Below are 288,358 nucleotides of genomic sequence, written 5' to 3' on the forward strand. Positions count from 1 at the left end.
GTGCATAATAATATAAAGGTACACTGAATAGTAATGACCAACAGCAACAAACAGATCTCCTCAAGGTAAGTCTGTTGGCTGTGTTTTAATGAAGACCATCGCTGGACTACAGGATCTTCCTCCGTTCAGCTCAAGGTGAGGCGCTGGTTCTTTTTTTCTTTGGTTGGTTCCGGCCGGACTGTTCGGATTCCAGTCGGACGGTTTGTACTTCCCGCCGTGGAAGTGCGTTCTGAGTGCGGTCACTTGATTTAGTCCCAATGGTTAGCATAGAACGTTGTAGTCTTGACAACCATAAGACACCACCTGACAGTTAGTTGGACGGGAGTCCCCTGAGGGAATCTGGCGGAACGTTCTGTATTGCATTTGCGTAACCTCGAGCCGTTGCCAACGGAAACAATTTTTCAGTCGGTTTCCATAGGGAATTGTTGCCCCTATCTTAAACAACTTAAGTTTGATATTAAATACATACTGACACGTACGTCGTACAATATGTTGATCATTTCCGATGGTTGCGCTGTACTTTTAACCACGTTGACGGGACTCTCGCTGCGTACAAAACGGCGTTCTACTTGCGGCCCCATTTTTGACATCAGTGAAGGCTGAAAATCATTTCAAGGTGGAAGACAATTTGACATTTCTTCAACGGAACCCAGCACCTGAATATGGCTGAGTACATTTTATTTAATATCGATACTGCTTAGTGTTCTTTGTTACTTCAGCTTTTGTAAGTTCTAAATATCTGCTGTCATTAATTGCCACAGAAGTTAAACCCTACCCAATGGAATGACGTTAAACAACGACTTTGGTGCAGAGTTAGCAACTGGATAATATCAAAGCTAAAATAATGTCCGTCATTCTCACATGTTACAGTAGAAGGTACTCTAGAACTGTACAAGGTTAAAAAGGTAACATGTAGTTTGTCCCAAGGTATCTGCCTCCTCACCCAGAGCAAGACCTCCTCACCCAGAACCAGACCTCCACCTCCTGTCAGAAGTCCTCCAGAACAGGTCAGTTCTCTGGTGTGTGAGTAGAGTCTTCTCAGGTCAGTTTCAATGCATGGCCTGAACCACTTATTTAAACTTGTGGACTGCTCTGTCTTCATTCCCAAAAACGGGTTGCTCATCTCTGGTCTCAAGTCTTATCTAGCCTTGAGTTGTAAAATAATAGTTCAATTAATTGTAACTCTGTTTCGGATGAGTCAATTAAGTTTATTGTTGGGCAAATGCTGATTTAAACCTGCTGCTGTAGCTGAAATGCGAGGCTGAGAGGCTGGGGTCCGGAGGTTTGTGGTGCCAGGGTGGACCGGAGGCTGGAGACCAGGGGCCCACAGCACCGGAACAGAGGGTAACCATCACCAAGCTCATCTGAAACACTAAAATCCACGGTAGTTTAGGTCTGGTTTTGATCATCTTATGACTTTAAATCTGTGCCAAGCTGTGATTTGGGTTAATTGATGCGGGGGTTATGTAAGAGTCATATGAGCCATTATTGTTACTAGTGCTGCTACGACTGTAGTGGATGAATTGCTGAACGTGACAATCTGCAGACGTTGTCTAATTTAAGTGTTTCAAATATGTTTAAATTTGTCTTCCATTTTACAAGTAAACCTCAGATGCAGGAGGTGGGGTGTGTTGCGTCCCCAGGTGATTTACTGCTGAGACCAACTGTGTTTGTAACAGACCAGGAATCCATGGCTGAAGGAGCTGTTGGAGGAGCCGTGCTGAAGGAACTGGCTGGTGGAGGAGCTGGTGGAGGCCCTGCCTGGTGAAGGACGTCTGTCGTGGGGTAGATGGAGCTTGACTCTTAAGTGATCATCACACTCACTGCCACTTCTCGTAGAATACTGCTACCACACACTACCGGCGTTTGTACCATAAATACCAGACGACTACATCTGTTTTACCACATGTTGAAGCAAGACTTCCGCTGTTTGTTCCAGACCAGGACTTTGTCTGAGGAGAGCTGATGGAGGAGGTGAGACGCTGGAGGACGACTAGGAATTGACCAACAAGGATTCCTCGTAAGTTTGTATTTACTTGCATGGTTGACTATAAGGGCAAAATACAGCTGTTACTTTGACATGCGTTAACCAACTACCGCTTTGTTTTCTTACTAGAACGTGTTTCTGGAGCGGAGGCGAGCTGGTAGGGGAGCCGTGAATCTGGAGGATGACCATCACTCTACCATCAAGGATTGTAAGTTGGTATTAACCTAACAACAAAGTGGAAATAAAGGGCTTAAAAATAAGACAAACTACATGTTTGTTACCAGTTGTTAGGGCCAGACTCGCGCTGTTTGTTCCAGACCAGGACTCTGGCTGAGGAGAGCTGATGGAGGAGCCAAGACTCTGGAGGACGACATCACTCCACCAACCAGGATCCTCGTAAGTTAGCCTAAAATAAACAGAGTTGACTTGTTGTAACGCAGGATTAGTTTGTCCAGTACAAGTTACGGCATACTTTTGTGGTTGTTTACCTGACAAAACTACAGCTGCTACTTTGTTACGCGGCTTTAGAACCCAACTACTCCTGTGTTTGTGACCTTATATTAGAGCCCAACTACTACTGTGTTTGTTACCTGATATTAGAGACAAACTACTCCTGTGTTTGTTACCTTGCATTAGAGCCCAACTACTCCTGTGTTTGTTACCTTACATTAGAGACAAACTGCTACTGTGTTTGTTACCTGATATTAGAGCCCAACTACTCCTGTGTTTGTTACCTTACATTAGAGACAAAATACTACTTTGTTTGTTACCTTACATTAGGGACAAATTACGTTTGTAACCAGACCAGGAATCTGGAGGACTGATGGAGAAGCCGTACATCTGGATGGCAAATCCTGAGGACCACCAGGACTCTACCATCAAGGATTCCTCATAAGTTTGCATTATCTGGACATAGTGGACCAGGTAGGGGGCTGGGGGTTCAACTCTCAAACCAATGCTGCCGGGTTCAAGTCCTCAGAATACAGTGATGCGTCCTTGAGCAAGGCGCCCTAAAGCCTGCCTGGTCCTTAATGATGTTTCTTTGGTTCAGATAATGTTGAATATTGAACCTAAAAATTGTCCTTGTTTGGTCAGGGGCAGACACACCTGAGCTGAACCCGCCCTGATCCTGACATCCTGCTGGTCCCGTCTCCTCAGTTCATCTGAGCCTCGTCCTCCAGAAAACCTGCTGAGCTCAGCAGTCTGAGGCTGATGGATCAATGACCTCCAGTGGGAGTCTTCTTCTTGACCCCACATGTAACCGTGTGCTTCCACACGCCTTTCCCTCAAGTCTGTCACTAACCTCACTACTTCACTACTCTCTACTGCTTCCTCTTTTCTTCCTTCTCTGTGGTTCAAACCTTTACACTGAAGGCGCGTCTTCCTGCATGGCCTCAGAGGGTTTAGCGTTAGGGTTGAGAGTCAGGGTTTAGAGTCAGGGACAGAGCTGGTCAGGGAGGACTGCTTTTACACAAACCTCTTCACTTGCTTTCGGAATGGTGGTGACATTTTGAAAAGATTCATTTGGGAAAATGTTTTCCTCTGCTTTCCTTTACAAAATTGTATTAAACTTCTGTCAAGTGTTTTTTTTCATATTAAAATCCCACATTGACTTTTACATGTTTGGTACGGTTCATTTAATTGTCCTTTAACTTGGCTACACTCAAGCGATACATTTAATATACATGATTGTTATTCAGCAATGCTCACATAATCCATTTTGTAAAAATATGAAACCTCCATATTACTACTAAATTCAAGACCATTCATGTATTTAACAATGTACAAACTGTCCCGCAGGCCATTCTTTGCTACAACACGTTCAATCCACGGACCCTTCTCACATCAATGTACTATAGCTACGTTGGTTCAAACGGAAAATGTAGTTTGGTGTGAGACTGTTGCCCAGCAAAGGGAGCTGTCATACACCTTAATTATACAGGAATGTCTGTGTATTTACATTTTAAAATGTTCATGTGCTGGTCTAGGTTGTCTGCAAATAACTCTTTCTCCTGCAGGATTCAATATGCTGGGGATTGGTCGAAACAAATGAAGTGAAAGAAATAAAAGCCCAGTTCACCAGATCTGAGGTCAGCTGCGGTCAGATTTTGGATCATGAATGTATTGAGTGAACGACGTCTGAGCTAGATATTAACCACCTGGAACTTGGTTTCCTGGAGCTCGGAGGACGGCAGGACGCGTGTCAACCTGGTCGATTAGGCCCTGAACGCAGACCCTGAACCCAGACATCCTAATCACAGACCATGTGTTTAATTAGCCCCGAATATAATTTTTGGGTTAACCTGTTAAGGTCCGGCAGTATTTTGGTTTTTTTCGCCTAAACACATACCCAAATGGAAAAGCTTATAACACAGTAACCCTAAGTCCTAGATGGATGTATGATACTTCATTTGAAAGCTGACAAGCTCTAGTTTCTGTAGATATGTTTATTTGGCATGTGTCATACACACAACCTAAATGACATCAGTTCAGACATGGCTCTAAAGCAATTTTTTTGTCTTCGAAAATAATGGGTCATATTTGAACTACAATAACTAGGATGTGCTTTATGTAAGGCATATGGCAATATGCCAAATACCTTCTACATCATGCCAACTACACCTGGAAAAAAATTTGGAGTTCTAGGCCTAAAGCTTTGGGAGTTAATGGAGTTTTTATGGTGTGTGGTCACTGGCGGCCCAAACCTCTCCAAAATGTCTCCAAAATGGCCAAATTGTGCCAAATGCATTTACTCACTTCTGTGACACTGGAAACATTACTGAAGCATTTTGGTGACTATAAAACCTTTCTCCATGATTCAAAACATAATTTTTTCACACATTCATTTGATATGGCCATATTGAGATATTGTCATGTGATGAGACACTACCGGATCTCTCACGACCACCTTCAGTAGGAGTGGGGGCCGGGGGTCTGCCTGTCTGGCTTTGCGGCTCCCAATCCGCATCACTGTCCTCAGACATTGACCTACAAACACAATGCAATGCACAAATGTCACCAAATATAATGAAGAAATATATAAATGCAATTCAATGGGGTGTTATTTACATAGAAAACAAATAAACATTTCATTTATATCATTTATATATATAATGTATACTATATAACTATACTGCATTGTTCACTGTAAGCATAAAAACCCACACACAAAAATACACATAGATGGCGTCACTCACCGATCTAAGACTTCGTCCAATTGTTGCTTGAACATCTCCTCTATCTCAGAATCATATTGGCTGTCTTCGCTGTCCTCGGATGAAGCCAAAATCAAAGCGAGGGCTTCTTCATGTGTGTAATATTTCGTTTTCTTCGTTGATTTCGCCATTGTAAACGGCGAAATCAATGTGATCAATGTGTGCGGCGTGCGTCCTGGTCCGCTGGAGGCTCTGTCATGCGCAAAGCGAGTTGTCTGCCGTGATGACGCAGCTGTATATCTCGGCTCATACGTATCACACCTGGACACGCCTGGTAGCGTTGGAAAGGTAAACTCATTGGCTAGAAGCCCAAGTGACTGATATATCAATAGCCAATACGCTGTCCCTATACTAAAGCCGCGTAACAAAGTAAACAAAGCCCATTGGCCCTTCGAACTGGGAGCGCTCCATCTACTTCACGGGCTGTACCGGGGTGAAAACTGAACAGAAAAAGACGGGGACACTTTCATTTTGTAGCCAGCAAAGTGATGAAAACAAGCATACCCAACAACTCCATACTGGAGGTAGAGAAAATAGCCATGCGGCATTGAAAAGCTGGATGTTAGTTGACGAACAAAGTTTGGAGATGGTAAACAAATGGACTTTACACGACAATATTCACAAGCTGGAATAATTTTATGAAAAACCATGTGGATGCTTTTGATCAGTGGATTCTCACGGACATTTGGAATATAAATAATTGAGGAATGGACACATATTACGGTTCTCGGATTGCTTCAAAGGTAGGGAGTCTCTCTGTTTTATTGGCATTTCCGGTTTACCATGCTGGTTAATATCAATATTTATGGTTTTGTGCTCATGATTTATGAAAAAAAAAAACCGGATGAATAAATTGTGGAGATTCTACCCTTTCTAACGATGTATAGAATGTCTGTAATGATGAAAGTTGAAGCGGGTTATGTCGCTGCGTAGTGGGAACATGTGGTCAACAAACACAAATCGCCCACCGGTGGGCGAATGGGTCTTAAGAAAAAGAAATAATAGTAAAAAAAAGTACTAGCCTAGTCTAGATAGTCCTTATGGCAAGAGAATAAACAGTTTAAAAACATAACCTTTTTACCACCTCAAGTGAATTAACCCCAGTCAGGTGTGTGTGTGTGTGTAAAGTATGTCTCACTTGTATTAATTTTACTCTGAAATAACTTGAATGGAACTTTAGACATTTGGGGATAAGCAGCACAGCAGTCAGGTAGCTATTTTAAGCTACAATAAACTGTGCATTTTGTTTATTTAGGTTTATTTAGCATTCATGCAAAATAAAGCATAGAAATCATTTTGGCATTTTCATTTTCCGTCTGGGCTTAGCCCCGGATGTTTATGAAACCTGGAAACACCCCTGGCTTAAGGAGTGGACCCATCAAAAACTAATTTCACAAACGCATGTTTTTGCAGTCGCAATTAGGTTGATTCAGTGATTAGCCAGTGACGTCAGTGGGGGTGGCAAGTGGAATCACGTGACAGCACTTGGACGTTGGATGTCCACAAGCCGCAGCGAGACATTATAGGATATTTTGGGAGTGGCACCACGTGCATTTAGCAGGAAATGCCTGCACGGTCAGAAGTTCCCGCTATTTGACATCTTCACATCACTCTGGCGAAATGGCGAATTGGCTGTAATATACGACGTTCGGTCAGTTTCAGCTGGGGTAACTTTTTCAAGCTGAAAACAGTTGAAAAAATGACATGAAAATTGCAGTGCATTTTGGAGGGGTGTTTATTTGCTAAATCTGGAAAAAAAAATTCGACCTAATTCTGGAACAAGTGAAGCAGTTCTTTGAGCAGCAAATGATTACAAACTGCCCACCATACAGCAGCGTCCCATGCCCGGGGATGAGCTGCTGAACTCGGGAGAGCAGACCTCTGAAGACGAGGCTGTGTTCCCTCTCGGCACATCCTCGAGTCCACTCCAGACATCGGCAGTGCAAACCAATCAAGTATGATGGTATATGAATTTAGACCTGATTTTATTTGCAGTAGGTGTGTGGCTGTAGTTTCATTAATTTACCACTAGGTGTCATCGTTGTATCGTAAAACTTGTATGTGGTATCTTAGCATCATTATCTAAACTTTGATCATGATAATGGTTTCTTTGTAACAATACTAGTATTGTTTTAAAAAAATACAATGTTTCATAGAAACTAACTGAACAAGTTCATGCATCAACTTTAAAAACGTAACCTTAGAAGTGTAATGATAGGGTGTAATGATAGGGTTCTTATCAACTATTTAGAAAGTTAGCGGATGCAGTTATGCAAAGTGATTTTAGGGAAGGTTGCTCTGGGACGGCTACAGGTAGACTGTAGAAGCTGGCTATGTTAGGGTGTGAAAGAGGCCCTTCCAGGACCCTGATGTTCAACTATTCTTATTTTATTTCCCTCTCTCACTGTCTCTCTCCTCCCAGGGCTCCTGGTCTGGTTCTCCTCTGACGAGCCAGAGTCTGATGGCCCCCATGAGACTTTGCTGGATTCTGCATAGGGCCCCCCAGGGGCCTGCCTGTCATGATTCTTAACAGTATTGGCAGCTCCTACTAGAAATTATGGGGGGAAACATCCTTTTTATAATAGTATTGTATTAGTATTGTGTTAGCATTTTCGCTTATGCTGTGGTACTTTTATTGTTATTAGCTCTAGTGTTGTTCAAATTCTGTTGTCAATAACAACGCAGTGCGCCATTGTGTTTTTTCAGTTTGTACACAGAACCTTCTGTTTGTGGGTGACTTACACAAGTGTGTTTGTGAACGGATGAGTGGTAATGTGGGATTAATTCAGGTGGGTATGTGAATGGATGTGTGTTGGTTTGTGCATGTGTTTAGAAATGGTGGGGTGGGGGGGGGGGGTTGAGAGAGAGAGAGAGAGAGACGGAGAGAGAGAGTTTACTTAAGGGTTAATGAATAAGTGATTGGGGCCCCAGGGGTTGTGGAGAAAAGTTCTGTGGAAACAATCTTCTTTCCCAGAAGGAGGGGGAGTGGAGGAGTCTGAGGTGTACACCACACACACACACACGCACACACACACACAAAATGAACCATTTCAGAAAGAGTAGGAGAAAGAGGAGGTGTGTGTGTGCCTGCAGCTGTAGCCCTTGAGTGCTAGTAAACTAACTAGCACGTACTTGACAAGAAGAGAGAGAGAGAGAGAGACACACGCATTGAACTAAAGAGCGAGAACCAGCTGTCAGGAGAGAGAGAGGGGGTAGAGAGACAGAGCGAGAGAGAGAGGAGGAGGGGTCGAGAGACATGGAGAGAGAGCTATAGAAAGAGAGAGAGTGGACTGGATGGGCCGTCCCTCTGTACGTGGGAGGAGGCAGACTGAGAGGGATTGAGAGAGAGACTCACAGAGTGAGTGAGCGAGTGTGTGTGTGTGTGTGTGTGTGTGCATGAGGCAGGGAACAGGAGAGAGAGAGAGCGCCAGAGAGGCAGAGAGGGCGAGCGAGTACGTGAAGGAACGGGAGCAGTTGGGGTCTTGGTGGAGGCTTGTCTTCAAGGTCCATGCAGTGAGTGAAGAAGAACCAGAGGAGTTCCACGGCTGGTTCTGACCACGAGAAACCAACTCACAGAAACCAGAAGAGAGCAAACAAACCCCTCCTCCCCTTGAACCCGTCTCCCTCCCCCCCCCCCCACCCTCCACCCCCTCACACCTCTACCCCCCAAAGCCTTGAGGAGCTGAGGAGCAACAGGGAAACTTAGGGGCCACAACCAGAGCCATGGAGCAGAGCCGGAACCTTGCCCAGCTGGTGGCCCTCCTGCTGGGTCTCCTGGGGTGCCTGGGTGCCCTGGCCCGGGACTCTGAGTTCCAGCACCACCGCTACGAGGACATGGTCCGTGCCATGTTCGCCGTGCAGAACGAGTGTCCCTACATCACCAGGATCTACAGCATCGGCCGCAGCGTGGAGGGACGCCACCTGTACGTGCTGGAGTTCAGCGACAACCCCGGCATCCACGAAGCACGTGAGTTGGGTTCCCTTCGCCCGCCTGTTCTCGTTTTTTTTTTTTTCTCGCACACGCGCGTGAATATCAGATCACCTTACTGACGGTTTGGCAGCGAACTGACCGTGTGTCCAGTTAATGAATTGACGTGTACAACTGCACTCGACCCACACCCCCAGACTCACTCCAGTTAGATTTTATTTTAGTCAATTGCATGTTGCTCTTTACATGGTTTGATTTTTTTTTTTGTTGTTGTGTTTCTTTCGATGGTTTTCTTTCATGGCTTGTGATAGACAATGAAGAAATCTGTGTGAGGCACTCCAAACTGATTGTAAAACACAGTGAACTGACTTTCTTGCCCGGAACTGGACAACACAACACCAAACTAAACATCTAAGGGTGCATCACCCAACTGTAGAATTGGACACTTGCTGTCTCTTGCTTACCAACTTAATTTGACAGCTAACCGCCAACCACGGGTATGGCACACTGGCCCGATGGGGTGTTTGTCGGGGTTCTTCTGGGCTGGGGAAGCACCTTAACATCTAACACAGGACAGTTACAGGGGGTACTATAGGGGTTAGCGTGTGAGTCCCAGCCCAGAGGTTCTGGTTTTGATCCAGAATGTGTGCAGCCTACCAGTAGGTATCCTAGGGTAGGATGACCTAACCCATCCATGCTCCCTATTGACACATCTTGTAAAAGTACAACTAGATAACTAAATGGTAAACACTAAGCTCAGAATAGAACACCAAGCTCGTCTCAGGAAATGTTTACTTTGTTGGTTGATCTGAGATACCAAACATGTGTGTGTATTCAAGGAAAGGAATCTCTTTTTAAGGCTTTTTAGGCTATTAATCCAAAGTATCTACGGCAAACAGGTCAACAGCTCTTAGGCATGTCTGTGTTTAAGTGTGTTTGTCAAGCTGTACTTTATTAATCCCAGAAGGGAAATTTGTTTGCATCGTCCCCTTTTCTGGCGGGAGAACCAGAGGTAAATCAAGGACTCAAACATAGTCCTGTTGGCTGTTGGTATGCATGTTCTGCGTGCCAGGCTGAACTGAACTGTGGGGGGCCTGTGGATTACTACTGCAGATGAGGGAGAGAATGTGAGGTTTTCCTTCTGCGGGTCATATTTCTGGATCGTATGTTGCCATGTGGTTCCTAGTTCTTCTGAAGAACAAATTATTATATAGCTCCCTTGGATGGGCTCTCTCTCTCTCTCTCTCTCTCTCTCTCTCTCTCTCTCTCTCTCTCTCTCTCTCTCTCTCTCTCTCTCTCTCTGACTCTCTCTGACTCACTCTCTCTCCTCTTTCTCTCTCTCCTCTTTCTCTCTCCCTCTCCATCACTGGGGGGGTGACAATTTGTCAGGAAAGCGTTCAAGATGTCTCGCTGGGATGGGTTTTGAAGATTGTCCTCAAACAATGGGAGCACAGACAAAAGATTGAGCGTGTGTGGGACATCTGCGGTTGATTTCCAATGTTTTTGTTGCCTCATTGATGTGGATGGAAACATGGTGTGTGTGTGTGTGTGTGTGTGTGTGTGTGTGTGTGTGTGTGTGTGTGTGTGTGTGTGTGTGTGTGTGTGTGTGCATGTCGGGGTCTATTGAGACAACTTGGCAGATCGCTACGACGAAAAGAGAAACCAAAACCAGAACAACACTGGCGGATCTTGGTCTCTCAAGGTTTGGTTTTTTAAATTGTTGTCTCTAAATCCGTTCCCCTGGACCGTCAACACACAATTGGAACCAACACTCTGCCTTGGAAGCCTCGGCCATGGAACATACCGGAGACGTCAGCGATGCCGGCGCCTCTCCATGAACCGTGGTCACCCTAGCTAGCCCCAACACAAGCATGCAGCATATTGAGGTGGACAACACGGCAGCCTGCGGCGAGCGCCAAGCTAACCACCTGGCTCACATGCCTTCAAGCCGCCCCCGTTTGGACGCTGACCTATCCTACGCTCTGACGCTACACGTCATTCCCTCTCTTCCTCGAGCCAGTCTCCTGTCCCCGTCCCGTTCCCGAAGGCATGACAAACTTCTACTCAAAAGCAGAAAGACTGAGGCGATGACACGCAGCAGAGGAGCACAGGTCGGAATCAGACCCGCGCACCTCATACGAGGTTAGCACGTTTCCCCCCCACGATGAGTTCATCCTGCTCATGAACGCACAAGATAATCGACAACACAACACAACCGACAACACAACACAACCTGAGCCAGAGGCGAGCCATGACTTCAGCGGAGATGTACTTTCTCCCCCATGAGTTGTTTTGTCCCTCGCTGCTGGAGCCGTCGCTGCCTATCTCTGGCGAGCCGCCGCGCGGACTCACTGGACGCTTCCGGCGCCAGAATAGAAGGATGTGAGGGTGTTTCCCGGCAACAACAGGAAGTGTGTTGTTAGTGGCTATAGGAGCGGAGCTGGGAAGAGTTGGGTCTAGGGGTTGGTCAGGGCCGTGCACGCTGTTCTCTCACACACGCACGCACGCACGCACGCACGCACGCACGCACGCACGCACGCACGCACGCACGCACACACGCACACACACGCACAGACACGCACGCACGCACACACGCACGCAAGCACATACACACACCCCCCAAGTGCATGCAGTGCTGAGGTCGGCGTTGTGTTTCCTGGGCCTGGGTTGGGGGGTAGGTTGGGGTCAGTAGGTCAGACTGGAGGATAGATTAGTTAAGGGGGGAGGAGGAACGCCATGTGCAGAGAACTCTCATTGTGTTTTGAATGCCGTTTGTGACGTCAGTCGTCATGAATGACTTCAGACACACACACACTCAGACCGACGCAAACACACACACAAACACACACACACACACACACACGCATATATGCTCACCCCCTTGCGTGCATGCAAGTCCATTTCTGCAAAAACAAACAAGCACGCACGACTACCTCGACACAGACGTGCAAAGACACGCACACACGGACACACACACAACCACACACATACAGTATCGATCTACAATCAAGGGGAAATGTATCTGTTTTCTTAAGGTATTATATTGTTCTATTTTGTATGACATCTGATAACAAACGTTAGAAAGTACAAATTCCATCCGTAACAAAGGACGGACTGCAGAGGGCCCACATTCAGAGAGCTGGACCCCCCCCCCCCCCCCCCCCCCCCCCCACCAACCCTTCAATCCTAGAGTAGAGGAGGTGGAGAACCACTTTAAACCTCCACTAGGATGTTTTAGCTGGACAAGACGGCCCCGGCTTCCGGCTTCCAATTGTGCTTCAGTGCTGTTTAATTAACCTCCCTCCCCCCCCACCATCACCATCAACTCCCCTGCCCATCAGCCCCCCTCCCCCAAGGGTCCGAGTGGGCACTGAACAGCCGTATGCATATAGAGAGTGGGGGGTTGTTTGGATAGGTGGCTGTCTCAGCAGAGCGTGATTACCATATCCAAATAATCCACGCCAGCTCCAAATCACATTCCCATAGTCCCTCCACCTCCCCCTCCTCCTCCTCCTCCTCCTCCCCCTCCCCCTCCTCCTCCTCCTCCTCCTCCTCCTCCTCCCCACTGCGTCAGTGCGCTGGTTTGCTCTGGGGCTTCAGACCTGCCAATCAGAGACTCTCACAACAACCCTGAACTCCGGAAACCCAGGGGGATGTCTTGTGAAACGCACACAAGACCCGGAATGAAGCACCGCACGTACAGCAATAGACATGTGAGGACATAAACCGGGAGCCGGTGAGTGACGTGTGGCCCCTAAAGGACATTGATCTGAATGGATCGGAATTCAGGGTGAATCCCTTTGGAGAGAAGCTTCTGCAATAATTAACATTGACTCATTTCTTTAAGCAGATGCTTTTATCCAGGTTGATTTACAAGTTAATCTAAGCATACAATGTTAATCCAGCGTTGCTCTAAAACAAGTTAGAATGCAGAGTAGTTATAGGGATTGCTTGGAAGGGAATTTTATTTGTTACCTTAAAAGACAGGGTAGAAAGGTTTTGTGCACAGGAAAGTTTAGATTCTTTTTTGAAACGAGCATGTCCTCTTTGAAATGCTCTGTGCTGAACCGTTACAGTGTCTAATTTAAGTGTGTGCAAAGTACGATGCTTAAATTACAGAGTTTTATACCCTGGAACAAATTGCTGGCAAAATCCTCAGGCAGGCTTCAGAGACTGATAATTACAGGACAGAAGCCACGTCTAGAACACACACTACAACACATAACTAGAACACATAAAGACAACACTATACAGGATTGGACTCATAAATACAGCTCTGTACACAGAACTTCTTCACACACGACTACAACACTAAACAGGACTAGAAAACATAAATACAACATTAAACAGGACTAGAAAACATAAATGCAACACAATGCAAGACACAAACACATAATTACAACACTATACAGGACTAGATCACATAAATACAACGCACAGGACGAGCACACATAAATACAACACTATTAAGCACTAGAAGACATAAATACAACACTATTAAGGACTAGAAGACATAAATACAACACACAGGACAATAATACAACAGGACTGAAAAAGAAGAACAGGAACACATTCAAGTCATTCTAAATGCATTTATGCAGACAAATGCAAATGTATGTTAATGTTTGTATTGTATAACTTATGTATATGTATGCATGCATTAACATGTCCCTGAGTGTGTGTTTTGTGTGTGTGTGTGTGTTTCTATGTGCGTGTGTTTGTGTGTGTGTGTCTATGTGCATCAGTGTGAATCTTTGTCTGTGTATCTGCGTGTGTGAGTGCGTGTCCATATATGACCTCAATGTGTTTGTGTGCAAAGACTTCCTGCTCTTTATTGGACCAGGCTGGTGTCATTCTGTTTATTTTTACCCTGACATTTGACATTTCCTTTGCATACCTCTTGCCACTACATCAGTGGACAGCGTCCATTGTTTTCGTACGTCAACTCGAACGATTACCTTTCTGCCGCAAACATATTGCAGTAAATATAACGGTATGACAATACCGATGAAAATGGGGGATACAGCTAAACTGCTGCTCTTTCTGTTTTTTCTTTCGTTCGCCTAACAAAGCCGTCCCCCCATCGAGGAGGAGTGGAAAACATTTAAACAATGTTGTTCTGCACTTTAAACACACTGCACTTTGCTCTTCATTTTATGTCTGCTGTTTAGAGGATATGTTGTTTTTTCTTTCTCCTTTTCAATTATGTGAGCCATGCTGAATTAACAATGGCGATTTGCTGCTGAGAGATGGATTGCATTTATATAGCGCTATTCTACCCAGTGGCCACTCAAAGCGTTGTACAATATTGCCTCACATTCACCCGTTCATGCACACATTCACACACCGACGGCGGTGTCAACCCTGCAAGGCGACAGCACGCTCGTCGGGAGCAGTCAGGGTGAGATGCCTTGCTCAGGGACATCTCGACAATCAGCTAGGAGGAGCCGGGGATCGAACTAGCAACCTTCCGGTTACCAGCCAAACTGCTCTATCTCGCTCTGAAAGTTCGCTCTTGGCGAAAGAGGGTGGGACCTCCTAACATTCTTCGGACAGAGCGATATCACTTTCAGTCACGTGTTTAGTGGTGAGAAAGAGGGAGGGACTTCCGACTGAGAGATACCTGTCAACATTACACGTTTTGTATAATACTTTGTCAAATTCTTCGTCAGAAAACTCCAAATGTATTCTCATCTCAATCTTGGATGTGGTTCTTCTTGTCATTGTCTTATTATTCTCTCTCCGGGGGAAAGCTGACTGGTGTAGCCTACACCACTCACAGGAAGTAATAGCTTCCGCCAAAACGCTAACGTTCATGCGCCCCAAATGCTTTGTATGTGTTCCCTCACAGTGGAGCCGGAGTTCAAGTACGTTGGCAACATGCACGGCAACGAGGTGCTGGGCCGCGAGCTGCTCATCCAGCTGTGCGCCTTCCTGTGCCAGGAGTACCGCGCCGGAAACCACCGCATCCAGCAGCTCATCCACGACACGCGCATCCACATCCTGCCCTCCATGAACCCCGACGGCTACGAGGTCGCCGCCAGGCAGGTACGGCTAACACGGGTAACACCGCACGCACACACACACACACACACACACACACACACACACACACACACACACACACACACACACACACACACACACACACACACACACACACACACACACACACACACACACACACACACACGGGGGTGGTGAGGAGAGGGAGGGGGGGTGGAGGTGAGGGGAGGGAGGGGGGGAGGTGGTGGGGAGAGGGAGGGGGGGGTGGTGAGGAGAGGGAGGGGGTGGGGTTGGAGGTGGGGGGGGTGGTCAAAGTTAAAACCTGTGTCAGAATGTGAAATGATTGCATTTTAAGTTTGATATTTGTGTGTGTGTGTGTGTGTGTGGGTGGATGTAATCATTACCTCACAAAGCGTGCGGCTTACCTAGACACACAAATACACACACATACCCTTAAACACACACACGCGTCCGGAGGACTCACTAATTGCGTGTCATGCGGTTGCGTGTGTGCGTGCGGTGCTCTGCGCTCGTGTCTCAGACGGAGCTGCGTGCCTCGCTGTAATTTAGCGGCTGATCGCGCTGCGAGGCACCGGCGTGTAAGGGAACACAAGCACCCCCCCCCCCCATCCACACACACACAGAGGTCCATTGTGCTTTTCCTTTGGAGGGAGAGGGGGGGAGAAACGCACATAAACCACACGGTAACCCCCTCCAACAGGATCGCCCTGGACCCACATCTTTCAGTTGTGTACCTCTTCAGAGATAAATCAGAGAACATGTTACGTAACAGAGAGTTATGCAAGGATCCTTCGACCAACGGTTTGTCATAGAATAGACAATAGATAATACACCCTATGATGCATAATGATCACAATACAATACAAGGTGGTATACCAGAAGTGCATTTCAACACGTACTTTGGCAAAACCTGGATTTATAAAAATAAATAAAACTGAAAGTGCAGAAAGTGGTGTGTGGGGGGTATTGGATGTCCCCTCTTGTCTCCAAGAGGGCAGCGGTAACCCAACCCTCAACTCTAAACAGTCAGGCTTCATTCTTGGTGAACCTCAGATATATTGCAATGGTTCCTCTCTGTTGGGCTCCAGCTGGCTCCAAGTGTCCCTGTTACCGGGCATCAGCCCCAGCCAATCAGAAACTGGTTCCAACTGATGTCATCGGGCACCAGCCCTAGCCAATGAGAGACTTTTTGCAGAAAGCAATAACCTTTCATTTCGATTTTTTTCTTGGCTTTGATGGTTGATTGTATCGTTGCTCTTTCGAACCAACCAGAGTGTTTGATTGTGTGTGTGCGTGTGTTTGTGTGTGTGTGGTGTGTGTCTGTGTGTGTGTGTGTGTGTGTGTGTGTGTGTGTGTGTGTGTGTGTGTGTGTGTGTGTGTGTGTGTGTGTGTGTGTGTGTGTGTGTGTGTTCAACAGGGCCCAGAGTTCAACGGGTATCTGGTGGGCCGGGGGAACGCCCGGGAGATGGATCTGAACCGTAACTTCCCGGACCTCAACGCCCTCATGTACTACTACGAGAAGACCAGCGGCCGCAACCACCACCTCCCTCTGCCCGACAACTGGGAGCAGCAGGTACACACACACACACACACACACACACACACACACACACACACACACACACACACACACACACACACACACACACACACACACACACACACACACACACACACACACACTACCACAGAAACAGCTGTAGATTCAGTAAATGTTAACCCGAGATTATACCTATCCCAGTCATTGGATTGGCTAAAGAAAGATGGGAGCGACACTGGGAGGGCCAATCAACCGTCCAATGGAGCCAGCACTAACCCCGTGAACCTGCTCCCCATCAACTTCCTCCCAAACTGTTCCTGTTCCCCAAATGTGCATCGGTTGTACACTTCCGTCCCGTTGCATTGTGGGTATAAGCAGTGCACTATGTAGACCACCACTTTTGTCCACAAGAAAATGGTGACGCCCTAAATAGTGGCGTATATAGGGCACACAAGCCAGCCAAATGGAGCACAGGCCTGGACCGCTCTCCCAGGACGGCTGTGTGTTTTTCTCACAGCAGCAGCTAATTCCATCCAGGCTCCCAGCGACCCACGGATGGAATGGGCTGTTACATGCCAACCCTGTTCTCACACTAGTATCTACAGATGGACTCTCCCTGTTCTCACACTAGTGCCTACTGATGGACTAACCCTGTTCTCACACTAGTGTGTACTGGACTCACACGGTTCTCACACTAGGGTCTGCTGAGACTAACCCTGTCCTCACACTAATATCTACTGAGACTAACCTTGTTCGCACACTAGTATACACACACAAACACAAACACACACACACACTACTTTTGAACACTTTTGTAATCTTCCACCAGGGTGATGCCAAGGTAGCCAGCTCGCATGGAAGCGAGCATAACATTTCTCTAACGTGTAACAGCCACAGCCCCCACCTCCCACGGATATGTAGATAAAAGACCCCCCCCCCCCCCCCCCCACCCCTTCCTCTCACCCACAAGAATTACAACTCCTAGGTCCTCCATCAGAGGTCCAAGGTTAACACGCTTTCATTGGCCACCGAGATCTGGCACGAGCCAATTGGTTGCCAGTCAGCACTGTTTATTGTTCTTTCAATTCTCTGGTCGGGGACACGGAGCACCTCTGGTCTACTCGTGGCTTCAGCGGAGAGCCACAGTTAGCATCACAGCCTCTGAAAACACTTAGAGTGGAATGTGAAGGTTCCTAGCGAGCCCCCAGCTAGCAGGACGCCACTGCCGCGGCGCTGTGGCCCCAAACAGTTTGTGTGTGTTTGTGGAACAGTGTGAGTCAGTTGATTCTCTTCTATTTCAATACGCGTAAAGCTTTGCGGAGCACAACAGTAACACACTCAAGGAGTTGTTTTGCTAGCGCTCGAGCCATTGCCCCTGTTAGGATCTCAATCAGTCCCTTAAAAGGGGATTGGCTGAGTGGGTAAGGAAGGTCAAAGTTGAACACAGCGGGTCCACTGAACTTTTAACTGCAATTTCAAATGAGGACATGGACACTGTTTCAAAGACACGCCTTGTGCAAATTATCCTGTACACATCACTGGGATAAGGGAGAGAGATCATGGCTACTAACCACTGGTGGTTTGGTGAGGCCTCCCTCCCTCCCTCCCTCCCTCCCTCCCTCCCTCCCTCCCTCCCTCTCCAACCAATCAGCCCCTGATTTGTGGCAGAGCCTTTTAAACAGTCTGGCTCCATCCATTCCCAGGCTGATGATGGTATGTTTGAAGGCCAGGTTGTTGATGTTGTGGAGGAGGCCAGCTGGTTATTTTAAACATGAAGGCTAAGTTTCCATGGGAGACCGTCATAAGAGGGGAAGACAGAATACGTCACAAAGCTGCTTTAACAACACAAAGTGGACTGACTTTCTGCCTCTTTACTCGGTAACCATTGATGTGATCAATGAATATTGATAGTATCTATTGGAGCCCTACAGAACTATGAGCTGTGATGATGGTTAAATCTGAATGTTGAATGATTTCTGTGTGCTAAAGCCCCCAGGGGTGTGCTTTGCTAACTGCATGGCTGTTTGAACCCTAATTAATATACCTAAGCAGTCTTTGTATAAGCGTTGGCTTATTGTTTAGATTGCCTGTAGATTCGCCCCGCTCAAACAGTGGCCTACTTCAAGAAGGCCACTGAAGGCCACTGTTAAGTCAACATGCGAGGAACATGAGCTACATGTCATTAGTTCTTTAATGTGGATCATTTCACGCAGCCAAAACGTAGCTTGCAGAGTCAGGGGAAACTCCAGCTTACATATTTTGCAAACAATTCCTTAGAAACAGCAAGGCAGCGACCCAATTAGCTGGAGACAGCCCTCAGCCTCTCTGCCCACCCTCTAGTGGAACGAGATTGGAAGTAGACCCGGTGGCGCCCGTCTGGGCCTCCGGTCAATTCTTTCCCCGGGTTGAGTTTCCATTGGTAAAGTGCAACTATTCAGTGTTCCCTATTTAGCAGGCGCTTTTATCCAAAGCTTCTTGAGGTGAGGATACGTGTCGTTGAGGAGCAGGGAGCCACTCCGGTGCCTTCCTGCTCTTAAGAGGCCTACAGGTAGACTGTGGACATTGGGGTCCAACCTTTTACCTTCTGGCGCCACAAATTCTTCACCACCATTATCAGTCTGTCGATGTCGTCCAGGTCGATGTGGTCCAGACTTAGCGTCCGTATTGACGTTGTCGTCCGTTTCAGGTGGAGCCAGAGACCATGGCGGTGATCAAGTGGATGCAGAACTACAACTTTGTGCTGTCGGCCAACCTCCACGGGGGGGCCGTGGTGGCCAACTACCCCTTCGACAAGTCCAGAGACCCCCGCATCCGGGGCCGGGTCACCTCCGCTGCGTCGCCTGATGACAAGATCTTTAAGAAGGTACCGTTCCTTCCTCCGATCAGAGGCCTACTGTTGACTGAGGTTGCGTAGATGTCTTCACCACGCTGCTGTTTAAAGCGGTGCATGCTAGCGGTTCATCCGATTTCTTAATCACGCTTTTCCTCTGGAATAATCATGAAAAGCATTTATGGATCTTGTTCTGTCTCACGTGTGACTATTAGGATCTCATCTTGGTCTTAGTCTGAGTTTCTGAAACTAAATCTAGCTGCAATTTAAGCCTAAATCCATCTCTAACTAAATGCAAATGATTACTGATCCTGAATTAGAATCTGAATCTCTTATTCTAAATCTAAATCTGAATGTAGCATTTCATCTAATTGTAAACATGAATGAAATTATAAATCTAAACGTGGATTTACATCTACAATAAACCTCAATGCAAATCTAATAGATGAACCTAAACCCGAATCTGATTCTATTCCAAACGCTAGTTGGCCAAAGCCTACTCGTACGCCCACAGCTGGATGCACGAGGGCTGGAACTGCGGAGACTACTTTGACGAGGGGATAACCAATGGGGCCAGCTGGTACTCTTTGTCCAAAGGTAAGACCACCCCCCCGGCCCTCCAACAGCCAGCCCTCCAAGCCAAGAACAACAAAGATGTCAGAAACACAACATGGAACTCAAACGTTTTCCATTCCCCCCTCCATCACTTTCTGATGCCTAAACTCTCTTGCCCTTGCGGCTGGACTGCCAGGAAAACTGATATTTCCTCTTTTTTTCTCACTGTGTTTCTCGTTTTTTATCTGTTTTTTTTGTCTTTTTGTCTGTGAGCAGACAGACCCATGTTGGGTGCAGAGTGCAAATATTAAGCAACAATTTGCAGGGCAACACAGCCGGAAAACAGATTATGTCCAAATCACAACAGCAACGGGGAGAAGCCAGAAGACGGTAAAAGCGTCTATAGACCTTTATGAAGCACTTGGCTGAGAGCACTTTGAGTAACTGCCTATCTAACAGTTATGTAACAGTTTAATCTTTCTAGGAGCCCTTTGGACCAAGGGTTTAGGGCCTGTCTATTGATTAAATCTCGATTAGCTGAGTGGAGAGTGAAGAGTTCACTCAGCCAATGTTGACCCATTTCATTTTTCTTGTTGTTTCAAGTTGGTTTTTATTTGGTTTTGGTTTTACTTTGTGATGCGATGATTGTGTTTTCCTGGATGAGGTCCACCTCAGGGTTTGGTGGAAAACCGTTGGCTTCGAATGCTAAATGTCTTGTTGACTTTGTGGTCTCCGCACCGTTTATATTTAAATCGAATGATGCAAATGCTAATTGTTGTTAATAGCGCTATCCAAGCTGAAGTGGTAGCATAGGTAGTGTCTTTAAATAGCCAACAACCTTCCCAAAAACAAGGCTTACAAGGCTTAGGATACACCCAAATATTACTCTAACAACTCAGAACTGTATGAAAATGTAGTAATGATGTTATCGCCTTAAATAAGCCACAATTAACTTAATCTGCCACAGTATATCTAGGCACGACAATCTGAAAAACGACCCTTTGTATACTGTAGTACTTTTCCGTTTTCTCTCTTGCTTGATTCATGCCCCTGTTGGCATAGATGTGAACACCACACCTACATTCTCTCTGTAGTAGAGACATGTTATGTTTGCTTAACTTCAAGAGGACCCTAGCTCAGCCTAATCTGCCCCCAGTACACTCTCTCCCGCTCAGCACCGGGTCGGTGTTTGAATGAGCTCAGCGTTGAGTTTATTTCCCCCTCCTCTGCTTGTGCAACTCCAGCGTTTGGTCTCAAAGTTAAATTTTTTTTGATTAACTTTGTGATTTCATCACTTCTCTGATTCCTCTTACTGGCATCAGAGTCCTGTTTTCTCTGACTCATGTGACTCATGCATCACAGTCCTACTTCTCTTTGATTGTTTATCTTCCCAACCTGGTTGCAAATCTAGTCAAAGTTCAGTGAAATATAATGCATTCAGACGTCTCTTTACTGTTATGATTCCTGCACAGATAAAAACGTAATGATACATTATTAAGAGTACAACTTTAACATGATTCACATTTTTACCTCCAATTCACTGATGTCTGGTAATCTTTGTGTGATTCTACAAATTAACATTGATGTGAACGTCGTCTGTCATAAATAAACCTCCTTAACCATAGCTTATCATAAATTAACCACTTTAATTATAGTTTATTTAACAATTATTCTATTCACGGAGCCTGAGGTTTTAGTAGGTATATACTACACGTAAACGCTCGAAAAAATAAACAAGATAACACTTTTCGCCGCGATTTATTTATTTTTATTGGCGGTTTATTTGTTTTTATTAACGTGACGAGACGACCGTCACGCGCATGAAAACAATCTCCAGAGGTCGAGATTTCAATCATGGGATATTGCCCAATATCTCGAGAAAGCGAACCAATCAAATTCCGCCATCTTAGGAGGTCAACGTGTAGCATATACTAACAGAAATTAACCTCCTTAACTGTAATTTATCATATAAACTTCCTTTACTAAGGTCTATCCTAAATGAGTCACAAAATGGAGCAGGGAAGCCAAAACGCCATGCCTGTCCCCTGATGAGTAGCTTTATTCTTTAGCTCTTTTCTCAGCACTTAAGCAGGTCCTCGAAATAAGTTCTGTTAACTGTGTGTGTGTGTGTGTGTGTGTGTGTGTGTGTGTGTGTGTGTGTGTGTGTGTGTGTGTGTGTGTGACTCCCAGGCATGCAGGACTTCAACTACCTGTCCACCAACTGCTTTGAGATCACCCTGGAGCTGAGCTGTGACAAGTTCCCCCCCGAGTCGGCCCTGCCCCGCGAGTGGCTGGGGAACCGCGAGGCCCTGGTGTCCTACATAGAGCAGGTACACAGACAAACACACACACACGCATGCGCGCGCGCGCGCGCGCACACACACACACACCAAGGATCAGCATTTATTTGTAAATCAGAGTTGACCAGAGGCCTTGATCAGTGGTGTCATGGGTGTATGAATGGACAAATGTTATGTAAGATGTTGTGTGTGTGTGTGTGTGTGTGTGTGTGTGTGTCTGTGTGCGTGTGTGTGCATGTGTTTGTGTGTGTTTAAGAAGTACAAACCAACTCAAGACTAATAACCGAACCTAGAAAGGAGGACATCCATGAAGCCCGGCATGGTTGCCAGCTGTGAGCCCCAAGAGAGATACTGTGTTCCTATTGGTCCACTTCTGCCCTATATAGTGCACTATTTAAGGTGTCGCCATTTTGTAGCGTTGTCTGAAATTTGAAGATACAAATCCAAAAAGAAACAGAAAGGTTTTCCCTAAATAGCGTTCTATATAGTGTTCACTACATAGGGAATAGGGAATGAGGACAACACTCATACTGCTTGTCAACAACAGGTGCATGTTGTTTTGTTCACTCAGACATGCCTGCAACAGTAAAGCAGGAGAAACACAACAACCAAACAAGGCAGGAGGGGCTGGGGTCGTGACACAAGCACTAACGCATGCACGCACACTATGGAAGGCCGAAAGAGTCCTAACTACGCCTCATTAGACGTGCATTGATATAAATCAATGTCATTTGAACGCGCTATTGAACAGATCATATTGCGCGTTAAATTTTCATAACAGGCAAATTAGCTCCTCCTCTTGATTCTCGCAGCCAGTAATTATGAACCTTCCCCCAATACACAATAACCAAACTCAGACACCAGTCACACCAGCGAAATAATGTTTTACGGCATAATAAAATACAACACCATAAACAACGCCCCAGTACAGCAAAAAAAGCTGTATTTTATGTTCATTATGATGATTACACGTTTACAATTAGGTTTTGTTTTTACCCTTTTGGCCTTCCATACATGCACGCATATACACACATGCACACACACACACACACACACACACACACGCACACATGCACACATGCACACACGCACGCGCACACACACGCACACACACACGCACACACACATTTACCCTTTAACCAGCAGCCAAGCGTCTAGTTCACTCTGCATACTATACTCTGCATGTAAACTGATTCTACCTTCTGAAGCGTGGAGAACAAGGTTTATTTTCTGGCGGTTTTATTTTCTGGCGGTATGCAGAGACAAACCCTACTTTATCCCACCTGTCATGGAGCTATGACTGAACGCAGCGATACAGACCCACTAATGGCTCTCTCTATATCCACCGGGGAGTAACTGAGAAATTAATCTCTCTCTCTCTCTCTCTCTCTCTCTCTCTCTCTCTCTCTCTCTCTCTCTCTCTCTCTCTCTCTCTCTCTCTCTCTCTCTCTCTCTCTCTTTCTCCGCTGTCCTCCGAGTGAACTGTGTAGAATAACAGTTTGTTCCAACAGCACACCCTTATACCTCTCCAACAGTATCTATATCTTTCGATATCTTTAGCAGACGCCTCAGGTGTCTTCAGAGAAGAGAACTCCCTGTACATTACTGCTAGTCCTACACACTGGAAAACTAAACTTGTGTTCCAACATAATGTGAGAAATAAGGTTGAGCCTAAATACAGGGTTTGTATTGTGGAGCCTATCTGATATGATCTGATCTTATCTGATATATGTATGATATAATATCATATAATTCATTCTAATTGGATTATATTTCATCCAATAATGTTTACTCAATTATGATTTGTACTATTGCTACATTGAAATGACTAAATAATCGAATACATGCCCCGCAACTCTCCTTATCAACCTTAAGAAAGACACACATCGTTTTGAATCAATTAACATGAAAATAACAAACATCATCTTGAGGCTTTTCTCCTTTGTCTTCTTCTGCTGTTCTCTCACCCAGGTGCATCATGGGATCAAAGGCATGGTGTACGACGAGAATAACAATCCCATCGGCAACGCTGAGGTGGCCGTGTCCGGGATCAACCACGATGTCACCAGCGGTAAGAACAGGAAGCCCAGGAGGACGCACGCCTTTAAGAAGTCCAACAAAGATGCATTAGATGATTAAGAATGATTTTGTCTTATTTTTTATAATTAATTTAAACAATTCTCGTTGGAAAGGTTGTTGCCGTTGTTTTATCTTCTAATGTATTTTGGTTAGAAATCAGGACTGAATTAGCCATCGCTGGAGCAATTTGCAAATGTGTATTACTCTGGAACCTGGAACCAAAATGCCTATGGATGTAAAGACTCACAACACATCAGAGTCTGGTCCATGGGTCTGGTCTTTGAGTCCGGTCGACTAGTCTTGTAGAATAGTGGTGTATTTAAGTCTCTCTCTGTGGTCACATTTCTTATTGTGGGGACAAGCCAGTGCCTCTCCAACTTATACGAGGTGTTATTTCCAACAATCCTCCATTTGTTTAGGTCCCTACAAGGATGAAACAAATGGCTGGTCCCAAGCCGTCTGGGACATAGCCAGGGCCACATACCTTATCAAGGGAGAGAATGCGTCTGTTATTTTGTTATTCACGTTTTCTTACGTATAATACCCCCCCCAAACCTTTGGTTCAGTTAGAAAAGGGATCGACAGCAAAGGAGCATGTCTGGAGACTGCTCCTCACCCACCTACACTATAGACTATTCTACCTAAGTCTCTACCCATGCTGTATTAAATCCTCGAAAAAAACGTATATTCAACCCTCTGATCCAACCTGTCATCTGCCTTGATTTCCACTTCAAGAATTACTACTACGAGGAAAAAATACACAACGCAGAGTCTTTACGAACAGTTTAGAAATAAGATAAAATCGAACAGTCTGGTCCATGAGTCCGGTCCATGAGTCCGGTCCATGAGTCCGGTCCGTTAGTCCGGTCCATGAGTCCGGTCCTTGAGTCGGCTCCATGAGTCCGGTCCTTGAGTCCGGTCCTTGAGTCCGGTCCGGTAGTCCGGTCCATGAGTCCGGTCCTTGAGTCCAAAAAAGTATGAATTAAGATGCTTAGCAGAGGTTTGCTAATGTCACATTTTGCCATCAACAACCAAATAAGCTTTGTTAAAAGGACACCACACGTTTAACTTGAAAATATAAGATTAAATAATAATAGTAGAATAATAATAGAACTTTATTAATCCCGGACGAGGCGTTCAGGTACAGCAGGACAAATTAAATTGAAATACTAATTCAAACCAAGAACACAAACTGAGTGTTGTTTGTGTTGCCTCAGGGCCGGAGGGCGACTACTACCGGCTCCTGCTTCCAGGGACCTACACCGTGACGGCCACGGCCCCCGGGTACCACCCCTCCACCAGCACCGTCACCGTGGGGCCCGCTGAGGCCATACAGGTAACCCTTACCCTGGGTGTGTGTGTGTGTGTGTGTGTGTGTGTGTGTGTGTGTGTGTGTGTGTGTGTGTGTGTGTGTGTGTGTGTGTGTGTGTGTGTGTGTGTGTGTGTGTGTGTGTGTGTGTGTGTGTGTGTGTGTGTGCGTGCGTGCGTGCGTGCGTGCGTGCATGTGTGCGGTGCACACTCTTGAAAATGTGTGAACACCAGCTCTCTATGCTTGGCATTGAGAACAAACATAAAGGGGTAACATTGGTGTTGTATATGTATTGGTGAATTGGTGGTGTATGTATATTGTATATATATTTAAATCTAAACATAAACAACCCTCTGCTTCTTCACTCTATCTTCTCCCTCCCAGCTCCACTTCTACCTGAAGTCAGCACCCAAGCACAACCTGAACACCAAGCATCACCACAGCAAGAAGAACCTGTCTTCTACCAAGGTCCCCACTAGGTTGGGCCCCAGATAAGACACTTACACTGATCGCGCACATGCCCGCATTAACACACAGACGCACACTCGCACGCACACACACATCAATGCACGCACACACAAAGACACACACACACCATGTATATATGAACACACCTGGCCTCAACCACGGCCCCCTCAAAGACCCTATAACTTATCAATTCACACACACACACTGTCCCTCACTCTCTTATAAACACACACACATCTGTGCACCCACTTTTCCAGCCCTACACTCAAAGGCAGTCACAAACAAGCAAGTAAAGGAACCTTAAGTCTCTTGGGTGCAGCAAACATGATTTCAAAATTTCACCAGCGAGACACACACAACCACACGCAGACTCACACACACACATAGGTATTATAACACACTCACAGATCCATAAACACCCCCTTACACCATCACATATACGGAATGGCCTTTGATTTTTGTGAGAATATATGATCATTATAAATGATGTGTTATAATAATCATTGTATTACCCAAATGTTTTGTAGATACATTTAAACTGTGCGTCTTGTGTATTTATGCATAAATTGTGATTTTGTTGAACATGACAAAGCTACAGTTGTGAAAGAAGTTCTAAATTCACTATTACTATTACATTCATTATAAATTGATAAAAATAAAAAATAAAGAAAACTCACATTCATGTGTCTTCATTCTTTACTTTTTTCAATATACATAACTTTCTACAAAACATTCCTTGGCTATGGCTGCCAGCATTGTACAATAAAACAGATGGCAGTATAGTTTGGTTAACTATACTGCCATCTGCTGGCAAAGAGGAGCAGGTGCCTTAGCTTCCGTCACATTGAATTAATGCAAAAGTTTCCGTGGGAGCGAAGATGAAACTGAAAACATGGTGGAGAAGGCCACCTGGGAAACAAAAAACGTTGAAAAAAACATGCTATGCAATAAACCTGGGTCTATTACCACTACCACCCAAATTCCCCTTCTGGTGTTTGAAAGTAGCTTAATCTACTACTTATCTGTAATTAATACTACTACTACTAATACTAATACTACTACTAATACTCATACTACTACTATTCAATACTAGGCTTACTACCAGTGACACTACCACCACCACCGCTAGGCTACTAGTTGTACGACTACTACCAAATTACATACACGGATATTTCCCAACTCAACTGTGTTCCAGTAGGCGTCCAGTAGGGTTCACTGCGTCACAAGGCAGTCAGATCAGCTGATCAGGTCCCGGCAGCTTGAGGATCACCAACGGGAACATGGGGGACCTGGAATTAAATAATCTGATCTGCAGTAAGCATTCAATGGATCGTATAATCTCACCTCATTATTAATGATTAGGACTTTTCCCTCTATACTCTAAATGCATCCAGTCATAGTTAATTATTCTAAATATGTATAATATTATCATCCTCAGAATGAAAGAGGGTTTTGTATAACATCAACATTCATATACTAGGATTTGTATTATGTGGATACAACTCTAAAACAATGAGAGGGAGTTGTACAGACATGAACCAGCCTTGGAAAAATTCCATGATAACCTCACTCTCTCTCTACCCCTCTCTCTCGCTCTCGCTCTCTTCTCCTCTCTTTCTACCTCTCTTCTCTCTCTCCCTCCCGCTCTCTCTTGCTCTCACTCTCTCTCCTCTCTCTCTCTCTCTCTTTCACAAAACTCTGCCCTTCCTCTTCCCATGAATCCATCAGTGAAACTGTCATCCTCAAGATGAACCATTGTTTATTTTTATGATCTTTCCAAAGTGTCATCCATCCACCATATCCTAAAACAATAGATCACCTCTCTTTTTGACTAAACTACTCTGCAAGAGAACTTTCATCTCTTTTCCTTTCGGTTGTTGTGGCGGACACAATGCGCTTTCACAACAATAGTCCCGGAACAAACAGGAACCAGCCGAGGTCTGCCCGTTGGCACCCAGCGGCGCATTGAACGAGTCCAGAACTTTCCATGAGGCAGAGAATACTGAAAACATGCCAGATCGTTTCATCTGGAAAGTATATGAATATAAAAACACGATGATGTAGGCTTTACGTGCCATATAGCTGTAAACATATACTCCTACTAAAAATACTGCTACTAATTATACCACTACTACTGCTACTACTGCATATACTGCTAATTCTATGAATATGAATTGCAACACTCAGGGTTAGGGTCACACATTTCCATGCAGAAAGCACTTTCTTTTTTGTTGTCTGCAAAAACTACCACTACAGTTACTCAAAATATTGAATAACTTATATAACTCCTACTACTTACTAATACTACTTGGCCTGCTGTGACCAACACAAATATGACTGCAAATAGACCCTTTAACGATTGTGTTTCATAAGACTGCTAGAGGTTATGATTTCTGAACATTGGATCAATCTTTGCAGGATTATTGTGGACAATATCTGAGTATGATTCAGTTTGTTTCTCAGAGTCCAACCAGCGACCCTGGTGCTTGGCCACTAGGGCCCAGATCAGCAGTCCTAGTTTCCCGAGGGGCCTGATAAACTGCCGAAAAAAGGAACTACTGCCTAAAACAACTATATACCTCTCTTATATTTTTTAACAAATTAACCCAAAGATATCTTAAAAAAAAACATTATTTTTGATTGGTCATTAGTTTCGAAGTGTCATCCAATCACGCTTGCGGGATAAGCATTTGCTTAAATCTCCCAGATTGAATCAACTTCTTAAACCATGACCACTGAGTCATAATCATAAAACATCAGCACTGCATCACATTCATAATCGCTGCAGCAAGACAACAGGCCTGCGTGTTGTTGCTGGCCTGTTGCGGCCAGTTCATCCCCTATCCTCCTCCTCGCCAACACCCCCTCAGACGCTACACGCCAGAGTAGATTGCCACGGTCCAAAACAATTGTTGGACTGTGTGCTGGCCAACGTCGCCATGCACTCACTTTAGTCACAAACTACGGGCCGCCAATTCATTGGGGGGGGGGGACAATAGAACTCATACCCACATGTCTCTCTGAATGACCGGTCGCTGTACGGCGGACAAAGACCCCAATTTATATAATACGACTGATCTAGAGCATTCGTTGAGTACAGTGAATTATACTGTGTGTGTGTGTGTCTGTGTTGGTCAAACGGCGCGTCAATGAAGCCCACCTGTGACATTTTACAAACACAGCTCTCCCATGGTGAGCTCTTCCCGCTCATCGATGAGTAAGAACTTAACCCCACACTTCTCTAGGTCATCACATGTTCCCACAATGCACTGGGGTTGGTGCTGCTGTGGACGGTGGACACTGGTGTACATGAGCTTTAAAAGGGTTCAGTATGTATGTGTATATGCATGTAGTGTGTGTGCGTGTGTGTGTGTGTGTGGGGGGGGGCATTTGTGTGTGTGTGTGTGCGCACGCACGGTTACGTTTGTGTGTGTACTTGTGTGTGTTCAGAATGTGTATGTGTGTGTTTCCTATGTTGGACATTCAGAGACAGTGTGTGTGCCTGTGAGTTTGTGTGTATAGTGTTGTGTGTGCTTGTATGTGCGTATGCCTAGTGTGTGTGTGTGTGTGTGCGTGTGCGTGTGTGTGTGTGGATGGCTGTGATCTGTAACCCACAGTCTGTTGAGGTTGATTCCTATCCCTGATGAAGACACGACAAGGAAGAACACAAGTTTTGATTTCAAAGACAATTGGAATGTTTTCTTGAAATCATAAAAAAAACAATCCACTCCATACCAACTTTATTGTAAATGTGTTACTTATTTTATAACCAAACCTTATAATATACACTAATGTATAGAATACTGTGGACTTTGACCTATAAATACATAAATATTGTATTGCTACATACATCCTTGGCTGTGCTGGACTCCACTTCCCCCAATTGTCCAGACAAAGATGAGGAAACCCGGTTACTGCTGGCACAGCACATAATACATAGAACACATACACACGCAAACGCGCACTGAACATGCAGACACACACACACACACACACACACACACACACACACACACACACACACTGAACATGCACATACACACTGAATATGCACACACACACACACACACACACACACACACACACACACACACACACACACACACACACACACACACACACACACACACACACACACACACACACACATAGACAGACATTAACCTCTGTCGTAACTGAGGCTGTAGCTCAGGTACAACCTTACTTCTGTGAATAAGATTGTCAAAAGAATATTTCCCCTGCCAAAAGCACTTGCACACACCAGATAGCACATGTTGAAACCCTGTGCTTCTGTTTACAGTTTGAATTTTCTATTTATTATAGAAAGTGGACAGAGTAGACTTCAAAGTACAAACATAAACAGAAATATATGATATCCTTATTATTATGATAGCCTATAAATGAATGAATGGACAAGAAAAATGGACATCAATGATATCAATCTACAAAACAATAAATATTTAATAGGCCTATAAGCCTATACATTTGTCAATGTATCAATTGTTTGCCAATGTAATCTGATACTAACTCTATAAACCACTCTGTATAACGCTATATATGATATACCAGAAGGGACGTCTTTGAGGGTCATCATAGGAACAACAAATCCCTTTGTTGCAGCAAGGTTCATAAAATACAAGTATTTTATCAGTTTTAAGTCAGGCACTATCTCAGCCAGCCTAAGCAGAGGCGTGCCACATTTTATATTCCATGAGGCGTTCACGTCGGCATGGGAGAGCGGAGAACCAACCAGTTCAGTGATTCCAGCTTCTACTGGGATGACAGCTGATCCCGTCGAGACTTCGGCATCGGCAGCACCCCTGCCGTGTTGCATATGGTCTACAGTCTTCGTTTAAGTCGCCAGTGTTCGCATTAGTGATCTCAAGTTAAAAGTCATGGCTATTCTTATGTCGCTAAAGTTGATGCCATAACTTAAGAGAATAAAGTGACACCATATCAGCGGCCACGGGTCGGATGTCTGGTCTAAGGATCTAACGCACGATCGTTATACTTTTCCGCACGAAAACTTGAAAGCGTACAGGTAAGCGATGCATTGCAGTGAATCTGTACACTCTTTAGAAGTGATTAGTTTCAAGTAGTTAAGTTTTTCTAGGTGAAATTTAGAAGTAACATGACGGACAATGCATATCACAGTGTATTTCCACTTCAGTCTACTTTCCATAAATGTAATTCTTGAAGCGTAAAGAAGACAATTCGTAACTTTTCTCATTTGTTTCACGACTAACGTTACTTCACATGCATCTGAAAGCGTATACACGACCGAGATGGATTGGCAGTGATACAGGGCGTAGGTCTCTGGGTCGAGCCCAGCACGACCTCCGTTCATCCAGTGTGCTCTGTGCATACAAAGTACCCGTCTATCAGGGACAGACGTGACCTGAATGATCCGGGCCAACAGGGGCCTATCTGATCTGATCTGATCAGATCAGATCAGGGCCGCCCCTAGTCTAAAGTGGTCTGGGAAAAGTCCCCTCAATGCTCTGTCACCTGTGGCCCCTGTGTCAGATGGTCCAGTGTGTACACGGGAACCACCATCATACATGGACATGGGGTTGATTGATGACTAAAAACTAGTTTGAGGAAACATAATGTACCAACACCGTTTCAAATATTAATTTCTGTCATATTCGATTTTTGGTGCAATTAATACTAAGTGTCCATTCACATGTTTTGATGGGCCTGGACTGATAGACGCTGGTTGAATGGTTTAATACATGATCTTCTAACGAGCTCACCACTATAACGTGTTGCCATCGAGACAAATTGCTGGAGAGCAAGCAGTTGACAGAGAGGGCCTGGACTGAATAAGCCAGGCAGTCTCAATTACATGTGTCTGTGTGTAGTTGATCTATTCATTATTCATTGCTTGAGGTTGGATCTCTATCTCAACCTTGTTCTAGATATTGTGTACGTTATCAGAAGTCTTTCTTCTCGCTGTAGTTGGCTCTTTATATAACTGAGCTAAGATTTTGTTATTTGGTATTTATTATATAGTGTTGCAAAGCCTACTGTCAATGCAATACAGAATACTGCCAATTATACACAGAGCTTGACAGTATGACTGGTTAGTGTCCGTCGAGTTTATCTCTGTGCTGTAGTTAGAGGGAAATCACACATTTAGAAATCGCCATATCCCTTATGCAAATGTTGGTGCTGATGATAGCCTCTGTTTGGGCTACACACACTGGTTTTCGGTCAACACATGATATCAGCCTTGAACTGGAGGTGTGTCATCTGATATCGTACTAGGCAAATTATTCTACACCAGTCAATATTATGATAGTTGGAGAACACAATGGTCTAGATTTCTAAGTAAAGATGCTGCATTACTTTTAGGCTTTTAAATGTATTATTAATTATAAAACCCACTCGTAGAGGAGGGGATTGGAGAAAGAGACCCTTGTAGTTACAAGAATAGAGACGTTACGTTTGAAATGGGTCCATCTACTGCGGCAAACACAGGGAGGCGCATCCATTAACAGTGTAGCTCGGTTGCCATAGTAGTAGTTACTATGGCTACAGACAGACCTGAGAGCTGCTTTGACATTCTGTATTTCTGACAGAAGGCCAAACATTCCTGCCCTTGGGCTTGGGATTTATCGGTGTGTTTAGTATGTGATGTAACAAGAGGAATTCTGTCTCATAACATCTCCTGTTGTGAGGCGGGTGACTTACCAAAAAGTACCAAACTGCGAAAATTGTCTTTCAGGCTTATTCTCTAATTAACAATTCAAATCCTGTATCTTAACATCAAAACAAATCGAAATTCAAACTACTAATTTAAGTATCATGTCTGTCTTCACGTTGTCAATCTGTTACACCAAAACAATTATCAGTCCATGTTCTGTTGGTCTTAATTCTTCCATGTTTGCCGCTTCCTTTCTTTATTCCCTCCTGTCTACGCCTGACTCGTTATAAATCAAAAGTCCGGCTCCCCCAGCACTTTTGAACCTGTCCACTTTGTGTTTTGAAAGTTGGTTCCAAAAGGCTTGGTTTCATGTCTGCTTGTGGGGATGGTAGTTATCAGTGTGGAGCCGTCTTGACCTCTAATCCTGCAACCAGCAGGAAGGAAAGTAGCATCCACCAATCTCTTGGCTCTCATGACATTACAATCATTGGAATATTCTGTAACTCTATTCTTCATCACCCTCCCAAGGTGAAACACGACATGAGCCAATGGGGCCTCCTACTTCGTCTTCCTCTCCTCAAAATACTTCTGAATGTGCCTGTGTACTCAAAAAGTGTAATCTATGAATGATACACATATCCCCACACGCGGTTGAAGTTATTAGCCTGTGTATTTAAATGTGTTGTCACCACAAAGGGTGTGTTTTACATTATATGGTAATGAGGCTTGGTTGAGCCGGCCAACTGTTTTATAGACCACTGTGTTTGGATACAGATATAACAGGTAGTGGTATTAACCTACAGACAATCACAGTGTATGTTTTTGGGGTATTATGTCAGATTCAGGCCTTTCATTTAGCAGATGCTTTTGTCTAAAGCAACATGGAGTGCATTGAGATTCATGACATCAAGGAGGATCAGTAAGGGTTTAAGCATTTTGCTCATCAGACCTACATGTGGGGATCAAACCCATCCCTCTCAGTTAGCCCTTGGCATTCAAACACTTTAGGAGTACAATTGATCAGCTTCCTACAGCCTAGCCTACTCCTTCTTTTGGATGGTTGGTGAACTCCGAGCTTAATTATTGATATTTTCTATTGCGTCTTGTGTCAACATTTGGTGACACAGGATATGAGATGCGTGAGTTCTTTAGAACATGTTGCATGTGAAAATACACACCTGTGTAATGTATCTGTCATGTTTGCTGGTGGAAGAAGGGGGCAGGATAGTCTACTGATAGTCACGGTGGTTTACTCCCAGGCGAAAGGTTGTGGGTTCAATCTCCAATGTCAACAACCTCGCTTTAAGCATCCCGTAGCAAGATGCCCCAACAACCCTCCTAGCTACTCCTTAATAGCATGCATGAAAAAATAACCTGTGTTGCTTTTGATAAAAGCTAAATGTATAATAGTGGCATAGTAACTTGCTGAAGTCATAGCCATAGCTCTACGGTGGTGATCAATGCAGACAAGTTAGCTAGCTCAACATGCTATCAATATTGCTGCCGCGCTTTGCTTCATTGACATTTCAGGAAGGAACTTAGGAGCTTGGCAGTTTACAGTGGTGCCCTGCGGTGTAGCCTAGCCAACTGCCCACTCAGCACCTCTTACATTCACATCCTGGAAGACAGAATCTCTTGTCCCTGGCTCTTTCAACATTTCTTTCTTGCTTTTCCCTTTGGGTGGTTGGGGTTAGCCGTCATTTTCCTTGCGGGTTTGATGGCTTATGGTTGGGGGCATGCCCACTAAGTGTGCCCCAAGAACCTCCCTCCTGAATGAGAGCCTCTCAATGAAGGGGTCTGTGAGACTGAAGTTCTGCTGTAATAGTCTCCAGTACATTTGACATAATTGAATGCTCCATTATTTCACGTTACTTCACACAGCGAACACAGAGGTTTTGGGTAGCAATAGAATTGCATGACAGCGTGCTTAACATTTTTGTGAGATGAGGGATTTGGTTTACTCGCTGACGAGGCAGAAAATGTTCCTGGACTGACATGAACGAGGGCCTGATGCTTATGGAGGGAAAGCATTAGCGTGCGTTTGGCTAGATGCTGAAAGCTTTATGACTCGATATCGGGTAGAACATTTTCTATGGTCAAATCTGTTCCTATGTTTGTTTCTTCAAATGTAATATAAGCTTGATTTTTGTATGTATGTTCTCCCTGAATGTTTAATATGTAATTGTTATAAGCTATAAATTGACTTTATCCGCTTATCAATCATATTATTCACGAAAGCTCATTTGGGTTCCAATGTAGTAGCCTATTCAGCGTAATATACTTTATGTATGGAAATCATAACTTTTATTAATTAGGGAAAAGGTCAATAACATTTATTCCATGATCCAGATTAATCGATTAGGATTGATTAGTGGGTACTCTGCCTTAAATCATGTCAAACCAAGTGACAATAATTATACAGTCCTTATCAATGAAAATTGTCATGCAATAAAGTAAAGCAGACCCTTGCAGACCCTTTTATCTAAAGCAACATGGAGTCTATTTAAGACACATCATTAAGAAGCAGGTAGGGGCAAGGCTGCTCCAGACTGTGCCTGCGGACATTGCAGGGATTCAGCCTAGAGCATTAAGTTCTGGAGACAAGCCCCCACCAGTAGACTATCCAGCCCTCTGTGGCCCTCCGACCATGACAGGACGTTGTGACGTCATGACCCCTTCCAAACCTTTTCCACCGGAGTCCCTTCTGGAATGGGAAGCTAGGTCTGGCCTGTTCGTTCTCTGACTTCTACTAAGATGAGATATTTCGATTTTCATAGATCTATTCAGATTTTCAACTAACCCTACCATTTTTGTTAAAGGTTTTGAACATGATTCCATCAAAAATAAGTTACATAAGATCACATATGAAACTGGTTAGGTCCTCTTCTCTGAGGATTGGGTGTGGCATATCTACGGACACCTCTTGGGTCCTCCCAGGGAAAACCCTCTGGCCCCCAAACAATTCCAGCCGTTTCCTTGACAACACAGCACAGTTCCATCTGACTGTTCCTCCTCACCCTGGAAATGTTTATGCAGGATTGGAGCTCCACCCTGTGTACGTGTGTCATTTGGAAAGTTAAGGAAAGTCTGCTTGCCTGTCTAGGGGTGTGTTTGTGTTAGACATGCATTCAAGTGTGTGTGAATCTTTGTATTTGGCGTTTGCTGTGTGTATGTATTTCTGTGTCTCCATGTGTTGCTTACGTGTGTGCGTCTATTGATGTGTGCGTCTGTAGAATAACATTACAATTTGAAAAAGAAGAGTCTGAAAGCTTAAAGGAAAAGAGGAGGGAGGAGATCGGCGGAGGGGTGAGGGACAGATGAGTTAGGGTTGACCCTTTAGACGCAACGTAGATGGTAGATGGCTGACTCAGTCTGAGTCAGAGTTTGGAACAGGTAGACGGTAATGACTAACTTAGAACCACGATCGAACAAGGATGGGCACCTGCCCCTTCCTTGTTCAGAGAGAGGAGGACGAGAGAGATTGTGAGTCAACAATGAAGGTGTTGAGAAAGCTAAAGGTAAAGCTAGCCAAAGGGAGCGTGTTGTCTCCTCTCTCTACGGCCTGTGGGGACAGGGCTAATGAATGAGTTGTTTTTTTTCCATGTCTGGACTTGTCCCCGCTAGCCTGAAGGTGTGTTTAGCTCCCAGTTGGACTGGATGAAAAGAAGATGCAAAATGATTCATAATGAATCACAGTCTTGATGTCTATCTCAATATTGAGTTTGGAGGCTAAAAGGAAGATTTAAGACAAAGCTGTTAGAAATATTTCAACAACATTATTATAAGTGATTTATATCAAAATCGATTCAGTTAGTCACCAGGGCCGTTTCTGATCTTCTGGGGGCCCTATGCCACACCCTCCTTGGGGGGGGGGGGGCTCTCCGCCCACATTTGACGTATAAAATGTTCATGAATTCAAAATTATATTTATATATATCGCTAAAGCTAGGGTAGGAGATTTAGAGGAAAAAATCCAGACAGAATAAGATAGAGGTGGAAGTCTCCAACCGAAAAAAGAATCCAGATTTCTTGGTTTGTTTGTTTGCAGCTTTGGGTCTATAAGAGGCCTTCCATGTGGTCATCATTGGCTGTGTTTGTGTTCAGTGTTTGGCAGATGTGGGCCTGCCAGATGTTCAGTTGGCGCTGCTCCTCTCTGTGTACGACACTCTGAGGAGCCCAATATGAAGATAAAGGACCACTGTAAGGACCTTTCTAGAAAAGCACACGCCTGTGAAAACACAGTTTACTAGTATGTGGTCCCTTTGAAAACGCTGAGGAATCGGGTTGTTAGATGCTGTTGATTTCTACCACACAGCAAGACTTCTGGGAGTCAAGAGAGAGACATATCGACCCCTACCCCCCCACCTTCCACCCCTGTATGGTCACATGACCCCGGTTGACATGTGTTGGTCCCCCCCCCCCCCCTCCGCCCCATGTGCTGACAGACCAGACGATCCCAAAGCTAAAAGCAACGGAGACAAATGTCCCGTTATTGTTGTTTGTTGTTGTTGTTTTAATGTCCAGAACAGTCGGGCGCCGGGCTGAATGCGTGATGCTATACAGGAGGTAGCGCCTGGTTGGTCAGCAAAAACCCGCTCCCTATCTGCCGACCAGGGCTCTCCAGAGGCTTCTGCCTGCGTGTGTGTATGTGTGTGTGTCTTTTTGTGTGTGTGCGTGTGTGAGTGTCTTTTTCGATAGCATTGTACATGCATATGGGTGCCAGGTGAGAATTTCAATGTGTTCAAAAGGGACAGCACAAAATCCTGAAACACGCACGCACACACACACACACACACACACACACACACACACACTTCTCTGCCCTATTGAACACTTTCAGAATTGACATACCTTTACAGTAACTATTTGATGTACATCAGAGCAGACAGATATAAGCTGATGCATGGACTCAAACGTCGTCGCGTTGTTCACATTAACAGACTGTGTGTGTTTGTGTGTGTGTGTGTGTGAGGGAGCGAAATCTAGAAGACTAGTCATCCCAATGAGAAACATGTGTTGGAACACACACACACACACACACACACACACACACACACACACACACACACACACACACACACACACACACACACACACACACACACACACACACAGCTGAAAGCGCCACAAAGCAGCAACTGTGTGAGCAAAGAGAGATGACCCTGCAACAATCAACACACTCTCATGATATGTGTGTGTGAGACAGCTGTTGAGTGAGCTGTCTGTCATAACCCTGTTACTTTCTCCACAACCCCGATGATCGGCACCACCTAGTCTGTCTCTGTTCGTATAGGCAGCTCTGCTTAACTTATTTCTCCGACTGTGAGAGGCCCTAACCCGAAGCCCTCTATAGGGCCAGGAGAACAATAAACAGTAATAGTCAGAATAGGCCCTGAGAAGGACCAGGAATGCGGGAATGCCTCCTTCTAGGGAAGGAGGAGGGCCAATAAGAAACATAGCAAAAGCACATTGAGTTAAAAATAGTCCGAAAAGGCCCGAGTATAAATAATGCTCAGAGCAAATAACTATTCCTGGAGCTCTGTCTGGCAGCTGTATTGAAGCTGATGCTAGTTGTAGTGTATAAAGATGCTATGGTGGTTGTTTATATTGGGTGGTTTGGATACAGAGGTCAGGATTAGAGAGCGCTTGACTCCCAGGCGAAAGGTTCTTGGTTCAATCCCTCAATGTCCACATCCTTATGCTAGGCGATTATCAAGCACGACGCCGCTTTGGATAGAAGTGTAGGCTGAATGAATGAATTGTGAACAGGATATGTGAGGTGTATCAGGACGTAGGACCTCATAAATCCTGAGGTCCACTTCAGTTCCTCCCCTGCTAACAAGCGACCTTTGAACATCAACTCAGAAAAGATTTGGCGTGACGTTGGTATGCAAACTCGTTACTGCCTGTTGTGTTTATGCACGTGAAAACACGCTGGGCTACACTGTGTTTATTCAATCTTTGTCTGATGAAATAGTTGTCGATAAACTTTGACTTGGAATTGGATTGGGAGGTGACCACATCATAATAATTATATTATTATTATGTTATTATTCCTTATAGCTTATATCACTACTACTACAAGTGCTCCTTCTTTGTTTTGATTCAATTGTCATTGATTAAGCTTATAAATACTCTTCACCTCAGGGTCAACATTGACTTTGTCTGGTGTGTGTGTGTGTGTGTGTGTTTGTGTGTGTGTGCACGAGTCACACAGCACGTGCACTACTGACACATTGACCATCCATAAATACCGGCTAAGAGGCTTTTCTGCCTGATTGCACGCCCAGGGATTAGCTCTGCTGCACCTCTCTCGCTCTCGCTCTCGCTCTCGCTCTCTCTTGGTCTCTCTTGGTCCCCAGACTGTGGTTCTGGATGGGTCTTTAGAGTCTGTAGAAAGAATGGGTGCAAACTCTGTTGTTTGGTGTTTAAATCTGTATAGATATTTTAGCATTTTAGTTTGGTTTTTCTTGGATGTCTGTCAGATCTTGAACTAGATCAGAACTATTTCTGACGTAAATCTGAAACTAATGATTCTATCTTTCTATCTCTCTCTCTCTGGGCACAACACAGGTTAGCATGTGAGCTGCGCATTACCCACCACTACCTACTGTGTGATCATTAGCTAATGCGCTAGCTTGGGTTTCAATTTGTGCTGTGGTGCGCAACCACACGCACACGCACACGCACACGCACACGCACAGGAAACAGGAAACAGGTGTGTTTCTCGCTCCAGAGGGCCCATTCTAGGATGGCCTAACCTCTCTTTCGCTCTTATCTGTGTGTCTCATTCTCTATATCTCTTCCGTCTCTAGATAGAACCCTTATCAAGATAACCTGAGCCCTCTCTCTATCTCTCAGTCCCCTCTCTCCCCCGCCCCCTGCGGCGCTGGTGCTGCTGCCATGCCCCCCCCCAGCTAGACAGAGGCTTCATTGACCCTCTGTCTCCTCTCCCTCCGTCTCGCCTTACACACCTGCAGTCTGTAAAGCGCCGGCTAAGAGCGCTTACTTACGTCTTAGAGAAATTATTATTTAATTCTTTGCAAATGTTTGATTTAACGAAATTTGGGGCTAGCTTGATGATGTTGTATTGGAGCATTGATAGCTTGTTTTGTTTTGACATTCTTACTTTATTGGTCACCGAAGACTAAATTAAATTAGGCTATTTGTTTTCTGCAGAAAAACTATAAAAAAACAACAATGCCATCCTCTGTGTTGGAGGCTTGTGACGGGAAGCCTAATTCGGTTTTACAGAATCATCTGGATATGTGTATTTAAGCCACCTAGTGGCGAGACTAGAGGCCTGCATACATGAAGGAAACTAAGTTTAAAATAAATGACTCTCTCTCCCTCTCCCTCTCCCATTCTCTTTCTCCCTCTCCCTCTCTCTCTCCCTCCCTCCCTCTCTCCAGGGGATGAGTGATGGAGGTGGGCTCGGTGGTCCGGGCGGTCTTTGAGTTTCTCCCCAGCGTCTCCGAGGAGCTGCCTCTCTTCGCGGGCGACGTCATCGAGGTGCTCAGCGTGGTCGACGAGTTCTGGCTGCTCGGCAACAAGGATGGAGTCACGGGTGAGTGGTCGGTCCACCTCATCATCATCCAGAGATGACTCGAGAGTACATGGGATTACATTAATTAACATGCGGGTACGAGAAAATACATGAGATTACATAAAAGCGCATTAAATGACATAACATTACATGAGATGAAATACATTTGCATAAAATAACTAAGATTACAATATATTACTTGACACTACATGAGATTCCATCATAATACATACGATTTCATGAGATTAAATCAAATTAATTGAAATGACAATAGATTACATGAGATGACTAATAATACACACAATCAAGAAATGAATCACATAAGTCGAAATGACATTACAGGAGTCGATCTAAAATGACATAAGACCACAGGAAATGCCATAGCGTTACATGACCTCAAATAACAAGGTACGAAGGCAGAAGAGTACCTCACATGACCTGACCTGTCCGACGCTCCATGCCACGGCGCCCCCTGCAGGCCAGTTCCCCAGCACCTTCGTGGAGGCGGTGCCCATCCCCAGTACCAAGGCCGGGGACAGACTGTATGTGTGCATCAACGACTTCACCTCCAGCGAGCCCGGGACGCTCGCTCTAAAGAGAGGTACGGTGCACAGAGGGCATGCTCGCTCTACCGCCGACGCCGTCCATGTGACCAATGGGGAAGACTTTAATGACAGTTGTATGTTTTGTATTAAGATGTTATTGTTGGTAAGTGGCGACTACATTAACGGTACGCTATTGGCTGTGCAATGTGTCTGGTGGCTGTGCAATTCCGATATGAATAACTGAGCACAAAGATTTTGAAGGAGAGTCAAATAAATAAATGTGTAATAAACAAAAATAGACTAGAATGATGTATTAGTCATGTTTGCCTAATCATGTGATTGTCATTTAAATGCTGCATGTTTTTTTCACCTCTCCTCCTGCTACTTATTTGAAGGAGTATAATGTCAGTGTGCTCAGGTAAATATGATGTCTTGTGGTGTAGTGTAATTGTGTGTTTGGGTATAACTGCCTTCCATTATCTTCAACAACATCAGAGTTGACTTCTTATATGCAATAGTTGCTACACACAGTGACCACTAGATGTCACCAAAAGACACTTTAGGATGAATATGCTACACTGATATTCTATTACTATACATCTCTCTGTTTCAACGTCTTGTTACTTTAATTACGTCACACGTTTGTTGAGTTAGGTAATGTTTTGAAAGCCTTAGAGGCTATATCATATATGTGTGCACAAAAATGATCAGGCTTCATTCCCCAACATATTTTAGTGTCATTGACATAAAATGTAATAATAATTAATTGTAGTAAATAAAGGGAACATATAAAGAACAATTTACATTCCTCATTCAGTGTAAAAAACAAATCAGGCATCAAAACTGCTGAGATACTGAGATAAGGACACATATGTTTGTTCTACAGTTAAGATGGAGACTGTCATAACTATATGTTCCATATCGGTCAGCGAACACAATGGGGAGGCGGAGCCACACTGCTCTGGAATGTTGCCCTTTGACCTCTTGGCTAAACAGCCCAAACTTCCAATAGCGCCGTAGCTGCTCACTGCAGCATGACCCCAGAACGTGTACTTAAACCGAACAAAGGAAACTGACACTTAGGGAGGGAGTACCCAACTACTATAATCAGTTGGATACTATAGTCCAGGATGTAAGTTACAATTATTGTTCTTCAATAATAATAATTATAATAATAATAATAAATAATCTTCAATAATAATAATTATTGAAGAACAAGGATTTAAACGTACATCCTGGACTATAGTATGTGGCATTTTAGTTTGCACTCATTAAAATGCATACAAAAAGTATCTAAAGTCCAGACATCTAAATCCAATGTCCTCAATACATGGGGTGCTGGAGGAGACCCCCACCTCTAGCCACTAACCCCCCCCTGCCTTCTTCCCCAGGAGACGTGGTGGCCCCCGACTCCGGGGCCGCCACCCTGGACCTGGGCGCCCCCTGGCAGCGGGGCTGCTCGGCCTGGGGGGCCCGCGGGCTGCTGCCCTCCTCCTGCCTGAAGGAGCTCCAGCTCTCCTCCAGCTCCAGGCTGCTGTCGGAGCGCTGCGCCCAGGCCCAGGCGGCCGACCTGCCCCCCCACGCGCTGGGCCAGGCCCGGGCGCTCATGAGCCTCCACGCGCAGCTCCACGAGGAGCTGGACTTCCGCCAGGGGGACCTCATCGTCATCACGGGCGTGCCCGAGCCGGGCTGGTTCCGGGGGGAGCTGCGGGGCCACACGGGGGTCTTTCCCGAGGGCTTCGTGGAGCTCGTGGGGCAGCTGCGGTCCCCCCTCACCCCCGAGTTCGGGGACCGCCGGCCGGAGCTGAAGTTCACCGACCGCGACCGGAGGCCCAACGGTGGGGTGGAGTACGAAGGGCCGGAGGACGAGGAGGACGAGGAGCAGGAGCAGGAGGAGGAGGAGGAGGAAGAGGACGAAGAGGTGATGTCCGCAGAGGAGCACCAGCAGGAGGAGTTTGTCGTGGAAGAAGAAGAGGAGGTGGAGCAGGTGGAGGAGGAGCAGGAGGAGGAGGAAGAGGAGGAGGTGGAGGAGGGGGGGGTGTACGGAGTGGCGCTGTACGACTTCCGCGCCATGGAAGCGGGGGAGCTGGACTTTGACGTGGGCGACCGCGTCCGCGTGGTCAACACTCTGGAGGACGGCTGGCTGGAGGGCGAGGTCAAAGGTCGCCGCGGCGTGTTCCCTCACCGCTTTGTGAAAATGGAGGACAACGGGCTCGCGGCGGCGGTGGAGGCCGACGCCGCTCAGTTACTCCCCGGCGAGCCGGAGCAGGGCTCTGATTGGACGACGTACGAGGACCACACGGTGTGGGACCTGGACTACTTTGAGCTGGCGGAGAAGAGGAGCACACAGGAAGACGCTAGCCGCGCTAGCGCCGGGCCTAGCACGCGGGCTAGCACACAGCTGGCGCCCCAGCGGCAGCCCCCCCGGCCGGCCGCCCCGGCCCAGCCAGGACCCAGGAGACCCCGCTCCGCTCCGCCGTCCAGACCCAGGCTGCCGCCGCGGCCTAGCCCGCCGTCACTAGGCAACAGGCGGCATGTTAGCATGGGCCCCACCGCCGCCACTAGCTCCTCCGCGGCGGCTAACGGTAAAGGCTCTCCAAAGGCTCCCACACCTTCACCACTACAGCATCTCAGGCGCATCCACAGCCTCACGCTGCCCAGCCGCCGGCGCGCCCAGGACACGGAGGCGTACCAGAGGGCGCCAGCAGAGGGCGCCACCACCGGCGGCAACGGGAAGGCGGCCGGCCTGGGCAAGGCGCTGATCCGCATCGTGGAGACCCAGCGGCAGAAGAAGAAGCTGACGCGCCACTCGAGCATCAACGACGTGGACATGACGGAGCGGCGCACGCCCTCCCCGCGGCCGGCGGGGCGCAGCCGGCTGCCCGGCTCGCTCACCCTGGACGCCCTGGGGCTGTCGGCCGGGGACCTGGAGTCCAAGCTGTCCCAGCAGCTCTTTGAGTTCCAGAGGAGCCTGACGCCGGCCACCGACGACCCCGCCGAGGTGTTCCCCGACGACGGCCGCGGCCAAGAGGACGACGACGGCGGCGAGGACCTCGGCGACCGAGCGCGCGTCTCGCGCCACTACTCCATCCTGGACTACGGCACCGAGGGCGACATCATGCGGGGCTCCGCCCCCTCCCCCTCCCCCGCCCCTGCCCCCTCCCCGCCCCGCGGCTTCTTCTCCTCGTCGTCGTCGGCGCTGTCGTTGCTAGCGTCGTCGCTAGGGGAGAGAGGCAGGTCGCTGCGCCCGCCGCCGCCTCGCCCCCGGACCCTCCGCCCGCCGGCCCCCGCGGCGTACAGGCCGGCGCGCCCCGCCCCCCGGGCCCCCAGCCTGGCCCCCGGGCACCGGGCGCCCCGCCCCCCCGCCAGCCACACCCGCTTGTTCTACGACCCCGAGCCGGAGGCCACGCCCCCGACGCCGTCGGCAACGGAGGAAGGCGGCGAGTTCGGGGACCTGGCGGCGCTCCAGCGCGAGGAGGCGGAGCGCCACGAGCAGGAAGTGGAACGGCGACGGCAGGAAGCGGAGCGGGAGCTGGAGAGGCAGGCGGAGGAGGCGGAGAAGGAGGAGAGGCGGAGGGAGGAGGAGCAGCTGGAGGCAGAGGAGCGGGCGCAGGAGGAGTACCGCCTGTTGCTACGGATACAGGAGGTGGAGCGCGACATGGAGGAGTACGCGCACACGGCCGACGAGCTGCGCGCCATGCTGGAGGAGGAGGAGGAGGAGAGGGGAGAGGAGGACGGGGAGGAGGAGGAGCAGGAGCAGGGGGAGGCCCGTCTGCAGGCCATGGAGAACCTGGAGTTCTGCAACTACACCCTGGAGACCCTCACACTGGAGCTGCAGCAGCTGCAAGGTAGGACCTGTCTGTCTGTCTCTGGCAAACCGCTCAGAGACCTGTCTGTCTCCGGCACTGTCTGGCCGGGTGTATTCTTGTTCATCTGTCCCTCTGTCTATCTTCGTTTCTGTCTGTCTGTCTGTCTGTCTGTCTGTCTGTCTGGTCATTCTGACGGTCTGTCTTTCGTTCTGTCTGTCTGTCTGCATGTCTCTCTGTCATTCTGTCCGTCTGTCCGTCTGTCCGTCTGTCCGTCTGTCCGTCTGTCCGTCCGTCCGTCCGTCCGTCCGTCCGTCCGTCCGTCCGTCCGTCCGTCCGTCCGTCCGTCCGTCCGTCCGTCCGTCTGTCTGTCTGTCTGTCTGTCTGTTTGTCTGTCCGTCATTCTTTCTGTCCGTCTGTCTCTGTCCGTCTGTTTCTTGATCCGTCCACTTTAATTTGGACTATCAATCTTAAATGCTGGAGGTCAGATCCACGTCAGCTGGTGGTGAACCAGAAGGCAGGCAGCTGATTCAAGTATCTACCTACTTTCATGGTTGAATACCTTCTTTTTTGGTTTAACACGTCAATCACTACACTGCTGCTTGGTCTATATTTTAATGGTTTGATCTACAGCTCAAAATGAGAGGTCTTGGATATATATATAGATTATTTTTTTGTCTATTCATTTTTCTTTTGCATATACATTTAAATTTGCTCCCAACACATGCCTCTACTTTAGACGGCTTTAGCGTGATTATATATGCTAATTTTCTTCATCAAGTTTCCTCTTCAAGTGAGAATGTACCTTTTGTTAGTACAGGTGTTTCACAAATACTTGCTTTAGATTAACTCCAAACAATAGAACAGGTAACCAAGCCTTTTTTAAACCTGCCCCCACTATCTGATACCCTCATTAGACATTCTGATAAGCCCATTAGATATAGGCGAACCACTTTTCTCTTGTAGTTTACCTTTCCCACAGTGACTGAAGTGGAAATGAGCAGGTCTTAAAAATTAGCATTGGGACCTTGCAGGTTGTGGCAATTAGTAAACGTATGCGTTGGACTTTGGTTGCTGTTTGTGATGTTGTTGGTGATGTGGAACGGGTTTGGTTTCAGTTTTCAAACTTGCAAGTCGTTTAAATGACTCAAACTCTTTCAATGAATAAACTCATTATTATTTTGATAGGACCCTGTCTGTGGGCAGTAAATAAGAAACAAATGTCAAAGTCAATATTGAATATTAAAGTTTGGAGAAAGACTAGAACGAAGAAAATGTATTAAATTAAAGAATGAAAAAAATATATAATGATATGATTTAATATTCATACATTCTGTGGAATAATCATAGTTAATTTGTTTCATCATAGCTATTTTTATTTAATGGACTGAAATTGACACAAACACACACACATACCCATACACACACGAAAAACGCACACACTCCTGGTTCCTCTTTCTCTCTCACTCTCTTGTCTGCCCCCTTTCTCTCTCCACACCTCTCTCTCTCTATGTTTCTCTACCCCTCTCTTTCTCTCTCCACACATCTCTCTCTCTCTGTTTCTCTTTCACTCTCTACTTGTATCTGAGGAATGGCTTCGTGTGTTGTTGCTATGTTCTTTCGGGGCGTGGATCAGGAGTGTGAAGTGTCAGAGACAATGGGCTGTTTATTGTTCCAGGGCCGAAACTCCACGAGGTCCGTCCCACTCAGTCCGCCAGGGGACGGCTCCAAAGTCCTCACGACACCCTCAAGACGCATAGACCATAAAGCTTTAAAGCAAGTTCATATCAACCATTATATCAAGATAGACTTTATTGACCCTGATGGAAAGCCAAGCTTTCCGGTAGCATACCCATGACAAAAGTGAAGACATTGTAAGAAAAGTTGAAAGACAGGTCAGGTAGTGATGTGGAAAAGTAGTGAACAATAAAAAAGTTAATTCAACCTACTATTCATTGAGTGACCCAGGATTGAAAAGTGTTCTCGAAACGGAGAATCATAAATAGACACACAAAACACGTTTGCGAACTCTGCTTGAACAACGACACAGCTTGCACAGTATTCACTCACAGGTTGGCCCACAAACACAAACGTGCACACTAAGTACACACTGTAGGGTTTCGGTCATGTCGTGTTGCAAAGGTGAGAGGTTGATTGGTTGGTGAGTAGATAAGAAACAATGTCTGGCATAACATTAAGGAATTTGGATTTGATTGAACCAGCCCTGGAATTTAGTTCTTAAAATGTGTACGTGTGAGTGTGTGAAAAGATAACCCAAATCTGGTTTGATGAGGAACACGTTCACTACAATTGATTGCAGTGATGCATATCACAAAATGTGACACTTTAAAGCCCCTTTTAAAATAGATCGATTTTATACATAATGTTTTTCCCGTCCCATGAGATTGCATTGTCCTAAATTTTGACAGAATTCTAGGAATTAGTTGTTGACAAAAAGCCATGTTACCCATCAGGGAACGAGTGGTCAGGAACATCGCTGCCTCATCAGGGTTTTTAAATGGGTGTGATTAATGTGTGCGTGTTTGCTCAAGTGTGTGTTTATGCGGATGGATTGTAATTAGTGTGTGCCCCCCCCCCCCCCCCCCCCCCTCCCCTACATTAAACTATCCCTTAATAGCTGATATGTCTGTGCAGACAGAGCAGGGGGCGGCACTGAGCGACCTGCAGGCTTTATGAATAGGCTCATGTTTTTTTCTCACACTGAAGATGGCTCCTCTGCCCAGGGCGAGGGCCCGGGGACGGCCCCTGACAAAGGCCCTTTGTGCCTGGGGAGCCGCCAGCGCTACGCTGCACTGGGTCGGCGTAATCTGTCCCTTCCTGCAGGGCTCTGCTCTCTGGGTGGGGCTACGCTGAAATGTGCACATGTGGTACAAGTGTCTCTGAGCAAGGATGATATTATCACCAAGTGTGCAGTTATACGATCCTTTCTTTCTTTTTTTATTCTCTCTTTCTCTGGTTCTTGCTTTCCTTTTTTTCCTTTTTCAATTTTTTTCCCTGTTTTTTTATTCATTTTGTTCCGTCTTTGATTTTCCTTTTCCTCCCTTTTTTCCTGGTTCCCTTTTTTTCTCTTCTGTATCTTTCACACAAACTAGGACACACACAGACATGATTGTCTGTTCGTTTTCTACTTTCTACAGAAATGAATATAGATTTCCAACGATACTATCCTTCTGGTCTCCAAAGCAAAGACCACCTGTGGCATTTAGTGGTTTTCAGTTCCCCCAAGGGTAATTCTCCAGCATTTCAGTCTCAAATAACAAGACAAAATATTTACACTTTTAAATCCGCCTTAGCCAGAAGGAAGGGACTGTTAATAACCATCACTTTTGGGCCATTTGGGAAGACTGGAAAAAAAACCCTGACCAAAACAGGAAGAGGAAATGATTCTGTCCTGGGTGGAAACCCCCCCCCCCCCTTCAGAGTCTGGCCGCGGGGGTCAGATCCCTCTTCCCCCTGTCACAGACCACCACTGAACTCTAGACTTTGTTATCCTGCAAACAGTAGTTCTGGCCAATTACAAAACAGGGAGGGGCCCCCATTCTCCTAATCCACGAGTCACGTGACGCAACTCAATCTTAAAGCCCAGACGAGGCCCCGCCCCCTTCAGCAGCTCTAGCCCCTCCCCCCAACACGGGGCCCAGCGAATAGGGTGAGCCGAGGGGGGAGGGAACAGGCAGGATTTGGCTGGGAGTCGCTGTGGACCTCGTCAGTCCTGTTCAGGCAGCCGAGAGAGAGAGAGCGTGCGAGAGAGAGACGGAGGAGAAATAGTCTGTCAGTTTGACGGACTTGCAGAAAGTAAAACAATATGCCAAGCAGGAGAGGCCCTGCACAGCGCTGGCTAATGAAAACTAAAAGGACTATGGAGACAAGGTGGAGGAAGCCACTGTGAAGAAACAAACAGAAAGAAGGAGGGAAAGAGGACGGCGTTTTCAAGGAGAGCAGCCTGGGGATAACGGCCAGCCATGAAGGGTCAGGTGGTACTCGGACACCCTGCTGGGTACGGGGGGGCAGACTGGAGCTATGGACCCGGGGGCCAGCCGGTGCGCAGGGGGAAGAGCGTGGAGCAGCTTGGGGGCGCTGACTGGGCCAAGGAGAATGAGAGGGTGGTGCGGTTACAGCAGCTCCAGCAACTACACCACCTCCAGATTCAGCAGCAACAGCAACAGCAGCAGCAACAGGTTGCTTTCCCAGGATATGGACCAGTTCCTGGGCAGCCCCAGGGACCGATGATGTTTATGGGTCCTGGTCATCCAGTTCACCACGGCGGGATGGTTTCTGGTCCGGGTGGGCACATGGCGTGTGTGGGAGGACCACCAGCACCACCACCTCTCCCTGGGCACATGCAGGCGGCTCCCTGGCCTGTGCATTTGGCAAACCAAGTGCACACGAGGCCACAGGAGATGGTCCCTCACCAGCCCCGCTTGGAGTACAAGAACCCAGGAGAGCCGGCCTTCGAAGACCTCCGACCGCTGAGCCGGGACCTTTACTACCACCCCGGATCGGAGGATGGCCACCTGGGGCTGAGGAGAGCCGAGCGGGTGAGCAAGGCGCAGCACTGTTTCTACCAGGGCCCTGAGGACTACAACTCCCACGACCGCAGCAGGGAGCCGCCGCATAACAATGACCACGTGGACCAAAGGGGTCAGGAGAGGTACAACGCGCCAGCGGAGGAGAGGCAGTACCAGCGCAACAAACAGGACCACTGGGCCACAGAGAGGAGCTACGAGTCGGACAATACTAGAGTCCCTAGAGATTTGGAGCACGCCGACGCCACTAGGGACCGGTACAGCTATCGGGGCCGCAACGAGGACCGGAGGTACTCTGATGATCACAGAGAGCAGGATTACTACGAGGACAGGAAGTATGTTAAACACGACCCGAGAGAACGCGGCGAATACGACCGACGGCGTGAGGACAGCCGCTACGACGAAAAGGAGGGTCGCAGGGACGATTACCGAGAGCGCCTGGACGGGGACCGGTATAAGGACAGGGAGTACCTGGACCAGAGGGAGCAGGACCACTACCGACGCAGAGAGGACGACCGCTACGACTATGACGACCGCAAACCCAAGGACCATCCCCCCGATGACTACTATGACCGGAGAGACAAGAAATATAGAGATGCAAACGGCCGCGCGGGCGAGGAAACTTTCTACTCAGGAAGGGACCAAAGCGATTCGGCCTGGGATGAGCGATACCGGGACGGCTACGACCGGAAGGGCGACGACCATCCAGGGGCACGGAGGAGAGACCGCTACGAAGAGGACATCGATCCCTGCGAGCGCCGAGCCGGGGATCCCACTCGTGAACACTCTTCGAGGGACCGCTACGATCGCCGGTACGACTACTCCCCGAGGGACCGCTACGACTTTGAGGGGGCCGAGGACCGACGAGGTGGCAGCGATTCCTCACGGCAGGGGCGCTACGACCACCAGCCAGGTGACGACCGGCGACGGTACGACAGCGGAGAGCGCGGCGAGAGCGTGGGGACGTTACCACGCAACAGGGCCCGGGAAAGGTTCCAGGTGGTGCGATCGCTGTCTGAGGATACCCGATACGAGGAGCCACCCCCAAAAGACGGCAAGACGAAGCACTGTGAGCGATGGGTGGAGGAGCAGAACCGGAAGCTGAAACTCGGGGAGCTGCACTTGTTGGAAGACCCGGAAACGTTCCGCCGCGGGGCCGAAGAGGACCGCGAGACCGGGTACGAGTCCTGCTCCGGGGGCGGCGGACGCAAGCGGGGTCACAAGCCTGTTTACCTGGGGTCCCTGGACCGGAACAGCTTCTACAGGAAGACCGCTCCGAGCTCCATGAAGCACTCTCAATTTGCCACCACCAGGAAGAAGAAGCCAGGTAACCATCCATGATTATTTATATATTTGTCATCTTAACACCAAAGGAAGGCTCTCGTCCGTAGTGTGTGTGGGTGTGTTTTATTTTTTTAAGGCTGAACCCTAGTCTATCTCTGAATGAGTACCGACAGGCAGTTGTAAAAAGGCAGACACAACCAAATGGCGAGGCGGCTTCACTCCCTCTCCCCCTCACGACCTCCAGAAGGTCACTTGTGATGGAGACACCTCCCTAGACACCCCCCCTGGACGCCTGCCTAGAAACCATCGATCAATGGTGGGGGGACGCTTAATGTGCTGAGTCGCAAGGCTCTCCGGCACGTCCCAGGATTGTGTGTCTGTGTCTCTGTGTGTCTGTGTGTGTGTCTCAGTTTCTATTAATCCGTCTCAATCTCTTTCTGTCTTTCTGGGATACATGTGTGTACATGTGCGGTGCGTGTGGGTTTGCCCTCCCATGTGACAGCATCGCCCTTCCTCTCAAGAAATTGGAGGTGAATTTAGAGGTATTTGTCAGAGACCTGCTGAGCTGGTTTTGCCAGTTCTCTGCTTTTTGTTGTCATTCTCCCTCCCTCCCTCCCTCATTCATTCTCTCTCTCTCTCTCTCTCTCGCTCGCTCTCACCCCTTCTCTCGCTCGCTCTCACCCCTTCTCTCTCTCTTTCTCCTACAGTATGCAAAATCTTAACAGGTTCTCTAACTTGCGGCGTTCTGTGTACAGAGGATGTTGACACAAGTCCCCTCAACTACAGGTGCATGTCTGTTAGATGGGTAGTGTTATGGTAAAAAGATACTGTTGACTTGTCCTAGCCTTGTGACTTTGTCCAATCACAATTTGGCTATGTATCCCAGAAAGACATTTACACAATATTTTGTGTACATCAACATTTCCTGATGATAATACCATTGATTTGACGGTTCCACCTATTAAAGGTGCCGTTAAGCAAGGCGCCGTCAACCTTTCACTGATCCTTGTGTTGAGGTGGGAGTGATTTTGCAGGGGCAGGATGGAGGTCTAGGTTGGATCTTCAACTCCACACCCAAAGGTCCTGGGTTTGATCCTCGGTTGCCGCCTATACCGTCAATGTATTCACTCTCTGCTGCTGTGGTTCACCCACAGCAGCAGAGAGTGAATACATTGTAGTTGGTATGAGTATGGCTGTCCTTACCGGCACTCCTCCTTGAGCATCGTAGCAGCGGTGTTTCTTGTCCAAACACCAAGAGACATGTCAGGGTTTGTCACTCACTGCCGCTTACTGACATCGCCGTGGGAAACACTGGAAATGGCTGTGTTATGTTGCCATGGAACACAGTCATGATGGAACTTGATAAAATAACAAATAACTTTGCGTGTGTGTGTGTGTGTGTGTGTGTTTTATATGCAACTTGCCATTTCGGTTGCAAGTGTCGGCCATTTCATGAACATTTCTTTGGAGACCAAGACACTGTAGTGTATTTTAAATGGAGTAACCCCAAGTTTCAAAGTATTTGGAGGATATTAAACCGCGGTGGTTTCAGATTGAAATGGAAGACGACACAGAGAAACCCCTAGTCGTCCCAAACCGCTAATGGAGAACTTGACTCCGTGTGCGTGTGTGTGTGTGTGTGTGTGTGTGTGTGTGTGTGTGTGTGTGTGTGTCCTCACCAGGAGTTCATTGTTTGAGCAGAAGCAGGTGGTGCCCCTCAAGCCCCCAAATCTCTCACACACACACAAGCACACGCACATGCACATACGCCCACACACGGTAGCTCCCCAACACACTAGCCATATTGACCCCCCTCTATAATCCTGAGAGTCAGCATGCAGGGGGGGGGGGGGGGGGTGGTCTGTCTGGTGCCAGGCTGTAGCCAGCACTGCCATGACTCCCGCACTGACATACTAGACGTGTGTGTGTGTGTGTGTGTGTGTGTGTGTGTGTGTGTGTGTGTGTGTGTGTGTGTGTGTGTGTGTGTGTGTGTGTGTGTGTGTGTGTGTGTGTGTGAAGGATCCGTAGAGGGAGCTTATCAGAAGGAAGGATGACGCCATTTCTTTCTTAAATCAAACACACACACACACACACACACACACACGGTGTGTTGTCATCCACTTAATCCTGTTAGAGGGGGTTTGTTTCAGCTGGGTCAGGGTTTCAGACCCAGGTGGCGGTGCAGACCCATGTCTGTCTGGTCCTGCTGCTGATTGGGTTTACAGGTCTAATGTAATGATGTCAGGGTGGGCCGCAGGGTCCCGGGTGCTATTGTTCGTCCGTGCCCCAAGGTCAGACGGCCTCGGTTAAAGCTAATCAGAGTCTGAAAGTCATGCCGTTTATCTACCTGATTAGATTGGTAAAGAGCAAAGACTGTTAGGAGGTTGTGGGACAAGTCCTCTAAAGGACGGTGTGTGGAAATTAAGGACTAACGGGGTCCATGGCATTTTCCATCAAGATGTAGGGTTTAAGATCACATATCAGACATCAGGGCTGATTCGAAGGTCAAAACAGAGAGTATTTGGCGGAGGATTCGATATGATTGTTGCTCAGTAGCATCTTTTGGACGTAGTTGATTTGCATGATAGTCCAGTAGTGAATAGGATGCACGACTCCCAACCGAAATAGAACTGGGTTTGTTTATGTTTGTTTGTTTATTTCTTTAGCACAAATGACAACATCCGTGCAAGGTGGGAACGAAGCCTATGTCGGCTTGTACAGAGTTCTACGCCTATTGCCATTTCATGATTCGCTTGACATGCAGGCTAAACATAAAAATTGGATCCACTAAAAAGATCCCCAACAAGGTTCGATCCCAACAATATTCACAGCCCAACCCATATGCATGCTAGATAAAGCAAGTAGCCCAAGCCTTCTCCATGCTCCTACACTGACTCACCCAAAGGAATCAAGTGTTATCTTATCTTGAGTGTAGACTATACGTCATCATATGGCAAGGCGTGTTTTTAATGAATCATCAGTAAGTAGTTTTTGATTGGAGACAAGCGGCTATGTTAGTGTGTGAGTGGGACGTCGGGGGTCTAAAGGCCCTGACAACACCGACAATTTCGGGCCCTCGTTTTTTCGGTGTCTCCCGATCCGTTGGCGATAGTCTGCCCTTGTCTGTGGTTTTTCAGACGATTCAGGATGTTGAATCGAGAATGAGCAAAACCACACTGTGATTGGCTGATCAGCTTGAGCGAATCCGTGCACAAGACCAGAAAACGAAGTTCTTCGTTTACACATTCTTGATTTTAACTAGCTACATTATGAAACTGTCTGAGCGAGAATGGTGTGAAATGGTAGCTTCATTTTTCAGGTGTCTTCAGGATCATGTTTGTATATCCTTGGTTCTTGGCCATTGGCTGTAGTCTTTGCGGTGTGTTCAAGTGCAACCTTTTGGCTGAGACACCGGAGACCAAACAGTCGGCATTCGGCTAGATCTTTGACGTTGGTTTGGTGTGTTAGGGCGTTAAGTTTCCGGTTGAGCTACGAGGAAAGGGCCCTACATAGCTCGTTTGGTAGGTGGATTTAACGGGTCAGTCGAATGTAGGTCAAAAACCTTTCTTCGACCGTCTTGACATCTGCACCAGGCTCCGCCCCTCTCCACCCCCCCTCATTAACACTTGTACTGCAACCTGATTGGCTTACAGCAAGCCCTTCTTACCATTGTCCCTTTGTGGGGGGACCTGGGGATCCACTTAACGAGACACTTTTCACTTCTGAGGCCGTAACAAAACAAAATCTTTTTTTTTTTTTTATGTTGATGAAAGCAATTTTGAGCTTTTTTAAATGTCATTTTTATGAGGCTCAGCACATATCTTAGCGTAGTACTAGAAGATTAAACTCTTTAAGATCAGATTACCTGTAATTTTTAAAAATATACTGATTTCAAATCAAATCAAACTAATTATAGGAGGAAAGTTTTAAGTATGGCTATGGTCGTCATTATGGTTGACATTATGGTTGTCGTCAATCATAGTTCCTATAATTTAAGACGTTACTGGATCATTTTCCAGGAAAAGAGTGCCAAAATCAGAAACTCCTTCCTCACAAACTCTGTAGGAGTCTTGGGAACACACAGCTAAATATTTTTTGGTGAGCAAAACCGGTACTTGGAAATAAGCTTAACTTATTGTTGTGATAAAGAGCTTAACGATACTTACAAGGGCTTGTGCGTTTTATAGTGTAGGTCTTTGTCACTTCCTGGGAGGCCTGAGTGGTATCACTCACTTTAAATGACTTCCCATTATAATTGAGCCTTTTACGTGATGCTGTTCCTGGTATACGTGCCAGGGTTCAAGGTACCACTGGCCTGATTCACCTGGCGGCCATCTTGGCTCCAGACGCTTGCCGGCTGGGGGAACTGAAGGCAGAATTCCTCCCACAGAAGGAACGGTGTGAAAGGCTGAATGGCTCCTAAGGACTTTGAGGTTGTTTTCATTTAAAGCAACGCCTACTGCTTCCATCTCAACCTCTTTGCGCCTTTGTTTTCAGGGTTCAAGGTAAAACTCGGGAGGCGGTTGTGGTGGTGGCTGTGTTTTTAAATGGCTTCTGCACTTTAGTTCACCCTCCAGCCTACAGGTCCCTACACAAATGCAAAACCTCTGATTAATCCAGAACATTCCTGTTCATAGAATTGTGCTGAAGATACCCTCATTAATTCTCCCTCCACTTCAACAACACCCAACCGGTTTGTTATGTGTTGTTTACATTTTGCTCATGAATGAGATGCTTCTGAGCTCAATCTACATGGAAGGAAATGGCGTCCATTTTGATAAAAGGTTGAGAAAACCCTTCAACCAGTAGATATTGAGGTTGAGTAGTGCTTGAAGTTGAAACACGGGGCTTGTTGATTGGTTGATATGATGTATACGTTGTTGCACACACGAGAGCCTCTACTTCATCTGACAGCACTTCACGTTGTTTTGGATTTAATTTTATAAAATGAATAATCCACTCAAAATTGTTGATCGGAAAAAGAAGAATGTATTCAACACGTGTGTCGTGTGATTGAGCATCAGTTGTTTGATAGGTGTTGGTGGTGTGGGGGAGGTTATCAGTGACTTGATGATTGAATGTTGTCACGTGATCTGCGCTGGGGGTGAAGGCTGATGCCAGTGTATCTAGTGGTGGTGTATCTAATGACAACACACACAGTCAACGGTGATATCTGACTAGGACCTGGAATGTCCGACCCTTGACCTCCAGGGGTTACTAGGAGGACACGGCAATGGGGGGGGGGGGGAGAAGCTTTTAAAATAGTAAGCGGCTGCTACATTACGTTACTCAAGGGTAAAGGGGTTTAAGGATATAACATACATGTTTTGTTTAAGTTTTTGATATATTCTAGTCATGAAAATGAACCGGCTTTTTTTTGTTATAGATTATGGATTATTCCAGCGTTGTGTTTAACATCTTTGCTGTTGCTGGTCTTAACCTTTTCTGATTAGACTGTCTGTCTTGTTTCAACCATTATATTCAGCATTCCCACACACTACCTTGGCGACTGCGCCTGTGTCAACACATTTACGGCCAGATTTACACCACAGCTGCACACACACACACGCGCGCGCACGCGCGCGCCCATACACGCACGGCCCATGTAATCACTTCAGCCTCCCCCCCCCCTCCTCCCCTAGGACAGGAGTTGCCGGGGCAACCGCACATTCTTCTGTGAACTTTGAAACTGTGGCACGCACACACATACACACACACGCAGCTTAGATTGATTCTGACCTCGTTGCTAATCTCAGAGCTAACTTTTTACGGCTGGTGTGTTTTTGTGATAAGTAATGAGAAACCACAAGTAAAAATAAATGATTGCTGCTTGAAGTGACTTGATTTTTTGTGTGACATTAAAATGTCCAACTACTACTACTACTGCTACTACTACTACTAAAAACAGGCTGTCAGAAGAGCAAAAATGGAAGCAGAAACTTCATCCATGCAGGTCGTTATGGTGATTGAGTGCAGCTTGTGGGGGAGACACTTGGTATCCCAGCAAAAATGGACTGGATTGTCCAGAGTAGACCGGGCTCCCAAAATGCAACACTTTGCTCATCTTAAACATTATAAGAGATTGATGGGCAATTGAAATTTAGGATTTGCCAACAGAAATCTAAAACGAAAAACGTTTCAAACTAAAGTGAGAAACGCTTAACCAAAGTCATTTTTAACAACCAATTAGGGGACTTGATATAGTTAAGCCATCAGTCAGTGGCTAGCATCAGCAAGTTAACAACATGAACACGAATCAGGGCTCAGCTAGTAGACACCCGTTGGCCCCGGATGGTTCGGATTGGAATTGAGAGTCCAGCTCCCGAGTGGAGACTCCTGCTCCGGTTTTGTGCATCCACCGTGAAGGTCCATCCACTCCTGAATGTGTGTCCATGTGTAATCATGGGGGTTCCCATTCATTGTCATGCTAATCGCGGCCGTGGAAGGGAGTCTGTGCGGTAGAGGGATACGCAGACGGAGAGGCGAGGGGAAGAGATATTGACAATGAACTGTCCGAGAGGGGCTCTCCTTGACTGAAGCGCTGTGTGAGTGTGAGTGTGCGCAAGCGTGCGTGTGTGAGTGTGTGTGTGTGTGCATGCGTGCACTTGCTTCCTTCTCTTATTGGAGTGTCGACATTACAGCAGGTGGGTAGAATTAAGTAGCAGGCATGTCCGTGTTGTTTTACTTTGTCACTTTTGTGTTACCTTGTGTGTCTGTTTTACTTTGCGTGTGTGCACATGTAGTCATTAATGTGTTACTTTGTATTTATTTTACCTTCCACTTGTTTAACTGTGTCTCTTGGGGATTTTCTTTTACTTCAAATTTAACCTGAGTTTGGCTCGGTATTCATATTTGTGACCTGTCAGGTTGTCAGTGTTCATGCATGCGTGCTTCATGTTTTTGCTGTGCTTAATGCATTGTGGATCAAAGACTATGCTCCTGTGACTGAATGAAAAGTTGTGGGCCTCTTGAGATACAGCTTTATTCTGTGGCTGCTCAGCATAAGGTATTGCAGTGTTTTCAGTAACTTTGTACTCGGATATCTGGAGAATATAAATTACATGTCCATACATTTTTAAATTGTATTGAAAAGTTTAATATGAGATTGAGAACAGATTTATTGGTATTGCAACATGTTAGGCTGCAGTATGTGGCCATTAGCCGTACAGTAGCTTTCTACGGTCGACCAGAACACACCTCCACTGAAGCAGAGGAAGAGTTAGGGCTGTTTGTTTAAACTGTAATACCGATAATCCTCTGTATGGATTGTCTGCCCAACTGCAGTGTTTATTTGTCCGAACCCTTCCGTTTGGTTTATTATTGTAGCAAAGAAATTATCCCATGAGAAAGAAATACACACATTTTATATTTCTACTCACAGGCTTTCGGCATTAACTTTGTGCAGCTTCTGCTAAACTATTTGTCCTTCCTGATTATGATATTTAATTTGCATTGTTTCTGAATTGCTAAGTTCTGGTTAGAAATTTAAATATTTAAATAGAGCTTACTTTATACTCATAGCAATAACTTTCTACCTCAATAAATCCCATATGCCAAACTGTGTTGGTTTTAATGGTGGAGATGGTTACTGGCCTTACTTACACACTATTTGTATCCAGAAGTCTCTGATCACTCCAGGTATGCCAGTACATGAGTACATGCTCAGGGTCACCTTCTAGAACAATGTAAAAATAGAAGGAAAAACATGAGTATATGGGTCCTGTTTGATATCTGGATCATATCTGCATCATATGATATGCAGTAAACAAGAGTAACTTGAGCTAGTGTCTGCTTTACTAATTCACGTATTCCCAGAGCTCCTCGGTTCATTTTGTTCTTTGAAACTTCATCACGCAGACCTTGCATTCATTCAACAATGCAAATTATATTGAAGTATTCCAAAGTGGAATAAAGTTGGTCAACACTTTGTACCTGTCCTGCTCTAACTTCACAGCAGTAGCACTTGTTCTCAAGTCCCGTAGCGTTATTAATCGTGTGTTTGTTTTGTGAAAGAGATCTGGGTCATCTTCTGAATGTGGGTCTTTTGCTAATCATTGATGTCTGTATTACATATCTATTCTAATTCCACTGTCCCTAGACCACCTATAATTACATTTTGTGGGCAACATGGTGATACGATGTAATGCTGCTAAGTATGATCACATTGATCTTGACAATGTTAAGCGGAGATAATGATAGATGAAAGGATATTGTTTATTATAATCATTGTTTAGTTTTGTAGTTTTTTGTTGGTTCATCGGGTCAGCTCCATGTGTATCAGCATGCGATAAACACCACCACAATAAAATGAATGGTTAACAAAAAAATGTCATCCTTATTCAGTGACATTACAGGACAGCGTGTAAGGATGAAGTGTTCACCTATTACTTTATTAATTTTTTTTTATGTTGAGTCATAGTTGTTACTCCCAAATCCTTGTCAAGATAGGATTTGTGGTTTATAAATTCCGGGCGTGTGTGTGTGTGTGTGTGTGTGTGTGTGTGTGTGTGTGTGTGTGACTGACTCCACGTGAAGCATAGCCAAACACACCTGTGTGCATTGTGAATTGTGTTCCACACCCACATAGTAAGCATATGAAACATGTGAGCAGAACTCTATGACGAGTTAATAGTTGGTGTCAATATAATCGCTGCCACACTGGAAATTTGTGTAACACACAGTCAGTCGGTGTAGGCGTACATTTTTGCTGAATAGAATGGCAGTCCATGTACTATAACAGATCCTCCTTAAAAATGTCCATTGAATAGAACAAAATGTATTCTATAATATACTAATAGGGTTTTGCACAACTGATATCCATTTTCTGTAGAATTAAGTTCAAAGAACATACTTTGTTTTGCTTCAAACATATCTTTTGTCAACAAAAGAATCTCTAATTGTGCAGAAAACAAAAAATGGAATTTCAGAAATTGGGTCAAAATCCTGTGTTGCCTTTCAGAGGAGGGGAAATAACAACGTAATCAAACATGAGAAGTAGAGCGTGGGACGTGCATGTTTGCATGCTTGTGTGTGTCAGTGCATGTGTGTGTTTTTGATCAAACGTGGGAATGAATGAGTGAACGGAATCCAATTAAAACCAAAGATTGTTTTGTGTGTGTTTTTGTGTATGTGTGTGTCACTCTTAACTTAAATAACACTGCATGTGGTCACGTTTTGATCAGAGGGGAAGGATTCACAGGATATTGTTGATATTTATCACACATATACCAAACCTTTAATTTTACCATCTCCAACCCTTGACTGACCCTAACTCAATGTCTAACCTAATATCTAAACATAAAAGTCACTAACCTTATACTTTAACACAATCATCTCTAACCTAATCTTGGCATCTCTGACATAATATCTAAACCATACCATCTCTAACCTAGTCTTCATATCTAATACTTAAACATAACGCACTTAAACACATGTTTCTGTTGCAGCATGGGAATAATCCTCAGAGGAAGGTTCGGGTTGCTCCCGTGGTGAGACGCAGGTCAATGTTTGTGTGGATTACCAGTGGACTTGTCTAGATAAAGCGTCTTGTCTAAATATAGGGCTCATTTGTGTTCCTTAGAGCAGCGCTAGTCCAAACTCCGGATATGACTAATGGCAAGACGATCTTTTATGATGACGTTTTTTTTTACCAGACACCAATTGGAAACCCCGACTAAAATCAACAACTTGAACCAGTTCAGTGGCATTTCCCCTTCTTATCCACCATCACCGACTCCCTCTTGCCTCTACGTACTACCCAACACCCACATAAATCACCCCCGCGCCCCTACCGTCTTCTCTCTCCTCTTTCGCATTTATTTATATTTCTCTCACCCTTTCTCCTCCTTTTTAGCATTCTCTCGTCTCTCTCTCCCTCTCTTTCTCGGTTTCGCCTTAAGCTTTGTCCCTCCTTTTTCACAACTCTTTTCTTTTTACTATGATCTCTCGTTTTATCCTTGTCTCACTTTGCTTGGCCCGTCCCCCTGGCTCGTCCCCCTGGCTCGTCCCCCTGGCCCGTCCCCTGTGTTGTCCCTCTGGCCCCTCGGAGCCGATAGGTCTGTCCTCTCTGTCCCGGGCCATTGTGCTCCGAGAGACAACAAGCCACAGTCCACTCCACTTTAAGGCCTCATTGAGGCGAGGCAGTGGTGCGTGTACAACCAACACACAACCGTCACACAAACACAGCACACACACTTGTCACACAGCCAAGATCAGGCCTGGCCCAACGATAGGGAGAACATAGATCAAATGCCAGGCAGGCGAGACCAGGAGAAAGAATGGGAGGAGGAGGAGGAGGAGTGGTTTGGGAGGGGGGGATGGGAGTGTTTGATTGAACCTGGATTCCCCGTTTTTCCCCCACATTCTTCTGTGTTGGTCTCCCTCTTTACCTTTCCATGTCTCCCTCTGCTTCCCCATTCTCTATCCCTCTCTCCTATCTCTCCACCATATATTCAGGTCTGATCCTCCTCTCCTTTACGTCTTTGATCGCTCTCTCGTATCCATTGCTGCAATTAAGCCCTGTGTGTATCACAAATTGGTTTCTATTGCTTTCTCTCTCTCTACTTTCTGTTTCCCACGTTGTCATCTGCCTGGGCTTCATCACATGCAGGGATTGTTCCTCTTCGTAAGGGGGCTGAATATATTTATTCAAATCTTCTCTAGTTTATTTGCCTGTGGAAATAATTTCCTTTCAGGCATCAAACCACAGTTTTGTAGCCTGGGAACCACATGAATCTTCAGGATAATGTTTTATTTGCTTTGGCATATGCGTCTGGCCCCCTGCCTATTCAGACAGACGTCCAGCAGACCTGGCCTGGGTCGGGCGATCACAGCCTTTTAGCTAATACAGGGCGGGTTTGAACAGAATCTCCTGTGAGAATGGGTGAGGCGTTTTCTTGTGCGACCAACATGGCTTGCCTATGCTGTGTGTCACACATATTGTTGCTCTGATTGGTTGACTGTCTTTCCAATTACATCCCGAGGCATTTTGGTTCTTGGCCCACCTTTAGAGTAGAAAATGTCCTGAGAGGTTCCGAATTGGTCTGACGTTGGCAAGTTATGTTTCATACAGATGGCCGATAACTAGATTGCATATAAAATGAGTGTAGAAATCTCACGGCAGTGGACCAGACCCAACCGGTCCGCGACGCTGAAGCTCACTCTCTCTCTCCTCCTTCTGCCTCCACAGAGATGACCCTGCTGTCGGCTGAACGCAAGTCCCTGGACTCCAGCCCTCTGTCGGACACGGCCCCCGCCACCGCCTCCGCCCTGGCCCCCGGCGGCCCCGCCCCCTCCCCCGGGGCCGAGGACCCCGAGCTGAGGATGATGGAGAAGCGGGAGAAGGTGGTGGAGGAGCTGCTGCAGACGGAGAAGGACTACATCAAGGACCTGCAGATGTGCGTCAGCGAGATCGTGGAGCCGCTCCAGCGCAAGCAGGTGGGTGGTGGTGTCTGGTTGGGTGGGGGGGAGGGGTTGGTGGTGTTATGGGTGGTGCTGGGTTGGAAGAAGGGTGTTGGTAGTTGGTAGGTTTTGATGGTAGGTTGGTGCCTGGCTGGCTTTAAATGTGTTAGTTCACTCCTTTTGTTACGGGATTTATCGGAAATGAAATGTGCTTCTTATAATAAAATGTAAATTCTACTATTATTGTTAATGTTCAGAGAGAGAAAAAATAACCCGTTCAATCATTTAAAAGATTTCATATATGTGGAAAACGTTAACATAGGGCTGAGGAGTGTATGTAGAGTGAACCCCGTTTGAAACAAGCATCTCATACCCTACGCGTGTACCTAATCTGTGTTGAATCCCCGTTGCCTTTAAAGGTGCAGAACGTGGACTATGACGGCCTGTTCGGAAACATCGGCTCGGTCATCGACCTCTCACAGCGGCTCTTCCGCGAGCTGGAGGAGACTGACTCCATCGGTGAGAAGACATTTCCTCCTTCAGAGATACATTCTTCTTCTTCTACTCTCTATGGTTTTCATAACTCTCCCATTCTTTTTTCGTATTGCTATGGTTATATGAGAAAGCTAGGCTGAAACTTTTTTCACCAAAACATGAAATACAGTGCGAAAAGTCACACATTCAGTTAGAGGAAGTTTAAAGAATCTATAAAGAAAGATAAACAGAATTGTATGCATATGTAGCATTCATATCGCTTATGCATCTATATAATTTTTTATATTTAACCCATCTTTTATGTTGTGTTCTGCAGGAAAGGTGTTTCTGGACTTTAAATCTGAGCTTGAGGACGTGTACAAGATCTACTGTCAGAACCACGACGACGCCATCGCTCTGCTGGGGACCTACGAGAAGGACGAGAGCATCCAGCGGCACGTCCTGGAGTGTCTGGAGAAGCTCAGGTGACTAGCTCTAAGAGCTGCTAAGTCCAGAATTGCTAGCTCTTTAGAAACTATTGGATTTAGAAAGGCTAGCTTAGAATTAGAACGTCTTGCTTTAGCACTGCAATTTTTTAGAAAGACTTTCACGAGAAGAACTGGTTTGCTTGTCGATTTTCTAGTATCAGAATTTGTAGCTTTAGAACGTCTAGACAACAGTGCTAGCTCAAGAAGTGCTGGAAAAAGAATTGCTACGTTGAGAATGCTAATTTGAAAAGCAAATAACTTAAGTGTTTTAGGATATCTGAGGAGAACATGCACGGCTCGTGAAATGGGAATGAAATACTACTACATGTTTAATCGTCTTGTTGATGTGTGTGACACCCTTAATGAAGCAGTGCTCTCTGATATCAGAAAGTATCCGAGTGCGTCTATTGCCCTTCAACATGCATGCGTGTGACAACCAACAACATGCAACTTTCCCTTGGGTGTGTGTTTTTAATGCATGAACCCTGACCGTATGAAACAACTACAAGGTTGAGGTTAAACATTAACAGTCAATAACTGAGGGTTATGCATTTGAGTCAGAGTTTCTCAGCTTGGAAACATGAACCATGAAACTATCAATACCAACATCATTCCTTAATGAGTCGTCAGGAGTGTAAAGTCTGGGGTTTGGTTATCGGAGTCAATTCCAAGGCAATCGGGTTTGACAGTTTAGTTGTTATTTTTGTCTTGCATTCAAAATGAAATACGGCGACTTTCTTGACGCAAACATTGAACACACACACACACACACACACACACACACACACACACACACACACACACACACACACACACACACACACACACACACGTCATCAAAGGTGACATACTATGCAAGCACGTTAAGAATGTCCTCCGCCAGGTTGGTCTTGTCTCATTGTCGCAGGTATTTAGGGGACTACAGTCACACAGGATCTTGCTTTGTCCTGTTGAACGCTATCAGCCATCTTTGTTTGATGATACTGACACCTAGCCTGTGGTAGAAAGGAAGCCCATAGGGGACGAAGGGGCATACTATGACCAAGAGAAAAAAGAAAATCCTCAAAAACCAGACTACATGATGAATAACGTTATAAAACGAACCGGGTCTAAACCAATTGACATTGGATTTAGGCTGGATTATTTGCCTCTGGTTCTTACACTGCTGTTTTCCTTGTCCCTTTGGACGGTGTGAACAGTAAAGTCAACACAACAGGGTGCCCCAGCTTCTGTTAGCATAGCCACCTGACCTAGTGAACACCTTGTAGGGGAACTAGAGAGACACACCGCAACACTTTTTGTACACTATAACACATTTTCTAAACAAAAATGTAGGATTTTAATGTATAAGGGACTTTAGCGAGTTTTCTAATATAATTTTTATTTTTTTAACTTGTATCCTTTTTTTAATTAATTAATTTAATTGTAGGTAACTTTTTTGGTTCTATTGTAATCAATACAGAAATGATATAGCTATATAATAATACAGAAATGATGTAGCTATATAAATCCATTTATTCATCTATATATACACTGTAGTTTAACAACCCCTGACTTTAAGTGCTCACGCACCAGTAACAGGGTATATTTTGTCACGCTTGGCGGTAGTTATATTAAACATTGAGTCTACAGCGAAGTTCCGTGCTTGAAAGTCTTTTTTTTTTATAAGCGAGCGCAGCTCTTCGGACAATTCATTCATTCAGTTTGGGAGCGAAGCCTCTGGCCAGTCAAGAAGAAACGATATAAGCCGTAACCATGGCAACCCTGCTCCAATATCCCAGTGGGGCACTGCTCAAATTCTTCTGTACTTACAGGAAGAACAACGGGAAGCCGGGTTGCTTACTGGCCACAGTCGTTTAGGGGGTCTGTTAGTGTTCAGTGGTTATGTCGTTTAGGAGTTTTAGTCTCTCTGTAGTTATGGTTTATCATTTCTATAATTCCATAGCTCTGTAGTTGAGACTTTCTATATGTTTAACAGTTATGTTGTTGAGAGGTTCTAAACTCCTGTAGTTTAGTCATCCTGTAATTACGTAGTTTAGTAGTTCTGTAGCTTTAGTAGATCTGTAGTAGTTGCAGAGGCCTCAACACGACAGCAAAGCTCCTCCATCTACTCTTTGTGTGTGAACTGTGTTTTAGACTCTGAGGCATCTCTGTCCTTGCAGTCGCTGTGTATGTGAACAACAAGGCTACTCTAAAACCCATCATGTGTTATCCCTCTCTCTTCTCTTCACCTCTGCCACAGGGCTGTCTATCGAGCGTGGTAAGTTTCTTCCCCCTCAAAGTCCCTTCTGTCTCAGATCATTTCCTTGCATGAGAAATCATCCCGTCCCCGCATGCCAACGGCTCCTACTAATCTACCCGCCTGGGAATGACATGCAGGCGCCTGTGTGTGTGTGTGTTTACCGTACATCCTGTGGTGGCTTTTTAAACTCAAGCTGCGTGTGCGTGTGTGTGTGTGCTGTGTGAACTTGTGGCTCTACAATGGATCATACTGTCCTGTTTCCTCTGCAGGAATTAATGGGCTTTCTTATTTGTGTGTGTGTGTGTGTGTGTGTGTGTGTGTGTGTGTGTGTGTGTGTGTGTGTGTGTGTGCGTGTGCGTGTGTGTGGGCTTGCGCTGCGCCTTTATTGTGAAGGGTTCCGCTACTCCTTGTGTGCTCTGTGGTCCAAGAGAAAAATTATTGTTTTTCTGGACAACGCTGAGAGGGGGTTGTGGTTGTGGTGGTGGTGGTGGTGCGGGGAAGGGCTAAGGGTTTCCTAAAATGATTGCTTTATGCCATCTAGTGGCGGATTAACAGCGGAAACATAACGTTTAAAAGCAACAGAAAACTCCTAAAATTAATGTTGCTCTTGATTGCCTGCCATAACGAAATACATTTGTTGTATAATTAACTGATTCGTTATGTGATTGAAATTAGAACAGTAGGATCCTCAAGCCAATCAAAGCAAGTAGTATGATGATTGGTCTGCTTGCCATTCTCTCGAAAAAAAATATGACATAATGGTGGCTTTTTTAAGGTTTTTTATGTCTTTAGATTATCCGCTGCTGCCTCTCGCTCTGCCTCTCGCTCGCTCGTGTGCCTCGCTCTCCTCAATCCAGTCCACCTCTTGCTCCACCTTCCTGGTTCTCCTTTCAACCTCGCTGTGGATCTCCACCCTCGGTCTGACTCTCTCTCTCTCTCTCTCTCTCTCTCTCTCTCTCTCTCTCTCTCTCTCTCTCTCTCTCTCTCTCTCTCTCTCTCTCTCTCTCTCTCTCTCTCTCTCTCTCTCTCTCTCTCTCTCTCTCTCTCTCTCTCTCTCTCTCTCTCTCTCTCTCTCTCTCTCCCTCCCTCTCCCAGGGGGAAGACCAACTACATCAACCTGGGCTCCTTCCTCATCAAGCCGGTGCAGAGGGTGATGCGCTACCCCCTGCTGCTCATGGAGCTCCTGGGGGCCACCCCCGAGGGCCACCACGACCACGCCCAGCTCTCGCTAGCCCTGCTGGCCGTCAAGGAGATCAACGTCAACATCAACGAGTACAAGCGCCGCAAGGACCTGGGTACGTCTGCTGCAGGGCTGGGTGTAGCTAGGCTAGGTGTAGCTGGGCTGGGTGTAAGCTAGGCTGGGTGTAGCTGGGCTGGGTGTAAGCTAGGCTGGGTGTAAGCTAGGCTGGGTGTAAGCTAGGCTGGGTGGAGCTAGGCTGGGTGGAGCTAGGCTGGGTGGAGCTAGGCTAGGTGGAGCTGGGCTGGGTGTAGCTAGGCTAGGTGGAGCTAGGCTGGGTGTAGCTAGGCTAGGTGTAGCTGGGCTGGGTGGAGCTAGGCTAGGTGGAGCTAGGCTGGGTGTAAGCTAGGCTGGGTGTAGCTAGGCTAGGTGTAAGCTAGGCTGGGTGTAGCTAGGCTGCTGTAGGATGAAGACCGGGCTTAATTATCTTATTTGGCGATCCAAAGCCCAACGAACCAAAACCAAAGAAGAGCTCACATTTTGCTTCATAGCCGAATTTAACTGGGCTCTATTTTCAGTGTATTGTATTGTATAGTGTATCTTGGTGCCAAATTTCACGTAAATATTATCTCCGGTTTCACCCGATATGGCTGCATGCTTTGGGCTTAACAATCAATCTACAATTTACATTAGTGACCCTTCTTTGAATGTACAGTCTAGCTTTTTATGATAGCGTTGTCCCCAGTGGGTTCTGTTCTCTGACTCCGCCGCGCCCTCTGCTGTCCACAGTGATGAAGTACAGGAAAGGGGACGAGGACACGCTGATAGACAAGATCTCCAAGCTCAGCATGCACTCCATCATCAAGAAGTCGAACCGTGTCAGCAGCCACATCAAACACCTCACCGGCATGTCCCCCCAGGTATCTAAGCGCTTGGCTGGCCCTTTTACTTCTTCTGCTGTTTTTTACAGTTCTCTTTTTAATTGAATGTCTTTTAAAGATTAGCCTTTTTAAATGTCTAAGTGATTCCTCTCTATGTTAAGCTCTCTGGAAGGTCTTAAGGTCGATTCATAACTCCGGATCCAGACAAAATTTGTCCATCCGTATATATAGTATAATATAAAAGTATATAGGTACCTATATCGTATAATATAAATATATAATGTTAAATACAATATGCATATCAGATATTATATTACTCTCTCTATTTTCGTGAATGGTTGGATTTCTGACTCTATACTGCCGCCTCGATTTCCGCTGGTATTGCGTCCTTTGAGACAAAGCCAGTGGAAGGGAGTCTGTTCAAACCGGAGCGTTTTTTTCCCCTCAGGTCAAGGACGAGGCGTTTGACGAGGCGGAGAAGAGGTTCCGTCTGCAGGAGAGGCTCATCAAGTCCTTCATCAGGGACATCTCCCTCTACCTGCAGCACATCCGCGAGTCTGCCTCGGTCAAAGTGTTGGCGGCCATCAGCTTCTGTGACATCTACACGGACCGCAGCTTCATGGACCCCGAGTGCTTCCAGAGAGCTCACCGCTCCATCAGCGACAAGCAGTTCACCCACTTTGTAAGACCTCGACCTCCTGCTGGCGCTTACTGTGGAGTCAGCCGCCACAGGCTTTATCCCAGTGCCACCAGGGCTTTACCATTTAACCTGTACCCTTTAACCTTTCCCCTTATCGGTCCGTTGGCCTCATTGGGATTGGACCCAGCACTTTTTGGCTGGGAGTCTAACCTGCCCCATCCCCCACACGCTATCCTGCTGAGTTAACGTTAACTGACCTGGAGACCTATGACATCCTGACACAAGGATTAGATCATATTTAAGATCCGGTCAACACATTAGGAATAATACGATTGCCCCCCCGAAAAGGTCTAACATTTGATTGATTCGATTCGAAAATGTGACTTGTACAACAAATAACAAGGTCATGTGACCAACAACTAACACCTTTGACTCTCTCTCTCTCTCTCTCTCTCTCTCTCTCTCTCTCTCTCTCTCTCTCTCTCTCTCACTCTCACTCTCTCTCACTCCCCCCCTCTCTCTTTCTCACTCCCCCCCTCTCTCTCTCTCACTCCCCCCCTCTCTCACTCTCACTCCCCCCCTCTCTTTCTCTCACTCCCCCCCTCTCTCTCTCTCACTCCCCCCCTCTCTCTCTCTCACTCCCCCTCTCACTCTCTCTCTCTCTCTCTCTCTCTCACTCTCTCCCTCTCCCCCTCTCTCTCTCCGAGCAGAAAGAGCGCACGGAGGCCCTCGTCACGGGGCCCCTGAACCAGCTGCTGCTCATGTTCGCCGGGCCCCACAAGCTGATCCAGAAGCGCTTCGACAAGCTGCTGGACTACGACGGCTGCAAGGAGCGCGCCGAGCGCATGAAGGAGCGCCGCGCCCAGGAGGAGCTGCGCGCCGCGCGCAACAACTACGAGGCGCTCAACGCCCAGCTGCTGGACGAGCTGCCCAAGTTCCACACGGCGGCCGAGGAGCTGCTCACCGGCTGCGTGCGCGCCTTCGCCCGCGCACAGAAGGACTTTGTGAAGCGGACCCTCGGCGAGCTGAAGCCCCTGCTGCAGGTAGGACGGGTGGGGAGGAGGGGGGGGGGGGGGGGGGGTCGAGATGAATGTGAGGGGGATGTGGAAATGGAGGTATGGATGGGTTGGAGGATGGATGGATGACGGATTGAGGAAGGAAGTATGGAGGGAACAATTGATGGGTGGGAGGGGGAGGTTACTGGAAGGCGGAGGGTGGGACGGATGGATGGATTGAGGAGGAGGCGGGAGGGTCTTGTTAAGATGATGCGGGAGGAGGAGGGCAAGGAAGAGGGTTGTTATGACGATGGCGGAGGTAGAGTGAGTTGTTTTTAGGAAGATTGAGGAAGTCGGTGTGAGGTAGATGTGGTGGTTGTGGTGTGACTTGGGTCAACCCATGGTACATATCCCGCCTTTACTGACTCATCGGCTCTTTACCTCTCCTCCTCCTCCTCCTTCACTTCCTCCTCCTCCTCCTCCTCCTCCTCCTCCTCCTCCTCTTCCTCCAGGTCTCCCGTCTCTGCAGCACGGAGGGGAACCTGGTGTCGGTGTTCCAGGAGGAGTACACTCGCGTCCTGAAGCTCCTCCAGAGCTTCAGCTTCTGCCCCGAGAATCTGCCCGCCTCCTCCTCCACCACCACCGGCACCTCCACCTCCATCTCCTCCTCGTCCTCGTCCTCCACCCTGCGGAAGACCTTCGACAAGAAGCCCATGGAGAAGCAGAACTCCAAGAAACAGCTCCAGGGGCCGGTACGTCGAGATGGTCCTCCATTTGAGGCTTCCTCTCAGTCTATTGCACTTCCTGTCCTCACTGTTGCTATCAGCCAGGACTCTAGGGGAGCTGTGATGGATTCATTTGTTTACTATCATCATTAAGCTGCAGATACTTTTATTCCATGTGTCAGAGCTCAGCCAATGTATGATTCTATTCCTTTTTTTTATGAAATGGCGGGATTTAACTCTTCCTTTTATATACAAATTGTATAGAATTTGTAAATTGTATACAAATTGTTGTAATAATGTCCTGACGGTCCTCTTGGGGATACACAAAGTGCTATCTCTTCAAGCCACTGGTTCTTGCTCTGTCCTAACCGTATGTTTTATTCCCTACGGGTCCCTCAGCCCAACTACATCCCCCAGACGGACGAGCAGCGCTCGGGCCTGCTGGCGCGCTACACCCCGGAGAAGCTGTTCCGGGCGGAGAGGAACTTCAACGCGGCGCAGGACCTGGACATGTCGGTGATGGAGGGTGACCTGGTGGGGGTCATCAAGCAGCAGGACCCTATGGGCAGCAACAACCGCTGGCTCATTGACAACGGAGGTAGGCCCACTGCACCTGGCCGACGGCGGGGGGAGAGATGGCATTTTTTTTTTTTTTTGTTGTTGTTAGAGCGAAGGGAAGGTAGAACTGGGCAGATTTGTCCTCACTCCAATGCAAATTTAAGACACGCCAGACGTACAACCTACAAATAGAAGACAACAAGCAATGCATGTTGAAAGCAGTCTAAAATATACAAGGGTCCCTTTAATGGTTTACTATTTAGATATACGAAAATAACTGGATTTGAACATGGGTCGCTAGCAGATATATCCCCTACTTATGTACTAGCGGTTTCAGCCATCAAGCTGACTCCAGAACCTTTCCTACAACATAGAGCTGCTCTTTAAAAATGTAACTGTTTATTATGATTTTTTATTTCTTTATTAATATTAATAATATATTTATATTTAAAGGTTTCAGCTGGTTTCAGCTTTCAAAGCGTTCAATTTTATTGGCTAGTATCTACCACATCAAACTATCTCTCTTGTTGGAGATCAGCTATTTTATTTCCTTGTTTTCCTTTTTGTTTGAAATCTGATCAATAGAATGCCTCCTGATAATAATGGATATCATTGTCCTCCCCCCCCCCCCCCCCTCCAGTCACCAAGGGCTTCGTGTACAGCTCCTTCCTGAAGCCCTACAACCCGCGCCGCAGCCACTCGGACGTGTCCATCGAGAGCCAGTCGTCCAACGAGTCGGGCTACGGCGGCTCCTCCCCCGTCTTCTCCCGCCAGAACAGCACCAGCACTTTGACCTTCAACCAGGAGGCCGCCACCGTCAGCTTCAGCGCCGCCCAGCCCTCGCCGCAGCCCTCCATCGACTCCGCCTCCGTCACCGGGCGTCGCCACCGACGACGGGACGAGCCCGCCTCCCTCGACCCGACCGGGAGCGCCTCGGTTCCTCGGAGGGAATACCCCCCGGAGCACGCGCTGCGGGACGCCACCGACGCCGCCGCCGCCGCCGTCGCCGCGGACGACCGCCACAGGCACGCGGCGCATCACAGAGACTCCCAGGAGCGCCCGGGCCGGGCCGCGCCCGCCACGGCGCCCGAGCCATCGGCCACGGACGCCCCTCACAGCCGGAGCGGCGGGAGTTTACAGCGCTACGCTCAGGCGGACGCGGGACCCGGCGGCGGGAACAACGGCGGTGGTTCCTCCCGGGGCCGTAGCCATGGCGACAGCGGCGGCAGCCTGAGGGGGAACGCGTACGCCCGGGACGTGGAGTACATGGAGCCGGAGCTGGAGCCGGAGGCCGATAAGGAGATAGACGGACACCAGGTGAGGGGTGGGCTCTGGTGATGAGGGGGCCGGGACACTCATGACCAATGGCTGTGTGAGCTCTTCTGACACTGAGTCATGGAGTAGAATCGCTTTTGACCGAAGCCACTTAAATGTGAGGCTGAGAAAATTCAAAACATACGATTTTAGAATTGGAGTAATTCCATGAAGTTCCCACTGCTGCAGAACCAGGTTTCTGATGAACAGCTGGACAGAACACAGGGTTCTGAGGGTTTTGATCAGAGTTTTGAGGTAGTGACCACCAATTCAGAGACGGTGCTTTGGGTTGATTTAGTATCAGCCTTCTTCAACGATGCCCAAACCCAGGGGACATTGGGTTAGGAACCCAAGACCCTTTTAGCTCGAGCCGCAAAAACCGTACCACAAGATTATCCTATGTTTGATATATTATGTTAATGATAAATATTATGATAACGTTATGTTATCGCATTACATGTATTATAGCAAATAATAACTGTGTGTGTGTGTGCGTGTGTCCCACCAGATCTACTACGCCCTCTACTCCTTCAGCGCCCGCTGTGCCAACGAGCTGACCATCGCGGCCCACGAGCGCGTCCGCATCCTCGAGTTCCACGACATGAACGGCAACGGCGAATGGTGGCTGGGGGAGGCGGGCGGTCGCCGCGGTTACGTCCCATCCAACTACATCCGCAAGTCCGAGTACACTTGAGGAAGGGGGCGGGGCCGGTGACGCCTCGGTTAGATTCCCGACGGGACGCGTACGTTCCGCCAGAGGCTCTGGGCGTGCGTGAGCGTGCACGTGAGGGGGAGCGTGCACGTGAGCGAGCCCTGGACGCGAAGCTGTCGAGACAGTTTGAGCGGGAGTGGAAAGTGCCGCAGCACTACAATTGATCACATGACTTCCGAACGCCTTCCGATTGGACCGTTTTGGGACCTGATGTTGTTGCTGATAGTTCACTAGCCAGACTTCTCTTTATTTTTTTAAGGATTTGGACCGAGTGCTCTCACCTGCCAGTTGGACAGCTAGTGTTCTACATGCCTATATTTATATAAAAACAACCTTGTTTTATGATGCAGTCTTTTTTAGTTGCTGGGATCTCTGCGTATCCGACCTGTTTTGTACCAGGTGACAAACCCGTAGGGATTCGTCCGCAGGAAGTCCCTCACCACTATGTCCACTACATGTATATACAAGAAGAGCGAGAGAAGAACAAAATGGTGTGAAACAGGAGAATGAATCGAACAAAAAAGCACGTGTGTGTGTGTGTGTGTGTGTGTGTGTGTGTGTGTGTGTGTGTGTGTGTGTGTGTGTGTGTGTGTGTGTGTGTGTGTGTGTGTGTGTGTGTGTGTGTGTGTGTGTGTGTGTGTGGTGGGTCCTGACCTGTTTTGAGCGTGCACTTTTACTTTGCACGTACAACAAGCTAGAGGCTTGTGTCAGCATTTCCACAATTCCCACAGATCTAAAGAAATGCATCTTAAAAAATGGTTGATTTTTGACTGTGAAGTCATGGTTTACAAAAGCACTCTTTGAATCTATATCGTTGATCTCCATGAGAACGGGGGCTGACCTTTTGTAAAGTAAACAGATGATGAGGTGTGTGGCATATATATATATATATATATATATATATATATATATATATATATATATATATATATATATATATATATATATATATATATGATTAAAGGGAGGAGGTCGACCAATCAGGAGGCCACATTGATCCCTTGTTCACTTTACTTATTTGCATTCTATATAAAGCTCCTTGTTGAGACTGTATTTCTGCACTCCCATGCCAAGCTATCACTGTTCGAATAAAAAATATTAACTGAAAAAAAAGTGTGTTCATGAGTCAATTGTGTCTTTAACAATTTGTATTTCAGACATATGGAGGACTATGCTTTTTATTGCAAAAGTAAATTTACTAGTCTGCTATCTTGGCCACGAATCCCTTGAAGACGGGATATTATTTCTCAATGGGACCTTCCTTGATAAATAAAGTTCAAATAAATAAATAATTGTGGTCTTGGAAGCGGGCGGTATCAGTTTTAAAGCCACACAACTGCAGGTAGCAAGGAGGTTCCCCAATGGTCCTGCAGAGCTGTCCAGAGGGGACCGTCCTCATCATCATTCTCTCCATCATCGGGTTCCAGGTGCGGCCGCTCATAGCACTGTGGGCCGTCTCTATCTGGAAACCAGGTTTCTGATGTAGGTACTGTATATGCCGCTGGCAATGACTTTTTTTGACGTTTTGTAGATATGTTGTATACGTATGTATCAAGTGTGTGTGTATTCACGTCTTCTCCGTTGTCTGTGACTTGTGCTGGGTGAACTATACCAGCAGAAAAATATTTGATTTTAGTGGTTAAGAAATTCCAGATTCAGATCCCTTCACTATCCCTTGGCTACTGGTAACCGCGGTCTCTCCAGTTCGATTCTTCATCTGTTTACTTTATCCAGTATTGAACGTTTTACGTCTTTTTTCCACTCCAATTTTAATTGCTTCGTTGTTCTCCTCCTCAATTAAAAGTCTCTTTGGATGAAAGTTTCAATGACATTATAACCGTAACTGTTATAATACACTGCCTAGTTTGACTGGAGATTTCTCCTGTCGCTTTAGACTTTTCAATGTCTGTGTTTAGTAACATCTTTTTGAGGTCAACATATTTTGTTAAAAAGTGTGTTTCCACTCTAAAGTCCCTAAGGTGTCCGGACTTACATCACTGGCGATCTCTCTGGAGGCTTTAGCGCTCTGGAAGGGGATGGCTTCCAACCTCAAGTCATAGCCCAGGGACATCTCCTGGTCAGCGGACGCCTTGTATGCTTTCTACACGGAGAGAGAGACCAAACGGGTCAGGACCACAGCGGGAACACTGAGCAGTGTGGCGAAATGTGATCAGATTTCATAAATTATGAATGTGGACCTTTATTTTGCCTCTGGAAAGAGCGTGGAGTTCGGGACAGCATTAGCATTGTCCTAACAAGCTAGCAACATTTGCTTGCTGGCAAAGCTAAATTAATTAATAACTGTACTGAGATATCATGAGAAAATGAGAATTGAATTTGTTCATAAACCAATATCATTGTACTAAGCATAACATACACATTTATAAATATAGTACATTTGTAATTTTTACAATTTCATTGATAACTGCCATCAGCTGGAACTAATTCAATGGTTGAGCAAAACACGGCATGGTATTTTGACTTTGTGAACCTTGAGTCTTTGTCCCCAGGTTACAGTAGTGAGGGTTCTTTACCTCACTGCACGGCTGATAGCTGTTCTTAGCGTGGACCATGTCTGGAGAGTCCGTCACCGAGGTGAACTTCAGACGGTCAGCAGGCGACCACACTTCTTCTGCAGGGAACCAAAGCCACAAAGAAGAAGAGATTATGAAATCTAACCCACAACCTACAAGTAGGACATTGCAGACCCAAACTGCAGCACACAGCACACCTAAATGTTCACTATCTTGTTAAAAGTTTATCTGCTAACCACATTGTTCCTCTTTTGGCATGTGAACCTATGTTTAGATCTGAAAAGTTTTGTGACCCCACCTGGCATCATGTTCCATACATTGATCCAACTTCTGAATATCCAGACTATGAAATATCAATGTCTAATAAACACATTGCACTACACTAACTAGTAGTTTTCTGTGAGCTGTAGTGGTCTGTCTAACCCTTTCAAACCTTTAGAATAATTATTTTCAATATGATATGATAAAAATGTTTAATATCTATTTTAATGATTATATATTTAGCAGCAATCCATGGAAATATATTGTGTAACCAAAACAAAAACAAACATTTTAAACAACATTTTGTGCATAATTTCTTTTATATAAATGTCCTGGACAAAATCTATTTATCATACCTTCATCTACATTCAGCATCATTGCAGAGCATCATTCTTTCCATCTAAATTAATAATCATGTCTCATTTGCAATCAATGATAGTCTTCCCTAAAAAGTTTAAATTATAATTACATGAACTTGCAAGTCAGCCCTTCTAAGAACAATTTCAAGTTCATACATTGGGAGGCTCTACGGTCTTAGAGGGTTCCTGTCCCCTGCCTTAACGTAACGGGCCTACTCCCACTTTACATGTCAATTTCTCTTCTCATTAAAATTCATTGCAGATAAACAAGGAATTACACAAGGTGTTATACAACAAACAAAGAAAGAAGAGTCTTAGAGGCAGTCAATTCATAAATTACATTCAGCTTTATTGTGATGCGTGTCAATCCACCTTCTCCCTACAGATGGTACAGAAAGGGAAATGGCCCATTTCAAAATGGGAATAACCCTGGTAGAGACGTAACTTTGGTGACCTCCGACCCCAGCTCTGGGCCTTAGTTGCAGAGGTCTGTCTCACAGCATGTGATCATAATAAGATTGGTCTGAGATTGCAACAGGTCGAATTCGAACCCCTTCATGCAACGTCTGAAGTAATTAACCTCTGATAGGAAGAAATATTACTGGGACGAAGGTAGACCGCATTGGCGCTCATGTTGTAGGATCCTCTGCCCGCAGTGTTTCCCCCAGGAACTGTCTTAGTCAAGGTAGTGTTTTGGGGGTATTTTACCCCGGGCGAGACTCCCTCCTTCCGAGGGGGGGGGGGGGGGGGGGGGGAATCCCCCATTCCCCCCTTGTCCGTTCCAATTCGGAAGACGCAGAGGTGAACTATCCCCCGCGCCCACTTTCGGTTTCATTCAAGAAGCTTTATGGCGCGACTACTGTTGTAAACAGTATTACCAATGCATAGTTTATCTATATATTTTTTGTACCTGATGGAGGTATGTTTTCTTGTGATACGAGATTTGTACTTTGTTGATGCATAATAATAAGAAGAAGAAGAAGAAAAAAAGAAAAAAAAGAATGTAGGCCTATATGTATATATATCTTTTTTAAATACTTTGGTAGTCAAGGCGGGGCCCTAGTGTTATTAAGGCGGCCGCCTCAACCATACAGTGCTGGGGGTAACACTGCCTGCACGTCTCTACTGTGTTACGACAGCTTATACCTTTGCATCGTTTTTGCACCTCAGAGCTTCTCCTACAGATCAAGTATATTAGATATGAGTGGTTGGTATTCTTTAAGTGGGCCATTTAAATGGAGCCGTTTGGGACTGTAGGCCTCGACTCACCAAAGCTGAAGGCCAACGCAAGCACCAGAACAACCGCTAAAGTCTTCATCTTTCTTCTCTCTCTGGACTGATCCTCTTGCTTGTTTGGATAATGGGACGGAAGTGTCTACCCCAGTATCATGAACGTATTTATGTAGTCGTCTGCAGGGCCGGAGAGGGACCCTTCCTCAGCCCGGGGGTTTCCCGGTCCACCCGACTAGCCACTCCGGGCCTGGTTGTCTGATAACTTTGCGGGAATTTCCAATGTTGCAACATCAGGCTTGTGTTTACCGCGTACACACCTATTTCACCCAAACGTCCATTATTAATATGCAACAATTGTATGTTAATAGTTGAACAGTGATGAAATAAATGACGTAGAAGGCCAAATATAATCAAAGATAATGAAAACACACATTTTGTATATATCTACCAAATGTCAAGGTCAAATCTATTTTGGATCTTGCTATATACAGATCGATGGATTTAGCCATCTTGTTTCTGTGCAGCATGGATGTTTTAAACACCTCGAAACACCTTTGACTTTAATGGTTAAGAAATGGAAGATTCAGTTTGGTTGCTTTTAACAAACCGGGTTTATTATTGTTGATCATCATTTCATTATTTTAGGTACTTTACTCCCAGTCCAGCTTGAGTTTAAATAGGCGCCATTTCATGCTTGCATAGCTGAACCTGCCAGACCGTAAATGTAACTTTCACCCTTGGTGCCACAGCTCCCAAAACACTCTTCTGCAGGGCTCAAACCAGTCGAGGGAATCGCTATAGAGGGGATCCTTCCTGAAGTGATGGTCGATGCCACGTCCAATTGATTGGAATGGCTTCTGATCAAGAAGGCACTGCATGAATTATAAATCCTTGTGTTGAGAATTATGGCCTTTTGACTTATTACTGATCCTATAAACTCCACTTTCTCAGGAACCTGCCTAGTGAGACCGTTTCAAACCAAACTTACTTAAAACCATAATCCTCCCACTACATCGTCAATCAATATTTCTAGTGCTGTTCAACCTCCTTCAAAAGTCAAGCAGGTTGCTATAAACCTGACTTTGTTACCGATGGTAACGTGTTGACCCACAGCTGTGTTTACGCTTTTCTCCTCATTAAACTTTTCCTTAAACTTCCCGAACACTTTAACCGCATTTCCCATGTGTCACTCCCTTCACTTCACTTCACTGGCCTTCTCCACCGGGTTTGTGACTTGGATACACTCTATATAAATAACTGGTCTCTATATAAAAACATAACACCCATTCAGATCCCTCTTGCTACACATTAGCATCACTGTGTGGCATCACGACAGACGCAACAAACATTCCAAATCAATACTTGATACTTCAACACCAACTGCAAAGTGAACCGACAGCCAGGTAAACATGAACCACGCCATCTTGAAAGTGTCCCTCACCACGAACGTCCCCAGACGCGCGTTTATGCTTCTTCGATGGCGGGCGGTTTCCCGGACATGGTAGCTTCTTGAAGCATGTTCTCGAACGCAGCGGTGGCGGCGGCGGAGGAGGAGGAAGAGGAGGAGGAGGTGATGATGGCGGACTGCTTTGAGGAGGACGAGGTGCTCTTCTTCTGCATGGACCTGAAGGAGGTGGAGGAGGAGGTGGTGGTGGTGCTGCTGCTGCTCTTCTTCTGGAGGGCCTTGTTCTTCTTGACGTGGAGGATCTCCATGGCGTCCATGTTGACGCCGTCGTGGATCTCCTCGCTGGTCTCCACGAGCTCTGAGCTCTGCTGCTGCTGCTGCTGCTGCTCCTCCTGCTCCATCATGCGCCTCTGGTGGTGGATCTGGTGGAGGTGGAGGAACGGTTCTTCACTCTTAACCACATCTATTTTTTGTACGCACCCATTAAATACCAAAGATCATTATATGGCAAATATATAAAACTTTCATGAATGTTGAAATTTGTTTAAAGACGTTTAAAGTTGCAATAGAAAACCACAACCAAATTTTGATACACACGTCCTATCAAATATAAAAATATAATTGTTAATCGTTTTTTTTGAGTTTTAAGAATTTTTTTGAGTGGTACTGCAAACCGTCAAATCTCTTATATCTAAATGCTTTCGAGAATACACAAAAAGCTCCACATTACTGCTTGGCATGCTAGGGCCGGGTATCCAGAATGTGTTAGCATTAGCATTAGCATTCGATTCTCCAAACCCCGGAGAAGCCGGTGAGTTCCTTGAGAAGCCGGTGAGTTCCCCGCTCACCATCATGAGCTGCTGGTACTGGGCGATGGCCTCGTCGGTGGTCACGCCCTCCGCCAGCCCCAGCTCCGCTGCCCGCCGGGCCAGCTCCGCCTTGTGGCAGCCTGGGGGGGTCCAGCCCACGCCCCTGCTCCAGTTCAGGTCCGCCTTGTAGTTCACCTGGGTGGTCAGAGGAGCCGGGGGGACAGGGGGAGTCAAGGGCCGTCCGGTCTTGAATTGAGCCCTAGGTCAAGAGGGCCTTATAGGGCGCACATGTGGAGTGTGGACACTCAGGAGACGGAACCCAGAACCGGGGTGTAATAGGATGTTCAGCCTCTGAGAGTGGTTTCCTGGTTTTGTGAGATGTGTCTGAGCACAGGCAAATGATAACGGCTAACGATTGGGTTAGCTAGGTGTCGCTCTGGCCAGAAACCGCGCTTTCGTAACCTGCCTTGTAGTAAGGGTTAATGCAGTGGGATCGAACCCAGGACCTTACATCTGGTACTCAAACACCGTTGAAACCACACTATCCTATATATTATCTGGGTATTTCTCTGTGGAAATGCATCAACTAACATTCATAGTTTCCTACGATACTCAAGTCACCGAAGTAAAGCTTCTTTTGATAATGAGGTTCTGAAATACCATACTTTAGGTTGGCTGCGGACCCCCCCAAGCTTTACAGACGTTTAAGTGCTGGAACCCCCAGTCGAAGAAAAGGAGCAGGAAAACCCCAGCAGACCCTCCAACCCAGCAGACCCTCCAACCCCGGCAGACCCTCCCCCCCCCCCCCCGTACAGGTACAGGGCGGTTCTCACGTCGCTCTGCAGCTTGTAGGCCTGCTTGGCGTGCTGCAGGTGGAGCTGCTGGGGGTCACAGGTGTAGTCGTGCAGCCTCTGGCGGTAGGTCAGGTCGCTGGCCTGCGCCTGGCTCTTCTTGGCCTGCTGGAACTCGGGCTGGTCGGCGCCCATCTTGAAGCGGCCGCGCTCCTCCTTGGACTGCCGCTTGTACTCCAGGTTGCTCTGCAGCTTGCTGGCCGCCAGCGAGTGCACCATCTTGGGGTCGTCGGCCACGCTGAGCAGGCCCACCTGCTGGCCCTTCTCCCGCAGGTGGGACTCTTTGTAGCTGAGCTGTGGGGGGACAGGGGGGGGGACGGGGGGATACGGTGAGGGTCTTTATCGGTTTGTTTTATTGCAAGCGTTATTTTTCCCTTCACACAGACTTTAATTTGTGTGTGAAATTAGTTCTTTGTGACTTGCAGTGATTTATTTTCTTATGCCAAAAATTCGACTATCCTTTGGCTACGGGCTACTACGGTCTCTCCAGTTATAATTTTCATCTCTTTACTTTATCTAGCATTACGACGTTTGTTCTTTAGCTACTCCAATTGTTACTGATTGTGTTATTCTCATCCTCACTTCAAAAGTCTCTTTGGATGAAAGTGTTAAGAAAGTACACACCGTAACCCTTATGGGGACCTCCTAGTTTCTCCTGTCCCTTTAGACTATTCAATGCCTGGGTTTAGTCACATCTTTTTGAGGACAACATATTTGGTTAAAAAGTGTTTTTCTCTAAAGTCCCTAAGGTGTCCGGACTTACATCACTGGCGATCGCTGTGGAGGCTTTAGCGGTCTGGAAGGGGATGGCGTCCAACCTCAGGTCGTAGCCCACGGACATCCCCTGGTCTGCGGACGCCTTGTACGCTTTCTACACGGAGAGAGAGACCAAACGGGTCAGGACCAAAGCGGGAACACTGAGAAAAGTTTGACGTAATGTGACCAGATTTCAGAAATGACAAATTGGGACCCTTTTTTTGTCAGTTTAAATATCTGACGCCATTATTTCTGAAGTAAAAAATTGTTATTATTCCCTAATCTTACGTTGCTGATTTGCTGAGCGTTGAGTTTGGCTCTGAGGAAGTCGGGGTCGTCGCCGTGCAGGGTGTACTTATGCATGTCGTCGTTCTTGCCGGACTTATACAGCCTCTGGAAAGAGCGTGGAGAGAGGGCTAGCATTAGCATTGTCCTAACAAGCTAGCAACATTCGCTTGCTGGCAAAGCTAAATTATTCAATAATTTCATCATCATGAACTGTACTGAGATATAATGAGAAAATGAGAATTGAATTTGCCGAGAAACCAATATCATTTTACTAAGTATAACATACAAATTGATAAATATAGTTAATTTGTAATTTTTACAATTTCATTCTTTAATAGCCTACTTAGATTTAGGTTTGGGAAAAACCACTCAAAGGTCACTAATTGGGAGGATTTTAGGATTTTAACTGCCATTTAACTGCAAACTTATCAATGGTGGAGCAAAGCACAGCATTGTACTTTGACTTTGTGAACCTGGAGTCCTCCCCCCCCAGGTAAGACTAGTGGGGGTGATTTACCTCGCTGCACTGCTGATAGCTGTTCTTAGCGTGGACCATGTCTGGAGAGTCCGTCACTGAGGTGAACTTCAGGCGGTCAGAAGGCTGACGATACTTTTTCTGCAGGGAACCAAAATCACAAAGAAGAAGAGGTTCTGAAATCAAACCCACAACCTACAAGCAGGACATCGCACACCCAAACTGCAGCACACAGCACACCCTGAATGTGTCACTATTTTGTTAAACGTTAATCTGCTAACCAAATTGTTCCTCGTTTGGCGTGTGAACCCATGTTTAGTTTGGAAAAGTTTTGCAACTCCACCCGCATCTCGTTCCATACATTGCTTCAACATCAGAATATCAAGACTCTAATTTCAATATCCAATAAACACATTGCACTTCACTAACTCATTCGTAGTAGTTTTCTGTGAGCTGTTGCGGCCTGTCCGTATATATATATATATATATATATATATATATATATATATATATATATATATATATATATATATATATATATATATATTTATCTATATATTTATATTTATCTATATATTTATATTTATATATTTACAGTACCTTTCTAACCTTTGGAATAAACTACTTACAATATGATAATTCAAAATGAATCAGTTGATATCTATAGCTTAAAAATCTGAATCCTCCTGCGACCCCCGTGTATGCATATCAGATGCCCCCATCCTGCCCCTGACTCCCCCATTCTCACCTCACTGAGCAGGTCTCCCGCCTTCTTGGCCGACTCCATCTGAGGGGCGCCCACGCCGTCCCAGGCCACGCCCTTCATGAAGCTCAGGTCTGACTTGTACTGGTTCTGGGGAGGAAACAGAGCACTGGGCTCATCACAGTGCGTCGGCGGGGCCTGGCACCAGGAGACCTCCCCTCGCTGCCCTCTCATTGTCGACCTCATCACATTTCAGGGTGAATTTGCACATACTAGGAACTGAATGTCAGTTCTGCAGAATAAACAAGGTAAACAATACCACTGTGCATTGATATTAAATATAAAATATGAAATATATACAAAATCTAGGAAACTAATAATAAATTGTGCATGTGTGCATATAACTTAGTAAACGTGCAAGTTTTTGTTTTCTCTTCCTCATCTTAAACCTTCCCTACCCTCCTGTCCTCTCCATCCCTTTCTCCTCTCCTTCTTCCCTGTCATCTCTCCTTTCTCTTCCCTTTTGCTGCTTTCCTTTCCTTTCCCCTCACCCCTTCTCCTCTACATCCCTCTCCCCATCTTTGCTTGCTCTCCCCCCCCCTATTCTTTCTCTGCTTCCCCCCTCCCTCCCCCCTCTCCACTATCTCTGTTTCCTCCCTCCCCCCCTCTCTCCACTATCTCTGTTTCCTCCCTCCCCCCCTCTCTCCACTATCTCTGTTTCCTCCCTCCCTCCCCCCCTCTCTCCACTATCTCTGTTTCCTCCCTCCCCCCCTCTCTCCACTATCTCTGTTTCCTCCCTCCCCTGCCCTCTATCACCTGGCTCTGTTACCTCCCTACTCCCCCCCCTCCCTCCCTCCCTCCCTCCCTACCTGGCTCTGCAGGTCGTAGGCCTTCTTGGCCCACTGGACCTTCATGTCGTCGGGCAGCACGGTGTAGTCGTGCAGCCGGGTCTTGTAGTCCTGGTCGCTGGCCAGGGCCTGTGCGTTCCTGGCCGTCACCAGGCCCATCATGTCCTGGTTCAGGTGGAACTTGCCGCTGTCCGTGCGCGCCTCCTTGCCGTACTCCTGGTTGCTGGCCAGCCGGCCGGCCTGCAGGCAGTGGACCAGGTAGGGGTCGTCCGTCACGCTCTTGGCGCCGATGTGCTTGCCTTTGTCGAGCACGTGGTTGTGTTTGTACTGGATCTGTGTTGGGAGGGGAGCGATGGGTTAATAGGGCTCGCTCACAGTGCGACTAGTGGCAGGTGGAGCCATGATTCAATGTCCCAGAACACGAGATTCAGCCCTATGCAATTCAGTTTAACTGTTAAACAAGTGGCTCTGAACACATCAGCAGATACCATGCAATAAATGTAATAAAGAATAATGTGTTGCGACTTGCATTTAGATCTGTTTTGTTCAGTCCCAATATTAGCGCCATCTTGTTTTTATACTTCTATCTGTGACTGCCAATGATGGAAGGACTAATTTCCCTCTTTCTTACACTTCAATCATTCTTGACCTCCAACATTGTCTTTCCTCACCCAACGTGTAGTGCATCATGTGCGAGCGCCCTGACGTCATCCCGTCCCAGCATGCATCATGTGTGTGATCATCTTTGAGTGTGTGAGCTGTGAAGGCAGGGCGGGGGTCTTACGTCGCTGGCGATGCCCGTGGAGGTCTTGGCGGCCTGGAAGGGGATGTCCTGCATGGTCAGCCTGTAGCCCTGGGCCCTCAGCGTGTGCCACGACTCCTTGTACTTGATCTGCAAAACCACGCGGTTACAGACGGTTATACTAGTAGCCTTAGTAGATGTTTGAAGACATTGTGTAAATATCCATTGTAACTATAATATATAATTATATACAAATGATACGAACCCTGTTTTTATAATAACTACTCAATTGAAAAGGAACTGTATACATTCTCCTTGGACCTAGAGATACCTTCCGTCTTCTCTCCAATTGAAAGGTGTTAAGATAGAAGACTGATACTGAGGCAAATATATGCAAACGTTAGCATGCTAACTTGGTATCCTGGCTACCTGTATCTTCCCATGATCATGCTCTAAAATTAAATCAAATATTTTGATGGCCGAAGAGTCCAAAAAAATGAGTTATTATTAATCAATAGACATTACATTGTGATCTATAATGACATATACAGGTACTCATGTGGTATTGAGGAGTGATGTTTTGTTGTATATGACGTGGGGTGTTGTACATACGTCGCTAAAGTTCGCCGCGTTGATCTTAGCCTGGGTGATTTCAGGTCTTTCGGCCGTGAGGGTGTAGTTGTGGCGGTTGTTTGCTCCTTGCACTTTGTACAACCGCTTTACGACAGGAAATCAAAGGAAAATTAACCATTTTCAATTAAAAAAAATTGAGAAAGCAAATAGAAATTGTGTTCATGTTTCAAATTGCTAGAATGAATGAGTGTTGTTTTTGTTCCCAACTTCCATTTTCCAAGGATTAACTATTTTCTAATGGAGACACTCTTTGTGACTAGCTTACCTCGTTAGCCACCTGTCCACTGAGTTTGGCGTGGAGGATGTCGGGGGAGTCCGCCACTGACGTGTGTTTGAAGTGGTACGGCTGCTGTCTGTACTTTCTCTGTAAGCGGTAAAAACAAGAGATGAGTTGAAGCATTCGCTAAATCATCGGCTACATATATCAACTTCTTAAAGCCTCAAAAATGCTAATATTTGATGACGTTCTGCTACAGTGAGGCTGGATGGAGGTGAAGCAGAAGGCAGTGTAGAGGGGTCAGTGTCCTACATCACTGATGAGTTCAGAGGCCTTCTTGGAGCCTTCGATCCCCAGCGCCCCGGTGGCGATCCACGCCGCCCCCCGCAGGTAATTGAGGTCCGCCCGGTACACTTTCTGTATCGAAAACACACACCATCATCTCTCCAGCTGTCTCAACCCTCCGTACATCTGTCTCATCCATTAAGCCAGCTTAGGTCTACAGTCTGCATTATGTATCTTTAAATTTGTCCATCTTCTTTCTATATTTTGCATCTATAAATTGATCAATGTTTCTATATTCCATCTGTCTGTCCGTCCATCTGTCATTCACCCATCTGTTTGTCTCCACCATCCCTCCATCTCTCGACCCCCCCCCCTATCCAGCCATCTATACATCTTTTGGTTTTAGCCTTATTCTCTCTATGTGTACATCAATCTATCTCCATCCATCTGATTCATCAGTCTATCATCTACCCATGGGTCTATCCACTCGTCTGCCTGTCCATCCATCCATCCACTCATCCATCCATCCAATCATCCATCCATCCAGCCAACCATCCACCCATCCATCCCTCTGGTTAAATGGCCCTGCGGACCGTCTCCCTTGGTTACATCGCTGTGCAGGGCGTAGGCCTTCCTGGCGGCCTGGGTCTGGACGTCGTCGGCCAGGGAGGTGTAGTTGTGCAGGGTCAGCCGGTAGTCCTGGTCGCTGGCCAGCGCCTGGGCCTTCTTGGCGTGGGCCACCTCCAGCATGTCCATGGAGAGGTGGTACTGGGACAGCCCCTTGGTGGACTTCTGCTTGTACTTGATCTGCACCAGTGATGCAGCGGAGGGAGGTTGGAGGGGAATAAAGGGGCATCATCAGCAGTGAGGGTACAAGGGTGCTTAACATTTGATATTGAGTACCCAAATGTTCATTTTTGGAACATATTGGGTATTTTAATCTATTTCTTTGACAACAAATACAATGTTACTAATGCAAACATTCAAAGCTGTATATCATTAGCATCGGGTATTAATCACATGCTTTTCAATTTTACGTTAAAATGCCATCATTAAAATAAAACGTGGAAAGAAAATTGTAAATATTAAAAAATATTCCAAATCACAAAGTTTGGCAAGCTACACAAGTCAAAATTTGTTGAGCCCATAGTGAATCATTTTTCATATTATCAACAAGCAGTTTGGAGTACCTAGCAAAGCGCTTACATAAATCCAATGTATGATTATTATCATCATTAAAATGACAGTTGACTTACATCGCTCTGCAGCTTGCCGGACTGGACTGAGTGAGAGAGGTTCAGATCATCCTCGAGGCCCTTCAGACCGATCATCTTCCCCTTGGTCTTCTCAAACTGCTCCTTGTACTTTTGCTGCAGAGAGAAACCGTGGACCGTCAAGAGGATTCCGGCTGGTGCTTGTTTTTTTGTGGACCGGTGTGCGATGCACAATGGGGCAGGAAAGTGTTGTAGTGGCTAGGGTGTTGAGACACCACTGGGTTCTGCAGCCTGCCTGTACACACCCTTCCACAGGTAGATGCCCTAGCACCTACACGCTGAGCATGTTTCTGGATTCTGAGTCACTTTGGATAGACACGACCTGTATTAAATGACTTAGTAGTAAAACTACAATAAAGGTGATGAGGGCTACACTATAGGTTTCATAAAAATGATAGAAATGCCCAAAGTTGATTGATAAAAGATTTCTAAAATATGTTTCTAATGTGTTGATAAGGCTTGTTGGGAGAGCCATTGAAAAACCACTGAGAACTCAGAACTGGTTAGAGTACCGTAGGCCTTGGTTAAAGGAACTTCATATTCGCTTCGTAGGAACAGGGACCACAGGGTGGCGGTTTGTACGGAGAGACTCACGTCACTGAGGATGTCTCCGGATGCCTTGGCGGACTGGAAGGAAATGGCGTCCAGGCGCAACTTGTAGCCACCGTCGCGCACCTTGTTCCACGACTCCTTGTATTTGCTCTGCATTTGAATGAACACACAAAGGGATAGCTCTATCATGGCTGTTGTTGGATGGATGAATTGATAGACACGTAGACGGATGGATGGGTAGTAAGGTTGAAGAATTGATGGATGTCTATCCATACATTTTCCAACCATACTACTCGTCCATCCACCACACCATCTACCTGTCAAACTTCACTGATGTATGGAGAGGTTGAAAGCAAGTCATATCGGTAAAGGTGTGAATGTGGGTCTCACCTCGCTGATGTTCTGTGCGTTGATCTTGGCCTGGATGTGCTCTGGAAGTTCTCCGCTAAGTGTGTAGTTGTGCTTCAGGCTCTCAGCCTTCTGCCGGTACAGCCTCTGTTAGGAGCCAAACATACCAACACATGACCAACCAAAACCACTAGCTTCCTAAACCACAATTTACTATCTTTCTGACTTTTAAAAGCAGGATAATATCACCACATTACTTGACCACAAGAGGGCGGCAGACATATGAGATTGGTTTATGACTAAAGGTATTCTAGGCTTTTGAGCATATTCTTTAGGACTGTGTGCCGCAAATGAGAGAACCCAGAGAATAGAAAGTTGGTTGAACTCACGTCCACAGACAGTATGTTGCTGGCTTTGGCCTGAACCATCTCTGGCGTGTCCTTCACACTGGTGTACTTCAGGGAACTCACATCCTGCCGGTACTTGTTCTGAAGAAAATCACATGATATTGTTATTAACATTTATATTGATTGGGATGTGCGGAAGGGGTGTTCAGCATAAATCATTTTTTTCTCAAAATGTTCAAGAGAACCATCTACTGTAGGCTGAATCAACCCATGGATCTAATTTAATTTGGCCTGTTTAAATAAGGCAGGCAGATTCTAGTTTGGACAAAAATGAAAGAAGTAACAGTGCACAAATAATTGAACCTATTACATAACCAGTGATAATCACTACCAAGTAAAACTTTAACAGGAAAGCCTCTAAGGACTAATAGCTTGTCTGATTGCTAAAAAAAGCCGTCTTGCCCCTTGGGTATCTTGTTACAGCCACTGACACGAAGCGCTGTGTTGCTAAACTAGCTTCCCGAGACCAGGGGTGAAATGCTAGCTCTTGAAATACCATATGACTGAAGCTCTTCACCTAGAAAGCCTTTATACCAGTGGCATCTCGTCAAAGGGGGTACACAATAATGCTTATGGACTAATATGACCATTTAAATCTCAGATGACATTTATCTGAAGGTTCAGATCCTACTAGATCCCCACTATAGCACCTGTCGTTGTGTGCATTTATATATATGACTCCTGTGTGAGTCATGTTTTCTTTATCTTAATCTGTGAAACTATGTTGCAAAACCAGGTAAACCTGGTACAGATAGCTGGGTAATCAGGATGAGAAGTTACCTCGCTGGCCATGTCGCAAGCCTTCTTGGCCTGCTGGACATCCAGGGAGCCAGCCGTCTCCCAGCCCACCCCTTTCATCCAGTTCAGGTCCGACCGGTACTGTTTCTGCACCACAAGCACATAAAAGCATTGAATACATACAGCATACAAATGTATTGCAAAACATTGAATAGCACAAAAGTGCACAGCTTGGTATGGTGCAGCAAACCATACAATTGCTATGAAAGCTTAGGGCTACAATAGGATTCATTAAAACATTATTGTTATTATATTGTTTTACAACAATTATGAATTGACAGTGTGAAGCATTTTCAGGGTAATCTACTCCTTTGTTTGAATACAGTACAATATTGAATTTCTGTGCAACACAAACACTATCATTCTGTTTTCTTTAAGCCTTCTAAGCTCATGCCATCAAACTAGGTACTGTTGTGCAGCATAAGCAGTGTATCTTGCACAACTCTGTTGATTGTAAGCCTTTTTGACCATGCAATGTTCAGGTCCATCGGGAGAATAGTCTAGTGTATTTTGTATTCTAGTGATTTTATCAATATATACTTTGTGGGACTTCATCTCTTTTGTTTGGTGAAACTCAAACAACATAACATACCTCACTATGTTGATCATAAGCCTTTTTAGCCCATGCGACATTCATGTCCGTCGGGAGAGTTGTGTACTCATGGAGGACAGTCCTGTAGTTGAGGTCGGTCGCAAGGCCCTGGGCCTTCTTGGCCTGACTGATATTCATCATGTCCAAAGAAACACTGTGGGAATAATTATCTATAAATAAATAGTTAAACGGTACGCAGCACAGAATCAGATTGATGAAGGAACATCCCAGAGGATCCTCTATGTTTTTTTACTTGGATTTTGCTGGATGTTTGCTGAATTTGACCCCATCTGCTACTAATGAAATACCTCATAAAATGCACAGTAATTTGCTTTGGAATTAAGCTTTTATTTTGCACTCTTATTTTGAAAGCAACATGCTACCTGTAGTTGGTCTTGGAGTCCACAAAGTCCTTCTTGTAATGGATATCACTCTGTAGCTTGGTGGCCTGGGCCGAGTGGGCCATCTGGGAGTCATCAGACGACGACTTGATGCCGATCACCTTGCCCTTATTCTTTTCATACTTCTCCTTGTATTTCACCTGCACAGGAAGAGATTGTACTTATATATTACATGAGAAGACCAAAAACCCAATCACAGTACCTACTCTCGATCAAGAAGACCAACACTTTAAATTCCATAGGAAGCCCAGAAATTGTAAAGAAAGCAATTTCTGAAACGGTCACACTCGGCTCGTTTCTAACTTAGGAGTACTGCTTCAGACGCGTGTTGTTAAAAAACTTAGTACTGCAACATCAACTCCTTTTCCATGAAAAAGTAGGACCACTGTTGACAGAGCAGGACCAATGGAGAATGCAAATCCCAGACAAATGACCTCAATGCTCCCGGGGTTTTCTGCAGAAGCCGAGGTGATACTGCGATTTGAAGCAGCGCTCTTTTATATTACAAATTTCCCCTGTTTCAGCTTGAATTTAAACACTTTGAGACTCAATCGTGTTTTGGGCTAATAGTAATAGGAAGGAGGGGGGGGGGGGGGGGGGGGGGGGTTATCCCCATAGTTACAACCCACACCAACTTCGTAATTATTTTAAAGGAGGCTGGCAAAACATAAGATTTAACTTCTGTTTGCACCAATTACAGTCTTATGTTAGAAACAGTGACAAAATGGCATAGATCACTTTGTTGACGATCATAAAATACATATTAACACGATTAAAACCCCAAAAACCATCTGAATATCTTCAGATATCTTAATATGTGTAAAGGAGGTTGAGTGCTGTGCTGCTGTGCTGCTCCAGAGGTCCTTACGTCGCTGGCCAGGTCTCTCTTGGCCTTGGCGGTGAGGAAGGAGAGGGCGTCCAGACGCAGTTCAAATCCCTTCTCCCTCTGCTCCTCCCAGCGGCTTTTATACACTTTCTACAAATATGCAAAGAAGGAAAGAATTCTAGTATTGAGTTTGACAGGATATTAACAAAAACGACCGAATGACAGGGTGCTCAGACATACCAGAGGATACGTTTGTAAGAAATATAGTTGGGCTCTATAACATAAAATAATCAGTGAATATTTAAAATAGATACATTGATTTGACATAGATGAATTTATGAAAGCGTTATTTATATCAAAATTAGTAGTAATAAATTGTAAACAGACATCCAATCAATAGTGGAATGACCCAGTGTGCTCAGAGATTATACAATCTTTTGTTTTTTCTATTACCACAGATTTCCCAATTAATCTCATTTGAACCTCAAATACCTGGAAAGTCGGTATTTCCCAAAACAGCAGATCTGTTATTGAATTAGAATTTATAATAGTTAAAACTGCCTAGCTCTCTGGGAGCAATAGTTCTGACAAAAAAGGCGAGGGTTAGAAACCTTGTCATATCTGGTTTGTCGTTGGCGTTTTCCGGTTACTCAAAGGACTTATGCAGTCTTTCTGCAGAGCGAGCTTGTCCCTCACAATAGTTATACTTTAATACGTGATGAAAGCTCTGTGGGGAGACCTTACCGAACTCAGAAGGTTGGCGTTGGCCTTGGCCTGTTTGAAGAGCGGCTCTTCATTGGTCATGGTGTACTGATGCATGGTCTGCTCCGTGTCTGCCTTGTATGCCAGCTACAGAGACAGGGAAGGATCAGTCAAGGATGTGGTCGGGGATAACATCTAGCAAACATCCTTAATAAAGTGCTTCCGTGCAAAATGGTAATATAAAGAGCTTAAATTGGGGGGGGGGGGGGAAACAACAAAACAAGAACAAAGAAAATAGTTACAAACTTTAAGCTTTTTACTCAGCGTCTGACTAATCTCGTTTCAGGGCGGTCTCGTCTCTGGGGAGCATGTCTTTGATTTGCGAGACAGAGCGAGAGATCTATGTTTCTGTTGCATGTTTGGGATATTTCTTTGTCAATAAGAATTCCTGTTTTCTATTTCTTGTCCTATAAACGGCTAAATTAAGTTCATGTTCATTTGCGTGCACAGCTCACATGAAATAAGAGATCAGAAATTGCGTCTCTGTAGAGGAGCAAGAGCTGACCGGATGTGGCCGATGATACTCAGCAGCACCCTCTCCTGTCTGAGTGTAAGGTGAAAGGTCATCATGGCCTTACGTTGCTCTGGAGCTCCTGGCTCTTTTGCGCGTGTTTGATGGTGATGTCATCGGCAGCCTGAGTGTACCGGATGCTGTCCACCTTCTGCCGGTACTTGGTCTGCAAATGAAAAAACGCATACAAATAAGTTCAGTTTCTTATTGACTAAGTATTAAATAACAGTTAAGGGCTGGATAAGGGGATCTTGCCCCTTACACTTGCACCTTGGGGATTGAACCGAGAACCTTTCGGGTTGGAGTCTAACACCATAGCCACTGCTTAAAGGCAGGCAGGCAGACGGACAGCTAGACGGACGGACAGACAGATGGACGGAGAGACGGCCAGACAGACAGACAGACAGACAGACAGACAGACAGACAGACAGATGGAAAGACAGACAGACAGACAGACAGACAGACAGACAGACAGACAGACAGACAGACAGACAGACAGACAGACAGACAGACAGAGAAACGGACAGAGCGATGGTACTGACGTCACTAAGCAGGTCTCCAGCCTTCTTGGCCTGGGTGATGTCCATGCAGCCCTCGGCCTCCCAGCCCACTCCCTTCATCCAGTTCAGGTCCGAGCGGTACTGGTTCTGCAGGGCACAGCGCAAGCATGGTTAGAAAGGAGTTCTTCATCCCTGTGTTCTTTCTCTGTCTTTATTAAATCCTTCTTTCTCTCCTCCCTCACTCACTTCCATTCTTCCCTTTCTTTATTTTTTTCTTTACTTCTTTACTTCTGTTTTTCTTTAGTTATTCTAATACTGTAGTAATATTGAGAAGTTTCTTTGATACTGTAATTATACTGTATTACTATATAGAGTTGCTACCATACTATCACTGTAGAGTTACTCTGATACTGCTATAGTATTGTAGTATTGTAGAGTTCTTAAATCTATCTAACTTCAAGTGTGCACTTTCACAAAGTCAATTCAAAACGGGTGAAAATGAATTTGTGTAATAAAATCTGATAAACGCATGAACCAAGTGAGCTGATCAAAGCTCATTGGAGTGTTCAAAGCTAAACTCTCACTCACCTCGCTCTGCAGGTTGTAGGCCTTCTTGGCCTGCTGCACCTTGATGTCGTCAGCGTTGACGGTGTAGTCGTGGAGCCTCTTGCGGTAGTCCAGGTCGCTGGCCAACGCCTGGGCCTTCTTGGCATGGCTCATGTTCATCATGTCTGAGGACAGGCTGAACTGGCCCTGGTTCTCCTTGGAGCCCTTCCTGTACTCGATCTAGAGGGAGGGAGAGAGAGAGAGAGAGAGAGAGCGAGAGAGAGAGAGAGAGAGAGAGAGAGAGAGAGAGAGAGAGAGAGAGAGAGAGAGAGAGAGAGAGAGAGAGATCGGGTCATTCTGTGGCCCAGTTCTGGGAAATAGTTAGATTATCTCCCTCACCATAACATCTCTTTTTGTGCTGTACTTCACTCATCACTTGTATCACTTGATCATCGCTATTCCACCCTGTTTCTTAAACCTTTTTTGTAGTACTTTGTTATTTTTCCTTCCTTTAATTATAAAACTGTAATGAACTCTATTGAATTGCGGGACAGGTGTTGGCTAACTCCTCAGCTCCATCGGGGCCATCAAGCAGTGGTTTATGGTCGTAGTTTCACCCTGCACTTGGCAGAAGTAGTAATCAGTAATCAGTCTCACTAGATTCCGAGTCTCCTGCCAGAACCTTTGAACCAGGGGTTTTCCACCACTGATTGTGGAGTAGTTAACCCAACACAAGGTGGATCCCAGACAACTCAGACTGGCTTACTGTTTGCTGCACAGTTGATCAATCGCAAACATTCTGCAATAGATCATAGTTATTTGTTCATCAAATTTGCAAGCGTAACAACTTAATGTATGTTACACATTTGTATTTAAATTGACCAACTAAATAATAATAAACCGAAAATAAAGCGTCAAATGAATCAAAATGCAACGCTGTCACTTAAACAAAAGGAAGCGCGTGTTGGCTTCGTTGTGGCTCACGTCGTTGTTCATCTTGGCCACGTGGAGAGAGTGCAGCGTCTTGGAGTCGCTGACGTTGGCGCACACCGCCGTGTCCTTGTTCTTCCTGAAGGACTCCTTGTACTTGATCTGGAACACATTGCACAACGCAGCCACCCTCAGCCTCAGTCCATCCCTCAGCGCGTTAAGCCCCTGTCACAGGGCACACGCCCCGCCTCTGACCCCCAGACCCCAGTGTGTATTTATGCACGCTGGACATGATGATGGAGGAGCATGAGCAGATAATGAGAAAGTAATGCCAACCTGTCACACCTACTATCACCCTCCGTTCATGTTAAGTAATGTTTAGATACCCTTCTGTAAGAGATGGGTTGCATGGATGAAGCTGTTAATGTGATAATTATGGCAGTTATTGATGATATTGATCACAATATGCTTAATGTATGGTATAAGACTAATAATAGCTTCCCTTTTCAAACCTTGACTGGATATCAACCCTATCCCTAGCGCTATATTATTGCCCCGTCTCCCTCAACAGTGCTTCATCTTGAAACAGGATTGGCCGTTCCTGACCCTATATGTTTGTACACAGGTAGCTTCAAATCAGATGTGGAAATTTCACCTGCACCATATAAAATCTGACCCTTTTCCCCTCTGTCCAGTTGTAGGAAACTTAGGTCATGCATCACTTGTAATCCCTTCGTAGTTACTCCACAAAACACAACAGGAATTTTCTTTGTAAACCTGGAATCGTCAACAATTATCTGCATTCTGAACCCAGATCTCATCCCAAAGCTGCTCTTTGACAGAGCGGTGACCTCGGATTGAGCTGGCTTACATCGCTGGCCAGGTCTCGAGACTGCTTGGCCGCTTTGAAGGTCAGGGTGTCCACGCCGATGTCACACGCTTTGGACTTGCTCTTCTCCCACTCCTCCTTGTATTTGATCTGGAGCAACGGAGAAGTGATTATGAATAAGAATGATAATTATCACTGGCTATAACATAAATCACTTTATTTATGAACCGGTTGAGTTCTATTTGAGCCGGAAGAAGAAACAAAGTGACATCCATGCAAGGACTTCTGTTCTTTCATTACTTTTAAATTAAAAAGTAATGAAAGAACAGAAGTCCTTGATATAGTACATTTTGTTTGCACTATATCCCCTTAAACCAGACAATATTACTATGTGTGTGTGGGAGTCACGTGATTTGGGCATGTGCTGCATTCACAGCTTATATGGACCGCTTGCCACTGGTGTGTGTGTGTGTGTGTGTGTGTGTGTGTGTGTGTGTGTGTGTGTGTGTGTGTGTGTGTGTGTGTGTGTGTGTGTGTGTGTGTTTGTGTATGCATAATATGTGTGTGTGTGTGTGTGTGTGCGTGTGTAGTATATGTGTGTGTGTGTGTGTGTGTGTGTGTGTGTGTGTGTGTGTGTGTGTGTGTGTGTGTGTGTGTGTGTGTGTGTGTGTGTGTGTGTAGTATGTGTGTGTGTGTGTGTGTGTGTGTGTGTGTGTGTGTGTGTGTGTGTGTGTGTGTGTGTGTGTGTGTGTGTGTGTGTTTGTGTAATATGTGTGTGTTTTTGTGTAATTGCGGGTAAATGTGATTGCGTGCGTGCGTGCATGCGTGCGGGCCATCTCACATCGCTACAGAGCGCAGCGTTGGCCTTGGCATTCCTGATCTCGGGCAGGTCCTGGTGCAGGGTGTACTGGTGCTTGGTCTTCTCATAGTTGGCTTTGTAGTTCAGCTGAGGGACACATTGAGCAGGACAATAAGTCACAACACCCAAAGCAAAGCAGTACTCTCTTATATAAGAAAGTAGCATAGTGTGACATTTCCCTTGAAGTCATTTTATATGATTAGATGAGATATTTTTTCTCGACAAATCATAACAATCAAAAAAGGTGAGAATATGAATGGATATATTAAAATTTTATAGGAGCCTTTAACTTTACACATTTGTAATCAATATGACTGTTGTAACAATCCAGTACATCAAGTCCATCTCCTAACAATCTTTCTTATGACTCACATTCATTCCCATGTACTTACGTTGCTGACCAGTTGGGCATTCTTTCTGGCTTGGACGATCTCAGGCGTGTCTGTCACTGTGCTGTACTTCACCTGATCGATGTGCTGACGGTAGTTTTTCTAAAATAAAATGGAATAAGGTGCTTAGTATTATGTTAGAAAAGTAACTGAAGACTTATATTAACATATCCATGAATAACTCTTTGCATTGCCAAGCGGTCAGTTACCACATTGAGTGTAGGGGTAGTGGGAATGAGTTTTTAAACATTGTAGTTTCACTTTATAATACATTCTGTGCAATAAATGTTTGTTTACAATGGATGTCGCTAATGACTTGTCTTTCACTTTGATACTCTTTATAAGAGTATTTTTTCAAATCTAGTTACACAGATTATATGTCGACATAAAACTACATGATTGATAATCTCTGGCCAACGTGCTCAATGTGCTAATCGGCTGAACCACCCTTTATCTAGGAAATAATGGCCAACGAAAAGGCTACCATCGGTACAGAAGATGCAATGAGGGGTGTTAGGCAGGGTTGCTCGATGACTGGAGGGTTATATTGCACACTTATAACCAATTAAAAGGGGATAAGGCTCAAATGGCTGAAACAACGCTATCTTTAGAGCTAAATAAATAGACTGATGTACTTTAGCGGTGTGTTTAAATATAAAGGTCTGCATGTGTCCTGATATGGTTGATAAAGGTAAATATAGATGTGCTCACATCCTTGAGCGGGTCTAGTTTTTTCTGGCTCTGGTAGCCCGGCGTCTGGGTCGCTGGGTAGCTGTACTCGCCATGCTCCGTCTTCTCGTTCTCATAGCCTTGTTTGTAGGAGATCTGTTGTGTACAAGGTGGTGTCATCAGCAGAAGAATGTACACAACAGTAGTTTTTATAAAACTATTTCCCCCAGGGTTAATTAAAGAAGACTCAACCCTTGTGAGTGTTTCTCTGAACACAAAATAAGATATAATATATATATATATATATATATATATATATAGGTGGGCAGAACAACAATCTATTTAAGTTCCTTGCGGACATATTTCTTATATTCAATTATATTACCGTAGTTAAGACAGGAAATAAGAATTCAGATTGTTGGAATAAAACTAAATAAAACACACCCGCCTTAAATCTCTAACCAATCACACACAACATTTGCATTGTCGTTACTGCAGAGCTTTCGCTATGTTACAAAAACTTGGAGGTTCAAGAAGTGGCGAAGAGGGTCAGCGAGGAATGTGTTTGTTTGTTTTCTCAGCAATCACGTCGTTCTCACATCATTAACAACTGTAGACGCCTTGAATGCTGATGGCACATTGATTTATTATTGATGACATTTTACATTAGGATACATGAGCTTTGCAATTAGAGGCAGAATGTTAATGTAGAATCTGCATTCTGAAACTGTGTAACGGACTGAAGCTAAGGCGCAAGATGAAACCTCGAAGAACACAAACAAACCCGTAGCTTGGCCACCCTTTGAAATATCCAAAGCTACAATCCCAATATTGGCGATTCCTCAAATGGAACATGCTTCTGAATGTGATGCTTACGTTACTAGCAAGGCTCCGGACTTTCATGGCGTGGGCAGTCTTCTGATCCACACCAGAATCTTCATAGTGGCCCTTCATGCTCTGTCTGTAGTTCTCCTTGTACTTATTCTGTGAGAACAACGGAGCATTTCTCAATGCAACACTAAGAACACAACACACAAAGCCTGAACTGATTCAGGCGAAGTGAACTCATCGATATATATGCTTTTATTCCCATCCTCTAAACTACATTGGATATTAATATCCGCACTGGCTCCCACAGAAGCAACCATCTAAGTTGACAATGATCATCGGATGAAACGATGGAAATAACCTTTGCAGTGCTGTTTGTGTGATGGCCATGTGTGCTGTTTGTGTGATGGCCATGTGATGGCCATGTGGCCATGTGTGGTGCAGTCCTCACGTCGCTGGTGAAATTGGCGACTTTGGCGTGGCTTTTGAACTGCGGCGTGTCGCAGAAGTTGATGCTGTGACCTTTGGAGTGTTCCAGGTCCTTCTTGTACTCGTTCTGACGAGTATAAGACAAAATGCAATGACACCAAAACAAACAGAAAACAAAAACAGAAATGCAGTTATATTTGGCAGCCCTGCTCGGATAGGAGAGCTGGAAACAATTAGCATCCAATGGAGTGTATCTAAATCAAAACGACTGAACCGCAAACACTGTTCACGTTGTTTGGTCTTAGTTTCATCTGTTTTCCTCACACACATCCTCATAAGCTCTAAATATAGCCTCTTGGACATCGAAAGGTAAATATTGTTGCAATACTTTTGAACTCGGCTGGGAAAGTTATTGTATTTTGCAGTACTCTGGAGTGTTTCATAAATCAAAGTGAGCTGACAAAATGGGTCATTTGATTTAAAACATGGCTCACCAACTAGATATGACTGGAGCTATGTGTGACCACACTGGAATGGCATGTCATCTCTGACATGCCTGGCCCAGTTGGCTGATGCCTGATACAGTCAGTATAACTATGCCTTAACACACGCCAACAAACAACAATGAGTGTTGCACACACACACTCACACGCACACGTACACCCATGCATGCGCACACATAGACACACACACATATGTATACTTATAGGTGCACGCACACACACACACACACACACGTACGTCTATGCGCACACACAAACGCACGCACACACACACACACAAATACGTACACCTGTACGTGCACACACACACAACCACAAACACACACACACGTACGCCTATGCGCGCACACACACACACAATACACACGCACACACACACACATGCTTACACATGCTCACACAAACACACACATACACACGCTGTGCAAAACAATTTGTCTTGGAACAATACCCCCATGGCCTTGACATTCATAACCTCTATATAACACCCAGTGGCCAGCCCCTAATCCAGGTCCTGTTCTCCTTGAACCCGAGGCTCCTCACCTCGCTGACAAGCTTGCTGATCTTGCGAGCGTTCTTCAGCGCCAGGTTGTCCTCTGACGTCAGGCTGGTGAAGTGTGAGGTGCCCTTCATCTTCTTCTGGTCTTTCCTGTACTTCAGCTGCGGGTGAAGGGAGAGACAGACGGAGACGAGATGATCCACAGGTTTCAGGAAGGGGATATTTAGAATAGGTTCTCATGAATGTGTTATTTAGGTCGAGGCCATCACCTGACTGGCTGACAGAGGGGGTGGGACTTCAGAGTTCCCAAAGTAAAAGTCCCATTATTCTATTATTTGGAATATATTTGCTTTTAAGCAAATATATATATTAATGGGTCAGTGTAGCAGGAAAGTCAGTAGCAGGAAATGTAACGACTTTGTTTTCTCAACATGGAACTGTTTCCCCACACTTGTAAAGTGAGACTCATCGGGACTACTTTTTGCCCGCACAATTTTGTGTGCAGAGGAAATACTATAGGGTTGGGGTTATTGTGTGTGGGCACAGCGTCTAATCTGGGGAGAGCCGAGTTTTGGCAGTGACAACATCGCTTTGCCACCCGTGGTTCACAGGGTCTTATCGTGGCTGCCTTTGACAGGGCAGGCTGAAATATGAGTGAAACTTCTAAATCACTGTATTCATTCTGTCATGAAACCATTCCTACGACCAGCACAATGTACCACTCATCCTATTGCCTTTGTTGAGAAAGAAGGGCAATAGCTGTATCATGTATTCAATAAGGTTAGCTTTACTTTAGAGAGCAAGTAAACACTGAAATTAAACCACAGGGATAGCCCCCTCTCTGGTTTAAAGACGCTATCGCCATTTTCTATTTTCTATTTGGATTGAGTCTCATGGTTCTCATGCATTTGTTTGACAACTGGCAATTGTTATTGAGCTGAATATTTCAACGGTTGTTATATTTTCGTCAGCCAAGGTCATTCTACTGCTTACCCTGGTAAGTGACATCACTCATTTGAACCAATCCAAAATAGTAGTTGCACAACTGTGTTTGATTTAGTTTGAAATCAAGTTTGTTGCCCCTCACTCGAGTGAGGGATGTGGCAACTATAATCATATTCAAAATAAATAATTTATACAAATCAATATTATTTTATTGAAAGATATAAATATATAAATACTTTGAATGGTTTCCATCATGGAAATTTATTGTTAAATCAGGGTGCAAACAACCAAGGCAGATATGGTTAGATCAGACTGGGTCCTAGCTAGCCCTTGGTGGATACTCACATCACTAGCATGGGCCTGGGCCTGTTTAGCTAGCTTGTATCCCGGGGTAATCATGGCGGGGAAACTTCCTTTCCCTCTCTGCTGCTCGTACTGCTCTGTGTAGGCAATCTGCAAACAGGTTTTCATTCATCAAGTTCAGAAATATTTTCTACTTGAGGTTAACTGCACTTACCGATAATATCTCATTATAAAAAAAATACAAATTTCAGAAATGCAGTTAGATAAGACATACTTTTTACTATAAAATACAGGATTAATCTAGGTCAGGAAATAAGTGAATCGTTGAATAACGTAGAGTTAAAGTGCAGTTATAGTATTTAGTTACAAATATATCTTCACTCATAGATCGCTGTCACTATGTAGGCGTAAAGCACTGTAAGGTTTTACAACAGCGACCACAACAATCAGTATCTTTGATAACATTATGGGCTGTTTGTGCCTAAGACGTTTGGCAGTCAGTGTGGTCCTCACCTGGCTGACGCCAGCGTTCTCCTTGGCCTGCAGGGCCTCCGAGGCCCCGGCCTCCGCGCTGGCCGTGCCCTTCATCTCCTGGTCGTACATCTGACGGTACTTTACCTGGAGGAGGCAGCTACCGTCACTGCTGGTCTTTGGTGTGTGTGTGGTTATAAAGGTGATACTTTACATGTATGAGCACTGAGTTCTTGCATCTGCGAGTGTGTGTGTGTGTGTGTGTGTGTGTGTGTGTGTGTGTGTGTGTGTGTGTGTGTGTGTGTGTGTGTGTGTGTGTGTGTGTGTGTGTGTGTGTGTGTGTGTGTGTGTGTGTGCGTGTGTGTACGTGTGCCTGTGTGTGTGTGTGTGTCCCACTCACGCCACTGGCCATCTCGGTGGCCTTCTTGGACACCAAGTACCCCGGGGTGATGTGAGCTGGGAAGCTGCCCTTCCCTCTCTGATGGCCGTACTCTTCCGTGTAGGCATACTGTCACCGGAGACACGGGTCAGTCTCCCGGGGAAACCACACACCCATAGAAACCCGTCACCCATTTCAACCACTCACCAATAGCAACCGTAACCTCATGGCAACCGGTCACCCATAGCAACCACTCACCGATTGCGACCAGTCACCCAGCAACCAGACACCCAGCAACCAGACACCCATAGCAGACAGTCACCACACAGCAACCGGTAGCCCATGGCAACCGGTCACCCATAGCAACTGGTCACCAATAGCAACCAGTCACCCAGCAACCAGACACCCATAGCAGACAGTCAACCATAGCGATCATTCCCCCATAGCAACCATTCAATGAGAGCAAATGGTAACCCAGAGCATGCGCTAACTCTCAGCAACCAGTCACCCGTAGCAAACAGTCTTTCATAGCAACCAGTCACCCAGCAACCAGACACCCATGGCAAACATTTCCCCATAGCAGCCGGTCATCCATAGCAACCGGTCACCCAGAGCAAATGGTCCCGTAACAGTCACAAAGCCACAAGAGGTAGTGAATGGCCACCGGTAGAAGCTTACGTTGCTGGCGATCTGGCTCTGAGTCTTGGCCAGCAGGACCTCCGGGGGGTCAGCGAAGGTCGTGTACTTTGATACTCGCTCCTCGTGGCCCTTTTTATACTCCACCTGTACAGACATAGAAGTAATGAATATGCAAATATGGATAGAAAACGCTCCACCGATATGAATAACTAAATATTTTATGACATATTTCACCACTTTACGACATTCGAGTTTCAACATACCGAAACACCATAATACATATCGTTTCCAAAGATTTCATTGATATAGTACACTATTGCTTTCTTTTGATGCAGAAATATGACATAGTGGTTTCAACCAACTCACGTTACTAGCTAGCATGTTAGCATTCTTAGCGGTCTGGTAGCCTGGTGTTATCAGGGCAGGGAAACTGCCTTTCCCTTTGGACTCGTTGAAGTCCTCCACATAGTTCACCTGCACAAGGAAACACAAAATAGAGCTTCTTAATTGTTTAAAGAGGCTTGGAAGAGTTAGTGACTGCACTGGTATTGTGGAATAAAAGCGTAATTAAAAATTTTAAGAGGACAAATTTAGCCCAGGGATGGGAAAATGGAAAGATTTACGGACCAGTTTGAATGTATTAAGGGATTCAAATAATAACTAATTAAATCAAGGTTATAACAAAAAAGTCCTCAAATGTTCATAAAGGTGTGTGTAAGAACGGTGGCGTTTGGACGTGCTTACGTCACTTATGGTCTTCTGGGATACACTGACCATATCCTGGTTCATCACCGTGCCAGAGTACCACGTCTGCTGCTCCGAGGTGAACCCAGAGTGGGAGGTGTAGGCCTGGGTCTATCGTCATGACAACCAAGAGAGCACAGGGTGAACAGCCAATCACCACTCAGATGAATATCTCACACCCCTTATCTCTACTTGATTCAACATCTTGGTTACATTGAGCAAAAATACATTCAAGTTCCAGACAAACATTGAATAAAGAAAGTAACTGGGTGTGGTGATATTTTGTTCAAACTTGAGGGGAATTTAGGTGGGGTTTAAATTCTCATTTATGCATTTTCTACATTTTTTTACTTTTACATTTTTTTCGGAGGAACATAGCATTATCATTCATCATATCATCATGTTAAATACTAATAATACTACTTAAAATATAATATGAAAAAAGGACACCATTTTTGAACATAGGACGAAACAAACAAGAGAAACAAAGATAGCGCCTTTCTTTCTGGAATGTCTCACTTGCAGAGCTCCTAAGACATGGGATAAGATTTTACCCCAAACCACAGAAGTCCGATCAACTGAATTTTAAAGAGCGGGATTTGGCCCAACCCCTCTTTGCTTTGATTGACAGGGCTGCATCAGTAGCTCTGCCTAGCGAGGGGCGGGAGCTCACCTGGCTGGCCATCTGATTGGCTAGGCGAGCCTTCTCGAGGGCCAGGGACTTCATGTCATAGTGGAAGGTGGACATAAAGCGATCGCCATCCTCACGATATTTCAGCTACGGGATGCAACCAGACCACAAACATTAAGCCAAGACGGGGATGTGTCTTATGTGCCGTTAACACGTGCACATAACACACATCCTACATGTGTGCATGGACAGGAGAAACAACAATGCATACGCACAAAGCATGCATTTGTACATTTGAAAGTACTTTTGTAAAAGCATAGCACCTTAGTTATTTTCAGATATCAAAAAATACTTATCCTTTATTATCAGTCTCTCTCTATATTGTACCACTTAAAAGCAGTTGTTTTGTTAATGTTATGAATTTGTATGCAGTTTTTGGGGTATATCTTCATTGCTGAATGCCCTTTGGACAAAAGTGACAAAATTGTGAACTATTTATCATCAAATAGTTTTGCTATTAATTGGGCAGATGATACCCCTACCATAATTAATATGTATACCATCATTAAACAAAGAAGAGCCATTTTCAAAGTCCAACCCTCTAGGATATGGCTGGCAGGTGAGCTGTCAATCAAACATCTGGGCGGACAGCCAGTAGTGATGTCACCAGAAGATAGATTTGAACACATCCGGTGGTAAAATAGGGGTGTGTGGGTGTGTGTGTGTGTGTGTGTGTGTGTGTGTGTGTGTGTGTGTGTGTGTGTGTGTGTGTGTGTGTGTGTGTGTGGGGGTGTGTGTGTGTGTTTGTGTGTGTGGGGTTCGCTCTGGTCATCACTTTGCGCTTTCAGTGTTAAAAATATATGAGCAGACAGAACAGAACAGCCAGAGTTCCCGGTAATCAAGTTATAATTCTTCCGTTATCAATGTCGAACCGACTAGCCTGAGCTGGCATAAGACCCTGGCATAATATTAGCGTGCTGGTATTTATAACATGAGACACCCTTGATGCAAGAAGCAGGCCATTCTGGGGACCAATGGCTGATACTCAGGAAGGATCTGGAAGTGTGATGCTCAGAGCTGTAAAGAGTTCACAGACAAATCCTTCCTGAGTAGGAGTGCTGTACCTTTGATGACATTTGACTTGAGTAAGAGGTCAAATGAATGGAATGTAAAAAAATATATATATATTAAAATGTTACTTTTTAGGAGCATTGTGATTGTTTGCTTCTCTGTGAGATGTTATGAAATGTTTAGGACTCAGTAGGATGCATCTGTGAGTGTTTATTCTTGTCCCTCGGTCACCATCTCTTCTGCTACACTCAAAAACAAAAGCTATGATATAAGATAAGCTATTACATAACATATTATAAACGTGTGATCATCATTATATAATTTTTTTTGATATAAACCATTTTATATACACAATTGTGATGGATACATTTGGAATGAAATTTATTGTTACTTTTCCAACAATTACTTTGGATGGTCACACGTTTAGCTTACCATGAAATGTATAATAATACAACAGCAGCGCATAGTATTTCTAACGATTTGCCAGCATCCAATCAATCAGGCAAGAGAAGCCACAGAATAAAAGCAAATCTGACATAGCCAGACGGACAGACAGACAGACAACAACAGGTGGGAGGGCTGAGAATGGGACATGAGGCCGTATTTCCTGCCGTTTAATTTTAGCCGCTCAGGGCGCAAAGAGGAGTTGGGGAGGGGGTTGCTGTCACAGAAACAGAAATAAACAGCGTCGCACTTTCATTCCAAACCATGGCAGTCACCATGTCTCTCGTTCTCTCTCTCCAGCTCTCTCTCTCTCTCTCCCTCTGGATTCTATACATTTTACTAGGGACCTTACAGTAACCTATCTGCTAACTACTGGTTCCGGGCCTCTTTTTATCTTGTGTGTGCGTATTTCTGGCTAAACAGCAACAGATCTCGGGTGGAAGTGAATGTAGGCTACTGTGCACGTCAGCTGCTGCTCCACATGCTTTTGAAACACTTGCTATTGACAATCCCGTGTGATTTATTACCATCCACATTTACCAAATCATACTCTAAGTGTATTGCCACTATTCTGTATCTCCATAACCTTCTGATTCAGAGTTGAAGTCAGTTACCGTAATCTGAATGCAAAACTCATCCTTAAGAGGCAAGCCTATAAACAAAGCAATGACCTAATTCAACATTCTGTACCCTACCGGTGCTGAGATGGGACATCTGTGTCACATAGTCAGTTAAGATCTGATGCCTATTAACCCATCATTGGTGTTACAATACTCCCACCCCATAATCCCCCCAAGAACATCCATCACTCCAACAATGGAGCCCAGACAAGTGTCATCCTGCTGGCGTCTGCACTAGGGGGGGCTTGGGGGGCCTTGACCTTACTCACAACAGGGGCTCTGAATAGTTTGGGTGTCATGTTTTGAGTCAGGGTCCCTGGGTGACATCACTTCAGCGGCGGCCTTACCTCACTGCTCGCCTTGGACTGTATCTTGGCGTTGATGTTGACAGGCGTCTGATAGACGCTGGTGAAGCTGTTGTTCCTGGGATTGTGTCTGTTTGTGGGGAGGAGGGGTAGACGTGGAGTTAAAGTGTGGCCCGTCTAGTTTGCCTCAGTTTTAATTTAGGGATCTTTTCTTTTTTAAATGTTTCACTTTTGTGTCACATTTCTTTCTGGAAACTAATTCTGAAGTTAACGTCGCAGGGGGGGGGGGGGGGGCAACGTCAAAAAACGGCAGTTGGTCATAGCTGTTCAGTTAAAGACAAGACATTTAACCCAACTCATACAAGAAAGAACACAAAGTGGAAATCATTCAAAGCAGACATACGAGTCAACTTCTATTTCTTTGTATTGATATTTGTAAGCCCTCTCCTCAGGTTAGAATCCGCCACGGTTTAGCGTACCTAAACCCTGACGGTACTCACACTGAACAGTACGGCCGCTTCTGGTGGCTCACAAAGTTGTTGGCAGTGAGCACCATGCGGCAGACGTCACAGTGAAAGCAGGCCTTGTGCCAGTTCTGGAGGACAGAAACACACAGCACCGGTCAGGGGGATGTCTGGGACTCTCTGGAGGTATAGGGCGCCACAGGGGACTCATGGACCATCCAGGGACAGAAGCATGAAGACGGGCCGAGGAGACACATCCATCGGTCCATCGATTTTTCAAGACCTTTCAACATTGCATTGTTTGGTCATGAATGCTAAAAAATAAATATATATAATCTTGAGAGCCAATTTCACTAACTTTTTTCAAACAAATACTAACATTTTAATAAGAATACATTTGAAGAAAATTCCAGACAATCAAAACAAAATACTTTAAACCTATATCTTGGTCCTCTAATTGTTATTGGAGACGGTTGGTACTGAAATGGTTTGGCTGACTCAAATTTTTCCATAATTCTTTTTTTCATTTGTTTGAATTTGCCATTTTTACAGAAATTAGATTCAGGATTGCTGTTGCATGTCTTGTGCTCAGATTTGAAAATGGAAATAGACACAGAAAGTCCACATAATATTAGTCCACACCATAAATATATCAAAATGACAAAAGAAAATGCTCACTTCTGTGGCTCTTTGAAAATGGATATTCTGAAGTCTTCACTTACAAACATTTCCCTTCAACATTTTAACCCAGATTCCCTCCTACCTGGTCAATGCAGTTGATCTTCTCCGCTGGGTAGACCACGAACCCACACCTCGCACACGACTGCATGTTGACAACCTGGCCTTTTCTTCACACACACAAATAAGCTCCCCCAAAAAACCTTCAGATAAACGTACAGAGTTAAGAACTAGGAGCAAGCTAGAGGAACACGTGGACTAGACGACAGAGGCAGGGGTTTGTAGCTCACAGTAGGAGAGGTTGGCAGGAGAACTCCTAGACATTCAAATAGGTTAGTGGCTGCTGCTGCTGATAAACTTAGCTCTGGGCTGACCCTCTGAACCTGCCTCTCTTCACTTGACACCAGGCCCCACCCTCTTTTAGTGTTCCACACGGGATTATTGGTCAATCAAAGCTGTCTGTCAACAGGAAGGGCGGGGTTTGGGATGACAGCGTGTGTATGCGTCATGCTCCTGGGATTATGAGAGACGGTCGATTTAGGGAATTTAGTCAGTGTGATGGGGCTCTTTGAAATAGGGTAATGCGTAGTGTTTGTGTCATTTTAATAGTTAAATAAAGGGTTTTAATGCATAGATTGTTGTAGCGTTATACATCAATGTGTACCACTATTAAAAATGTATTAATTACTTGTTTAACGTATTATTTAGGAATTCAGTAATCTCATTATAGCAATATCATTATAGGTAATGGGTGTGTGTGTGTGTGTGTGTGTGTGTGTGTGTGTGTGTGTGTGTGTGTGTGTGTGTGTGTGTGTGTGTGTGTGTGTGTGTGTGTGTGTGTGTGTGTGTGTGAGAGAGAGAGAGAGAGAGAGAGAGAGAGAGAGAGAGAGAGAGAGAGAGAGAGAGAGAGAGAGAGAGAGAGAGAGAGAGAGAGAGAGAGAGAGAGAGAGAGAGAGAGAGAGAGAGAGAGAGAGAGAGAGAGAGAGAGAGAGAGAGAGAGAGAGGGAGGGAGGGAGGGAGGGAGGGAGGGAGGGAGGGAGGGGGGGGGGGGGGGGGGGTGAGAGCGATAAGGAGAGGGCCTGAGAGAGAAAGGAAGGGGCAGGTAGGCTTCAGCCTGAGTTTAGCGCTTCATTGGCACGCCCAGGAAGAAGTTGGGCGCAGGCGCGACAAAGTCGTTTCATTTTCGTTTTTCTTCGGCGAAATCTCGTTGAGACGTCGTTATTCTCCAAGAATATCGATACAACAACTACTTCATAACTTTTTTATGCAAATTTAATTCACACTAGTTACTAGTTACTCTAGTCTGCTAAACTTCTTATATTGTACTTGCAGGCCTACTTAGCTAATTCCACTTGTTGTAGTAATCCGCCTGTGTGTGCTCCTGGAGATGGCCGAGGCATCGGCTCCTGGGTTGCAGCCGGACCAGGCGGAACGGGCAGACGGAGCGGCGGAGGAGGGGGCCGAGGACACCACGGACGCCAAGCCGGACCGCAGCGGAAGGTTTCTCCTGTTCGGCAGGTCAGAACCGACGCTCTTTAATTCAATATTTTCACTACGGTCACCGTAGTGAAAACATATAAACGGCAATGGTGTTCATCTGGACACACAACAATGACATTTAAATCTTGATTTTGTTTTTTTCTCAACTATCCCCTTTAAAAGGGATGCTTAATGAATTACATATCCCACATGTTTGCAACATGTAGTATTTGGGCTAATTATGTTAAAAATAAATAAAAGTAGGCCCGGTCATTGCTTAAATAAAACCCTTCATTTTAATGTAAATTAAATTAATTAAATTAGGGTTAGCATAATTCCGTCGCAGCGGCCTACTGTAGGATATCTATATACTCGTTCTGTGGTCGCATATTTATCACTATCTCGTATCTATATGCAGGATTATTATATCTCACAAGGTGGCAGTACAAACCTTCTGAAGGTTTCGATACGGGGTCAAAGTGTCGGAATCTCATGTTAATCAACTTGGTGGCAATGAAGAAGGATTCTGACAATATTATATCCCAAAATATGAGATTTGTAGGGAAATCGGATAAGCAGGTTGTGTGTGTGTGTGTGTGTGTGTGTGTGTGTGTGTGTGTGTGTGTGTGTGTGTGTGTGTGTGTGTGTGTGTGTGTGTGTGTGTGTGTGTGTGGGGGTGTTTCTGTCTGTGTGTGTGTGTGTGTGTGTGTGTGTGTGTGTGTGTGTGTGTGTGTGTGTGTGTGTGTGTGTGTGTGTGTGTGTGTGTGTGTGTGTGTGTGTGTGTGGTAAATTATTTATGCAGACCATACAACCATGCCCAATCGGTTGAGGCGCAATTATGAGGCAATAATCACCCAGGATATAGCACATGAGCTCAATAAATATAAATTGCAGTAACAATTTGTATATTCGTGTCATTACACATTGGTTGGATCAGATCACTTCAACTTTTCCTTTTATAACTTGAGTAAACCTCACATCAAGTATAAGAATGGGTCCACTTTAGCAGAGCTTTCCAATGACCAGAGTTTTACTTTGAATGGGGGACTTTTATTGTCCTAAGCTCTGAGTTCCACGTCCTTAAACGGCTCTCCATCCTAAGCTACAGGATGCAGAAGCTGTGTGTGAGGTGGGTTGCCATGGCGGGATTCTGCCCCTGTCAGCAGAGGACTAGGGCCTTGTCCCGTTTGAACTCTGCAGGGGTCGCAGTGATAGGAACCCCCCCCCCCCCCCCCTCCCCTCACACACCCCAATACCGATTGAATAGGCGCTTTTTTCCAAGTTTTTTTTAGAAAGCTCTGGCCCAGCGGCGTCCCTGCTGACTCAGGGGGAGGGGGGTAGGGGTCGGGGAGGGGGCAGTGTCCCAAACTTCCTCCCCTCCCTCTCCCACCCCGCCCCCACTAGGCCAGTCCCACCCCTCCCCCCCCCCCCACCACACTTCCACCTCCACCAGCGACACCACACCTCCACCTCCACCACCCTAGTACAGAGAGTATACCAGAGTCCTGGCATCAGAGCCCTGCGGTACACCACCGGATCTGGACTATTGACAGCCAACTCTCTGGGCGCTAGAAGGTCGCAGGAAGGACGCACAACGGCACGTTTTACCGATGCAGAGCGGGGTAGCGCTGAATGAGGAACCCAGGTAAGAGTTTGGTCAGACGAAATGAGAACACCTTCGCCCGCCGTGCAGTCCTCCCCTTCCCCTTCACACCCGTTCATTGGACGGTGTTCATCCTCCGGAGAATAACTTAAGGTCGCTGCTCGGGGAACGATGGGAACACTTTTTTTTGGGAGGGTGGGCTTCTGAAAGGTTCTGGATCACATGATTGTGAGCGAGCGGGCACTGTGTGTTTTGTATGATGGTGTGTGTGTGTGTGTGTGTGTGTGTGTGTGTGTGTGTGTGTGTGTGTGTGTGTGTGTGTGTGTGTGTGTGTGTGTGTGTGTGTGTGTGTGTCAGTGAGGCGCGTGGCTTCATTGTTTCCCCGTCCCCCCCTCCTCTCCGGGGGTCACCTGATGAGCTAGCTCTTCTGGAACCAGGCAGACATTGTGTGGGACCCAATAGCCCAGGAGCTCTCTGGTTGGATCTTTTAAAGAATAGGAATATGGCAGGACCAGCGAGGACCTCACTCTGGACCCTACACCATCTCGGACACTTGAAACACCCGCTTTCTCTTTGATTCGGCAGTCTTTTCTTCCTTTTCGCACGTTTTTTTGGACAATTTTTCACGACGTCCCGCGACCATGGTGTACCTTTAACCGTAAGGGGCTTGACGGTGGATTTCTGCAACCTGATTCTGACATGATTTTCATGCCACCTTTAAGAATGTATGTACGTTCTCACGGCCCAGTAAGTGGTTTCACAAGGTTATTTTTGGTTTCCCCGTTGGTGTGAGTGTGGATGGTTGGCTGGTGAAATCCTGAGAACCTGGAGTAAGTGACACACTATCGCAGTCACTATCGTGACTTAAAGACTCACGGCTGGATGTGGATTATTTTGTCCAAATGTCTTGTTTGATTGAAGTATTCATTATGTTGTTGTGTTTCTTTATTGGTGTAGAACTGTGTAGAGTTATTTCTAGCTGCTACTGTTTAAATGTTTGCCCTATATTTAGAAAACGTATATTAATATAATATTTAATTCATTACCTAGTCACCAGGAGTTCAGGTTCAAACCAAAGTCAAAACTAATTTGGGTTATTTTGAAGCAGTAAATTATTTTATACAATGTTCTTTAATACACTTATTGAACAAACATAACTCCTACGTAACACCCGTCGAAGAAAGGACATATCAACTATATTAAAGAAAAGTACAAGAGCAGTTCATAATGTTGGTAGGAGGGTATTTATTGCTACCAAAGCGACAAGGGGTGTTCAACTATTACCCAAAAGATACCGGGTTTGATGCCTGATGTCCGTAGCAGCTTTCCTTTTTGGCGTCCTTGAGCAAGATGCCTTCTAACCTATGTACCTCCTCAGTGTCCTGCATTTGTACTCACTGTCAGTCGCTTCGGATAAAAACATCTAGTGGATGACTGACTGGAAGAGATAACGGAAAAGCTCTGGGTGTTCCTTGTCCTTCCCTCTCCCACTAGTAAGAAAAAGAAGGATGGCCAGACCCAGGATCAGCAGTACTGTTCTGAAAGCCATTACAGAATTATTTCACCTACATTCCGCTATAAGATGAGCCACCAGCAAGTGGGCAAGTGCATCATCATCAACAACAAAAACTTTGAGGATAAGACAGGTACAGTATTCTTTTTCTTCTATATATCTTTCCATTTTTTCTTGAGGTATTCTTTGTGCCTTTCGGGGCTTGACAGTTTGGTCCACAATCTAGGATGTGGAACAACAATGTGGTGGACTCCGACATTGTTGGGTACCCCGAATGGTCCACCAGAATGGTGGATGTTCAATCGGTAGTCGTGTTATATATCAACATTGGTATGATATTACAATTTATTCTGACATCAATTATCCACCACGCTATTTCTTTGATCTTTCTGTATCCGTCATTGCGGATAAAGTGGAAAATATTTTATTGAAGAGATTCCTTGTACGATCAAACTATGGAAGTGCTTTCAGATGTTCAATTTTTTCAACTTAAAAGCCCTCACCTGCTGTAACACTCGCTCTCTCTCGCTCTCTCCTTCTCTCTGTCTGTCTCTCTCTCTCTCTCTCTCTCTCTCTCTCTCTCTCTCTCTCTCTCTCTCTCTCTCTCTCTCTGTCTCACTGTCGCTCTCTCTTTCCCTCCATCACTCACATTCTCTCTGTCTCTCTCTGTCTCACTTTCTCTCTCTGTCTCACCTCATTCTCTCTGTCTCTCACTCTCTCTGTCTCGCTTTCTATTCTCTTTCTCTCTCTGTCTTTGTCTCTCTTTCTCTATCCCTCTATGTCTATGTCTCTGTCTCTCTCTGTCCCTGTCTCTCTCTTTCTTTGTTCCTCTATGTCCCCGTCTCTGTCTCTCTCTCACTCTCCGTCTCCCTATCATTCTCTCTCTCTCTCTCTCTCTCTCTCTCTCTCTCTCTCTCTCTCTCCCCCTCTTCGTCTCGCTCCCTCTGTTATTTTGTTAAAGGGATGAATGTACGCAACGGCACCGACCGAGACGCGGGCGAGCTCTTCAAGTGCTTCAAGAGCCTGGGCTTCGATGTGTGCGTCTACAACGACCAGAGCTGTGAGAAGATGGAGCACCTGCTCAGAGCAGGTGAGGAGTGGTGCTGGTGGTGATGGTGGCGGTGGTGCTGGTGGTGCTGGTGGTGTAGGTGTTGTTTGTAGTGGTGGTGGTGGAGGTGGTAGAGCTAGGCCAGATTTCCAACAACAATTATCACAGGGATTCAATAGGATTTCAAAATCCAGGACATCTATGAATTTAAAGTGCTCACAGTGCTTGGGAGATGCACTCACAAAAAGTATTCTTAATAATTATCAAGATTACCTTGAAAAAATAGCCTTGATGGCAATTTTTGCCCAACCATAGTGAGTTAGTATTTTGCTTCCGGTGCTTCACGGTTGAATGAATCAACCAACGTGCACTTGACAGTTGTGTGCTGCGGATAAAAAGGAAGGAAAAATGAACCTTCTGCTGGTTGACCCCTGGGGGTTGGAGACTCCACCGGTGTGTGGGACGTGGGTGTGGGGTCGATGATCTGAGTTGTAACATCCTGGCCGTGCAGTTGTAGGATCACAGTTGTGCTATCGCTATACATCATCGTGTATATTAATGCAAATTCATGCATTTGAATTCTAAACGCTTTTCCCAGACTAATTATAACATGGATTATTAATTAAGTGGTAATTCATTCTGAGTAGTAAAAAGAGCCTTTGGCTAAAAGCATTTTCATTAGTTTTCGCTTGTTTATATCTGTGTGTGCATGCGTGCGTGCGTGCGTGTCTAATGCGGATGTGGGTGGTGCTTGCGTGTGCGTCCTCATTGATGTTTGCCTGACTTTGTGTGTGTGTGTGTGCATGTGTGTGTGTGTGTGTGTGTGTGTGTGTGTGCATTGGGTGCTTGTGTGCATGCCATGCCACCTTCATATGGGCCGATGCTCATTCATGCATGCGTGTGCGCATGTATGTGTGTGTGTGTGTGTGTGTGCGCGTGCGGGGTCTAGTGTCGGAGGAGGACCACAGCGACAGCTCGTGCTTCGCCTGCATCCTGCTGAGCCACGGCGAGGAGGGCATGATCTACGGCACGGACGGCGCCATGCCCATCAAGACCATGACCTCCATGTTCAGGGGAGACATGTGCAAGAGTCTAGTCGGCAAGCCCAAGCTCTTCTTCATCCAGGTACGCGTCCACGCACGTCCTCTACACTCATCAGGGAGTCTGTTAGGAGCGGGGGGGGGGGGGTGTTCTCGTGGTCAAGGCGCTTGACTCCCCGCCGAAAGGCACTGGGTTCAAGCCCCATGTCCGCGGTCGACCTGTGTATAACCCACCTGCTCATTTACATGTCATTGGATCTGAATTCACTGTGAGACACTTTGGATGAAAGCTAGCCCTGAAAGAAAAAGCGACAGCATATCGATGGTGAATGTTAATGACTTTACTATTATTTAGTAGTCGTTTAAGGCTAGGCTTCGAAGGATGGCTTTGTAGAAGCCTCAACAAGACTTAGTCCATCTAACAGATGCATCAGTTAGAATAAAAATGTGGGTGTACATTGAAATGTGCAGAAGCAATTTGGTTGCGGCTCATGGCTTAAACAGAATTAATTGTGAATTGTTTCACCAGGTCATTGCTGAGAAAGCTACTCAGGATCTCAATGAAATGTCATTTCATTTGCTTCATCAGGCTTGCCGCGGGTCCGAGTTTGATGATGGCATTCAGACAGACTCAGGGCCTCCCAATGATGCCCTCGAGACAGACGCCAATCCCAGACACAAGATACCCGTGGAAGCAGATTTCCTCTTTGCCTACTCAACGGTCCCAGGTAAACACACTGCCTTACACTTGAATTTGAATCAATGTTTATGGGCTTTGGTGCCTTCTGTGGACAGGACAGTAGCTTGAAGAGGAGAGAGGGGAATGACGAGGCACTAGTACGACTAAAGGTCGGAGTTGCTACTAGGCATATTTCCTCGCAAGTTAAGCTACGTCGCCGCCACTCAAAAGAGGTCGTTGTAGCATACGCTTTTATCCAAAGCAACTTATTTCAAGGGGCTTGAGGATGATAGTAACCCAAGCATGCCAAAACAAAATTGTAGTAAAAAAATTACAATGCTATAGGACATCAGAAAGGCAAGTAGATGGAGTCACAGTGGGAGCACACAAGGTTGTATTCCAAGGCCCCTGTTCTTCGAAAGAAAGCGTGGAACGCATTCAGCATTATGGAGAGTCGAGAAATATTAATGTAATATAATAACTAAACAACAGCCCCAAACTGGCAGACGCAGGTTAAACAGCTGACATTTCCCGATTGGTTAAGCCAAGGAATTTTTACCTGGCACGAATCTGAAAGAATCTGAAGCAGTGGCGGAAAATAACAACCGAAACGTCCCCATTTCTAACCTCCCTCCCCCTGCTGTCCCCGCAGGGTACTACTCCTGGAGGAACCCGGGCCGGGGATCCTGGTTTGTCCAGGCCCTCTGCAACGTCCTCAATGAGTTCGGCAAGCAGCTGGAGATCATGCAGATCCTAACGCGGGTCAACTACATGGTGGCGACCAGCTTCGAGTCCTGGTCGGAGGACCCGCGCTTCAGCGAGAAGAAGCAGATACCTTGTGTGGTCTCCATGCTCACCAAGGAGCTGTATTTCAACTGACCACTGGAGGACTCCCATCCAGATGCTGACTCCCCCACACTGGCTGACCGACTGACGCTCGGACTCACTGGCTGACTGACTGACACTGGGACTTACAGGCTGACTGACTGACACTGGGACTCACAGGCTGACTGACGGACACTGGGACTCACAGGCTGACTGACGGACACTGGGACTCACAGGCTGACTGACTGACACTGGGACTCACAGGCTGACTGACGGACACTGGGACTCACAGGCTGACTGACTGACACTGGGACTCACAGGCTGACTGACTGACAATGGGACTCACAGGCTGACTGACTGACAATCAGACATACAGGCTGACTGACGGACAAGTGCTGACAGAATGATGGTTCACTGACTCTAAGAGACTGTCTATCTTGCCATCTTGACTGACCGACTGACTGATCTGCTTTGAAAGCCGACTGACTGACTGACTGACATATAGACTGACAAATTGCCCAAGTGGCTTTGTCGACTGTTTCAGGTTCTGACAAAACGGTCAAAAACATTCAGGGATCATTTTAAAGGCCAGCAAGGCGCTGGCCATGCTGGTTGGCTGCGCCGTGCATTGCATTGCATTGCATGCCGAGCTGGGTCACAAAACAAGCGCGCCTAACGAACGAAACCTTTTCCAGTGGCGCTTGCTGTTCACGGCGATAATTGCCTCTTCTTCTGCTTATTCCGCTTTCAGGAACAATGGCGTCACATTTGATCTGATCTTTGTCGACAGGCGATGTGAAATATCCATGTTATTCTACCAAATCTGCCAACATTTGCTGCAATTTTTTGTGGGTTCAGGGAGTCCTCAGTGCATTTGTATACATCGTCCGGTAATGGAACTCGATTTTGGAGTTGACTGACTTGATTCATGAGTGTGTGTGCAGCATGGCTTGTGGCTGACTAACTCAGTCCAACAAAAAACAAAAAGCGTTCAAATGCTGTCTGTCTCGGGAAGGGCGGGTGCAGTGGCTACCTTCCACGCAACAGACTTCCATTGTGGTCCTAAAACAATGTTCAATTGTTGTCCGACTGCTCATCGAGTCCAGTATCCATCCTTATAATAATAATAAACAAACAGTCTTTCCTTAGGGAGGCTATGGTAGCCAGCACAGCCCTGGGGCTGGTTTAAGTGTAATTTTTGGGCCACGATGGAAGTCTAGGGCACAGAAGATGCAATTCTACCAACTATTGGTTATGCAGATGTTAAAGATATTGTTTCTCTTTAGCGTTACACCAGCGTTTTCACAATAAGACCAACATTTCAGTATACAGACCAATGAAAGCTTTCTTTCATCATCCAATCTAACGTACCTCCACTGTCCAATGCTGTATAACTTATTGGAACTTAGGGTTAAATCAGCAACCTTTTCCCTGAGTTAGTGAACAAAAAAGAAGCAGATATTAATCTCTCGCATTGGGTCCCAATTTTAATACATGAATAATGAAGCGCCAACGTGTCCATGGCCGACTTTTTAAAATGCACTAGGTGGCGTGAACTTTTTTTCTGTTGGGAAGAGTTATTCCATAAACTTGCTTGGATAAAACATGAAAGTTCAGTTCAGTTGAAGGTCAGCTGGGTGATCTTCAGCTGTGCATTGTTGTTTTTCGACGTTTCTTGGCTGCCAAAAATAATTATTTTGAAATACTATATTGGGACCACAATAAGTATTTACTTATTGTAAATAATAAAATGAATATGATTACAGGGTGTGGAAGAATAATTATAACTCTTAACAATTATAATCGTACTGCCTCGATACCATGACAGCACTCCTAGTAGCACCGTGCTAGTGATCTCAGGTTCCTCGTGTGTGGTACTGAACTTTGGAAATCTTAAAACCAATGCTTTCAAACCAAGTTTAAACCGAGCAATTTAATCCCTTAAGAGAAACTGTCAAACTAAACATTGGCAGGACATACCACTTTATGCTGGGTATATCTAAAAGACCAGCCGCCAACATTTTAGACTTTTCCTAACCTTATTTTTTCATCTTACATTTGAAATATCTCTTACAGACTTTTAAAAACACGGTCAAGTGAATAATCTCATCACATTGCTGAACCGAGGCTTCACTATTGCCAAAAGCACAACTGACCACACTGTATTTATGTATTTCAGTGTTTGTCAGAACAGTACTTAAGGCATGCGTTGCTATGTATGTGATCTTCTAAAGGCTGCGCTTTGCATTAAGAGTACAGTTAAGCGGAAAATAAAGTGGAATTGACAAAAATAGATTTAAAAACAAAACAAACACATTTTCATTTGCTATATTTATTTCATACCTTTTAGGCGATATTTGCACAACTTTGCCAAATCAAAATATTTATAAATGAAACAAAAAAAACTTTGATTGAATGGTTTGCTTATTATTATGATTGTTTTGTGTACCAATATTTAACACTTGAAACTTATCTAATGACATTACATCTGCTGGGGACACAATGCCCTCACATGTTTTTGTCCCAAAGTCATATTTTTCGTCAAACTCAGAGGCAGCTATTACTGGTAGTGATCAGATCTCGTTCCGTGAACAATCCACCTGTCATTTACTGTTTCCACATTTCCTCATGAGCCTGAGTCAGCAACTTTCGGAGAAAACTCCACAAATACGCTTGAATTATTTTTTTGCGGTCGTCATAATTTATTTCCTCCTTTTTTTTTAAAATACTACGGCACCAGTCATGCAAGCACAGTTACAACTTTCAAATCCTCTTCATGCAAGAATGTGGTTTCTGAGCTGGTGTCCATTCAGTGCTGAAAACAGTTTTTGCTCCATGTGTTTTGGATTGGGGTTTAATAAAGAAGGAAACATTTCTCATTTTTAAAGCTTTCCTGTGTTAAATGCTATTGTCCTCAGGAATACAATTTGAAAGGATTTGGATTATATGATTGGATTAAATAAATAATGAGGTATGATTTGGCCCTGATTTTGTAATATTTTCCAATGAGGGGCAATACAACAATGTTGAAATGACTTAAAATCAAAAGAATGCATACGTAAAAAATATTTTATTGTATTAAACACCATGAAAGAAATGCATTGTGTGTTTCTTTGTTCAATAAATAAAATGTCGTTTATAAAAGTAAAAAAAATCGGAACTTGACATGATCTTTTTGTGACCAACTCTTCTCCTTCGATGGACACGCTTATTGTACCCTACTGGCATACGTCCCCATGTAATTGAATAATACTAGCAAATATAAGCAATATGTTAAGTCAACCAGTTACTCTTCCAAGTTTAAACAGAAAATACTTTGAACACGTTCATTTTGGCTGTCTGATTACGGCCATTATCTCTGTGCTAACACAAGTATTTAATAGACGCGTTTATTTTTGACGTGGTCACTTTCCGTGTTGTTTAAGCGTATATGCCGCCTCTTGTAACAATTTCAGACCGAGACCACCAATACAATGCTAGCTGCTAAGTGGGTGTATTTTGCTAGAGCTATCCATGCCCATCAAAAAAGTGAATTGATTGCATTGCTTTTGTAGGAAAAAAAAGAGTCATCTGATTCACAGGTTAACAATGAAATATGAAATTTTATTAAAACTGAAAATTCAGTAGAATATGTATTGGGCAGCAAAAGTAAGGTAACCTCGTGAGACACAAGCCCTCTGGTGGTCCACAAGGGGTAGTGCAAATGGGTCGCCAAAACAATGCAAAACGTGTTGATTTTATTTCATGTTATTTCTCATTAAAGCCTTGATGAATCAATAATCAATATACTGAAAGATTGGAACAAGCAGGTCCCCGTAGGCTTTGTTTGTTAGTTGACAATCTCAGTCAAGTTTTCAACTCAGTCGTTAGCAGGAAACGGTTTGGAATCACTGATTTAAACCACACATCTACATCCTGTTCCTCCATGTATGAATCCCGGTCTCGACTCCAGACTCATAAGGTTTATTATTAATCAGTTGAATTAGAAACGGTATCTCCATAGTGACCTGGACAGCTCCATGTTCTATGCTAACCTTCACCTTGCCTCTGGTGAATGGGGCCTCCTTGTCAGCTCCTTCTTGAGGAGGTGGCAGTCCTTTATCTTCTCCTCCACCATCCTCTGCTACACCTCCTCCTCCTCCTCCTCCTCCTCCTCCTACGTCAGTGTGATGCAATCATCCTCATGTCTCATGTCTTCATGCTTCCCCCTGATCTTCTGTTTCAGGGTATTGGTTGTCTTCTGCAAAGACGACAGAGACAGGGTTGGTATTTCAGTTATTTTTGTAAAAAACAGCAATAAAAAAAAGTCTATTTTTTTTAAAAAGTAAATCGAAAACAGTCTAACTTCATAAATTATCAATGTAACTTGTCAAAATAAATTGGTTGTGCCGATTCTGACTAAAAGCATTTTGGGTGAATGCTCCTTCCACAAATGTGAGCAATGGCAATATAGCGCATTTCTATATCGCACAGTCTTTGTGATCAAAGATTTCTTAAGTACTTACTTGATGCACTTTTATTTTCCCCACCCACTCCGTACTGACGAACGCACATTGATCCTATTTACATATTGGCAAGAGCGCGCTCAGGCTAATCGCTCTCTTCAGAATCGCTACAAGATAGCAACCTTGTCCTTTGAATGGATCTCTATGATTCAACTTCCTCGAGACACTGAGAGGAGGAATCCTCTTCGGGAATGGCACCCTTGACCAATGATATGAAACTGTCTGCTCAAATATTTCCATTGATTCAGTTTCAATTTCCTTGTGTTCATATTCTCTCACGGCTCCTTCCTTCTCCATCTAGCCCTGTCTGATTGGAGGGGGGGACCTCACTCACCACCACCAGTGTGTAGCACCCACTCGGGTGATGCACGGCATCCAATCTGTGCCAGAACGCTCACCACACACCAGCTTGAGGTGGAGAGTGAGGGAATAACCATACAACGCTCGCAGATCTTACCTGAGCTTGTCCATTGGTCTTAACACGCTGACCTGGCCTATCCCGACAACCCTCTACTCCTATTGGCTGTACAGCAGTGAAGAGAATACCCCACCTACTTTTGCTACTACCTGCATATTTAGAAATGTATAGCTGCCCCACATAGGCCAAGGAATTGTTCAGGGAGGGACACTAGGAGCTATCAGAGGAGCAAAAGGTCAGTTTGTAAACTCTTCTTCTGTGCTCTGGGAATAATGCTGCTATTTTCATCTGGGGAGGTTCCGTAAACTTGGAGGTCTTCCACAGCTTCTGATTGGTCCACCGAGTGAAGGAAGAAAGCCAGGTCACCAGGGGCACCAAACAAAAGGCAGCCGCTGGAGCCAGGTGTTTTCAGCTCCTGAGGCTGAGGCCAGACCACCTCTTCTATGGGACCAATGGTTCTTGGTTCTCTATCGCTGGTCGCCAGCTTTGCGATTCAAAGCCATGAGCAAACCTGTGGCTGTTAATTACTTCATAGGAACAATAATATTGGGATCCAACCCATCCCTGATATAGAGTAAACTGTTGGAGGTCGCAAGACATTTCATACCTAAAAATGGGGTCATCACCAAAAAAGAGGTATGCTGATGTGATCCAGGTCTGATAAACCCTTAGAGTATGTAGTTGTGATTAATGGATGTATTTATTTATACATGACCATGATTCCGTATACCAGCTCTGTCTCTGGCTAAAGGCTCCATGCTGTGGAGGGACAGACATGGGAGACAGAATTGGCCTATTCAAGCCCCTGAGGAAGGGCAAGACAAATGAAAAAGGTAAAATGTTTCATCCCTGTGGGAGAAATATAATAGTTTTACATACTATAATGAATAATGGTAATATAGATTTTTCAATGTGTGTGTGTGTGTGTGTGTGTGTGTGTGTGTGTGTGTGTGTGTGTGTGTTTGTGTGTGTGTGTGTGTGTGTGTGTGTGTGTGTGTGTGTGTGTGTGTGTGTGTGTGTGTGTGTGTGTGTGTGTGTGTGTGTGTGTGTGTGTGTGCGTGCGTGCGTGCTTGCGTTTGTGGGTGTGTGTGCATGTGTTTGTCTTTGTGTGTATTCTATCTCAACTGGACAGACTTAAACCACACATTAGTGAGTACCGCCTCACTGCTTCTCACATTAAATGCCACCCCATGTTTCATCAAATAAACTAAAGATTCCTTTAATACATCACTTGATTTACTAATACAAGATGTATTATTAATTTCTCAATTTATTCAAAAATCATGAGTCCATACAATGGATCAAATGAACTGTAACAGGTGCTATATTTTCTTTGGCTAGTGTCACTAGCCAAAGAAAATATCCCTCATGCCGATGAACCTGAAACTCCTGCTGCTCCTTATCCCTCAACAGAAGTTATTTCATGTTTTGTTTTGAGGCCCGCGGGTGGGGCCACTTACTGTAACTGATTACTCATGCAAGGAGGGGCAGGTGGCAATTAAACCACGATTCTTTGTTTAATTACGGTCAAGAAAGCGCATCGGGTGAACCACATTGATTACCGACTGCAAGTCAGCATGTTCACGCCCGCTTATGAGTGACCTGCTTTCTGCATTTCTGAATACTAGAGGACAAGAAGGGGACAGTCTGTACTTACTATCTGTCTTGGAAAAAAGAAAGAAAGGAAAACATAATTGTTTTATAATTGACTGGTAGGATAATGAGCCTTCATCACACGTCAACCGGTGAGTAAACCAAAATCTGGGAACGCAGACTTGTCTGTGTGGTCAGCTGTCCTACTGAGCTGTTCACCTCTACACCTGTGCAGTGTTCCACGGTGTTCCTCCTATACCCGATCAGGCGACAGTGGTGAAAACAGGATACCTCCTCAAGTCCCCCCCGTACTCCCTGTTGAGAAGAGAGGTGAGTTTGACGAAGCTGATGACGATGAATGAAGGTGTATTGTAGTCTGCCCATGTAGCTAGGGTATAGGTTTTACCATGAGGTTTATTGTTGGGGTCAGGCATAGGCGCAGGGTCGGTGTTGTTTGAGGGCCATTTTCCATTTAATATTGAATATATGCTTTATTGTCCCATGGGGAAATTACATTTGAGGACTGAATGCTGCCATTGAAACATACCATGAAGTACTATTCAATGCAACATTAATAAACTTACATTTTAAAAGATGCAAAAGACTGGTTGCAAAGCCTTCGATGGCATGATATTGCACAGTTTATGGCTTTGTCTGAGTTTTTGGGTTAATGGTTAAGTGTCACTGTCTTGCCATGTTTTCCTTCATCCAGACTTTCTGGAGAAGGCGTTTTTTTGTTCTGTACAAATCAAATGAACAAGACTACCGGCTCAAGTACTTCAACAGCGGGGATCAGAAGGACAGGGCCCTGGGGGAAATAGACCTGAAACAGTAAGTTTGTTTTCAACTGAAACTATGACTTGCACACAATTAAAGGTAATCGAGGTACGATTCGAGAGCTATGATTTGTCCGTAGTGCCTGAAGTGTCACACTACACAATAGCCATCTGTAAGCCATTAGTGGGTTAAATGCTTTAGAATATCCTATTTTACTTGATTGTAGTATGTATAGATGACCCTTGCCTTGACGCCATAAGCGTTTCCGTAGAATGACCTCGTGGTGTACTGCACACATCTGAAGATCTAACTCTTTTGAAGGTTAAGAGCGATGCTAGTAAACCCGGGCGGCCACCCCAGATGGAGTTGGGTCCAGAAAAACGTCAACTGTAATCCATCCTGCGTTCTCTACATCAACACTTCTGCCAGGGAATACTTTCTGGTTGGCGACAACAGGTAGCAGAGGCAGGTTCGAACACAGGTGTCTGGCTGTAAGGCGTGATCACCTATGATTAACGCCATGGATTTATATAATACAGTGCCATCAAAAAATGCCATCAAACTGCGCCCTGTTACATGTTTCAGTTTAGGTTATGTTGGTGCTTGAATCAGAACATGAGTCACTCCATCTCAGATAGAGCCTGAAAAATGTTGTTCATGACAGGCTTCAGAACAGAGGCGGAGTGGCCATCGGGACGATCGGGAGGCATGCATTCCACCCTTAAATCAATATGGAATCCCCAAGCGGTCATTACTATGTCACTACTTTGATTGGTTTGAAGTCCAGTCGGTCATTTGCACTATGTCATCATGGTCATCTAGCGTTCATCGTGAAGGTTTATTTTTATGATAACATTTACATGATTACAAAACGTGTATAATAATAATTTAGGCCTGTTAAACTATACATTTATAAGAAAGGTGGAGCTGTAGTTTACTATACAGCCACTGTAGTGACATACGTCTTTGAACATGCATCAATCTGCATTACAAACCAATGTTATTGATATTTATCTTAATCTTGGAATAATCTCACTCAGAGCCCTTTCCAGCGACATCTACATTGAGTGTAGATGTGTTGAGCTCTCTCTGGGCAGCTGTTGATTTCGATATCCCTGTCTGAGAGAGGGTTAGCTTCTTGGACGCATCTACACTCATTAGAGTCATACCAATGATGTGTACTAGCTAGAAAAAGTATTACAAAGGTGCTGTGGGTTGTAGGCCAAGTCTTTCTGTTTTTTACGCTAGCCTGTTGCCTGATTTTGATCAGGTTTGTTCAGGTTGATCTGGCCCAACGTTTAGTTTCCTATTCAAAGCTAAAGGAGAACAGAGCTTATTGAATGAGTACGCCCGTTCATCATTGTCAATGTCAATAACGTAAGGTTACTCCACCACGGACTCACTCTCGTTGGGGGCGGCAAATAAATGAATTGCCCTTTAGGCATCAATTCCGAGGATGCTGATCGGCTTGATGAATGTCGCTATGAGCATATCTTTTGTCAGCAATTGGGAGCGCTGCAGCACTGGCTGGGCGATGTTTGTATCGTCCCAGAGGAAAGGTTGGAACAGCATAGCTCATCTTCCGCAAATGCACTGATAGATATTTTTGATATTTCACGTTATTGTCAATTTTAAACACTAACATCAATTATTGTTTATTTAAAAACATATAATGTATTTTATGTTGAATGGATTGAATAATCACCTATTACATTTTTTAATAGGTAGGCTTTATTTTTACTGCTTGCCTATTTAGGAGTATGATGTGTGTCCGATCTTTTATATGTTTTCCATTCAACGCTATATGAACCTATATTAATGTCAGTCAACAGTCACAGCAACAGTCTATCATTGTCTTGCAAATCACAGAACCAAAGTTTATTATGGGTTGTTTCATAAATACACATAATTGTGAGGCTTTTTTTTTTTTTTTCTCTGATTCATAATGACCTTGGTTTCCTCTTGAACAGACCTCCATTTATACTTTGAGATGATGTGTGAATTGCAATTGCATTGTCTTCCTATTACCCCCATTTATTTAATTTCCAGCTCGGATGTGAATGACTGGCTCTTTGCTTTATCCAATCCCGGTTTTGCAGAGGTAGGCTGAACTTTGTTTGCATTTATAATATTAAATTAACCTGCTTCTTGCTAGCAAACTGTTAAATCTTTTATAAATGACATGATGAATGACTTTTAAGATTCAAGAGATTTCTAAGAGATCTTTAATATGCATACATTATGCTTGTATTGCTCTCAACCTTGTTTTGAACAAAGTCTCCTAAATAAGGAAAATCCCCTTTCTTTAGCAAAGTCTATGTGAAGTTGTGGATTTCAACACTGAAACTGTAAGTGAAGTCACCCTTTACATTCCATGTTCCAGAAGTTCATATTGGTTATTTTTTTAAAGTTGTAAGCTATTGAGATGTCAGATTCAAGGTCGTCATCATTTTATCCTAGCAACAGACATAAAACAAGATTTTTTTTAAGCATCCATTTTCCAAATAACACAGTCACAATAGTCTACCAAAATATGCATTTAAAAGATACTGTTAAGGACTCCAACAGCTTATTGTTTGTCTTTAGTTCATGAAAAGCTCATGGAAACTTCAGTCTGTGTCCGAGCCAGCAGCATATAAAGACGCCTCGGAGATGGTAAAGGAGAAAAGCTTTCACTTTGACATCCGTAATTGCGAATCTGTGCCTTATACTTAAAATAACGCTTCCTGATTGGCTGACAGGGTCAACTGCCACGACAAAGCTCGGAGCCTGTGGATCCCATCTATGACTACCCCAAAGCCTACCGTGATAAACAACTGGTAAGTAACCATGCATGAGACCATGAATAAATGTAAACACTCAAGAATGAATATGATCAGTCCATCACCATTGTAATGATCCTGTGTGTGGAATGTGCTTGCTCTTTGATGTGAATGATTGCTTTATTGCTTTACCTTCCACTAGCCGGTGGGCATATCAAACTGTTTATTGCCCTGCCTTGAGGTGATAATCCCGTTTATTCTACTTCTTGCTTGCCAACATAATAAAACAATTCAAATACTTTAATAATTATGCTTTTTCTTGTTCGTATTGCATGCTTATTAAATATATATTCTGTTTGAGTTAATCTCCCTCAAAAAGTAGTCCCCTTTAATGACCATCGATCTCGGACACCTTAAAAGGGCATTATCCCGCTTATACCATGGTCACTTGCCAAAGAATATAAATTAAGATTATTCATTAATATTTTCATGCGCTTTACAATCCAAATATAAAGTTTTTCACATGCCATAATTTAGTTTCCCTGGTAACGCCTGAGGGTTTGACTAAAACCTGTAACAATCATTACCCTCCCGTAAGGCTCTTATGCAACGGAAAAGTTGTTCACTCCTCCAGTAAATAGTACGGACCTTAGCTACGACTTGGCAACGGGAAGGTATTTTAGTCCGCTGAGCTATAAACAAGAGAGCGAACGTTATGGATTACATATTTATAATTCAAAATTCGTCCCAGCCTTTAGGCCTATACCACAGATACTCTAGGGTCTATAGCATATAACCGCGTTGTCTGATTACAGTTTAATTCATTTTGCAGAATTTACCAGCCCTCGTTTTGAAGACTAATCACCGCGCCGTTCGTTTCAATGGGAATCGCGACGTTCTTTGCTTTCAACATAAATTGACATATTTATAATTTGAAATTATTCGTCCAAGCCTTTATACCACAGATACTCTAGGGTCTATAGCATATAACCACGTTGCCTGATTACAGTTTGATTCATTATTCGCAATTTACCAGCTCTCGTTTTGAAGACTAATCACTGCGCCGTTCGTTTCAATGGGAATCACGACGGTCTATACTTTCAACATAAAGTGTACATATTTATAATTTGAAATTCGTCCAAGCCTTTATACCACAGACACTATATGGTCTAGCATATAACCGCGTTTTCCGATTACAGTTGAATGTATTTTTCACAATTTATCAGCTCTCATTTTGAAGGCTGAAATACAAGCGGCGTATTGATCTACTATTTGATGACGCTTTGCTCAGTCAGCAGCAAGTTGAACCGACAAGTCAGCAGGCAACCTGCCGGGTTAATGCCCTCCTCCCAGCCAATCAGAATCAAGCATTCTTAAATTAAGTAGAATAATTACTTTTATGTTTCGGGAGAATTCCCCTTTAATATTCATTCATTGTAATATGCTTGGATTGCTCTCAACCTTGTTTTGAACAAGGTGTCTGCTAAATAAGGAAAATACCCTTTCTTTAGGAAAGTCTGGGCCTATATAAAGTTGTGGATTTGAACCCTGAAACTGTAAGTAAAGTCACCCTTTACATACCATGTTCCAGAAATTCATATCGGTTACTTTAGAAGTTGTAAGCTATTCAGATGTAAATTTCAAGCTCTTCATAAATGTATCATAACAACAGAAATAAAACATTATTTTTTAAGCACCCGGCACGGGGAAGGTTACCGTCCACGAGCCGGGCATATCAAACAGTTCATTGCCCTGCCTCTCTGTGATTATCCCTTACTTATTCTACTTTGTTTAAGAATGCTTGATTCTGATTCGCTGGGAGGAGGGCATTAACCCGGCAGGTTGCCCGCTGTACTTGCTGGAAACCGGGAAATTTTAGCGTCCTTTGGCTTTTGTCGGGACTCAGGACACGCAACTCAAAATCGGAACTGTCCCGGCAAACCGGGACATCTGGTCACCCTATTACAAGGCCGCACTAACACTAAACTATGATGTCAAGCAGGGGGCCACAAAATATCATCCCGCGGGCCTCAATTGGCCCCCGGGCCGCTAGTTTGAGACCCCTGTTCTAAACAGTGCAGCGTTATTAATTTGAGTTTGAGTGTATCTAACTAAAACAGCCCAAATAAAATGGCTAAATAATTTTGCTATACATTTATTGCAAATAAAAATTATTTGAAATAAAGAATGCATGTTTGATCGATTGTAATTAAAGGGGACTACTTTCTGGGTGTAATGAAAGTGTAATAACTTGTAAGTGTAATAATCCTGTGTGAGTAATTTGCTTGTGCTTTGGCCAGGTTAAGGAGCCCTTGTACGTGGCCATGGACGAAGTGTGAGTGTTCATAATTAATGTGTTCATTGTTCTTATTAACACCCCCCTAATTGATTACAAAATCTTAAAAATGATAATACAATGTGAAGTTTTTCAGTTCTCTCTTGTTTCCACCGTATTTTTTTGGTTGATTAGAGACTGAGTCTTAATAGAAATTATCTGGTGTGCTCTCCTCTGTGTTGTACTACTTTGTGTAGATCTGGTCCGTGTAGAGCTAGTCAGTCTGTAGATCTAGTTTATGTAGCTCTAGCATGTAAATGTAGACTGTGTATCTGTAGTTTGTGCAGCTATAGTTTGTGTCCGTGTGTTCGGTTGAGGTTGATCAGATGTGGTTATCCGTTGTCCCATGTGGGGTCGGTGATGCTGGATGCCAGTGACGACAGACTCACAGGGTCCATCCCTCAGGCCTGGGATAAACTCGGGACGATAACACGCCAACAGTTTTCTAAGGCTGTATCGATGGAAGCCCCAGATAACAGGTAGACGGTTTGGTGTCTCTCTTTTAATTCTCTGTGGCTGCAAATACATTGGATTCGTCAAGCACTTTACAGTGTTTTGAATAACTAAGTATCACTCAAATTATAGCTCTTAAATCTTAACTAAAACAACCCAACATTACCTTCTAGCCTCTTAAATCCCGATCAAAGGGATGTTGTAGTCCTGCAGGCTGACCTTAAGGAACATCTCTCCCTGTCCGAGGTGGATGGAAGACTCAGGTATGTAGATATATATTCACATCATTGAAATTGCTGTTAGATATTAATCATGTACTAATTTGGAAATTGTTTTTTTGATTTAGATGGGAAAGTGTTATTATTGAATAATCCATATAAACTTAACGAGATTTCAATCTAAGATGGCTGAATTGAAAAACTAAACTTGGTGATATCAACCTCTGCAGAACTAACCGATCCGAATAGCGCTGAGTAGTCACGCCCCTTTGGTTCACTGGCTGGTTGATTCCAGCTAATGTGTTGGGAATTTTGGGTTAATCACCCAAAACTTTTAAAGAACTCTCCGTTGCCATATATGTGATACAAAGGGCATCTAAAATACATTGGGATACACACCAATGTATCTTAAATTCATTTGTAATATTAGGTACATTTAATGTGGCAACAGGAGTTGGTTGTTAATTGTGTACGTATGTGTGTGTGTGTGTGTGTGGGGGTGATCTTTTTAAAAAATCGATGATCTTTTAAAAACGATTGTGATTCTGGAAGTGGGCTGTTGCTTTGACCTGTATATGGACCTGTGTTTCTCTGAAAAGATGTTAAAATACCAGCCATTAATACATGCTTTAACAATAGGTGGCTATAGCACAAAGCTAGTTGGACTCATTTATGGTAGCCTTGGACATGTTCATAGATTCTGTGTTAGAGGATTGCAAATTGCTGGACTCAATAAGAAGAACTCTAAGCAAATAGCCAAGTACTGCTCTGTGTCAGCAATCATAGGCAGTCTCCATGTATGGAGAAGGCGCTGTTATCTCTACCCATGATACAACTTGAACTATACATGTATCTCTACTGATTCACTTGGTTGTGGTTACCTGCAAAGTGTTTGTGTTGTTTTGGACATAAATAGGCTCTTTATTAATATTTGGATGCTATGGTGTTGTAGTATTGGTCATTCCAAATAAATGTATCAAATGTGTGGGGGTGTATCAGTGTGTCGGGGTGGACGGGCCAGCCGCTGGGTCTGTTCCGGGAGGGAGACCAGTTCCTAGCTCTGAACGACCTGCTCACCTGCAGCATGGTGGAGTTTCATGCCTACCTCAGCAGATCCCTAAAAAAACAGGTATTTGGGACATGTGGGCATGTAGCGACTACCGATTTGATTCCAACCATCGTATGGTGTTCATGCACCACATGTCATTTCCGTCCTTTTTCCTTAACCAATGTTTGAGTTGGAAAAAACTTCAATCTCAATATTGATTAATTGTTGGAGAATTTAGCACACACATGAACACATGATTTTGATGATCAATTAATTTAAATTAGAAGGCACTTTGTTGTTGTAATGCAACTATTACGCTAACAATAAATGTCTGTCTGGCGGTCGGGACAATGTCATTTTTTGTACACAAATTGTAAACATATATTCATACAGGTTTTTTGCAACCTAAATATGTTATGAAGCACAACTTATAAAACATTCTAGTAAAACTAGGCTACCGAATAATACTATTAACTTTGCCTAACATGTGTCTCCCTCCCCAGGTCAAAGTGACCATCTTGCGTCACCTGAAAGTCCCCATCCACCGTCGCCACAGTTTACCTCACACTCTGTGAGCTAAACTGTGCAGGTTTAGACTTACAAGAGTTTGTAATTCCGGGTATCATTTTATCATAAAATGGTGGGAAGTTCGCCTTCGACACCCAGTTTGTGACATTGTGAGAATTCAAATGCAAGGGCTTTCATCCACAGACCATAGGCTCAATCACTATTGTGATACCTCATTCGGTGATGGATAGTTACTTACATTACCTTACATTTATTGAAACGAGATTCGAGATTCTTCGAGATTGCCACTATAAGTCATCATTTACTCTGTAGTCAACTTGATCCATCTACATACACTATAAAGCACTTAATCCTGCACTATATCACTTTTCCACTACAGCTATTCACTCCATTAAAAAGTATCTGAACTAGAACATTTCTCAAGAGTAAAGTGTGCCTCTCCACGAGTCATTCAATCCCGGGAATTTTCTCTCCAAATTACTTTCCTCAGGCTTACTTTTGTTCTCCAGTTAATAATTCATCTCCAATCTGAACATTATATTATCTGAGAGTAGAGGTCTAGCCATCACTTTGAAGAATACAAAGCCTTCTGTCTGAAACTCCCAGACGTGTGTGTGACAGCGGTCAGTGGTATTACTATGATGACAGCAACTTGATGTATTCTATAGAGGAGCAGATAGTGTCACACACACACACACACACACACACACACACACACACACACACACACACACACACACACACACACACACACACACACACACACACACACACACACACACACACACACACACACACACACACACTTTATCGTTTAGCAGACTACGCTTTATCCAAAGCAAGTACCCCCTTACAAGTAAGGCCGAGAAACCTAATAAACGAAGAGGCATGAGTAGCAATGGAAACAGTTGTATTAGTGGAAAACCAGTTGGACTAGACTCAGCCTGTTCTCCAAAATAAAATACAGAATCTGACATCTTTCAATATGACCCCAAATTACTTATTTGAGCGGTCGCTGGAACAGCGCCCCCTATGGACTGGTCGAAGAAACAGAAATATGTCAGTATCAATATCAGCCAAAACGAATTGGATGATATTCGTTTGCACTTTAAGATTAGTTTTGATAACAATTCTTGCAAGAAATGTGCATTTTATTTTCATAATCTTTCTTCAGTGAATGAATAGTTTAGTTGTGTAGTATTCATGTAACAATTCACACTACAGTTGATCTGAAAGGAGAGACATGTTACGTAGTTATGTACCGGATGAGTAATCATAAAGATGTCCAGGTTGATGTCAAATAAAATCGGTTGAATCGCCTCTGAGATTTACTGATTTACTGAAAATACCAACATTTATCACAGGTTTGTTATTTAATGCACCAACCCTGAAAACACGCAGCTTGCATGTTGTTTGATTCAATGTATTGGCATTGTACATTGTACATTGTACATTGCATTGTGATCTGAGCTGTTAAGTTATGTTGATGTTATTTTTTGTAACTGATGATGCACTTTCCAAGAAAACATAGATTCACTTGTGAGCAAGGGATGATATTTATTCTTCTTCTTTGGAACAGACTGTGCTGAAGTGTTTTTTTGGAGCACAACAGGCTTTAACGTTTGCTTTGTTTCCGCCAAAATATCTATTCCAAAGGTTAATTTTGTAAATACATTTTGTGTACAAGATTATCATTACAAAAATCGTAGCCATAGCAGAGAATGTCTAATAGTAAGACGGGCTCTGGTCATAGTCACTTCAAAATCAAGTCATAGACAGACAGGAAGTGAAGCAAAGAATCCATACATGTGGGCACGGATTGACTTGGGAGGGAGATAGAGATGTATGGTATTTTTTTATATGAATCAGGGCATTAAGGCCTATTGGAGGGCTATTCAATTATCTCTTTGGAGGCCCGAGCCCTACAGGAATGGCTGTAATTAGTAAGTGAGCTAGGGGACACTTGTGGGTGAGCTAGAGACCAATCAAATACTCAGATGAAACACAATTGAATTAAAAGGCATTGCAATCGTTTATTTAAATTCCGTAATAAGAGATAGGGACTTGGAGAATAGACCTATCTACCGGGGGAACCCTTGGGGTCATGCACAGCAGAGCTACCCTAACCCTAACCCCAAAAACGGTGGGTTCGTGGGATGAGACATCGTGAGATGGAGCATTTGCTACGGCTTTGCAAATCACTTTATGTAGGCCTGGAGCCCTCCATAATGGATAATTGTGCATGTCCTTAAGGCCCTTCGTTGTATTAAAGAGACCCCAGGTCTCTAGCTCACTCCCAAGTGTCTTTGAACCCTAGTAATTACATCACTTCCTGTAGGGCAAGGGCCTTAATGCCAGCTCACATATTAAGTACTTTCTAAGCCTCACAACAATGTCTAAAGTTCAACCCTACAACAATGGTGCTGCTCAGTAAAGGGCCTAACTCAGACACACACAGCACACCTAGGCACACACCCACACATTCTCTCACATACACTCACACATTCCCAGCCTGGCCATGGATTTCTAATAACCTTCATAAAAATAGCCTTTAATTATAATAACCCTAATAATTATCTCTCTCCAGACAAAGGCAGCCTACTTGTTGTTCTATCGTCAACAAGATCCCGCCTTTCCCCCGTCACTAGCCATGCCCCGTCTGCACGCCATAACGCCGTCGATGATCACTTCCTGTTCCAACGCGGGCGTGGAGCAGGGTGACGCCTGTGCAGCCATGGCAAAACCGTGGCAACGGGTGATTCAACCGGGGGAGAGAACATATATAGATAGAAACTGTCAGACACAGACAATCTGATGGTTATCTGGACATTACGAAGGAATGCACTGTGCATATCTTATAGTAGCAGTAGTATAGTATTGATGGTCCAGGTATTTATTAAGGACGAATGAATACCACACTCATAAGGAACACAAAGTCAATAGTTGAACAGGAAAGTGGACGAAAATTCATGAATTAGAGCAACTAAATTAACGTAGTTGCTCTTCGAGGCCCATGAGAATTCTTTCAATGTTAAAATAGGGCATAAGTATTACATAACTGGAGTAGAAAAGTAAAACATACATAAATGTGGCATGCATGAGGCCTACCTGAAGGTCAAAATACAAGTCTGGGATTAACACAATTTAAACAAACTATATATATATAAAAAAAAAGTATATCTTGATTCAAATTCAAATAATTATCATGAATTCTTCGGGCCTTTTGCTCAAAGAGGCCTCCAGGTAAGCTACGGACATTGGGGGATTGAAGGCAGTACCTATGAGCTGAGAGACAAGCGCCCCAGCCACTACACCATCCTGTCCTATAAATATATCATATATCATATCATCATCATTAAAGAATGTCTTTCCAACCTCCGGCTGTGTGTTTTGGGTATACTATTACGATTTTTGGACATTTTAATTCCATCGGAAATGTTATAAATCATTTGAGTGGTCCGTCGTCCGGCTGACTAGATGAACCCTCCAGGTGAGGTGGGTGCTGGTTAAACTGAAGGTGTTTGATTTTGTTAAGGTCCAGGGAGTAAGGTCCCTGGGGGTGTGGGAGCTGGCAAGGCATCATGGGACATAACACCAGGTTATTCTAGGTTCATCGGATTGCCCCAACTGTAGCTAGCTGCCATATATTTTACATTTTTCCTTCTTCCTTCTTCCTGGGTCTTCAGATCTACACCACCAGCAGTAGGCTGTACCTTAATATCTCTTCTTTTAGCTTTCCAGAGATCAAACCTTACTTTCTTACATGGGAATATCCTTCACATCTTATTTCCTCGGTCTAATGGGCATGTTTGTGTGATATGGTTTATGATACCATATATTTTTCCCTGACCCTTTTCTTTCATATAAACTGTAATCCTTCAACCATATATATATGTATATATATGTATATATACATATATACACATATATATACATATATATATATATATATATATATATATATATATATATATATATATATATATATATATATATATATATATATATATATATATATATATATATACATACATACATACATACATATATATATATATATATGTGCAAAAATATGTATTTTTGAAAGTCATTTGAACAATTTCTGCCATAATTGCAGTGTGAAGATTCCAGAGCCCAAAAGTTTTCCAAATATATTCGAATTTCAACATTTACATCAAATGTATTTGATCCTATTTTATTTATTATAACAACATATTTGATCCTATTTAGTTTATTTTAATAATGATAGTATTTTGTTTTACCATAGAGTGTAAAAAGACTGCTGGTGAAAAGAGCAAATTTACCTGTAGGCGTCTGTGGCGTCACGTACGTCAGACTTTCCCTAGACGCTGATTGGTTGAGCAGCTCATCCCTAGTTCCCTGCTGTAGCGATATCTACTGTTGATGTGTCACCTCCTCGACTAGCCGGAGAGATCAATATTCAGTTCATTTCAGATCCCCATCCAACAACAATGGCTCTGGCGCATTCGGTGGGTGAATAATAATAACGCGGTATATCTGCTAGCATGCTACATGATCCACCAGACTGTTGCTAACGATAGCAGCCAATAGAGCTAGCTAATGCTACGGCTAGCCATATCCTCTGTTGCCCTGTACTGTTTGTTAAGCGACTTGCTTTAACGTGTATGGTGTTGTACGTATTGCTGCTATTCATGTCCTTAGTAGTGTATCAGTCAGCCTTTCTAAGTTATGTTCAGCAGTGGTTGATTACATGTCAAAGGACAAGCTAAAGCAAACAAGTGTTGCTAGTCCTGTCAAGCCAGTGCAGCTGGATTAACCGAGCTCACCTAAAAAGCTTGAAGTGTAAATCATTACGTTTATCTTTCGTTCCTGACAGCTGTCTTATCGTCATGTAATGGGGTCCCCCCAGCACTGACCATTTCAAAACGCCTCTGTGAAGAAACAACCATGCACTTTGTGGGTTAGTTTAGCCGGTGGCTTGATTTGTACCCTGATGTTAGTGCCGTGTGTGGTCGTGTGTTGATTGTCATTATAATGACAGCACAGGTACTGTGGGTCTTTTTATTGACCGATCTACGGTTTATCTCCCCCCACATATCAACACGCACACGCAGACACACACTTACACACCCACCACACACACCCACAATTCCTGAAATAGCTTAGATTCAAAGGGATTGTGGACTTCGCCACACCTGTGTAATCGTTATCTGAGAAGAAGATAATTTACTAGAAAACTACGTTGTGGTCTGTCGATTTTTTGGGGTGTATGCTACAGATCTAGCTGTATCGTTGCTTGGTTTGTCATTGTTTACTTTTGGACCTGAGAATAGCTAATCTTAACCTATCAAGGTTTAACATGGGGCCACAGCCACTGAGTGCTCTCTAACAATAACTCGCTTATAGGGGTTTGTTAGGTAAGGGTTACACGTCTTTTGCTGATAGTATTATACTTGACAACTAGTAACGCTCCCATCCATCCGTCTCTTCATCTGCCAGGCGTGGAGGTGAGCCGGACCATGGACGAGCCGGGTGCTGACGGCGTCATGGACGTACCAAAGGAAGCCCCCCCAGCCGACCTGCTCCACAACATCAACAATAACAACCATGGCAATGACAAAGACGGCGGTGTCGGCGACCCCACACCTTCGGATCCTGAGGAGGAAGAGATCTGTCTGGATAGTGGGGACGAGGCAGAGGGAACCAACACGCCTCTCGCCTGTAACGAGAACAAGGCCGAGCCGGACGTTCAAAAGGATGCTCAGTCTACACCCAGCGAGCCTGCCCCTCCAACCCAGCACTTAGGTCAGGCGCCAGCAGGGGACCAGGAGGGGCGACCCGGGGCCGGTTCTAACAGTGGAGACCATCAACCCTCAACCCGCTCTCTTCCAGACCGGGCTGGGGAACCACTGCCCCCCACAACCGGCCCTTCAGGTGACCTGAAAGAAAGCTCCCCCTCAGTTCTCGAGGGAACCACAGAGGAAGACCTATTGACTTTGGAGGAGGTGAGAGACACTCCTCCTCCTATTCCTCCTGCTGCTGAGGCTTCTCAGGAGGGGGACACGGCCCCCTCGAACCCGAGTCCTGAAGGTTTAACGGGGTCCTCCCCGGCCTTCGGAGCCACAACGAGCGAGACCGGGGCGCTCCCCTCCTCCGCCCAGCGTCCCCCGGAACCGTCGCCGCCGCCGACCCTCGCGGCCAACGGCGGTGTCCCGAACGGCCCCTCCACCCCGCCCTCCGTCCCGGCGGGCTCCTCCGTCGCCCCCAGCCCGCAAACCGACTCCCCCGACCGGGCCGCCGTCCGCTCCCACGCCCTGTCCAGCCCCTACGACACGGACTGCAGCCGCAAGCTCCTCGCGGAGATCCAGCGCTCGGTGTCGCAGGAGTCCCTGCTGGACGAGCTGGAGTCGGAGATCCTGGCCTGCCGCCTGCCCGGGACCACCGGCGGCGGGGGGGGGCCCGGAGGAAAGGGGAACCGGCCGGTGAACGGGGCTCCCAAGGAGCAGCAGAGGGAGGAGGAGGAGTGCATGGTGGCCTTTGAGAAGTGTGTGCAGCACAAGTACACGCAGCAGGAGCACGCCATCAAGAGGTAGGCCAGCGCGCTGAACCCCGTCCGCCTACGAAATGGCTTTCTGTTCCATCTGCACTGATGCTGGATAATGGTGTGGTGTATGGCTGGGCCATATGGACCAAAACTCGTATCTCGATATTTATTGTTTGAATGGCGATATACAATATATTCTAAAGATATTTTGAATAAAACGGGTAAAGTTTGTAGTTTTAACTACACGCCACAAGTATTCACCATCAACCATTTATTTAGGTTTAGTTTTTTTTTTTTTATGTAATGGATAATGTATAGAATGCCAGTCATTATCGGGAAAATAAGCCCCGACAGGGCGAACAGGACACTGATGCGCAGCGGAGGTGTCTTGCGATAATGATCGGCGACGTTCTATACATTATCCCGCTTATTACACGACTACTTGCCTGAGCGAAAAAATAACTTCATGGTGTGTCTCTTTACAAATTATTTGGAAGCAGCATTCGTAGTGTTCATCAGCAGAGAAATAGTCCGCCAAAGACGTTGACGTCGCTTGGCAACCGAAGACGCTGGGGCTGACAAGTTACCGGACTACTTGCAGAGTGCTACCAAAGACGTCATTAGAGACCAAAAATCCTTTGTTTTTCTTGACAGCGGTCAATTATGCTTAGCAACAGTGAATTATCAAATATAAATTCACCGCCGAAAGTTGTGAAGGGCCCATGCAAGTGAACAGAGCGTTCCACGGCATTGACAGGGAGACGTTCCCTCCAGGGCCCATGCTCTCAGGGGCAACACCCTTCAATTTGCCGGCAGTGGGTCTGCTTATAGTTCGGAATATGGTCGGAATGAAGCGGCCACCGATTCTTGACAGGCTGGGTACTTTATTCCTACACACTTACCAGACCCGTTCATTACTTCACTAAACTGACACGCACACTACCGCTCGCTCTCCTCGCTCGTCCACTCACTCGCTGACGACACACACACACACACACACACACACACACACACACACACACACACACACACACACACACACACACACACACACACACACACACACACACACACACACACACACATTGTCTCAACTACATATCTCTTTAAATATACCAAAAATATACCGCTATAAATTTGACTACCGGTATATCGCCCAGCCCTAGTGTGGTGCATATGTATGGTGTGATGCACACGGTATAGCAGGGTAGAGTAGGCTCGGTCACGAACAAATCAGTTCGAATGAACAAATCTTTAAGACGAACGAACCGAACTGGTTCCTCTCTCTCGTTCGTCTCGTTCGTCTCGTTCGTTCTCAGACTCGACTCCTCCCAGACCCACTAGTCGCTGACTTGCTTACAGTTCGTTCACTCACGTGTGAGTGGTGAGGAGGGGCCGACTGAAAGACGTCACGACTCACGAGAGCCAGCCAATCGTATGCTGTTCTAGGACTGAGTCTAGGACGCTCTCGTTGAATTTTAGCCAATGAGAGACAGAAATCAACCGGTTTCTTAGGGAACAAACAAATGGGCTTAGTGAGAGAGCTATCTATTATTCACATTGGCCATCTGTTGCATGGACATATTTAAAGGATACATTGCACATATTTATAATTCGAAATTCGTCCCAGCCTTTATACCACATTTTTCACATCCTACCAGCTCTCGTTGTGAAGGCTAGTCACTGCGCCATTCGTTTCAATGGGAATCGCGACGGTATACTTTCAACATAAAGTGTACATATTTATCATTTGAAATTCTTCCCAGCCTTTATACCACAGATAATATAGGGTCTATAGCATATAACAGCGTTTTCTGATTACAGTTTATTGCATTTTCACAATTAACCAGTTCTCGTTTTGAAGGCAGTGTTAATCTTGGCAGCTAGATTTAGTCTTGGGCTGCACAGGGTTCTGTTTATGAGAGCCTAAAACACCCGGGACCCCCACCATCATTGCTAAATCAAGTCTATTATCTTGCTGATGTTAAACATCCAATAATCGACTACACCCTCCCCATCCCGCTGTGTTTGGTTAAAGTTGTGATGTTGATGTTTGAGAATGAGAATGAGGGTCTGAGAACTGTGCATTCAATGATTCAATTCACCGCTACCGGAAACTCGACTGAACGAACGAACGAACGAGGGGCTGAGTCTGACTGACTTAGAGAACCGTACATGATTCGATTCATCGCTACCGGAAGCTCGACTGAACGAACGATTCGCGAACGACTCCTCTTGGCGAACTGAATGATGCGAACTGAACGACGGAAACGAACTGTGTGCAAATGTGTTTGCACACAGTTTATATAATGGAGTATTCTGTATACGGAGCAGGGCTCAGTGTGATGTGGACAGCGGTCAAGATAAACAAAATAAGTGCTTGCCGATGTTTGTAGACCATAACTTGAAAAAAGGGATTTCATAGTAACCTTTACGAAATGGAGAAACATTTACTTTAAATGTTAACTTTGTATTCAACAAACATAGTTCGAAAAAATAAATAAAAGCTTATCTTAAAATGGCCCGCTGTGAGGTTTTTCCTTCACATTTCAAAGACCGGAACGTTCCAATATTCTCAAAATAAATATATAAAAGTGCACATTAACAAATGATGAATTGCCATTATGGCTGATTTTCTCTAATGGTAAATGGACTGCATTTATATAGCGCTTTTCTAACCAGTGGCCACTCAAAGAGCTTTACAAGAGGTGTAAGCCACGCAAAAGAGACAGCCAGCTCGTCAGGAGCAATTAGGGTTGGGTGTCTTGCTCAGGGACACCTCAACACCCGAGGAGCTAGGAGTAGCCAGGGATCGAACTAGCAACCTTTCGGTTACCAGCCAACCCGCTCTACCTCTAGGCCACACCAAGCTGTCACACATGAATCATCAATGACGTGCAGCAGCCAGTAGCGGTTCGAGAACAACTGGTGATGGAGGCCAGGGGGGGTGAACCTATAAGCGAATCTGTTGGTTCTGGTCCATCTGCCGCTCTCTGTCAGCAAGGGAGAGCGCTTCAGAGGTCCTCCAGCCCTTTGGTTAATGTTTCATCTAATCACGTTGAGTGCACACACATCATCACCAGAGCCCCCCAAAAGTAGCCATGTAACTGCTGGATACGTCACACATGACGCCTTGGCAGAGTGTGTGAGACGAAGAGACACGTCCATAACCTGAGTCCATCATCCCGCTTCAAACCGGCTTTGCATTCCCCGCTGCATTGCAGATGATTGAAATGCACGCCACCGGCGTCTTTTGTCCAGATACGCTGCCAGAACGAAATGCACGTCACTCGATGGAGAGAAACTGTTCCACTTGTTGTGGCTTTGTGTTCATCTAATGTGTCGAGCTCATAGGGTCTTCTGCTACTCTGCTGTACGTTGTTGAATCCTCCAATGAGCCGATTACAGTAAGATCGTTCCCCCAGCCTTGGCGGTGTGGCCATCCGGGTGAGGCACTGGTGAGGCTCAATCAGCCGCAGCAGGACCAGGCTCCAGTCCCAGCCTTACTGCCGTGTTCACTCGTTTAATGAACCCCTATTTTACCAACAGCTGTGATTCGGATCCGTTGGTCCGTCTGTCAGTCGAACATCCAATCCCTCTATCCGGACACTCCCACTGTATTGTATGTGTCTTGTAATGGTTAATCAACCCTGCAGCTGGTGGTAATATAGGGGTCCTCCATTTCTTTATTTTTTTGAAGTGACAATTGCATTCTAGATAGGCGCTTTGCATTCCCTTGGTGTCCTTAATTGATTAACCTGAATTAAGTACTTAAGCATCACATGGTTGATGTGTCTGAGTTCCTGAGCAGTGTGATATGCATGTATCCATAAGAAGTAGTATTCATCTTCAATTGTGTGTGTGCGTTTGTGTTCCTCTGTCTAGGCTGCAGGATGAGAACAAGAAGCACCAGGATCTGATCCTGGGTATCTGCTCGGAGAAGGACACCATGCGGGGGGAGCTGAAGAAGAGAGGCGAGATGGAGAGACTCCATGTGGCCACCATCAGCAAGGTCAGCGTCATGGAAACCAACACACACACACACACACACACACACACACACACACACACACACACACACACACACACACACACACACACACACACACACACACACACACACACACACACACACACACACACTCACACTCTGGCCGGCCACTGCAGAACCGTGCTATAGCGTCCGTACCTAATCGTTACCATGGCTTCTATACCTAATCGTTACCATGGCTTCTATACCTAATTACCATGGCTTTTCTTCTGTGTGACACATGGCTCATCGTGGATATCAACCTGTTTTATTAACAGTTAATTTTCCCTATTTGGTTCTCAATACTAGGTGTTCTGTGTTTGTTACTCCAACACCAGAGCTCCAAACACTTTTTCACCTGCATTTCACTGGTTTAGCTCCAGCCCTTCCAAACAACAGTCAGTGTTCTAACCATTTGGGAAATTCCGAAACGTGAGACAGACATATCCTTATCCCCAAGGTGGAAAGTGGGAGGGTCCCCCCATGCACACAATCACAAAACATGTGCTATACCTCCCATTCTAAGAGCGAGTGATAGAGATGAGGTATAAACATTATGACAAAACATTTGCTGTTAAACCAGTAAGAGGCTTAATAAAAAAAACATATAATTTAGCATGTTGGAAATTTTAACAGCCAAAGGCACAAAATACTTTTTCCTAAAATGAGGCATTTTCAGACAGCAACTGGTCAGGTTAAAGGGGTGGATGTCCTGTCTTAGAATGGTCTTGACCTTCCTTCTGCTGTTGACCTCCACGACGTCCCAGGGCGTGAGGAGGCAAGCCGATACGAGAGCGCGCCTCTTTAATCAGCTTTCCGATCCGGTTTCTGTCCCGAACATTTTTGTATTTTTGTTGTTCGATTGTTTATGGTTTGATAGATGAGTCCTGGTTTACTGGAGTATATTGCCTGCCTCCCTTGTTTATGATTGGGAAAACGATGCCGTTATCATATAAATAGCCGTGTTTTTTAATCAAGAGGAGAGGAAAATATACACCATGGCTGAATTTGTCTGTGGCTCCTCACTGTAATAGGCAGGAGGGTAAATGTTAAATGCCACATTGCAGCCCTGGACGGAAGGAAATTGCTTTTCCTAATTAAGTTGAGGTGTGGTTTCCCCCCCCCCCCCCCCCCCTTACCCGTTCCGCTGGTTGTGAAGGCTGGGTCAAATATTCAGGTTACCGTGGGATTGGAGTAAACCGAACCGCCACCACACTGCCTGGATCGCAGACGGGCGGCGATCATGTACGGCAGTCCCTGCCCCATCTGTTTGTTTTTGATGTTTTTCTTTCTGAATTTCCTGAAACCCTTCGCTCGTACGTTTCAGATCGAAGGGCTGCCATGCTCAAACGCCGTGTGTGTGTGTGTGTGTGTGTGTGTGTGTGTGTGTGTGTGTGTGTGTGTGTGTGTGTGTGTGTGTGTGTGTGTGTGTGTGTGTGTGTGTGTGTGTGTGTGTGTGTGTGTGTGTGAGATAAGGGGCCTGTCAGTTTGATTATGTGTTGTTTTCAAGACATGCCGTGATCGGTTGTGCAAGAGGGCTTCCTTTCTGTCGTTTTGTGTTCTGGATAAATCAATGGGCACAGTCTTGCTGTCTTCTTAGAGTGAGCCCTTGACAGCGTTGTGTCCCACTCCCTCGTGATTATTCAGGCCGTTTGTCCGAAGGGTCAGGATAAACTAACCGTTTAGGTTATTCGACTCCCAGCCAAAGGTCCCGGGTTCAGATTTCAATGTCCACAGCTTAGCATGTAGGCATTTTGGTGCAAGATGCCCCCCCCTTACCCTACTCCTTAATGACTGAAAGACTCAAATAGAATGTAATACACTTTAGATGGCAGTGTCTGGTTGATGGATCAATAGTTAATAGTTCCCCACCACGACATGTAAACAAGGTCTACAGCCAGAGGCGTTTCGCCTTCGATTAGTCAAAGGATTAATTTTCCGGCGGCTTTTTTCTAAAACATTCCTTGTGATACAGGCTTGAAAGAAATGTCAACCTTCTGTTTCCAGTCGTGTCAGTTTTAACAAAAGCCTTCAAATGTTTTGACGTACTAGCCGTTGCTAGCGGTAAATCGAGGTGTGGATTAACCTGAATGACCAGATGAATTGTATTTTTAGACCGAGCCCACATACCTTGTTAGATACTCAGTGGGATAATTGTTTATTGATCCTACAAAATATGTGTTTGAGGATCTTAATAACAACTTGAATTTATAATATTGAAATGTACTAGAATTATAGTGCTGCTCACTCCTAGACAAGAGTACCAAACAAAAGCGTAGGTTTGAATTTGATTAACAAGCAAAAGCAAACTATAATATTAATATCACAAATGTCGCTGCTGTTGCATGACTCACCGCAACAAAGACCCACATTGTCGTATTACATTGATTGCTGGACAAAAGGCTCTAAAAGTCCAAAAATAATCATACCCTATCACAGAATCATGTACAGACTACACACCTACCCAGGCCTGATAGAGTCCAGGCGTGGTGCCTGAATTTAGGCTGGAACTCGGCCATGTATGTTGTCAAGAAAAGCGAAAATACCCACTGGGCGTGCCTTTTAAAATGCCTAGTCAACACGACGTCAACCTTCCTGACCTTTTGTATGTTTGCACTGAGGATGGTCTGAATGGGACTGAAAACATTTTGCACGCACTTTGGGTAGCACTTTACACTTTGATGCAATAAAAACCTATTGTTGCATCGGCTACATGGTGTGCGAGTTCCACTCCTTTTATTGATGTCAAGAAAGGCAATTCTCTATGGTGTCTTTGAATGTATTTGATAATTTCAGGCACAGATAATTCCCCTTCCTATCAGCCCTGCCTACCGAATACCTTGTCAGCAAAACGTTTAAGCTTATTAATACATCAAATTCCACTTATAAACTCAGTCTGGTAAAGACTCCATATTGTTTAATAATTAATTACATTAATTGGTCACTGGCATTGCCATGGGAGTGAACGTTAATTTGTCACCTGCGAGGCCAGGTAGCCATGGGGGAAATACTCTAGACATGAAATCGATTTGAAATTATGTGAGATTGCATTAGATTTCATGGAACATCATTTTCTGATGCTAAATGCACCCCTTGATTCCCCTTGATTACCCTTAATAACATAATAAGAAATACATTTCAGATGTCCTTTGACCATCACTTTAAGATTTAGCCGTGTATGATGCTATTGGCATTTGTTTTCTGATGGACTATATAGCGCTTATACTCAAAGCACTTTACATCATGCACACGTTCAAAAAGCGACGGCAGAGTCAACCATGCAACAGCCTGCTCGTCGGGAGCAGTCAGAGTGAGGTGCCTTGTTCAGGGACACCTCGACACTCGGCTAGGAGAAGCCGGGGATCGAACTAGCAACCTTGCGGTCACCAGCCAACCCGAGCTATACTGCCGACCCCTACATCGGTGCCCTGTCCATCATGTGTCCACCATTGTCTCTCTTCAGCTGGAGGACCGGGTGGGCGAGCTGCTGAAGGAGCTGAGGGAGTCGCGGGACAAGATGGTGCACCAGGACCAGAGCACCAAGGCCTCGGTGCACCAGCTGCAGCGGGACATGGCCCAGCGCCTGGAGCAGGTACAGGAGCCCGGCGGTCGGTTCACACTGGGTCTACACAGGGACACCCCACGCCAGGCTTCAGAGGGACGGGGCTCAGTGCTGTCGCAGTACAGTGGTTCCCAGCCTTGTGCTCCAGGCCAGCTTCTCTGTTCTCTTTGTGCCCCCGTAGAGCACACTGTGACCCGGTCAGCCAGCCCACAAAGTGAACCAGGGTTCAAACAAAATGTATTTTTGTTTTGAACATTTTTGGTGAATGCTTCCCCCACACATCGATCTATCAACATCTGACACACTAAGAGAAAAGTATTAGTTCAATCATGTGTAAAATCATGATACTTAATTCTATGTTTTTTGAGGATTATATCAAATTGTATTTCGTTCTATCGATCTATCGATCTATCGATAAGTCGGTAATCTCTGGCAACCCCTACTTCGTATCCGCTGAAATGGGATCCTGACCCCAAGGTTGGGAAACACTGCCACATTAAATAAATACAGCCTACAGTGTGTTTGAGCCCAGAACCTTTAGTGGGGATTCAATCCCCCATGCCTTTATCCTATCCCCCCACTCAAATGTATGCCTTTTCAGAACTGATCTGGCCCCTTTAGCCACTACTGGTTCCATCTCTCCGAGGAAGAACAGCAAGGCTTACCGCTTGCTAAGCTCACCAAGCTAGCTTAGCCCAACAGTGCTAGCAACATTGTTCAGCGACCAGGGGGGCCATGAGTACAAGTTCTCCATTCATAACCTGGATGTAACCGTGCTGGAAGCAGCCCTCCCTGACAGCTCCGTCACACCCAACAGAGTTCAATTTCACCGTCCGCTGAGCAAAGTGGGAAATTGTGCGCAAGCCATCCTTCTCTAGAAATATGCTCTTCCCCTGATCCCTGCCTCCTGCCTTCTCCTGCCGCATTTCTCCTCCATAGATTGGAGATTATGGATATTTTGGAAAATGCAGAATTTTGTATTTTGGCCAGACCCTCGCCCCTTTGTAGATGTATCTGTGAAAGAGAAGGGATCAGTCTAAATGGTTGTAATGGTTCTAACCCTAACCCTATTTGTCTAGTTGTCTAGTACAAAATAAGGAACTCTATATAATCAATAATGATCGTTGGTGAGAAACGACTCCAATAAAGGTTAGGGAATATGTTTTCCATCCATTGTCGTGTTCAGTTCGTAACGGACAACCGGTAAAAGCGTTTTTCTTCTGGTCAGCTGAACAAGAAGTGTGACGAGGCCCGCCAGGAGAAGGAGACCATGGTGATGAAGTACGTGAGGGGGGAGAAGGAGGCGCTGGACCTGCGCAGGGACAAGGAGTCGCTGGAGAAGAAGCTGAGGGAGGCCACCAAGGAGGTGGACCGCCAGGCCCTGAGGGGGAACCAGCTGGCCCAGGAGAAAGGCCGGCTGCAGCAGCTCCACGATGCTAAGGTAATGCTACACGGTCAGCTAGGATGCTAAGGTAATGCTAAACAGTCACCTAGGATGCTAAGGTCATGCTAAACAGTCACCTAGGATGCTAAGGTAATGCTAAACTGTCACCTCGGATGCTAAAGTAATGCTAAACAGTTACCTAGGATGCTAAGGTAATGCTAGACAGTCACCTAGCATTACCTTAGCATCCTAGAAAGCCCCGATGCTAGGGTAAAGGTGAACAGTAAATATATGATAATAATGTAATGCTACAGCAGCTCCGTGATGATAGGGTAAAGATGACAGACAATTCATGATAAAAACATAATGCTACAGCAGCTCCGTGATGATAGGGTAAAGATGACAGACAATTCATAATAAAAACATAATGCTACAGCAGCTCCCTGATGATAGGGTAAAGATAACAGACAATTCATGATGCAAACATAATGCCACAGCAGCTCCATGATGCTAGGGTAATGGTAAATCGTGCATTTATGATGGTAATGTTGTGATACCACAGATAACAGTTGATCACTTCATGATGCTAATGCTCCAAATTGACCCGTACGGTAATACAATGTAGCTTACTGAATGACAAGCACAATCAGTGCGTGCACTTGAACGGTTCAGGACGAAAAACACAATACCGTAAAAAACAACGCCAGATTATGTATGTAGAAACAAAGTGAGGAAGAGAATGACTTATTGAAATAATTTCTGACAAAATATGCTCTTAAGACATTCATGGAGGGAACAGACAGGGAAGAGAGGATTAAATGCCATAGTTTTGCATAAATATATACTATCAAAACCGTGACCAGAAATCGTGAAACAAACTGATCCGCGACACACCTGAACAGTAACACCCCTGCCATTCACTCCCGCACACCCTTAAAACAATACAGTTCATTGTTGGTATTGTATGTAAACCTGATACCAGACCAAAACGGACCCCTTTGTAGAATGGGGAAAAACCCTAACCTTGTTGCAGCCTTAAAGGAGAAAGAGAGACACCAAGCAATGAGAGCTGTATCGCTACCATGATGTCATGGGACACGACTAGTACCGGTATACTAAAACTTGAAATGTCCCTGAGGGGGAATTTGTTTTACAACACTATTCATAGTAGAAAAATACCATAAAAAAACAATAAATCACAAACATAATCATTGTCTGAAATGGAACACAGACAATGACAACAAGTAGGGCCCAAGACAAACACTGGTATTCTTAGTAAACCTAATATCAATACACAAGTATTAGTAAGTGAGTAATGGATTGAATTTATATAGCGCTTTTCTAGACACTCAAAGACGCTTTACAGTGAAGGGGGGACCTCGCTTGAACAAAAACACCTGAGGTACGATTGTTCAACAAGCCCACAGCTGTAGGGAAAGCAGTCGACCTGTATCTGTTAGAGCCACACATCCTGGTGGGGTAACTGGGGCAGATGCAGGGGGCTGGGAGTGTGAGACGACAGCCTGAGCCTTATCCCTGTATAAGATGAGAGGGATCATGGAGGCTGGCACCCATGATCTTATGGCTCACTTCCACAAGGTGGCCCAGTTATTAGTATTGTTCAGCCTGATGCTGCTGAACCAGTAGATGGGGGACTTAAGGCAAGAGGAAACACCCTCAAATGACGCAGATACTTCAAGAATTGCCAGTAAAAAGTATTTGAAATGTTGTGTATATATAATTATATTTATTAATAATAATAATAATAATAAAATAATTTGATCTGCAATACGGAAGAGGGAGGGTTGACCATTACGAGTTATGAAAAAAGCAGCCAAACATAGCAATGCATTGCAATTTTCTTCTGAGATGTCATGGGATTTGCCAATAAAATGGCTGGGAGGTTCTTCTCGTTTCTCACTCCCCTTGTCTCCCCGTGTCTTCTGCACGCGGCCAGGAGGGCGAGGTGAGCCGGATGACTCGAGAGCTGGACAAGCTGAAGGAGGAGATCAACTCCCAGCTCATCAAAGCCAAGTGGGCTCAGAACAAACTGAAGAGTGAGAGCGACGCCCACAAGGTAGGGTCCACTTCCCCCTCACCACAAACACACAGCTTAAATGCATTGGGCTGTCACGGCTCGGGACTCCTTTATTAACGCCTGAAATTAATCTTGAAAACCCCAAATGGGAATCTGGTGCGTCACACATTTGTTAGATTAACCCTAACAGCAAGAACCCGTGATATCAAAATCCCAATGAATCAATGCGAGAATTCACAATCAAATATCGCTACTTTTTTATAAAACAGAAAACCACGTGAGCTCGTCTGCATCTCATGCGACCCTAACAGAGGAGGGAGAAAACTGGCCGAGACACCGGATGTTTATCGGAGGAGGCCAGAGTCAATACTTATCTCTTTCTAATCTCACTGTAAACAATGACGCATGGGAAGACTTGGCCGGTATATCTGTTATCTGCTATGCGGATATTGCCTGAGATATTGCATGAAATACAGAACGTTATCATAGCCAGAAGATCGCTGATGGTTTTGAGGACTGCATTCGGCATGACTATGTGCTTGGGGAACAACATCCCACACAAAAATAAGCATATGACATGAGCATTAAGTTCATAGGGGAGAGGGCTGACTTAAACAACATGTGTATTTTTATTTTATATATTTTAAAACATCATTTTTGAAAGGTGTCATAAATGGTCCTGTGTATAACAGGAGGATTATGATGGGTAGCCATGAGCGAGCTGCTCCTAAACACTTAATGTTTGTGCAGCGGAAAGGTGGGAGTAGCAGGGGGAAATCAAGAAATGTTCGGAGGGCGGCAGAGTAGAGCGCGTACCATCAGGGCTCCGTCCTTGCGGCAGCAACCCGGGTTCGATTCCCGGCCCTGGTCATTTATTGCATGTCCTCCCTTCTCGCTCTCCCATACCTTCCTGTCTAACTCTCAGTGAATCTGTCATGAATAAAGCATAAATATGCAAAAGTGATTCTTAAAAAAAAAAAAAATATATATATATATATATATATATATTGTTATCAATAAAAAATCATTTGCACAAGGCAAGCCGATATAAGGATCTATCTATATAACGATATAAGGATCGGCTTGCCTTGTGCAAATGTTTTTTTATTGATAACAACATTGGCATATACACTGATCAAAACAGGACGATACAAAAAAAGAGCCTATAGTGCAATTAAACGCCTGCTTTGAACAAATGTCATTTGAACATAGCAGTCAGGCTGCTGCTTCTTTGTTTTGAGCTGCTGCTTGTTTTTTTTGTTGTTGTTTTTTTTATAAAGTAATTGCGTTGTCGCGCGATAAAATTTTTAACGCCGTTAAATTTGGTTGGCGTTAACGCCGTTAATAACGCGTTTAACTGACAGCTCTAATATATATAAATAAAAACCTCAGATCTAATAATGAGGTCACGGGACAAAGAAGTTGTGTGTGCAAAGCCCTCAGCTTTGCACATGGTGACTGATTCATCAGTTACATGAAAACCCAACTTGAGTCTTATCTCTTGGAGGGATTCTGTCCCATTAATGTATGATGATGTCTCGTTCAGGCATCGCAGAAGACCAAAGCCAGTTCAGCAATAACCCTTGAGTGAAAATCCAATGAAATTTGCGGCAACATAATGTATTTTTGATGAAGTCTTTCTTTTTGCCTTGAAGAAAATAAAGAAATACACAAATATGTCAAATTACTTTAAACATGCACTGTTTGACTTTTTCTACTATAGCTAAAAATATCTGAACTAGAACATTCCTCAAGAATACAAAGCAGCCATCCAACGATTCAATCCATCCAGGCACTTTTTTATCTATGAATCGTTTTATTCTGGTCTACTTTCACGCCCAACTGCTCAGACGACAGTAACTGTTACATAATAACTCACTAAATGTTGCTTATTGGAAAATGTACATAGTGCATGAATAGCGATTGAGATACATATGTGTATGTCCTATCATTTTAAACAAATTTATTGTTATTGTGTCAACTCTTGTAAAGCACTTTTGTATTGGTGTGTGACAAAAAGCTTGATATAAATAAAGTTCTGTTAATTGATTAATGGCCTCTTTTTCCTTATGAAGTTGGAAGCTTTTCAATTAAAAAAAAACACGTTTTAAGCACGCTTTCTCCCATTTCATAGGAGCCTTGTCTAATACAGCCTGAACATGGTCACCTACGGGAAAATAATGTCACATGATTCATTCTTGAATGGATAAACATGCTTGTGCATGTTTTCATTAATGTTTATGTGGTTATGGCTTGCACGTTCATGTATCTATTTCACTTAACATGTTGTCATTGTGTGTGTGTGCTTGTGTGTAGGAGACTAAGGATAAACTGAAGGAGACGACAGCCAAACTCGTCCAGGCCAAAGAAGAGACGGAACAGATACGCAAGAACTGTCAAGACATCATCCGAACATACCAGGTGTGTGTGTGTGTGTGTGTGTGTGTGTGTGTGTGTGTGTGTGTGTGTGTGTGTGTGTGTGTGTGTGTGTGTGTGTGTGTGTGTGTGTGTGTGTGTGTGTGTGTGTGTGTGTGTGATCATAGTACTTTATAAATGTACTGTGTGCGTGTAATAATTCAGTGACAAGTACCCACGTCTCACTAGGGTGCCATGAAAGAAACATGCTTTGCCTCGGGTTGTTTTTGTGTGTGTGTGTGTGCGCACAAATGTTCTTGTTGCTTAATTTCTCATCTCTTAATTAATTCCTGTTCTATTGAGGGCCTTCTACTGTTAATTTATGACCACATGGAGAGGTTTGGAAATCATTTATTCAGCTTGGTTGCCTGAAGCCAGTGTACGCTGTCAATTGTTTAGTTGTTTTAATTAATTTTAGAAAAATACTTTCATTGAGAACAAATGATCTGATGTCTCTCGCTCTCTTCATATCTCTAGACTTTTACGAGGGGTTCAAGCTAGGGCTAGGCAAAAATTCAATATTATCTTTGAATAGAATTTTATCGTCCTGAAATGAAGATATCGACCTGTGGTGAAACAAGTTTCATATTCTCAATTAATAACGGTGAGAAGATATGCCAATAAAAGGACAAACTATTATAAAACAAACTACTATACTTTAAATATACATATACTTCAATGTAATGATCCACAGTGAGAACGTTTTGAATATTGTTTTGAATTTGTCCCCCAGTGTATAGGGAAGTATATGTGTGTGTATAGGGAAGAGGTTTTGACTGGATGATGACATACATGCATATATACATAACTGCGTACGTACATAGTTGTATGGTGTGTGTGTAAAGTTTTGTTCTGACTCTGGTGTTTGCAGGAGTCTGAGGAGATTAAATCCAACGAGCTGGATGCAAAGCTGAAGGAGACGAAGGGAGAGCTGGAGAAACGCAAGCAGGAGCACACCGACCAGCAGGAGGTAGCTCACATGAACACGCAGACATGTGTAATACACATGCACACACGCACGTGCAGGATATACATACATTCAAGCCCACCCCGCATACATACTGGCATAAGCACCAGGGTAGGAATTCCCTTCATCCCCTCTGTGTAATACCAGGCATTTTGAAACATTTCCACGGCAATTTGATCAAATGGAATACCTTATTTTTTCTGTGTTGCACGACACAAAGACAAAAACACTCAATGACCGATTGAAAACATGCAGAGTGAAATACATGAATACATGCATGCATGCATGTGCATTCATAGACTCGCATACAAGTTAAGTGCACCTGTTGGATCCCTCCTCCCAGCGGCATTCAGAGTGCCATAATGCACGTACATTGTCAGAAAATTAGAATATCGTGCAAAAGTTCATTTATTTCAGTAATTCAACTTAAAAGGTCATACTAATACATTATTTAGACTCATTACATGCAAAGTGAGATATTCCAAGCCTTTATTTGTTATAATTTTGAAGATTATGGCTTACATCTTATGAAAACCCAAAATTCAAAATCTCAGAAAATTAAAATATTACATGAAAAATCAATAAAAAAAGAATTTTAAATAAAGAAATGTTGGCCCTATGAAAAGTATAATCATGCATATGTACTCTTGGTTTGGGCCCCTTTTGCATGAATTACTGCCTTAATGCGGCGTGGCATGGATGCTATCAGCCTGTGGCACTTCTGAGGTGTTATGGATGACCAGGATGCTTCAATAGCGGCCTTCAGCTCTTTGGCATTGTTCGGTCTCATGTCTTTCATCTTTCTCTTGGCAATGCACCATAGATTCTCTATGGGGTTCAGGTCAGGCGAGTTTGCTGGCCAATCAAGGACAGTAATCCCATGGTCATTGAACCAGGTTTTTGTAGTTTTGGCAGTGTGGGCAGGTGCCAAGTCCCTCTGGAAAATGAAGTCAGCATCCCCATAAAGATGGTCCGCTGAAGAAAGCATGAATTTCTCTAAAATGTCCTGGTAGACGGCTGCGTTGACTCTGGTCTTAATAAAGCACAGTGGACAAACATCAGCAGATGACATGGCTCCCCAAACCAACACAGACTGTGGAAACTTCCCACTGGACTTTAAGCATCTTGCCTCTCCAATCTTTCTCCAGACTCTGGGACCTTGGTTTCCAAATGCAATGCAGAATTTACTCTCATCCGAAAAGAGGACTTTTGACCATTGAGCAATAGACCAGTTATTTTTTTCTTTAGCCCAGGTAAGATGCTTCTGACGTTGTTTTTTGTTCAGGAGTGGCTTGACAAGAGGAATACGACATATAAAGCCCATTTCACAGATTTGTCTCTTGATGCACTCACCCCAGCCTCAGTCCAGTCCTTGTGAAGCTCTCCAACACTTTTGAAAGGCCTTTTGCGCACAATCCTCTCCAGGCTGTGGTCATCCCTGCTGCTTGTGCACCTTTCCTTCCACATTTTGCCCTTCCAGTTAACTTTCTATCTTTAAGTTGAATTACTGAAATAAATGAACTTTTGCACGATATTCTAATTTTCTAAGCACTTATTTAGACAAACGTATACACATATACACACGCTCAAACACACTCATACACGTAAGAAAGAGATAGACGAAGGTTGTGCATGGCTAGGCCAATCAAAGCAATGATCACACACGGCCACTTTTATCCGAAGTGACTTCCATTGAAGAGGGACACCATTCAGGAGCAGTGGCTTGCTCTGTGGGCATTTGGGATCGAACCCGGTTCCAGTGTTCCCAGTTCCAGTGTTGTGCCACTGCCTAGGGAATCCAACTTGCTACTCCACTACCCTCTGATTTTATATTTATATTGCTCACATTTTGCCAACAATCAAAATTGCATCTAGTTATTAAAGTAAACAAACAGGCCTATTATGTACAGAGATGTGTTGTTCTCTGTAAGAGCGGCACCCTCATCATCACAGGAAGGATGAAGGTGTTAACTCTGCCAGTGTGAAGTGGTCTGTTATCCAAGGCTTGTCCTAATAGGGGTGCTGGTTAATGGATTTAGCCCTGATTACTCCTGTTAAATGTTTATTTTATATTTCAAGTGTTCTTTTCCCAGCCTCACCAAGGTACAACCAATAATAATCGGACTCACAGCAGGGCCTCACAAACACGCTAGCTCTCTACCTCTCTCTCTCTCTATCTCTCTCGCGCTCGCGCTCTCGCTCTCTCGCTCTCGCTCTCTTGCTCTCTCGCTCTCTCACTCGGTCTCTCTCTCTCTTTCGCTCTCTCTCCCGCTCGGTCTTTCGCTCTCGCTCGGTCTCTCTCTCTCGCTCGGGCTCTCGCTATTTCTCCCTCCCTAAAAAATGTCCGTCCTCCCATCAGCCTGTTTTTCTCAAAGCCCAGTTCTGGGGGGACTTTTAAAAATAAATGGCCTAGAAAGAATCAATACACATTCCTGCGATTACGAACAACAACCCCAGCGGACACTGACTGCCGTTTTCCACACTATCCATCCCCTGGCTGCCTCAACCAGCGACCACATTCCAGCCCCTACCCAAGCGACCATGACCCTAACACTCCCCCCGCTACGATGCATTGTGAGGACCTTGTGTTTACCGCTGCGCTGCTTTTACACCTACTGGTGTCGTAGTCGTACTTGTTTGGTCATTTGTTGTTGTGGTTGTTCCCGTTTGTGCACAGGACAAGTGCCTCCTCCTAGTGTGTGTGGTTTGAAGTGGGCCTTCCACCAGCCCTGTTAACGCATTGATCGGCCCCCGCGATTCCCCCCTGTGGTCCCCTGAGGCCCGGTCCTCATGAATACATTACAACTGGGAGTGTGTTTTTGCCATGGCCTGAATCGTTTTCCCAGCGAGATTTATTTACGTATTTCTGGGTACACAATTATGAAAGAATAACTGAAGGATTTTTTCAACCTGGACCTTATTTTCCCATTATAAGGGGTCTAAGGAGCTTATGCAAAGAAAAATTAAATCGAATTGAGCAAAAACTCTGCAGCTGTATTCTGTGAAACGGTCTGTACTGTGATCCTTTTGGGCAGTGGCTCACGTTTAATGTAAGGTTTTGTGAAAATAGGGTCCAAGTTATCATTTTTAAAGGTTTAATAGGTTACTTCTTCTGCAAGGTGTCTCTCAATCAGAACGGTAACAAAATGCGTTGTTTGCAGCGTCGTAGCGTGGGAACAGGCGGGTGGATGTCTTCACCTACATTGCCGGTGAAATTTCCCTCTGAGGGGACACGAAGTCACCCGTGAACATGATTTCCAAGGTTTTATTCATGTTACATTTATTCACGGTATGTAATTGCATTCTAATCAAATTGCAACAAGTAACATAACATTAACTTCCTTGGGTACCATTAGATAAGTTGACGGAAGAAAAACGGATAACAGATAACAATCGGTGACGTATTAAATAATGGGGTAGGCCAGCGTGTTATCTGTTGTCAGAACAATCATACAAAAAAGAACTCGCACATGATAAGATTGTGCTGGTTGTGGCAGCTGACGGGGGGGATGGGGGTGGGGGGGCAGTAATCCCATCCCTGTCTGGCAGCAGCACTCCTCTCTTTAGATCCGTCATTTGGACAATATTTCGACACAATTGGCAAATTACTAAGTACCCTTCCATAATCAATAGCTTGACTAAATAGCTTCAACCAGACATCTCCCACGGTTCAAAATGTTCCAAATGTTTAAGATAACAGTTTAGAATTGTACCCCACTAGCTCTACAACAGTAAAAGGTCTGTTGAATACAGCGAGGCCACTGAATACAGGTTGTCCTCATTTGATACTCGGGGGGGGGGATTCGGATGTTATCCTGTTGTGTTGTGACTGCAGCCACTGAGACTGGCTCCAGACTGATTGAAATCGATAGTGTTGTTCCCTGGGTGTTTTGATGAACAATGATCTGACCATTTTGCCTTCATGTATCAGAGCTGTGTTAATGTACTATGATTCATGATCCTTGTTTTAACCTTTTGAGGGTCTCTTATCACAACTGTGTTAGCTATGGTTTGACCTTCAGATTTCTGTTTCATGGATGTTTGTTTTTACCTTTTCTAATGGTCGATGTTCCACGGGTGTGTAATTGATCTCTGACCTGTGTGTACGCTATGGTTCAACCTTTCAGATTCGTGTTCCATGGGTGTGTAAATGACCTCTGACCTGTGTTTTGACCCCGCTAGGTGCACAGGGTGAAGGCCAAGGAGCTGGAAGACCTCAGGAGGAAGTACAAGGAGTCCATGGATGAGCTGGAAACCCTGCGGACCAAGGTCAGCCTCACGCGCACCCCTCTCTCTGCACCAGCGGACCTAAAACCGTCTTTAGTTTTCAAACGGCCTCCCGGCCGTTTGAAAACTAACTTCACTCATGAACTCTGGATCACCTCTGGAGAATCGGGTCCGGAGATGATCCAGAGTGGCTCTTTCACACGTGCAACACACAGAGATAAGCCGCGTCAGAGGTGTTCACATCGCGGTGTTGGAAGCCTCACCCGCCATCTTCGCTGAATACGGTCTGAACAAAACACCACGACTACCATGATGTAAACAAAACACGTTTGAACACATTTTGCGCATTCAAACCATCCTCGACAAAACACTGCGTCTACCACTGAATACGTTTTTGTGCAAAAAAACGTATTCAGCGGTAGTCGCGGTGTTTTGTTAGCAACACATCGAGGATGGCGGATGAGGCTTCCAACACCGTGATGCTGACTCTGTAGATGGAACCGCCATCAACACATCAGCCACGCCCACTCGCTGGTTGTGACTTTAACCAGGGCTTATTTATATTTATTGGCACATTCTACAGATATATCTATATCAATTTACTTTATAAAATAATAAATACATATTAGTAAATCTTAAATTATGCCACCCTACGGAAATGAGCTGAAGCAGAGCTTTGGTACCCCGTTGCTCTTACTCGTTGTGGGGAATGGACTTCAGAAGGTGGTTTGATAGAAGAAAAGCCAGGAGTCACGTTAAAAAGTGCAGGGCTGTAATAGGATTAAAAAAATAATTAGAAAAATGTAAATAAGAGTTAAAAACCCTTGAGCCATGAGTCCTCAATATGGCAGAGCCTTCCCTTGCATTTATGCTACACTGAAATTGCACATGAGAGAGGGAGCGAGCGAGAGATACAGATGCATGGTGTATGTAACGTTGTGCTATGTCTTCAGCTGCGGTGTCTGGAGGAGGAGCGTCCGCGCTGGGAGGAGGAGCTCCAGAAGTACAGAGAGATGATCAACCGGCAGAAGGCTGAGATCGGCCAGCAGAGAGAGAGACTGGGGGAGATCGACCGCCTGGAGGAGCAGCACCTACAGTACGCTTAACACACACACACACACGCACACGCACACACACGCACACACACACACACACACACACACACACACACACACACACACACACACACACACACGCACACATCCAGAGACAAACACACACACACACACACACACACACACACATCCAGAGACAAACACACACACACACACACACACACACACACACATCCAGAGACAAACACGCACACATCCAGAGACACACACACACATCCAGAGACACACACAAACATCCAGAGACAAACGCTACGGTTAGACAGGTCCTTAAGTAGTTTGAAATCAAACGCTCCTAACAAAAAAAAGGGTATCCAGTCCCACACAGATCACCGACATTGATTTATCGATGAGGTATCGATGGATGGACTGCTGGACTATGTATCAGGATTAGTACTACTGATGTCAGCCGGGAGACTTCACCCGTTTGTGCAGTGAAGCGTATGACTGGTGGGGGAATTCTTCCATTCAGAAAGCCCTGTATTTCTTTTTAAGCAGCCGCTCAAAATGACATTGTGTCTTATTTTGGACACACTAAAACCGAGTGCGGGGGAGGGAGGGAGGGAGGGAGGGCGCCAGAGGGAGATGAAGGAAGTCATTCATTTTTAGGGAACAAAAATGAATGTACCTTTTTTTTTAAGGTACTACATGAGATGAAGGCCCTTCATCTTAGAAGAAAAGGACTAAACTCTAAGGGAATCAGAGCAGCTCTTTGCAAATCGAGTTAGCTGTAGAACAGTCTGGAGACCCGCAGCTATTAGTTTCACCACAATAAAAGTCCCGCTCAGCTCTAGCTTTTAGTCTTCATAGTACAGTATGCACTCTGCAGTCATAACCTTGGCCAGTGACAGTTATTTACTCTCTGGCCACACTTAAATTGATCTGGACAGCATTAGGAGACCGTGATGTAGTCCATCGCCCCTTCTTTCCCCTTCAAAACATTATTTCAGAATGATATATTAATCCTTTGTGCAATGCACCAATCACAGAGCCAAAGTGTGTGTGTGTGTGTGTGTGTGTGTGTGTGTGTGTGTGTGTGTGTGTGTGTGTGTGTGTGTGTGTGTGTGTGTGTGTGTGTGTGTGTGTGTGTGTGTGTGTGTGTGTGCGCGCCCCGTACATTTCTACACTTGTACATTCGTGTAGTGAAGGGGTTTACGGTAATCCAAACAGACGTATACAGCAAGCCCTTGAAATACATATCTGCATATCTTGGCTTTCTGTGTGTTGCTGAAAGCCAACATGGCTGCCAGGATGGTCTGTGTATCAGACCAGAGTGGCATGCATTTATATTTCTGTGGCACTTTTCTAAATGCTTGAATGTTTTATATAATAACACAGAAAAATTAGACCAAGATGGGAAGCTGGTTCGATGTTTATTCAAAGTGAAATTGTCATTTTTAAAAGAGGCAAGCGTGCGTTCAGTGATGCTTTCGAGAAAAGCAGAGGGGCTCTGTCCTGGGATACCAATATAGTTGTGAGCCAATTTGACTGCCAGTTTGAAAGGTTTGTAAGGTTCAAGTTACATCTGAGAAAAAAGCAGACAGGGAGGGGATGTATTTAATAGATATTGATTCTAAATCTTCCTCTTTCTCTTGACAACCCTCACGTCGTACCCACGGCCCTGTCGAGCGTGGCTCATCCTCAACCTTTACTCACTACCCAACGGCCCTGCTCCTGTGTGAGCCCCCCCCCCCCCCCCCCCCCCCCCACCCTGACTGTTTGTTGTGCGTCCGTCGCCCAGGGACCAGCAGGAGGTGTCGGCCCTGCAGGAGGAGTCGGGCGGGCTGAACGGGCAGATCTCGGAGCTCCAGCGCGACGTGGAGGGCAGCCGGGAGCGCGAGGCGGAGCTGCTGGGCTTCACCGAGAAGCTGAGCAGCAAGAACGCCCAGCTGCAGTCGGAGAGCAACGGCCTGCAGGGCCACCTGGACGCGCTGCGGGCCGGCGCCACCGACCTCCAGGCCCGCCTTCAGGACACCCAGGGCCTGCTGCAGGACAAGGTGAGGCCCCCCCCGGGGGGAGGTGGGGGTGGGGGTGGGACCGGCGGGTTAGGGTTTAGTGCTGGCCGGTTGGGAATCTGAGAGGAAGTGCGACTGGCATGAACTCTTTGATGATCAAACATGATCAAACAAGACCAAATATGACGGACTAACAGAGCTTTTCTCTGTTTTGATATTCTGAAGTAGACCTAAGGTCACGGCCTTTAATCTCAGAGCTTGCTCCAAGCATTCCTCCCCCTTCCCTCCCTCTGTCTGTCCCCCCTCAACGGCTCTGTTCATCACTGCCTCCCCCCCCCCCTCCATGTCTTTTCCTCTTCATTCATCATCCATTCATTCATTCATTCACTCTCTTCCTCTCTCTGAACCCATCCATTCTAAGGCCCAATCCCATTTCTACCCCTTACCCCTTCCCCTTACCCCTTCCCCTTACCCCTTCAAAACAAGGGGGAGGGGGTAGAAATGGGATTGGGCCTAACCCTCTGTTAAATCAGCCATCTCTCCCTCTGCACCCCCCTCTTCCTGACTCCCACCCTCCCTCCCTCCCTCCCTCCCTCCCTCCCCGCTGCCCCCCAGGCCCAGAGGTTGAGGCAGGAGGAGGCGCAGCGGCAGCAGGAGGTGCAGGCCCTGCAGGGGGAGCGGGCGGCGCTGCAGACAGAGGTGGGCCAGCTGAGCACGCGGCTGGGGGAGGTGAGAGACGAGCTGGTCACCCAGAAGAGGAAGCAGGCCGCCAGCATCAAGGACCTCACCAAGCAGCTCATCCAAGGTCAGCCCCAGCCCCCCATCCACTGCGCTCTTATTGTGATAGGACGACCGCCATGCTTAGTGTGGTACGACTATCCCCTCGCTTCAATGACTATCCTGAGCTTTTATTTTGAAGTTACTCGCCTGTAGGGTATTACTATTCTGAGCTTTTATTTTGAAGTTACTCGCCTGTAGGGTATTACTATTCTGAGCTTTTATTTTGAAGTTACTCGCCTGTGCTTTTATTTTTATATTTTGAATGCCCTTCCATTTATATAATAACTTTTATCATGTGACTACCCCTGCTCTTTGATTGTGATAGGACTACCCCACACTGTTAATGTGATCTGACTACACCCCCACTTTTATTGTGCTATGATTACCCCAGCATTATATTGTGATTTGACGTCCCCCACACTTCTGTGATCTGACTTTCCCTTCGCTGTATTGTGACATGACAACCCAAGACTTTTATTGTGATAATATTTATCAGCTCTGCTTCTGCTTATTATTCTACCCAGCACTTTAAATTTATTCAAAGATGTAATTTATATAACTCGACAGAACCCACACCAGTGATTCCCCAGTCTCTCTGCAATACCTCCAGACAGCTCTATTAAGCCAGCGTATTTAAAATGTGCTTGCTGGGACCTTTTTTTTATTTGGGCTTATCGAGGAGAAAAACGAATTGAGACACCAAACGTCTTTATCACAAACTCCAGGCACCGAGGTCACCAAACAGCAGCAGAAAACAGCAGTGAGCGCCACGTCGAGATGGGCTGCCCCTATAATTACTGCACACACTTAAACTGCCATGAGGAAAGAACCAAATTATTCTCACCCTCGGGGCGGCTGTCTTTGAACCTTCTTGATCTTTTGACCCCGTTTGGATTGTTCTAATCTTGCTTCTTTTTTTAGAATCGAGCCGTTTCCTTTTTTTCCGACTCACTCTGTGTTTTTATATCTCCTCCGTTCTGTAGTCAGGAAGCCATTCATTACCTCGATTACTATGACCATCAGGAGGGGGGGTGGGTAAAGCACTAGTGGAGATGATGAGGGGGGGGGGTGGGTAGAGCACTAGTGGAGATGAGGTGGTTAATGGCCCAGCCGCTCAGGGTGGGGGGATGGTGGTGGTGGTGGTGTTCTCTGTAGTGATATCTTGTGATGGAATGGAGAGCACCTGAGCTGCTGGGGGTCTACCCACTTGTCATGCAGGGTGCGTTGTGAGCTAGCCTGCGCTGCACAGCTAACGCTTAAGATTAGCTCGGAAGCTTTATCTCTTTCAGCTCGGAAACTTAATTCAGAAGCACTTGTGTGTATCTTTCTCCGAACCCGCTCTCCCTCTCTCCCTCTCCCTCCCTCCCTCTCTCTCTCTCTCTCTCTCTCTCTCTCTCTCTCTCTCTCTCTCTCTCTCTCTCTCTCTCTCTCTCTCTCTCTCTCTCTCTCTCTCTCTCTCTCTCTCTCTCTCTCTCTCTCTCTCTCTCTCTCTCTCTCTCTCTCTCTCTCTCTCTCTCTCTCTCTCTCTCTCTCTCTCTCTCCCTCTGTCTCTACCTCCCAATTCAATTGATTGGCCTAATTTGCATGGAAAACAGACCAAATGTACATTGACCAATCATAACAATTAAATTAAATCACATAAACAAGTTAAAATGATTCATGAATAAGAATATTATGTTGTACCATATAAAAGCAGTTAGGCTTTTAATTTGACTCACACAGCTTATGAATGTGTTTGTGCCCTGAGATCTGTTTGTGTATGAAAGGCACCACGGGCCTGCGTGTCGGACCCAGCTCTGTTCAGTGCTGTAGCAGGACGGGGAGCTGCTAATGTCACTAATGGAGGGCTTGTGTGGGCGCATTTGTTTGAGAGTGTGCATGCGTTTGAGTGTTTATATTTGAATGTATGTGTTTGAGTGTGTTTTACGTAGGAGTCGATTTACATCCCTAGAAGCCATTCGTCAGTTGGATTACAACGAAAGCATGTGTCTGACTCTATTTCGCTCTTTCTGCACCTTTCTCCCTCTCTGTCTCTATTTCTCTCTCTGTCTTTGTCTCTCTCTCCCTCCCTCTCTCCCCCCCCCCCCCCCCCCCAGCTCACAAGAGGCTTGACCAGGCTGACCAGAACGGGGGCTGTGACAGAGAGGGTAGCAGCATGGGCAGTCGCTCCAGTTCTTCAGGTAATACTACTTCCTGCTTCTTTGCCTACTTCCTGTTAACCCTAACCAAGTTCACACACACTCGCCCTCAAGACACGTCAAGATGGATTCAGGACAGGACTTTCATGTTTGGTTTTGTTAAATTGCTGACTCTGCTGCTTTCATCAGGCAATTCAAATTGGTATTATTTGTGAAGCAGTTTCCTGATTTTGTTATTTATGCGTTTGCTTTCCAGGGTATCGTTGCCGTCCTCAAGAAAATGGTTAGTCTAAAACTAGATGGAGCTGACGAGACATACGACAGTTTAGATGCTGTCGTCTTTCTCGTCGTTCATCTCTCCCCAAGTGTTCCAAGTTAGGGAAAACTAGTCAGATGTTAAAGCTTCAAATATATTTCTTTAACCTTAATAATTCAATTATTCCATTTGGTTTGTTTCAGCACACGTTGTCCTGAAGAACAGATACAATTAATTATTACAAGTAAAAGTAATTACAACTTCTGAGAATTTGCTAAATTAGAGAATGTGCAAGATTCTATCTTTCTAGCTAACCTTGTCTAAACTTTTAAAATGAACCGCTCTGCTCCTCGCCTCCTCCCTCTCCCTGTTCTCTCTAAAGCCGTCTTAAAGCTTGTATTTGAGTAGCTAAGAGAGTGAAAGTCCTATTTATTAATTTAATAACATCCACGGCCACATTCAATCGCCAGCACATCCATGTAGCCGTGGATGCTATCACATCCAAGGCTACGTTGTTGATCAAATCCTGGGCCAATCACAGCTGTAGGTTGGCCAGAAAACGAGAACCCTCTAGAAAATTCTAGAATGGGATTAATCTGATTTCTCTGCAGAAACAATGAATCCTTACCAGTGGATACACAAAATAATGTCAAAGAACAAGAAAATCTTGCATATTTTAGTTAAAGTAAATAAACATTGACATTCCAGCATTAATTGTCCTATTATTCACTAGTACAACACTAGGGAGAGCGCCCTCTCTGGCAAAACACTGGTTACTGCAGCTCAGTCTGATTGGCAGAAATTGGCTGTTATGTAGTTAACTATGGCAAGGGACATCACACTACACTAATTGTGTTTGCTTCTAAATTTGGTGCGGTCTCTTGGATCTATTTCTGCGTTGCTCTACTTAGAGCTAGTCAATTATTGAGTGTGCTTGTTTGTGTGTGTGGGTAGTTAGAATAGACATTAGCCTTGGTTATGGGTATAGCAGGGTAGAGGAGGGGTGGTCTTGCCTCTGGCTGGTGAACTCTTGGTCCTGATTGGCCCTAGCTAGTGGTGGCTGGATTCTGATTGGCTGGGGACCATGGCTGTAATGGTTTCCGAGCTGTCTTGTGTATTGGTTTTAGTGGGATCCAATGCAGCACTTTTATTCCCTCTTTCCCTTTGTCATTTTTTATTTATATTGAATTGATTGCCTTCAATTGATATCAGAATGGTTAATTCATTTTTCATATAGTAGTTGATTATAGGTACTGTATATCCTTTGGTGGACGCTTTTATTCAACTGTTTTCCAATACTGATTGAACATATTTCGTAGTATGGGTTGCCTAATTGGGAATAGAACCTCTAAACCTGGCAGTGTTCATTCTGAACTCTACTTCTGTTGAGTTTTTCTTGATTAAAATTTTCTAACAGTCGAGGAAATTTTAAATAGAGAACTGTACTTTCTCTATTCTACTGTACTTTCCTTGCCTTGTGTGACCATTCAGACATTGAAATTTGTGTTTGGTGATTGATGTGGTATGATACAGGTCGCAATTGATTACCACATTTGGGTGCAGCCTTTCGTTGTCCAACAACGTCCAGCCAATCAGAGTGATGCTCTTATTCTCCTGCTCTTTCCCGGACTGGTTGGAAGTGAACATTGTTGTAGCAATGTCGATGATACACGCCACTGAGGTGGCTGCGATTTCTTTGTCAATTTGCAGATAATGACTCATGGCCTGGTGCCATGCTGGAGATCTCCTTGAGTGTGTGTGTGTGTTGATGGCTTGTTCAACCTGTATATTGATTGCTCAATCTGCAACAGGTGTGCAACTTCACCTTGCCCCAGATGCCAATCAGTCTGACTCGGGCCAAGTGAGGCTGCTTAAACCAACCATCTGCCACACACACTCCGCAATTGTATTCAGTCTATTTTCGGATCAGACAGTTTTGACTTCTCCGTTGATTGCTAAGCTTTCCTTGGGCGGCGCCATTATTCTTTGAAGGTGACATAGTATAACCCCAGGTGTGGTACATTCCCACTGCCATGTCAGAAGAGACCAATTTCAAAACGGCTTGTAATGGCTAATCACACTCACCTGGTGGTATAATATGTGACCTTTAACATCTGTAGACTTCGGCTCCCCCTGTTGATCATGAACTGAAACTCCCTTCCCCTAGCGCTGATGGGTCCTATCATTTCCTATTCATTTCTTGAAGAGGCTTTCAACGGGCCGGAGGCAAGCCTGATCTGCAGAGAGAAACCAAACCTCTCTGAGATCACGACGGTCTCCCCATGCTAATACCTCGCCAGCGATTAATAAAGGGCCATCTTGCCCCATGTTATGCTATTATTAACCAAACGTCCCTTCCTCCCGGGCCCTTTGCGGTTCCAGGTTCCCTGAACACCCGCCCCGGCGGCGGCGGTATGGGCGGTGGCGGGGGCGGCGGCGGGGGAAGTGGCGAGGACCGCTCCCCGGAGCAGCAGCACCTGCAGACCCCGTCGGTGATGGTGGTGGACAGCTACCCCGAGGTGGACAAGACGCTGCTGGTGGAGCGCATCGTGAGGCTGCAGAAGGCCCTGGCCCGCAAGCAGGAGAAGATGGAGTTCATGGAGGACCACATCAAGCAGCTGGTGGAGGAGATCCGCAGGAAGACCAAGTGAGTGGGCCAGGAGGTGTTGTGTGGAGGAGGAGGTGGTGGTGTGAAGGAGGGGGAGGAGGATGTGATGAGGAGCAGGGGGCTGAGGAGATGTTGGTGGGAGGTGATAAAGGCAATGGGGTCGACCGTTCAGGGAGGAGGTGAGGATGAGGCAGAGGATGAGGAGGTGATAAATGGGTCTTCTTGAGGGAGTTCTCTGACACATCAGCGTTCGCCTTAAACTGCTGACGGACAGCGGAAGGTTGCACCACGATGAACCAGCCGCCGGGACCATTGGGGCAGGAACGCTGTGTGATTAATTGATTTCACCTACAGGGACTGCAGTCTCATTCATAAAGATGCAAATGTATGCTAATTCCCGGCTCATGTAGCAACATTGGCTAATTATTTGCAGAGGTAAGGGGTTGGAATGCAGTCTCAGGCTAATCTTGTTTTGCGTCCTCCTCCTGCTCCCCTCCTCTCCTGGGAGTGAGGCTGCAAACACTGCTCACACCTCCTTCACTCTCCTGACACTCGCCTCGCGCCATCGACAGTGTTCTCTGAATGACCTTGAGGAGCTGCTGTGGGACAGACTCGGCAAAGCCTTGCACCCTCCGCAATACGTCAACCATTCCTGCATGCACACATTCACGCACGCAAACACACACATACACATACACACATTCACTATCTCACACACATACTCAGTCTGTGTCGCAGCCACACTCAAACGCATACACTCTCTCTCAACACGCACACGCACACACGTGATCGGGTGATGTAAGGCGGTCATTGAGGGGGGGGGCGGGATGGGGTGCGTGATGGTCAAGGGTTAAGGGTGTTTGTCTCCCGAGGTCTCTCTTAAGGGAATGGGTTCTATCTCAATGTACCAGATACGCGTCAACGGTCCATGCCCCTGAATGAGCAGAGTGTTTGACCGTGAGTCACTCTGAATGAAAGTGTGTGCTATGTGGTTGAATGGAACATGGTTGTGACTGGGGTGAAATTCTCTCGCTGAGGGTTGTTGTTTTTTTGTGTGCATCAATACTGTCCAGATCCCTCTCTCCCTCAGGGCTGGTAAACCTGAGCTCTCTCTGTCTGGGACTGGTTAACTCATCTGGTTTAATCGATGTGTACAGGGATCATCTGCTTGGTAGTTTAATAGGAATTAAAGAGGCTTTTAATTAGTATGTGTATCGGTTGAGTCTGTGCTGCCGACACACACACACACACACACACACACACACACACACACACACACACACACACACACACACACACACACACACACACACACACACACACACACACACACACATTTATCCCCTGACCTTGATGTGCACACTTTCATTTTACATTTCCCTCCGGTGCTCTCGCTCTCTGTCTCGCTCTTTTTGTCTCTCTCTTGCTCTCGCTCTTATATTAATTTATCTATATCCATCCCCCACTTCTTATCACGGTGTTCAAACCGGTGTCAGCACTCGGTAACCCGAGGTCATGCATAGGGTGCTGGGGGTGGTGGAGGACGTGCTGCATCAAGGTTCCCGTGGCAACCCCACACCCATCACATTAATGGCCCCCGGTGAAACAACAGAGACCTGGCGCAGGGCATCCTATCACCTTGTGGAGGGGACTGCAGCGGGCCAGGGGGAAGCCATGGAGGAGTGAGAACCCTAACTGTATTTATGTATTGGTTAAAGAAAAATGCATTTTCACACTTTCACAATGCTGAACGTGTCTGGATAGAGTCCTTGTTTTTTTAAGTATTAGAGAGGATACAACAGTGTGCCCTGAAAAAAAACCATCTTTCAGTTGTTCGGATAATTATATGTAGTTTCTGCTCTCGGTTTGAAAGTAATTCCACCTAGACGATCGTAAAAAAACACCTGATATACATGGCTTTTATTGTGGAAGGCTGGACAGGATGGGGGTCTTATCAAAACTAAATGCATGTACAGTTTAATTCGCAGAACAATGGTGTCCTCTTTGTGTGCGGTGTGTGGCGGGTCTCCTCCTTCCAGTCGTCTGGCAGCCTGCCGTCGTCTCAGACTGAAGCCTTTAGCCGTGACCTACATTGTGGCCTTTATAAAGCAAGAGGACGACTCCCCCCGGCCGACGCCGCTCTCGATATAGACCCGGGATCCGCGGCCCTCCATGTGGGTCTGTCCTTGCTGTCATCCCAGTGGGGGCGCGCTGGGAACAGCAGCCCAGGCCGTCCGTGAGACGGGCCGAGGTCAGCCCACAGATTGGAGGGACATCAGAGGACACAAGTTAAGAAACGTCTCGTCCTATAGGAGCTCACTGCTATTCATCTGCAGTCGCTTGTCGTTTTTTTTGCTTGAGCCATACAACCAACATAAGCTCATTAAAAGTTAACAAACCGGGAATCTTTTTATTTCTTTATATATCATAAATCTGCTTAGTCAGTCCCTGTGTTGAATGGAAAAGGTATAAACTGAGTCTCTCGCCATTAATGGCCTCTCTGAGCTGCTTCTTGTTCTTTTCTTTTGGAAAAAAACACGGACGCCCTAAGAATCCAAGCAGCTCTCTGCAGCGAGAGGCATGAGAACAGATGGGAATTTTCTGCTCGTTAGACTGGAAAATGCTTTTTCCTCATCCGAGACTCCTTAGAAGCCTTTGGGTAAACCTGCAGCTAACGATAAGTAAAGTTGTTGCACTAATCGGCTGATCATTTGGTCCCAATAATAAAAAGTCACCAAAGCGCATAAAAGGTGTTCATTGTCTTGTCCACTTGTCCGACAAGATGGCAAGTAAAAGTCAAGTGTTCATTGTATCATTTGATCAATGAATTGATTCGTCCTTTTAGCATTCGTTAAACCTGACACGGTTGGTATGAAGTCCTCTGTTTAAATGGATGAATGCAAAATCAAAATGCTTCAGGCAAACATACAGACCTGTATGTAACATGTATGTTACACAATCAGGGGCAGACATGATTGTGTTTTTATGATCTCCCGGCTAGCAGTGAACACTTGAACAGATATTGTTCAAGTGTTCGCTGAATATCGTGGAGCAGTTGTTCGCAACCCCAATCGACTTTGGGAGTGGGAGTGTACCACTATATTGTCATCAAGACTCTTTGGCCAAAAATATATCTTAATATTAATTCACATGCAAGGCTAAGCAAAGAGTGCTAGTGCCCCCTTCACCCACAATCACTATTGCAAGAAAGCCGTGGCCAGTTGGAGACAGTCCTTGAGCTGCTTATGCTCCATCTGTGTTTGTTGACTAAACCCATAAAACATTACAATGGAAAACATTACAACGGATAACAAATGATGGAAGGCACAAAACAACACTTAAAATGTGTCTCTCAACCTGCAGTGGTACACATTGACAGTGCTGTAGAGACGTGCATACATTGGCTACCCTTGAACTGATCCTGCTTACACTCGATCTGTCAACTCTACTCCCTTTCTCACTGAGCATTGGACTGTAAACAAGGAGGCACCTAAAGGATGAGGAAGTATTGGCAGATAGTGGGAGTAGCCAGGATCTAGAGTGGATCGATCGGTGACCACCCCCCTCCCCCAGGAGGCTTAAGCCATTTGAGACTGTTTAGCCAATAGATTCTGAGAGTGGGTACATTCGGACGGAATACGTCTAATTATACTCCTGTCAAAGACATCTGGTCGTCTTTATATAATGGGAAGTTGATCGTCATTCAAATGAACACGCATATGATCCTCCTCCCCGGCAGGAAAGACCAAGCAGGCACGTAGCCCTGCCTGCCGGCTCTGGGCCCCGCCAGTGACGAAGGGAGTGCACACCTGCGGAGGCTACTCAACCGCACATAATTCAACATGATTGGAAACGTAGAGTCAGAACACCGTGACAAGTCACTCAGCCCCCATCACCGACCCTCACTGGCGCACCGAAGCACTGGGTCTGTGTCACTCAACCTTCCCTTTACAAGGAGGTGAGCAGGGCAGACCGGAACAATGACCCCACCCCCCAACACCCTTCTAGTCGAAAAATATCGACAGCCACTCTCCCTTTTGGCCGCAGTTGGAATGAGGTCAAGCAAGCGTTCTCCTGCTCTCTCTCATCCCTTTGTCGGCCGCCATCAAGGCTGGCCCAAGGGCAGATTGAGAGTCTGCATCTGGGGAAGAGATAAGGACAGTGAGCCACTTCAAAGCTATCCCCGCAGTCTCCATGTCAGCCGAGCCACCGGACCCCCATTGGTGGGCTTCGACGTTGAGGCTGTCATTGATTGGTTCTTGTAGTTGATTTAAAGCGGCCACCTTTGTACTTCCTCAGGATATGATAGGGTGTTTGACTCAGAGCGTCATGGCTCTGGGCTCCATCCCACATAACGTCAAGTCTTGGGCAAGATGCCCTAACCCCTACTTACTCAAAATCGTGTGCCAAAAACTGAATAGCAGTTGATGATTTAATTTGCGAAGCTGTGTATTGACGGAGCCCCCCCCCCCCCCCCCCCCCCGTCAAACGATGGCATGCTCTTTAAACAGTCTTTAAATAGTCTTTGTCTGGTAAACGTGTCCTTACTTATTTTATTTTCCATTTCCATTAGTCGTCCATTTACCCACTCAACACACAAAGAGGCAGCCTTACGTCCATAGGTGGTGCTCACTGGTTGGACTGGTTCCATAACCGAGGGAGGGGCCTTCCTGGAGCTCAAGGCTGCATGCTTGTTTCTAACCCTTAGAATTCACCGCCACCACCCCCACCTGTCCTTGCATGCTTCTCATTCCAGCGCCCCGCTTCACCTTGTTTCTTTGATTTTGTATTTGTTTAACCACAACACTGTTGCATCGGAGCTGGGGTCTCACTGGGGGACCCCAACCACAAGTGTAGTACGAGGTAAGTGTCGTTCCCTGTCTTCTGTCTGTGTGGCTGATGCGAGTGGCTTTAGTATACTTCCTGCAATGTGCAAATTCAACGGCTAAGGTCCATTGTGGCCCGCTACGATCCGATCTCTCCGCTTACCGGAGATCCACGCCCCACGATGGCGCTAGATGGATCGCGGGGATCGTAAACTACCGACAAGGTGTTGAAGAAACCTACATATGAACCTATGTGCCGTTTCAATGTGATGCAACACTTTTAGGTGGACAATTTAGGTGTTTTTAGGACAATTTAGGTGTTTTTGCCATTGAAACTTGCCTACTAACTATTTAACAATTTTTAACACGGTCACAGAGAGCTACTCGCAAGTAGCCAGTAACACGTTGCCTGAAATAGTACATGAGATAATTGTCCACTCAGAGCGGATGTGCTGCAATGTCCCTCAATTTCAGACAGCTGCGATCAAAGCGCCCCTTTGGGTGCTAAACTCTTTGGCATGAGCAAACGTAATTTCCCTTTGCACGTGAAGTATACTCAGGCCTTAAATGTGGGATGGAGACTTCCGTCTTTGCGGTGACATAGCGGTCATGTTTCTGCTTTGCTTCTGTAGATTTTGTCCACTGTTACTATTTTTAAGTACGTTGAGTAGATGTAGCTGTATTGTGTGCAGGGGTGGGGCTTTTATTTTGAAATGCAAAGACCTGGCGGATTTTGAAGCATGTTGCCCCTAGAATGACCTGTCTTCCTCCCCTGTTTCTTGATAATTAGAATTTGTATGCCGTCTGTCCTATATATGGTACGCCCTTGACTGAATACATGTTGTAGAGTTTCTGCACGGATGCACAGTGGGTGACCAAAGATTTCAGATTAATGCATGGTGGTGCTTCACTCTTCACTTCTTACCACCCCTTCTGCCACAGTCCACCGCATGATAAAAAATCATCTGTAAAGTAACCCTGATGTTGGTTTGTGAGGAGGAGAGTAGCATGAACCCACATTCTGCTTTGCTACGCATGAGCGAGTTCCCTACTGCTACTGTTCGCTATCGACTTTTGTTGCTATTATTTGGAAACACCCGGCCCCTCTCATATATATATATGGGCTTGAAAAGGGAGGTGAATTTACAAGGCGGTGCTGGAGGAAACTGATGGTGGGTTATTGTTGTTTATGTTGCTCTGTTTGATTGGAATGGCACACTATACCACGGAGACACAGAAACAGGAAACCTACCAACACATTTATATTATAGTGACCTCTCTTATTATAGATAATAATGCTGTTGTAGGGTTCCTTAGTGTGACTGAATGACGGCCTGGTTTGAAACTATGAACCTGCTTAATCTGCTTGTTAGCGCAGTAGGAGCTGCTGTTGTTTATCTGTTAAGCTCCATGCCTCCAGCTGAGAACCCTCACCTCTGCTACACACACCCAGACCCCAGCTCAGCTCCCTGGGCTGTCTCTGCCCCGACCATGTGGTTCTCATTTGATCTGAATACACTCACGCATGCATGTACAGACACGCCTGCATTTATACACACACACATGAGCACAAGTACAGAGATGCACCGACGCCCGCACTAACATGTACACACGTTCGCCCACATGCACGCACACACGTATACATACCTCTTGACATGTAGGTATATTCACTGGAACACACTCGCACACAGTTTCACCGTCATTTATCAATGGAAGGTTGACTGAACATGAGTAAATAACGCGTAAATAAACAAATGTATAAATACTAATTAATTTAGTAATTAATTTAGGCCATTTAAGAATGAAAAAATAAGGCTCTATTCCTCCCACCCCCTCCCTCTCTCCCCCCCAGGATCCTCCAGAGCTACGTGCTGCGGGAGGAGTCGGGGGCGCTGTCCTCGGAGGCGTCGGACAACAACAAGGCGGCCCTGGGCCGGCGGGGGGGCATCATGGCCTCGCTGTACACCTCGCACCCCGCCGACGCCGGCCTCACCCTGGACCTCTCGCTGGAGATCAACCGCAAGCTGCAGGCCGTGCTGGAGGACACGCTGCTCAAGAACATCACGCTGAAGGCGAGCGAGACGCACGCACACGCACACACACACACACACTCACACACTCACACCCCGACTCGGCCAGTGGTTTGGTGGAGGTTAATCCACACTCTCTCTCTGTAATTGCCAATCATGGACCCATTCACATGCACCACGGTGGCGTTATTGCGAAAAAGGCAACGCTGATTTAATTTGCATCAAGGCTGATTATTGACGGCTCTAGAATGCAAATAATTGGTTTAGCCAATCAGCAACAGGTATGCAGCCCGCCGCCCTGCGTCGTCGCTCTCCACCTTGCCGCGGTCTCCATGGCCGTGATACATGGGGCAGAAAACGGAGGAGGCACTTATTATTCCTCAACACTATAGTAGTCAATTACTTTCATAGATCCATTATTCTCACTGCATATGTTGAGCCCCGTCACGTCAGTCAAAGTGGTACTCGGTATCACTCAGTGGTGCAATTTATCTGTTCTGCTAAATTATACAGTGACGGGTTGGTTTTATAGGACACTGGAACGTGACATTCACGTGTATTTATAGTTTGCACGTATTTTATTTGTAGGACGGAGCTCTCTGTCTGCAGACAGACATCTGCTTAATTGCATACATGTTTAATTTTAATACGGCGCCTCTAATATAGACAAAATGGGATGAAGTTTCAAAAGATGACCCATATATCATTAAAGTCTAAGTGAAAGCCCCGTTTCAGCTGGAATCCGAACACGTGGGGGTTCTATGAAGGGGGTGCATGTTACGACCCACGGCAACATGAGGATACTTTTCGAGTACTGTTGTTGTTTATAAGCATTATGATGAGCGATGTTGCATATGAAATGCGGCACGCACACCGTGGCTTTGTATCAGATATTTCCCAAGAAGCTTAACCCTCACTCGAACGCTGGTGCCACAGGTAAACCGCTGCACACACACCATTGTGTTATACTATGTTAGGTGTCCAGGCCGCCTCACCCCCATTGAAGGTAATAATCCTCATTGAGGAACGAGTTGTGTAAGATTAGCCTGAGGAAAACTCTTTAGATGGGTGTGTGAGTCCTAGAAGTAGAACCGATAGAATGCACTGCAGCACGATGCTAACGGTCTGTATGTAAAGGAGAAGAAGAGCTCTCCTTAGTGTCTCCAACACCTGGGGGACGCTTTCCTTTTGTTTTGAGTCTCCTGGGGGCCTAGCAACATCATTAGCCTAGCCTAGCATCTGTGCTGGCAAAGTTCTGATGAAATATAACGGCATTGGAGAGCAATGATCCTACTTCTCCGTCCCATATAAGTGTTTCAGTGTTAACTCTGTGCAGCTGTGTTTAACAGCGTCTGTTCTCCTCCTCCTTCACAGGAGAACCTGCAGACGTTGGGGGCGGAGATCGAGAGGCTGATTAAACGCCAGCGAGAAACTGAATCCACCGTCCGGGGGAAGTGACATCATCGTGTCACAGGAAGGAGCAAATGAAGGACCACGGGAACTCTAGGTTTTCAAATCCCCCCCCCCCCCCCCCCCCCAATTTTTTTTTGAAGGAAGGAGTTTGAACTCTGGACTCTGGAATCCGCGAGGCGGAAACGCGAGCAGCTTTGAATGTCAGCGCTCATAACAGCCGCTTGTCCAATGGGATGCTTTGATTCCCCGACCGGTGGCCCATCCCTGTAGCCCCGTCCAGCCTTTCTGACCATTCCTATCGCTTTCAGCTGGTTTTCAGCCTTCCAACGCATGTAGCTAGCTCTTCTAGCTCCAATTCCTCTCTGTCTTGAAGCGCTTGAGCGGCCATAATGAAATTAAATGTGAATGTACACTTCCAGTGCGTTCTAGAAATGGTCCTAACTACCGATGAGATCTTCCCGTAGAACAGAAGAACAATTTCCATTTTTTAAATGTGCGTCTTCATCCAAGTGTAAATCCCATCGGCCAATCGCCACCTGAGCTCCAGGGTGAGTCCATGCTGGAGATGATGTCATCATTTTACCACATTATTGTAATTATTATTTATTCCTCATCTGCTGCCAAACAACGCCTCAAGTATTTCAGAAGTCTACTTGGAGAAAATCTAAAATGATTTGAAGCAGTAAAAGTAAGGAAAGAATTCATATGCACTTCAACTCCCAGAAGCCCCATGGGGACTATAGTCAAACCATTGAAGAGTTCCCCCCCCATCTGTCACTCTTGTCGGAAACCAAGGGATTTGTCTGCCCAGGGTCCTAAAGCCTGTATGTTTGTGGCCCCTGGTGGATTGAAGTGACATCGGAGGTCCCTCACTGTGTGTTCTCCAAGCAGCCCAAGGCACTGTTTTCAAGTGTCGGAAGTCTCTTACTTTGAAAAACTCCTTTCAATGGCATAAATTTAACACAAATCCAAGGTCTGAATGTACGTCTGGTCTTCAGTAGATCGATTTTGAATGTTATTTAATTTATAGAGTGACCTTTTTGTTTTAAGTTAGGTTTGAATATATTTTTTTAGTTTATTGTTTTGAGAATCATGTGATTCATTTTTGGGGGGCTATAAGTGCTTGTTGAGATTTTTTTATTTTATAAAAGTTGATTCCTATATTTCATATTACCAAGCCTTGATCGGGAACCCGTATATTTGGGAATTATTGTTATTAATTATCATCTACTTTCAGCAGAATTAAGAATTTGTGAGATTAGCATCTTCCTAGTGATGTTAGGATCATGTTGGCAAAAACATTAGCATCATGTTAGCAACCTCATCCACTTAATTTATTTAAATACCATTAGCCATACCCTTTATTAGCTTTATTTAATACCCCATAGACATTGCTAGCTGCCAAATGCATCTATCCTTTATGTTCCCAGGGAATGCCTGTGCCAAGAGTGTGAGGCTAAACATTTCAAACAGGCCCACCCACTCCATGAGTGACATATTGTTGTAGTGCGTCTCCCCATGCCGGACCCTTAGTGAATTTAGTGTTGCGGGATAAGAGGGAAAAGAGTCCTGTTCCTCTCGAGGGACAAGGGACGGCCAATGAAGAGGAAGCCAACGGGAATGCGACCAGGGATAAAGTGCAATGCCTTTTGCTTTAATAGTTCTTCTGCCCTTTTCTTGTCTCATTTTGTTGTAAATGAATCTGTAAAGTGTAATTATTTTCGTCCATGTTGTGTGTGCATGTATGGTATGTTTGTATGTATGTATGCTGTTGTGAGCGTTAGCACAGGTTACCCTTGACGGGACTGTTAGCATCCGGTTTCTGTCCGGTGCTGTGGTGAGCGGTAGCATAAGCAGAAGCGTGAGCTAGCCTGTCTGGGGCCGAAGTGTCTCTGGTGACGGACCCCCGCCACCAGAGGTCGTCATGGACGTTGGGTATGAATGTACACGCATATCAACGCACACTGGCCGACGGTTGTGTGGATCCAGTCACACATCCGCAGACCCACCATGTACAGGATCTGCTCTCTCTCCGGTGGTTAGGTATGTGTTCATTATGCAGTTCCCTAATGAAGCTCCACCCCCTGCGAACTGACAGCTGGTTGTGGGGTTCTTAATTGATGTTCCCCACCCATATGGCTCAGGTGGGAAGGTCACCTTTCCGATGTGCTGGGATGGCTTCATCAAGCGATATCCCGCAGTCCTGAAGGGTTTATCATGTGTTTGTCCTGAAGGGTTTATCATGTGTTTGTCCTGAAGGGTTTATCATGTGTTTGCCTTCAGAACACACCTCCTCTACTCCATCCTCTGAAACCATCAGCGGTCCCAGTGCTGAGAATCCCTTATCAAGTCGTCCGTCCAACAGATTCCCCGCTCCTCCCTGGCATTTAACGATAAAGGCAAGCATTTGGGATCGGAATGCACCTGATCTTAAGAGGAAAAGCGGTTGGAATATGGAATTCTGTCGAGACCTTCATATGTTTTGAGAATGAATATGGTCTACATATTTGATCCTTCTTGTGTGTGTGTGTGTGTATATATATATATATATGCATATATATATATATATATATATATATGTGTATATATATATATGTAGATAATCATGATGGATTATTACAGTCTTGCATAGTAGCAGTGCGACAAACCAAGTTATGCAACTTATGCACAGAACCTCTGTTGGGTTGGAAGCGAGTTTCTGGTTCTCTCCCTGCGTGGTAAGACTCTGTAGGACTCTGGAAACTGACGAATCCACCGCTCGAAATCCAAGCCATGCATTGTTTTGTGAAGGAATGCAAGAAGAAAAGATATTCAATGTTTGAAGTATGCGTGGGTTTGAATCTGTGACTTTAAAGAGCCACCAGACACTGACATTAAATCTGCACAGATGGCGAGCCCTCTGGTGAAAATCGGGTCATTGCAATATAATATTTTACCATATATGCCATTAAAATTAGCCAGTGCAGTACCAGTGTTTGACCAGAGGAGGCGCCGTTCACGCTGTGTGGCTTTAATTATGAAGTTTCAGTGTTTGTATACTCTTGAAAGTCCTGTCAACTAATGTCTCCTCTTCTGCCTCGTCATGATTCAGTTGTTTTGTGAGATACCCAAACTGTGATTAACAATATACTTTTGTGTGTGTGTATATAACCTGTACAATGCTCCTATCATTTTTAGAAATACTGATTCTGGATTAAATTTGTACATGTGGTGTTTCCAGGGAATAATAAAAAAAAAAAGTCTCTTAAATCGTCTTCATCCAGTTCGATTCAAGACCCTGAACACACACACACACACACATGAACACACACACATGGATGCACTTGCACAAACCCCCCTAGGTCATTGAAGCTCCTAATTTCGACTTTCCTTGTAATACTATTATGCGTGTCAATGATGGCCACCATTGCACTCCTAACCACCCCCGGATGCAGGGACGTGTTCATGCTCTCTCTTAATTAAGGGAGTTTCTCTTCCAGGGTTCGGGGCTATTATAAATACATGCTATTGGAGATAAACTATGATTTAAGGGCTCTACCAATTACAAAAATGTACTTCACTTCAACCAGCCAAATTTCCCCTTGGGAATATAAAGTACATTCACTTAAATTTCAGTTCTTATACATAAGAAACTGTTCAACAAACGAATGAACTGGGATACAGCATGCGGGCCCCTGTCCGCAGGGCCCCCCTCTGAAGGCTAACTGGGGTCTCTGCTTGAGGGTGGATGCAGAGAGGCCAACGCTGTATGCCGCCAAAGATTTATATAACGAAAGTTATATAATGTATGAGTATGTATTATTGTAACCGGGGAGTCTATGCTAGGAAAAGGGAAAAAAGTGACGTCCAAGTGTGGAAAATTGCAATAGGTGTCTTTTTTTCAGGCATTAATCGTAATCTGTCCGCTTTACTTTCAGTGAATCTGCTCAGGCCAATTGCATTGTCTGTTTATGACTAGAGTTAACTTCTGTTGATAACTAAGATTAGTTATTGATTCATCGCACAGCGCTGTCACTGCAGTGATCCAGGCCTCCAACCTGCCCTGACCTTTCTCTGGCCATGTGAAGTCCTGTCCGGAGTCGTGGAGACTGCATCCCCAAGGACCGACAGAATGTACAGTCGACGCTCACGAGAGACTTATATTCTCCAACTGCCCTTTACACCAGCACAGTTAAAACGAGAGAGAGAGAGAGAGAAAGCTTATCTGATTTCAATTTCAACCTTAATTACAGGACTGAGATCTAATTGTTAAACCGACTCGTCCTGTCTCAGCCGGACAACACTCTGACTACCCCAGCATATTTGGCTCCAGCCAATCTTCCATGACATCTCTGAGACAATAAACAACTTTATTAATAAAACTCCTCAGAATAGCAGTTTGACTGACGGGCAGACGTTATGTGTGCTGTAATTCCTCAGCAATCTTCACTAATCCCCCAGAAGGGCCATGCACGGAGACTGGCATTGGCACGCTCGGAGACTATCTTGTTTGGTGCAGAACGCCAACGTCCTCACGAAGAGGACCTGGCTGACACCCCTCCAGCCACTGTGCGGTCGGAGGCTGACTCCGACTTCACAAAGGGTCATGAATTATTAAAGGTGACATGTTATCTATACAATCACACCAGGTGATTAGCAATTAAAGCCATTTTGAAAATCTGCCTCTTCTGACATCACAAGTGGGCGTGTCCACCTAGATGTAATGCCGCCTTCAAAACAATCAGAGTTTCCGGGAGTTCGGACCTTAAGCTCGGAGGAAAGTGCTTTGAACACAGTTGGGTCAGAGTTTTCGTTCTGAGTTTCATGCTGAAGTAGAGCTACCTGAGTCCTCAAATTTCACGTCACAACAACGGTTGTGTCACACTAAATTTGTACCGGCTGCCAAATTTGTACCATCCATACGTAATCCACTCCAAATCTGCCTGGCAACAGATGATCGCTTCGTCCGTTGCCTGGCAACGGACGATCGCGTCGAATGGCGTGAAAGGTTCACGAACATTCGCGAACCTTCTATCTAGTGATCCGTTATCTGTATTGTGCTATTTCGTCCTTGACCTGCTTTAAACACTCAGTTTACTTGCTAAATTTGATTACACAATTAAATACAATACAAATATAAAGTAAAAACAAGTGTTATCTAGATCCGTTTTCTGTATTATGTTATTTCGTCTTTGGCAACATGAGCGCAAATGTTTTTTGAAACCTGCCCGGCAACGGACGACGCGATTATCTGCTGACAGGCAGGTTTGGAATGGACTACGTATGGATGACGCGCCCGGTACAAATTTGGCAGCCGGTACAAATTTAGTGTGACAGTTGCCCATTTCATTGACAGACTAAAGTGAACTTGCAGCAAGCACTAAGAGGCAAACTTAAAACCCATTCTAACATTTGCATTACGATACATTATAGATTACAATTATAAACATCACATGGTAAATTCTCGCTCATATTCAACCATCGCAAGCAGTTCTTATAACCGATTCATCTGATTAAGCAAAGAAGCGCAAAGAGGGTTTCTCCGGTCTTATGTTATAGCCTACGCAATTCTGAGGGGCGTTTCCTGAACGCTCTCATTTCGGAAGAAGGAAAGGTTTACGTAAAGACACGTAAGAGCTTCCGAACCTCCGAGCTGTTTTGAAGGCGGCATAAGACGGATAGATGAACAATGTTTGCTACAGTCCACTGGGTAGGCTGGTACACATCTAGGCGGACACGCGCACTTGTGATGTCAGAAGAGGCCGATTTTCAAAACGGCTTGTAAAAGCTAATCACACTCACACCTGGGTGTAAAATATGTCACCTTTAAGTCACTATAAAATTAACCGCTTGGAAACTTCGACTTGAAAGTAGTCCTACAGCTATCCTTATAGGTATTTACATTTGGCTATTCAGCAGATGCTTTTAGCCAAAGCCTCGTGGACATGAGGCTGACTACAATAAAGACTGGAGTAACTGCAAACATTGTACAAAAGTGGTGCATGAGCAGGTTTGTAGAACAAGTGGAGAGAGTGCAGAGCATCTCAGAATAAAACTTGGTTAGATTTAATTCATCTAATTGTTAAACCGACTCGTCCTGCGTCAGCCAGACGCTGACTCCCCCACCATATTTGGCACCAGCCAATCTCTTCCGTGACATCTCCGAGGCAATAAACAACTTTATTAATAAAACTCCTCAGAATAGCAGTTTGACTGACTGATGGACAGACGTTATGTTTGCTGTAATTCCTCAGCAATTCTTCACTAATCCCGCAGAGCGGCCATGCACGGAGGCAGGGATGGGTGGGACCATCTTATTTGTGCGGTCGGGGGCTGACTCCGACTTCACAAAGGGTCATGAATTATTAAAGGTGACCTATTATACCACCAGGTGTAAGTGTGATTATCCATTACAAGCGATTTTGAATGTCTGCCTCTTCTGACATCACAAATGGGCATGTCCACCTAGAAAAAACGGCTTGTAATAGCTATCACACTCTCACCTGGGTGTAAAACATGTCATGTTTATGTCACTATAAAATGAACCGCTTGGAAACTTCGATTTGAAAGTAGTCCTACAGCTATCCTTATAGGTATTTACATTTGGCCATTCAGCAGATGTTTTTAGCCAAAGCCACTTGGACATGAGGCTGACTACAATAAAGACTGGAGTAACTTCAAACATTGTGCAGAAGTGGTGCATGAGCAGGTTTGTAGAACAAGTTGAGTGTGCAGAGCATCTCAGAATAAATCTAGGTTAGATTTAATTTGAGATGGGGTAATCAAACACAACACAACAAAGTACACTCCAAGTAAAAAAAGTGATTAATAGCAGCAATGAGTTCAACATCTACTGTTGGTTGATGTATCATCATTTGCAGAATTGTGCGTAAGCTAACTGGGTCAGTAAATACACAATAGACCAAAACAGGAACAGCTCATTAAGTTAATACTAGGTCTGTAGGCGAGCCAGGGGCCATCATTTACATTAGGGGTGGGAAAAATAATCGATTCTTCGATGCATTGCGATTCTGTGTAGAACGATTCCGTCACGATTCAGATAAATTAATAATTGATAAAAATAAAATAATAATCTGTTCGCCTCCTGCAACATTCTGTTCGACAGAGAGGGATAATTTGAGTAGTTTTAAAACAATTTAATTTATCTTCAATGTGAATTGGCCAACCTGTTTTGTCTGGACGCGATTGCGATTCACCTTACCATAGCATGCACGCAAACTCACAGCCAGACAAAAGAACGACAAACAAGTTCTTATTCTTATAATTGACTAAGAGCATCTTTTTCTTTAATGACATAGAAAAGAAAGATTAGAAAGAAAAGAAAACTAAATCTGTTTATTTTTACCTAATTCCATAGTGTGTTGTAATGCAAGCTGCATTTATTATTGCATTGGTCATAGAAAGTCATATTTGTGACAAAAGCTTTTTCTCTAATAAAATATAAGATAAGGTAATTAATCAGTTGATTTCTTTAATGATCATCACGAAAGTAGGAAATGATTAGCAAAGTAGAAAATTCAGATGTATATATTTTTTTTGGAAAATCCCGCATGGAAAAAATGCTTCGAGATGCATCGATAATCGCTTTAGAATCGAATCGTTGACCTCTGAATCAGAATCGAATCGAATCGTGAGGGTGCCAAGAGATTCCCACCCCTAATTTACATCATGAGATACACCGGTTTTCCCCCAAAACTATTATGACAAAACCTATTTCCTGATTCCTGTTTTCTGATGTCTGTTGAGGTGACTTCCAACTCTGTTTGTGTTTTGCGTGAACACAGACTTGCTGTTTGGACATGATGCTTGTTGAAGGAGGACATTTCAAAACGGGGCCCTGGCAGATGGAGAGTGATCCACGCCAAGTCAGACCATACGGACGGCAGCAGTAGCCACACACACACTGAGAGGAGGCCACGTAACACACACCACCCTGGACAGACACATGGCAGGAGGTGCTGCTAAAGAAAATACATATTATATATAGTCTTGTGAGTGAGTACCTTTGCACATAAACACACACACACACACACACACACACACACACACACACACACACACACACACACACACACACAAAGCTGTTAAATAGCGGCGTGGCAACAATATATATACATATATATACGTTGAATTATGCCATTTTTCTTCTGTGTTTGTGTGTGTGGAGCGAAGGGACTTATCTGAGCAAACTGCTCAATATCAGCCACTGGTACAGGCCGTTCAACCTGGTATACGATGTGAACTGACTGTGTTTATGTTTGGAAGCTCAGGGCATGAACATAGACTGGCCGTCTATGTATGACGTTTGTTTTGATATCTGTGTGTATGACGCTTGAGTCCTGGGCCGAGTTCAGAGAGCAGCAGGGGAACAAATAACATCACGTATTGGTAGAGTGAATGCCAGTGAGTTTGTTTCTTTGTGTGTGTCTGTGTGTCTTTCTTTGTGTGTGTGTCTCTCTCTCTCTCTCTCTCTCTCTCTCTCTCTCTCTCTCTCTCGTGGCTTTGACAGCCTCTACGTATGGTAGGCTTGATGTGTTTGCAGGAACAAAATGTACACATATTCGTGTTTTTCAGTGAAAAACTACTGGTTCTGGACTGAAATGTTCTAGAAAAAGATTTCAGGACATCATGTCAAATGTGCGAGCAATTTTTCCTAACATAGTTCTCTACCCAGTTATTATGTCCTAGTGGGAATCAAACCCCTAACCCGTCATTCTCTACCAATTGAGGACAATATATATATTTATTATCCTGAGATCGAATTAATTTGTACTAACTAATTTTAATTTACATGTTTATAGGCTTTAGGTGCTGTAGGTGAGATTTAGGAGCTATAATTGGAGTGCCATAGAGTAAATATTCCAAAAGATACTATAATAAAAATGTAAGTTTAATGTAAGCTTGCCATAAAGCGAGGTGTCAACCAGGGCACATGTTCTCACAAAGCATTTAGTATCAAACTTAGTAACAAATATATCAATAAATAAAGATTTGTACTTTTTTGAGTTACTAGATCTATCCGATTAGATATAGTCCCTAAAAAACTATTAAAACGTTTTTTTGTTACTAGTAAAGTGTGACAAATGAATAAAGGTTAAAAATACATATATCCCATGATTTCAAATTGAGACCGCTAATTTCTGAACAAATCAGGGCATCCCATCAAGAAGTGTTTTTTCCTATCAAAAACACTTCTCATTGGTGAAGGAACATAAGGAGAAATAGCGCGGAGAAGGAGGGAACTTTATTTATTTAACAAAAACAAATCTGTCCCTCTCTGCTCTTATCTACCAGCTCCTACAACCCATAAATCAGCAGCTTCAAGCGGAACGGACCGACAGAAAGCCGTCTTGCTTCTCATAATAGAAGTAAGCAGTGAGTTCTCTTAGCCCCCCCCCCCCCCCCCCCCACACACACACACACTCATCATTAGTGCGCTCTGGTGGTCACACAAGCGGTCACAACGGTTACCCTCATCATGGCTCTCCCATTACACATCCACGGGTCATTACAACCACTAAATCAAATCCCTTCCCTCGTGTCGTTCCCCGGGCCAAAATGTCTGCCGCTACACGAGCGATTTGGACATAACGAGTGTTATGAGACGGTGATAAGGCCACTCTATCTGCATCACCACACCAGCCCGGCCCAAATAGGGACCCCCGTGCCAATGCACTAATGCTTAACAATGAGTTGGCCCTCGGCCAGTAGACTGGGGCCCCAAAAGCAGCCGGAGCTACATGCTATTGTCGTCGCTAACATCAGGGCAGCTGGATCAGCTGGTTCTCCCCATTCCCAGGCTGAGGGATGGGGAAACGCAGGTGTTCCCATAATGCAATGCAGAACATAAGTGCTGTTTGATATTCCCTCCACACAGAGACACAAAGGAACCTGTGGTTTACAAAGGGAGGGAGCTCAGTGGCAGAGCAGGGTGGTGGTGGAGGCCTGCCAGCATGGAGACAGGGAACACTTTACTGAAAGGGAATCACGGAGCGGCTGGTCATTTTAATCTGGGTTACAGTCAATAGTCAGGAATGATCTAATGGGTCACGTCTTGATCTACGATTTGGACGCTTGGTTCATAGTTTTGTACAAGAATAGAAGCTATTAAAGGGGCAGTTTAGTCCCAAGATGACTAAAGTCATTATTAAAATTATATATGAGAGAGAGAGAGAGAGAGAGAGAGAGAGAGAGAGAGAGAGAGAGAGAGAGAGAGAGAGAGAGAGAGAGAGAGAGATATTATATAACCGTGCTGCATTCTGTCCACAGGTAATCAAACTCCATGAACAGCATGCAAGGCAGGCATCTCTTGTGACCTGGAACCATCCTGACCACTGACAGTAGAGCTTCTGGGCTGTTCAGAAGGTAACTCAGTCCTGCCAAAGACCTGCTGAGCAAGGCACTAAAGCAAAACATTAACTGTTTTTTGCCGCAAGGTGAGAGTGGTGAGGCAAAAACCATGAGGGAATTACCTTGCGGAAAGGTCATGTTGGTGTGTGTGTGTGCGTGTGTGTGTGTGTGCGTGTGCGCGTGTTTGTGTGTGTGTGTGTGTGTCCGCTCGAGTTACACACCAAACCAGCATTGCATAACATAACACACACCATATTGAGAAGAACTTACAGTTTTATAACAAACATATTTTTATTTAACAGCTGATAAAAGGTGTTTAAAGACAAAAAACGCAGAGAACATTCAGAGTGAAAAAAAAGGCAACAGCCACCATTTTGGTTTTAAACACAATGAAGTTAATTCACGCTTCGGTACAAACAAGGAACCACACCGTTACGTCAACCAAATACCACAACACTTACACGCCGACAGTGTGATGTTTGCGTATATCTCCAAAGTCTCAACGCCGCACAAAAAGCACACTCACATGTTCTTCATAGTTTACAGTTGGTGTCTCCTCAAAAGTCCTCGTAGACAAGGGACAGTTTATAAAAGGTGCAGCAGTCTCGCTGACGTGCATAACAACGACAAAGAGGGATGTGTCAGGGGGACCATTCATATGTTGAAAAGTCCCAAGCAGAAAGAGCTCTCACACATTCTTCCGTAGGATTAAGGCTGGATAGGGTTTGTTCTGATGAAGGGGAAGAAGGCATCGGCATGAAAGTGGGCCAAAATCAAGATGTCTCTCTGACTGTTATGGAAATGAATCCCATGATGCATTGCACTCCCCCAGATCTTTACCCTGGTTTCAACCGCACCAAAGTCACATCTTATCGCAACCGTCTCAAAACAAGTGCCTGTACTAAACCATCTGAAACCTAAACTGAACCATCTCTTACCTGAAACCTACACCCAACCATCTATAACCTGATACCAACACCTAACCATCTATAACCCGATACCTAAACTTAACCATCTCCAATACCTAAGATTAACCATCTCTTATATTATACCTAAACTTAGCCATCTCATTACCTAACCTTGACAATCCCTTTACCTAAACCACTTTTTTAACTTTACCTAAATCAACCCCTCAATATTACCGAAAACAACCATTTCTAAGTCATCATGGGAACAGAAAACCAGAACAGTTTCATCCCAACAGGACACGTTTACCCAACTGTCGAAACTCAAAGTGATTGGCAGCGTCCTGGTAAGCAGAGCAGAGATGTCTGACATTCTGATTTTCGACCAATTGTGTCCATCATATAATGCCTTTTTTTGGTCCATACAAAATGAGCAATCATACAAACTTATCAAAAAAATGGTCCGTTGTAACACTTGACAATGACGGTATGTTGATTAACCATTAATTAACATTAGTTAATGCGGTATAAGCATTATTATATAGCATTAGCATAGGGGTTAGGCTTAGCCCTAACCCTATTAAATAATGAAGAAAGGAATACCTTAGTTTACATGAACTCCATTACCTTATTTAAAATGAACACCATTTGTCAATGAATACCAGGCCATTAGTTAACAGTTAGTTAACTGTTAGTTAAAGCCTATGTATGTGAAGTGTTACTGGTCTGTCGTTTGAAGGCTATAGTTGTAAGAACAACACTTCCAGTTGAGAAAGCCCCCTTAGCTCGTTACTGAAGTCAAATAATTGCCAAATAGTGATTTAACCAATTCTTCGAATAACATTGTTCCTGTGTGGTTGGTTTGGCAATACGTCCTTAGAAGTAAGCTAGCTCTGTACGTGGTGTTTATGGCTAACCTCGGGGCATCACCCCTGCTGGCCCGGTGTTACTACAGGTACACTGGCCAGTGGCCACCAATTAACTAATAAAATGGCAATATCAATCAATCATTTGTTTTCAGATGTAAATGGTCTGTATAAAACCAAAAATACACAAGAAACTCTTTAATTATACATCTAGAAGTGGCTGGAATAGTTCTTACATGTTCATATTGGGAGTTATTAAGACTTTCTGATCAACATCTTGATAACTCTCCATCAGAGTTGATGTGTGTTTGGCATAATCCAAAGTGTCGATGCAGAAGTAGCTAACTTGAGGCTGAGAGAGACAGAGACAGACAGACAGACGGAGGGAAAATGTGGGCGGGGCTTACCAGATATGAATATGATATTGAATATGAATCAATCAGAATACAATATATATACGAATATAAATGATATGTTGTCATATCCCGGAGTCTGTGTGTTCATCCAATTATTTAATTGTAGGAAAGTCAAATAAATAGAAATGTTATTTACATAAAAATGTTTAATATAAACAAATAGTTCAAGTTGCACTTGTTTTTTTGGCCATGAGGTAAACACGTTTTTTCTACACCCAATAAACACAACGTCTTCCTGGGGACGAACGAAGCGTCCAACGTGCACTCTGCTTTACATCTGGTAGTAGTACAATACAAAAAGACAAAGAAGTTTAAGTTAAAATGACAGCGTCTTCAGCGTGAATCGGCTCCTATGTGCGATGTGCCACTCTGTACCGAAAGGCAGAAATGAGACCGACAGGCGCTGCGCTCCGGCGGTCCAACCTGTTCGCGCGGACGCTGCGCCTCGTGTGCGCTCCGGTGGTCCAACCTGCCACGCGCTGCCCCGGTGGCCATACATCTCCGACCAGACGCTGCGCCTCGTCTGCGCTCCGGTGGTCCAACCTGTCCTTTCCTGTCCTGTCGGTTTATAGCTGCGACTCGGAGCGGGAAAGCTTCCCGCCTCCCTCGCAGCTGCTGTCGCTGTTGTCCAGCGCGTGACAGTCCGACCACATCTCCAGCGTATTGGGCACGAGCGTGTTCACTAATCCCACGGAGCAGCGCGACAGGTCGCACGAGCTGATGTGCAGTCGCCGGTCCACCTGTCTCGGGCAGCACAGCAGCCGCTTAAACGCCTTCCGGAAGTCCGGACTCCGGCAGTAGATGATGGGGTTGAACGCCGAGTTGACATAGCCCAGCCAGTTGAAGAACACGAAGAGGTTCTTGTTGACCACCTCCGCGCAGAACACGCGCACCACGTTGACGATGAAGAAGGGCAGCCAGCACAGCGTGAACGTGCCCATGATGATGCCCAGTGTCTTAAGCGCCTTCTGCTCGCGCAACGCGAGCATCTTGGACGGCCGCTTCTTGCTGGACTTACACGCGGCGGCTGACACCGTGCTGCCCTGCAGCGCGCTCAGGAAACGGCCCTCGCACTTGTCGATCTTCCGCAGCTGGTTCTTCGCCTCACGGTACACGCGCGCGTACACGAAGATCATAACGGTGAGCGGAATGTAGAAAGAGATGACGGACGACGAGATGGCGTACGCGGGGTTGGTGATGAAGTCGCAGCATTCGGGGTCCTCGTAGCACGCGGTGTCCTCGCGGTCCCGGGACCAGTGCATCAGCACGGGCAGGAAGGACACCATGGCGGAGATGCCCCACACGGCGCACACCACCGCCTTTGCGCGCGCCTTGGTCAGCAGGCTCTGGTAGCGAAAGGGCGCCGTAATGGCCACGTAGCGGTCTATGGCGATTACGCACAGCGTCTCGATGCTTGCCGTGACGCACAGGACGTCCACCGAGATCCAGAACTCGCAGAAGAAGGAGCCGTAGAACCATGCGCCGCGCACCTCGAGCGCGGCGCCGAACGGCACCACCAGCAGACCCATGATGAGGTCGGCGCTCGCGAGGGACACAATGAACACGTTGGTGAGTGTCTGCAGCCGCTGGTTGCGCGCGATGGCCAAGATGACCATGATGTTGCCGAACACGATGGTCAGGACGATGGAGCCCATGAGCAAACTCATCCCCGCCGCCCAGCGCTCCGACGCGCCGGCGGCCGCGGCACCGGCACCATCGGCCGCTGCCGTCACGGGTTCAGTGTCATTGGGAAAGTTGGCGAGTTGCGTGAGACCACCCTCCCCCATGACGGTTCGCGCTGTGTGTGTGCAGGCAGCGCGAGGACATCAAGGCAAGCGAGCGTTGCTCCGCCGTCGGCGCCGTGCGTCCGCGAGCTCCGATGGTCCTGATGGTGCTGCTGCTACTCCCAGCGCGCGCCAGCTCCATCTGGAGCCACTCTTGCGCTTTCGTGCTCTTCTTCCTCCCGTGAGCCGCTCCGGGACATTATAAGCCGCAGTGACGTCAGTGCACTACAGAGCCAATGCGCGAGCCGCCGTGTCAGTTGGATATTTGAACAACGAGCCCGAGCAGGACAGCTCGAACTCCTTCGCCATTCAGGCTAATAATAACGAACGCAGTTCGTAAATACGAACATTTTCCGCTTGATAAGGTCATATCGAGGTTTTCTGGTGGCCTTAAACCTACCAGCACCTGTTTTACGCACTGCTCTGCTTACAACAAGCTACCTGCAAGTCCTAAGAGTGACTTTAAATTCATAAAGTCACCCATTCAAATGTTGTGTTGCATGCAAACATACAACAAAAAACCTACTCCAAACACTAAAGAGAAGCCAAGAGCATTAATTCAGTCCATGAATAAAAATGCTTTCCATTGGTGTGTTTTATGAAACAATCAACAATCAAAAAATGGAAACATATAGCCTAGGCCTATGGACACATTCAATTATTTTATCATATTAAGAAATACTATTTAATATTTACCCGCGCACACACGTGCACACACACAAACAACACACACACACACACACACACACACACACACACACACACACACACACACACACACACAATATCCGGTTATGAATGAGAGTTGCATATAGATGGTCTGTAATCAGTTTTCTTGCCTATTCATAATACCTTAATATGTACTAGGTTTATTTTGCCATCACATAGATGTGGGAAATTCCATCTCTGAGGTTGGAAGTTGGTTCTTAAAACCAATCCCAGAAGAACAAACCCAACCAGAAGACTGACGTTTACCCTAGGGCAGCTGAGAGCCACAGAGAACCACTATGTCACGTCCCTAATTACCCAGATGAATCCCAGTGACCTCTGACATCCCGCCGTTTGATGAGCGGCCCGGTGCTTCCAGCAGCAGAGGGCAACAGACCATGAATGTGCTAAAATATTGACCCTTGTAAGTCGCAAGACTTTGCGAAATGCCCCGATGTTAACGTAAACAGGGGGTTTGGGGGGAAGAGAGAAAGTTGGGGAGGGAGAGAAAGAGTGAGAGAGAAAGAATTGACCATTTTGCCTCAGAGGATATTAGATCATAGCTGGATCATGGATTTTTGAAATTCATCTTTGCCAAAAAATGACCATAAGTGTGTCCTCATCGTGCCTGGGCTATATTTAGACCTGCACTTTATCTATGGAGGTGGAGCCTCTCGATGTGCCAGCTTAACCCCCTCGCTCTCTCTGCTCTCCACAGGACGTGCTGGGTTTTAGACTCTCACCTCCAGTACCCTCCATGATCCTAAAACAGGAGCTCTCACCGCTGAAGCCCTGTCCCTCGTGGGATCGAGGAGAGTGGATGGCAGGTGGGCCGGAGTAAAACCCCCTCACTGGATAGAGGAGGAAAGATGAGGCCACAGGAATGTAAAGATTTCTTTACATTACCACATGCCGCCCCTCACTGGGCGGCATGTGGTTCAGGAGGTAGAACAGGTTGGCTGGTAACCGGAAGGTTGCTGGTTCGATCCCCGGTTCCTCCTTGCTGAGTGTCGAGGTGTCCCTGAGCAAGACGCCTCACCCTGACTGCTCCCGATGAGCTGGCTGTCACCTTGCGTGGCTAACACCACCATCGGTGTGTGAATGTGTGCATGAATGTGAGGCAATATTGAAAAGCGCTTTCAGTGGCCACTGGTTAGAAAAGCGCTGTATCACTGTAGTCCATTAACCGTTTAAAAGCTGGTGTCTGTGGCTGTCGAAGGCCTCATTCGGCCCAAATTAAATGATTGGACGCTGCCCCTACACTCATTACGCAGGAGTTGAGTCTCCAACAAGGCTCGGCAGACCAATGGCTAAAGCTAGCGAGCTATTCATATGTTTTGGGGGAGTAGCTTTAGAGAGAGGCCAGAATGGTGGGGAGGGCTTATTCCCTGCCTGATTTCCCCAAATTGCCGACCCTAGCTTTAATAATGTGTATTTAACTATCTATGTTTTTTTTTTTTTTCAAAGGTTTCCATCAGATTCTGAACTGATAAAAACAATAACAAAATGATTCAATATGTCTATATACTTCAATACTACATAAGTAGAAAAGTAGATGATAAAGTGTACAATACCGAGAGCCAAGGGAGACATGAATGACTCCTGAGACACATGGCATACATGTGGAGAGCGGAGAGGCTGTCTGGGCTGCGGGCAACGTGCTACAGACCTGTCTGGTGCCACTGTGCCGTCAGGACTGATCAGCCAGATAGCAAGCACCACGTGGACCCCCCCCCCCCCCCCCTTCAGACACACACACACACACACCTCCCTAAATCATCCCCCTCCAGTGTTCTCGCCCCCTGTGTGTGTGTGTGTGTGTGTGACCTATCTATCATTAGCCAACCAGCGGTAAAGTTAAATACATGCCATTAAAAATGCATTGCTCCATCGCTATCGCTAACGGCGCACTATTAGAGAGATGGAAAATGGAGGGAGGCGCTGAAGTAGTGAGGCGTTGGAGAGGAAGAGAAACGGTTGGGAAACAAACAATCCCAGGAGAAACAACCCCCCCCCCCCCCCCCCCCCACCCCAACCTCGCTATCGGACGGAATGAGACATCACCTCCAACATGGAAACACTTACTTTTTTATTGCTTTTAAAACCATTATTGAGACATTTTTGTTTCCATCTAGCATAACACATGCGCGCGCACACGCATCGTCATCCAAGGCACTTGTACCGGGCAGGGAATCCTACAGTTGGGATTTCGTGCCGGAGGCGTAATTAGAATATAAACGCAAAATGGCTGCAGCGCAGTCCCCATGACAACATGAACGTTCAGCGGACAAAACAATAAAAAAAAATAAAAAACACCCACAAAAGGATTAGACATCGTACAAAAGAATGGAAGAGCAAACTTTCCATTGCATGGCACTCCATAGTCGTGATTGGCTGACGTAGTGCCCATGGGCATCACACTGTTGATCCGCTGGACCTGTGCTTTCACAGTTTGAACAGGGGCGAGTACAATACAAAACGTGTTAGTCGTGCTCAACCCCTGATCGAACCGCTGCACAAAAACAACAAGAACAACACTGTTTGTACACCGTAATGTTAAACTCAAGGACACATGCCGGGAAACATGTTTAAGGAGCATTTAAAGCGTGCGGGCGGAAATCCCAGACATCTCCAGTTAAAGCTGACAAGTTCGTAAGCCTATTAGACAAATGAAGACCTACTTACTTTACATAGCTACCGTGACACCCAATCATATAATATATTAATTTACAAATTATGGAAGACTTATAGAGTTGCATAACGTACATTAAATAAAATACCTATTGTCAATCCTATTATCATTTTTGTCCTTTTAAACCCTTGGGAAGGATTTATAGAGTTATAAGGAGCACAATAGATTTATAGATTTATATTTGACACTGTAAGCCGCTGATGACGTCCAACGGTGATGCTGGTTAATGTTGGAAAGGTGATTCATGACAGTTTGGTATAATTGTATCAGGCTGGTTAAACGAGGGTGAGACACATACAGATTCTATCGACTTGGCATTACATGGTGCACCAGAATTCCTGGTGATATTATCAGGGTTCATACGGATTATCAGGGTTCGTACAGATTTATCGTCAGACTTCATAAATATTCTGGAGAGAGACGGACAGAAAAACAATGATATCAGGAAATATCAACAGGCAAGACCAGACGGAGAGAGAGAGTCAGGGTGAGAAAATGAGAGAGAGAGAGAGACACAGTCAGAGAGAGAGAGGGAGAGAGAGAGAGAGAGAGAGGGAGAGGGAGAGGGAGAGGGAGAGGGAGAGGGAGAGAGAGAGAGAGAGAGAGAGAGAGAGAGAGAGAGAGAGAGAGAGAGAGAGACAGAGTCAGAGTCAGAGAGAGAGAGAGAGAGAGAGAGAGAGAGAGAGAGAGAGAGAGAATGCGAGAGGGAGAGAGGGAGAGGGAGAGAGAGACGGAGAGAGCGAGACAAAGTCAGGGACAGAGATAGCGGGACACAAAGCGAGAACCTTTTACAACAAGGCGTGCGTCATCGCCACGGTGACCGCCTCCCCCTCCCCCTCCCCGGGCCGGGCGGGGAGGAGGTGTAGCGGCTGGCAGAAGGAGGCGGCCTTCATCATGCAGGCGCCGCCCGCCGCCACGCAGAAGTACACCCACACACTGAGGGTGAGGGAGGGGGTGAGGTCGGGGTCCACCCCCGGCGGGGGGGCGCGGGGCAGCCGCGGGGACACCGACACCGGGGCCGCCACGTCCACGATGGCGCCGCCCAGGGACTGGCCCTCCAGCAGCCACTCGTTACCTAGGAGACGGGGCAACCGGATGAGCACCCTCGCCACCAATGTATTGAAGGGGATTAGGCCCACAAGTGAATTTATTTAGGGTTCCGAGTTTAAACTAAGAATTCTGAGATTAAACTCAGAATTCTGAGATTAAACTCAGAATTCTGAATTTAAAAAAGTCATAATTCTGACTAATCCTCCTAATCCTCTTTAAACCATTGGGATGGGATGCGACTGTCGCCCTGTACAGTCTGACTCATTGAACAGGCCTTCATCACAGATGTGTGACGGTCGGGTGAACAGAGGCGAAGCTCATCCCGTTAACGAGGACCCCTGATATCCATGCAGCTCTGTGGTAAACATCATGAGACACACCTGTGTTCGGCCCTGCCCTCACACCTCGAAACTGAAGGCCTGTTCAGAGTGGAATACAGAATGCTGCAGGTGTTGGGGAAAGAACAACTTCCAGGGTTGGCCTTCTTGGTGGATGGATGTTTGGGGGAAGTTAGCAGCAAAATCCATTTCCATTGATTTTGCCCTTTTCAGACGGAGCAGGATTACAGCTGACCTTGTGCTCCGCCCGCGCAGACAGAGGACAAGTTCGTCGGTTCCAACTCATTTCCACGAGATGCAAGTACAGTCCCCCAAACATTAACACTCGTGTCAAAAAGTTTGATTCACCGATTGGTTTGATATCTGGCTTCATGTGCCCTGACTCTCTATTTGGGGTAATATAAATGTTTATGATATAAACTAAAAGAGAAAATATGTATTGCGTTCTCAAAATCTGGTCCAATAAGAAATTAACCCCCAGGGTGACGTAGTTATGAGGCTAACGTTAGGCTAGCGTGTGTAGCGTCACATGTCATAAGGACATTAAAACACTAAAGCCCTTTGGTTATGTATTTATTTATGGTCATTTATTGAATCGTCCTTCTGCTAGTAAATCTTGGCCAAGATCCGGAGGGTGAAAGGGGCTTTTCATTTGGCTGAGTATCAGGCTGCATGCAATGCGTCTGTCTAGTGTGAAGGTGAAACGATGTTGGAGCTGCTTTTCCACGTCATTGTTCACCGACAGTCACCTCCAAAACAATGGAGGGTTAATTACTTATCTGTATCTCTTAGGAAGTTTGGTACCTTAGAATACCCTGTGTCTTAAAGCATACAACTTTAACCAACGATGGTGATCCACTTTACTATCAGAGTTGATGCATTACTCAATACATTAAGCTTGATTCCAAACCAAAAGTTGCATTTTTATACCATTCTGAATTTACACGCAATCTAGAATCCACCGAGAAGCCAGCCCCCTTCCTTCTCCCTGAGGTGGGGTCCCGGACTCACCTTCAGCAGACAGCCTCCAGAAGCTGGGGGCGTCCTCGGTGGGCTTGGCCCCCTCCGGTAGCTCCAGGCTGAGCTCCAGGCTGAGCCTCTGCCCCAGGGCCACCTCCACCGGGGCCAGCTTGATGTGGGGGGCCGATTTGGGCAGCGTGGGGGCTCTGGTGCTCGGCGCTCCGGGCTGGGCACGCGGGGGCCCCGAGTCGGTGACGTCGGGAAGGGAGATGGGGAACTGGGGAGGAGGGGATGGAGGGTTAGGACGGGGAGCAGGTTATGATGCATCTACAGCTTATAAGGGCGGGGCATGAGCACCAGGAGGGCTTTGATTGGATGCTTCAAGTTTCAAGCAAACTTTATTTATAAAGCGCCATGAAAAAAGAAACAGGGTCTTATATATAACGGTTGCTTGCACACAAAACGGGCCCGAAAGAGGCGATGGCCACTTCCAATGCAAAATGTGTTATGTATAAAAACAATCTTGAACGTGGTCTCCTGTACGTTGACTCTGACACACAGGCGTACATACACATTGGAGATGCAGATGGTGAGGTGGTAAATTGAAAGCCAGTTAGTATAATTAATTCAAAATCACGTATAATTTATTGGATTTCTATAGCACTTCACTAGGTATCCAAAGCACTTTACATAGTGTTAAAGTGTGTGTGTGTGTGTGTGTGTGTGTGTGTGTGTGTGTGTGTGTGTGTGTGTGTGTGTGTGTGTGCGTGTGCGTGTGTTAATGGATGACATGTCCTTGTATAATGTCGCCTCATCCACATTTAATTCAACTCAATATCAAATGGAAATTTTAGATCCACGGCATTATAACAATCAGCGTTATTTGTACGTGCGCGTTTACGTGCGCGTTTACTGAGCCATATTCTCCAACAACCATCCATTTCCCTTTAACAAAAATAATGAAACGCATTTGTCTCTTGGGCTGCGGTGGCAGCCCAAGAGACACTGCGTGTCACTGCGTTGGTAAAGACACTGCTTTGGCCGAAACCTAAGCTTGAATCTTAACCCACAGTCGGTTCCATATTTCCTCAGCACTATCCTAACATCATTCTCCCCATCCCCGGAGTGCAGAGATTGACATCCTTTGTAGAAGCCTAGCATTACTTTGATTATGAGCATCAAATAGCTCCAAAGCAATCCACAAAATAGCGCTAACATCCTTCTCAGAGCCCTGGAGCCCTGGTGCCCCCTGCTAGGTCTGCTGACCTCCGACCCCCGACCCCAGATAAGCGCTTGAAGATGAGTGAGTGACTGGACATATAATATAGCCCTTTGTGGTCGCTGCAGTGAAGCCGCCTGGGCTGTCTGTCACGGGCACACCGCTCAGCCCAGCAGCAGCTGGTGGTGGTGGTGGTGGTGGTGGTGGTGGTGGTGGTGGTGGTGGTGGTGGTGGTGGTGGTGGTGGTGGTGGTGCCCCCCCCCCCCCCCGCCCGCTGCCTTTTTCTTTTGTTTGGGACCACGCCGGCGTGGCCAGCAAACAACATTTGCTTTCCGTCCTCCACCCACAAGAACCTCGGTTACATAAACACCCTTCTCTGGGCGGTGGACGTGGCTCTCCACAAGGCACCGTTGATCAGCTGGCTCATGGACACGCAGCCACATTCATGGTGTTTTACCTTGTCCATTAACGGCTGGGTTGGACGTGTAGGCAGCAGACCACGAGGCCGGTCCACGTGCACAAAGTTCCAGGTGGACGGTGATTTACAAAGGGAAAATTGCCTGCAGGTGTGCATAGGCCGGGTTTTATAAGTCTGGATTCTTTTGTGCGCATGCCATTTTTTGCTTTGGAGCGCACGTACACTTTTAATATGGATCCTATGTTTTATAAATGAGAGGTTAGTGCCAAAGCGCTGTACGGATTATTTTACAGATCACACACAAACAATACACATGCAGAGAGATTGGGGAAAACTGACATTAAACGCGTACGGAAAATGCTAAAAACAATAAAAAAAAAGAAACAAAGTGCACACACAGAACACTAAAAACAAGCGCAGTAGGCAAATGATTCTAAATACTTTTGCAGTCTATTTTTAGAAACCCCAACTGGGCAGACCGAGGATAGTACTGAGCGAGTAGCGCTAAGGGAAAGATGTTTAAAACCATTCCCTCACACACACAGAACCACAGGAACCCACCAGGGAGAGAGTGTGTGTGTCCAGGTCCAGCACGGTGATGCGGTGGTTGTTGGTGTCGGCGACGTAGAGCACCCGCCCCCCCGGCCCGACACACAGCCCCCCCGGCTCGTTGAAGCACGACTCGGAGAACGCCGGCCCCACCTGGTCCCCACACTGCCCGGTCCCCGCCAGCGTCCGGCACTGCCGGCTCTTGGGGTCCACCACCTTAATCTGGACACACACACACACACACACACACACACACACACACACACACACACACACACACACACACACACACACACACACACATTGGAAGCTTGAAGAAGCTTTGCTTGGTGTGCGACTCCTAGCGTGCGGCGGGGCTACCTTGTGGTTGTAGGAGTCGGCCACGTACAGCAGGCTGCGCTGCGGCGCCCAGGCCACACCCAGCGGGTGCTGCAGCTTGGCGTCCACCGCCTTCCCATCCACGTCCCCGAACGCAAACAGGTTCTGGAGGAGGGGGGGGGGGAGGGGGGATGAGGGGGGAGGAGAGTGAGGTGGGGGGGGAGTGAGGGGGGAGGAGAGTGAGGGGGGAGGGGAGTGAGGGGGGGAGGAGAGTGAGGGGGGGAGGAGAGTGATGGGGGGGAGAGTGAGGGGGGGAGGAGAGTGATGGGATGGAGAGAGGGAGAAAGAGAGGGAGGAATGGAAGAGTGAGGAGAGGGAGTTGGAAAGAGGAGAACGTAAAGAAAATAAATTAAATAATATTTGTAACAATATAATGAATCAATATAAAATGCTGTTATGGCGATGAAATAAAGCATTTCCTTTACATAGTCTACATTTGATTATTGTTACATTCTTATGCAAATTGATTTGGCAGGAATTCCCCTCCTACCCCGCCGGGAATGGACCAGGGAAATTTTTTCTGTCTTTTCTAAATCTGGGTTTACGCTTAAAATGCTGAATCGTGTCGCCATCGGGTTCTCCACAAGGGGAGTCCCACACCGCTTCTTTGTAAATCCACGTACAAAAAAACCACGTCCTCATATAGGAGGCACGAGTTTAATCTAGCGTTTGCTAGCATTGACAATTGAAGCGTTTCCCTGCCGATTTAACAAACAAAACCGCTCATTAGCCGCACTGCTCCCCGTCACCAGTGGAGCTGAGGGGCTTGTTATACAGTGGTCTTGTTATTCTACGAGTTGACACGTTCCCACGGCAGCCCGCCTTGTTGTGAGTGTTTCTTTCGTTCATTCCTACAGTGTTATCCCAGCGGTCTGTTTCCCTAACCTCGCCAGTTGGCCTCCTAGCGTCCTGCTCTCTGCCAGGTTCTGCTCTCTTCAAGTCAGTCCAACTGCCCGCACGTCTCCTGTGTTCTAATCTCCTCGATGGAGCCGGAGCTCTCTCCATCTCCCTCGCTCTCTGCATTCCTGACAATCAGACCCAGCCGCCACGACCACATCACAATCAAACCAATACGGATTCATGACCTGAACACAAACCACAACCAACCCACAAAGCTAAACCCACAAATCGGGCACTTCAAAACCAAAGCCCAGATCAAACGGTAACAAAACCAAAAACCGAACAAACGGTTACAAAGCCATGACCAAACCACGATCCAAAATGAAGTGTTACAAAACTAAAACACAAAACCGATGAGGCGGTTATAAAACCAAAACCAAACCAGACCAGACCACAAACCCAAACAAAGGTTGCTTTGTGCAGCACCAGAACTCCCACATCCACTGCAGGCCTCCCTTTCCTCAGTGCTCCCTTGATACGTCGCGCTGGATTCATAAAGCTAAAGGACTGAATCATAAACATAAACCCCCCCCCTAATAGAACTCTCACCCAGCCACCATGGGGTCCCCCTCCCCCCCAAAGAGAACCCTCACCCACCATGGGGTCCCCCTCCCCCCAAAGAGAACCCTCACCCACCATGGGGTCCCGCTCCCCCCCGACCAGCGCCTTCACTGCCCCGTCCCCCAGGGCCACGCTGCGCACGCTGCTGCTCTCGCTGTCGGCCACGAACAGGCAGCTCCAGGGGCCAGCGGGGGCCAGCGCCAGGCCCGAGGGCTGGGCGAAGCCCGCCTTGTGGGGGTACGCGTTGTTGCGGTTCTCCTCACTGCCGCTGCCCGCCCAGCGCACACACGTCCCCGCCTTGGAGGGGCTGGAGGGGGGGGTACACAAAGGTGGGGGGGGGAGAGACAGAGTTGAGGGGGGTACACAACTATACTAGCCGCGTTTACATGGACACATCTATTCCGCATAGATTTCTATGCGGAACAGAAAATGATCATATATACGCCTTATTCGGAATACAATTATCTGTTTGGCAGAGAGTTCTATGCCGAATAGAAGAGGTGGTGCAGTCCGTTTTAAATCGACATGTATACACTTATTCCGAACAGATTGGGGTTTAACTTAGAGCAGCTGCAGTAGTTCGCAATTGGTCCACTGAGCTCCGTCGGTACTTTTATGCACACCGAACTTGACCGCTGTCAAGGAAAGTGGATTCATTGCCTGATTCACGTCTTTGTTACCACTCCGTTAGTAGTCCGGTAAGCGTGTCCGGTTGCTAAGCGACGGGACATTGGTGTTTATTAATGACGTGTTCGCGTATCGTAGTGTCCGCGCGCGTCCGAGATAACCGTATATGAGTAGGCTACTACTAGTACTTTTGCAGGCTGAACGTTAAAATACTTCTCAATTTAGAGAGACCACTCTCTCCCACCAGTCTTGGCTGCGGACTCGCATTCAAATTCCTCTTAATTGCGGCGGAGGTGGGGGTAAATATAAAGATCACACGTAGCTGTGCTGTCCTCCTCCTTAATTGAAGGAGCAGGCAGAGAAAAGCTCTCTCCTGCTGTGCTTTCATTAAAATCTAATTCACAATGCCAAATAGTGATAAGACGTCCGTTATGTCGCCGCCGGTCCAGAGATGTGTCAGGTGTGCGCGAGAGACATAACGGACACTTTTGTTACTGCCATGTATACAGCACATTCGGATCACATATTAGGAACAGATCTATTCCGAATAGAAATCCATGCGGAATAGATGTGCCATGTAAACGCGGCTAGTGTATATGCTGTAGTACAGTATAGTACATATAGCGATAGAGTACAGTACAGTATTACAGCACATTATAGACAAGCGTGCAGACTAGAGTAGGAGTACAACATAGTGCAGTGTGCAGAGTAGGATTTGTGATGGGACACTGCTGTCACAAGGTTCTTGGTTCAGAGCCCAGTGTCTGTAACCTACCTGGAGGCCTCCTCGAGCAAGATGATTTAACCCCTCTAACCTGCTCCTTAATGACCCGAAATCACCTCAAATGTACCTTTACTTCTCTAGTATTTTTCCCCGCCTGCACAGTACACTGTATACATACAGGGTACTAGTACAGTGTGGAGGCTCGTTCCCCGTGTGTCGACGCATCCTCACGACGATGACAGTAAAACCAAAACATGTGTTTGTGTTTCCATTGGGACTAAAGAGACAAAAGCCCCCTTAAGGATTAAGGTCTGTGCGAATCATATTGTCATCAGGCAGTGAGTGGGGGGGGGACCCATTGTGCCTGAACAACAACGTCCCACCGATGAGTGGCACCCGCCTACGTCTTCTACTCAACAGATGATTAGCAAAACGCCCACCCATCCTATCACCCCCCCGACAGTTCTGAGTGGACCCCCTCGTTAGCGAGGGGCTCGTACGGTCTGCTTCTCTCTCCGTCTTTCTGAAGTGCAGGGCCCCGATAGCTCAAGTAATAAGAAGGATCGAGATCTTCTGACTTTTTTTTTTCTTCCACAAATCAATCACTTTGACATCACACTACATTGCATAGTGTGCTTGCGTGTGGTGGCCTTGACAGCTGACTTTCCTGCATTATAATCGTTACAATTAATGGGGAAATTTGATTCAGTGAGTAGCAACATCTACCAAGGAGACGGGTGATCATTGGATCGTTCTACTGACCAAACGACTCGATTGGGGAAAAAAAATAAGGTACAACGTATGAGGGATGAATTGTATCCAACGTTTCTGGAGCGGCTGGTAATTAGCTTGACGTTTTTACTAATTAGTCAATCAGCAGATAGATTCATCTACTCAATTTAATCAATTAAGTGCGTTCAGATCAATGTCACTGAGGAGGGTGCGGTCAGGAAGCCCCCCTGAATAACGGACCTTCGGACAGAACAACATGAACCTAAGAAATCAAACGGGTGAATAATGAATCAAACGGGTTAAGGGACGCAGGGCCCAGCCGAGCTGCACTGAGCGGGGTTATTATGGGGTGTGAAGCGTCTGGTCTCCCACCTTCCCTTTGGCAGCGCTCCGTCCTCCAGGAACAGAGCCCAGATCTGGTGGCAGCCTGCCATGGCAACCCACAGCACGTTGCACTCCATACCGCCTGAACACACACGCACAATAAACAACAAAAATATTACACACACAAAAATAACACACACACACACACACACACACACACACACACACACACACACACACACACACACACACACACACACACACACACACACACAGTGAGTCCATGCTGAAGGTGGATTGAAGTTGTTATGTCATCCATTCAGACTGACTGGATTCAAACAAGCCGATGAATGACTTCAGACACATAAGTCGTCAATGCCAAGCTACCGTGCGGTAATATCCCGGATAGAACATCATGAGTAACTTCCGCAAAAGGGTCTCCGATGGGGAAGAGTGCCGCACTGGCAGTAGTGAGACCTCACACACCGCATGCAGCGCCTGGGATCGATTGATTTGATGGTTCAAAACCCGTACACACATTTGAAGCTAAAGTAAGACATCTACGACGATCAAGGTCAACACAAATAAACGCTACACTTAAGCAATGAGCCTTGCCTTGCCTTTTGTTCATCGCAATATATATTTATGAAACAAAGAAAGAGAAAGAGAGCGAGAGCGAGAGAGAGCGAGAGGGAGCAGATGACCGCAGTGACGAACACAGTGAACAGAGACAGCGTTTGTTGATACCAAGTCTTACACAAGCTTTTAACAGACTGATAAAGAAAACAGTCACGGCTGCCCCCCCCCCCCCCCCAATACTGCTGAGTAACAACAGACTGATAAGGCTCCGGAACATTAAAATATAATGAAAAAAAGGGACTTGCCCTGGGTCAAAATAATAAAAGCTTAATATCAGCGGTTCTGCTTCCTTTGAGGTTAAATCAGGAGCAGGAGATTGCAATATAAGATTAATAATTACTTTCATACGACATGACCAAGAGATCCTGAGGAGAGTGGGCTCCTTATAATTCTGACGGCTCCTTTCTTCTTTCCCAAAGCTAAATGGACGAGTGAAAAAGAAGTTAGCGAGTGAAAAAATTAATCCTTTTGTCTTTTAATCCCTTTTTTGAGCTTTGAAGACCACATGAGCCACTTTCAGTTAATAAGTCTAAGACTCCCTTTAAACAAAAAAGAAAAATTCATTAAAAAAAAAACACTAATTTGTCTTTAAGCGCAGATTGCGATCGCGGTAACTGTCGGCTAGCATTCGTGGGAACGACGACAGATTGGGAACCGATATCGGTCAGCTTAGGCTCAGGCTGCATTTGAGACGACCGGCTCTTCTGAAGGATTGGACTGTGATCTTATAGGAGTTGGATGCAAGCTCCAACTTTTTTCTACTGTATGATTTTAACCTTTCAATATCAGATCAGTGGTTCCCATTCGTTTTGTGGGACTAAGTACGGTGCTCGAGCCGTTGTTGAACAAACAGCGTATCCAAAAAGGCTTCGCAAATTCCAAAAACACTAGCACATGAATGGGAAACACAAACTCTGAAAGACAAAGGCAAAAGCCAGGACGCAAACGCAAAAGCCAAACCAGTAATGCAAAGGCCGAAGTATTGCCGGCGGATTATTATCATATACTGCAGGCATTCAGTGTAGAATGTGGATAGCCTTGCTTAGCCTTGACATTTGGAAGAGGAAAGTTCTTGAAAAGTTTGAATGGATTCCAATGTAAGGCTATTGTCGTTTTTGTGGTTTATCCACAATATTCACTGTTTGAGTAAATAATAATAGTCCCCCGTCAATAAAAGATGCCCTTTGTGTTTTCCCTTAAAGGTTGTATAGGTGATTTGCTTTTTTGGCCATTTTTGCAAAATTACTTGCAATCCTTATCATAACCCGCTTACAGCCACTGAGTTAGAAGTACTGACATGAAAATTAAACAAGTCAATCATCTGTGGAACGGGCAGGGCTCGAAAAACTCCAGCCAATCATTTCCATTGCCACCGAGTTGCATTGGACAGTAAGTACGTCAATCAAACGGTCGTACTGCACTCCCCCTCCCCCGCGCCCCGCGCGCGACCCCTTCGTGCAGTACTCGTGACCCAGAGCTCGTGACCCAGAGCAAGCTCCTGTTTGTTGTTATCCTGCGGTAGCTACTGGAACTAGTTAATCCACATTTGGACCTAGCAGTAGAAGACAATTTCCATGGCAGACAAGACGCCACCATCCCCACCACCACCACCACCACCAGCAAAGAGAAGGAAAACTCTTTTTCAGAGAGTAATTGATAATAAAAACGCTGAAAGAGAAAAACTGAAATCAAGAATAATCCTAGGCGCTGCTTTCGAACGTTGGCGGCAACTGAAGGACGAGAAGGGTCTAAAAACCGATGCTTGTGTGGCGGTTGACCTAGTTTCAAAGTTTATACCGTTTATACTCGGTAATACCGGTGTGGAGACGAGTGTATTACTCGGTGTGAAAATGTCCACACCGCGGCAACCCTAGTGAAAACCAGGACTTCCAATACAATTATATGAAACAAACATACATTTTCTAAAAATAGTAATGATTTATGTGACCGTTTAATGTTTATAACATCTGGTCCAACCATTGCAGCGAGAACGTATTCTCAGCAGGGGGTGCTGGGGAAAAAAAAAAACTCAGCCTGCACTAGACTCGCAACTCGTTACATTGATAAAAAAAGATGTATAGCAGCGCAGCTCAATTACACCAGTGCATGCGCGGACAGTTGAAAATCGATCGTTCACATCCAGCTGCTCACAGAACAAGTTTAACGCACCACCGCTACCCTCACAACTTTTTCATATAACCTTTTTTCAGCACTAGGTCATATGAGCATTAAATAAATGCTGCGTCTCAAAATGCCTTGGACAGCGCGAGGATGACTCGCTTTGCCACGGGCCGAAACAGTTCGGAGCGACCACAGCCAGAGCGAACACAGCGGGGCAGAGGAGTGTCAGGAATAGTCTTTGGTGTACACATCAGTACGGCCTATTTGCACTACTGTTTAGTGGCAATGCAGTGTTTTATTCGATGCCTTTTTATTTTCGTATATTATTTCAATGAATACAATTTATTTATTCATAAAAAACGGATCTGGTCTTCAAATCTTTTTTCCAAATATAGGTCGTCTTACAATGGGGTTTGTGTTTATATTCGGACCAATACGGTACAGCGGGCGCTCACATGACGTTAAGCATTTCCTGGTGCATAATGTGACGCTTCAGAACCTAAAATCCCGTTTCTCCCCGTTGACACGACAACACATAACCGGCGTTTTCAGAAATCTCCACTTTGGCCGGAGTTTTTAGAAATGATCGTTTTCTGTGATAAGACAGGGCCTCGGATAGGGGGTGTTGCAGCACCCCCAGCACTCCTACTTCCCGCGGTACTGGGTGCAACTTACAGCTGAATGTAGTGCCATGTTGTTAAACGAAAACCTAAGCTAGCCTGGCTCGCTCTCGCGCATCTCTGTTCGCGCTCGTGCATGATTGCGCGTCCAGGTACTTGGAATGGGTGGAGTCAGAGTCAGCGTTGAAGGAGAGGGGGTAGGACCATTTGAGTTGTGTATTTTCAAAATCTGCTGGCGTTTCGCAAATCACCTACCCAACCTTTAAAGGCCCACTATGCAACTTCGGGCATTCCTTGGCTGTTTTCTTGATTTTGGCACGCACATTTCTCTACACAGCGCCCCCTACAGCTTCGTAGTAGATATTTCACAACACTGTCGTAACAACTCGTTGACGACCCTTCCCCATGCACTTCTACGCGAGCCATGTGCATTTGTTTTCAAAGAAGCCGGCGAATGCGTGGAGCCATGTCCGAAGTAGATGTTCATAAAGTGTAGGCAAGGTTATACATTTTTAAAATGGTGTATTTGTATTGCAATAAACATAAATCCATCCTTTTTTATAGTTGACGGGGAGAATTTATATCCTAGATTATAATTGTTATATCTTAGGTTGAACAGAACAATCAGTGTAAGAGGTTTGGCCAACATAATAATCTAAATAAACAAGAACCTGGATTCGGGGATTCAGTCTGTATCTGGGGGACGAGACGGACGAACAGCAAAACACCCATGGAAACAAAGGTGTTTATATGGTTGCAACCAAGCAAGCTAGAAACATACAGGGCTCACAACAAAACGGTCGAGAAAACAATTTTTACAGGGCTCACAACAAAATGGTTGAGCAAACACATTTGTACAGAGACTATCAACATCAAGAATACCACGAAGACAAAGTTCACCCAAGGGTACTTTCAATTTCAAAAGCAACACGGCCGAGTCGGCGTCTGATTTGCAGTCTTCTTTTTCTTTCAGTTCACGCTATTCCTGAAAAGCTTGCCCAAAGTTTACTCGTGTCTGGCCTCTCTGTCGGTCAGTCTCCCTTTTCTCTTCTTCTGTTCCTCCGACATTGGGTTTCTCTGTCTCTTTTTAGTCGGCTGATCTATGATGAATATAACAATCCCTTAGTTGTTTGTGTTTATATCGAGCCGGTTCCGTGTTTCGGGGTCTGTGCCGTAAAGCACCACGCCCGGAGTTCAGAACTTTCAACGCGTGACGCTTAGCGACGATAGCCAATCAGCGTGGAGCTTGACCCGACGTCACTGACAGAGAGTAGTGACCCTTGCACAGAAGGATACGGCCGACATCTTTCTTTATTCTGGGTGGAAATAGTAACATAGTTACGCCATTAAATGCGTTTATGGAAACATTTTTAGCGAGAAATGTGCATTTTACTTTCATAATGTTCGCTCGGTAAATGTGAAGGATGTTTGGTTCGATAGTTATGACGAAGAGTGAACGCTCCGTTCACTTGCATGGACAGCGTCTCTGGTTGCTAAGCAACCTCAACGTCTTGGCGGACTATTTCTCTGCTGATCAACACTACGAATGCTGGAAACACACCAGACACACCATGTGAAGTTATTTAACCCGATTATCGTTATTTATGAGTCTTTAGCCCAAGTGAAGGAGTTCAAGTACCTCGGGGTCTTGTTCGCGAGTGAGGGTACTATGGAGCGTGAGATTGGCCGGAGAATCGGAGCAGCGGGGGCGGTATTGCGTTCGCTTTACCGCACCGTTGTTACGAGACTCTGTCCATGCAAGTGAACGGAGCGTTCACTCTTCCTCCATTGGGAGGTGTTTCAGGCACGTCCAGTGGGGAGGAGACCTCGGGGAAGACCCTGGACTAGGTGGAGACCTCGGGGAAGACCCTGGACTAGGTGGATAGATTATATCTCAACACTGGCCTAGGAATGCCTCGGGATCCCCCCGTCAGAGCTGGTCAATGTGGCCCGGGAAAGGGAAGTCTGGAGCCCCCTGCTTGAGCTGCTCCCCCCGCGACCCGACCCCGGATAAACAGATGACGATGAGATGAGATCGTTATTTATATCCGAGATTATTTAATCTAACCCGATCTAAACTGTATCATGCACCCAAACACGGCGGCGTTTGGGTTTCCTACCTCGGACTCTAGCGCAGCCACATGCGCGTTGGGCGCGTTGAACCATTTTTGTGACACACAATGATCAAGCGTCAGGTTAGGCGCGTTAGCGTTATCCAACGCGAGTAACGCGGTTGGTGTGGCCGTACCATTAGTCGATTGATCCATGATGAATGCAACAATTGCCTCGCAACTGGCTGTTTATATCTAGCCGGTGCCATGTTTGGGTGTGTGTCTGTGCCGTAAAGCATTTTCGAAACTACAATCTGACTACATTTTCGAGGATACTTCCGTTGCGTCACATCCGGATTGTGTCGGTCCGAACAGAGCAAGTTGCATATGCGCTTTTTCACTGGAGAGGCGACATGGGTAAATGACACACCCACCAATCGACCCAGAAATGGATGCAGAACCATCAGCATAACTCTCAACCTGCATACTTAATGTAATTTTGGCTAAAAAAGTTGCATAGTGGGCCTTTAATGCGCTTGTGTTTCCAAGTCACACCATGATCCATGCGATGAGACAAAATTAAGCTCTTACGTAGAATGGGTCAATAATGCATAGTTTAAATAATGTAGCATACATTGATGGCAGATCTCAACTGTGGCAAATCATATTTTGTATATCTTATACATAAATCATGTATTTATTTTCTGCATTTTATACGCTATCTGTAGCTGGTGGCAAAAAAACGTAGGTTTTTCATACATTTTGTGAAAAATCCATATAATAACCACAAGGGTTAACATATAACTTTTACTCACATTTAACTAGTCAGTTTGCCTGAATCATGTTCTGACTTAAAGGCCCACTATGCAACTTTTTTAGCCAAAATTACATTAAGTATGCAGGTTGAGAGTTATGCTGATGGTTCTGCATCCATTTCTGGGTCGATTGGTGGGTGTGTCATTTACCCATGTCGCCTCTCCAGTGAAAAAGCGCATATGCAACTTGCTCTGTTCGGACCGACACAATCCGGATGTGACGCAACGGAAGTATCCTCGAAAATGTAGTCAGATTGTAGTTTCGAAAATGCTTTACGGCACAGACACACACCCAAACATGGCACCGGCTAGATATAAACAGCCAGTTGCGAGGCAATTGTTGCATTCATCATGGATCAATCGACTAATGGTACGGCCACACCAACCGCGTTACTCGCGTTGGATAACGCTAACGCGCCTAACCTGACGCTTGATCATTGTGTGTCACAAAAATGGTTCAACGCGCCCAACGCGCATGTGGCTGCGCTAGAGTCCGAGGTAGGAAACCCAAACGCCGCCGTGTTTGGGTGCATGATACAGTTTAGATCGGGTTAGATTAAATAATCTCGGATATAAATAACGATCTCATCTCATCGTCATCTGTTTATCCGGGGTCGGGTCGCGGGGGGAGCAGCTCAAGCAGGGGGCTCCAGACTTCCCTTTCCCGGGCCACATTGACCAGCTCTGACGGGGGGATCCCGAGGCATTCCTAGGCCAGTGTTGAGATATAATCTATCCACCTAGTCCAGGGTCTTCCCCGAGGTCTCCACCTAGTCCAGGGTCTTCCCCGAGGTCTCCTCCCCACTGGACGTGCCTGAAACACCTCCCAATGGAGGAAGAGTGAACGCTCCGTTCACTTGCATGGACAGAGTCTCGTAACAACGGTGCGGTAAAGCGAACGCAATACCGCCCCCGCTGCTCCGATTCTCCGGCCAATCTCACGCTCCATAGTACCCTCACTCGCGAACAAGACCCCGAGGTACTTGAACTCCTTCACTTGGGCTAAAGACTCATAAATAACGATAATCGGGTTAAATAACTTCACATGGTGTGTCTGGTGTGTTTCCAGCATTCGTAGTGTTGATCAGCAGAGAAATAGTCCGCCAAGACGTTGAGGTTGCTTAGCAACCAGAGACGCTGTCCATGCAAGTGAACGGAGCGTTCACTCTTCGTCATAACTATCGAACCAAACATCCTTCACATTTACCGAGCGAACATTATGAAAGTAAAATGCACATTTCTCGCTAAAAATGTTTCCATAAACGCATTTAATGGCGTAACTATGTTACTATTTCCACCCAGAATAAAGAAAGATGTCGGCCGTATCCTTCTGTGCAAGGGTCACTACTCTCTGTCAGTGACGTCGGGTCAAGCTCCACGCTGATTGGCTATCGTCGCTAAGCGTCACGCGTTGAAAGTTCTGAACTCCGGGCGTGGTGCTTTACGGCACAGACCCCGAAACACGGAACCGGCTCGATATAAACACAAACAACTAAGGGATTGTTATATTCATCATAGATCAGCCGACTAAAAAGAGACAGAGAAACCCAATGTCGGAGGAACAGAAGAAGAGAAAAGGGAGACTGACCGACAGAGAGGCCAGACACGAGTAAACTTTGGGCAAGCTTTTCAGGAATAGCGTGAACTGAAAGAAAAAGAAGACTGCAAATCAGACGCCGACTCGGCCGTGTTGCTTTTGAAATTGAAAGTACCCTTGGGTGAACTTTGTCTTCGTGGTATTCTTGATGTTGATAGTCTCTGTACAAATGTGTTTGCTCAACCATTTTGTTGTGAGCCCTGTAAAAATTGTTTTCTCGACCGTTTTGTTGTGAGCCCTGTATGTTTCTAGCTTGCTTGGTTGCAACCATATAAACACCTTTGTTTCCATGGGTGTTTTGCTGTTCGTCCGTCTCGTCCCCCAGATACAGACTGAATCCCCGAATCCAGGTTCTTGTTTATTTAGATTATTATGTTGGCCAAACCTCTTACACTGATTGTTCTGTTCAACCTAAGATATAACAATTATAATCTAGGATATAAATTCTCCCCGTCAACTATAAAAAAGGATGGATTTATGTTTATTGCAATACAAATACACCATTTTAAAAATGTATAACCTTGCCTACACTTTATGAACATCTACTTCGGACATGGCTCCACGCATTCGCCGGCTTCTTTGAAAACAAATGCACATGGCTCGCGTAGAAGTGCATGGGGAAGGGTCGTCAACGAGTTGTTACGACAGTGTTGTGAAATATCTACTACGAAGCTGTAGGGGGCGCTGTGTAGAGAAATGTGCGTGCCAAAATCAAGAAAACAGCCAAGGAATGCCCGAAGTTGCATAGTGGGCCTTTAAAGGCCCACTATGCAACTTTTTTAGCCAAAATTACATTAAGTATGCAGGTTGAGAGTTATGCTGATGGTTCTGCATCCATTTCTGGGTCGATTGGTGGGTGTGTCATTTACCCATGTCGCCTCTCCAGTGAAAAAGCGCATATGCAACTTGCTCTGTTCGGACCGACACAATCCGGATGTGACGCAACGGAAGTATCCTCGAAAATGTAGTCAGATTGTAGTTTCGAAAATGCTTTACGGCACAGACACACACCCAAACATGGCACCGGCTAGATATAAACAGCCAGTTGCGAGGCAATTGTTGCATTCATCATGGATCAATCGACTAATGGTACGGCCACACCAACCGCGTTACTCGCGTTGGATAACGCTAACGCGCCTAACCTGACGCTTGATCATTGTGTGTCACAAAAATGGTTCAACGCGCCCAACGCGCATGTGGCTGCGCTAGAGTCCGAGGTAGGAAACCCAAACGCCGCCGTGTTTGGGTGCATGATACAGTTTAGATCGGGTTAGATTAAATAATCTCGGATATAAATAACGATCTCATCTCATCGTCATCTGTTTATCCGGGGTCGGGTCGCGGGGGGAGCAGCTCAAGCAGGGGGCTCCAGACTTCCCTTTCCCGGGCCACATTGACCAGCTCTGACGGGGGGATCCCGAGGCATTCCTAGGCCAGTGTTGAGATATAATCTATCCACCTAGTCCAGGGTCTTCCCCGAGGTCTCCACCTAGTCCAGGGTCTTCCCCGAGGTCTCCTCCCCACTGGACGTGCCTGAAACACCTCCCAATGGAGGAAGAGTGAACGCTCCGTTCACTTGCATGGACAGAGTCTCGTAACAACGGTGCGGTAAAGCGAACGCAATACCGCCCCCGCTGCTCCGATTCTCCGGCCAATCTCACGCTCCATAGTACCCTCACTCGCGAACAAGACCCCGAGGTACTTGAACTCCTTCACTTGGGCTAAAGACTCATAAATAACGATAATCGGGTTAAATAACTTCACATGGTGTGTCTGGTGTGTTTCCAGCATTCGTAGTGTTGATCAGCAGAGAAATAGTCCGCCAAGACGTTGAGGTTGCTTAGCAACCAGAGACGCTGTCCATGCAAGTGAACGGAGCGTTCACTCTTCGTCATAACTATCGAACCAAACATCCTTCACATTTACCGAGCGAACATTATGAAAGTAAAATGCACATTTCTCGCTAAAAATGTTTCCATAAACGCATTTAATGGCGTAACTATGTTACTATTTCCACCCAGAATAAAGAAAGATGTCGGCCGTATCCTTCTGTGCAAGGGTCACTACTCTCTGTCAGTGACGTCGGGTCAAGCTCCACGCTGATTGGCTATCGTCGCTAAGCGTCACGCGTTGAAAGTTCTGAACTCCGGGCGTGGTGCTTTACGGCACAGACCCCGAAACACGGAACCGGCTCGATATAAACACAAACAACTAAGGGATTGTTATATTCATCATAGATCAGCCGACTAAAAAGAGACAGAGAAACCCAATGTCGGAGGAACAGAAGAAGAGAAAAGGGAGACTGACCGACAGAGAGGCCAGACACGAGTAAACTTTGGGCAAGCTTTTCAGGAATAGCGTGAACTGAAAGAAAAAGAAGACTGCAAATCAGACGCCGACTCGGCCGTGTTGCTTTTGAAATTGAAAGTACCCTTGGGTGAACTTTGTCTTCGTGGTATTCTTGATGTTGATAGTCTCTGTACAAATGTGTTTGCTCAACCATTTTGTTGTGAGCCCTGTAAAAATTGTTTTCTCGACCGTTTTGTTGTGAGCCCTGTATGTTTCTAGCTTGCTTGGTTGCAACCATATAAACACCTTTGTTTCCATGGGTGTTTTGCTGTTCGTCCGTCTCGTCCCCCAGATACAGACTGAATCCCCGAATCCAGGTTCTTGTTTATTTAGATTATTATGTTGGCCAAACCTCTTACACTGATTGTTCTGTTCAACCTAAGATATAACAATTATAATCTAGGATATAAATTCTCCCCGTCAACTATAAAAAAGGATGGATTTATGTTTATTGCAATACAAATACACCATTTTAAAAATGTATAACCTTGCCTACACTTTATGAACATCTACTTCGGACATGGCTCCACGCATTCGCCGGCTTCTTTGAAAACAAATGCACATGGCTCGCGTAGAAGTGCATGGGGAAGGGTCGTCAACGAGTTGTTACGACAGTGTTGTGAAATATCTACTACGAAGCTGTAGGGGGCGCTGTGTAGAGAAATGTGCGTGCCAAAATCAAGAAAACAGCCAAGGAATGCCCGAAGTTGCATAGTGGGCCTTTAAATTGAGGATCATGAGAGTGAGAAAATGTCAACATCCTTGTTATTATCTTTTTTATACTTACTCATAACCTTACTCAAACTAATCACTTGAAACTAACAGTATAATAATAAATTAAAAAGCCTGTCAAAACATCGCAAAACATTTGCTTCCCTCTCTAAAATTCCTCTCTATTCCATAGGAATTGTGTATGCTGATATGATATAATTATATATATCATTGAGTAAGTAAATAAATAATATAAACAAATTGTTCAGGTCTTACCCGCGGTTCCCAGGCACACATCCCAAGGAGAGCTGATTGGCTGCTGGGGTCCCATGGCTCCGCCTTCTTTGTCGGTTCCCTGAGTGCCGTCCCCAGCTATGGTGGTGACTCTCCCTGTCAACAGGTCAATCTACAACACACACACAGACACATTGTTATAACCCACCGTCATCTGCCTGTTATATCAACGGCCCTTAGAAGGTATGCACAAGCCTCACAGTAAGAAGTAGTAATTCCCACATCGCTACATCTCTCGCTACGTTCTACCCTTCTACTGGTCTAATGTGACACGCCATGTTAGGTGATTAAGCACCATCTTATGTTATCTAAAATAAATCTTAAAAGCTATTTATTTTTATAATGAAAATGCATAAATAAATATAGCTTGTATGTCAGCAATCTTCCAGGACCCCCATATGCAAATAAGGAGTCCCAGAGTAAGCTCTCGACCCAGTGGTTGGGAACCACTAACTCGAGTTCAGGAGGCTGCTGATTGGCTGACCTTGCGGATCAGGTGGTTCTCGGTGTCTGCCACGTACACCAGGTCGCCCCTCATGGCCACGCCCTGCGGTGCATAGAAGGTCGCCTCCGACAGGTCGCCGTCACGCCTCCCGCTCCCCGGACCTGTGACATAGCAGATGTGAGCGGCACCCTGAAGCATGCGGGATTTGGGTGGCAATCACATCGATGACCTGCGGGGAGCACTGCACTGTGCAGCCTCTTTGTGGAAGGCCAGAGTAACCAGAGCAGTGTGAATCGCCCTCCTACTGTGTCAAGTCAACCATAGAACATCTATATCTAAACATACAATTAAGTAGGGGGGCTTTTTTTGAGTTTAACGGGTTTGCAACACGGCGACCCGAGGCGCTCAGTTATGCAAAAGCAGTCAGCAAAACAATTCCCATTGATAAAAATGACCACGGTACATAACCGCCCCTCTGCTGTTATGAAGCCTTCAGGGCATTATCCGTTCAATCAGCGACCGCATGCACACAGCTGACACGCAGCACAGCCCATCGCGTTTGCAAAAACAGAAAATGCCGTGGCAACATTAACTTGACATGAACTGACTTGAATTTATGATCAGGCTTATCTCCATATGTTGTTGCATATGTGATACAAAAGGTACAACAAAGGTGCAATCAAAGGAATTATTTGACAGCAGGATCAGACTGAACAAAAAGCAGTAAAAGGAAGGCAAGCATCCAAAAGAACACGAGCACCAATAAAATACCTTCTTATACATAAATAAAAAAAATAAAACAAAAATCGAGTACTGTACATATTTCTTGGGACATTCTCGAAAAGACAGAACCTGTCGTTTTTAGGCATCTAGCAGGACGTCTGGAGTGACCCCAACCCCTTGACCCCTGACCCCTGACTCTGACCCCCTACCTCCCACGGTGTGCAGCAGCCTCCCCGTGGACGACACCACCAGGATCCGGTGGTGCCCGGTATCGGCGATGGCCAGCCTCTTCCCGTCGTGGTCGCCGCCGCCGTCGTCCACGGCGACCTTCCCCGGGAAGGAGAGGAGCGTGGGCGGCAGGGAGTCCCGGTACAGCTTCAGCCCCACGCCCTGCGGCGTCAGCAGCCCCCGCTCGCCGTAGTACCGCAGGGCGGCGCCCGCCAGGAGGGGCAGCCGCTGGCGGTGGCCCTCGCCCACCAGGGAGAAGAGCAGGTTCCCCCGGGGCCCCAGCAGCACCAGGGTGGGCCAGCAGGTCACCTCCAGGTCGCTCCACAGCCGCGCCTCGCCGTCGTTCACCACCGGGTGGCGGATGTCGTAGCGCAGCACGGCACTGCGCACGTTGTCCAGCACCTGGAGGAGGAGGGGGAGGAGGAGGAGGAGGAAGAAGAGGGGGAGGGGGAGGAGTAGGAGGAGGGGGAGGAGGAGGGGGAGGAGGAGCAGGAGGAGGAGGAGGAGGAGGAGGGGGAGGAGGAGGAGGAGCGGGAGAAGGAGCAGGAGTGGGAGGAGGAGGAGGAGGAGGAGGAGGAGGGGGAGGAGGAGGAGGAGCGGGAGAAGGAGGGGGAGGAGGAGCAGGAGAAGGTGGAGGAGGGGGAGGAGGAGCAGGAGGAGGAGGAGGAGCAGGAGGGGGAGGAGGAGGGGGAGGAGCAGGAGGAGGAGGAGGTGGAGGGGGAGGAGGAGAAGCAGGGGGAGGAGGAGGTGGAGGAGTGGGAGCAGGAGGAGGAGGAGGAAGAGGAGGGGGTGGAGGAGGAGGAGGAGGAAGAGCAGGAGGAGGAGCAGGAGGAGGTGCAGGAGGAGGTGGAGGAGGAGGAGGAGGAGGAGGGGGTGGAGGGGGAGGAGGAGGAGGGGAGGAGCAGGAGGGGGGAAGAGGAGGAGAAGCAGGGGGAGGAGGAGGAAGGATGCAGGGTGAGGTGGAGGGGAAGGAGTTGAAAAGAAGGAGGGGGAGAAGGACGAGTAGCAGGAGACAGGAAATGGAGGAAGAGTCAGGATGAAGGCGGAGGTGAAGGAGTTGAAAAGTAAGAGGGGGAAGAGGAAGAGGAGGAGGAAAAAAAGGAGGAGAAGGATTGGAAGCAGAAGAGGAGTGAAATGTAATGTCATTTTTTGTGCAGATATAAAAAACAAGGGTCTAAGCCGGCTTTCAAATAGTGCTGTTATTTTCAAGTACCCAGCGTGGGTTTAGGTAAAGTATCATTGAAACTGGTTTTACATACATGGCTCACGACAAATCGGACACTTACCTTTTCATTTGGGAACTTGGCGGAGTGTACACCCACAATAACCAGCCCATCTAGAGGTGGATATCCCAGTGTATGGACGATAGGACAAAGCAGTGGATGGATGGATGGGGAGACAAGCAGGATAAACAAACGTTAGCAGAGTGATTTAAAAGTTTGATAAAAAAATGCTCAAAGTTCAACTGCCCACTTTGACAACACATGAGTATATATTCCCTCCCTGTTCAAACAATTATCTGATAAAGAAATATTGGAACTCAGCCTGAGGCCACAACTGTGGTACTGGAAAGTGAACAAATTTATACTTTAATAACAAACGTATTGTAACAAATCAACGTCTGCTCTTTATCTTTGTTAATCAAAAAATACCAAAATAAATCTTTCTTCGGAGGAAACATGCATATAATTCATACCATTATTTGTATTTTTACATTGACTATTACATTTGACCCTTTGGCAGGTAAAAAAGCCTGGGTAATAAACAATCGCTTGTCTGGTAGATTGCCCCACACTGGAAGGTAAAAGGACAACATGATAACAGTTCATGTGACTGTAAAATGGTAACTTCAAAAAGGAAGAGGAGGGGGTGGAAGGAGAAGAAGGATGAAGAGAAAGGAGACGCTGGAGAAAACGGGGTGTAGGAAGAGAAGGAGGAAAAAAGGAGAAGGAATGGGAGGCAGAAGAGGAGTGAAATGTGACGTCGAGGGACAATGTGAATACATACAAGGCTCGCAATTCTTTTGTGCAGAGAGCAAATAAAAATACAAAAAAACAACGGCAAAGTGGCTGAAACTGCCAGTTCGCTGACCCAGGCTTCAATATGTCTTGTAGCAAGCAACAACAGTTTTGATACCCAGCTAAACCCTTTGCTAGATGTCATGATGCCCTCTCTTTTATTTAACCCACTGTCCTCTCCACAGAAGACAAAAATAAAATCAATCAGATAGTATATCAAAAAGAAAATGAAAAATCTCTCCGAGTGGCCATGGGGACAGAAATAGAGCCATACAAATACTGCCCATTCATCTCTGAAAACAGGCTCCATGACATCACAACAGAAGCAACCGGGGAGATATTCGACAAACCTCCCCTGATTTGCACAGAGCACCAATGAGCTCTGTGATCCTCAGGGGCTACCCTAGACCTCCAGTCGGCTTTTCAGAAGAATCCCTCAGTCCTGTCAAAACAGCAGGCTCATTTTAGTTATGGACCCAAGGAGCCAGATTGATCACACTGTGTGTCTGGGCCTGTGTGTGTGCCCGTTGAAGGCGGCAAGCCTTACATAAGTGCCCCTTAATTAGCAAACCTTATGCAACGGTGTTACTAAGGAGAGCTTCATGTTCCATGCATTGTTCCCATCCCCCCTACTTATTCATCTTAATCTACCTAGTTTCAATAATGCACCAGAATCTTTGAATAATGTCTACTCTCAAGTGTACATCTTCATTCTATTTACATTGTAACGGCTTGTTGTGTATATGGATTCTTTATTTAATATCTATCTTATTTGACATGTGTATCTTCTCTTTATATAAATGCATTCAATTTACCATCCATTTTGAGTTACGTAATACCAGAATGAGGTTGCACTGTCCGAGTGCTGCTCCTACACAAAAAACAGAGCTTTGAAACTCAGCCACAAAATTTACAGACAAAGAGTGCAACTCATTTGTTCAATTCATCCCCCATATTAAATTATACCTCTATCCAACCAAAGATCTTGAATGATATTGAATCACCCTACGTCGTTGTTTGGTTGAACTCAAGTCTGAGTGGGCAACATAACATAATAATAGTTACAGTCCTCCTGATCCAATTATCTAAAAGAATGCGGAGGACATGTCTGAAAACGGCTATAAAGTAATTACTTTATTAAGTCTGTTAGTGTAGTGTTTCCCCAACCTTTTTTTCTGGGGACTCATTTTTTTTTAAATTACAAACCATCGTGACCCAATACACAATAGGCCTTATCTATAAAATCGGGAGGAGAACAAATTTGAGCATAAATTAACAATCCTGAACGTTTTCACTGCCAATTCCGCATCCCCTTATATATGAACTTAAACCATGGAAGTAAATCTGTGCCATCGGATTTTGAAAATAAAAAGCCATTGAATTCTAAGCACTGAATATGTATGTATTGAAATAACGGGTCTGGATTTTTTGCCTATGAATTTAACTCAATCAATCATATTCAGCTTTATTATTCAATGTTAAAAAATCAAAATCAAATACGTTAAAAAATTCAATGTAAATATTTTCAACTCCAGGGTATTCTTTTTGTGACACCGAATGCACGTTAAGTGGCTGGAGCAAAACGGTTGATATGCCTCTGTGGTGGCATAACAAGAGCGCAACGAGCGCGCAGAGCCAACACTATTCCGCACCGACTGACATGATACAGAAATGAGGATGAAATCCACCCAAGTCACTGCAATCACACACACACACACACACACACACACACACACACACACACACACACACACACACACACACACACACACACACACACACACACACACACACACACACACACACACACACAGGCATTAGTTTGTTTACTTTATACTGCAGTAAAAAAAACTAAAAACGGTGTGCAGTATAACAAAAACATAAATAAAACATAAGATCCCCCCCCCCTCACCTTGTTATTAAATGTGCTTAATAAATACATTTGATTTGATTTGATTAGCATTTTACAACCGATACAATGGATGGGCGTTTAGTAAGGTCCACCACCATTGCTTCTCTCCCCATAAAAAGCTAGTCAGTGTTTAATGACGTTGATTTACCTTTGAGCATTTCCTAATATAGGCTACTGTGTAAAACGCTGTTTCAAAGTAACGTTTGTATCCAGAAGGCAGAATCAAGTGACGCTCTTCCCGCTCTCCTTGCTTGACCGCGATCTAGCATCTAGGATTGATTGCTCTTCCTTGGGTCCCCAGATGTTAATACTGAATTTTCCGACATTGAATTTTGCAGCTGAATTTGGTATGTTGAATTTGGGGACGTTGAAAATATTTACGTTGAATTTTTTAACGTTGAATATTTGATTTTGAATTTTTAACATTGAAAAATAAAGCTGAATAGGATTTATTGAACATTTGAAGAGTTAAATTCATAGACAAAAAATCCAGTGCAAATATTCAGTGCTTAGAATTCAATGGCTTTTTATTTTCAAAATCCTTTGGTTCCATATTAAACCAGCCATTTCGAAGAGATGAATCACAACTTAATTTGATGCACTTGCTATTGAAAACATAACAAGTATTAAATACTTTATAAATGAGACCAAAGAAATGCGTTTAGGCGGAGTTAACATCTCCTTGTTTTGGCTATCTCATTGTTTTTATTTCCTCTCATCAGTAAAACAAACACAACGTACATTAGCCTTTCAACTAGATTCAATGTTAAAGGTAAAATTATCAGAACAATACAAACATTCAGTACTATCAAAAAACATGCTTCTTGTTGAAAGTTTTTTCAAATGTTAATGTGTAAAAAAAAATATATATATATTTTGTTATAAAAAAAAAAAAAAATTATTATACCCAATTCAGATATCCCGCAACCCACATGTGGGTCGCGACCCAGTCTTTGGGAAAGACTGTGTTAGTGTATGAATCTGTATGACTTAGACCAGTAAAAGCTGAGCTGATTACCCACTGCTATTGTTCCTGCTGTCAGGCTTACAAGTTGGGTACAGACTTTAGCAAGAGTGTGTTTGCCATTGTCATGCTTTTGAAATATACAACTTTAGGGAGGGTTCAATTTTCATTTTAACTTAAAAATCCACTCTATTATTACTACACAAGCATAGTCAAATCGATATGGTACACAGATACACAAATAGATATCTGTAGGTAACAAAGGTGCTGAGGTTATAAGGGACTTATTATTATATTATTCTCCAACCTAACATCCTCTTTGTGCAGCAAGTACCACAGACAAAATCATGAATAGAGGATTCACGTCACTTATTTGAGTAAATCCGAAATAGCGCTAGGCAGCACTGACGCCGTCAGAAAGAAAGTGCCAACACCGCCATACTGCGTTACTATTTGCTTCCTGTAAAACCCAGCCAGCAGGCTTGGTACCAGCACAGATTGGGAGGATGCTGGGGTAGGGAGATGAGGGCAGGGTGGTGGGGTTGGGATGGGGTGACCATGGCTCTCACACCTCATTGGGCACAGCAGCAAACAGAATGTACCGGCCGTTGTGCCAAAGATAAGGCTAGATAATGTTTAGTGTTGCTGTGCCTGCAAGCTGCTTTTGTGTCCTTACAGTGTGTTCTGCGTATATTTTGCTGTGGGTGTGTATGTGCATTGGATGTAGTGTATGTTGTATGGGTGTGATAGTGTGTAAATGTCTATGGTGTGTAAGGGTCTTAGTGTACATGAGGCCTGTACGATTCTTTGTGTTTAAATGGTGTGTATGTCTTGATCTTTAAGTGTATCAGCAGGAACATGTTGGTTGGTGTGTGGAAATGGTGTGTCTGTCTTTACGTGTAAGTGTGTTAGCCAGTGTGTGTGTGTGTGTGTGTGTGTGTGTGTGTGTGTGTGTGTGTGTGTGTGTGTGTGTGTGTGTGTGTGTGTGTGTGTGTGTGTGTGTGTGTGTGTGTGTGTGTGGCGACTGGACAGAAGACAGAGCTATGATGTTGCCTCAGCGGCCCCTTTCAAAGAGATTACGGATAGTGGCATTCGACCAGTCCTTCGCCAGGTTACGGGATTACAATACGATGCTCAATGCTTTATTTATTGTTGATGCAATATGGTTGCATTCGAACATTGTATACAATTGTAGACTTGAATTTGTCAGCGTATTTATGTGATCGTTTCATTGTGCGTAACTGGCTGTGTGTGCTATTATCTGCATTTTGAATACAAATGAAACAGTACATTTGTTTAGTTTATGGTCTATTGGGTACTTCATGTTTTTCCTTAATATTCATTGCTTGTTGATTATACCGTCAATATCTTGCAGAATGAACGACATTACAGGAGGTGAGTTCAGTACTATGGAGACACGATGAACTCGTTATAAAACCATACCACTATCACTTTCAATCAAACCGCCAGAGTGTGCTTTGAGTTAACGAGGTATTATAATAACCATGGGAGGGTGCAGGGTTACAAAGTGGCCCTAATGAGAGATTCAATGTATGCTAGCGGGTTCACTTTGCAGCAGAGGTAAAGAGTTCCTCAGGGGGCCTGGAGGAGACGCCGGCTGCTGTTCTCAGCCCTCTGGGTCACTGGGTGCATATGCTCGTGTGAACACACATTCCAGTGATGCTTTATAGAACAGAGTGCCCTCGATGATATCAAACGCAAAACCCCTGCACAGTAACAGCCAACAGTGAAGCGTCACCTGACACGAAGCAACCAATGGACAAACAATGGAGCCAAGGTTGGCCAATTTAGTGGTTGGTACAGGTAGTTATGGACACATAACTACCGTGCAGGTATACCGGTATGATTGACAAAACAATGTTTGAGTTTTCAGAAATACATTTATAAAATGTATTTATTTATTAATTATAAGAGAACATGATTCCAAGAAAAGGTTGTCTAAAATATTTGGGACTAAAGAAAGTGTGCGTTTAGCTGAACTTAAAGTACAATCCTGTTGGGTTGTTCAACCTTTTTATTCCAAATTGGTCCAAATTTGGGTAAAGCTCCTCTCACCCATTTGCAAAAAAATCTTAAGGCATATAAACACATGAGGAAGCAGATAGATTCTCAACTGTTGGTATATCATAACCATTGTTAGCTCAACAAAATACTTTTTGTCATCAAAGTTGTGTTTGATCGCATAAACCACCTGCACAGACAATCCAGGATCATGCAATATTTTGCAACTGAACATGGTGTTTATAATAATTGCATAGAGGAGGCAGTTTCAGAGGAAAAATTGCCTTCTATGAGACATCTGGTGGCCAAATGCTGCAATTGCGATTGTTCGGCTTGAAGTCATTCTATTCTAATCGCCCTGACTTTTCAATAAAGGGGTCAAGTTTCAAAATTGTACAATGGGTTTTCAAGATATCTACCTGTTCGTGCCTCAAAGTTTATATTGTCAATTATTGCATTGGATTCATTGATATAATTCAAGATTTTGCCTAAACCTACCTCTACTTAAACCTCTCCATCTTTGCTCTACCTCACTTTATTGGCATCAAATATTGACCCAGGTACTCATCAGATGTTGTGCTATGGCCCCATAGCACTATAGGGCTTACAACTGATTGTTCACTAGGTGGAATTCAATCTGAAACACAATATTTATTTCCGGCGAAATACAATCTTCCACTCATGCTGTGTTGTCACATTATTCACTCTAACCACCTCATTGGATATTTCACTTGCACAACAATCTATATTCCTTTTTGTACCAAGATAACATATTAAAGCCTTTGCAGTTGTGGAGATATACTTTAACTTTGGGTATGTTAGTTTCAGGAATATAATCTGAAATAGGCGTAAATGGTGATGAAGTTAACCCCGACCTACCCGTGACAGAGTGAGTGTTCTCCAGGCGGTGCAGGTCAGGCAGGATGTGCATGCAGTTGATGCAGCAGTACGTGAAGAAGTCCAGGACCACCACCTTCCCGGACAGCTCCTTCTCCAAAGAAAGCGGCCCCTCTGTGTTCAACCATTCCAGGCCTGCAGAGAGTGGGGTAGGGGGGGGGGATTAGCATATTTTTGATGCATTGGTGCATTTTATTTACCCAACGAAGATAGTGACTGATGTGCTGGAACATAAACATGTATTTTTTATGTCGGGACAAACACAACAAGAGGTTTTTTTATATGTGAAAGCTACGGATATATGCTGCAATCAAAAATTAACCCAAAACCCAAATCTTTGGTTATGCTGGTTTGAAGCTTCATGACAGTGGGGCAATCCACACTGTTGATAAAGTTGACCAATCGAACGAAACTTTGAACACAAAGTATGCACACAGGAATCACTATAATATAAAAGGTCTATATTATGTTATATATTGTTTACATTTAAATAAGTTGATGAAGTCCACTGTGATCCAGAGTCCACTAGCCTATATGTTTACTGTCACCCATGAGCAGCACTGTTGTTGTGAGTAGCCAGCGGTCTTGTTGTGGTCTCCTACCTGGCTGGAAATCGGATATCTTCAGATCTCCACTCTCTTCTAACTTATTCAGATATTCATAGACGATCTTTTCTTTCTCTGTTTGAGTTGTGGCCTCCGTCAGGGCGGTGTCGAGCTGGGTCTGGAGAGGAAACAGATCAGACAGACTGCTCTGGGACGCCATCGTCTCACTACCAGAAGAGGAGCAGGGCGGGTAGAGACATCTCAGTGATTCAACTATGTGATTTCGCTAAAATAAAAATATCCGATTAAATATTACGCAGGACAAAGAATAAAATAGAAAAAATCTCGATTTAAAAGCGTGATTATTTATACTGAATTTTAATTACGTTATTTTTAGTTTTATTTGCGATTCAATAATTGACAAAAGTTAAAATTGTGACGAAAGTGGTTATGCTGTTCCCTTCCTGTATTTACCTTTGACAGTCGCTCAGTGGCGCAAATGTTTTGATCGTGTAATTACCGTCTTATGAACGATAAATTCCGTTATAAATGTCGTATTATCATCGCGACGTCCGCGTCGAGGACCGCCGACCTTCCTCCGTGAAGCGGACACGATACGGAGCGTTTTAACATATAACGCGATGTTATTAAGAGTACATAGCCGCTCTACTACAGGGATTCCAGAGCCATCACAACAATCCAGGATCCTCTGGTCCCCAAATGCCCCACACAGACGATAGCGAAGATGACATCTGGGAATACAAACCCCTCAGGAAGAAAAAGAAGACTGCATCTGCAAGCCATTCCAAAAAAACCTCCAAGAAAAACAACTGTTCCTCATCGAAGTCAGATGGCAGTATTAGCAATGGACATGTCTCTCACACATCTATAAACATCACTGGGAGTATTAACAAAGGACATGTCCTTCACAAATCTGTTAACCACACTGATAGTATTAGGAATCGAAATGTCCCTCACACATCTGTAAACAAATCTAGTAGTATAATGAATGGAAATGTCCCTCACACATCTGTAAACAACACTGGTAGTATTAGGAATGGAAATGTCCCTCACACATCGTTAAACCACCCTGTTAGTATTAGCCATGGAGATTTCTCTGTTATTAATCTTGGCCAAAGCGACCAAGAGGCTGCCACCGCGTCACATACTCTCTGCCCACATAGACCGGAGCCTACAGGTGATGGAGCTTCAGAAAGTGATTTCTGTCCCATTTGTCAGATGCCCTTCTCCATCCTTGTGGGAAAGTCTGAAATAGGGCATGTGACAGAATGCCTTGACATCCCCAGGGACGATACCCTAGGTAAAGGCATGTTGATATCCATCTGGTTTTGTTATGTTTGAAATGAATGGTTATAGTATGCAAAACAAATGGTGTCAGTAAAGGTTGTTGAAGTAAACGTGTTATTTGCCTTGCCATTGTATGACTTGCTGTTTGTACACACAGCACATTGTTTTTTAATCTTTAAATATGGCCCAAATGTCATAACATTTTGATAATAATTGAATATACAGCCAGTATATTGTATCATATTTTACAAAATATACTCATATTAGTAATTATTTGTAGATCTCATATATTGTAATATTACAACAAAAAATTAAATAAAAAATAAAGAAAACTGGCAAGTTTATTTATAAAGCCCACTTAAACAGAAAGGACATCCAGGGTGATTTTAGGGATCACAATTAAAGGACAATTAAGAAGGGAAGAAATGTTTTTCACCAATAACTAACTTTGCTTTGTAAACTTTCTACAGAATGCCCAGACGGTATCCAGTGTTCCTCCAACGTCCTGAACCACTACAGGAGATACAACCACACATTACTGGCCCAAAGTCGAGCCGCCAACGCCTCCGTCTTGTTCTCCCTCACTCAGGCAGGCGAGACCCCCCGTGGCTCGGGGGTCCGCTCCCCGTCCCCCTTGGAGAGCTCACAGGACATCTTTTCGTCCTCTCTGCCCAATCCCCGCTGCCATCTTGCCTCAACACCGACTCGGTTGGCTTGTTCTCAGTCCAATACCACCGCTTCCCCGGTGGGTCGCCATCTTGCTTCAACGCCCACTCGGAACAGCCTTCTGCTGCTACGCTCCCCCCGTCCGGAGGACTTCAAGAAGAAGAAAGGATGGATGACACCGAAGGGGCCTAAAACTAAAGTGGCTGTGGAAAAAACGAAAACAACAGTGTCGTCAAGGCCCTGTGATGCGAACGGGCAGCCTGGAAGCCTGGAAGCTGAGAAACAGCCAGACAAACCGGAAGTTTGTCCTTTCGACGACGAGTCAATCTCCTTCTCCCCTCTTTCAGAGCTGCCTGCTGAACTGGAGCTGGAGGACGAGGTGGAGGGAGTGGTTGAGGGGAGTGGGTTAAGAAAGGCTCTGTTTCCTCCGAGCCTCGCTGAGGAGAACGAGGACGAGAGCGAAGAGTCCCTGGAGCTGTTCAGCGACGACGACTTCCTCAACGACTTCCTCGATCACCTGGAGACGGACATGGCGCCCGAGCGCGGAGCAGAGCAAGCCAACTCCCCTGTCAACAGCACACAGGTGGAAGCAGTTTTCTCATTAGCAGCACCTTCCAATCAGCCATCACACACAGCAGCTGTTGGCGTCACTCCCACCTCCACACACAGAGAAACCCATGGAAATCCTGCAGCCACCAACGTCCAATCCCCTCAAAGCGTCGTTCTGGAACGTTTACGGCAAAGCCTCACCGGTTCTAACAGCTTGCTCTGCCAAAGCGTGAGCAACATCAACAACAATTACCCAACACTTGGCTCTTCTCAAACCGCCAGCTCAACGTCAACCCAAGCAATGGCCCCTCGGAAGCCCGCCCTGAGCCAGATGAAGGCCGGCCAGGGACCTGGCCTCAAGCAGACCGACATCGGGGTGTTCTTTGGGCTCAAGCCCCTGAAGGAGAAGCAAGGAGAGCCTGGGAGTGCATCGCAGGATCTAGAAGCTGCCACCACCACCGCCCCAGACGCCCCCACGTTTAATGGTGCTGGGATCCAGCGTGGGAGTACGAGGGGGAGACGGGGGCGGGGCAATAGGGGAGCCAGAAGTGGGGCAGCGGGTCCCACGGGTGCTCGGGCAGACGCAGGGACCGGCTCGGCCGAAGGTGGGGGTCCTGGTTCAGGTAGTGCCCAAGGGGAAGGTTCTAGAGGCGGGAGGGGGAGGGGCAGGGGCAGGGGAAGGTGGAACAGGTGGGGAGCTGACAGGGACGGACCTCGACACTGTCCATTCTACAAGAAGATCCCAGGTGACATACACACACACACACATTTTTTTTATCATTGTGTGAATTTTGTTTGTATGATTTAAATATGTATTTGTTCATCCAGGGACCGGCTTTGCAATCGACGCCTTCAATTACGGACAGATTGAGGGGATCTTTTCTTATTTCCTCACCCACTTCCACTCGGACCACTACGGAGGACTGACCAAGAAATCCACCTTTCCAATCTACTGCAACAAAGTAGGTGGTACCTGCTGGTCCAGGCTGACATGGGGGGTGTAGTTAGTCATGCGATTACTCATTGAATGTATATGTACATGGGAAATGATAATGGGAATGTTTTAATTTGTGTGTTCATGCTGGGATGTGCTTATAATGTTAATAATAATTAATAATTACGGGAAGTGCCAATAGCATACAACCAGGAGTTTGGGGCTAAAAATAGCAAAATCCTGGATATATAATTGTAGTTAGAGGCACCTAACATTTCTGCTATGTTATACAACTGATGTCAATAGGGCCCCTAATATAATAGATACTAGGCTATTTGCCTAGGCATTCAAAAACCTTTCTGCATATATGAATGAAGTTATCCAACTTTAAAGTATATTCTGTGAATTGTGGCAATGCAGTATGTTGTGCTTCTCAAAATACATCCACTCAAAGTGCACTGAAAGGGAAAATATAGGTGCCATTTTTTTGAGAAACTGTATAACCATGAATGTAAAATGCAGGCCTATTATTTTCCATTAACAAGCTTCTCCTCCACCCTCATTACTGGGGAAGTGTGCAGCCCTTATCAGCTAAACTAAAGTACTGGCCTTGCTTCGCGTTGTGAATTCTAATTCGCCCATTGGCTCTCTCTGTCAAGAGTCGGATTCCGCTTTTCGTCGTTAACGCTCCGTTCAGAATGGCCTGTGGAAATTGAACAGATTGATAAAAAGCACCGGCTGTTATTCTTGAGTGGGTGGTTCAAGCCGAGGACAGAGAAATGCTTTTAAGAACCATTTCAATTTGCAGATTTAATAGACAGCCTATGTAAATGTGCACCTTTCGGCGCACCTCCCATACCCCCCTGTGTAACTCTCACTGCGTTGGTCATGAATAAATATGCTTTTAACTTCTTCGCAATGTCAGACTCTCCAGAGGAGTATGAGAGAACGTAGTTTAACGATGTGTTCATGGTGCACTGTGTGTGTGTTAACATTCATAAACAACTCAAACGTGGTCCACAAATCCTGCATGGGAGTGTTTTAAATACAGATGCACTATTGTTAAGGTCTAATCTGTAAAGCTATATTTTTGGATCTATTATGAATTATTATTTTTTAATTAAACACTGTGGTGTGTATTTAGTGTTTGCAAATTGGCTTTAAGTCGACAACGTGTTTGGAGTTAGCCTAAAGCTTAAAGATTTTCTTAGCTTTGATAATGCTTTGGTAATGCCAGAAGCAGGATGGGGACACCAGAGTTAAGGCGAGGGAGTTGGTTGAGAAATAAATGGATGATGTGATGATCCAATAGTTGGCTCGCTGGGTCAGAGGCCAACTGTGGCTGGCTGGGTCACAAGGTTACGTTGCCAGCTGGGTCCCAAGCTATCTGTTGTGGAGGAAACCAAACAGACAGCAATAAATCTCTATCCTTTAAGCAAATTTACTGAAAGTTTTGATTTGTGGGCAGGAAAGTGTGGTCGTGAGTCTTTCAACCGCTTCTAAAAGGCTCTGCCTGACCCCAAACGTCTGCATTCTAGCCCTAGCTATTCCTGACCTGGAGACAAAGTGCCTTTATGCCCTCCCTGCTCCTTAAAGACACGCTTCTCAATCAGATGTGTAACATGTATCTGGCACTTAAATGCCAGACACATGATAAGTTCCTAATCAAATTAATTGCTTTTGTGAAACCAAGAACGCTTGCATGTGTGATCATGGCATCTGGCGATGGATAACTAGATTTCGTTGTGGAAAATCTATTAAATTCTTAAAAAAGCACTCGGGGATAATGCAAATCAAATCCTGAAAGATGAATGCAGAATGCCAAACCCTTCCTTGGTGGCTCTGAGTGGACCAGATTCCAGCTGAGCTGATTCACCGGGGCCTGCAGGCAGGGTACACCTCACCCCCATGCCCTGAGGGACGCCTCTACCCACCTAACCCTGATGGCTCCTTCGAATCACAAGTCTACCGGTTGGAAGTTGAACCCTCCTGCTGTGTAGCAGTGTGCCATCAGAAAGCGCCGTTACCATGACCGCCATGGGGTTAAGCGCTGCGAGTGAAGGGGGGAGCCCTCGCAAGCACGTTTCTGGGCGTAACCATGACGATGGCTCGCAACGGGGAGAGCCAATCGGCCACTCGTTTGCTAGTGGGAGAGAGGTTCCCGGTTCTTCCCGGTTGCATTCGTGATTGCAAGGGCTACTCTGTGCTCTGTTCAGTCGTTTTTTTAAATTAGGTGGGGTACTAAAACCTTTATTTGTAGCTACTCTATTCCGATCTTTGATTGAATGCCTTGTTTGTTCCCAGCCCCACTTGTATGACACTCTGGATAAAAGTGTACTCTGCTCATTGACTCAATGTGAATGTAAACCCGGCAGCAAGGATTTAACGTGGTCCTCCACTGTGGGTGCAGATCACAGGGAACCTGGTGCGGAGCAAGCTGAAGGTGGAGGAGAAGTACCTCCACATACTGCCCATGAACAGCAGGGTGACGGTGGACGGCGTGGGGGTCATCCTGATGGAGGCCAACCAGTAAGTGACCTCTGTTGGGGTGTCCTCTCACCGTGGTCAGGGCGCAACAGAGCGAGATTCTGAAAAACAACACAAATATGATAATACCAATATGATAATGCCCCAGTAGGACCTATATCATGGTATTGGTTTATGCAGATTTTTTTAAATGAGTAACCCTTGCTGGAATATATTTGATATTGTAATTCCCTTTTCTGTGTGACAGACACTTATGAATCGCAGTGCCTGAGACCATGGGACTTGATTATGGCTCTGCTAAAAATAATGATGCATGTGTTCGAGGAGTTCATAAAATGGCTGTGGGCAGGATAGTCTAGGGGGCTAGGGTGCTTGACTCCCAGCTCAAACTTTCTGGCTTCCAACCCCAATGTTTACAGTCTACCTGCATCCAAAAGCAAGTTTCCTAACCCCCTACCTTCCACTTAAAACAAACTGCCATTGGCTTTCGATAAAGTGTCCGTTTTTAATTTCCATAGTATTGTAAGACGGACCACATCGTCCTCACAGGGTTAATTGTGTTCAGTGATAATCTAGTTCCCCACGCCGTCTCGCCTCGTCCTAGTTGTCCCGGAGCGGCCATGTTGCTGTTCTTCCTCCCGGACGGACAGATCGTCCTCCACACGGGCGACTTCCGCGCTGACCCGACGATGGAGACGCCTGAGCTGCGGAGCTATGGGGTCCAAACCCTGTACCTGGACACCACGTCAGTAGCCGTCCCCATGTCCCGTCCTCTCTCTCTCTTGAGCTCTTTCTTGGGCTCTGTCTGGTTCTCTCCCTCGACCTCTGTCCCCTCTGCCTCGTTCGCTCTCTCGTTTCTCTGTCGTCCTCTTTTCCTGCCTTTGTCTTTCTCTTCAAGTCTCTTCTTCTGTCTCTCCCCCTGTCTCTTACCTGGTCTCTAACTTTAATTCTCTGAACATAGTTATTGTTTGACTCTCAAAATGGTTGCAATGGTTCATTGAGGAATAACATTCCAAGCTTTCAGTGATTAAGTTACGCTCAAAACACAACGTTGTATTTGTAGTGCCTTTCATCCATGTCAGTGAGCTCCCACAGCAGATCCGAGGGGACGAACGCTACACCATGGAGTGACGGCGTGCTGCGTGTGTCTCTGCCCTGCCTCCAGGTACTGCAGTCCTGAGTACACCTTCCCCCGGCAGCAGGAGGCCATTAGCTTCGCCGCCAACACCGCCTTCGAGCTGGTCGCCCTCCACCCCCGCACCCTGGTGGTCTGCGGCTCCTACTCCATCGGCAAGGAGAAGGTCTTCTTAGGTAATGTTTACCACGTCTGCAAAGTTTCCACGGCCCTGAGGTAATGTTTACATGGTCTTCTTCTGAGGTAACGTCTACAAGTTGTAATTAGCTAATGTTGACGTTGTCTTTCTGAGGCAATGTTCACAAGGTCTTCTAAGGTAACGTTTCCATTGTCTTGGCTAACAGATGGCACTTTTAGGAAATCCTGAGTTTTTTTTTTACCATTTTATAAGTTTCAAATTGGTCAGGAGGTAGAGTGGGTTGACTTGGAACCTGAAGGTGGACAGTTCGATCCCCAGCTCTTCCTAGCTGATTTTCATGGTGTCCCTGAGCACCTAAAGCTAACCGCTCCTGATGCACTGGCAGTCGTCCTTGCCTGGTTGACTCTGCCACTTGTAAGTAAATTTGGATAAAAGGATCTGCTAAAATGCCCTAAAAAAATCAGGTTAGCTAAATGAAAGTAACGGGATGAAGCTTCGGTGTAACCTTTTAGAAGCAGTTTGCACTGCTACTTTTTCGTTTGTTTCTTTCCAATAGAAGACAACCTGTGTCGGTTAAGGTAGCATAGCATTTGTTCCAAACATGGCATGCACAAGCCGCACAATTTTTAACAAATATATTGCAATGTGTAGCAATGCTTTTTTATTGGTGTGTCTGGTCCAACTCAACTCGTTTTCACAATTCAATATTTTAAATTCATCCAAAATGAATGCACGTATTACCTCCTTAATTCCCAAATGAGTTGACGCAGAAAAACAATCAGATTACTGCAATTAAAAATAAGACGTTTAATTAAAAAAGCGCATATATTTTTCGGTCTTGGAACAGGTGGAACCGGTAAGCATGTTGCCAGGCGTAACCGTGACGATGGCTTTGCCACACGGCAACTTCCCCCGCTGTCGAACCACTCCTCTTCCCCTCTCTTCTCTTGGAGGATTCTCTTATGAGAGAAGAGCGAGTGTGTTGTGACTTTATGAAATATGTTCCCTCCTACGTTACCTAGCCCCCTCTGGCTCTGGTTAATGGAGCCGGCCTGTGTTGAACGGGGGCACCCCGTCCTCTGTCCTCGTGTAGCAGAAGCAGGAGAGCATGGGGGCCTGAAATTATCAGTGCATCCACAAATGGCTGGTGCTTTCAGACGCTGCCCGATGCACCAGTTGAAAGGGTTGAAAGAACAAGCCATCTTAGGCCTTGTCCAAACTGCGTCATGTGTTGATGGCCTTGGTTGACTATAATGAACGTATGCAACTGTAGGATTCATATTTATATATATATATGCCATTTGGTGAATGCGCTAACATTTTGAATATCCTCCTGCAATACATTCTTAGAAGAAGGTTATGTTGAGTAAAGTTTACAAGGTCTTTCTAAGGTAATATTTACAATGTTCCAATGTCGTTTTTCCAGTGTGGTTTTTTTATTAGGATTGTGCTTTGTTGTAAGATACATTTTGTATTTTATTTTTTGTCCGTAGCGCTGGCAGATGCCCTTGGGTCCAATGTCTGTCTCTCCAGGGACAAGTACAACACCATGTGCTGCCTGGAGTCGGAGCCAATCAGAAAGCTGCTCACCACGGACTGGAAGGCCGCCCAAGTCCATGTATTACCCATGATGCAACTCAATGTCAAGGTATGTGCACCTTGTTTACCTGGATTTTTGGAAGTTCCATGATTGTTTATCCTTAACTGGATGTTATAAAGTTGGGATAAGTACAAGTAGGAGTGACCTCACAACTGATTGACCAATGGTGTTCATCTTAAGCCTGACCAATCACAAACATTAGCCTACTTGTTCCGGTCCCATGCACTTTACATACCATATAAAATGAACCGCCTGCTTAATAGACCCTCTCACACGCACAGTTGAGCCTGGACCAATCAGATTATGTTGATCGATGTTGTCCTCAAACAACAATAAATCATAGCAGATAAAACAATTTGGATGGATGACTAATATCATGACTAATATCATGACTAATAGGCTCCTCCTAGCTGAGTGTCGAGGTGTCCCTGAGCAAGACACCCCTAACTGCTCCTGACGAGCTGGCTGTCGCCTCGCATGGTCGTCTCCGCCGTCGGTGTGTCAATGTATGTATTAGCCGTTGTACGTCGCTTTGGATAACGGCTGCTAAAAGTCTGCTAAATGCCTTAAATGTAAATGTCAAATATAATATCAACTTGGAATTTATGAACAAATGTCTCTGTTTGGGCTTGGCTGTGCAGGGCCTTTGAAAACTCTCCAGGCTTTTTTACCCCAGTAGCAAGAGGGTCCAGTGAGTCTATTTCCCCGATGACCTAAAGACATCAATTCAATTTAAAATTGGACCGTTGAAGTTAGTTGTTGCTTTCCCATACTCGCATTCCACTGAACATCATTAGTTGAATACCTACATACAGTCAAATCCCTCACAGGGCTTCACGAGGCAAATCATACAGCCCCCACGAAAACACCTAAATGGAAAGGAAACACCCCAAAAACCCAGAGAGAGGTGACTTTGAGAAGGAACACAGACGGGGTATCCACCCCTTCCAGGGGACGCTTGGGACTGAAGTAGCTGCTGAATGGACAGACAAATAATGGAAGTCAAACATATTTTAGTTTGACAAAATGAATGTGTTTTTTTAAAATCTGAATCGATGATTATTTCCCAGATTCCATTCTAAGAAGTGCATTACCCATTGCAGGAACTCTACTTCTTTTGCTGCTGCTGTTGTTCACCAGTTGTTTTTGTAGAGCTCTGCTTACGCACTGAGGTGGCCTAACAGCCCTATCACATTCAGACCGGGGTCTATGCATATTCAGGTGGGAAGGAAGGAGCCTCAGCTAATTAGTAAATGCTAATCACAACGATCAATTAGCACCTCAGGTCACCTCTGCTCAGCGAACACGATTGGATACAGCGGCCTGCCTGTGAAACGGCAGATAATGTGGCTGACTTCTTTATAATTTCCGCAATTTATTTTCATCCAGAATGGCTGACTGGGATTTGGGGGGGGGGGGGGGGGGGGGGCTGGTAACAAGTCTGTTTCTTAAGTTGAACCCAGGACAGGAATAAAGCAAGCTTGTTCTAAAGACGTGCTTTCTTCTTGTTATGAATGGGTCACCTTGAATATCATATCACATGAGGTTATTCATAGCCGTAGTCATGAGGCTGGGTTGGTTGGCGCCACAAAGGTGTCTGTGGATGTTTTCTGTTTTTAATTGGAACAAACTGTTGGAAGCTCAGTGTCTATGTGGGGAGGGATTGTTTAAAGGGAGATCTTATCGTATTTGGAGGCTTATATTTTTAGAATTTGGTTTGTTAAAACACAAAGGTACGATGACTTGAATTGGTTTTCTTGGGATATATTTGGGGAGGTTATAAACTTTAAGGTATTCTAGGGTCGGGGGGATTGTAGGGTTAAAGGGTTCCAGGGTTTTAGTGTCAGAGGATTTAAGGATAATGTTTTCCAAGCTTGCTTTTCATGTCAGCTTTCCACACACTACATAATATGTTTATCTAATGTGTGCATATGTATCTCTAAAGTGAGGTAAAATGGAATTGATTGATTAAAAAATATATTTGTGTGTGTGTGTGTGTGTGTGTGTGTGTGTGTGTGTGTGTGTGTGTGTGTGTGTGTGTGTGTGTGTGTGTGTGTGTGTGTGTGTGTGTGTGTGTGTGTGTGTGTGTGGAGTCAGCATGCACATGATGCCCATGCTGTCAAACTGCTGATATATTCCTGAGCGTTATATCACTGGTTCTTAAGGTTCCCCAGCTAAGTCCTCATGTCGTCCTCTGTCCGCAGAAGCTGCAGGACCACCTGAGCAGGTTCTCTGCTCAGTACGATCGGCTGGTGGCCTTCAAACCCACTGGCTGGACCTTCAGTAAGCAGATGGATTCAGTGGACGACATTCGGCCCCAGATCTATGGAAACATAACACTATACGGTAAATAAATACCATTCTGTGCTGCACTGTTTCCGCTGCCTTGTTAAACTACAGCGTGCAATTCGGTTGAACAGATGGACAAACTCAAACTCATGAGCTCCTAAAGGCTGCAGCACCACCACGCATTTCCATCAACCCTAAACCCCCTCCTCTCCAAGGAACAGCCATAAACCCCCTCCCCTCCAAGGAACAGCCATAAACCCCCTCCCCTCCAAGGAACAGCCATAAACCCCCTCCCCTCCAAGGAACAGCCATAAAACTCCTCCCCTCCAAGGAACAGCCATAAAACCCCTCCCCTCCAAGGAACAGCCATAAACCCTCCCTCCTCAAAGGACCAGTCCCAACCCCTCCCTCCTCAAAGGACCAGTCCCAACCCCTCCCTCCTCAAAGGACCAGTCCCAACCCCTCCCTCCTCAAAGGACCAGTCCCAACCCCTCCCTCCTCAAAGGACCAGTCCCAACCCCTCCCTCCTCAAAGGACCAGTCTCAAGCCCTCCCTCCTCAAAGGACCAGTCCCAACCCCTCCCTCCTCAAAGGACCAGTCCCAACCCCTCCCTCCTCAAGGGACCAGTCTCAAGCAGTCCCTGCCCCCTCAAACGGCGACCTTCCCAAATGACTTTTTGGCTAATTTTAGGGGTGACAGAATACTTGTTTGTCCTGCAAATCTCAACCAAACCTTCCCTCACCCCTCAAACAAACTCTCACCTTTTTTTTGTATATCTCAAACTCACAGACCAAACCCACTTTCCCATGTGTTTGGTAAATCCTTATCTTATGAACCACATCAAAGACGCTGTGAGTCCCTGTGCGAGGCGAATTTCCTGGAAAGGGCCTAGGTTCATTAAAAAACAATGACAGTCACAGGAGGACATGTACACGACTGACGCAGACAGACGTTCCCCTCGTCGCTCCTCTTAATTACTTTTATTTTCCAAACATGTCCTGGCACGGCGGCAGACAGCTGGCTTCCTGAAAGTTTTACTCTCACTAACTTTGCATCTTCTCTCTGTTCTGAAGTGTTACAGACAACGCCCTTTGTGCGAATACCAAGCACATGGTACCCCAGACTGTGAAACGACACGGTCTGGCAGGCTATCCTGTTGAATATGGAGTTTTACAGCACAAATCAATTGAAAAATAAACGTTGATTATTTTTCATTTTATTTAAATTCTTTTTTTTTTTTATATTATTATTATAAATTTCTTTATTTTATTTCTGTTGAGTCAATTATTTGGAAAAAATATACTGTTTCAATTCAGTAATTAATTGTAAAACGTGTTTGTTTCCTTCTGACAGGAGTGCCCTACAGCGAGCACAGCAGCTTCCTGGAGATGAAGCGCTTCGTGCAGTGGCTGCGCCCTCTGAAGATCATCCCCACGGTGAACGCAGGCAGCTGGGCCAGCCGCAAGGCCATGGAGGGCTGCTTCAGGGACTGGCTCGCCGGGGATAAGGCCAGCCACTAAACATGAGACGGTCCCCCATTTTAACATCACTTGATACAACGTCGCTTCCAAGCCATTACATGCAGACGGACCAGTACCTACCCACTAGTCGGTGGCCAGTAGGACATGATCGTCATACAACTGGGGGGTGGATCCTCCCACTGGGAGTCAATTTTAAATGGCACCTTATGGCTAATCTACATCACATTTTCTGGTAAAACAGCGGCCCTTAACCGACCTGCATTACTTTGAGACGGATCACCTTGAAGAAATACTCGCTTACTGACTTTAATGGTTTGCAACAACATTGGTAACGAATTCAAAACACGCCGCATCACATCCGTTATACGACTGAAAGGTACTATGAATGTTGGATAATTGGCTGTCTGTAATATAATCCACAATCTAGTTTGAACAATCATGTGGAATCCCCTTAACTTGGCATTCCTTTTTTAGTATACAGTTTTTTAATCAAGTTGCATTTCTATTTTCATATAAAAGCAGTATCTTACAGACGTTCTAGAGATGTACTCGCCGATGCATATGTACCCGGTTCAGAATATATTCATATGTTGTTGTACTTCCTACAGTTACCATTTATACCACTAAATGATATTGCACAACCCCCCCCCCCCCCCCCCCCCCCCCCCCCCCCCCCCCCGCCGCCCTATTGTCAATGGGTTAATTAAGCCTAATAAATGCTTTTGTATGCTTTATCATTAGTCGTACTTGACTTTATTTGGGGTATCCTCTTAAGAGTTGTGTAATAAATATGGGGGTTACCTAAAGAATATAAGACATTATGAAAATACAGTTGAAACTAGACCAAACGTGCGTCTGTCTGTCTGTCTGTCTGTCTGTGTGTGTGTGTGTGTGTGTGTGTGTGTGTGTGTGTGTGTGTGTGTGTGTGTGTGTGTATATTGGTGGTTCCGTGGCAAACATAAACAGGGACGCTTTAAGGCAGGGAAAACCACAAACAAACACACAAAGTGAGGGAGGTGCAAAACATTTGAGTAGCAGGTGAGATAGGAGATCACAAAAGCAATTAAGGCAGCTAACTTAAAGAAGAATACAAAAGGGAAAGATAAGGAGCTGGTGTTGCTGGAAAGAAATAATAGAAATAGAGACAAAAGCTAGAGGCAGATTAGGAGATATGAGCGAGAGGTGAGAAGACGGAACCCATATTACGAGCACAACAGTAGCAAAATGCCAGGCAGCAAATGGGCCGAATATGGCTGAAAATAAAATGGGCAAGGAGTAAAGGAGTGGAGATGATCGCTTCCAGCAGTCTAAGCAGGTCTGAGGTAAGGGCCCACCATCGGGATTAGGTGAACCCTTCAGACTCAGCCATTAGCTGCTCATATAGCTTGTCGTTCATTTGACAGCTGACCACCGATGTAAACCATAGAACCTGGTGTGATTATATGATTGTTAACTTTAGCATTGTTTTGCATTGTAGCGTGGACTGCAAAACAACTACCCTCTGGAGTTAATATCGTTTGAACTTGGAGTTTCTTGGAAGGCAATAAAAAGAAAGGCATCAATATTCACCATACAAAGTGCACAGCACTTATAAATGCAGTGTACGGACTGTTTTACACCAGGAGCTCATTGAAGAAATGCCGAACTAGCCATATACTTTTGATTATCAACAAGAGAAGCGAGAAAGCAGTTGAGCAAAGTTGTTCGATTCTACAGCAAAAAGCAAGCTAAAAAAGTCAGCACATTGGAAGGATCATTAACCTGAACAGATGGAAATTAACAAAGAATTGCTGATCAAGTTCCCGACTGCAATACGTACATTGTGCATAAACATGATTGCATTGGCCAACTCTATCCTCACAGGAGTTCAGGCACGGAATGTTTGACAGCTTTGTAAATCAAGTGTGTCAGCTTTGTAAATCAAGTGTGACTGCTTTGTAAATCAAGTGTGTCAGCTTTGTAAATCAAGTGTGTCAGCTTTGTAAATCAAGTGTGTCAGCTTTGTAAGTCAAGTGTGACAGCTTTGTAAATCAAGTGTGTCAGCTTTGTAAATCAAGTGTGTCAGCTTTGTGCATTCAAAGCTGTAATGTTGAATACATGATCCAACAGACATACACATGCTTCTGCAATTCCACTAAGCAGCTGACAACGTATGAGGAGCCTTATGAGTCCCAATGACTTGCAGTCAGTGGACGTGTCTAGTGTGTGCTTTGCGCAGTATCATGAGTGCATTTACACTTCCTGTTAAAAGAAAAAGAGAAAAGCGTTGCATCACCAATAACAGAACTTCAATGATGGGATGTGGGAATTTTACTTTTCCAGTGAGCATCTCTTTCAGTTTAAGGCTTTGACTTTGGAGATCAGTTTTGCTGTTTCTCTAAAGAGTGATGCCGGAGGAATAATTCTAAAACTGTTACAAGACATGAAAACTTGTTGCAGAAACTACATCAAGAAGGCCCTCAAAGACATGTGAACCAGCCTAGAAGACACTCCCGGACAATAAGAACCAGCCAAGAAGACAGTCAATGACAATGTGAACCAGCCTAGAAGACACACTTGGACAATGTGAATCAAGAAACCATCAAAACCTGATCTCTTTCACTGTGCCGGGTGCAGCAGCCTACCATGCTTCAGCAGGATGAGGTCTCTTTCTTGTCTCTGCTTAACGCAGTTGTTGAATGGGAGGGGAGAGCAGCAAGGAAGGGTGATCATCTCTTGAGAATGAAATTTAGGATTTCTGGATAGAGGTGGCAAAGCACATGGATGTTGCGAGGGATTAAAGACTTAGTTTGGCATCGCCATGACTCTCAGCAATTCAGCTGGGGAACAGCCAACCTCCCACATGATGCTTGAATGCAAGAATGCTTATCAAAACTCAATTAGAAGTCAGCAGGAGAGGCTGCTGGAGAATAGCATGCGTGTTTGAATACGCGTGCAAAGAAACAGCATCTGCTGCCAAACTTTCAGACCGTCACAGAGGATGCCTTTGTGGTTGACTAGAGGCGCATCAGCCTGAGGTAGACAGGGACATCAGCCCTGCTTAAAACCAAAAATACTGTAGATAACGTTCTGTTATGTCCTTACTCGTTCAAAAGAATAATCAGATAAACCAAAGAGAAAGGGGGGTATTGGGAAAGGAGGAGGAGATACACTGTTCCTCAATCACACAAATTTGAATACAAACGCAATGTCATGGATATCATATCTGTGATCCAGTCCACATATGTGGAATTAGTTGTGTTTGTTTGCGAGTGCCTTGTAACAGTCAGTGGTATTGCTTTATAAGGTGACGTATGCTACAGAGGAGCAGATGGGGCTTAGTTAGACACACACACGCTCACATAATCACTCATTTACCGGTTTGAAACCAATCATACCGTGAGACAGCGTTCAGAGTCATTTTTGGAACATATTTTTTTATTGTAGTATTTTAGCGTAGTATCTGGTGCTTCCTAGCTACCTATCAAGTTGGCATGTGCTCTCTCTCTCTATCACACACAAACACACACACACACACACACACACACACACACACACACACACACACACACACACACACACACACACACACACACACACACACACACACACACACACACACACACAGTCTAACCATAATAACCTTTAGGGATGGAAAGCATACAGTATTAATATATACTGGATATATTCATTTTCAGGTTATAGTTTAACCAGTTTAAACTATACATTTAAAAACTAGGAGGGTGGTAAAACCTAAAACCACAACAAATATATGAAGGAAACATTGACTGATATGGAATGCGTGAATCAATATTAAATAAATAAATAAAACACATGCAAATGAATAAATAAATGAGGCAATCCATTTATAAATAAATGTAAATATAATCAATATAGTGAAATAAAAACACGTTTTTATTTTTTAGAAGGAAGTTTTTCTAAAGGATTACTGTTCAGGGGACTTTGCCACACTGTATGTAAATCCGGGAACTTTTTCCCATCATGCTACATTTATTTGTTTAATGCCACATTTATTTCATAGTGACACATTTCCATCTGGTATATTAAAATAAGTGCAGCATATTTATTAAATCAATTTAATCAATCATCATGTCATGACGTTTTCAGTGTGGTCCATGGTTTGCGCTGCGCATGCGCGTTTGGCAGTCATCGGATTCGGAACGCATGGAAGCAGGTAAATGGAAACCGTAACGCAGTCCGTGCACACAATTATCCTCAGAGTTTGTGTAGTGTTTCTTAGTTCTCTATCATAGTGAACTTTTATCAGCTGCCGAGGTATTTACTGGTAAAACGTGCATCACCGGGTGCACGTTTTTTCTAGGTTGCTAGCAATACATTTTTAGCTCACCTCGGCTAAAGCACGTGCTGGCCGACATTAGCAGCAGGGTGGAAAAGTTTTTGAGTTTTCTTAAACAACACGTTAGCTTATATCGCTCAAGCAGAGTAATAAATATATCGGTATAGCTGCTGCATGTGGTTCCGCAACTAGAGCGGTTTGGCCGGTACCCGGAACGTTGCTGGTTCGATCCCCGGCGTCTCCTAGCTGGGGGTATCCCTGAAAAAGGCACCCTGACGAGCCGGCTGTCGCCTTGCCTGGTTGACACGGTGTGTAAGGTGAACTTGAATGTGTTTGGGTTAGGGTTTAAGTTCAGCCTGAGAGCTGAACTTAAAGAATGAGTGAAGAATGAGTCTGATCTCATCTTCTTTGTTTCGCCATGCCAATGTAGGTTTAAACCTACATTACATCAATGTAGGTTTATATTATTCAGTGTTCTGAGCGTGATATACTTGCATATATGACTAACCGTGTATAATTAACTCTCAAGAGCCCAATTTGAATCGACAGAAATGTCCGTGCAAAACGTTGACCTGATGGCTTTTGGACCAAACATGCACATTCCGCTGAGAAGACCGTCCACTGGCCCGGGGGGCGCACCGGCCTTCCCGCTGTCACCGCCAGTCCTCTCCTTCGCCAGAGGTGTGCCGGACGCACGCTTCCGTTATCAGCATCTGTGGTTTCAGCGAGGGGATGGTATAAAAATCAGGGATTTGTGAATGAGTGAACGAAACTTTTTTTTTATTGTTACAGGGGATGCACCGTCTATCATTATGGAAGTGGATGATTCGGTAGGTATTCGCCTTCGTTTTCCTTTTTGTCAAACAAACGAGTCCCGGGGTAGTTCTTGCCACTACCCTGATAACTCGTTTTGGGAACTTATTTAAAAAATGTTACTATTTTGTTTCTCAGCTGAAAGGATCCTCTCCTCCACCAATAGTCCTGAACTTCTGCAACTACTGCAGTAAGCAAGGTAAATTAACCGTCATCTGAGGTGCTCCCACTCACTGAACCATCGGGTCCTTCTAAGCATTTTTATTTATGGATTGTTTTGAAAACAATATGGTCTGCTCAACTTTTTACTTCAAACCTTATGCCTTTTTTCTGAGCTGTGTATACCGGCATTTCTTATCGTACATTTTAAACACAGGATATATCCCTAAATTCACCAATGGAAGTAGCGGATATCTCGTAATTTAACACATTTTTATACATTATCATTATATCATTGAGTTTTTCAAAAGCTGACTTTTTTTCTTTTTGGAATGCCATTGCTATTGGTTCCTCAGGGCATCCCTCTGCCCGCCCACACGCCTCATGTTCCTCTACCTAGCAGTAGACCAGGCGCGTCGTTAGACCTGGGCATTCGGGGCTATAGCCCCGGATCTTTTGGGATCAGCCCCGGATCTCAGCCGTAAAAAAAAAAAAAAATTAAAAAAAAAAAAATTATGTATATACATATATATAGCTGCTTTCATACACGTAAGTACTGGCTGCTCTTCTGAATATATGCTGCATCGTTGCAGCAACATTGAAGACGATCGCGTTGACTTCTGCGGTCTGTTCTGCCTCCATGCTGTCTGCGTCAAACCAAAACAAACCTGAGTGACAGCGGCCGCACTTATCCCGCCTCCTGCAAATGTACGTAATATCCCTCCCCTTGCAATGCCGGCGCTGGCACTGGCCGCGGGAGCAAGATGTTATTCAAACAAAAATGCATCGTTTTATTCTTTCATTACACAATTTCTTTCATTCTTATAAATAAAAAAATAATATAAATAGGCCTACATATATAAATCTAGCCAACTTGTCAATCAAAATTAGTCTTGTCTTGTCTCTCTAGTGGTTGTTCATTCTAAAACACTACAATCTTTTGAGAAGCAAATGGTTGCAGCCTCTATAGGCTTACTGTGGCGCTGATGTGAGTACTGTATGCATGCAATACTACTACTCATAGTAAGAATCGGAGAGGGTTGAGAAACAGTGGGTTGACAATCCATTCTGGTACCTCATTTTGAAAATCCCCAAAAAAGAAACTTCACATAGGACTTTCAATTTTTAATACATTGCTTTGGAGGTTTTCAATCTAACATCCCACTGGTTTGATTTTACCTAAGAGAAAAATGTTTATTTTTTAAAGCATCCACAGCAGCCATAATAATGAGATTATGAGACAATGAGAATGAAGCGGCAACAGTGTGACTGTGCAGAGTGAGAGAGATGGCTTCAATGGATGACCAGGGATTGGTGGTGGCGTTACCCAGGAAGGGCGGCTGTAGTTAACTGCAAGCAACAGAACATGAATAGTGAAGTGGAGGAAGGAGTCGAAATGAGACTTCATCAACAGATTCATGTACAGCTCAGATTTATATGGAGATAAGCTTCTTAAACAACGTGCATACAGCATAAGCAAGTAACAGAAACAGTCTGGGAAGATTATTTTTTCATTATTTAAATCTACATCCTGGTTACACGTCGCGCGATAGCGCATATCATTTCATGCAAGCGAGTGTTTACTTCCTGGTTACAGGTCGCGCGATAGCACATATCATCTCATGCGATCTTAAAGAGAACTTGACGTGTTTAGGAACAGTTTAGGAATGCATATTCCGGGAAAACATTAGAACTCTGAAATGCTGACTAAATATCAGGCATGCAAACTAGTCACCTTTCGGCGAAATTCGCCGTTTTGAAGACAAAATTGACCACTTGTGTGATTCGTGGAGATCCGTTGAGAAAACTTTTTTTTTTGGGGGGGGGGGGGGTCCTTGTAGCGCCTGCTTATACATTCTCAATGGAGAGGCGAGCGGACAGAGAGAAGGCGCAGCATTCTGTCAGGCGGCACGACAAGTGGGCGCACTCGCGTGGAACTGTCGCTTCCGTGCCTGTCGAACGCATGCGCGCCCTCGTGAAGCCGCGTGGCCAACCGACAGCGCGAGCGGAAAGTCGCCTACCATCTGAAACGGCCAAGCGTGAGCCCAGCGGAGCCTTTAAATGCCTCGTTTCCACCGAGCGTTTCCACCGCCGACAGTACCCTCATGGTAGGCCGGATGTCGATCGCCGCGGCAGCTACGTAAACATCCCGAAGGTGAACGACGAGAACTGATTCCCAAAACAAACATTACAAAAATATGGTCACGTAAATAAAATATACAAACGAACAGAGCTTCGTCTCCCCGCGACCTTATATTATCTAAGACGTTCTCATCGATTCAGCCAATGGGAGTGAAGGGTAAACAAATGATAAGGCACCACCACACAAGTTAAGTAACGATCGCTGTAGGCTTCAATATCATGCAAGCACTTTGTTTTCTTTTTATTTTGTTCTACATCACAATTGCATGCTTTAATAAAGTATTGTCTTCTTTAATAGGTCCATGCTCCACCTCCTTGTTCGCCCAAGCTAACGTTTTACGCGACACGTCCATTGTCCAGAATAATACCTCGCGGTTTGTTTTTATCCCCATGTCACGCCCACTTTTGGCAGTGGAAACGCGAACCGTGCCGCAACTTTGCGAACCGAACCGAACGCACCCTCAGGTGGAAACGCGCCGAAAGAGAATTTTTCAGCGGGGTCACCAGTTGTGTTGATACATACTAGTCGATATAGGTGAGAGAAGTCGCTGTTTTGCAGCCTTGAGACACTGGTCCAGGCCAAGAAGAAAAATAAATAATGGCATACTCCTATTGCCCTGTCCTCCCACCTCTTTTTATTCTTCTCAATATTCTTTCTTAATTTTGTAATAAGTTATGTACCTATTGGGGCTGCCCTTGCACATTATAAATTAATGCTTTGTTCGTAATTGTGCGCAGTCCTGTAATTTTTTTTTAGCTTGTGACTAACCCTAATACATTAAAAAATGTAAAAGAAAACTCCCCGGAGTATAAACCTGGAACCCTATAGTGGGTCTGTGTTTTCTCAGCTCACGCATCATTCTCACCTTTTTCACCCCGAGCCAGTTTGCATGCCTGAAATATAAAGCATGTTTTTATCTGTAACATTAAACCTACACTGACAATAAGTAATAACTTAAAAATGAAACATAAAAGCAGACCACTACTTACTTGCCGTTGCCTGGCTGGGGGAGAAAGGTCCGTCGGAGCAGCGATGGCTTCTTGACATCGGGTAGGTGCACGCAGGCTATATCTATAGCTATTCTAATGTCTTATTTTTGCCCTGGCGCTCGGCATAGGCGACCTATGTGTTGGGGGCGCCCTTAATTAATTAATCGATACATTAATTAATTAATTAATTATTTAATTAATTAAGATACCGTAGCAGCAGGAGTCAGGACGGTGCTCCCCCCCGGGCTAAAGCCCCGGATGTTTTCAATTGCTAACGACGCGCCTGCAGTAGACCAGTAAAAGCCCCAACACATTTGTCATCTCTAAAACATAAATTCCACAACATTTAAGTTGTAATGTTTCGCATTTTGCATGAGTAAACTGAACTGTGGTTTAATTATAGTTGCACTACATAAATAACATGGCTGTTTATTTAAGTAGTGAAGCTGAGCAGCGGCAATTCCCTTCATGGCCAACTGTGATTAATTGTCGCACATCTGTGACGCATTTCTATTAGCAGAGATACTTGGCAAATCCGCCAGGTTCAGCTTCTGGCAGTTTTAGCAATAAGCTGTTAAAATGGAAGATAGATTGGGGTCTTGGCTTTGTATTTTTAAATGTCACCGTCAATTTCTCTCGGGCCAATAAGGCTTATTACTGGTAATGCCCTGTTTACACCTACCCGATAGTGGGCCCCGATGGTGCCCGATGGCTAAATCAGCAGCTATCGTTATAACATCGGCAAATAGCGTGGTTGCATCGGGAAACACCGTTACTCTTCCCGGGAACATCGTTAGACAACGGGAAGAAACGGGAAGAAATGCTCAATGATCGGGCAACATCGGGCAACATCGGCAAAGAACGAACATGTTTGTTAATTTTGGGTCTATCGGGGTAGAATCGGTTACCAGGTGTTGCTATGGGCTAATCGGCTATAATCGGGAATAGAACGGGAGTATAACCTAAGACATCGCAAATCGTTCGGGAATTTTCCTGGGCACATCGGCTATATTCGTTAATCTTCCGCGCTTTATCGTGTTTTATCTTTATATCGGCAACCTCAACACACGAAAGACCCTCGAGAACCCTAGACAAATAACGATTGTGAATGACCAGATTGTGTTAAGGAAGAACCTCAATCTGCCACTTGGGTATAAATAGGGGGTGATGGATGGATGTCCTACTTTTATAATTACAGGGTACTTCGCCCATTTAGAACCGGCGTTCTATTATTATAAAATCGCTATAGTAATATAAATAAATATATAAATAAATATCAGTCTAAACCAGTCTCCCCTTTGCCTTCTCCCGAAATGACGCGAAATGACGCCAAACGCGTCATTTTACGTGTTTGGCGTCATTCGAAATTACGTCAAATGACGCCAAACACACTTCGGGTGTCTTCCCTGGCATAAATCGTTATTTTATCGTTATAACATCGGGTATGTGTAAATGCTACCCCGATAAATTGACCCGATCATACATTTTTAGCCCGATGTCACCCGAATCACCCCAACTTCCACATCGGTGGTCCATCGGCCATTAGCGGCCATTAGCGGGATGGTGTAAACGGGGTATAAACAGATAGTTGGGCTCTGTCTATTGGCTGCAGTTTACTCTCCCGGACTAGGCAGATATATATATAGTGTATTGGTTTGGTACAAAAAAAATTTAAAACACAATTTTCAGCTGATTATCTCAATCTTTTTCTCAAGACTGCTTGATTGTCTTGCATAACTTGTGTGATGAAATTAGTCAAATTCTGAGAAGCATATAAAATAGTACTGTAGGGCAACGATATGGGGAAATTTAGATACATATGAAAACATGTATATATGTTTGTTAATATAATGTATGCACAGTAGGGATGGGTCGGTTGCGATAAGTTTACAACAAACTAATCCCGAAGGTGAACGACGAGAACTGATTCCTAAAACAAGAGAACTGATTCTTTGATTCTTTTTTTTTTTAACATAAAACCAAAAGAAAATCCGGTAAATAAAATATACAAACGAACAGAGCTCCGTCTCCCCGTTACCCGCAACCTTATATTGATTGAGTCTAAAACGTTCTCAAAAGATTCAGCAAATGACAGACACCTGTTGGATTTGATTCAAACGGACGAATCGTGGTAGTGAACGGAACTGAAAGAACTGATTCCCGGAAAATAATCGTTTTGCCCATCCCTAATGCACAGGGTTTCCCCTATAAATTGTTCAGGCCTGGTGGTACAAACCGAAAAAGGTGGAAACAAATATTGAGAAAAATAAAAATAGTTTCTGCCAAGTTCAAGGCATATTTTCACATGATCTGGTCTCAGCAGATACCTTGACTCTGTTGGTTATGTCATATTTGGAAGCTCAATCGGTACATTTTCCCCCAAAAACTCTCACCAGAAGTAACCATTTAAAGGTATTTTTTCAAAGGTTTAGGTTACCAGCTCACAGCACCACTGTTACAAATAAAATCTTGGGGAAACACTGTCGCGGGCCATCCGTTAAGACTGCTAGACCTACGGGGACGTTCGTTGCTGATTGTCCCTTCGCTTCCTGCTGTCGATATATTTTAAGAGCAGGAATATAAAGCATCTGGACCAGTCTGTTATGTTTATCGCAAAAATGATTGCAGTATAACGTAACCAAGCATTTAAAGTGTATATGCAATATACTATACCACACAGGGCTGTACGCTTACTTTTTAAAATGGTAGCACTGGTGCTAGCAAGCAAAAAAATTCAGTAGCACAAAAATAATTTTGGTAGCACACATACTATAGTCAAAAAATATATTTTATTCAGATGTAACTATATGAACATAATAGGACATGTATACAAAAGTAACTCAATATGAACAAATTTAACAGTAAAGTGACAATGAACATATTAATTAGTAAAGTGACTATGAGAGCCTTTTTTTAAACATCAGCAGCCAGAAGTGGTGAACACATTCAACCAAATTAAGTAATTATTACAAATTTAACAAACACTTATTTATTAACCTCTGATGTCCTTTCCCCTGCCTCGAGGCAATATTTACAAAACATAGACTACTAGGATTGGTCGTAGACCAGCCAATTGAAAGCTTTTAACCACTGGGGGTTAAACCTGTACGATTTTCCGTTGGCCGAGACGGAGTCATGGGTGGAGTCGGCTTCGTCCGAAGGTGCCAGTTCCGTGCTTGTGGTCGCCGAGTCAATCTCTTCCATACGTGGATTTTTTTCCAAGTTTCCATCTTTATTTGATGAAGAAGAACTTCCGAATACAGAGAAATACCTTTTAATTTTTCTGTTTTGCTTAAAAAGTGAATTTCCCGCTTCCGTTACAAAGACTCTTCCTCAGCGTGTGAATGTTCGGGAAATGTAGTTTTTTAGTAGTTGAGCGGAACTGGCGAGCCTATAATTCGAAATACATTTCCCTACATGCATCGCTCCCATCATGCTCCCACACACTCGCGCTAAGCAGTGCCTTTGAAAGCCGTACAGAAAGTCTTTTTTTTCAGCACGGGTCCTTCTCACCCTTTCGCACCGGTGCGAGTGGACTTGTCTTTCTCTTCGCACGTTATATATTTTAATAGCAAATGCGATCAAAACTGTCGCACTGTACAGCCCTGCCACATCTGTCAAGATAACATGTCCCGAGAATATACAGCAGTTGTCATTGACATCATTTTAATAGTTGGATATTTTCAAAATATGGATATACCTTCTTTATCCCTAAAGTCACGTGCCTCTATGGAGTTCTCCAAAATCCGGGCAAGACCACTGTGGACCTGGAAGCCTCTGGGTGGTCTCGGGTGGTCTAAGCAACGTACTGTGTTTTGCAGGAACCTTCCGGTGTAATGGCTGCATAAAGACCTTCTACTGCTCCGCTCTGTGTCACCAAGAGGACTGGAAGGCCCACAGACACATGTGCCTCTCCAAGACCGCTAAATATGAAGGGTAAGCTCTGGTCTCGGGCCAGTTTATCCATAAAGTCACGTCTGACAGTCAGCCACGAAACTTTAATAAACTATGACCATTTGAACGCTGACTATAACATTGAGCAACAAGGTACTTGTATTAGCACTAGGGCTGGGTATTGTCAGGTACCTTTCAATTCGATTCTTTAGGTCTTAATTCGATTTCTACATTGATTTGATATTGATCCAATTGCTTCGATATCGATTCAATACGTGCAGATAAAAAAAATACCTAAATATTATTTAGAATTAACCATTTCAAAATGAATTGACCATTTCATTATGCTTTAACTAGCAAAAAGGTAATACACCATTGTATAGTATTGTTCCTGAGCTAAACTTGCAGCATAAAAGTAATAATCATAACATGGACAAATGTAAAAGGGCATGTACATTTACAATTCGCTTCTAGATTACAGTGATTGAGTATGCTGCTTTCTCTTTTTTAATCTAAATCGATTTCAAAAAAATTCTGATTCGAAATTGAATCAAGAACAAATAAATTGCATTGCATTGATGAATCGATATTTTTACCCAGCCCTACATGCTTTTCCGAAAATGATGACTTGTGTTGTTTAGTGAGAAGGCCAAGGAGATCCCATGTCAACAGATAGTTGATGGACCCAGTCAGACCCAAACCCAGCCAGAGCCAGAGGTAAAGATCGCCCATTTTCAATTATCTTGCAGGAGCAGGAACAAATAAATACAGTTTAAATCCAATCCGAGAGCAGCTAAAGAGCTCTTGAGACTCAATCGGAGGGTGTTTGGGTCTCATCTACCGAGAGGAAACATTAACTTAATCATGGTCTGCAACAGGGGAACACTCTGTAGCATCGTTAACTTGCTGCAAGACACAACATCCATAAAGTGTCAGTGAACCCACTGTATTAAGATGAAATCTGGACACTAGAAATAAGTGTTTTTGTTTGAGTCCTTGAAGGGAATCTTACAACCCTCTGCAATACTGTTGTAGTACCATCACTGTGTATGAGCATTATGATGGGAGGTATTAGGGAGACTAGCGAAAACTTAGGATTTAACTCTTTCCTCTTAATTATGGTATTTTTTTAGTAAGGTGAAAAATTGTAAGATTCCTTCGTTAAAGGTTGGGTATGGGATTTGCGAAACGCCAGCAGATTTTGAAAACACACAACTCAAATGGTCCTACCCCCTCTCCTTCAACGCTGACTCTTGACTCCACCCATTCCAAGTACATGGACGCGCAATCATGCACGAGCGAGCCATTAGCTAGTTAGCTAGCTCCAGTAGCTACCGCAGGATAACAACAAACAGAAGCTTGGTCTGGGTCACAAGGGTTGAGTACGTGCACGAAGGGGTCGTGCGGGGGAGGGGGAGGGGGTAGTGCAGTACGCCCGTTTGATTGACGTACTTACTGTCCAATGCCACTCTGTGGGTCTGGAAATCATTGGCTTGTGTTTTTCGAGACCTGCCCGTTCCACAGATGATTGACTTGTTTAATTTTCATGTCGGTACTTCTAACTCAGTGGCTGTAAGTGGGTTATGATAAGGATTTTAAGTAATTTTGCCAAAATGGCCAAAAAAGAGAATTCCATACCCAACCTTTAAGTTCTGATAAGAAATTACAATGTTTAAAAAAAGTATATGAAATGTGTTCAGGTTCAATAGATCTTTCATCGCTGTGGTGTATTTGTGCTTTGCTATATTAAATAACTATGTATCCAATAATATAAGTTTTAAAGCATAACATAAAGAAATATTATTGCTAATACGAAGCGGTTTAGCAGCTGTCTATATTCCCTGTAATTGAGTTTGGGTCAAAGTGCCTGTTTAATGAACAAATTGTCTGTTTCTGTGCTCATATTAATCAGCTCCGTATAGCATCAGCGGTGGGTGCCAGTAATGCGGCCATCTGCCCCAAGGTTTTTTTAGTGGATCTAAAGAAGAAGAACCTGGCTGTTGGATCAAAAGTGGAGGTACATAATTATGACCTGTATCTAAAGCCCTTCCACCCACTATATACATCACTTATTGAGATTTGATATTTTTTTACTCATGTTTTGTTTTGCTTTGCCTTTGAGCAAGAATTAAACCGGTGTATGAACTTTTTGACTGTGAGGTAGGATACTGGAGGATCCACGGGTTGGTGTGTAGAACTCCCATCTGAGAGGCACTGGGTTCGTTTCCATTGTCAGCAGTAATCCTGTAGTATGCATATGTGAGCAATAGGGATGGGCATTCGATTAAGTTGTCTTAGTCGATCGTCGGGAGAATTAACGATCAATTATTCGATTAATCGTTAATATTTTACATTAAAAATAAATGAATAAATTGTATTCAAAATGAAATGAATACAAATGCAGCGTGTTTTCCTCATTGGGATCTTTATTATTAGATGAACAACTCAGTTAAACCTGATCAGTTCAATGGTTATGCGCCACTCTGCTCTAAGCAATGGAGCATGCAGCTCGAAGCCGGTGCTCATAAACATAACTAAACACAACCCTAATTTATTCGCAAAATAATATCAAAAAAACAAACATGTTATAACTTAACTCACCAGTCTACAGATTTTTGTTCAGAAAGATGAGAATGTTGACATGCTCTGGGGTCAGACGCGACCGCAGCCTGGTGACCGTCAGTCCAGCCGCCTAAAACACCCGCTCAGAGGGGACCGACGTTGCAGTGATGCACAAATACATCCGTGCTAACTTGGCAAGGCGGGGGAACAACTTTCCACAATCCAGGGGCTCAGAAAGTTCTTTATTTCTGCTTCGATGCTAACCTCGCCTTGAGTGGTAGGCCTATAGTGCTCCACAAGAAGTCATTTTTAAATCTTAATGGTCCCACACCAGACTTCGCCGTGGCCTCGTCCGCTTCATGATTACATCGCCGTGTTCCAATATCCTTGCTATCCGTACTTACTAGTCTAATTTTGAGTACGTAGGGCGTTCCGATTCAGATCGGGCGAAAATAAGTCAAATGAAAACGGTCAAATCGCGAAGTGTGTGGCGATGTTCACTTTTCGTACTCGACGACAGCCACCTTAGCTACGTAGCGGAAGAGGGCGGAGCCAGGCTGAGCCAAAGTCGGCGCATTTTCCATATAGCCTGCATTAATAGTCATTTTGTAGTTTTTATAGTTTTTATAGCTGCTAGGCGTATAGAGTTCACCGTTTAAAGTGGGATGTTTATTGCGGGGGAGGAGCCGCAAATTTAAATATTGCCCCCGTGTGGTCAAATGTTTAATTGCACACTGCATAAGTTTAATCGATGAAAAATGTACGTAATCAATGAAATTCTTAACAATCAATTAGTCAATTAATCATGCCCATCCCTAGTGAGCAAGGTACATAAGCATTTTAAAGGGATTAATAGGATTAAAGCAAGCAGCATGGGGGCATATCGGTGATTGGCCAACATATTTTTACATATCTTACACTCAATGTTTGATGTATGGTGAAACAATAGGCTGTACGACCAAGCTATGATCAGATGTAGATCTACGTGCGCTCTGTTAATATAGTATCCAGCCTACCCTACTGCATCCTAGATGGTATCCCGCTAGCTGAGCTTCACATGCGCAGTAGGCAGTTGGCTGCCAAGAAGTAGGAAAGAAACAGAAACACTGATTGTGTCTTTTAAAGGTCCCAAGGCAATAAAATCTCACTTTATGAGGTTTTCTAACAAATATGAGTTCTCCTAGTAGGGTTGGGCAATCGTCTACCAGCTTCCATCGTCCGATAGCGCCCCCCTAGTGATCGCCGATAGTCGACACTATCGGGGGGCAACTTTTTCAACTTTTTTTCAAAATTTTTCTTAAAAACGATAACGATGGTCTTCCCCTTGGACCAGCGTGAGCCTCCGCTGATTTAAGTTTCGATAAGTCGGTGCAGGCGGCGCTGTCATGATGACACACGCTGATGACACACAGCTCATAGCTGTGTTCGAAATCGTTCCCTATCACGGATATAGGGTGCTCGCCATTTTGTAGTGTTTGAATTCTCACTGGTTAATTTCATGCACTAGTATATAATGCACTTAAATACCCAAAATTCGAGTGTACATATGAAGTTCCATACGTGTTACTCCCATATACCACAATGCAATGTGGTCGTGTTTTTCCGGAGGAGAAGAAGAAGCTGAATAACCGCGAAAACAAATGCATTTAATGATGGAGTCTCCGGCTTTCGTTTAGAAATGTCAACAATTTATTTGGGATTTAACATAGAAAATGTAATATTCAAAATTAGTAAGAAAACCTTGTTCCAGGAAATGTAACATTCAACATCGATACAACCTCCAGCTTTCCTCGAGAGTGCCCGGTTTGTTTACATGATGTGGGCGCATCTGTCTGCGTCACACAAATACCCGGCGCATTTACTGAAGCAAATGACGTTTAGATATGTTCAGCGTGGTGTCCGAATTCTCGTTTGTTCGTTCCCTATGTAGTGCACTATATCATGAACACTATAGGGAATAGTGACTGAGTGAATAGGGAACGATTTCGAACACAGCTCATGTACCACAGCTGTGACCCGGAAATGGTGCAGCGGGGTGTGATGTAATTTCGCCGTGCGAGCAGACCGATAGGTTTCCAGCCCCTCCCCTCTCCTCTCGCAGCAATGAGTGAATACGGCAAGTCAGCGCTACATACTATGTTTTCCACCTGTGCCAGTTAATTTCGATTACAATTTTGCGGGGCTTTTTAAGTTGTAAAAATAGCTTCCACAGCGCTGTTTAAAAAAATAAAATAAAAAAGTAATTATTAAAAAAAATGATAGCCTTTGTATCGGCAACTTGAGACGATCGACGATGGAATCCATCTATCGTGGATGGAATCCATCTTTCGTCGATGGAATCCATCTATCGTCGATGGAATCCATCTATCGTCGATAGAATCGACTTTCGGCCCATCCCTATTCCATAGCCTGCCTATGGTCCCCCAGTGGCTAAAACTTGCGTTCGGTGTAAAACGAGCACTAGGTGTTCTGCTCGCCTTTGGGAAAAAACGGAGGCTCAAGCGCGCTGAATTGGAATGTGGTCCCATATGTCGTCATAAAGGATCTAAGCTCCTCCCCTTTCTCTGCCTTACCCGCGCAGAGAATTTGGCCCGCCAATGAGACACGACCATGTGAGCGCCACGTGTGTGTGTGTGTGTGTGTGAGATTACACACACTGCAACGCAAGTGTTTGCTGTTGGTGTTATTGCACATAACACGTCGGTTCTTTGACGTCTCTTGTATTTCCACAACGAGACTGTAGTTGGGGTTATCTCAGCCATGGTTGAGAAGGAATTGGGGGGGAAAGGAACTTTGGCTTTGACTCCCTGAAGTACATGAACTGCGTGCTGCCTGCTGCCGCGAGGCACCGCCGCCCGGCAGGCAGCGCGCGGCGGGGAGATGGGAGGGAGTGGGAAGATGCATTGGTTGGGTCACAGACCTTTTCAACTGTTGTGGTATTTGTGTTATCTGATTTTACTGTATAGGGTGGTTGTTGATACATATATTTTTTGTTAAATAATTGTTAAAAGATTATTCTTGCAATATGTTCAATCTCTCCATATTTCCCCTGCTCATTAGTGTGCACAAAAGTGTTGTATGTACACCCTTCTGATGCCGGCTGACACATAGAAACCTCCTGGCAGGGTGCTCTTGGCAAGAACCGGAAAAAATTGCGAGCGAAAAAAAAGAAGGGGAAACACTGTATATTGTTACAACAAAAGGGTAGTCTGAGTACTCTGATGTGTACCTCTGTAGTGTGGTTCCCCACACTGATAAAAATATTTGCCAATTTATGTTTTCTTTTTTTTAAACTTGGTTAGTTTTCTTCATGTGTTTGCATCCTTATACCGTCATTTAATGTACGAGGGGGACTGACGAGAGAAGAGGCTGGGCGATATATCGAATATATGCGATGTATCACGAGGTGTTCTCCAGGGGATGTATAAAATGCCCCTGTCGCGAACATCGAATACAAATTGGCACGTAATCTGTTTCTTTTTGCCGCTGCCGGCATACTCATTGTGCGTTCGGACCAAACGCGACGGGGCGACAAAATCCCATATAAGGTGAACGAAGATGCGTATCGGGCGAATTCTTCGCGAGAGAAAACCGGCAACAAGTTTTGATTTGTCGCGCCACACTTTCGCCGTGCACAGGCGAGCGCGTTCACGAGGATTTGTGGCGCGACAAATTCGCTCGAGTTGAAATGTATTTTAATTTCTCGTGATGACAGCCAATCAGCGTTCAACAGCGTGGCCACTGAGTGACATGTGTAACGTAAACAGCCAATCAGCGTTCAACCGTCAAACTCAGGCCCCATCCACACGAAGCCGATTTCATGGCGAAACCGCAAAGGTCTTGTACGGTTCGGCCTTCCGTCCACACGAAGCCGGCGAATCCGCTGACCGAAACCGCAAACTTCTGAAACCACCCTCGGAGGTGGTTTCAAATCTATCCGGTTTCGTTTTGGTTTTGTGTGGACGCCTGAAACCGACTGAAACCGCAAACCATGACGTCATCGCCCCACCCCTCGACCTCCTAGCCAATGGCTCTTAAGCCCGCGGAGTCTCAGAAATCACAACAAAAAAGATGATGGCGGACTACAAGCTTGTAATCGTTCTGCAGCATATCATGTCCCTTGTTGGGTTGCTAAGCCATTATTTATTGAGAATCTAGTTCGCCATCGTAGAAGAGCTGTTTGTTTGTCTTGTTAGTGGTTCGGGGGGCAGCCTTTATGCGCATGCTCGCCTCTTCTTCTGGATTTGTGTACCAGAAGCAGCGCCCCCTATGGGCCTGGAATGTTTACTACAGCGTTTCTACAGATCTATCCGGTTTCGCTTGGCTTCGTCTTTACGGAGATACTTCGAAACCGGATAGATCGAAACCGTAACGGTTTCGCCCGTTTCGGCTTCGTGTGGACGGGGCCTCAGTGCAGTGCAGTCCGGGGTGAACTGCAGCATGGAGGAGAAAGTGATTGTTGCCGTTTGCGACTCCCGGAGCTCTATATATAATAGTATATAATATAATATAATTGTATAATATCACGGCCAAAAGCTCTGTGCACCTCCGACGTCTCTCCCTCTTCCACAAAAGGTAAAGACATGCAATGGCACAGACACACTCACTCACTCCCCCCGCCAGTTGCGAGTCCGCGAGATTCTCATGGACGCGCGTGTGTGACGTAGACTGGACGGCGCGCTGCTGTAGGTGTGTGTACCTCCGACCGGTGAGTGAGAACAGCGAGAGAGAGAAAAAAGGATGGAAACTGAGGATTTGGTTTTGAAAAAGAATAGCATTGGATCCGTCGTCTGGCAGTGTATAATAATTATTATGCAAACAGTTAATAAATAATTAACGGTTTGAATAAATGCTGTGTTGGTAAATCTAACTTGCTGTGATTTTCCTTTTATGTGCAAGTTCTAAATAGTTCCAATACAAAGCACTAATGAGTTTAAACAATATGTTGTTTCATGTAATCTACATGCAGACTTATATTTCAGGAATACTAGAATTAGTACTGACGTAACATTATACCAGACATGGTTGAATCGAGCATTTATGATGTGCTCCAGAGGAGATTAAAAATATATTGAGATATATATCGTGTATCGAGATATAGTAAAAAAATATCGAGATATTCATTTTGGCCCATATCGCCCAGCCCTAGTTGAATGTAGTTGTGTACCTTCCTTGCAGGCATGCAAACTAGTCACCTTTCGGCGAAATTCGCCGTTTTGAAGACAAAATTGACCACTTGTGTGATTCGTGGAGATCCGTTGAGAAAACTTTTTTTTTTTGGGGGGGGGGTCCTTGTAGCGCCTGCTTATACATTCTCAATGGAGAGGCGAGCGGACAGAGAGAAGGCGCAGCATTCTGTCAGGCGGCACGACAAGTGGGCGCACTCGCGTGGAACTGTCGCTTCCGTGCCTGTCGAACGCATGCGCGCGCTCGTGAAGCCGCGTGGCCAACCGAAAGCGCGAGCGGAAAGTCGCCTACCATCTGAAACGGCCAAGCGTGAGCCCAGCGGAGCCTTTAAATGCCTCGTTTCCACCGAGCGTTTCCACCGCCGACAGTACCCTCATGGTAGGCCGGATGTCGATCGCCGCGGCAGCTACGTAAACATCCCGAAGGTGAACGACGAGAACTGATTCCCAAAACAAACGTAACAAAAATATGGTCACGTAAATAAAATATACAAACGAACAGAGCTTCGTCTCCCCGCGACCTTATATTATCTAAAACGTTCTCATCGATTCAGCCAATGGGAGTGAAGGGTAAACAAATGATAAGGCACCACCACACAAGTTAAGTAACGATCGCTGTAGGCTTCAATATCATGCAAGCACTTTGTTTTCTTTTTATTTTGTTCTACATCACAATTGCATGCTTTAATAAAGTATTGTCTTCTTTAATAGGTCCATGCTCCACCTCCTTGTTCGCCCAAGCTAACGTTTTACGCGACACGTCCATTGTCCAGAATAATACCTCGCGGTTTGTTTTTATCCCCATGTCACGCCCACTTTTGGCAGTGGAAACGCGAACCGTGCCGCAACTTTGCGAACCGAACCGAACGCACCCTCAGGTGGAAACGCGCCGAAAGAGAATTTTTCAGCGGGGTCACCAGTTGTGTTGATACATACTAGTCGATATAGGTGAGAGAAATCGCTGTTTTGCAGCATGCAAAACAGCGAAAGCGGGCCCTTGAGACACTGGTCCAGGCCAAGAAGAAAAATAAATAATGGCATACTCCTATTGCCCTGTCCTCCCACCTCTTTTTATTCTTCTCAATATTCTTTCTTAATTTTTGTAATAAGTTATGTACCTATTGGGGCTGCCCTTGCACATTATAAATGAATGCTTTGTTCGTAATTGTGCGCAGTCCTGTAATTTTTTTTAGCTTGTGACTAACCCTAATACATTAAAAAATGTAAAAGAAAACTCCCCGGAGTATAAACCTGGAACCCTATAGTGGGTCTGTGTTTTCTCAGCTCACGCATCATTCTCACCTTTTTCACCCCGAGCCAGTTTGCATGCCTGTCCTTGTCATCCAAGAAGTGCTTTGAGTGACCAGATATGTTCGAACGGCACCATCACAAAACAGATACGTTTAGCATAGTAGTAACATTTATATAGAACTTAAAAAAAAAATAAACATGAACAAAGTACAAATTTAAAGAAAATTAAAACACAATGCAGTAAAACACTAACCAGAGGGGGACATAAGCGGGTCAAGCAACAATTCGATAAACTGAAGTATGAACCAACCAGAGTGAACTAATAAAGGTGTTCTGAACCCAGGTGGCGGTGGTGGAGACGCACAGCCCGGGCCGGTTCTTCGTCCACGTCCAGGGCCGTGGCATGGTGGCCGACCTGCAGACGGTCAGCCTGGAGCTGCAGAACGCCTCCAGGGCCTGGCCGCCCGCCTCCGCCTACCTGCCCGACCAGGGGGAGGTCTGCGCCGTCCAGTTCTCCATGGATATGGTCAGTGGCGTGTCCCGACCCAGTTAGCAGGGCCGGCATAGTGCGCCCAGGGGGGGTGAGACTGGAGACGCTTGAGCTAGCTGAAGTTATTCATGGATTCACTTGAGCTATAAGAAAAATAAAATCCATGACGTCGGATAGAATCATGTTCACTGTGACTGATTTGAAGTTACCCAAGAGGTAACGCAGGTTTTTGTGTAACTGGCACATGTTTAGTACTGCCAACTCTATCCTATTGCTTTTAGAAATGGTACCGAGGCCTGGTCCAGTCGGTACCCGTGGACCAGAAGACTGCCAGCATCCTGTACATTGACTTTGGCAACGAGGAGGATGTTCCCTTGGCCAGGATCAGACCTCTGGATCCAAGACTCGGGCACATCCCTCCCTGCGTAAGAGCCAGCACACACCATTCACCACCGTGTTGAAATTCTCACTAAGGATTTCAGTATTTCAAAAACATTGTGTTTTAAGAGGTGCACTAGACGCCTCTTAAAGCACAATGAACACAAGGAAACATGCGTCTCCTAGCCCCGGTCAGGGGATCATCTTGAAGACAAAATTACCTTAACGGCGCTTGCATTACTGGGAATCCCGTGTGGGGATTTCCCACAACTTTTTGTGGGACGCTTCGTGCATGTACGTCATTGCGTACTAACGTAGCCCTTGGTGTTCTGCCTTAAAGGGGAAATATCGTACCACCAGGTGTGAGTCTGATTAGCCCCATAGGACATCATTTGTGGGCGTGTCCACCTAGAACTGTGCTGGATAGAAAAAAAAAAAAAATATATATATATATATTTTTTTTTTTTAAATATGGATCGGCCCATTTGTCACCGATACCCGATCTAGAAATGTCTTCAATATCGGTACCGATACAAATATCGGATCAGTGCATCCCTACTTGGTAGGTTGGTAGACTGATCTATCCAGTACACATCTAGGTGCAAGGCTCCAGACTTTTTTTTTACACATTAAATGTGGAAGGGGCGCGTCAATGAATCCGGAATCTTTAGCAAGCCAAAGAGTGTAAGAAGATTATGGAATGTAGTTGTAAGGCTTATCACACTCATACCTGGTGGTATAATATGTCCCCTTTAAAGCAATGCACTGACTCGGGGAGCTGCTCCCAGTCAGTGATAGATGCTGTTAAATGTATATTGGCTATATTGAGATGGATATTTAATATGGATTTCGTCCAGCCCTGGTACCAGGTGAAAAATTCAATTTCAAAATCACTTTGAGCTATACTCGGATTGCTGGACTTTGTTGAATGTCTTAAGGCTGCAACCTTATTTGGAAAAAAAACGCTGGCCAGCCAAGGCAACACTTGCATCCATTGAGAAATAGAATAAGAACCGTTTTGCCCATGACTCCAAAATCGTATTTGATCTGCGTAAGTAAAATGGATGGAAATCTAACTTTTTCTAAAAAAGTGATACAATAAATGTTCCCACAACATTCTTGATCGCCCAGCCTTGAAGCCCCTTTTCGATGGTGGCCGCCGGAATCCATTTTCTGTTGGGAACATTAATGTCACCAACGGCTCCGCCCCTTTGCTCTGATAGGCTACCGAGTGCTGTGCTGCCGGGGTAGTGCCGGTGTCGGGCATCTGGTCAGGCAAATGCTGTGCGGTCGTGAAGCAACTGTTGACCGAGCAGGTGGTCACCCTCCATGTGCTGGACGTGGTGCAGAGTGAGAGGGTCCATGTGGTTGAGATGATGATCACTGCTGTAGGTGAGTATGTTCTGCAGTGTTGCCCAACCAGGGGATCAGGAGTCCACCTGGGCATGCCCGTTATTCATATGGTGGTTTTGGGAGAAATGCAGAGAAGATATCAGATCATGCAGTTTCGATTTCAGGTTTCTGGGGTGTAAACTTGTCACCTTTCGGCAATATTCCCAGTTTTATTTCAAAACAGACTATTCCCTTGGATCTGCAATAATATATAATGTAGTCAGACATGTATGATAACAATCTCAGCCTTTCATGGCAAAAATAAGCTCTTTTGGAGGTCCTACAATAGTGACAGGTGAAGTAAATAAGGCCTGGTCCCTGGAATTAACTGCTTCATATAAATGGTTCTGGACAGGCTTTTTGATGCATCTTGGAAAGGGCACCCATAGAAAATATACCTGCTGGTATACCTTTAACAAAAATTACTGTCCGCAAACTTACATTTGAAATGTTTGCTTTAAACCTTTTTTCTCATCCCTTCATGAAGACTAGCGGATAAATGAATCATTGTTTATTTTTTACTGCTCCATCTCAACTTTGCGACTAGGCAAGAGGCTGAGCAGCTTTCTGGTCGACCAGGGATATGCCACACACGAAGGGGTCGCTGCAAAGCCAAGTGAAAAAGAAATTCGTAAGTATTGAATTAATAAAGAATTTAACAAGCTTTTAGTTTGAGTTACAGCTTATTTAGATGGACATTTCGGGTGCTGTGGTTGAACTACTTTTGAATAGAAATTACGATATTTACCTTTCTAAACGGACTGTTTGGTCTGGAGTTTGAAACTAAAGTTTATTAATGTGATGCTCTTTTGTGGTTCGGTTTTGAAAACAATCAGAAAGAGTCATAGATAGATAGGTATCTTTTTTTTTTCTTCATTTTAGTTAAACAGTGCTGTGCCCCTCATTTGCAAAGTATTGGCGTTTAATAAATCCCATAGGTAAATTTTAACCAACATGACCGCAAATTTACAGTTTGGTCACCATTGGATGTATTGTGTTGTTGGTGTCTCAGACGGCTTGGTTAGCGCGTCGTTGGAGAACTTTAGGCGTCAGTCCAGCGGGAAGGACGAGAACACAGAGGCCTGTCCCCCGGAGCCCCTGAGCCAGCACGTGGGAGACTGCTTCTCCGCCCTGGTCACCCAGGTCCGCTCCCCCGTCGACATGATCTGCCAGAAGGTGGACAATGCCAGTAAGTACTAGAGATGTTCAGATACCAGTTTTTTCCTTTCCGATTCCTGAACTTGAGTATCCGCCGATACGAGTATATATCGATACAGAATCTATCATTGTAACTACTAAAAGCTCTTGTTCTTATTGAAAGGTTCGCTTAAGATGACGGCAATGTGAAGTCGGTTCACTTACTGTCTACAGTTTTCTTTTTCAGATGTAGGTCATTTAATCGATAATTATAATACATTTGTAATCTTTTAGTTAAGCATCCATGCTTCCATGTTTTTCCGACTTGGTGGCTCGAATGCACGTAGGTCGGAAATTACCTACCATTCCGACTTTCCACTACCATAAATGAACGCAGCATAACCCTGCACGTGTTTGTGATGTTCTTTGCCTGTGTCGTAAATTAGCTCACTTGAAGGTATCGGATTGGCGCATGGACTTGCTAACTCGACGATACCGACAATGTGTTTAAGGCATTATCAGAGGAATTTCCGATACTGGCATTGTTATCGGGCCGCATTTTTCTGTCCAAGCCCGGCCCGCGTCCGACAGAAATAACAGAGCCCGACCCGAGCCCGACAGGCATTAAGATATACATGTCCGAGCCCGACACAGTTAGTCTATTTTTCTAATACTAATGACGCGTGTACTTTTGTGTGTGTGTGTGTGTGTGTGTGTGAAAGCATGCCTTTATTAAACAACTGCAAGGCATTTTGAAATATCAACAGATGAGTGCACCCAGCTTGCGTTAACAGCGAGCACAAGAGGCTCAATCATAGCCAATTTAGATTCAAATAGGCCCACAAAAAAGGATTAAACTCTCCCGATGCCAATTTCTTCTTAACGTCCTCAATCGCTTGCATTGCATTGTCTATGCACTGCGCGTGTGCGTGCGTGGGCATGTTTGAACGCTGCATGTGTTTGTCTGTCTGTGTGTTTGTGACGTGTGGGATGCACGTGTGTTCCGTTGTCACAGGAAGATGGCTATTTCAGTCCTATTAAAACTATATTTGAATCACACAAATATCCTTTGCAACAAGTGAAACAGGCGTATAATAAGCTATTTTAATTGTCCAATGTCCTACGCCTTATCACGCAGATGTGACCGGGCCCGACCCGAACCCGAGCATAATTTCTAAATATTTGTCCGAACCCGGACCGGCCCGGCCCGTCCCGTCTCATCCGGTCCTGTCCGGCTCGGGTCGGGATTCCATGCTCTATTGAGCACTAAGCTAACCCACACAGTAGAGCTGGGACAGTCTTTAGCTCTACCTAACCCTCACAGTAGAGCTAGGCCAGTCTTTCTTAAGTCCTTTTGAGTAGGGCTGGATAGCCATCAGTAGAGTAGGACAGTCTTGACTCTTTATCCACTATTTAACCATCAGAGAAGGGCTGGCTTTATTTGGCCATGCACTCTTTTTTCCTCCAATTACTCCATTGGGGGCTGACTGCTTCCGAAGCTGGCTGTCAAAGTTTTAAATGTTTGCTTTTCAGGTGAGATCCTGGAACTTCAGAAGAACCTCAGAGACCACTGCAGTTCAATCCCAGCTAGCCTCAACTTCAGACCGGCCCCTGGCACTGTCTGCTGCTCCCAGTTTTCAGGTAAACCCAGAAAGCTGTCCGTTAGCCATGATCACTTGTTGTTACCCTCCATTACTAGTCATCACTTACCCGGTTCATTGACAGCTCTCTGTTAGCCTCAATCGATAGCTGTTACCCTCTATTACTAGCATTCATTGAGCCTCCAACATTTGTGTATTTTGTTGTTTTCTGACTGTTTTATGCCCAGATGACAACCAGTGGTACCGGGCCCAGGTTCTGGCATACTCCTCAGAGGATCGGGTCTGCGTGGGCTATATAGACTTTGGGAACACGGAGGAGGTGGAGCTCGGGCGTCTGCGGCCGCTCAGTGCCCCTCTGCTAGCATTGCCCATGCAGGCCATCCCCTGTTCCCTAGCAGGTACCGAAAATACACTGGTTCACACAACACGCCCCTCATCTCTAACCCCGCCCCTCATCTCTAACCCCGCCCCTCATGTCCAACCCCGCCCCTCATGTCCAACCCCGTCCCTCATGTCCAACCCCGTCCCTCATGTCCAACCCCGTCCCTCATGTCCAACCCCGCCCCTCATGTCCAACCCCGCCCCTCATGTCCAACCCCGCCCCTCATGTCCAACCCCGCCCCTCATGTCCAACCCCGCCCCTCATGTCCAACCCCGCCCCTCATGTCCAACCCCGCCCCTCATGTCCAACCCCGCCCCTCATGTCCAACCCCGCCCCTCATGTCCAACCCCGCCCCTCATGTCCAACCCCGCCCCTCATCTCTAACCCCGCCCCTCACCACTAACCCCTCTACTCCGACCTCGCCCCGTCAGGAGTGCAGCCGGTCCGGGAGGCCTGGGACGACGACTGCACCTTGGTCCTGCAGCAGATGTTGAGCAACCGCATCCTGAGTGTGCGTATCGTGGGGGAGAGCAAGGGCACGGCCCTGGTGGGGATGGTGGACCAGGCCAGCGACCCCCAGGCCGACGTGGCCGAGCTGCTGATCTCCATAGGCTACGCTGCTGCTGCCACCAGCCCCCCCGACACGGAGGACACGGACACCCCTGGAGTGGAGGGAGCAGCAGCCGAGGGTAGGACACTGGTTGTGGGGGTGGTGCTTCTTAGTGTAGAGGATAGGGGTGCGATTCTCATCACAATGTTAATAAAGTTGTGTGAAAGTTCTGCATGTTATTGTGTATGCTGTGATGAGCACTGTGGGCGTTTCCATGGCTTCACTTTACAGAACCAGGAGTCTAGACCCATGTCCTGTGGAGACGTTCTACACGTTTATTTATTTTTAAAAGGGTGATAGGTTTGGATGGCTGCTTATATTGGAGTATAACTTAGTGTGGCAGTTCCCCTTTTAAATCAGAACCAAATCACCTTTCAAAAATACTTACAGGGCTGTCCGTTCTTTATGAGCACCCTCCCCCAACATATCTGTGCCTCCGAGTCCCTCACCATCTTCCAGTCCCACCTCAAGACCCATCTCTTCTCCTCCGCCTACCCCTAGATCACCTACCAACCCAAGCACCATCAACTTTACATTTCCTTTTGTTTGTTTATTGTTGTGCTCCTATGTAAGGCGCTTTGAGTACGAGAAAAGCGCTATATAAATTGAATTTATTATTATTATTCATTAGTTTTTTATTGTGCACATTAAAGCATGTTGTAAACCCTGTTTTAATTTAATATCGGTATTGAAGAATGTAACCTTTTTAGCACTATATTTGTAACACAGATCTTGCATTGTGTTTAAATGTCTCCAGAGGAGGCTGGAGAGGCGGCTGATCCCCTGGTGTGGTCTTCTGTTGAACTTCCCTGTGGCGGCCCCATGGGGGCGCTGATAGTCAGCTCGGTGCAGAACCCTGGAGAGTTCTACTGCGTTAGGTCGGAGCCTGAAGGTACAGTAGTATGGGTTGTACGATGGCTAATGCTGTTAGTCGAGGACTGTTGGGGAAAAGGCCATGCTGGGACTTGCCAATAGGAAGCAGTATTTTGTGGTTTCCCGCCTTTTAAAATCCCGTTCAGTTTGTTTTCTTTTATCTCTTAAGGGACATTGATTAGTGTTTTTATGGTTTATTTGTTCTGTGATGTCTTCATTGATTAAGAAGTAATTGGGATTAAATCAAACCATACGTCTTATGGCGGTGAAACCTTACTAACCAAGTCTTGGATTCAGTGCAGTTTGACTGCAGTACATGTACTTTCAAAACTCCAGCAAACGTGTACCTGTGAGCTTCAATGTGTAGTGTTGATACGAGGAGCTCACCAGGCTGTGTCGGTGTTTCAGCGCTCCGGGGGCTGGAGGAGCTGGGCCCTGAGCTGAAGCTGCACTGTGAGGGGGAGGCTTCTCCATGGCAGGCCGCCGTGGGGCAGCCCTGCTGTGCCCTGTTCACTGGTAGGATCAGTACTCAATGCTCTCTATTAGCACCGTCCACAGCCCGTCATTAATACTGTTCTGTGCTCTCCACTCACCGATATAACCGTGTGTGTGTGTGTGTGTGTGTGTGTGTGTGTGTGTGTGTGTGTGTGTGTGTGTGTGTGTGTGTGTGTGTGTGTGTGTGTGTGTGTGTGTGTGTGTGTGTGTGTGATGTACACAACAATAACTCACCGTAATTAATTGAATAATTTTCCAAGCAATATAATAAACCCTTACTGGTATGCTATTTTATTATTATTTATGTATCAGGTTTATGGCACAACGCAAACGCATCAGAGCAAATATGCAAAATTTAACCCTGACATAATTTCCAAATGTTAAAAAGATCACGTAAATAGTTACTGCCTTGTGAGAGTGATAACGGATGGAATGATTGAACACATTTCAATAAGATGAGGAAGAAGGAGGAGATGCAGTATGTGGACCTTTTGTTTATTTGAGAAGATACTGGAACATTGTCTGTGTTGGGTCTCCGGCTCCTCCTTGGATGTCTAGGCGACAATAGTTGGTACCGGGCCCTGGTCAAGAAGGTGTCTGAAGACAAGGTCCTGGTGTACTTCGTGGACTACGGCAACTCCGCTGAGGTGGAGAAGAGCAACCTCAGAAACCTCACAGCTCAGCTCCTCACGCTCCCCTTCCAGGCCATCCGATGCTGGCTCGTAGGTGTGTGTGTACTTTAAACTGCATATAGTCTTCTATTGCTAAAGAGTAGCCAGCCCAGTTGTTCCTTTTTGCCTAACTTTCTATCCTGTTTTTGTGGTAAAAATACAAAACTACACGAAAGCCATAGGATACAGAAATGCAATGATAGTAATTCGAAGTATTTATTTTGTAATAAATGGCAGTGATGACGGTTTTAAATTTAAAGACCTTCATTTGCATGGACAAGGTAGCAACCCCTATCCAACAGGTACTGTAGCCATCACGTGATTCCTCCTGCCCCCAGGCGTGGAGGAGCTGGGGCCCGCGTGGACCGGCGAGGTCCTGCTCAGGTTCCACACGGCGGTGAGCGGGCAGCTTCTGAGCGGCCGCGCCCTGCAGCTCACGGAGCGTGGCTACGGCCTGGATCTCATGAGCGGAGGCCAGAGTGTGGCGGCCACGTTGCTCGGCCAAAAGCTCGCCGGGCTCCAAGGGGAGACCGCCCCCGCGCAGGCAACCGCCCCCGTAGCCCCCCTGGTCACGGCCTGCGTCACGCACAGCGCTCCTCCGGTGGCTGCCGTCCAGGAACCGGCTGTCGGGGTCCCCGGGCTGTCAACGCCCGCTCAGCAGATTCCCAGGGTCCCTCCGAGGAAGGGGCCTGTGAAGCCCGCGCCAGCAGCGTGTGAGAATGTTTATTCAACTTGTTTCAGGGTCGTCTAACTACATGCCGCCACTCGGACATGTTTGGTATTGTTAAGGCGAAATATCCCCAGCACCGCGTGTGCATTGGTTTGCATTATGGAGGTCTCCCTCCACGCATGCATAACATCTGATTGGCTGACATGGTCCCCTGTAAAGCGGTGTTTACAGGGGACGGGGCTCTCCTTAGTGACAACAGTGGAAGAGGGGCTTTGGAAGAGGGGCTTTGGTTCTCATTTTGAATCTGAAACGGGTGATAAACATGGCTCGCGTAGATCTGTTGCAATATTGTTTGGGAGTGAGGGGGTGTCTAGGTCTTATTTGTTGGTACGCTATTGGCCGTAGGTTTGTTCTACTGCTCTGCAAACTTTTCAATCCATATCCAATAAAAGCAATGGTTTGACTTGCTAGGCAAAGATTCCTGATGACTATCTTATCTTGATTGGCTCAAGAAATCAAAACATAATCAAAGCGCGCTCCACTTGGAGGCGCCGCCAGTCAGTAACTCATGGTACTAATTTGAATCCCAAATGCTGGATTGAAAGTGCATACTCCATATAAGTACATACTTTACATATAAAAAGTTACTTTCTAGAAACGTAAGCTTGAATCCGCTCATCATATCTGCCTTTAAACTGAGAGCTCGTCGGCTGCTGAAACTGGCAGCTGGCTGGCGGGGCTGCGTAGTAGAAAGAACATTTTAGGCAGATTATATTTTTAAGGTCTTGTTCAGTGTTTAATAATCTGTAACATTAACACTAAAAAAATACAAAAATCTTGATCTCTACTGTCTGTACTACTTGTCTTGCCAGATTTCCTGTCAGGATTCACATACAACGGTACTTTACTAATCCAACTGGGTTGTTAATATCTTTTAGTGGCGTCGTTCCCGGTGGACTGGAGAGCGGTGGAGCTGCCCAGGGAGAGCTTCCGGCCGCGTGTGGCTGCTGTCACCAGCCCCGCGCTGTTCTACGTTCTCAGCCCCACCAAGGGTAGGAAACCCCTCAATGCTGGAGGTCCTCGACACAACCACTGGCTTATATGTCCCCCATAACAATTTTTTTATTTTATTTTATTATATTATATTTGAATGTATACCTTGCTTTATAAGTGTTTCAGTGGAGGTACGTGTATGTTTTCTTAAGTTTTAAAACTCTTGTGCGTTGGTTAATGGTTTGGTGACTTGAAAGTGGTTAATTGTGTTTAGTGGAGGTGGAGTGTCAGCAGAGAATGATGAGGGAGCTGGCGGAGTACTGCAGCACCAGACAGGCCTCCCTCAAGTCCTCATCCTCCCCAGGCCAGGAGAGACCCCCCCTGGGCGCTGCATGCTGCGCTCTGTTCTCTGGTGAAACACACGCGCGCACACACACACACGGGCATTCCTAGGTTTGCTTTGATTACCTTCATTATTATATTGTTGACGATTAAACTTTTAGAAGTGAATTCAGATGCATATAATTAGCCCCTCATCAATAGACCCCTTGATCAGATTTTGACAAATAAATAAATAGATAATGCACATGCAGTGGCATTCCTATTTACAAATACTACTTAAAAAAGGCAATGGCCAAATAGAGCCAGTGTAAAAAAGTCAGCTAAACTGCTTATTCTCTGTTTATTTAGCAATAAAAAATGAACACCAAACATAAATAATAAACATTACAATAAAAATATTACATTTATTTGAAAATGGTGAATACAACTTAAGGCCTTGTTCACATCTAGCGTTTTTTTTAAATCTGCCAGCGCTTGTTTTACATTATATTCCTATGTAGCGGAGCGTTTCTGGAAAAAGTCACGGCCGTTTTTTTCTGCCATACGGAGCGTTGAAAAAAGTTCAACTTTCAGGAAGAAAGCGGCCGGCGTCAGGCGTCTTTTTGGCAACTGACCAATCACAAGCGGAACATGGACACAACTCTCAACCGTCGAGAAACAATGACGGACAAATCACTCGGGAAAGTGCAGGTGGAGCGTTTAAAGGGGACCTATTATGCTTTTTTGACTTTTATGACCTATAAACTTTGTTATAATGATTGATAGTCATGTTTAACCATACTAAAGTGTCAAATAATGACGTACATGCATTTCGACGTGCTCCCTGCTGACAGTCTGGGGTGGCTGTGCAGAGCGCTAAACACTCGGGAAAACGTTTGCGATTCACTTGTTCACATTTCCGGGAAATCATCTACGTAGAGGCACTCCTGCCGCGCCCCCATATGCCTGGTCATATCTGCCCGCGCGCGCGCTTCAAGGAAGGTAACCAATCACAACGGAGTTGGGTTGGCAGGAGGGGGGCAAGGGGGCGGAGAAGGACGAAACCGAGCGTTGACAGAGAATGCTGAAAGCGCCCAGATGAGAGGAAGAGTTTCCCGAAAATCGACATCGTTTTTTGTGTATTGTTAAACATGATATAACAACGTTTATAGGTCATTAAAGTCGAAAAAGCATAATAGGTCCCCTTTAATAGTTTTAATTACAGAACATGTCGATATCTACGACATGTCTGATGGGCTCTAGCCTGGATACGTAGTAGGGGAGTAACATCGGGTCTAGAATGGGTTCGTTGCTAGGCGATAGAAAAAACGCTCTCGGAGCTTTTAGGAAAAACACTTTTGAGGTAAAGCACCACGTAAATTCCAATCGGACTAAGTGCTTTGAATGTATGGGGGTTCTTCAAATGATCATGAAACTAAATAGATTATTTTTACATTGTGCAAAGTTTTAATTAAATTGCACAGCTAGTGCTATTAAAGTGCATGCAAAGATATGGCCTATTGTAGATGACGGAAGTTAAGAACTATATTTATATTACCTTGGTATGTTACCTTAGCAGAATGTTATTATTAGTAGGTAGACCTGTTGGGCCAATTGCTCTGTCAGTAAGCATTGCTGCGCTTTAAAATTGTACTCCTTAAAACTGAGGTTTTGGAGTTTAACACGCAGCTGCGCACAAGGTTGAACGTGATTGCTGTGTAACGACTCGTACAGGATCAGCTGATTCCTAGCTGACTCGGTTTAAACTGCTTGGAAACCGGAAATACTCTGATTTCTAGTATACCACAGCAGATGCAGTCTTAACTTAATGGATGCATTTTGTGCTATAATTACCCAGAAAAACTTAATGGAAATGTAAGCAATTGAGATCAAGGTAAAACGCAGCTGAAGGTTAAAGTACTTATGACACAGTAATGGAGCTTAAGATGTCACGTGACTTCTTGAGTTTAAAACCATGTTAAACTTAAAGTGGTAAGCTAGCGACAGAGCAATTGCCCCTTTGGATTAAGGAGGAGGAGCACAAATAGTTGGTTTGAGAGGAAAGATGTTGTAGCACTAGTTGTAGAAAAAACTCATGTGTGGGCTGGGTCACATGACCTCTCACATGTTTAAATTCCTCACCACGTCTTTACTTTTGGTAGGGGTATGGGTTCGGCATTGTGTATATCATATCTCCACATACTATCACAGTACTGTTAATGGATGAAGAAAATCCTGCCACACTTTATGCTCCTGTAGTGAAGTTATTTTTCCAGGCTTAATCCGATATATGGGAAATCCGATATATGGGTTGTTGAGAAAAAATGTCAAGAAGGAAGGGGAAGTCCCGTGTCCAAACAGCAGGTATCCTTCAGACGTGTGAATACAGGTTAGCATTTGCTGCCTTCCTCACATCTCTCTTGCATGCAGACATACTACCTCCCCTTTCTATCCTTAATATGCCTCATAACTCTGCCTTTTATCAAGCTCACTCTGCAGTGCTCTTTTGTATCTCTCGCCTTTTAAACTCGCGCAGCTTGCCCTCTGCATCCGTCCGTCAATGGATAACGGAAGGCGTGGCTGACGGATTGGGGAGTAGCCTTTGCAGAGGCATCTGTCAGCAAAGCCTGAGTAGTGTCACAGTTCATAAATTTGCATACGCGATTTGATTGGATGTCGGATCCATCGCTGCCTGAAAAGTTGAACATTCTTCCATCGTGTTCCCTCGCGCTCTTTGTTTTCTTTCCTTCCGGTCATTTCTTCCCCTTCCTCTTAACCTTTGAACCCCTCTATCTCCTTATGTCCCACTCTTTTTCCTTTCCCTGTCTTGCCCTCCTTTTCTCTTTGTATCGCTCTCCGCTCCATCCTTCTCCCCTTTCTCTTTCCGAGCCATCTCTCACTCCTCATCCCCTGCAGTCTTCTTTCTGTTCCTCTCTCGCTCCTCCGGGAACCCCACCTGCAGTAGCTGCCAGCAACACAGTAATTTGCTGTCTGCCAGTAGAAATAATGACACAGCCGGCATGCAGCCATGCGCTAGTTCTACCTCAACACTGGAGTCCGCCACGCATTCCGCAGCGCTCCTAACTACCAGGTTGGCTTTATAGCAGTTTTCCAACAGTCTCCTGCCAAGCATTTTGCGAAGATGGGGAGGAAGTTGGGTCGGTGTGTGGGTGGGTGGATTTTTAGGGTTGGTTAGGTAAGGCCAGGTTTTGGGTTGGTCACTGTCCCCAAGGGTTGCCGCGGTGTGGACATTTTCACACCGAGTAATACGCTCGTGTCAACACCGGTATTACCGGTATAAACGGTATTAACTTTGAAACTATAGGTCAACCGCCATCTTCTCCGTCAACTCTCCTCACACTCGGTGACAGCGGCTGGCAGCGCGTCAATTCTCATCGTCTTATAACGTTCTATATATAATAGGATACTATATATCATAATATCACGGCCAAAAGCTCTGTGCGACTCCGGATGGCCATAGCGCGGGGAGCTCACGTAGGGATTTGGCTCCGCAGGGTTTGTTTACCGGCGTTGCTATGGTTACCGGTCTTGTAAGGAAGCACGTCTATTCTCGGCGCGACAATTGTCCCGCACAGAGCAGAACCGTGGCCTATTCTACACATTTTAATTTTCTTAATTATAATTATATTATTAATTTTTACTGAATTGGTTTTTTATTACAAAAAAATAAAATAAATAATACTCGGTGTTGCCGGTGTGCAACACCGGGTAAACGGTGTTGGCCTCAACACCGGTAATACCGTATACCGCGGCAACCCTACTGTCCCCTTTAAATATCTGAGTAAAAGCAAAGAATCAGGGGAAGACACACAGAAGGATAGGATCTGATTCTTGCCAGAATCACCTAAAGAGGTATACGGCTCACACCTGGAGGCATCCATGAGCAAGATGTCCTTAACCTCAGCTGTTCTTTTGAAGGCAGGGGTTAGACAGTTGTTTTATTCAGTCATGTGGCACATTTTCTGTTGAATCAAGTCATCATGGGTGACACCAGCGTGCAATGTGTTTGGCTGCTAACCCAACTCTCTCCATAGGTGACCAGACCTGGTACCGTGCCGTTGTGCTAGAAACGGCTGAGAACGAGGCTAGCGTTCTCTTCATGGACCATGGCAACTGTGAGACGGTCCCCTACTCCAGCCTCTGCCCCATCCCGGATCATCTCCTCCTTCTGCCCTTTCAGATCACCCGCTGCTCCCTTGCCGGTACCCCCACCCCCACCTAGCTATCAGGCTATCCAGAGTCCATGAAAGACACTTTTAGCTGATATTATCGAATTTGTAGGTTCAAAGAGAGGCACTGTTATTTACCTTTGCATTTAGGGGCTTTGCTCTGCGCTTTTATCCAAGCCGACTTAAAATCATCCATAAATAAACACACCGACGGCGGAGTCGACCACGCAGGGCGACGGCCAGCTCTTCAGGAGTAGTCAGGGTGAGGCGTCTCACTCAGGGACACCTCGACACTCGGATAGGAGGAGCCAGGGATTGATGAGCTACTGCCGCCATGCTTTGCATCATAAGACCGCATGTCAGAATCGAACTTGGGTCTTTACAAGTTTTATTGCCTACATGGTTGCATATTAATGGATTGAGTCACTGAGCAGCCCTTCTTGGGGATTAAAGGAGACATATTATGGTGTTTTCCAGAAAAAATATTTCCCCTCTGTTTCAGTCCCTTCAGAATGCGCTATTTCTGGTGTCTGTAGCTTTAATGCAAATGAGCTGCTGCCCATTGACCAATGAGCTATCAGAGTGAACCACAGCATGGAGAAGTGATTGTTGCGGATTCCTGGAGCTCTATATAATAATAATAATAATAATATAGGTATTTATAATATAGCTAATATCACGGCCAAAAGCTATGTGCGCCTCAGATGATATTATGAATCATAAAGACTGCGTCTGAAATCTCGTAGTGGGGGTTATCTGGGCCATGGTTGAGAAAAGGGATTGTACTCCTGGAGCTGAGCTCCGGGAGTACAATCCCTTTCTCCACCATGTCTCTTCCTCCAGACTGCCAAGCTTCGGCGGCAGCTCCTCTGGGGGGAGATCGGCGGCAGTCCGGCATCTCCGGCGGAGAAAGGGAATATACTCCCGGAGCTGAGCTGCCGGGCTGCCGCCAAGCTCAACCCGGCGGAGCTGCTCGTCTGCTGGTCCAAAAAAATCTTAGCTATGCTCTGATTGGAGGGGGGTGGGGAAGTGGGAGGTAATATTCAAATGTGCCCCCGTCCTACGTAAGAGGGGGCGCCGAAGCTGACTCGCTCAATTGGTAACTAGGCGGGATACTTTCAGAAAAGCATGTCTCACAGAAGTCACGTACAGACTTTTTTCAAAGTTTGTATGCATGTGGGAGCACCAGAGCAACAACACCCCAAATCCCAGTAAAAGTGTTTTCATAACATGTCCCCTTTAACCTTAGAATGTGGGTTGTCTATCATTCGTACAGGTATGTGTCACACATAAAGTCACAAGTATGTAAAAGTAGTAGTATTATCAAATCACGTTTCAGTGGGCATTACATTTGGCAAATAAACCTACTGACTGAAAAATATGCTTATTATTGAACTGAAATCATTAAATATTAGCCTAACATAAAACATAATCATATGGAAATTATATTTGCATATATGTGGTATTTCTGGTGGCAGTGTTTGGGAAATGGGGAAAATTGTAGTATAACACCACGATTATCTAACATTTTAAATTTAACACACCAGTTGAGCCATTTTAACAGCACTTAGAAATGGTCTCGAAGGTTCTTCTGATGGGCCTTTATGGAAGCCACGTTTGAGAACGAATATCTGCTGATAACGTTCTGTCTGCAGTCGTTTGAAGCCCCCTTAATCAACAATATGTTCACCTACGTGATTTGATAGGCAAAATGACTGCAGTTGGAACAAATTTATTTCAAATTCATAATAATCAATGAGAGAAAATATGCACAGTTGAGATGGATCAAATATAAACTATGGATGTTATTGAAATGAGCCAGGCTATGATTAACCTCCTGTGACTCTTCTGTAGGTAAGGAGTGCTTTCCGCCGGACTGCCCCTCCGACATACTCATGCTGCTAAAAAGTGTGCTGGCGGACTGCGTCACGGCAACCGTCTACGCCTTCGACGGCTTCACCAACCTGCTGTCAATCAAGCTGCCCCGTGAGATGGGCGGGGGCTGCCTCGGTGACCTCATCCTGTCCCAATTGGAGCTCCTGACCCACCCAAAGACGATAAATAACCAGGCCGCCACCACCACCAAGCAGGTGTCATCCCTCATCATCGTTGATGGGGGACCTCAACCTTTAACCCCCAACAGCCATCCCACCACCACTAAGGTCCTGGAAGGACACCCCACCAGCTCCACCACTGTCAATAAGGTCCTGGAAGGACACCCCACCAGCTCCACCACCGTCAATAAGGTCCTGGAAGGACACCCCACCAGCTCCACCACCGTCAATAAGGTCCTGGAAGGACACCCCACCAGCCGCACCGCCATCTCTAAGGTCCTGACAGGACACATCAACAACTCTACCACCATCAATAAGGTCCTGGAAGCACTACCTACCAGCCCTAACAACACCCCTCAGGTCCTCAAAGGAAACCCCACCAGCCCTAGCACCATCAATAAGGTCCTGTTAGGACACCCCACCAGCCCTAGCACCCATCAGGTCTTCGGAGAAGGGCCAAGGAATGCGGTGTTGCTTAAAGGTGGGTGAGGTCACCCTGACATGGTGGCGTGTCCTGTGGGTGGAACACGTTCTTCATTCCCCCACTTATTTCTATACCAGAAGTCATACCTAAACTAGAACCAAACACTATCATTGAATAAAATGATATCCTGGTGTCGGCTGGAGAGGGAGGAAGGAGAGATGGATATAGATACTTTAATGGCCCCAAAGGAAATTCTAGTTTTTCAGTTGAATAACAATTCGCTGGATGAGTGAATATATATCTTTAAAACAAGTTAAAAGAGAGGTGGTGGCTTGGGGGGTAAGGTATAATCCAATCAGTTTTCTTATTACATTCCTCAAAGGTAAATACGTTTTCTATTCTACTTTTATTTTATGCTATATTATTTAAAGCATTAAACCCAGGGTTGCCGCGGAGCTTGAAAAGTCTTAAAAGTCATTAAATTAAATTTTCGATAATCAAGGTCTTAAATGTCTTAAAAAGTCTGGAATTATTGGGTGGGCGGCATTAAATTTAATTGGGGGCAGAATTAATGAGCGGGTGTATATTTGTTCAGTTTTATGTTCTATTTTACAAACTACAATGTCCGATTGGTCACATCGATAGCATTCTTCTTCAGTGTCCGAATTGAACAGTTGGCCGAGTACGGCATCCAACATGCCCGGCTCCCTCTCGTCATTATCCGAGTCAGTGTCGCTGCTGTTGCCTGGCAGTTCAGTGATTATTCCTGCCTTTGTGAAAGCTTGGACCACAGTTGAGAATGATATATCAGCCCAGGCATCCACGATCCATTGGCAGATAGTGGCGTAAGTCGCCCGGCGATGTCTCCCCGTCTTGGTGAACGTGTGTTCGCCTTCTAAGGCCCCGTCCACACAAAGCCGATTTTTTTTGGTGAAACCGCGTCAGTCTTGTCCGTTCGGCCGTCCGTCCAGACGGAGCCGGCGAATCCGGTGCCCGAAACCGCACATTTCTGAAACCACCCTCGGAGGTGGTTTCAAATCTATCCGGACCTATGCGGTTTCCTATGCGTGTTTGGATTCGTGTGGACGCCTGAAACGCGAACGATGACGTCATTAGCCCCCCACCAGCTGGGGGACGTCAGAGTTGCGTTGAATTTCTTAATTATTATTTTATTTGTATTATTTTTGTAGCTTTAAAATAAAGCCCCGTGATAAATGTAATACCTAACTGTACATTGAAAAGTACTTCTGCTCAGTTTAAAAGGTTGAATCTCCTCGTGACTGAATGTTTGTATACAGCGCGCAGGCTTGATGCGCTCCACTTTTTTCTGTGGAGAACCAGCACCTTGAATATAGCGTTTCTACAGCTCGATGTGCTTTCGAAATGACTCCGTCTTTACGGAGTGCGCCTTATAGTGCGGAAAATACGGTAATTCACTGAGTTAACCAACTAATACTCTTCACTAGAAATGTTGTGTGAAATGATTTTCAAGCAGTCCTGCGGTATCAGCTTGCTAGATGGAACAGCGAGGTGTCCGATAGGCGGAGATCTAGATCAGCGGGAGTGGCCAGCGAAGCTGTGCATCGTGGTGCTTGGTGGGAGTTGTTGTCTTCAATCCACGAACGCCAAAAAGTCACTTTCTGCCTTTTCTCGGTCAAGACGGCCCTAAATTAGAATTTTATTTTATTATTCGACTACATAAGTCCTTTTTCCATCAAAAACATAATGCGCTTTAAAATGATGCGCATCAAAAGTTAGTGCGACATATGTGATGGAAAAAGGGTTATATCGCTCTAACGCCGATTTTGTCGCACTAAGTTAATTCGCTCTGCAGAGGTGGTTTTGGGAAAGTTCTAGCGACATAAAAGTAATGGAAAACGGCTGAAGCGATATAGAATGTCGCGCATGCGCATTGTTGATGGAAAATCATCTAGCGGGTCAGAAAAATGCGCTTCAACACGGGGCATTGTGACACAATTTTAATTCGCTATAATCATTCTGTCGATGGAAAACCGTTTAGGCGCTTCTTATGTCGCTACAAATTAATTCGCTTTAAGAGTTAATTCGCTTGAAAATCGGATGGAAAAAGGACTATATAGGACCCGATTTCAATACATATTCATGCCTCCACCGGTGAAATGCTCCTTTAAAAGTATAGACATCTAGAGTCCTTTTTCCATCAGATTTTCAAGCGAATTAACTCATAAAGCAAATTAATTTGTAGCGACATAAGAAGCGCCTAAACGGTTTTCCATCGACAGAATGATTATAGCGAATTAAAATTGTGTCACAATGCCCCGTGTTGAAGCGCATTTTTCTGACCCGCTAGATGATTTTCCATCAACAATGCGCATGCGCGACATTCTATATCGCTTCAGCCGTTTTCCATTACTTTTATGTCGCTAGAACTTTCCCAAAACCACCTCTGCAGAGCGAATTAACTTAGTGCGACAAAATCGGCGTTGGAGCGATATAACCCTTTTTCCATCACATATGTCGCACTAACTTTTGATGCGCATCATTTTAAAGCGCATTATCTTTTTGATGGAAAAAACTTAGGTTATATAGAAGTTAAAGGTATAGACGTCTATAATAGAAGCTGGATGTAAAAAATAAAAATAAAACATTCAATCCATATGCATAATGTTTGCACGATATTTTGCACTATATTGAAGTTATTTAGTTTTCTGTCATAATTGTTATATCATAAGTTTTGTTATTGGTAAGATGGCAGTTAAGAACGTTACTATTCATTATTCAAACTGAAAAAAAACTCATAATGAACAGAGTATATAGTGTATTGTCTCGATTTATTTGCAACGGTATTGGTATTAAATTTTCCTTTTAGAGGTCTTGAAAAGGTCTTAAAAGTCATTCAATTTGTATTTAAAAAATGTGTAGATACCATGATAAAACCAGAGAAGGGTAAATATTCAAGAGGAAGGCCTTATTTTTTTCTCTTTTTAAGAAAAGCCTCGGGAGCAGAATGCTTATGAATCTGGATTATGTGAGGCCAATAACAAGAACTTGTCCCAACGTATATGAATATTTCTAAAAACAAAGCATGTTCTCTGTGATTTGGCCTCCCGTCCACACTGAAACCTCCTCTTAGGTCACTGAAAACGGCCTGTGAAAGATCCTTCCAGGTTGGAGATATTTTAAAACTGTTTTGTGTGAACGGTAGGAACAGGTTACACAAAAACGCAACCTTACCTCTAGAATTGATTTCCACATTGAGGATGCACCAGAAGCTTTCAAACAATGGTGGCCTACTGGTGTGTTTACGTGTGGAACTGTTTAGTTACATGTTTACCAATCCACGTTGCGCTGCTTGATGACTACACTGCCGTGCGAACCCGTATTAATACACTACAGTGATGGTCGTTTTCTCCGCTCAAGAAGGCGCCCATCGATGCACATGCTCCTGATGTTGTCCGCCCACCGGCCTAACATGCTAATAGGAGAGTGGTTGAATTGTGTTTTATGCATTGGCTTGTGGATGGAGATATTGGAACACCTTTGGAATACATTATTAAATGGCTTGGTATAGCAAGCGGTTTGGGACAAAAAGCACTGCAGTATTTGGTGGGGATTGTTACTTTCAGCCGTCATGTGAGTGACATTCTGTTTTTCATGTTATGTACTAGGACTGGAGGTTTCTGGCTGTTGCTGCAATGACCTGAAGACGAAGGTTGGCCGGTTGACTCTGTTCTTTGTGGGGGGAAAGACATTCTCTGAATCTTAGTTCTGATTTTAATGGTGGACTGCACGCATCTTATTTGTAAATGTAAAACCTTAATGTGAGGGCAATTCTTTGTTCAATTGAATGCCATTTAATTGAAAAGGGCATGTTTTATACTGGCTGTTTTCAATAACATTGACAGTGCTACATGTGTTATAATTAGTGCTGTCAAGCGATTAAAATATTTAATCGCATTAATGTCGGTTAACTCGCGATTAATCGCAAATCTTTTTTCTATGCTAAATATCCCTTGATTTCTTTTTCCCATTAATTCTCATTTTAATGCTCTTATCAACATGGAAAAGTGCATCGGCTTGCCTTGTGCAAATGTTTTTTTATTGATAACATTGGCATATACTGATCAAAACAGGACGATACAAAAAAAAGCCTATAGTGCAATTAAACGATGAACATACAAACATACTGCCTTGAACATAGCAGTCAGGCTACTGCTTCTTTGTTTTGAGCCAAATATACAGGTGCTGGTCAAATTATTAGAATATCATGAAAAAGTTGATTTATTTCAGTAATTATATTCAGAACGTGAAACTTACATATTATATCAATTCATTACACACAGAGTGATATATTTGAAATGTTTATTTCTTTTAATTTGGATGATTAGTACTGACAAGTACTGAAAATCCCAAATTCAGTATCTCAGAAAATTAGAATATTAGTTACGACTAGTACAAAAAATGATTTTTTAGAAATGTGGGCCAACTGAAAAGTATGAACAAGGAAAGTTTCAGCATGTATGGCAATCAATACTTAGTTGCAGCTCCTTTTGCCTGAATTGCTGCAGCAATACGGCGTGGCATGGAGTCGACCAGTCTGTTGCACTCCTCAGGTGTTATGAGAGCCAAAAGTTGCTTTAATAGTGGCCTTCAGCTCTTCAGCATTGTTGGGTCTGGCATCTCGCATCTTCCGCTTCACAATACCCCATAGGTTTTCTATGGGGTTAAGGTCAGGTGAGTTTGCAGGCCAATCAAGAAGAGGGATACCATGGTCCTTAAACCAGGTACTGGTAGATTTGGCACTGTGTGCAGGTGCCAAGTCATGTTGGAAAATGAAATCGTCACCTCCATAAAGTTGGTCCGCGGCAGGCAGCATAAAGTGTTCTAAAACTTCCTGGTAGACTGCTGCATTGACCCTGGACCTCAGGAAACACAGTGGACCAACAGCAGCAGATGACATGGCACCCCAGACCATTACTGACTGTGGAAATTTTACACTGGACTTCAGGCAACGTGGATTCTGTGCCTCTCCTGTCTTCCTCCAGACTCTGGGACCTTGATTTCCAAAGGAGATACAAAATTTACTTTCATCTGAAAACATAACTTTGGACCACTCAGCAGCAGTCCAGTCCTTTTTGTCTTGAGCCCAGGCGAGACGCTTTTGACGTTGTCTCTTATTCAAGAGTGGCTTTACACGAGGAATGCGACAGCTGAAGCCCATATATTGCATACGTCGGTGTGTGGTGCTTCTTGAAGCACTGACTCCAGCTACAGTCCACTCTTTGTGGATCTCCCCCACATTTTTGAATCGGTTTTGTTTGACAATCCTCTCCAGGGCGCGTTTATCCCTCTTGCTTGTACACTCTTTTCTACCACATCTTTTTCTTCCCTTCGCCTCTCTATTAATGTGCTTGGACACAGAGCTCTGGGAACATCCAACCTCTTTGGCAATGACCTTTTGTGTCTTGCCCTCCTTCTTTAAAGTATCAATGGTCATCTTTTGGACAGTTGTCAAGTCAGCAGTCTTCCCCATGATTGTGTGTCATACAGAATCAAAACGAGAGACCATTTAAAGGCTTTTCCAGGTGTTTTGAGTTAGTTAGCTAATTAGAGTGTGGCACCAGGTGTCTTCAATATCTGACCTTTTCACCATATTCTAATTTTCTGAGATGTTGAATTTAGGGTTTTCATTGGTTGTCAGCTATAATCATCTTCTTTTTGGCAAAAAACACTTATAATGTATCAGTCTGTTTGGAATGAATGTATACATTCTACAGGTTTGACTTTCTAAATGGAATTAATGAAATAAATCAACTTTTTCATGATATTCTAATAATATGACCAGCACGTGTGTATATATATATATATATATATCTTTTTACAAATTAATACATTTGCGTTAATCGCGCGATAAAATATTAACGCCGTTAAAATTGGTTTGCGTTAACGCCGTTAATAACGCGTTTAACTGACAGCACTAGTTATAATAAATGTTTAAATATGAAAAGAAGCAATAGGCGTTTGTACTGTCTAACTGTTCACAGATACAGCGTCCTCTAAAGGTTTTGCCGAGGTCCAATTGGATTGTATAATTCAATTTTATTCCCTAATTTCTTCCAGATGGATCGTCTGGAGCAGTTGATGGAGAATCAGATCGTTGTCCTCAGTAAACTGATTGAGCTAGCCAGCTGCTAAGTGACCCCTCAAGTGTTCAACCTCCATAATATTGTTGGATTTTCGTTTGAATAGACATATATTCAGTTTTGTAGACACCATTACAGAAAGTAATCCTGTCAAAGTTTGAAGCGGATGTTGAATTTGAGCCATGCATCAATGTTATGCTGTTGGTATATTTAATTTGGTGTGTGTGTGAACAAAAGTATCATTTAAAATGTCCACAATTGTGTGGAATGTTCGTATTGTTTGAGTTCTACATGTTAAGGTTGTAAATTAAATAGTAATTTGATTTAAAAAAGAAAAGGTTTTGGTGGAATGATTTTGTATTACTAGAATAAGGATACAAATAGACCACATTCGTGATAACTGAAAATTACTAGTTCTGTTTAGACACTAATTTCTAATTTCTGTTGATAACTGAAATTTGATTTGCCTAAAGGAAAAAAAGGTACTATTTAGCAAGGGGAATGTGTGGATGGGAAACGTGTCCATGGGATGAATGGTTTTTCATACAGCCTTGAACATATTAAAATTTTATTTTTTACAAATGTTAAGTTAATTTCTCATAAATCTTAGTGTCTGGCTTGTCAGGGTCAAATAAGGCGGGTAAAAGGACTGGGAAGACCGTCTAGCAGCGAGCACCTCGGAGGTGGGCAGGTAGGAGGGAGGGGATGTAGGAGGGTCCCGTGCAGGGGTAGGAAGGTCCCGGCTCAGGTCTCTACCACAAGCAGAGAGGTTTCGCCGTGTGCGGGTTCAGGGTGTGGATCTTGTATGTGGAGCCGTGTGTGGCGCATCGACCTCCAATTCATAGGATACTGACTTAATTGCGTATGGTAAGTTGTTTATATATATATATCTATATATATATATTATTTTTAATGTAAAAACGAGTAACCACTTGTCTATTCATCTTTAATTGGTGGCTGCTTGTCCACGGTTAGGTAAAACGTTACCTGAATATATTAACACATTCTATGTTGGATTATCTTTAGCGAAAATGTACTAGAGGCTTTTTTGGGCTTTACTACGCTAAGGTCATCTTGTCATCTTGTAAACAGGCCTCCAGTGGTCAGGAATTGTTCTCTTAACGTCTATCTCAAGCAGGTCGTGACCCTTGACCATACGTACCCCCCCCTAACAAAGGCTGCACTAATTCAATAATTGGCTTGGCTTTGTTGCCACTTTAGGAAACATTTTGTGCCCCTGTTCTACTTTGTGGTGCTAATGGGCTAACTGTTAAGATATTCCTCAGACAATTCAGAACATGGACTAGGAGTGATTTCAAAGTGACGATGCAATAGTTTGTATGAAGCGGGTCCAAAGTGCTAATAATCATTAGTAATTATAGAGCACGCTAAAGGAAACTTTTTCTGACTTGTTGATTAAAAACAGCGTTTGGCATAGTTTCAATCTGATGAAAGGCATTGTTCAAACTTCATATTCTGAACCCGGGGACGGTGAAACCTCGTTGAAACCTTCAATGTGTGTGTGCGATGCAAAACAAACGTATACTCGTCAAGGTCAGGTAAATACGCTTCAATATTGTTGGCATTATTCTTTTTAATATGTTTTTAGTAATATAGTGTGGCGTAGCCAGACTAATACTCAAATGCAGAGCAAAAATAAATTAGCTCCCAGAATTCTTCTCCCAGGCTGTGTGCGTGTGTGTGTGTGTCTGACACTGGTATCAGGAAAGTCCTGATACCAGTGTCACCCACATGAAAAAATTCTATAGTTTACTATAGTAAATAAACTATAGTATACCCTATATATACTATAGTAAATATTGTAGTGTTTTTGAACCTTACTATAGTAGTTTTACTACAGTAAACTATAGTATGCTACAGAAAATTCTATAGTTTACTATAGTAAATAAACTATAGTAACTTACTATAGTAAATCCCACACTATAGTATAGTATAGTAATCTATACACTGTGTAGTAACTTACTATAGTATTTACCATAGTACACTACAATGTCTGGGAAATTACTATAGTAAATCCCAAACTATATTGTAGTATATTATAGTATACTATAGTAATATATAGTATACTGTAGTAAATGCTGTAGTAAACTATAGTATTTTTTCCCCTGGGCAGATACAGGCATGAGACCTAATATGGACCAAAGCTTAACTCACACTTGGCCTTAACCACACTTGGCTCAACCACCAGCCTACTCTATGTCCCTAAACCAGTCATCTTCTGAAGAGAAGAATCCATGTGAGGGAGGGAGAGAGTGGGCCTGGTGAGAGATGAGGAGAGTGGCTTTGGAGGTACTAGGAAAGGAGTGAGAGGGTGAAATGGAGGGACGGAGAGGTGGGGGGAGTAAGAATTCTGTTTTGGGCCCAATGGAATGCTTGTGAAGATCCAGACAACTTTATTTCTTCTGTTGATGTATTATTTCTCTCCTCAATTGCTTGCTTGCCACTGTGTGTGTGTGCAAATGGATAGAGCGAACGCAAACAGTGTGTGAAGAAATTAGATTTTCCGAACTGCAAAATTGATGCAGACGCAACCAATGTCTACCATCCCTCTTTATCTGTATGACGCCCACACACGTGTGGACACGGAGGTATATCATGGGTAGTACTAAGTTCTGCTTCCCCAACTGTTGTAAGCACATCACATTCTCCAGTGAGACTCAACCAACACAGAATGCTGGCCCATATCGTTAGCCTCATGGCATAATAAGCCTAAGTCATATTTAAAGGTCCATCTTGTATTTAGTGTCAAAAATGCCTCAGTCAAATGGATGACTTAGGCAGATAGTGATTATGGAATGTAAAAAGCACTCTGATTGGCTAAGGATATAGCAACTGAGGCACAGTGAATCAGCAGCTTTAGGAGAGTATAGATGTATGAGTATAGAAAGACGGTTTAGATATCAGACTATGGCCAAAATATGACCTAAGCAATTATGCTGTGAGGCGTTATGGTGGAGTGTATTTGTGTGTTATAAGTAAGACAAAATACAGAGAAGTCTGCTTAATTTTCCTTTTTTACATTTGTTTATTTGTAGTCTTGATTATTATATTTGTTTGCACCAAGTACAAATGTAAACCTGACCAATCAAACAGATCAGAATCCCCTCTTCAGTCACACCATCCAGCGGCCCTTCACAGGTCTCCACGGTCCTGAGATAACCTTACATTTGAAATGACCGCTGAAGTTTCTCTTAACTGTTTTTCAAACGCTGTGTTTCCCCCCACCAGTGGGTCATAGCAGAGCGCCGAGTGGTGTATTGAAAAAGAGTAGTGAAAAAACATGGTGATGTTCAAATGATGATCCAAATTTAATGTCAATCTACTTTATTCTTCTAGTATCCTGGGCCGAAGGTCCTTCCCCAGGTGGGTGACAGCTTGACCAGGTCTGGAGCCCTTGCTCCCTAGAGTGTTGTTGTGGTTGGGTTGAAGATGGTGATGCAGTAGTAGTAGCTTCAGAGAACCCTGCTCTTCCCGCTTTTAGCTCTGATTTACGCTACTGGAACCCCGGCCCCTCCCACTTCCTGTAGTCACTCACGTTAGGCTAATTAGAGACCTTAGAGTGTGTGTGCGTGTGTGTATGTGTGTGGACTGCCTCTATGTGCTCCTGCCTCACATGACTTGTATGTCATTCTGTCTTAGACCTCACAAATAATATTTTGCCAATGCATTTGGCCATATCACACAGCCCTATGTTGTATGGCATCAGTGTATGCTTTGTCTTTATGCATAGAATAATTTATGAGTCATGCATTGTGATCAGAAGACAGAAGAATAAGGCGTGTATTTGATATCTATTTGCTATCTAGTCATTAAGCAGATGCAATAATGCTAACTAACATCTGATACATCTGTCACTAATAAAAATGACAGGAAGGTTAGGAAATCTTGCTTTTGACTTCAAGCCACCATGACTATCCTGTTATCCTGCCTTGGAATATCAGATTTAAATTGAGTAGTGTCAACTGGCTCTATTTGGATTTGGTTTCTATGTTCTGCTTCTCATTACTTGAATCCTGTGAGAATCAGGTGCATGTTTCCCTCCAGTGCCAGCTTTGGCTGTGTGTGTTGGTCATCCCCTTTATTCTGTCTGGGAGCAGCATCCTTTTTGAAGAGCTTGACCTTTTGACCTGTGAATTTGTCAAACATACAAATAGTGCTCTCCAGGGACAGTCTTTGGTCAAGTTGACCGCTGAACTGCAGCCCGTTTTGGAGAAACAGAAGACTTACTTGTGGGCGTGCACGTATTCTCATGATACATTGGAAGTGATTATGAGGAAAATGATGAGTGATGGCTAACTTATAGTAAACCGCTAGAAACACTTACCAGGGGGTCATCGTTTGTAAGGGCATCAGTGCTTCCCCTCGATAATGTCTTAGTCAAGGTGCGATCTTCGGTGAGGGGGGGGTGTGATCTTCGGTGAGGGTTTCACTTCGCAAAAATATATACAACCACCTGATGCCGCCGTTTCAGTTCCATTCAAAAAGCTTTATGGGCTGACTGTTGTTGTGAACATTTATCTTTATTTTTGGTACCTGAAGGGAGTATGTTTTCTTTCCCTATGAGAGTTTTGTACTTTGTTAATACATAATAATGAAAAAATATTTATAAATAAATAAAAACCAATGTATATATATTTTTAAATACATTGGTAGTCAAGGGGGGGCCCTATTGTTGTTAAGGCGGCCACCTTAACCTTACAGTGCTGGGGGAAACACTGGGCATATCTCCTTGGAATACATTTTGTGTTACCAGATTATGGGGAAAAAACTTTTTGACAAAAATGTGTATTTCTCTCCTTCCCTCTAATTTCATGTGTATCATTCCAGGTTAACCATGCACCTTGGCACGGTGTTCACCCTTCTTCCAGTGATGCTGCTTCTCAAAGGTTGGTATTCGATAATATTATAATTTGTTATTTCAAATAGAAGAACAGAAGGTTTGTAAGTTGTATGTTAGTTTGATGCCTCAGGACAGTACTAAAAACTTAATTTAGAAAGCTTTGAAGAGAAGAAGATGATAAAGTTAAGAAACAAAGTGTGAACTATGAAGGGGGGTACTAGAAACAGGAATGTGTATGCATGTGTGGGTTGTTCTATTGGGGAGATTAAGTGGTGGGTGTTTCAGTCGACCGGTAAGTTGTCCGTTAGCTAATAAACCTGAGAGCACTTTGACCCTCAGACCACCTTGAAGAGAGCGCTACTGTGTGATTAAAAACACATTCAGCTCCTTTAGGAGATATATGTTGGAACGGCAGCTGCTGCTGCCAATAAAGTTAATGATGGTCGATTTGAGTGGAGGTCATATGCACAGCTCGTAGTTAATGCTGGCTTGTTTGCGCATTAAATTCATAACAAAGTTGTCGCCAACTGTTTAATTTGATTGCTTGGATCTGCTTTAAGCTAAACTCAGTCTAGCTTGTACTGTATTAGCAACATGGTAGCAAAGTAAGACAGGTGGCCTTGAATAGCTGATTTGTTCTTTAAAGATGGTTGGTTTGGCAGCCGGACCGTTCAACCTAACATACCAACCGACGTTGAATGTTCGCAGCGTGCTCACAGTCACCAATCGCATCTCTCCCGCATTTTGTCATGCCCTATTTCCTAAAAGATTTGTCACTATGTCAGTTATTTGCGGTCTTCAAACCTGCACAGTAAAATTATCCCAAAATCTAGTTTGTTTAGGGGGATTCACTGAAATGGCGCCAGTTTCCAGAAGAGTTAGCATTTGTGTTTATGCTTATGGCTAATCATCAGTTATTCTCCTAAACAGACCGGTACTTTCGTCCAAGGTGCAAGGCCGGACTCGCAGGCTGACATGTACTTGCGTTGTGTTCAGAAATTACAGCTTTAGCACAGTCTTAGATATGTACCGCTGACCATTTTAAGACTTTGAACTTCAAAACTGTCAGGGCTGTCATCATCTCCACAACACCGCCCCCTTCTCAGCTGTGAAGACAACACAAATCACCTGTTACAGTGGCACAGCTCAACGACATTTGCATAGCTTATCGGAACACTCAATGAAGGCTATATCTTTGCCACATAACTTCCCCCCCCTCATCCCACCCTTCACAACTCACTCGCAAAACCGTACAAACATTCATCCCATGGGATCACTTTCCTTGGCAGCTTTCCCCAAAGGCACTTCATCATGATTAACGATTCAATATTTTAAAAATACGCACATAGTTTGCACATCTCGCTGGTTGTAAAATGCATCCAAACCAGAAGGCGCTTGAAGTTTTCATTGTGACAATAACTTTCACCTGCCTTCAATCCTGGAATGTCATTGGTCAAGGTTCAGGAAGTCCAACGTTGGGAGAAAAGCAGTTGGGACATTGTGGGCTGAACCTCTCTGACTTTCAAAGTAATGCATCTTGGTAAAGCTAGCGTAGCGGTCTAGCATGGCGCAGCTACGTTACCCATTAAAATCAAGCTATTCATGTTAGCTCTTCATGCATGATAGCGCCATCAGGGGGGTTCTCCCACAGTGTTTATATATCAAACCCAAGGCAGTGTTGCTAAGGCTTCTTGACATACAGTTGTGCCCAGGGAGATGGGAGGGGCCCATTTAACGAGGTACAATGCTTTCTAAGGCCCTTTAGATGTCTCTGCAGGCCGGGCCCATGGCCTGGAATTAAGGTTAAAGGAAGAGGAACATGGCTTATTATGGTCACCTGTTTCACACTCAACTTTGATTAGTCAATCCATTTAACTAGGAACTCTGGATCAGGTTAAACTGCCACATTCTTTCCCATCCATTTTTACCAGAGTTAAGGGTGTCTCTCTCAGTGAATTATGCTCTGGTTAGCTGACACTTTAGAAAATACTTAAAAAAACCTTCTGGTAGAAAACCGGGAGGTTAAAGGCCTAAAATGTCGGCGTGTCTGTGTTGAACACATCGTGTTGTAAATCTGTCTATAAACTACTCATGACATGTTGTTTATAATGTTCGTGCATGTGAACCCTGACCCCCATCTGCCAGCGCATCCAGGCTGCTCGCTCCAGGAGATCCAAACCACCCGGGAGACCCTGTCCAAGATCAACGCGGCTGGAGAGAGTAAGTAGCAGCTTAGAATGAAACGGTACATGTCGACTCATGGAATAAAATACACCGAGCTTGAGGTATCATAGCATAGCATAATACAGTACAACATAGTATGTAGTAGCATAGGACAACATAGCATGTCATCTTACAAGGCCCTGACCCTGCACACGACCCCTAACCCTGGCAGTGTTACAGCCGTGGGCTACCACTTGTGCTAGACTCGTATACAACCGTGTTTGTTGTGTACATTACATAGTACCGCTGACACAAGCCCCTTCCGTGAGGGCTAGACATACCTCTGGCTGAGGACACGGTGTAGTGTTGTCGGTACCGCAGTCAGTTGGCAGGTATGTGGCGGGCGGGTCGGTTCAGACTCAAGTCTTTAGTGGGATCAGAAACATTACACCTGGGGATAATTTGATTCAGGCCAGATAGCCGGGGAACCCTTTAGACTAAAACACAAGGAGCCACAGTCTGCAAGGATTTGTTGTCATCTCCTGGTTTGAATTTTTTTTACCTGGTGTCCTATAATCCCCGCTTCTGATAGGTAGCTACAATACCAGCCCTGATTGGTTGCCTTACGGCCGGCGAGTTGAACATTTCTGGTTCAAGTCATTAGGCACTCGTAATATTGTGTATTCTTTGAAGAACATTGGATTTAGAGATAGCCGCTGTAGTCTTTTGAGTCATTTTATCATTTTTTGGATAATTATTTTACAAAAGTATTGCTACTTTGCTACTTACTGCTCCCTTCAATTATTTGACATTAGTAACTTATACAATTCACTTTGGACAAATATTTAACCATTTCACCAGTAGGTAAACTGTAATGTTAGTAAATGACAGCTGCCTGTGTGTGCGCATTTGACTGTGTGTCTCTAAAGTGATGGAGTGCTCTGCACCGATGGACGTGGTCTTCCTATTGGACGGCTCCTACAGCGTGGGGAAAGGAAGCTTCGAGCGGTCGCGCCACTACGCCCTCAGACTGAGCCGGGTCATGGACATCGGACCGGACAAGGTTCTGACCCTTTCAACTTCTTACCCGACTTTACACACTAATGTTCATTTGCGTTTGTTATCCCACAATGCCTTGCTCTCCCCGTGGTCCTGCAGAACCTTTTCTCTTGTCCCTAAGATGACAGTACTACACTTTTGTTCGAGCTTTATACAGACATTACGGCATTTCTATTCTGAGAACAGAACATAAACACTTTAATATGATGGCCTCAACGTCCTATAAATGATTTCACCCACTGTTGTTTCTACATCAAGGTACGTTGCGTTCTTCCTGTCTGTTGCTAACTTCCTGTCCGATGACCATTTCCTACCTATTTGTAACTTGCTATTGTTTACTAACTTGCTTCTTGTTGCTAACTCGCTATTTGTTGTTAACTTCCTGTCCAGGTGCGTGTGGGTGTGGTTCAGTTTGGCTCCTCCCCTCGGCTGGAGATCTCTCTGGATGACTGCTCGACCACAGAGGAACTGACCAAACGCTTGAAGAAGATAACCTACAGGTTCACCTTCGCCTCACCTTCGTCTCTTCCTTTTTCTCTCTCCTCCTCTTCTTTTCTTCTCCCCAATTCACTTCTCAGCTGCATTTCCATTCATGCTCTTAACTTCTCTTATTTTTTCTTGTTTGCTCCTTTCTCCCCTTTTTGCAGTTTTCTTCAAAAATGTCTTATTTGCTGTATTTTGTCTGTTGTCCTCTCTCATTCTTTATGCTCTTCCTCTCTTTTTTGCCTAGCAACAAAATACAAACTCGGTGTAGAGTCGTATCAAACTGTTGCCTAGCTGTTGAATGACGACGGAAAGCATGAGATCAGACAGTTAATATAACAAACTATACTTCCTCTCACGCAAAAACACATGATCCGATTATATTACCACCATGCTGAGAAGCACACGCATGCATGCACACACACACACCCACACACAGACACACACACACGCACACGAACACACACAGTGACAGGGTCTCTGGGAGGTAGAACTAATTAAGTTCAGATTAGTGGTAGGGGTGCACCAGATATCGGATAAGCTCTTAAGATGACAGAGATGGCTGCTGGGCGCGTGTGTGTGTGTGTGTGTGTGTGTGTGTGTGCACGTGCAGTATTCAAGCCCATTGATGTGTTTGTTTGTATATCTCTAAAAACGACCTCCCATGAAACACCCACCCCATCAGACAAGTCATGTGGTCTTGGAAAAGAGCCAATGCATTGTCCACAGCCAGGTTGTTAAAGTACATGAACCTACTGTTATTCTAAAAGGATTAACTTTAATTAAACACCTCCTGCCCCTCCCTCTCTGCCTCCTCCACCCCCCCCCCCTCCCTCCCTCCTTCCTCCCCCCCCTCCCCCCCCCCGCCCCCCTCCCCTAGGGGTGGCGGCACCCAGACGGCCCAGGCCTTCCAGTACCTCCTGAGGAAGGGCTTCCCCGGGGGCCGGAACTCCTCGGTTGTGTCGCGGGTGGCGGTCCTCCTGTCGGACGGCCGGTCCCAGGAGGGCTTCTCCAAGGGGGGGCTGGTCCAGGCGGCCTCCCAGCTCAAGGAGAGCGGGGTGGTGCTCTTCGCTGTGGGCCTGCGCCACCCCAGGTACAACCGTCTAGAGGGGCGGCTCTATGTCACTCTTTTAGCCCCAGTGATTTTAGATTAGATGGTTAATGCGTAGATGAATTGGTTAATGGCTAGAGGAGCTGGAACCTTCTAGGAAATGCAAGAAAATTATCTAAAGATAAAATCTGTTCCACGTTACTGCTGGATTGATGGATGAATTGATGGATGGTTATTGATTGATGGATAGATGGGTGGATGGAAGGATGGGTGGACGGGTAAACCAACCAACTACGTATGCATAGACAGATGAATATATTTAATATACAACATCAACATTTTTATAGAATTTGATCAAACGTGATTCATGCGGTCATATTTTATCTTAATGAAACAGAATAAATATAAAATTGAAAAGGAAATAGGTGCATTAACGGAGGATTTGCTGATCAAGGAGGTAGAGGCATTCAATAATAATAACTCGCTTCACTGGAGCAGGAAAAGCCACCGTAACATATTGTGATTGGCCTCAGTGCAAATATTTTCGCGAGGGGGCCCCCTCGCCCCCCCTCAACCTTCAATCCTCTCCTCTTCCAATGAACCTGCCCCCATGCTTACTGCGGTGCTGGGGGGAGAAGGAGGGAAAGTAGGCAAAGTATCACCTTCCTACATGAGGCCCTGACTGCTTCTTTGCATTAGTTGCAGGAAATTTGAAAGCATATCTGGGTTAAAATCCTCTTGCATTAGTTAATCTTACCTCCTTATATTATGTTAGCAGTTAACACCATGGGCAACTTTACTGCTACCCTTTTCTTCTTAAATTCAATTGAAACTAATTCCAAGCAGTATATATATTGGGAAAGTAATTGGGAATGTACAAAAAGGCACTGCTTATATCTCGAGGCAAGCAGAGGTGAGCTTGGAACATTTTTTGGGGTTTCCCGAGGCTATCTTTAAAATAAACGAATGCAAAGCTGCCAAATCCTAGAAACGGTTGAAGAAGAACCTGCTGATTGGTCTGTCCCTTTCTAGATGGGAGGAGCTACACAAGTTGGCCAGTGCACCAATGGAGAGCCACGTCTTCTTCGCAGAGCATTTCTCAGACGCCGTGAACGGCCTGTGCACCACGCTGACCTCCTCGTCCGTCTGTGATGCCACACCAACAGGTACTATACTAGCCTAGTAAGACCGCAGGAACAGCACCTCCACTGGGGAATCACGAGTTAGACCAGTGACCGCTCTAATCTGATTGGCTAAGATTAATGACAGGGCAACAAACAGGAACAACAACAAACGCATAACATAGCAAAACATCTTCAACTCTGTTTGTATGTCTCTCATAACTCTTTTTATTTTTTATTTCTCTCCATCTCTGTTTCCTTGTGTTTTGTGTCTATTGTCAAGGTTTTTCAGTTCACCATTCAAACTAGGACATTTAAAAATTTGAACAATGTCAAAGTTGTGAGCCCAGTTGGAACAAACTTACAGATTGGAACATAAATAGTATTGCAATTTACAACTTGGACACATTTAAAAACATGTGGGACTATGATAATAGATTGTTTTGTCCAAGCATATTTATATAACTGGAATAACTTCAGTTTGTTTAGATGTTCATGAATAGGAAAACGTGTCAGTCGCCATTAACGCGAGTGTTCAATAAAGCGCTATTGTTTATTTCCACTCTTTGTCAGGCTGCCAGGAGCGCTCGTACCCATGTGAGAGGAAGACTCTGGAGAAGGTGAAGGAGCTGCACGGGAACTTCATGTGCTGGAAGGGGGGCATGGGCGCCTCCACCTACACCTCCCTGTGTCCACACTACAAGTGAGCCCACCGGGGAGAGACACACACACACACACACACACACACACACACACACACACACACACACACACACACACACACACACACACACACACTATTGTCATCAGGCAGACATCGCCCCTTGTATCTATTAAACCCCTATCCCCTATTGAAAGACACAAAGCCTTTCCTCTTATGTCTGCCCATCCCATTGCAGTCCTGGCCACCCCTGGAAGGAGGGATCCCTCTTCCTCTGTGTTCCTTGCTTAGGTTAGAGGCTGTTGTTTACTGAGAGTGCTACACAAGTGTGCTACACAAATACAATTGACTTGTCCTTTTCAGGGAAAAGGTATGCACTTTGTGGATGTCTGGCTCTAGTGTTTACTGTGTTGAATACACTTTGTAACCTCTCTGATTATGCAGCACTTATGCACCAATACTACTACAACAACAATTTCACTTGTAACCCCAAGAGTACACTGAGCACGTCTGATGCACAGCAGACAGGCAGCAAAATGCTAAAACAGACTACAGAGGAACGCGTAGTCTTAATTTAATAATGTTATGGTTAGCAGCTTTAGTTTTTTGCAGTGTGAAGAATTCCCATCTTGTCAAATTTGTATGTAAATATCTTAACTAGTCATATTTTGCATTCCTGCTTACAATCCCATTGTAGTCCGCCTACACTTTGTAGGTGGGGGGCACCATGATACCCCCGTAGGGATCATGTTGCTCCCCGCATCTTATACAGGAAATGTCTAACTGTAGTTATAAAGAGCCCCCATCAAATGACAGCCCTGGGACCCTCCTATGCACCTCTCGTTTACTTCACATCCGCTCGCTAGTTTCAATTTGCGACCATGGACAGGATGCGGTTGATAGTCGAGGTACAGAAATACAGCGAGTTGTACGAGCCCAGACCTTGTACATACAAGGACAGCTTAAAGACAAGTTTGGCTGGAGGTTTGCCCCTGACAACATTGGCCTTCTAAACGGCGTGTACTGTAAGCACAATGCCCTTGGGAATGTTCTCCTAGTTATTTATTCTATGTTCTCCGATATGCTTCTCTTGCTCCTGTACATCGGCTAATCCCCTAAATCCTGAGCTCAATGATTCATATCTGTGTCTGAAATTAAAGACGAGGCACTGATGTGTGCGGAAGGGGGGGTTCACTACATTTCCATTTTAATTACTAAGGTACATGACCTTTCACTGTGTTTAAACTGAAATAAGTGATTTTCACGTTTGTGAATTACATACCATTGTGTGTGCGTGTGTGTGTTTTGCAGGTACACAAAGGCTTACACAAGGCACCAGACAGTCTGTCATCGAACCATATGCCCAGGTGCCAGATAACTTGTCCCTCTCTCTGTTTCTTTCTGTATCCTTCTCTCCATCTCCCGTCCTATTGCTTATCTTAATTATATCTAGCTCTGTCTCCATCCCTCTCCCACCTTCCTCTCTTTCTTTCCGTCTCAGTCCCGTTATCTTGATTGTTGAAAAGCAATATTGCTCTTCTTAATTCTCTTTGCCCTCTCTCGCTCTCTCTCTCCACACCCTCCCCGCCCCCCCCCTCCCCCCTTGATGTCTCCCTCCCCTTCCAGATCCATGTGACTCTGAGCCCTGTATGAACGGGGGGACGTGTGTGTCCGAGGGTCCGGAGGGCTACCGCTGTGTCTGTACCCCGGGGTACGGGGGAGACCCCCACTGTGGTGCGTACTGAGAACCCCCGACCACGCTCCCCTCACACTGACCCCTCTCTTCATAATGCACCGGGAGCGGCCTCCCGGAGGAGGACACGTGATAATGACCTTTTTAATGTCGAGATCAATCCATCACCTTATCGTGATGAACAGCAACACAAAGTGCTTTACAAGGTAAACACAACAGAATGAGAACAATGTACAGTAAAACAATCTGAATCCCAGATTTAGAGCGTTCGA

General features: G+C 45.1%; 12 protein-coding genes across 23 annotated transcripts in view; 9 read left to right on the plus strand and 3 right to left on the minus strand.

Moving 5' to 3' along the window:
- The first annotated feature begins 8,454 nt into the window (after positions 1-8,454).
- On the plus strand, positions 8,455-26,920 carry cpn1 (carboxypeptidase N, polypeptide 1). 2 transcript variants are annotated; one of them, XM_030340017.1, is made up of 9 exons: positions 8,455-9,169; positions 14,982-15,193; positions 16,575-16,730; positions 19,384-19,560; positions 20,013-20,124; positions 22,273-22,412; positions 24,354-24,453; positions 25,679-25,797; positions 26,155-26,920. In XM_030340017.1, the coding sequence occupies exons 1-9, from the start codon at positions 8,926-8,928 to the stop codon at positions 26,263-26,265; spliced, it is 1,371 nt and encodes a 456-aa protein (XP_030195877.1). In that variant the 5' UTR covers positions 8,455-8,925; the 3' UTR covers positions 26,266-26,920. The 2 variants fall into 2 exon arrangements, with proteins under 2 accessions (XP_030195877.1, XP_030195878.1); XM_030340018.1 differs by having other exon boundaries at positions 8,460-9,169; positions 14,982-15,178.
- Positions 26,921-30,985: 4,065 nt separating this feature from the next.
- Positions 30,986-72,862, plus strand: dnmbp (dynamin binding protein). 2 transcript variants are annotated; one of them, XM_030339920.1, is made up of 16 exons: positions 30,986-31,279; positions 40,300-40,454; positions 40,912-41,034; positions 42,370-44,826; positions 61,804-62,051; positions 62,435-62,534; positions 62,827-62,974; positions 65,220-65,237; positions 66,315-66,514; positions 67,186-67,316; positions 67,726-67,959; positions 68,628-68,960; positions 69,425-69,664; positions 70,037-70,235; positions 70,836-71,512; positions 72,018-72,862. In XM_030339920.1, exons 2-16 carry the CDS (start codon positions 40,310-40,312, stop codon positions 72,201-72,203), a joined length of 5,439 nt encoding a protein of 1,812 aa, XP_030195780.1. In that variant the 5' UTR covers positions 30,986-31,279; positions 40,300-40,309; the 3' UTR covers positions 72,204-72,862. The 2 variants fall into 2 exon arrangements, with proteins under 2 accessions (XP_030195780.1, XP_030195781.1); XM_030339921.1 differs by lacking the exons at positions 30,986-31,279; positions 40,300-40,454; positions 40,912-41,034; positions 42,370-44,826 and adding an exon at positions 48,496-50,658.
- A 4,338-nt stretch (positions 72,863-77,200) lies between these two features.
- Positions 77,201-106,138, minus strand: nrap (nebulin-related anchoring protein). Of its 2 annotated transcripts, XM_030339918.1 has the most exons (43): positions 105,852-106,138; positions 105,125-105,219; positions 104,667-104,754; positions 102,227-102,331; positions 101,554-101,664; positions 101,176-101,283; positions 100,849-100,953; positions 100,192-100,299; positions 99,834-99,938; positions 99,363-99,470; positions 98,117-98,233; positions 97,093-97,197; positions 96,690-96,797; positions 95,856-95,969; positions 95,148-95,246; positions 94,738-94,842; positions 93,939-94,046; positions 93,122-93,229; positions 92,180-92,377; positions 91,634-91,738; positions 91,159-91,257; positions 90,563-90,667; positions 89,861-89,968; positions 88,975-89,132; positions 88,592-88,745; positions 87,982-88,086; positions 87,184-87,282; positions 86,837-86,941; positions 86,489-86,596; positions 85,877-85,990; positions 85,230-85,427; positions 84,648-84,752; positions 84,384-84,482; positions 84,098-84,202; positions 83,528-83,635; positions 82,765-83,076; positions 81,941-82,045; positions 81,235-81,333; positions 80,718-80,822; positions 80,437-80,544; positions 79,656-79,967; positions 78,862-79,017; positions 77,201-78,435 (listed from the first exon to the last, which is right to left on the minus strand). In XM_030339918.1, the coding sequence occupies exons 1-43, from the start codon at positions 105,915-105,917 to the stop codon at positions 78,073-78,075; spliced, it is 5,496 nt and encodes a 1,831-aa protein (XP_030195778.1). In that variant the 5' UTR covers positions 105,918-106,138; the 3' UTR covers positions 77,201-78,072. The 2 variants fall into 2 exon arrangements, with proteins under 2 accessions (XP_030195778.1, XP_030195779.1); XM_030339919.1 differs by lacking the exon at positions 102,227-102,331.
- Positions 106,139-106,936: 798 nt separating this feature from the next.
- On the plus strand, positions 106,937-117,050 carry casp7 (caspase 7, apoptosis-related cysteine peptidase). Of its 4 annotated transcripts, none has more exons than XM_030340035.1 (6): positions 106,937-107,284; positions 110,343-110,494; positions 111,323-111,451; positions 112,359-112,534; positions 113,039-113,177; positions 113,781-117,050. In XM_030340035.1, exons 1-6 carry the CDS (start codon positions 107,154-107,156, stop codon positions 114,005-114,007), a joined length of 954 nt encoding a protein of 317 aa, XP_030195895.1. In that variant the 5' UTR covers positions 106,937-107,153; the 3' UTR covers positions 114,008-117,050. The 4 variants fall into 4 exon arrangements, with proteins under 4 accessions (XP_030195895.1, XP_030195896.1, XP_030195898.1 ...); XM_030340036.1 differs by lacking the exon at positions 106,937-107,284 and adding an exon at positions 108,668-108,890; XM_030340038.1 differs by lacking the exon at positions 106,937-107,284 and adding an exon at positions 108,898-109,595.
- Positions 117,051-120,448: 3,398 nt separating this feature from the next.
- LOC115531616 (pleckstrin homology domain-containing family S member 1-like) lies at positions 120,449-123,768 on the plus strand. Its single transcript, XM_030340970.1, has 7 exons — positions 120,449-120,621; positions 120,705-120,799; positions 121,182-121,300; positions 121,568-121,702; positions 123,296-123,347; positions 123,556-123,594; positions 123,760-123,768. The coding sequence occupies exons 1-7, from the start codon at positions 120,597-120,599 to the stop codon at positions 123,766-123,768; spliced, it is 474 nt and encodes a 157-aa protein (XP_030196830.1). The 5' UTR covers positions 120,449-120,596.
- Positions 123,701-129,051, plus strand: LOC115531052 (uncharacterized). 2 transcript variants are annotated; one of them, XM_030340064.1, is made up of 7 exons: positions 123,702-123,901; positions 123,988-124,065; positions 126,309-126,343; positions 126,718-126,822; positions 126,970-127,059; positions 128,014-128,143; positions 128,566-129,051. In XM_030340064.1, exons 1-7 carry the CDS (start codon positions 123,836-123,838, stop codon positions 128,635-128,637), a joined length of 576 nt encoding a protein of 191 aa, XP_030195924.1. In that variant the 5' UTR covers positions 123,702-123,835; the 3' UTR covers positions 128,638-129,051. The 2 variants fall into 2 exon arrangements, with proteins under 2 accessions (XP_030195923.1, XP_030195924.1); XM_030340063.1 differs by lacking the exon at positions 128,566-129,051 and having other exon boundaries at positions 123,701-123,901; positions 128,014-128,446.
- A 3,881-nt stretch (positions 129,052-132,932) lies between these two features.
- Positions 132,933-174,106, plus strand: ccdc186 (coiled-coil domain-containing protein 186). Of its 2 annotated transcripts, XM_030339943.1 has the most exons (17): positions 132,933-133,080; positions 134,072-135,161; positions 139,002-139,128; positions 142,610-142,738; positions 143,937-144,149; positions 146,050-146,169; positions 148,447-148,551; positions 149,417-149,515; positions 153,695-153,781; positions 154,693-154,835; positions 156,593-156,848; positions 157,422-157,611; positions 159,683-159,766; positions 159,981-160,007; positions 162,363-162,627; positions 169,267-169,486; positions 170,819-174,106. In XM_030339943.1, exons 2-17 carry the CDS (start codon positions 134,092-134,094, stop codon positions 170,900-170,902), a joined length of 3,219 nt encoding a protein of 1,072 aa, XP_030195803.1. In that variant the 5' UTR covers positions 132,933-133,080; positions 134,072-134,091; the 3' UTR covers positions 170,903-174,106. The 2 variants fall into 2 exon arrangements, with proteins under 2 accessions (XP_030195803.1, XP_030195804.1); XM_030339944.1 differs by lacking the exon at positions 159,981-160,007.
- A 7,376-nt stretch (positions 174,107-181,482) lies between these two features.
- On the minus strand, positions 181,483-185,337 carry adrb1 (adrenoceptor beta 1). The gene has a single exon (XM_030340026.1). The coding sequence runs from the start codon at positions 185,179-185,181 to the stop codon at positions 183,961-183,963; it is 1,221 nt and encodes a 406-aa protein (XP_030195886.1). The 5' UTR covers positions 185,182-185,337; the 3' UTR covers positions 181,483-183,960.
- A 3,899-nt stretch (positions 185,338-189,236) lies between these two features.
- Positions 189,237-218,565, minus strand: nhlrc2 (NHL repeat containing 2). Its single transcript, XM_030339966.1, has 12 exons — positions 218,367-218,565; positions 217,747-217,899; positions 211,238-211,287; positions 209,933-210,353; positions 209,040-209,161; positions 208,538-208,667; positions 197,407-197,500; positions 195,027-195,258; positions 193,473-193,595; positions 193,125-193,334; positions 190,978-191,203; positions 189,237-189,653 (listed from the first exon to the last, which is right to left on the minus strand). Exons 1-12 carry the CDS (start codon positions 218,527-218,529, stop codon positions 189,367-189,369), a joined length of 2,211 nt encoding a protein of 736 aa, XP_030195826.1. The 5' UTR covers positions 218,530-218,565; the 3' UTR covers positions 189,237-189,366.
- A 202-nt stretch (positions 218,566-218,767) lies between these two features.
- On the plus strand, positions 218,768-231,550 carry dclre1a (DNA cross-link repair 1A (PSO2 homolog, S. cerevisiae)). The gene is made up of 9 exons (XM_030339946.1): positions 218,768-219,630; positions 220,088-221,578; positions 221,661-221,794; positions 224,177-224,295; positions 224,858-224,998; positions 225,419-225,564; positions 227,021-227,175; positions 229,332-229,473; positions 230,770-231,550. Exons 1-9 carry the CDS (start codon positions 219,030-219,032, stop codon positions 230,934-230,936), a joined length of 3,096 nt encoding a protein of 1,031 aa, XP_030195806.1. The 5' UTR covers positions 218,768-219,029; the 3' UTR covers positions 230,937-231,550.
- A 3,471-nt stretch (positions 231,551-235,021) lies between these two features.
- tdrd1 (tudor domain containing 1) lies at positions 235,022-275,320 on the plus strand. Of its 3 annotated transcripts, XM_030339932.1 has the most exons (26): positions 235,022-235,071; positions 235,744-235,875; positions 235,987-236,024; positions 236,146-236,206; positions 243,120-243,234; positions 243,834-243,909; positions 245,105-245,209; positions 252,535-252,717; positions 252,963-253,106; positions 254,283-254,451; positions 254,999-255,082; positions 255,464-255,640; positions 257,122-257,229; positions 257,417-257,587; positions 258,003-258,260; positions 258,939-259,073; positions 259,463-259,570; positions 260,108-260,275; positions 260,559-260,933; positions 261,829-261,942; positions 262,158-262,295; positions 266,260-266,427; positions 268,249-268,598; positions 268,641-268,929; positions 272,520-272,563; positions 274,972-275,320. In XM_030339932.1, exons 1-26 carry the CDS (start codon positions 235,029-235,031, stop codon positions 275,044-275,046), a joined length of 3,828 nt encoding a protein of 1,275 aa, XP_030195792.1. In that variant the 5' UTR covers positions 235,022-235,028; the 3' UTR covers positions 275,047-275,320. The 3 variants fall into 3 exon arrangements, with proteins under 3 accessions (XP_030195792.1, XP_030195791.1, XP_030195793.1); XM_030339931.1 differs by having other exon boundaries at positions 268,249-268,929; XM_030339933.1 differs by having other exon boundaries at positions 235,066-235,502; positions 268,249-268,929.
- A 421-nt stretch (positions 275,321-275,741) lies between these two features.
- The window catches only part of vwa2 (von Willebrand factor A domain containing 2), an 18,998-nt gene continuing 6,381 nt past the window's right edge, over positions 275,742-288,358 (plus strand). For both annotated transcript variants that reach the window (XM_030339948.1, XM_030339949.1), the window contains exons 1-10: positions 275,742-275,861; positions 279,843-279,901; positions 282,001-282,075; positions 282,948-283,081; positions 283,468-283,577; positions 284,441-284,653; positions 285,644-285,777; positions 286,306-286,435; positions 287,705-287,760; positions 288,020-288,127. In XM_030339948.1, coding sequence (XP_030195808.1) covers positions 279,850-279,901; positions 282,001-282,075; positions 282,948-283,081; positions 283,468-283,577; positions 284,441-284,653; positions 285,644-285,777; positions 286,306-286,435; positions 287,705-287,760; positions 288,020-288,127 — 1,012 coding nt within the window. In that variant the 5' untranslated portion in view covers positions 275,742-275,861; positions 279,843-279,849. The remainder of the gene's footprint in view (positions 275,862-279,842; positions 279,902-282,000; positions 282,076-282,947; positions 283,082-283,467; positions 283,578-284,440; positions 284,654-285,643; positions 285,778-286,305; positions 286,436-287,704; positions 287,761-288,019; positions 288,128-288,358) is intronic.

This window comes from Gadus morhua, chromosome 18 (genome assembly GCF_902167405.1).
Source record: "Gadus morhua chromosome 18, gadMor3.0, whole genome shotgun sequence".
In the NCBI taxonomy this organism is placed as follows: domain Eukaryota; kingdom Metazoa; phylum Chordata; class Actinopteri; order Gadiformes; family Gadidae; genus Gadus; species Gadus morhua.

Coding starts and splice junctions, on each gene's coding strand:
- cpn1 (XM_030340017.1), top strand. CDS start 8,926: ATGGAGCAGAGCCGGAACCTTGCCCAGCTGGTGGCCCTCCTGCTGGGT. Junction 19,561..20,012: donor ATGACAAGATCTTTAAGAAG/GTACCGTTCCTT, acceptor TCCAAACGCTAG/TTGGCCAAAGCCTACTCGTA. Junction 25,798..26,154: donor GGCCCGCTGAGGCCATACAG/GTAACCCTTACC, acceptor TCTCCCTCCCAG/CTCCACTTCTACCTGAAGTC.
- dnmbp (XM_030339920.1), top strand. CDS start 40,310: ATGGAGGTGGGCTCGGTGGTCCGGGCGGTCTTTGAGTTTCTCCCCAGC. Junction 62,052..62,434: donor AGCCGCTCCAGCGCAAGCAG/GTGGGTGGTGGT, acceptor TTGCCTTTAAAG/GTGCAGAACGTGGACTATGA. Junction 68,961..69,424: donor AGCTGAAGCCCCTGCTGCAG/GTAGGACGGGTG, acceptor CTCTTCCTCCAG/GTCTCCCGTCTCTGCAGCAC.
- nrap (XM_030339918.1), bottom strand. CDS start 105,917: ATGCAGTCGTGTGCGAGGTGTGGGTTCGTGGTCTACCCAGCGGAGAAG. Junction 94,843..95,147: donor ATGCCCAACTGGTCAGCAAC/GTAAGTACATGG, acceptor TGTGTCCCTCAG/CTGAACTACAAAGCCAACTA. Junction 79,018..79,655: donor CCTACAAGCTGCAGAGCGAC/GTGAGAACCGCC, acceptor CTGACCACCCAG/GTGAACTACAAGGCGGACCT.
- casp7 (XM_030340035.1), top strand. CDS start 107,154: ATGGCCGAGGCATCGGCTCCTGGGTTGCAGCCGGACCAGGCGGAACGG. Junction 111,452..112,358: donor GGAGCACCTGCTCAGAGCAG/GTGAGGAGTGGT, acceptor TGCGGGGTCTAG/TGTCGGAGGAGGACCACAGC. Junction 112,535..113,038: donor CCAAGCTCTTCTTCATCCAG/GTACGCGTCCAC, acceptor TTGCTTCATCAG/GCTTGCCGCGGGTCCGAGTT.
- LOC115531616 (XM_030340970.1), top strand. CDS start 120,597: ATGAGCCTTCATCACACGTCAACCG. Junction 120,622..120,704: donor CCTTCATCACACGTCAACCG/GTGAGTAAACCA, acceptor ACACCTGTGCAG/TGTTCCACGGTGTTCCTCCT. Junction 123,348..123,555: donor CCAATCCCGGTTTTGCAGAG/GTAGGCTGAACT, acceptor CCCTTTCTTTAG/CAAAGTCTATGTGAAGTTGT.
- LOC115531052 (XM_030340063.1), top strand. CDS start 123,836: ATGAAAAGCTCATGGAAACTTCAGTCTGTGTCCGAGCCAGCAGCATAT. Junction 123,902..123,987: donor ATAAAGACGCCTCGGAGATG/GTAAAGGAGAAA, acceptor ATTGGCTGACAG/GGTCAACTGCCACGACAAAG. Junction 124,066..126,308: donor CCTACCGTGATAAACAACTG/GTAAGTAACCAT, acceptor TGCTTTGGCCAG/GTTAAGGAGCCCTTGTACGT.
- ccdc186 (XM_030339943.1), top strand. CDS start 134,092: ATGGACGAGCCGGGTGCTGACGGCGTCATGGACGTACCAAAGGAAGCC. Junction 149,516..153,694: donor AGCACACCGACCAGCAGGAG/GTAGCTCACATG, acceptor TGACCCCGCTAG/GTGCACAGGGTGAAGGCCAA. Junction 169,487..170,818: donor TCAAGAACATCACGCTGAAG/GCGAGCGAGACG, acceptor CCTCCTTCACAG/GAGAACCTGCAGACGTTGGG.
- adrb1 (XM_030340026.1), bottom strand. CDS start 185,181: ATGGGGGAGGGTGGTCTCACGCAACTCGCCAACTTTCCCAATGACACT.
- nhlrc2 (XM_030339966.1), bottom strand. CDS start 218,529: ATGGCGTCCCAGAGCAGTCTGTCTGATCTGTTTCCTCTCCAGACCCAG. Junction 208,668..209,039: donor AGAACCACCTGATCCGCAAG/GTCAGCCAATCA, acceptor TGTGTGTTGTAG/ATTGACCTGTTGACAGGGAG. Junction 193,335..193,472: donor CCGACTCCTACAACCACAAG/GTAGCCCCGCCG, acceptor GTGTGTGTCCAG/ATTAAGGTGGTGGACCCCAA.
- dclre1a (XM_030339946.1), top strand. CDS start 219,030: ATGCCCCACACAGACGATAGCGAAGATGACATCTGGGAATACAAACCC. Junction 221,579..221,660: donor ATTCTACAAGAAGATCCCAG/GTGACATACACA, acceptor TTGTTCATCCAG/GGACCGGCTTTGCAATCGAC. Junction 227,176..229,331: donor TGATGCAACTCAATGTCAAG/GTATGTGCACCT, acceptor CTCTGTCCGCAG/AAGCTGCAGGACCACCTGAG.
- tdrd1 (XM_030339931.1), top strand. CDS start 235,029: ATGCGCGTTTGGCAGTCATCGGATTCGGAACGCATGGAAGCAG. Junction 254,452..254,998: donor GATGATGATCACTGCTGTAG/GTGAGTATGTTC, acceptor CTTTGCGACTAG/GCAAGAGGCTGAGCAGCTTT. Junction 261,943..262,157: donor CGTTCTCAGCCCCACCAAGG/GTAGGAAACCCC, acceptor AATTGTGTTTAG/TGGAGGTGGAGTGTCAGCAG.